The 231,945-nt window shown below is 45.0% G+C and overlaps 3 protein-coding genes across 4 annotated transcripts in view; 2 read left to right on the forward strand and 1 right to left on the reverse strand.

The window, feature by feature from the left end:
* The window catches only part of syt1a (synaptotagmin Ia), a gene marked incomplete at both ends in the record, with an annotated part of 123,613 nt that extends 77,655 nt beyond the window's left edge, over nt 1-45,958 (forward strand). The window contains 2 exons of the mRNA XM_084338447.1: nt 30,650-30,783; nt 45,752-45,958. Of these exons, the coding sequence (XP_084194573.1) occupies nt 30,650-30,783; nt 45,752-45,958 (341 nt within the window). The remainder of the gene's footprint in view (nt 1-30,649; nt 30,784-45,751) is intronic.
* A 12,172-nt stretch (nt 45,959-58,130) lies between these two features.
* Nucleotides 58,131-91,852, forward strand: cyb5r3 (cytochrome b5 reductase 3). Its single transcript, XM_084338452.1, has 9 exons — nt 58,131-58,282; nt 61,317-61,442; nt 61,583-61,655; nt 62,411-62,517; nt 68,369-68,498; nt 68,773-68,856; nt 84,535-84,620; nt 90,861-90,960; nt 91,168-91,852. The coding sequence occupies exons 1-9, from the start codon at nt 58,262-58,264 to the stop codon at nt 91,338-91,340; spliced, it is 900 nt and encodes a 299-aa protein (XP_084194578.1). The 5' UTR covers nt 58,131-58,261; the 3' UTR covers nt 91,341-91,852.
* Nucleotides 91,853-96,582: 4,730 nt separating this feature from the next.
* LOC311242255 (liprin-beta-1-like) lies at nt 96,583-213,933 on the reverse strand. Of its 2 annotated transcripts, XM_084338453.1 has the most exons (26): nt 213,804-213,933; nt 169,063-169,144; nt 166,186-166,391; nt 163,504-163,593; nt 163,208-163,321; nt 162,930-163,040; nt 160,825-160,917; nt 158,567-158,684; nt 154,848-154,909; nt 150,436-150,502; nt 149,403-149,524; nt 148,478-148,557; nt 143,308-143,368; nt 142,015-142,162; nt 141,663-141,695; nt 138,712-138,847; nt 131,272-131,400; nt 126,146-126,296; nt 118,885-118,996; nt 118,629-118,717; nt 118,200-118,322; nt 116,367-116,492; nt 107,326-107,514; nt 101,002-101,160; nt 98,856-98,921; nt 96,583-96,689 (listed from the first exon to the last, which is right to left on the reverse strand). In XM_084338453.1, exons 2-26 carry the CDS (start codon nt 169,124-169,126, stop codon nt 96,609-96,611), a joined length of 2,730 nt encoding a protein of 909 aa, XP_084194579.1. In that variant the 5' UTR covers nt 169,127-169,144; nt 213,804-213,933; the 3' UTR covers nt 96,583-96,608. The 2 variants fall into 2 exon arrangements, with proteins under 2 accessions (XP_084194579.1, XP_084194580.1); XM_084338454.1 differs by lacking the exon at nt 141,663-141,695.
* Nucleotides 213,934-231,945: the final 18,012 nt, after the last annotated feature.

The following is a 231,945-nucleotide window of genomic DNA, read 5'->3' on the forward strand; positions in this document are numbered from 1 at the left end:
ATAAATAATATTACCAGTACAGTACAGTATCTAGCACACTCTCAGGAGCAAAACAGAAATAATCTTTTCAAACTTGAACTATGTGACATGGCTTGAATCAACTGCTCTACTGTCTCATGTCTCTGTGTACTGTCTCATGTCTCTGTGTACTGTCTCATGTCTCTGTGTACTGTCTCATGTCTCTGTGTACTGTCTCATGTCTCTGTGTACTGTCTCATGTCTCTGTGTACTGTCTCATGTCTCTGTGTACTGTCTCATGTCTCTGTGTACTGTCTCATGTCTCTGTGTACTGTCTCATGTCTCTGTGTACTGTCTCATGTCTCTGTGTACTCTCTCATGTCTCTGTGTACTGTCTCATGTCTCTGTGTACTGTCTCATGTCTCTGTGTACTGTCTCATGTCTCTGTGTACTGTCTCATGTCTCTGTGTACTCTCTCATGTCTCTGTGTACTGTCTCATGTCTCTGTGTACTCTCTCATGTCTCTGTGTACTCTCTCATGTCTCTGTGTACTGTCTCATGTCCCTGTGTACTGTCTCATGTCTCTGTGTACTCTCTCATGTCTCTGTGTACTGTCTCATGTCTCTGTGTACTGTCTCATGTCTCTGTGTACTGTCTCATGTCTCTGTGTACTGTCTCATGTCTCTGTGTACTGTCTCATGTTTCTGTGTACTGTCTCATGTCTCTGTGTACTGTCTCATGTCCCTGTGTACTGTCTCATGTCTCTGTGTACTGTCTCATGTCCCTGTGTACTGTCTCATGTTCCTGTGTACTGTCTCATGTCTCTGTGTACTGTCTCATGTCCCTGTGTACTGTCTCATGTCCCTGTGTACTGTCTCATGTCTCTGTGTACTGTCTCATGTCTCTGTGTACTGTCTCATGTCTCTGTGTACTGTCTCATGTCTCTGTGTACTGTCTCATGTCTCTGTGTACTGTCTCATGTCTCTGTGTACTGTCTCATGTCTCTGTGTACTGTCTCATGTCTCTGTGTACTGTCTCATGTCTCTGTGTGTGTACTGTACTGTCTCATGTCTCTGTGTACTGTACTGTACTGTACTGTCTCATGTCTCTGTGTACTGTCTCATGTCTCTGTGTACTGTACTGTACTGTCTCATGTCCATGTGTACTGTCTCATGTCTCTGTGTACTGTACTGTACTGTCTCATGTCTCTGTGTACTGTACTGTACTGTCTCATGTCCCTGTGTACTGTACTGTACTGTCTCATGTCTCTGTGTACTGTACTGTACTGTACTGTCTCATGTCCATGTGTACTGTCTCATGTCTCTGTGTACTGTACTGTACTGTCTCATGTCTCTGTGTACTGTACTGTACTGTCTCATGTCCATGATAAGCAACACTCCTACACAGAGTGCTGGACGACGTTCCACGGTCAAACATCTCTGGCCAAACAGGAAGTAAACAACCATTATTTTCACTTAACATATCGAGTAAATAACATTATATTACTGTCCCCCCCGCCCCATACTTTGGAGTCTCTTTTATAAATAAGAACCGAAGATTAGTTGAAAAACTTTAAATAATAAAAATGTCATATTGTCTGTTTATTCACTGCGTCCATGGAAACGACGATGAACGCAGCAGCCATAAAGGTATGGTTTCCTTAACGCAGAAAAGACATACAAATATAGTCTGTTTACTCTTCGGATAACTATTTCACTGCGTGACTCATAAATGTTCAGAGACGCTTAATTCTTTGTTATTAGTGATACTCTGTATACACCCAATTCAACGCCACATTTTCTTTCAAACTAATTTGGTCATGGATATCCCTATTTGGTGCACATCTTTGCTCTCTTGGGTAGAGAGGTCGGACTGTGACGTACAGGCATAGAGACAGCTCTGTGTAGGAGTGTGAACACGTTCCTATATAGAAACACAAGTATTTGTATACACATGTGTGACGGATCATACTGGGTCTGCGTTGTGTTTGATGTTAAATGAGAATGTCCCGAGGGGGAGTCGAACAGGGGGCTCCCGCGTCCGCGGGCGACGACACAGGCCGCTGCACTAAGAAGTGAATTCACTCCTAACTACCGTACCTATGCGTCTGTTAACCCTGTTATGGGGAAGTGAGTTTAATCTACCAGCCCGCACTGCCACAGTCACTTGTCAACACACCTGTTTCCGTGACTGTGGACATACCCACGGGCTTCCCCGTTACACATGCATCGGTACGGTACATACTGCAGCTCCGCGGTGCGTCCGGGCGTACACAAAGAAGACGCGTTTCACTCAACAAGTGAAAAGCTCCCGACAAGAAACCCTGCTGTAGCTGCCCGCTCTGCTCTCGGTCTCTCCTCCGTGATTCATCCCACAAACTGAATCTCAGTCTCCATCACTGCGTTGAATATTTATTTATAGTATTTATACCCTCCTCTCACGAGAATCGAATCCGAAGCGTGGCAGATGGGTGAAATAATCGGTGGGTCTATAATAACAATAATTAGCCTCTGTCTCACATTGTGCCACAGCTAGAGCTGTGAAGAAGAGGACAAGTAATTGATGGCCTAGGCTTGTTTCTCTCTCCCCTCGGTCCTGTTTACCGTGCCGCCTAATCACTGCTCACAAAACACAATGTGGGTATTTTCCTTAACCAATGTATAATCAGAAATAATTATTTTGATTGGCTCCTGAAATAATGCCCCCCCCCCCCATCACACACACACACGCACGCACGCACGCACGCACGCACGCACGCACGCACGCACGCACGCACGCACGCACGCACGCACGCACGCACGCACGCACGCACGCACGCACGCACGCACGCACGCACGCACGCACCACGCACGCACGCACGCACACACACACACACACACACACACACACACACACACACACACACACACACACACACACACACCACACACACACACACACACACACACACACACACACACACACACCACACACACACCCATCCAATCACACTCCACCAGAGTCCTCTTGTCACGCTGCGAGGCAGAACTTAATCAAAGTTTATTTTTTTATTACTTAAAAAAGCAATAGGTGGTCGTTGATTTTGGGCAGAACTTAGAAATATTTATAAATCCTTAAACTGAATTCAACAACGCCCTTCCCCATAAGAAGTCATCAGTGTGCTCCCAGAGCCCGGCCCACTGGGTAGTGGGGTCTGAGCAGCGGGCCTTGGTGCATGGTGAATGGACTTTATCCAAAGCGCTTTACAATTTATCCCTCGCATTCACCCACTCACTCACTCACTCACTCACTCATTCAGTTGACAGCAGCCTCCACGTGAGTCCAGGACGGCAGCGAGCGGAGCGGCACGTCAGGCACCGTGTTATTCAGCTTTCATCTAAAAATAGTCCACGAATGTCACAGAACAGTAATTCCTCTCTGTGCACGAGCAGATACATGAAGGGGTTTAACTCCACAACACGGCGCAGGATATCCATCCTGTTAAGGGAAAGAAATGTTTGATTGTGCATATTTATACATACATTAAAAGATTACTCTGACATATTACTATTTTGTATTGTTTGTGTACTGACTCACAGGATGTTGATATATATAAGCCTCCTATTTGCTAACGACAACAACAAGACATTGAGCTAGAAAGCCACACTGTCATGGTTCCATCTTCCCCAACACTATTTTGAAAGGTGGATTTTGGACAACATACCAGCACCCCCCCCCCCCCCCCCCCCCGCTCCTGAGCCGTCGCAGCACACGAGTGTAGCGTGGTGAGAGGTCTGGCAGCAGCAGGACTACCATACGGTGTAGCGTGGTGAGCGGTCTGGCAGCAGGACTACCATACGGTGGAGCGTGGTGAGAGGTCTGGCAGCAGGACTACCATACGGTGGAGCGTGGTGAGAGGTCTGGCAGCAGCAGGACTACCATACGGTGGAGCATGGTGAGAGGTCTGGCAGCAGCAGGACTACCATACGGTGTAGCGTGGTGAGAGGTCTGGCAGCAGCAGGACTGCCATACGGTGGAGCGTGGTGAGAGGTCTGGCAGCAGGACTACCATACGGTGGAGCGTGGTGAGAGGTCTGGCAGCAGGACTACCATATGGTGGAGCGTGGTGAGCGGTCTGGCAGCAGGACTACCATACGGTGGAGCGTGGTGAGAGGTCTGGCAGCAGCAGGACTACCATACGGTGGAGCGTGGTGAGAGGTCTGGCAGCAGCAGGACTACCATACGGTGGAGCGTGGTGAGAGGTCTGGCAGCAGGACTACCATACGGTGGAGCGTGGTGAGAGGTCTGGCAGCAGCAGGACTACGATACGGTGGAGCGTGGTGAGAGGTCTGGCAGCAGCAGGACTACCATACGGTGTAGCGTGGTGAGAGGTCTGGCAGCAGCAGGACTACGATACGGTGGAGCGTGGTGAGAGGTCTGGCAGCAGCAGGACTACCATACGGTGGAGCGTGGTGAGAGGTCTGGCAGCAGCAGGACTACCATACGGTGGAGCGTGGTGAGAGGTCTGGCAGCAGCAGGACTACCATACGGTGGAGCGTGGTGAGAGGTCTGGCAGCAGGACTACCATACGGTGTAGCGTGGTGAGAGGTCTGGCAGTAGGACTACCATACGGTGGAGCGTGGTGAGAGGTCTGGCAGCAGGACTACCATACGGTGTAGCGTGGTGAGAGGTCTGGCAGCAGGACTACCATACGGTGGAGCGTGGTGAGAGGTCTGGCAGCAGCAGGACTACCATACGGTGGAGCGTGGTGAGAGGTCTGGCAGCAGCAGGACTACCATACGGTGGAGCGTGGTGAGAGGTCTGGCAGCAGGACTACCATACGGTGTAGCGTGGTGAGAGGTCTGGCAGCAGCAGGACTACCATACGGTGGAGCGTGGTGAGAGGTCTGGCAGCAGCAGGACTACCATACGGTGGAGCGTGGTGAGAGGTCTGGCAGCAGCAGGACTACCATACGGTGGAGCGTGGTGAGAGGTCTGGCAGCAGCAGGACTACCATACGGTGGAGCGTGGTGAGAGGTCTGGCAGCAGGACTACCATACGGTGGAGCGTGGTGAGAGGTCTGGCAGCAGCAGGACTACGATACGGTGGAGCGTGGTGAGAGGTCTGGCAGCAGGACTACCATACGGTGTAGCGTGGTGAGAGGTCTGGCAGCAGCAGGACTACCATACGGTGGAGCGTGGTGAGAGGTCTGGCAGCAGCAGGACTACCATACGGTGTAGCGTGGTGAGAGGTCTGGCAGCAGGACTACCATACGGTGGAGCGTGGTGAGAGGTCTGGCAGCAGGACTACCATACGGTGTAGCGTGGTGAGAGGTCTGGCAGTAGGACTACCATACGGTGGAGCGTGGTGAGAGGTCTGGCAGCAGCAGGACTACCATACGGTGGAGCGTGGTGAGAGGTCTGGCAGCAGCAGGACTACCATACGGTGGAGCGTGGTGAGAGGTCTGGCAGCAGCAGGACTACCATACGGTGGAGCGTGGTGAGAGGTCTGGCAGCAGCAGGACTACCATACGGTGTAGCGTGGTGAGAGGTCTGGCAGCAGCAGGACTACCATACGGTGGAGCGTGGTGAGAGGTCTGGCAGCAGCAGGACTACCATACGGTGGAGCGTGGTGAGAGGTCTGGCAGCAGGACTACCATACGGTGTAGCATGGTGAGAGGTCTGGCAGCAGCAGGACTACCATACGGTGGAGCGTGGTGAGAGGTCTGGCAGCAGCAGGACTACCATACGGTGGAGCGTGGTGAGAGGTCTGGCAGCAGCAGGACTACCATACGGTGGAGCGTGGTGAGAGGTCTGGCAGCAGCAGGACTACCATACGGTGTAGCGTGGTGAGAGGTCTGGCAGCAGGACTACCATACGGTGGAGCGTGGTGAGAGGTCTGGCAGCAGCAGGACTACCATACGGTGTAGCGTGGTGAGAGGTCTGGCAGCAGGACTACCATACGGTGGAGCGTGGTGAGAGGTCTGGCAGCAGGACTACCATACGGTGGAGCGTGGTGAGCGGTCTGGCAGCAGCAGGACTACCATACGGTGTAGCGTGGTGAGAGGTCTGGCAGCAGCAGGACTACCATACGGTGGAGCGTGGTGAGAGGTCTGGCAGCAGCAGGACTACCATACGGTGGAGCGTGGTGAGAGGTCTGGCAGCAGGACTACCATACGGTGGAGCGTGGTGAGAGGTCTGGCAGCAGGACTACCATACGGTGTAGCGTGGTGAGAGGTCTGGCAGCAGGACTACCATACGGTGGAGCGTGGTGAGAGGTCTGGCAGCAGCAGGACTACGATACGGTGGAGCGTGGTGAGAGGTCTGGCAGCAGGACTACCATACGGTGGAGCGTGGTGAGAGGTCTGGCAGCAGCAGGACTACCATACGGTGGAGCGTGGTGAGAGGTCTGGCAGCAGCAGGACTACCATACGGTGGAGCGTGGTGAGAGGTCTGGCAGCAGGACTACCATACGGTGGAGCGTGGTGAGAGGTCTGGCAGCAGCAGGACTACGATACGGTGGAGCGTGGTGAGAGGTCTGGCAGCAGGACTACCATACGGTGTAGCGTGGTGAGAGGTCTGGCAGCAGCAGGACTACCATACGGTGGAGCGTGGTGAGAGGTCTGGCAGCAGCAGGACTACCATACGGTGTAGCGTGGTGAGAGGTCTGGCAGCAGCAGGACTACCATACGGTGGAGCGTGGTGAGAGGTCTGGCAGCAGCAGGACTACCATACGGTGTAGCGTGGTGAGAGGTCTGGCAGCAGCAGGACTACCATACGGTGGAGCGTGGTGAGAGGTCTGGCAGCAGCAGGACTACCATACGGTGTAGCGTGGTGAGAGGTCTGGCAGCAGGACTACCATACGGTGTAGCGTGGTGAGAGGTCTGGCAGCAGCAGGACTACCATACGGTGTAGCGTGGTGAGAGGTCTGGCAGCAGCAGGACTACCATACGGTGGAGCGTGGTGAGAGGTCTGGCAGCAGCAGGACTACCATACGGTGTAGCGTGGTGAGAGGTCTGGCGGCAGCAGGACTACCATACGGTGTAGCGTGGTGAGAGGTCTGGCAGCAGGACTACCATACGGTGGAGCGTGGTGAGAGGTCTGGCAGCAGGACTACCATACGGTGGAGCGTGGTGAGAGGTCTGGCAGCAGGACTACCATACGGTGGAGCGTGGTGAGAGGTCTGGCAGCAGGACTACCATACGGTGGAGCCGTGTGACGTGAAAGAGATAATGGACGAGGGGCAGCGACACGTAGGACCTCAGGTAGAACAGGCAGCACGTAGCCACATGTATCGGGTCACTTTACGGTGATATCTCCTGTCGAAGCTCTTCAAAGAGTCTCTCCTCAAAACGTCAAGATCCATGTTAACCCTTTCACTGCCACACGACAGAAGGTTAGCCCTTTACTGTATTGTCAAAGTGAAAGGGTTAACCGGCTGTCGTGTGGCAGTGAAAGGGTTAATTGGGGTACTTTGCATTATGTACGTTCTGCACTCTATTCAAGACCTGGTAACCGTGACTATTCAGGCTCCCTGTGACTATTCAGGCTCCCTGTGACTATTCAGGCTCCCTGTGACTATTCAGGCTCCCTGTGACTATTCAGGCTCCCTGTGACTATTCAGGCTCCCCGTGACTATTCAGGCTCCCCGTGACTATTCAGGCTCCCTGTGACTATTCAGGCTCCCTGTGACTATTCAGGCTCCCCGTGACTATTCAGGCTCCCCGTGACTATTCAGGCTCCCCGTGACTATTCAGGCTCCCTGTGACTATTCAGGCTCCCTGTGACTATTCAGGCTCCCCGTGACTATTCAGGCTCCCCGTGACTATTCAGGCTCCCTGTGACTATTCAGGCTCCCTGTGACTATTCAGGCTCCCTGTGGCTCCCTGTGACTATTCAGGCTCCCTGTGACTATTCAGGCTCCCTGTGACTCGATAAGTGGATGGGATGACGCCCACACATCCAGTGATGTGACTCTCTCACGCCCCCTCTCACTCACGCCCCCTCTCACTCACGCCCCCTCTCACTCACGCCCCCTCTCACTCAAGCCCCCTATCACGCCCCCTCTCACTCAAGCCCCCTATCACGCCCCCTCTCACTCACACCCCCTCTCACTCACGCCCCCTCTCACTCACGCCCCCTCTCACTCACGCCCCCTCTCACTCACGCCCCCTATCACGCCCCCTCTCACTCACGCCCTCTCTCACTCACGCCCCCTCTCACTCACGCCCCCTCTCACTCAAGCCCCCTATCACGCCCCCTCTCACTCACGCCCCCTCTCACTCACGCCCCCTATCATGCCCCCTCTCACTCACGCCCCCTATCATGCCCCCTCTCACGCCCCCTATCATGCCCCCTCTCACGCCCCCTCTCACTCAAGCCCCCTCTCACTCACGCCCCCTCTCACTCACGCCCCCTCTCACGCCCCCTCTCACTCACGCCCCCTATCACGCCCCCTCTCACTCACGCCCCCTATCACGCCCCCTCTCACTCACGCCCCCTATCATGCCCCCTCTCACGCCCCCTCTCACTCACGCCCCCTCTCTCTCACGCCCCCTCTCACTCACGCCCCCTCTCACTCACGCCCCCTCTCACTCACGCCCCCTCTCACTCACGCCCCCTCTCACTCACGCCCCCTCTCACTCACGCCCCCTCTCACGCCCCCTCTCACTCACGCCCCCTCTCACGCCCCCTCTCACTCACGCCCCCTCTCACGCCCCCTATCACGCCCCCTCTCACTCACGCCCCCTCTCTCTCACGCCCCCTCTCACTCACGCCCCCTCTCTCTCACGCCCCCTCTCACTCACGCCCCCTCTCACGCCCCCTATCACGCCCCCTCTCACTCACGCCCCCTCTCACGCCCCCTATCACGCCCCCTCTCACTCACGCCCCCTCTCTCTCACGCCCCCTCTCACTCACGCCCCCTCTCACGCCCCCTCTCACTCACGCCCCCTCTCACGCCCCCTCTCTCTCACGCCCCCTCTCTCTCACGCCCCCTCTCACTCACGCCCCCTATCACGCCCCCTCTCACTCACGCCCCCTATCACGCCCCCTATCACTCACGCCCTAGTCCAGAGTCACCCCTGGCAGCCCCCCTGGTCTCCCGAATTTGCCGCATGTCTTCCCCCCCCATATCTTCTCCCGTCCTCCCTCTCTCTGCTCTCTGTCGGTCACGTCTGACCTGAAAAATCTGTAAAAATGATCAAAAAAAAATGATATTTAAAAACGGACCGCTAGCCGACTCAAAATAAGATGTTATTCCAGCAGATTCCACTTCCCCTACACGGTGTGCGCTCGGCAGGGTGCGAGTCGAGCAGCTGATGGGTTTTGCGAAAGGGTTCAGGTGAGCTAATCGACAGCGCCTCACGTACCGGCAGAGAGGGCCAGCGAGGCTGTTCGTCTCCCAGGTAATGGATCACAGCAGGGGGGAGGTTATCGTAGCTCACAGGCCCCTGTTCTGGTGGTAATGACGCCACGCTGTCGTGACCCGGCGCCGCCGCAGGCCGCCAGGCCTCTCAGCTGGTGGGTTTATCTGCTGGGTGTCGTGTGCGAGCACCACGGGCTGGTGAGGCGGACGTGTTGTCTGTTTATATATAGAGACGTGTCTGTGCAGCGAGGTGAGAGTCCCGGGGGGTCGTTATGGTGACGGAACAGGTCCAGTGGGAGAGAAAGCTATTTGCTAGTGATTAGCAAATCGCTGCTGTCGGGACAAAACCTCATAACTCCATTTTTGTAATATATATTTTTTTATATAAATCAACTCCGTAGATCATCCTCCATATGTGTGTGTGGGTTTTACAAAGTTTAAACAATGGGAAAGCATTAAACCGATCATCTGTCTAAACCTCCTAACTCTATTCACCCTCAAATCTGTGTTCGTTTTTTTCATCTGCTGAAAAGTTGGGTTTTTGGAGTTATGAGGTTTTGTCCCGACAGCAGCGAAATGTAGATGTCCCTTCTTTGTATGTGTTCGTATGTGTGTGTGTGTGTGTGTGTGTTTACCTTGCAATGCAGCTGGATTCATGTGTGTGTGTGTGTGTGTGTGTGTGTGTGTGTGTGTGTGTGTGTGTGTGTGTGTGTGTGTGTGTGTGTGTGTGTGTGTGTGTGTGTGTGTGTGTGTTTACCTTGCAATGCAGCTGGATTCATGGTGTGTGTGTGTGCGTGCGTGTGTGTGTGTTTACCTTGCAATGCAGCTGGATTCATGGTGTGTGTGTGTCTGTGTGTGTGCGTGCGTGCGTGCGTGTGTGCGTGCGTGCGTGCGTGCGTGCGTGCGTGCGTGCGTGTGTGTGTGTGTGTGTGTGTGTATGGGCACGCTTATGTGGAAAAGTCAGGACCAACTTTGAGAATACACACCAACAAATCAGGATATTTGGGGACCAGTTCATGTGACTCTGCAGCACGGTCAACCCCGCCTTCTTAAGGCCGTCACGATTCCTAAAAAAAGAAAATTCTCAATTTTGACCTATTTCTAAATTACGCGAAATTCAGAAATGTGTTGACATTTATATATTGGCCATTTCGAGTGCTTTGAAATCTTCTCCATCTGTCTCTGTCTATTATTGTTAGATAGTCGGGCAATATTATTTCCCACACTGTGTAGAAAAAAATACAATTTTGGGGGATAAGTACTTTCAGTCTCCAGATGGGCAGAGACGGGCAGAGACGGGCAGAGATGACAGCTGGCACCAGATCCATTCTGAAGAAGAGACAACGGACATGGATCCAGTACTTTGTCAGTGGTGTGCAAATGTGCAGAGAAACTAAATATCTTTGGAACCGCTTGTGTCCGATTGTATCTGAATCGGGAGGTTCTCTTATCTCCATCAACATTGAAACTGCATCTCTCCGTCGCACACAGGCTGGCTGGACGAGGACGAGGTTGACGATTGAGGTTAGGGTTAGTGTAGCTAAGGGGCTACACAACCCGGACTGTATTAAAGATTGTTTAGATTAAACCACTACTAAAGAATATTAATAGTCAGACAGTATAGTTAGACAAAATGGCGGACACTCAATTGACGGCACGGGGACAAGGATACCTGGTTTATAAGCATTTTAATCGTCATAGCAACATACATCTTGATTATCACGGTTCTCCTTTAATAATAGAATGTCAGAGTATCAAAGTTAGCGGTAATGAATAGTTCCTAGGTTATGGATACTCGACCGGAGCTCTGCAGGGAGTGAGAAGAAACAAGGCGATATGGGGAAAAGCAAGGGTAGCTGGAGACAATGAATTGTAGACTGGTCGGATAATCCTGTCGTCGCTGGAAGAAAAGGGGTCTCGTACGGAACCGGTCCTTGTAATCCTAGCGCCCGATGGCAGGGTTAATAGCTATTAATCCAAAAGCCCGTTGGCATAGATGGTAGCTAGCTAGCTTCGTTTGTACTGGAAGCTAACCCGCAAACAGTCTTCAATGAGTAGTTAGATCCAAACGCAGCTGGGTTTAACTATACGTTTCTCCACGTTACTTCGCTTACACAAGTCACTATACTGCGCCAATAATGGCTCTACAATATTATAGTCGTATCTAAGTAGCTACTAGCTATCTGTAACGATACACCGCTTGTAGGTCTGTGTACAACTGTACCGGACGTATCACGCTCTCGCTCTGCTGCTTCTCCTGTTCTGATACTGCCGACTCGCGGCTGCTTGCACCATCCACCATATATATACTCAGACTGATTTCTATAGGGCTCAGCCGATTTACCTGTCCGGAATCAATGCGCCTGTTATGGGCAAGTCTGAACTTGTCTGAACATGTCTAGAACCATGTCTGGGGGGCTCGTCACTGGCGCCTCCAATGTCAAGGGCGGGACCCAATGAGGCGAGCGAAGAATACTATTATGCAAACGGATGGCGTAAAGATATATATCTTATATATATAAACAATATACAAGTTATACAAAATAATAAACGCAGACTTTCAGTGTTAATCTGGACCTTCAGAACAGTTAGGGTTAGGGTTAGAGTTAGTTACAGAATTAATGTATATATGAACATAAATGTTGTGTGTGTGTGTTTGGGTGGGCGGTGGGAGGGCATGCGTATGATTCACATCTGAGTCAAGTGTGTAAAACTGAGCCGACAGTCACCCCCGGTCGCCCTTCCTCCATGGCAAATTCAAAATGATGCGAGGGAAACCAAGATGACAGCCGGGCTATATTTAACCTGCTTGTTGTTGATGTTCATTTAACATACTGTGCCAACCCGCACGACTCCTGCGCTCAGGACGAAAGCCCCCGGGCGGCAAGCAGACAGACTGTGTTGCCTGATACTCAGCACACCTGGCAGCCTGTGAGTGACGCTGATTACTACCCATTCCCAAATAATCCAAATAAGTAGCAATTACCGATTATAAGCAACCCGAAAATACATCGGTAACCACTTGAGACCAGTCAAATGTACTATTACGTAACCATTGACTACAGGAAGGCTCGTTATCTGGTCAATGTTACATAATAAAGAGACGGTAGCCAAAGTATCTAAATAAAGAATATTTAATGTATAATTACCATGGTTTTGTAATCAAAATGAACATCAAATAATAAACAGACAAACACAGAACTATACATACAGGATCAGCACCAGACGGAAGGGATGACAGACTACTTATACTTCATACTCCATCGCTTCATCTACATTATACATTATATCGATACAGTGAAGCCAAGTGTTAGGGATTTCCTATCCCTCGTGAATTCTTAATTGATATAGTTGTGGACCAGTCGGCCGAAAGACGGAAGCGGAACACGGAGTATTTCAAACAGAGCTTTTATTCATCAGAGAAGAAGAACAGTTACCCCGCGCGGGCACATCATCTCACAGCACCAGTAGAGGAAGAAAGAAGGCAGAATATCCATATTACATGTCATTTTATACAGAGAGGAGAAAGGGAGGGGTGTATGTGTGTATATGTTTGTGTGTGCAACATGGGTGTATGTGTGGTGTGTGCTTGTGCTAGGCTGTGTGTGTGCTTGGTTTCAGAAGGAGGGGGGGTAATTGGTTCCAGATGTAGAAACCCCTAGTCTCTGAACAACATCTCCATAAATCAAAGGGGCGTGACAGCTTGTGCGCGTGTGTACGTGAGTGTGTGCGTGTGCACGAGATTGTGTGTGCGTGTGCGCGTGCATGTGATGTACAGGGGGCCCTGTGTAAGGAGCCTCCAGCCAGAGGTCATCAGGTCACGCACATGCAGGGAGGGAGACACAGAGAGCAGGGTGCAGCCTGCACAGGCAGATATAAGATATTACCAGGCATCAATGAACTAATCTATCAATTCCCCCTTTTGACGTTAAATTAAAACGTCAACACAACAGTTCATTGATCTGTATCCGTCGATTGTCACCTCATTACATGCATCACATCCAATACCAGACGGGATAATCAACATCAAGAGAGGAGAGAGAGATTTAGAGGGAGGGGGGGGGAGCGGGAGAGAGAGAGAGAGAGAAAGAGAGAAACACAGATTCTGGCAACTTAACAGAAGATACACGTAACCCCGTTGGACCCCCCTTACTTAGGCACACCTAACCCATAGGAACCCCCCCTATATTACAGTGCACTCCCTGGTCCCGTCTTCTAGGGCGTGGGACTCCTTCCTGAGCTGGTTCCCATTCCAGGGTGCGGTCCCCTAGGCAAACGTGCCTCCTCCGGTCCGCTGCCTTCCCAGTGTCTCTGGACTGTCCTCTCCACCTCTCGCCGGCCGGCCCACCATCACTCCAACTCAGCTCAGTGTCACTCCTGCTGTCGTTTCCCCCGTTCTAGTCGTGGATGAACTGCGTGTCGTAGACGACGATCAGCGGTGATTGATCTGCGGTGCCTGCGGTGCCTGGCTGCGGTGTTCCTCTCCGGCCTCTCGCACAGCTGCCATCTCCTCCGGTCTGCCTCTCATCCTGGCCCGTCTGTCCTTCGTCTCCTCCTGCCTGTCACCGTCGAGGGTCGTCTGGTGGTCTGGTCACGGACGTCTGAGGGGCTACTGGTATCTCACCCCTGGTTCAGACGCGCTGCAGACAGCTGGTAGCGAATGTCTGGATCTTCTGCATCGTCTTCTCCTCCGTGTCTCCATTCCACCGTCCTTGGTTGCGGCTGGAACACATCAATTCTCACTGGAACCTCCATTTGTTAGGGATTTCCTATCCCTCGTGAATTCTTAATTGATATAGTTGTGGACCAGTCGGCCGAAAGACGGAAGCGGAACACGGAGTATTTCAAACTGAGCTTTTATTCATCAGAGAAGAAGAACAGTTACCCCGCGCGGGCACATCATCTCACAGCACCAGTAGAGGAAGAAAGAAGGCAGAATATCCATATTACATGTCATTTTATACAGAGAGGAGAAAGGGAGGGGTGTATGTGTGTATATGTTTGTGTCTGCAACATGGGTATATGTGTGGTGTGTGCTTGTGCTAGGCTGTGTGTGTGCTTGGTTTCAGAAGGAGGGGGGGTAATTGGTTCCAGATGTAGAAACCCCTAGTCTCTGAACAACATCTCCATAAATCAAAGGGGCGTGACAGCTTGTGCGCGTGTGTACGTGAGTGTGTGCGTGTGCACGTGCATGTGTGTGCGTGTGCACGTGAGTGTGTGTGCACGTGCATGTGATGTACAGGGGGCCCTGTGTAAGGAGCCTCCAGCCGGAGGTCATCAGGTCACGCACATGCAGGGAGGGAGACACAGAGAGCAGGGTGCAGCCTGCACAGGCAGATATTTTACATTTACATTTACATTTAGTCATTTAGCTGACGCTTTTATCCAAAGCGATATAAGATATAAGATATTACCAGGCATCAATGAACTAATCTATCACAAGTACAAGTACCGCCTGGACTACTGTAACTCCCTCATCACTGGCATCACCTCCCGCTCCCTCCATACACTGCAGATGGTCCAGAACTCAGCCGCCCGCCTCCTCACTAACACCCGGTCCCGCGAACACATCACTCCTGTCCTCCAGTGAACTTTCAAGTCTCAAGTGACGCCCTCTACATACTCCTGGGTCCTAGTGTCCCCCAGGTTACATGTATATGGCGTGTCAAAAGAGACTATTTTTCTTTTTATTACAAACAATGTTTATTGGTTGTTGCTTTGTTTGTGCTAATAAAATTGCATTAATCTATAACCCTAATTCTGTCACTGTTTTATGTCACAAAGAAGGGTGGATCCGAAAGTTGTCTACAACAGTGTGTTACGACCCTGGCTCATGGGTACGCAACCTATGTGTAATCAACACCAAAACCCTGTGCTCTAACTCAAAAATGCTACTAAACCAAGGAACTACTAATATAACTATAAACTAATGTACTGGTAACCCAACGGACAAGGACTGTAAGAACCTGACAGCTCTTTCACTAGGCACAGACCGTGCATGTGTGTTTCTGGGTCTGCCTTTGAAGCTCCCCAGCAGGTAACCAATCAGCACTAATTGGCTAATTGGCAGCCCTCACCTGCCTGCCCTGGTGAAACAGGAGTGACCAGGCCTCTAGTACATAACACCTCCCCCACCAAACTGGTTGCCCAAGAGGCAACCACTACACAACAACCCATAAACAAAACAAAAAACAACTGTGACCCCTCAGTTGTCAGGGCCTCTACCACCACAGCGACAACGGGTACCACAAACACCGGTACTACGATCGTGAGAGGGCGTCTGCTAGCACGTTGTCCCTCCCACGAATGTGGCGAATATCCAAGTTATACGCCTGGAGGAACAAACTCCATCGCATCAAACGATGATTCGAATTCACCATGCTGCGAAGAAAAACCAAAGGGTTATGGTCTGTATACACAACAAGGGGTAAACTGGAGGATCCCACGTAAACATCAAAATGGTTCAAGGCAAGAACCAAAGCGAGCACCTCCTTCTCTATAGTAGAGTAGTGCAGTTGATGCCTGTCAAACTTTTTAGAAAAGTAGCACACTGGGTGCTCCACCTCTAATGCATCCTCTTGCAGGAGGACGGCTCCAGCACCGAGGTCACTAGCATCCACTGCCAACTTGAATGGCAGTTGAAAATCGGGAGCTGACAGAACGGGAGCGCTAATCAGAATACCCTTGATGCTCTCAAAAGACTGTTGACAAGTCTCAGTCCACACGAAAGGTACCTTAGGACTGAGCAGATTGGTCAAAGGGGCAACAACAGAAGCAAAGTTCCTACAGAAACTCCTATAGTACCCTGCCATACCTAGGAAGCGCTTTAACTCCCGCCTGGTGATGGGAGCAGGGAAGCCCACTATAGCCTCCACCTTAGCTGTAACGGGGCACACATGCCCACGTCCAACCACCTTACCCAGGTAGGTAACCGTGGCCTGTCCAAATTCACATTTCGCAAGGTTAACTGTCAAGTTAGCATCACCCAACCGCTTGAACACTTCGGCCAGATGCTCCACATGTTGTGACCAAGAGGAACTGTGGATAACCAGGTCATCCAGATATGCCTCACAGAACGCTACCCCGCCCAGGACCTTGTTCACTAGCCGCTGAAACGTCGCTGGGGCATTTCGCATGCCAAAGGCCATCACTGTATACTGGCAGAAACTCTCTGGTGTGACAAAAGCGGATATCTCACGTGCTCGCGGAGTAAGCGGAACCTGCCAGTATCCCTTTAGCAAATCCAATTTACTTACAAAGGCTGCTGAACCCACCCGATCGATACAGTCGTCCATCCGAGGCAGAGGGTACGAGTCCGGCTTGGTTACTGTATTAACTTTACGGAAATCAGTACAGAACCGATGAGTGCAGTCTGGCTTATCAACAAGCAGGCAGGGGGAGCTCCACGCACTAGAACTGGGCTCCGCAATGCCATGTCTCAGCATATAGTCTACTTCCTTACTCAAGATCCTTCGTTTTTCCGGATTCACCCTATAGGCATGTTGCTTAATTGGTCCTGCACTACCAACATCAATGTCATGCTTGAGTACATTAGTACGACTAGGGACATCAGAAAACAAACGTGTATGCTGTCTAAGTAGGCGCACCACATCCGTACGCTCAGGAAGTGGTAAGTACGACAGGTGTGAGTCCAAGTCACCTAGTATCTGGGTGTTTGGCAACCGGCCCTGAGAAATCTCCTTCGACACAGAACAGTCGGCTACAATAGGAGATGCAGAAACTGTTAGAACAGCCACAGGCTTGACCCCTGACTGGTCAATCTGAGCCCTATCATTGTACGCCTTCAACATATTGACGTGACATAATCTACTCTTGCGCCTGCGGTCGGGAGTTTTAATCAAGTAGTCGACCTCACCAACTTTGCGCTCAATGGAGTATGGCCCACTGTATTTAGCCTGTAATGCAGACCCAAGAATAGGCGAGAGAACCAACACCTTGTCTCCCGGTGAGAACACCCTATGTCGGGCCCGCCTATCATACCACACCTTCATTTTTCCTTGGGCTACCTTTAGGTTCTCTTTCGCTAGTTCACATGCTCTACTAAGCTTAAGCCTGAAGTCACACACATAGTCCAACAAATTAGTAGAGGAAGGAGTCTGGTCAGCCAACCACTTTTCCTTCAGCAGTTTCAAAGGACCCCTCACTGTGTGGCCGAACACCAGCTCAGCCGGGCTGAATCCAAGAGACTCCTGGGTTACCTCCCTAGCAGCAAACAGAAGCAAAGGGATTCCATCATCCCAGTCTTTGTCGAACTCCGTACAATATGCCTGCAGCATTGTTTTGATAGTCTGGTGAAATCTCTCCAGCGCCCCCTGGGACTCTGGATGATAGGCAGAGGAAGGGCAATGTTGGATAGACAACTGCTGGAGGACCTGAGCAAAGAGACGGGACATGAAGTTAGACCCTTGATCTGATTGAATGACCTTTGGTAGGCCAAAAGTCGAAAAAAACCTAACCAGAGCTTTGGATATAGCTGGGGCTGTGATCTTGCGTAAAGGAATGGCTTCAGGAAAACGGGTTGCTGCACACATAATAGTCAAAAGGTACTGGTTCCCTGTCTTAGTTCGAGGGAGGGGACCAACACAGTCAATGAGGATCCGCTCAAAAGGTTCCCCAACGGCAGGGATAGGCTGCAGAGGAGCCTGAGGGATCTTCTGGTTTGGTTTACCAACCACCTGACACACATGGCACGAGCGACAATATTGTGCCACATCTGACTTCAAACCAGGCCAACAAAAATGTCTCAGCACACGGTCATAAGTCTTCCTGACCCCCATGTGACCAGCAAGATCATGATCATGTGCTAGATGCAGTATATCAGGACGATACACGGCTGGAACAACAATCTGAAACACACTGCCCCAGTCATCCAGACTGGACAGGTTAGGTGGTGTCCACTTTCTCATGAGCACGTCATTGCTAACAAAGTATCCTTGAGACGTATCTACCATTTCATCCTCTAAAACCGCCTCTTCAAAGAGGGACGACAAGGAGACATCCTTGTTTTGCTCTAGTACCAACTGCTCATGAGACGGTATCACCTTACCAAAACCCTCATCAGGGCCACTTTTCAACTCGACAAAGAACGTGTCACTAAGTGTCATATCACCATCTAAGTTAACAACCTCATGGGTGTCACATTTGACCTTTGACATTGCACGTGTTACCGCACACACAGGAAACACTCCTGGATGCTTCTGTGCGAGCTCATCAGGAACCTCAGAAACTACATGGACGGGAATTACAACTGGAGTAGCCAGCACTTTGCCACCGGCCAAATCGTTCCCTAGAATGAAGGACACCCCCTTTATGGGAATGTGAGAACACACTCCTACGACAACATTGCCTGATACTAAGGGAGAGTTTAGCGAGACCTCATGCAAAGGAGTATTCACAAAGCCTCCTCCAAAGCCCTGAACAATGGCACCGGAATGCAATGAAGAATCTTCCGAAAATGGCAAAATCCCATCCAGAATGAGAGACTGGAAAGCTCCTGTATCTCTCCATATTGTAATAGCCTGCCTTGACCCTAATTCACCAACCAGTGAAACAAATCCCTCCATCCTAAATGTTGAGGAGCCCTCTAGCTCCCTGTCTGCACCTTTGATACTTCGCACCCCACCCTCTAATGTCGGCATAGGTGTCCTGTCTATGATTTCTACCAGAGCCACAGTTTTTACATTTTTCTGCTTAAGCACAGGGCATCCAGCAACGATATGACCAGGCTCCTTACAGTAAAAACAGATAACCCCCTCTGGGAATGCACTAGCAGAGCCACCTTGCCTAGGAGTCGAAGTAAACCGACCAGCAGACACGGGTGCCGGGAACCGGCTCCCCTGAGAAGGACGCCTACTACCCCTGGACTCCACACGGCCCTCCTCTACAAAGACAGACTTGTGTGTTAACACAAACTCATCAGCCAAGACAGCAGCGTCGGCTATCTTCGATACCTTATGCTCATTTAGATGTGTGGAAACGTTATCAGGAACACACCTCTTAAATTCCTCTAGGAGAACCAACTGTCTGAGCTGCTCCCTTGACTCTGCTTTTTGCGAGGTGCACCACCGGTCAAACAGGTTCTCCTTCTCTTTTCCAAATTCAACATAAGACTGCCCCTCCTGCCTACGATAACCTCTAAAACGCTGACGATAGGCCTCGGGGACCAACTCATAAGCCCTCAATATGGAAGCTTTAACAAGTTCATAATCAGCGCTTTGTTCAAGGGACAGAGCAGTGTAGGCTTCTTGTGCCCTACCAACCAAAACACATTGTAGCAGCAGTGTCCAGGCGGTATCAGGCCACTTCAATGTGGTTGCCACCCTTTCGAAAAGGGGAAAATATCTTTCCACGTCTTTCTCAAAAAATGGTGGCACCATCCTAATATTCCTGCCTACATCAAACCCGGAACGTGACTCTGGATGCAGAGCACCCGCCTGCAAGGCAGCATACTTATATTCAAGCTCCTTCTGTGCACGCTCGTGCTCCAGCAACAGTTGTTTCTCCTTAAACTCACGCTCATGCTCACGCTCCTCTTTCCTCTCTCTCTCCTTAAGCTCACGCTCCTCTTTACTCTCTCTCTCCTTAAGCTCACGCTCCTCTCTCCTCTCCTCACGCTCTCGCTCTAGCTGCCTTTCCTTAAACTCCAACTCCCTAATCCTCCACTCACCCTCTACACCAGGTAATAGCGGAGACGCGCCAGACGATGGAGGCTCCTCCACCCTCTCCTCAAGCACCTGTTCCCTAATGAGCAAAACCCGCAAAGCACCCAAGGCAGATGGTTTCAAACGTTTCTCACTGGGAGTAAGCTCGACCTTGTAGTGCACAGCAAGCTCGAGCAGTTGTTCTTTGGAAAATTTGTCTAATAAGTCATGAGACGGGCGATCAACAAAGTCCCTGATGGAAGCCATTGTCACTGAACTAGACACCCCAAGCTACACACCCAACCTCACAGACACGAAGAACCACTAACGAACCACTGAAGAACAACGAAGAACCACTGAAGAACCATGAATAATGCTAATTGCCAACAATAACAACCAGAATGGAACACGGTGGAAATGTGAGCTCTACGGAGCGCACCTTTCCAGGTTGCACAAACAACCAAAAAAACAATTTAAAAAAAACACACCCACCCTAAATAGACGTGTCATACACGCAGGGTGTTAGGTGCTACCAGGTATGCTCACCAAACACTTAAACAAACAAAATAAATCCAAGAAAATTTTCCAAACAGGTGCGCCTTCTAACCTGATGTGACCACATATGCTTCTACGTCTAAACTGCAGAAAACCCCGGCCTACCACATGTCTACCCTAAGAAACACTAAATCAAGCCCTACCACACTACCTGTGTTTCCTGGCCGCCCTAACCTACCTACCCTTAAACGAATGCCCTGTAGACCTAACTTTCTTCAACCACACCTGCTACCAGTCAAAGATCATATACAATCATTTCATTGACCGCCCCAGGAGTACGTGGTGCACCGGACGCTAACCCACAACCAGAAAATAATGTCCCTATCTACATGTGGTGCCTACTAAACTATATATTTTAACAGCATAAGTAGTCACATCAAATTACAAACAAATACGGCATACTCACCTGTTTGATGAAAATGGCTCAGCCCCCACGTTACACCATGTGTAACGAACACCACCCAAACCATAATATGATGACACCCCGTGCAACACAAAAAAAAAAATCACCAAACAAAGTTCTAGGGGTAAAAGATCCCGGATGAGCGCCCAATTGTTACGACCCTGGCTCATGGGTACGCAACCTATGTGTAATCAACACCAAAACCCTGTGCTCTAACTCAAAAATGCTACTAAACCAAGGAACTACTAATATAACTATAAACTAATGTACTGGTAACCCAACGGACAAGGACTGTAAGAACCTGACAGCTCTTTCACTAGGCACAGACCGTGCATGTGTGTTTCTGGGTCTGCCTTTGAAGCTCCCCAGCAGGTAACCAATCAGCACTAATTGGTTAATTGGCAGCCCTCACCTGCCTGCCCTGGTGAAACAGGAGTGACCAGGCCTCTAGTACATAACACAGTGGTTCTCAACTTTTTACACCAAGTACCACCTGAGAACGTAGCTGGCTCTCCAAGTACCACCATATGGCCAACGTTAAAATACAGTCTATTCAGCTATGCACAGTTCACGCAGGAGGCAAATGTATTCCTAATACCATTATTTATTGTTAACTTTTGTCAGACACAGCCACAATGTACAAAGGGGTAGCACTAGAACTAGCTAACTCTTCCACACAACTCATACAATGCAAGGGCCATTGAGATCATAATAACTAACATTCTCACATAGCAAGTGAGAAAATTAAGAACAACTGTATTTCAGCAAATGTACTTAATTCTCTCTCTCTCTCTCTCACACTGAGAGAGAGACGGCCTTAAGAAGGCGGGGTTGACCGGCTGCAGAGTCACATGAACTGGTCCCCAAATATCCTGATTTGTTGGTGTGTATTCTCAAAGTTGGTCCTGACTTTTCCACATAAGCGTGCCCATACACACACACACACACACACACACACACACACACACACACACACACACACACACACACACACACACACACACACACACACACACACACAGCATGTTGTTGTCCATTGACAACTCACATAAGCAGGGCCGGACTGGGGAAATAATTCAGGCTGTGAAATATAGCAGGACACTTTCTAAGTGGGGGTCGCCCACCAGGAATTATTTTGTTACAAAAACTTAATTTCCTGCATTCTGGTGCAGGCTTGAATTTTATGGGCATTACAAAAAAGAAAAAAAAAAAAAAACACATATTCAATACATTTTCGAATTGTAACACTTTAAATGCCAGTTTGTGTGATGGCATCACAAATTATTGTTAAAAACCCCCCACAAAAAGTAAAATATTTTCAATATATCAAATGCACAGTACATTTTTCTGGGGGGGATTATTACAGGCTAGGTATGTGTCAATGATTAGCAACAACACAGATTTTGATGGATTTTTTGTAATGTCAGATTTAACAACAACTCTTTTCAGAAAAGTGGGAGTATTTCATTTTTTATCTGACATTACAAAAAAATCTAAAAATAAAAATGGTTATGATCAGGGCTGAAGTTGAATAAAAGATTTATGACTGTTTAGACTGCATTACTCTCTGTCACAGTGATCTCCTGGTTGTTCCCCACTTAGATTATCTAACTATCGCGCCACCACAACTAGAAACACTGGCCTGGCCTGCTTCTAAGTTCAGTGGCCTGACTGCACAAGATTTATTTCAAGTACCACCAGCAGTACCACCAAGTACCACTAGTGGTACGCGTACCACAGTTTGAGAACCACTGGTCTACAACATTTGTAACGTGATGAAAAAGTCAACAAATATTTAACAAACTATTAGACATTTGTTAATGATGAATGAATGATGAACAGTCTTCACTTCAGATTAGGGTACACAATAGCATCTGCAAATGAGTTATAGATGTTTTATGAATGTCTTAACAAATCATTTGTTAAACATGAAAAGACAAGTCTGGTAATTGCTTTGAGTGTATTCATAAAAGTCCACAAATAAACAAACTATTAGACATTTGTTAATACATTCCCGCCCAACAACGTATATATCCGTGTTTCGAATCCACCGATTGAGGACCACCCACGGATATGTCCGTGGCAAGGTTGTTTTGGCTTTTATTCCATTTTAATAACCTATTCAAGGTCGCAGAGCGGCACAGCAGATGTACCCTACTCTTTGAATTCGAAAAAGTGCATTACCGGCCAGATCCTTAGGGGCGCTGTATCGATAATGCAGTGTTCCCTGTGGCAGAAGTTGTATTTTTTTTTCTGGATTTCCAATGTAGTTTTCTACTCACCTGAAGCGATCCCTATAGCCTGTTGCACGGAATACCTTTTGGATCGTGAATTTCAGTGTGCAGTAAGGGAATATATAATCAGCCAATGGACATATCGTTCTACCAGATGGCGATCGATAACTGGGAAATGGTCTGGGGGATCCAACCGGCTCATGGTAAGATCTTTTTCACGTAAATTACATGCTGATCAGGGCTTGTTATGATACTCAACAAGTATGTGGCTACTGAGACGAACACGGTTATTGGTAATCAATAATCTGAAACGACGTCCCCCGCCCCCCCCCCCCTTTCATGCATTCATGCTTGAGGATCGTACCGATCATATTCAGTTTGAGTTTTAACTGTAGCTTCTGTATAACTGAAATGCCATTGGATATAACGTTAGTAGCTATTAGCCCTTTATCCAGCCTTCCAGGAAATATACTAGACCAAATCCTGTATAACGCTTATATTCAAGATGCTATAAAATGAGAACGTATTGATGAAAAAATTATTTCTTTAAGGGATGGTTTATGGTCTCAATTGACAATGAGAATAGACAGATAGCAATACTATAAAGTATAGATTTAGCTTTACAAACAGCCCCACGGACTGTGCAAGTCTGTTTACATATGCTGGCCGATTTTAGGCGGATCCAAATGGTGTTAATGATGAATAGGCTTTACTTTAGATTAGGGCACACAATAGCATCTCCAAATGATTTATAGATGTTTTATGAATGTCTTAACAAATCATTTGTTGATCATGAACAAATAAATAGAGGTAAAGTATAGTCGTTTTTTCATATCCATTTTTAAAAGCATCTACAAATGTGTTACTACATGTTAAACATTATTTAATGATGAACAAATCAAGTATAAACAATGTTGATAATGAGTTATAAATAATGTAGAACTAATATGTAAATGTTATACAAATATAGTTATAAATGATTTAATAATAATTTACGAATGTATATAAATGGTTTGTTCATGATTAGTTCATTATCTACAAATACCTTATAAAGGTCATAAAAAATGAGTGTTATTATAAAGTGTTACCAATAATTAATAATAATCCATTGTGGTCAGTGTGTGTTAAAGAGGCACTGTGCAATTGATTGTACATTGTTTCATGTACAATTAATTAACCAGTTTGTGATGCACACTAAAGAATGTCAATTATGTGAGTAAATACATAATTCCTGCTTTTCTGCCTTTTTATTGGTATATTTTCTTCTTCAGTTACACAGGTATCACAATGTATCATAGATGACGTTTCTTGATCGATTATTGCAGATGTCGAGGGCCAAACGTCAGTATTGTATCGTGAGTTACTCACATCGTCCTACCCCTATGGATCACTCGGGGTGGGGAAGACGTGTGTTGTACACGTGCGGTGAGGTGACCTCGCATTGGGGGCAACAGCCACTCGTCCATAAAATGGGAGTGAGATTACATCCGTCTGGGACTAGACGGCAACATGGAGCCGGATATGAGTTCCGTCGCGGTTCCCAGAGAACCCAATAACGCCAGACGCTCCCTCGTCTTCCGGCCATAAAGATAAGGGAACGCGGGATGGACGCGGGATGGTGCCACAGGTGTTTTTCTCTCAGCCTCTGGGAGAGTTATCATCTCAGATAACTCCTTCAGTTGGTGTTGTTGTTGGTGTTGTTGTTGTTGTTGTTGTTGTTGTTGTTGTTGTTGTTGTTGTCGTCTGTATTCACACTCAATTTCTGAAGAGGAGAGGTATTCTTCGGTCTAGCAGGAAGACAGGCTTAGACTTGCATGAAGGTCACAGGTACAGATTTTTAGAGGAAACCCAAATAGATTTTGACAGTTAACCTTTCCCTGTTCCTTTGGGAGAGGGGGCGTACCTTTCAAAAGCACATTAAATCCTTGGGCATGGATGTTTAATCAAATGTACGTATGATGGCTCGACCAGGTTATACTGTTGTAATATGATCGCTTGACTATCACATACATGTGCCCGTACTGTTTCAGGGGGAGTATTGCCATTGCTCTATAATATTGAGTATTGAGTGGCATAGCTCCTACTTCGAAGTAGATATTGTCTAGTTTTGGGCCGTGACTGAAAATGTACAGGCTGAAGCAAAAGAAAACCAAATAGATAATAACAAAATCAATATTATTCACATTTGTAACCCAAACATAGCTATACAAACCATTTTCTATCTTGGTTCTCATTCAAGATACACATCTCTCGAAGATGCTCCTTATTCAGAATGTTTTTTTCGTTACTAACAATAATCCAGAATTCTTTTAGAATTGGGCGTGATAAGAATTCAAGTTGATTGACATGAGGGCATAAAGTGGGATTGTTTGTTACGTCTATTGTAATAATGAACGCTGGATAATTAGTTGGCTCACGAGGAGAAGATTCTTGGCCCAGATGGAAGAGGAGACATTGTGAGGAAAAGTTTGAATGAAAGGAATGAAATCTTAAAAGGCTGCATCGATTGAAGCCGCTGATAGATGGAGCCGACGGTGTTGTTTGATTCAGACTAGACGACACTGGAGAACATTCTCATTTAGATACTGCTGCTGCGCACGTACACATGCACATAATATACACACATAACACACACACACATACACCACATCTACTGTCGCTTTTTATCAACCGAATCCAGCACTCTGTGTCTCTGCAGGAGAGTAATACAACTCAGGCTGAACACCCACTCCATTAGAGGCTGTCTCATATCTCTCTCTCTCCCTCCCTCTACCCTCTCTCTCTCTCCCTCCCTCTACCTCTCTCTCTCTCTCTCTCTCTCTCTCTCTCTCTCTCTCTCTCTCTCACTATCTTTATCCCTCTCTCCCTCTACCCTCTCTCTCCCTCCCTCCCTCTCTCTCTCTTTATCCCTCTCTCCCTCTACCCTCTCTCTCCCTCCCTCCCTCTCTCTCTCTTTATCCCTCTCTCCCTCTACCCTCTCTCTCTCTCCCTCTACCCTCTCTCTCTCTGCTCTTTACCTCTGGTCTCTTTCATCCATTAATTCCCGTGTTTCTTTTTTGGAACTGTCTCTATGTGGCTTCTCTGTCTGTGTCCATCTCAGCGCTCTAGGACTGGGTCTGTCTGTGTCCATCTCAGCGCTCTAGGACTGGGTCTGTCTGTGTCCATCTCAGCGCTCTAGGACTGGGTCTGTCTGTGTCCATCTCAGCGCTCTAGGACTGGGTCTGTCTGTGTCCATCTCAGCGCTCTAGGACTGGGTCTGTCTGCAGTCATCTCAGCGCTCTAGGACTGGGTCTGTCTGTCTCCATCTCAGCGCTCTAGGACTGGGTCTGTCTGTGTCCATCTCAGCGCTCTAGGACTGGGTCTGTCTGTGTCCATCTCAGCGCTCTAGGACTGGGTCTGTCTGTGTCCATCTCAGCGCTCTAGGACTGGGTCTGTCTGTGTCCATCTCAGCGCTCTAGGACTGGGTCTGTCTGTGTCCATCTCAGCGCTCTAGGACTGGGTCTGTCTGTGTCCATCTCAGCGCTCTAGGACTGGGTCTGTCTGTGTCCATCTCAGCGCTCTAGGACTGGGTCTGTCTGTGTCCATCTCAGCGGTCTAGGACTGGGTCTGTCTGCAGTCATCTCTGATCCCTCTAAATTGGATCCCTTAACAGATTAAGAGAGCTAAGCCTCGCCAATGTTTGCCATCGTGGAATCCCAGAGTTGTTGCTTGTGAAAACACAAACACTTGCTTATGTGCCCAGAAGCACATAACAAAAAGCCTAATGAAGACGTTCTCAGCATGAGTTCCAGATATAAATGCAGATTAGGAGCACAAGCGGCGTTTCATAGGCCAATTCTATTATTTTTCATAACCATCAGCTTGATGCCAGTGATAAATGGCACAAAACTATTCGCAATACGCTGTTTTATACTGTAGTTTGAGTTATTAATGTGATATCAAGAAGTTTTTTCCGTGTCTTGCATCTTGCCTCGATCCTCGAAAGGACAAACGATGAAGACGGTGTCGTCACAGGGAGGTCAAGCCACTGTGCCCCTTGGCACCTGCCAGTACTGGTCCCCTGGGGTCCTTGACGACACTGTCCCGGCCGCGTGAACACTTTGGGCAGCCAACATGCCCTTCCACGTTGCTCTGATTGGCCGAGCGCGCGCATGAGCCGCGACAAGCTCCTCAGCCTCCTCAGCCTCTTAACGGAATTTATACAAATGGAAGTATTGATTACGCCGTAATGAATCATTAAAAAAATATATCGTTAACTGGAATATGTTGTTTCTTTACACATATGTTGGATTATGTAATTGGTTTGTCATGACAAACCAATAAAAAATCGCGAATTAACCGGTGGCGCCAACAACAGCCCCACCGTTCATTGTAAACAATGATGCATGTAGTTACTGTGTGTTGTTGGCGCCACCGGTTAATTCGCAATTTTTTATTGGTTTGTCATGACAAACCAATTACATAATCCAACATATGTGTAAAGGCACAACATATTCCAGTTAACGGTATATTTTTTTAATGATTCGTTACGGCGTAATCAATACTTCCATTTGTATAAATTGCGTTAAGGGGCTGAGGAGGCCGAGGAGCGTGTCGCGGCCAATCAGAGCAACGCGGAAGGGCATGTTGGCTGCCGAAAGTATTCACGCGGCCCACGTTTCCTCCAGGCCTCCACCAGAGAAGCACAGGAGCTCACAGAGTGACGTGTATATATACCCACTAAGTGAAGCACAGTACCTCACAGAGTGACGTGTATATATACCCACTAAGTGAAGCACAGGAGCTCACAGAGTGACGTGTATATATACCCACTAAGTGAAGCACAGGAGCTCACAGAGTGACGTGTATATATACCCACTAAGTGAAGCACAGGAGCTCACAGAGTGACGTGTATATATACCCACTAAGTGAAGCACAGGAGCTCACAGAGTGACGTGTATATATACCCACTAAGTGAAGCACAGGAGCTCACAGAGTGACGTGTATATATACCCACTAAGTGAAGCACAGGAGCTCACAGAGTGACGTGTATATATACCCACTAAGTGAAGCACAGGAGCTCACAGAGTGACGTGTATATATACCCACTAAGTGAAGCACAGTAGCTCACAGAGTGACGTGTATATATACCCACTAAGTGAAGCACAGGAGCTCACAGAGTGACGTGTATATATACCCACTAAGTGAAGCACAGGAGCTCACAGAGTGACGTGTATATATACCCACTAAGTGAAGCACAGTAGCTCACAGAGTGACGTGTATATATACCCACTAAGTGAAGCACAGGAGCTCACAGAGTGACGTGTATATATACCCACTAAGTGAAGCACAGTAGCTCACAGAGTGACATGTATATATACCCACTAAGTGAAGCACAGGAGCTCACAGAGTGACGTGTATATATACCCACTAAGTGAAGCACAGGACCTCACAGAGTGACGTGTATATATACCCACTAAGTGAAGCACAGTAGCTCACAGAGTGACGTGTATATATACCCACTAAGTGAAGCACAGGACCTCACAGAGTGACGTGTATATATACCCACTAAGTGAAGCACAGTAGCTCACAGAGTGACGTGTATATATACCCACTAAGTGAAGCACAGGAGCTCACAGAGTGACGTGTATATATACCCACTAAGTGAAGCACAGGAGCTCACAGAGTGACATGTATATATACCCACTAAGTGAAGCACAGGAGCTCACAGAGTGACGTGTATATATACCCACTAAGTGAAGCACAGGACCTCACAGAGTGACGTGTATATATACCCACTAAGTGAAGCACAGGAGCTCACAGAGTGACATGTATATATACCCACTAAGTGAAGCACAGGAGCTCACAGAGTGACGTGTATATATACCCACTAAGTGAAGCACAGGAGCTCACAGAGTGACATGTATATATACCCACTAAGTGAAGCACAGGAGCTCACAGAGTGACGTGTATATATACCCACTAAGTGAAGCACAGGAGCTCACAGAGTGACGTGTATATATACCCACTAAGTGAAGCACAGGAGCTCACAGAGTGACGTGTATATATACCCACTAAGCCAACGGGGTCTGACTGGATCTGATAGGGTTGCGGGTCAGGTTGAATGTCCAATTCTAATTGCTCTGGTTTGGGTCGGGTAACGGTTAACCGGTCTGTATAGCATGGTAGTGTGGGTTCAGGTGGGCCTCTAGGGAAGCCGTCTCCTCTCTCTCTCTCTCTCTCTCTCTCTCTCTCTCTCTCTCTCTCTCTCTCTCTCTCTCTCTCTCTCTCTCTCTCTCTCTCTCTCTCTCTCTCTCTCTCTCTCTAAAAGGTGTGGGTTCAGGTGGGCCTCTAGGGAAGCCGTCTCCTCTCTCTCTCTCTCTCTCTCTCTCTCTCTCTCTCTCTCTCTCTCTCTCTCTCTCTCTCTCTCTCTCTCTCTCTCTCTCTCTCTCTCTCTCTCTCTCTCTCTCTCTCTCTCTCTCTCCCTCCCTCTACCTCTCTCTCTCTCTCTCTCTCTCTCTCTCTCTCTCTCTCTCTCTCTCTCTCTCTCTCTCTCTCTCTCTCTCTCTCTCTCTCTCTCTCCTCTCTCTCTCTAAAGGTGTGGGTTCAGGTGGGCCTCTAGGGGAGCCGTCTCCTCTCTCTCCTGCTCGCTCCACTCAGGGTCAGCATGCGCGGAGCGTCAACAAATCAAGGGACGGCAGCCCGACATCCTGATTGCTAATGAAGTGGTGGTGGGCGGGGGGGGGGGGGGGGGGGGCTGTAGCTCTCAGACAACACTTCCCCTGATTACCAATGAGTGGCTGTGGGTTGGTGGAGGAGGCGGTCTGTCCTCGGAGGGTCGCTCCGTCCGGACGCCAGTGAGGGGACATTTAAATGAGACCCTTGGGTGGGGAGAACGTGAATCTACTGACATCTACTGACATCTACTGACATCTACTGGCATCTACTGACATCTACTGACATCTACTGACATCTACTGACATCTACTGACATCTACTGACATCTACTGACATCTCTGACATCTACTGACATCTACTTGATATCTATTGACATCTACTGACATCTACTGACATCTACTGGCATCTACTGATATCTACTGGCATCTACTGACACCTACTGACATCTACTGGCATCTACTGGCATCTACTGACACCTACTGATATCTACTGACATCTACTGGCATCTACTGACATCTACTGACATCTACTGACATCTACTGACATCTACTGGCATCTACTGACACCTACTGATATCTACTGACATCTACTGACATCTACTGACACCTACTGATATCTACTGACATCTACTGACATCTACTGACATCTACTAACATCTACTGGCATCTACTGACACCTACTGACACCTACTGGCATCTACTGGCATCTACTGGCATCTACTGCCCTGTTCTAATTGGTCTCTCCCCCGCCCCCCCCCCCCCACGCCCTGTTCTAATTGGTCTCTCACCCCCGCCCCCCACGCCCTGTTCTAAATTGGTCTCTCACCCCTGTCTCCACAGATCCGTATGCGAAGATCCACCTGATGCAGAACGGCAAGCGGCTGAAGAAGAAGAAGACGACCATCAAGAAGAACACGCTGAACCCCTACTACAACGAGTCCTTCAGCTTCGAAGTACCTTTTGAACAGATCCAGGTACGCCTCCGGGGTGAAGGGGGGGGGGGGGGGGGCTCTCCCTACTACAACGAGTCCTTCAGCTTCGAAGTACCTTTTGAACAGATCCAGGTACGCCTCCGGGTGAAGGGGGGGGGGGGCTCTCCCTCGTGCTGTTCCTCCGTACATCTCTGGTTGTCACCAGTTCCAGCACGTCACATTACCTCCGTGCTCTCTTAGAGTGAGAAGCAGCCGTGCACGTGGCACGTGTGGCACAGGCCACGTGAGCGGATCGGCGCGGCCGAGAAATCCGCTCTTCGCTCTTTAAAGCTTGGTCCGCTCCGCTAATCGATCATGTTGACCCCGCCCCCAAGTCGCTCTCCGCTCGCTCCCCGCTCACCTTGAATCGAGCCCCGCGCCAGATAGCTCGGCAGATTTTTTTTTTTTTTTTTGAGCATGGTGTAAATTAGCTCAAACTACAACAGTCTACACCCCCTGGGCCCCTTAACAATTGTTTGTATTGAGCCGCATTGTAATTGTACCCATTCTGCAATGTTAAATAACGTTGTTTATCCATCCACTAGCTATATTAAGCGATGATAGGCTAGCCGAGCCACAATGCTATGGTCGCTGCCATTAACGTTAGCATGTAAGCTAACGTCAACAACAATGGCGTCGATACTTTTTCTAACAGGAGTGAGTGTGGGCGTCTCTACAGTGACAAAGCCTGAACCGGATATCACAGGTTCACCCTTCTCATTGGTTGAAAATGGCCTTCATGTTTGTACATCGCCATCTGTTGCTTTGGCATTGTACTGCATGTATATTACATCAACAGTGTTAAACCACTGTGAGCGACCTGGAGTGGATTGGAGCGGAGGAGAACTCTCGCTCCGGACGTCGCGCCGACCCATTTTAAAACCCACTCCTCGCTCACGTCAAAACCGCCCGCTCCGCGCCCCGCGCCGCTCACGCTCCGATCCGCTCACATGGCCTGGTGTGGCACGTGTGGCGCGGCCACCCTCATTCGCGTGAAATAGACTTGTCACGAAAGTCGGAACAAACGTTTGAATAAGGCCATGCGCATCTAAAATGAGCCTATTTCTTGCCTAAATGAATATCTTTTATTAGAAACAGATTTACGTGGACTGTTTAAAGTTTAGGAACAAGCCGCCGTGATTGAAAAGCGGGCACACACGCCAACGACTGGCCGTGTGTTCGAGGGAAGCAACCGTTGTGATCGAGGGGCTGGAGAAACCAGGGCGGGGCCGACTCAACACATTCTGTGTGGACCATGTGGGCTCAGTGATTACATACTTACATACTACTGTAGATTACATACTTGTTCCATGTAATTGTTTATTTTACAATGAAAACTGTACGCTTTTAATCCACTGCATTTCACAAGAAGTAACTTACTTAAGCACACTTTTACTTTACTTAAAAAAAAATGTATAGGGTACTTTGTACTGTTTTACATTTCAATGGAAATATTGTACGTTTTACTCCACTACATTTATCTGAACCCATCGGTTACTAGTTACTTCGAAGAAAAAGGTTTTGCATGGAAAACATGGCAGAAATTGATGGAAGATTATTTACTTTCAAATTTGAAGCCTGCCAACTTCAAGAGGGCGTAATCAGAGCAGCATAACTGGACCACGTATCACTTTAACATAACCTTTAATCAGAGCAGCATAACTGGACCACGTATCACTTTAACATGACCTTTAATCAGAGCAGCATAACTGGACCACGTATCACTTTAACATAACCTTTAATCAGAGCAGCATAACTGGACCACGTATCACTTTAACATAACCTTTTTTTTATTTTATTTTTTTTACTTTTTCTCCTCTTTTCTATTTTTCTCCCATCCCAATTTAGCCGTGCCAATTCTCCCCTCCCCTGTCTTGATCATTGCTCGCATATGCCCCCCACTGGCCGGTTGTAGGGAGGATAGAAGCCTTGCATCACATGTCCCCTCCGATACATGTGGAGGCAGCCTGTCACATCTTTTCACCTGCCAGCGCGGATTCTCATTTGGCGAGGTGTAACGTGTGGGAGGCTCACACTACCCCCCCCCGCCATTTTCCTGTCTCTGCTGTGCAGGCGTCCCCCAACCGACCTGTAGGAGTCGCTGTCCACACCCTCCAGATTACCACCCATCGACTTCCACCCGCTAACTCTGCCAATTGAGTTAGTATGATGGCCGGCCCAAGCCGGAGGCAACGCCGACAGCCGGAGTCGAGCCCGGTGTCTCTTGCGTTGGTGACGAGCGCAATGTCCGCTGTGCCACCCAGCCGCCTACTTTAACACTACCTTTAATCAGAGCAGCATAACTGGACCATGTACCACTTTAACATAACCTTTAATCAGAGCAGCATAACTGGACCATGTACCACTTTAACATAACCTTTAATCAGAGCACCATAACTGGACCACGTACCACTTTAACACAACCTTTAATCAGAGCAGTATAACTGGACCACATACCACTTTAACACAACCTTTAATCAGAGCAGCATAACTGGACCACATACCACTTTAACATAACCTTTAATCAGAGCAGCATAACTGGACCACGTACCACTTTAACATAACCTTTAATCAGAGCAGCATAACTGGACCAGATACCACTTTAACATAACCTTTAATCAGAGCAGCATAACTGGACCACATACCACTTTAACATAACCTTTAATCAGAGCAGCATAACTGGACCACGTACCACTTTAACATAACCTTTAATCAGAGCAGCATAACTGGACCGCGTAACACTTTAACATAACCTTTAATCAGAGCACCATAACTGGACCACGTACCACTTTAACACAACCTTTAATCAGAGCAGCATAACTGGACCACATACCACTTTAACACAACCTTTAATCAGAGCAGCATAACTGGACCACATACCACTTTAACATAACCTTTAATCAGAGCAGCATAACTGGACCACATACCACTTTAACATAACCGTTAATCAGAGCAGCATAACTGGACCACGTACCACTTTAACATAACCTTTAATCAGAGCAGCATAACTGGACCACATACCACTTTAACATAACCTTTAATCAGAGCAGCATAACTGGACCACGTACCACTTTAACATAACCTTTAATCAGAGCAGCATAACTGGACCATGTACCACTTTAACATCACCTTTAATCAGAGGAGCATAACTGGACCGTGTACCACTTTAACATGACCTTTAATCAGAGCAGCATAACTGGACCACGTACCACTTTAACATAACCTTTAATCAGAGCAGCATAACTGGACCGTGTACCACTTTAACATAACCTTTAATCAGAGCAGCATAACTGGACCACGTACCACTTTAACATAACCTTTAATCAGAGCAGCATAACTGGACCACATACCACTTTAACATAACCTTTAATCAGAGCAGCATAACTGGACCACATACCACTTTAACATAACCTTTAATCAGAGCAGCATAACTGGACCACGTACCACTTTAACATTAACCTTTAATCAGAGCAGCATAACTGGACCACATACCACTTTAACACAACCTTTAATCAGAGCAGCATAACTGGACCACATACCACTTTAACATCACCTTTAATCAGAGCAGCATAACTGGACCACATACCACTTTAACATAACCTTCAGAGGTCAATGGTTTGAGGGTTGAACGCTCCCAACCACTGGGCAAATGCATACTTTTACTTTTGATACTTAAGTGCATCCAATATCAACTACTTCTGAACTTTTAGTAGAATTTTAAATGGAAGTACTATTTCATCTGGGTATTTCTACTTTAGGAACCTAAAAAGGACAATAACACTGCCTTATGCATACTGCACCTTATGTGAATACTGTATATATTTCAGTGAGTTAGTTAGTTAATTATATTGACTTGTTATATTGTTTACACTGCTTGTTTTTACTACCTGTACCCCCCCCTCCCCTCCCCTCCCCTCCCCAGGCTGCTATGATGCCTGAATTTCCCCAAGGGGATCAATACAGGAATATCTTATCTTATCTTATCTACTTTTACTTACTGTAAGTAAAGGAACTGTGTACTTATTCCACCACTGGATGTAAAAACCTGACATTTCAAATGTTGACCAAACCAGCGAGGCCAGAGGTCATTTAAAGCCGTTCAGCAACAATTTCATGACGCTTAAAAATAAAAGATATATATATATATATACTAATAACAATTTAGTGTACTATTTAGTGTACCCAGAAGGCCGCCGTCGCATAGTATGGACTGGAGAACATTCACTGGCACGGAACGACGTTGCCAGAGTGAGAGCTTATTTGCTTCATAGTCAGTTTAAAGTATTGTCATCATTTTACATTATAATTATAGGCACTTCAATTTGACAGGGCAGGTGCTGAGGGGAGTGGGGAGACACACGTACGTACCCCTGGTGTTACCTCTCAGCTCTGGTGTTACCTCTCAGCTCTGGTGTTACCTCTCAGCTCTGGTGTTACCTCTCAGCTCTGGTGTTACCTCTCAGCTCTGGTGTTACCTCTCAGCTCTGGTGTTACCTCTCAGCTCTGGTGTTACCTCTCAGCTCTGGTGTTACCTCTCAGCTCTGGTGTTACCTCTCAGCCCTGGTGTTACCTCTCAGCTCTGGTGTTACCTCTCAGCTCTGGTGTTACCTCTCAGCTCTGGTGTTACCTCTCAGCTCTGGTGTTACCTCTCAGCTCTGGTGTTACCTCTCAGCTCTGGTGTTACCTCTCAGCTCTGGTGTTACCTCTCAGCTCTGGTGTTACCTGCTCTGGTGTTACCTCTCAGCTCTGGTGTTACCTCTCAGCTCTGGTGTTACCTCTCAGCTCTGGTGTTACCTCTCAGACAGCTCTGGTGTTACCTCTCAGCTCTGGTGTTACCTCTCAGCTCTGGTGTTACCTCTCAGCTCTGGTGTTACCTCTCAGCCCTGGTGTTACCTCTCAGCCCTGGTGTTACCTCTCAGCTCTGGTGTTACCTCTCAGCTCTGGTGTTACCTCTCAGCTCTGGTGTTACCTCTCAGCTCTGGTGTTACCTCTCAGCTCTGGTGTTACCTCTCAGCCCTGGTGTTACCTCTCAGACAGCTCTGGTGTTACCTCTCAGCTCTGGTGTTACCTCTCAGCTCTGGTGTTACCTCTCAGACAGCTCTGGTGTTACCTCTCAGCCCTGGTGTTACCTCTCAGACAGCTCTGGTGTTACCTCTCAGCTCTGGTGTTACCTCTCAGCTCTGGTGTTACCTCTCAGCTCTGGTGTTACCTCTCAGCTCTGGTGTTACCTCTCAGCTCTGGTGTTACCTCTCAGCTCTGGTGTTACCTCTCAGCTCTGGTGTTACCTCTCAGCTCTGGTGTTACCTCTCAGCTCTGGTGTTACCTCTCAGCTCTGGTGTTACCTCTCAGACAGCTCTGGTGTTACCTCTCAGCCCTGGTGTTACCTCTCAGCTCTGGTGTTACCTCTCAGCTCTGGTGTTACCTCTCAGCTCTGGTGTTACCTCTCAGCTCTGGTGTTACCTCTCAGCTCTGGTGTTACCTCTCAGCTCTGGTGTTACCTCTCAGCTCTGGTGTTACCTCTCAGCTCTGGTGTTACCTCTCAGCCCTGGTGTTACCTCTCAGCTCTGGTGTTACCTCTCAGCTCTGGTGTTACCTCTCAGACAGCTCTGGTGTTACCTCTCAGCTCTGGTGTTACCTCTCAGCCCTGGTGTTACCTCTCAGCTCTGGTGTTACCTCTCAGCTCTGGTGTTACCTCTCAGCTCTGGTGTTACCTCTCAGCTCTGGTGTTACCTCTCAGACAGCTCTGGTGTTACCTCTCAGCTCTGGTGTTACCTCTCAGCTCTGGTGTTACCTCTCAGCTCTGGTGTTACCTCTCAGACAGCTCTGGTGTTACCTCTCAGCTCTGGTGTTACCTCTCAGCTCTGGTGTTACCTCTCAGCTCTGGTGTTACCTCTCAGACAGCTCTGGTGTTACCTCTCAGCTCTGGTGTTACCTCTCAGCTCTGGTGTTACCTCTCAGCTCTGGTGTTACCTCTCAGCTCTGGTGTTACCTCTCAGCCCTGGTGTTACCTCTCAGACAGCTCTGGTGTTACCTCTCAGCTCTGGTGTTACCTCTCAGCTCTGGTGTTACCTCTCAGCTCTGGTGTTACCTCTCAGCTCTGGTGTTACCTCTCAGCTCTGGTGTTACCTCTCAGCTCTGGTGTTACCTCACAGCTCTGGTGTTACCTCTCAGCTCTGGTGTTACCTCTCAGCTCTGGTGTTACCTCTCAGACAGCTCTGGTGTTACCTCACAGCTCTGGTGTTACCTCTCAGCTCTGGTGTTACCTCTCAGCTCTGGTGTTACCTCTCAGACAGCTCTGGTGTTACCTCACAGCTCTGGTGTTACCTCTCAGCTCTGGTGTTACCTCTCAGCTCTGGTGTTACCTCTCAGACAGCTCTGGTGTTACCTCTCAGCTCTGGTGTTACCTCTCAGCTCTGGTGTTACCTCTCAGCTCTGGTGTTACCTCTCAGCTCTGGTGTTACCTCTCAGACAGCTCTGGTGTTACCTCTCAGCTCTGGTGTTACCTCTCAGCTCTAGTGTTACCTCTCAGACAGCTCTGGTGTTACCTCTCAGCTCTGGTGTTGCCTCTCAGCTCTGGTGTTACCTCTCAGCTCTGGTGTTACCTCTCAGCTCTGGTGTTACCTCTCAGCTCTGGTGTTACCTCTCAGCTCTGGTGTTACCTCTCAGCTCTGGTGTTACCTCTCAGCTCTGGTGTTACCTCTCAGCTCTGGTGTTACCTCTCAGCTCTGGTGTTACCTCTCAGACAGCTCTGGTGTTACCTCTCAGCTCTGGTGTTACCTCTCAGCTCTGGTGTTACCTCTCAGACAGCTCCACTACATCTGATCTGGTATTTAACAAAGTCATTCTATCCTTTAACCCTTTCACTACCACATTGTAGAAGGTTAACCATTTCACTACCACACTGTAGAAGGTTAACCATTTCACTACCACACTGTAGAAGGTTAACCCTTTCACTACCACACTACAGACGGTTAACCATTTCACTACCACACTGTAGAAGGTTAACCCTTTCACGGCCACACAGTAGAAGGTTAACCCTTTCACTACCACACTGTAGAATGTTAACCCTTCACTACAGAAGGTTAACCCTTTCACTACCATACTACAGAAGGTTAACCCTTTCACTACCACCCTGTAGAAGGTTAACCCTTTCACTACCACACTGTAGAAGGTTAACCCTTTCACTACCACACTACAGAAGATTAACCTGTTCACTACCACACTGCAGAAGGTTAACCCTTTCACTACCACACTGTAGAATGTGAACCCTTCACTACCACACTACAGACGGTTAACCCTTTCACTACCACACTGTAGAATGTTAACCCTTCACTACAGAAGGTTAACCCTTTCACTACCATACTACATAAGGTTAACCCTTTCACTACCACCCTGTAGAAGGTTAACCCTTTCACTACCACACTACAGACGGTTAACCATTTCACTACCACACTGCAGAAGGTTAACCCTTTCACTACCACACTGTAGAATGTTAACCCTTCACTACAGAAGGTTAACCCTTTCACTACCATACTACAGAAGGTTAACCCTTTCACTACCACTCTGTAGAAGGTTAACCCGTTCACTACCACTAGAAGGTTAACAGTTCACTACCACACTACAGAAGGTTAACCCTTTCACTACCACATTACAGAAGGTTAACCCTTTCACCACCACACTGTATAAGGTTAACCCTTTCACTACCACACTACAGAAGGTTAACCCTTTTCACTACCACACTACAGAAGATTATACAACGGCATGCAAATTTCTCGATTCTGATTGGCTGAAACAGTCAACTTACACGTGGGTATTTGTACTAACCCCACACTCTTGGTCCCAGGACCCGCCCACAACCGAATTACTATCACTCTGCCGTGCGAGTTTTTAGAAGTGAAAGCAAGATGGCGGACAAACCTGACAGTAAACATTACGAAAGGATATGGATCAATAGTGTCATAAAGACTAAATGAAAAATGCGAATGTGTTAGTTGCTTAAACAATGTTGGATGATGTAATTGATGGGTCATGATGGAACAAAATAAAAATCGCGCGCATTGATTGATTACGAAACATTTAAAAAAAATGTTTTACCTACTTTCTATAGAAGCAGCTGGGAGGTGCGCTGTTTTAAGTGAGCGTGGACTATTGAATTGATTGATTGATTGCTAATTTTATTAATGTCCGCCTTGTTTCCAACTGGTTAAGCTTTGCGACTCTCTCGAAGTTGGTTAAGGTTAGAGTTTGTCTTTAGAGCAGGGCGATAGACCACCAGCCCTGGTTCCAAACTCTAACCATAACCAACTTCGAAAGAGGGCATAAACTTAACCAGTTGGAAACAAGGAGGACAGTAATAAAATTAGCAATCAATCAATCAATTCAATAAGCCAGCGCACCTTCCAGCTGCTTCTATAGAAAGTCGGTTTAAAAAAAACCTCTTATAGGGCAAAGAAAACTTTTTTGTTGTTGTTTTACCTACTTTCTATAGAAGCATCTAAGAATGAAGTTCTATAGAAAGTAGGTAAGAAAAGAAAAGTTGGATGTGTTAGTTTGTTGAATTCTAGTTGAAAGACAGTTGGATGTGTTAGTTTGTTGGATGTCTTAGTTGAGAGACAGTTGGATGTCTTAGTTTGTTGGATGTCTTAGTTGAAAGACAGTTGGATGTCTTAGTTTGTTGGATGCCTAGTTGAAAGACAGTTGGATGTCTTAGTTGAGAGACAGTTGCATGTCTTAGTTTGTTGGATGTCTTACTGAGAACAGTTGGATGCACTTCCGAGCTGCTTCCACATGGAGGCAACTTATTTTTATTTTTTTTGGGAACTACTTTTTCTGCGGATGGTTTTTTCAATAAATCTTCAATTAATGTGTGTTTATTGTATAGATAAGGTTGTATGAATGCGGCAGTTGTATAAAAGCCATTACACCACGTGCAGTCGTGGGTTGTGAGAATTAGACCATGCCTAGGGGGTCTAACTACCCTCGGCTGCGCCTCGGGCCTAACGACCACCCCTAGGCATGGTCCAATTCTCACAACCCACTCCTGCGCGTGATGTAATGCTTTATTAACCGTCTGTAGGGGGCGACAGTGGCTCAGGTAGAGCGGTCGTCTGGTAATCGGAAGGTTCCCGCTCTGATCCTCCCTGCCGGGCAGCATGTCACAGTGTCCATGAGCAAGGCACTTAATGCCCTAACTGCTCCCGATGAGCAGGTTGCACGGTCGCCTCCACCGTCTGTGTGAGTGTGTGAGTGAACGGGTGAATGTGAGGAACAAATTGTAAAGCGCTTTGGATAAAGTGATATATAGATGCAGTCGATTTACCATTTAGTGAAAGGCTTAACCTTTTGTAGTGTGGTAGTTAAAGTGTTAACCCTTTGTAGTGTGGTAGTTAAAGTGTTAACCCTTTGTAGTGTGGTAGTGAAAGGGTTAACCAGCTGTAGTGTGGTAGTGAAAGGGTTAACCAGCTGTAGTGTGGTAGTGAAAGTGCTAACCCTTTGTAGTGTGGTAGTGAAAGGGTTAACCAGCTGTAGTGTGGTAGTGAAAGGGTTAACCAGCTGTAGTGTGGTAGTGAAAGGGTTAACCAGCTGTAGTGTGGTAGTGAAAGGGTTAACCTGCTGTAGTGTGGTAGTGAAAGGGTTAACCCTTTGTATTGTGGTAGTGAAAGGGTTAACCTTCTGTAGTGTGGTAGTTAAAGGGTTAATGGCAAGTTTCCTAGGAACAAGTATGCAATGCTCTTATGGTTTGACTATGAATTAAGACAAAGATCAAATGGGGGGGGGTTAGGGAATTATTATTTAAAAAAATAAAAATGACACAGAAATTGCGCCGAGGGTGAATAACGATCCATGGCATAAACAGTCAGGGGGGGCGGGGAGGGGGGGGGGGGGAGTAATTGCCTCAAATTGATTACGCACTTCACAGCTCGGGAAACACGAGTTTGGCGTCGCAGAGTCTCATCTTCAATTTAAATGTAGTCTGTTGTTGATGCCAATCAGAAACTTCCGGCAATTAAAAAAATGCCAGACGATAATGTATTTGCGGTGAATTTTTTAAATCTCATTATTGCTAGGAGGTGCCATAGTCCTGGAATACCGTTCGGGCACCTTTTGATTTGGTTGTTCACCGAGTTGAAATGAGGAACGTGTACCTCAAGTTCAAACGTGATTACGTAAAATACGATTAGACGTTTGTCCACTGATCGAGTGCCTTTGCAGTGACGTTATACTACATGCACGAGAAAACTGCGCTCCTTAACCCTTTCACTACCACACTACAGACGGTTCATAAGCAGAGGAAGTATCCCTCTAAAACAGACGTCTTGACCTCAACTGGTAGTCTGGTGACCATATTCAGTATTTCTTTACACAGCTGTTTTATAACAAGTGTGTGTGTGTGTGTGTGTGTGTGTGTGTGTGTGTGTGTGTGTGTGTGTGTGTGTGTGTGTGTGTGTGTGTGTGTGTGTGTGTGTGTGTGTGTGTGTGTGAAAGTGAAAGTGAAAGTGCGATAGGCCACACCCACTGTCTGGAGACTTAATCAGGGCTCATTCTCATTCTCCGCCACAGAGGTCACAGGTCACTTCTCTTGGGCGGCGACACTCTGAATATACACACGGCCCTCTGAGTAATCAGACGGTCCGCTTTGCATCACTCCACTCGGAACAGAGTGAAATCGGGCCGGCTGCCCCCGGAATGACAATCACTTGTGAATCAAACGTGTGCGTCAAAGAATCTCTTTCATTTCTGCCGTCGTCGAGCCACAAAGGGCCGTTAGAAGATTAACTTTGAACACCGTCTTTGACAGAAATCCAGATTCCTCTGTGCTGTTTTCGATTCTTGTAATTATAGTAGGCCTACATCAAATGCACTCACATTCTTTTAAGTTTCAACTTTGGTATAACTTTGTTTTTAGTTTAATGAAGTAACCATGCACTCCTCAGAGAGGTCAGAGTTTCAAAGGGTTTGAACATTCTGCCATTAACCCTTTCACTACCACATGACAGATGGTCCCACATGACAGATGGTCAACCCTTTCACTACCACAGCACAGACGGTTAACCCTTTCACTACCACACTACCGAAGGTTAACCTTTCACTACCACACGTACCACACTACAGTACGTGAACGGTTAATCTTCAGTAGTGTGGTAGTAAAAGGGTTAACAGCGTCTTGCCACTTCATTCGGTTTTAAATGTGTACTAGTTCTTACTACAGAAAACAAAACGGAAAATGCATAAACTTCCATTTAACTAATAATTTCTTGTCTTCTGCATAAATATATCATGCTATTGTCACTGTATCCAATGGATATATTCTAATGCTATTTCTGAACTGACACTTTGAGCTTTTGATTCTTGTAATTATAGTACATCAAATGCACTCAAATTTTTTTATGTTTCAAGTTTATTTCAACTTGAACTTTAAACTCATAACTTTGCTTTTAGTGAAGTAACCATGATTTTCAATCTACAAACACATGTTCTTCTTGTATCTCCCCCCCCTCTCTCTCTCTCTCTCTCTCTCTCTCTCGCTCTCCCCACCCTCTCTCTCTCCCCACCCTCTCTCTCTCCCCACCCTCTCTCTCTCTTCCCACCCTCTCTCTCTCTCCCCACCATCTCTCTCTCCCCACCCTCTCTCTCTCCCCACCCTCTCTCGCCCCCCCTCTCTCTCTCTCTCCCCACCCTCTCTCTCTCCCCACCCTCTCTCTCTCTCCCCACCCTCTCTCTCTCTCCCCACCCTCTCTCTCTCCCCACCCTCTCTCTCTCTTCCCACCCTCTCTCTCTCTTCCCACCCTCTCTCTCTCTTCCCACCCTCTCTCTCTTCCCACCCTCTCTCTCTCCCCACCCTCTCTCTCTCTCCCCACCCTCTCTCTCTCTCTCCCCACCCTCTCTCTCTCCCCACCCTCTCTCTCTCTTCCCACCCTCTCTCTCTCTTCCCACCCTCTCTCTCTCCCCACCCTCTCTCTCTCCCCACCCTCTCTCTCTCTTCCCACCCTCTCTCTCTCTTCCCACCCTCTCCCTCTCTCTCTCCCCACCCTCTCTCTCTCCCCACCCTCTCTCTCTCCCCACCCTCTCTCTCTCCCCACCCTCTCTCTCTCCCCACCCTCTCTCTCTCCCCCCCTCTCTCTCTCTCCCTCTCTCTCTCTTCCCACCCTCTCTCTCTCCCCCCTCTCTCTCTCCCCACCCTCTCCCTCTCTCTCCCCACCCTCTCTCTCTCCCCACCCTCTCTCTCTCTCCCCACCCTCTCTCTCTCCCCACCCTCTCTCTCTCCCCACCCTCTCTCTCTCTTCCCACCCTCTCTCTCTCTCCCCACCCTCTCTCTCTCTTCCCACCCTCTCTCTCTCCCCACCCCTTCTCTCTCTCACCCTCTCTCTCTCCACCCTCTCTCTCTCCCACCCTCTCTCTCTCCCCACCCTCTCTCTCTCTCTCCCTCTCTCTCTCCCCACCCTCTCACTCTCCCCACCCTCTCTCTCTCCCCACCCTCTCTCTCCCCACCCTCTCTCTCTCTCTCTCCCCACCCTCTCTCTCTCCCACCCTCTCTCTCTCCCCACCCTCTCTCTCTCCCCACCCTCTCTCCCCACCCTCTCTCTCTCTCTCCCCACCCTCTCTCTCTCTCCACCCTCTCTCTCTCTTCCCACCCTCTCTCTCTCTCTCCCTCTCTCTCTCTCCCCACCCTCTCTCTCCCCACCCTCTCTCTCTCTCTCCCCACCCTCTCTCTCTCTCCACCCTCTCTCTCTCTTCCCACCCTCTCTCTCCCACCCTCTCTCTCTCTCTCTCCCCACCCTCTCTCTCTCTCCACCCTCTCTCTCTTCCCACCCTCTCTCTCCCACCTCTCTCTCTCTCTCTCCCCACCCTCTCTCTCTCTCCACCCTCTCTCTCTCTCTCCACCCTCTCTCTCTCTTCCCACCCTCTCTCTCTCTCTCCCTCTCTCTCTCCCCACCCTCTCTCTCTCCACCCTCTCTCTCTCTCCCCACCCTCTCTCTCTCCCCACCCTCTCTCTCTCTCCACCCTCTCTCTCTCTTCCCACCCTCTCTCTCTCTCCACCCTCTCTCTCTCTTCCCACCCTCTCTCTCTCCCCACCCGCTCTCTCTCTCTCCCTCTCTCTCTCCCCACCCTCTCTCTCTCCACCCTCTCTCTCTCTCTCCACCCTCTCTCTCTCTTCCCACCCTCTCTCTCTCCCCACCCTCTCTCTCTCTCTCCCTCTCTCTCTCCCCACCCTCTCTCTCTCCCCACCCTCTCTCTCTCTCTCCCTCTCTCTCTCCCCACCCTCTCTCTCTCCCCACCCTCTCTCTCTCCCCACCCTCTCTCTCTCCCCCCTCTCTCTCTCCCCACCCTCTCTCTCTCCCCACCCTCTCTCTCTCTCCCCATCCTCTCTCTCTCTCCCCACCCTCTCTCACCCTCTCTCTCTCTCCCCATCCTCTCTCTCTCTCCACCCTCTCTCTCTCCCCACCCTCTCGCTCTCTCCCCACCCTCTCTCTCTCTCTTCCCACCCTCTCTCTCTCCCCACCCTCTCTCTCTCCCCACCCTCTCTCTCTCCCCACCCTCTCTCTCTCCCCACCCTCTCTCTCTCTCTCCCCACCCTCTCTCTCTCTCCCTCTCTCTCTCTCCCCACCCTCTCTCTCTCCCCACCTCTCTCTCTCCCCACCCTCTCTCTCTCCCCACCCTCTCTCTCTCTCTCCCCACCCTCTCTCTCTCTCCCTCTCTCTCTCTCCCCACCCTCTCTCTCTCCCCACCCTCTCTCTCTCCCCACCCTCTCTCTCTCCCCACCCTCTCTCTCTCTCTCCCCACCCTCTCTCTCTCTCCCTCTCTCTCTCTCCCCACCCTCTCTCTCTCCCCACCCTCTCTCTCTCTCTCCCCACCCTCTCTCTCTCTCCCTCTCTCTCTCTCCCCACCCTCTCTCTCTCCCCACCCTCTCTCCCCACCCTCTCTCTCTCCACCCTCTCTCTCTCCCCACCCTCTCCTCTCTCTCTCTCCCTCTCTCTCTCCCCACCCTCTCTCTCTCTCTCTCTCTCCCTCTCTCTCTCCCCACCCTCTCTCTCTCCCCACCCTCTCTCTCTCTTCCCACCCTCTCTCTCTCCCCACCCTCTCTCTCTCTCCCCATCCTCTCTCTCCCCACCCTCTCTCTCTCTCCCCACCCTCTCTCTCTCCCCACCCTCTCTCTCTCTCTCACCCTCTCTCTCTCCCCACCCTCTCCTCTCTCTCTCCCTCTCTCCCCACCCTCTCTCTCTCTCTCTCTCTCCCTCTCTCTCTCCCCACCCTCTCTCTCTCTCTCTCTCTCCCTCTCTCTCTCCCCACCCTCTCTCTCTCTCTCCCTCTCTCCCCACCCTCTCTCTCTCTCTCCCCACCCTCTCTCTCTCTCTCTCCCCACCCTCTCTCTCTCTCACCCTCTCTCTCTTCCCACCCTCTCTCTCTCCCCACCCTCTCTCTCTCTTCCCACCCTCTCTCTCTCCCCACCCTCTCTCTCTCCCCACCCTCTCTCTCTCCCCACCCTCTCTCTCTCTCTCTCTCTCTCTCTCACCCTCTCTCTCTCCCCACCCTCTCTCTCTCCCCACCCTCTCTCTCTCTCCCCACCCTCTCTCTCTCCCCACCCTCTCTCTCCCCACCCTCTCTCTCTCCCCACCCTCTCTCTCTCACCCTCTCTCTCTCTCTCTCCACCCTCTCTCTCTCTCTTATCACCACGCCATCAGGCTCATGGATGCTATTCAGTCATTCAGATTTTACCGATAGTATTTAGTGAAAAAAAGTATTTTACGTTGGTTTTATTCTACTGTAAGCACTGTCACTTTCTCTCACCTCACTATCACACTGGTTCTTACTGTGTTCTTGTGTATTGTACTGTTTCATTGTGTATGTTATTGCTATGCTGTAGGTCGCGGGGGCGAGAGCCAAGAATTTAGCTCTTTTCCTTTTGTATGAGAATATGAAGAAAATGCAACAATAAATCCGAATCTGAATCCTAATCTCTCCCTCCTTCCAGAAAGTGCAAGTCGTGGTAACAGTCCTGGACTATGACAAGATCGGCAAGAACGATGCCATCGGCAAGGTGTTTGTGGGCCTCAACAGCTCGGGCACAGAGCTGCGCCACTGGTCCGACATGCTGGCCAACCCCAGGAGACCCATCGCCCAGTGGCACGTGCTCAAGCCCGAGGAGGAGGTGGACGCTCAGCTCTCCACCAAGAAATAGGCAGAGCCCTTTCAGCACCTGCCACCCCCACCCTGTAGTGCTCTTTAGCCAGTGTGTGTAAATACCTCAGTGATATGGGTCCCTCCATCGTCGACCCCCCCCCCCCCCCCCAACTCCTCCCCTGCCCCGACTAATTTCACTCTGCGTGTTTTATTGTCTCATATTTTCTAATCGTTGGAAAGTTCTGGCCCTCTGCTGTCTCAACTTGTCTTTCTCTGTCAGGTTCTGACCTCTCTCTCTCTCTCTCTCTCTCTCTCTCTCTGTCTCTCTCTCTCTCTCTCTCTCTGAGTCGTTAATATGTTGTCATTCCCCAGGCCCTTAGCCCCGCCCTAACCAAATGCCCACTTCTTTTAAGCAATATGATCTGTATAGATAGCGCATGACTGAAAGAATTTATTGTACCACAGTTGTATATATCAGTATGCAGACAAAAATGATTTCTAGTTTATGTGTTTGTATGTCGTTAACCCGTTTCCTAATCTGTGTATATCTCGGTGTTTTTAATAAGATGTTCTATTTTAAATGATGTAAATGCAGATATAGAGGAAAGCCAATATTATATATCCCAGGGTTGAAAAATAATTCTACCTTATTGCATTCCAGGAAAAGAAAAGAAAAAATGATAATAGCTCCAACGTGTGAGATGCTGAGCGGAAGCAGACTCTGTGAAGGACGAGGCCTGGCTTCATGTTCAATACAGAATAATCACAGAGATCAATACATAACAACTCCAACATACTAGGACATTACCTACTATGGTTCTGTGGGTAATTATGCTGCTGGAAATTATACAAGCACATGATATCTTATAACTTTTTATACTTATTTCTCAGTCGGAGGATGCGTTTAGCTTGAAACACACTATCCAACTCTAGCCAATGCAAACCAATTAGCATTTTGTTTATCCATATTTGTCGAGGCCTGTTTCTCCTACGGGAAATAGGTCCTTGTTTAAAGGCCATCTTTTACTTATACTTATACTTGGCTTAATTTGCCCCCCCAAAGTATATTAAAAAAAGAAATCTCCTTAAACCCAAAAAGCTCTTAACCCATAACCCTTCGTAAACAGACACCCTATGAAAAAACAAAAGCGCCAAGCTGTAGCCATTGTGTCCTTAAAGGAAGAATCTGTAATAGCGTCAAACAGTGACCTCTAGGAAAAAACGGCCCTACATTGGTATCGCATTTTGTTTAAATGTGTTTTCTTTTGGTCTGATGGTTTGATTGGAGTCGAGATGGGTGTCTATTGCCGCTCACACCTCAGTGAGAGATTCACAGTATAACAAGTCACTAAACTACAACCCATACGTCAGAACAAAAACAAACAAAAAAAATTTAACAAATTTCAATGCCAAGCAGGGCTCTTTTGCCCAGAGGTCGCCGCTTGACGCCATTACAGATTCTACCTTTAAGCTTGTTTAACAATATTTTTGTTAATTGCTTACTTTCAATAGCCTTGTTGTTGTTGGAAATACATTAAGTTCAGGCTGGAGTCCGGTCTCCAAGAGGGGGAGAAAAAAAAAGAGTTGCGACTCGAGCTTTAAGATGAATATTTTTTAGATACATTCAACGTCTGACTATTTTTAGTAAAACTGCATGATTTTTTTTTACAATCTTTACTAAATCCTGGGACGGGAGGGGAGATCTATTGACACCGGGGGCTGTGTCTTACGATGCGATCCCCTTGCCTTCAATCAAAGGAGTTCTAAAAAAAAAAAAAAAGAGAAATGTTGTAACTTTTAAGTGCACAACCAGCTGGGGGTCAATATATTATGACTATATTGACAGAGGAGAAGTGAGTTTCTTAACACTGCCATTTCCAGGGAGGTATATATGAAGCTGCACACAAACCGTCCCCCCACGCACACTCCCACTAGCTAGTGGTTGTAGCTTTTGGTTGATTGGGAACAATGTTTTTGCCCGCAATGGTGCCCTTGAATAGCAGTGTTTGCTTTCCGTTGCCTTCTCACAGTGACAATAGAGTTAGCCATATTTTACTGCCAACCTTACCTTTTATGTGGCTACACTGTTTTGTACTGGATGTCGTTGAACCGACACTATAGCTTGTTGACTTCTTAACACCATTTTTGGACCACGTTGACTGGCTTTTTTTTTATTTCAGGATAGTTCACTGCAGGGAGAAACTGACCCAGGAGCTGTACAGGGCCTACGAGCCACATAGAGACACTGTGTCATCGTTAGAGCCAACAGCTGACCCAGGAGCTGTACAGGGCCTACGCGCCACATAGAGACACTGTGTCATCGTTAGAGCCAACAGCTGACCCAGGAGCTGTACAGGGCCTACGAGCCACATAGAGACACTGTGTCATCGTTAGAGCCAACAGCTGACCCAGGAGCTGTACAGGGCCTACGAGCCACATAGAGACACTGTGTCATCGTTAGAGCCAACAGCTGTTGGGACAGTTTTTTTTTTGCTTTAGCGTCGGCATGGGACGGTAATCGAGAGAATGCTAAACAACAACCGTAAAAGTTAATGGTCCACGTAGGCGATTATAATTAAGTCCATCGTGTCCTTTACTACGACTCCCGATTTAAAAAAGAGGAATAAGTTTGAATCCATGAAACCCGAGAAGTCTCTTTCCTTGGAGGAACCTAATCGCTTATACTCCCGGAGGGAGTTTTCTAAATGTTCTCAATGTTCTTGTGTAGTCGATAGCACTATTATGAAAAAGCTAACTTGTCATTCCATAGGAGTCTCTGAGGACTGCTTTGTGTATCACTGTGACTGCCGTGTGTGCTTAGAGATGTAGACTTTTAATCAGTAGGTATAGCCAACCAGTTTGTTCTGTAGTGATGTTGTAATGCCATTCCCCCCTTCTACGCACAGAGAGAGAGAGCGCCCATAGCGCCGCCGGGTTCTGTGTACGGTCCGGTGCGACCGGCGGGCCTGATCGACGGGGGCTATACACATGGGAAAACATTAAAAAAAAAAAAAGAAGATATGGGACGTTTTTTTTTGTTTTTTTTTCTCTGAGCAAGAGTGGGTCGCTTCACACAGCGTTTCGTTGAGCACTGTGCAATATGTGTACGTTCATCCCATTAGTGTTACTATGAGGCGGTGTTTGCCCCAGGAGAAGGAGAGAAAAAATATTTTAACCTAAAGATGATTTTTTTTTTTTTTTAAGCGGACATCCTTTCCATGAGATGGTTAGGAAGACCGCAGCGCAGGGAGGTTCTGTATCGGTCGGAGCTCGATGACCTCTCGGTGACCTCTGTTTAGAGTGCCCCCCCCTCCTTACTGCCCTGTTCATTGGTTCATTACATCTTCTTGCACACAGGTCCAGCATAAGAAGGTTCAGGGAGTATTAGGGGAAAATACCAAAATTAGATGCTTTTAAATACCCCCCCCAGCCTTCCCCTAAAAATTCAAATGTGTCATGTATATATTTACATAACTGTCAAAAGAAATGTGTATATCTAGAGTAAATATAATGACATGAATATGATTAGAGTCTGTCACTCCTCCTAACCACGGGCTACGTCTCATCACGCCTACTCTCCTAGTTGTCATCTGTTTACCACCCTATTGAATATCCTTTTATATTTGAAATCAAAACTCTGAATGTACAGTATGGACTGTGTGATGGTGCAGATTACTTTTGCTGTGTGACTAGTAGGTGTACTTTGCACTTTTTTGTTGTATAAATTAATGTCGATTTGTGTTGAGTGTTTTTATTTAATTTTTTCTATTATTATTATTATTATTATTATTATTATTATTATTATTATTATTATTATTATTATTATTATTATTATTATTATTATTATTATTATTATTATTATTATTATTATTATTATTATTATTATTATTATTAATAATTTATTTTACAACCCTACCGGGTAGACCTTCCCTTGTTGAATAACATTCCAAAATCATTGACTATACTTTAATCACAGCTGTATGCCCTGTCCACATTGAAGTTCCCCCTTGATCTAGGGGATTCTTTCATTTAACATGTTACAGTATACATATTAATTCATGAATTACAGTAGCCTACAGTTTATTGAGATGAGGATTTAGGAAGTACAGTGTAGAGGCTTGGGCTCTGTAAAGATGGGCCAAGCACAAGCAGGTACTGTACATAGGAGTAATAATGGAAGTAGAGGCTCCTCGTGGAATTATGCCATCAATGCTGAAAGGAAAAATCGAAAAGGATGATTATTCGCAAACAAAGTGTGTAAACGTGTCAGGGAATTCGGTAATAAGGCGGCATTGCAGGAACCCACCACAAGAAAAAGCCATTACCTGCACTGCAATGCAATGCTCAAATGACGGTTGCATGCATAATCAACCACAAATCACCCTTTTGTGAAACACTTTATCAATCTCGCCGTGTGACAAAAGGAATTTCTAAGATTCTCTCAAATGGCGATAACAAAAAAAGCCACACTAACCTTGCAAAACAAAGCTGTGTAGAGTATTAGAATCGGATGCTGTAGAAAGATCCTAGTTGCCTTTGTGTATATCAACTGCCTGCTTGAGTATTATGTGCGTGGCCATCTTCTCTGTGATCTTGTAGAACTGTGTTCGGGGTGTTTTCTCCTGCCACACTGCCCGCAGTGAGCGCCAGCTGCTGGCAGATATATTTGCTGTGTATACCTTCATTTTTGACGAGGTGGTTTACAGTTTTGTTTCACTTTGTGTAGTGATTCACTCTGTGGAGTTTTCTGACTGTTGTTATATAACTTCATATACACAAATGATCAATAAAAATGTTTTATTTCCTGTTGATACGGAACACTTTCACGTCATTTATTTGTTCCTGATTTATTGACCATATCACCAAGTATTCAAGCCAGCACAATGTTGTTACTACTACTCCCACTACTGCTACTACTACTACTACTACTACTACTACTACTACTACTACTACTACTACTACTACTACTACTACTACTACTGCTACTACTACTACTACTACTACTACTACTACTACTACTACTGCTACTGCTACTACTGCTACTACTACTACTACTACTACTACTACTACTACTACTACTACTACTACTACTACTACTACTGCTACTACTGCTACTACTACTACTACTACTACTACTACTACTGCTACTACTACTACTACTACTACTACTACTACTACTACTACTACTACTACTGCTGCTACTACTGCTACTACTACTACTACTCTATGGCAAGCCGTTTTAACATTTATTCCCATTTTCTAGCTAGCTGGCAAAATTTGGTGTAAAGCCTATGGGACCATTTTGCGAATGAGCTAGTTGGGTACCCAGCTAGCTAATGTGTTTTTGCAAATGAACTAGCTGGGTACCTAGCTAGCTCATTCGCAAGGACCATTTTGCGAATGAGCTAGTTGGGTACCCAGCTAGCTAATGTGTTTTTGCAAATGAACTAGCTGGGTACCCAGCTAGCTCATTCACAAAATAGTCCTTGTGAATGAGCTAGCTAGGTACCCAGCTAGTTCATTCGCAAAGACACATTAGCTAGCTGGGTACCTAGCTAGCTCATTCACAAAATACTCCTTGTGAATGAGCTAGCTAGGTACCCAGCTAGTTCATTCGCAAAGACACATTAGCTAGCTGGGTACCCAACTAGCTAGCTTGTCTTTGCGAATCAGCTAGCTGGGTAGCTAGCTAGCTCATTTGCAAGGACACCTAGCTGGGTACCTAGCTAGCTCATTCACAGGAACAATTTTGCGAATGAACTAGCTAGGTACCCAACTAGCTCATTCGCAAAGATGACCTAGCTAGCTGGGTACCCAACTAGCTCATTCCCAAAATGGTCCTTGCGAATGAGCTAGCTAGGTACCCAGCTAGTTCATTTGCAAAAACACATTAGCTAGCTGGGTACCCAGCTAGTTCATTCGCAAAATGGTCCTTGCGAATGAGCTAGCTGGGTACCCAGCTAGCTAATGTGTCAGCTAGCTGGGTACCCAGCTAGCTCATTCGCAAGGACCATTTTGCGAATGAGCTAGCTACTAGCTGAGGCAAAATTTGGTGTAAAGCCTATGGGACAAAGCCGGCTAGTTAACTAGCTAAGACACATGCTACCTAGCTAGCTGGGTACCCAGCTAGCTGACACATTTGCAACCTAGGTAGTGAGCTAGCTCATTCGCAAATGTGTCTTTGTGAATGAACTAGCTGGGTACCCAGCTAGCTAGGTCATCTTTGCGAATGAGCTAGTTGGGTACCCAGCTAGTTCATTCGCAAAATTGTCCTTGTGAATGAGCTAGCTAGGTCCCCAGCTAGCTAGAAAATGGGAATAAATGTTAAAACGGCTTGCCATACTGCCATACTACTACTACTACTACTACTACTGCTACTGCTACTACTACTACTACTACTACTACTACTGCTACTGCTACTACTACTACTACTACTACTACTACTACTACTACTACTACTACTACTACTACTACTACTACTCCCACTACTGCTACTACTACTACTACTACTACTACTACTACTACTACTACTACTACTACTACTACTACTATTATTATACTACTGCTACTACTACTATTACTATACTACTACTACTACTACTACTACTACTACTACTGCTACTACTACTACTATTATACTACTGCTACTACTACTATTACTATACTACTACTACTACTACTACTACTACTACTACTACTACTACTATATATCATATAGTATCATTATATAATTAATATCAATGTAATGAATGAAAACTTTATTTAACAGATTGCAGAATGGGTACAATACAGTACGGCTCAATACACACAATTGTTAACACATTGACCACCAATCACGTTGTACGACGGGTTTTATGGTCATGCGAATTCTGCCAAACCACGGCGTACAACGTTATTGAGATCATATTTAATTTTTTCGCCATGGTATTCATAATTCCGCCACCCAGCCTCGGCTGATACAGTGGGAGCCTGCACAACAGTGCAACGCTTCAATACCGTCGCCTGGTGAATGATCGGGCGAGTTACAACCAGAAATGGATCTGGTGATCTCGGTGCATCTGGGAAATCCGTCCGGCAGTCACATATCGTTGCGGGACTCTAGACACACATCCGTGTATATGGATCACTGCCATAACTCAATAATCGATATGATTTGGGCGTTTATTGCGCCATACAAACCGGAAATGGATCTAGTCGATCAACGTCAAATAATTGGGATCTTTTTCCTCCAGTCTCATCGGCGAACGGTAAGAGGACAGTAACGTTACTTTCAGCTTGATTGTTTATTCTTTTCAATGCAAACCGCTCTGATCAATATATCACCCATACTACATAAAGCATTTACTGACGATCACGGAATTATAAATGACCCCCCCCCCCCCCCCCCCCCCTTTCATCCGCGCATGATGAGTCATAACGTTTAGGATCGTATTCAGTTGGATTTTTTAATATAGCGTGTATCCAGGCACGTTGGAACTTTAAATCGGCAGGGGGTGCGGCCTATCTGAGATTTCTTTTTCAGAACGCCGTGAGAGGAACGTTCGTTGTTTAGAATGGCTTTGAAATAAGTTATTTCTAATGACCCTTTAACTGAAAATGACGTGAGACGTGAGGCAAACGAGAAGAACATAATAATTATTTTATTTTGACTTTTCAAGCCTGAAGAAATAAAAACAAACAAACCTCACTTGAACTTCTGAATACCTCACTTGGCTCCATCTCCAAGTCTGTATGACACATTTCTATTATGGGTTAGCTTCAATGTTAGAGTGAATGCATCTCCTACAACGACTCTGTCGCCCCAAAATTAAGACGTTACACAGCTGATACCAATTGTATTATCAATGCACGGCTAATTAAGTGTTTTATACTACACCGATGGTTGGGGACCTCTGCTCCGTTAGGCACAAGTTTATAGACTTTCGGAGTGCGTATAATATATATATATTATATATACACTATTATTCAATGAGACTGCCAGCCAGCTCTTGCTCGACGGAGAAATACAATTTCAATTGTGACGAGAGAAGATCATCTCCCGATTCAGATACAATTGGACACAAACGGTTCCAAAGATATTAATGTTTTGCGGCAAATTTTCACCCCGCGATGGATTTGGGTGCGTCTATGGAACAACACTATGAATTGAAAATGGGGGACCCTGATGTAAACAAGACAAACGTCTTTCTCTGGTCTGCATCTCCTTAATTGTGTGTATTGAGCTGTACTGTATTGTACCCATTCTGCAATCTGTTAAATAAAGTTTGCATCCATTCATTCTCATCTCCTCTCTCATCTGTGCGTCTCCTCTCCGACACCCGAGACAGCAGGGAGGCGTCTATATTAAAGCCAGCCCAAGAGTGCTTCCGCATTCGCCTGATTGGCCCCGGTAACGCAATGCAATGCGCATTTTCTTTTTTCCACTCACTCGCGGAAATGGAATACATTATCCAAACGAGGACCAGATTCACTCATAACGCCATAACGTTATTTCGCGAGCCCAGCTGTCAGAAACTGTACATTGTAAAGTTAACACAGCCCCAGCTGTCAACTGTACAGTAACGTTATGTTATTTCTGGCGTTTTATTCATAACAAACATTGACGCGATTCCGCCAAACACATATGTAATGGTTTTGCTATGCATAGAATAACAGAACAGATTGACAGGTGGTGACAAAGCACTGGGCATTTATTTAAAAAGCTGTCAACTACTTTGTAACGTTATGTTATTTCGGGCATTCATAACGTTATTTCACGCGACTGTACATTGTAACGTTAACACAGCCCAGAAATAACATAACGTTACAAAGTACAGTTGACAGCTGGGCTGTGTTAACGTTACAATGTACAGTCGCGCGAAATAACGTTATGAATGCCCGAAATAACATAACGTTACAAAGTACAGTTGACAGCTTTTTAAATAAATGCCCAGTGCTTTGTCACCACCTGTCAATCTGTTATGTTATTCTATGCATAGCAAAACCTATTAACACTTTAACTGCCGAAAACGCCGGAACTCGTCATTCCCCGCCATGCTCAAGTTGCCGAGGACGCCGTAACTCGTCTTTGATATCAATATTTCAAAAATCTGTGATCGAAATCATATTTCCGTTCCGGAGCCTTGACACACACTGCTGATCTCCTCTCAACCCTCTAGCGGTTCAAGAGCGCCATCTGGTGGCCGATCGGCAGATCGAAACCGGATGTCAACTTTGACCCGGCAGGACTCACTCCATATGGGGTCCGGGCACTCGCTAATGTTAGAGAGACTCAGTCTTCACACAGTGAACATCGATCGGTGCAAATAACTCGAAAAAACAACATGATTTGGACGTATATACTATTATACAACCTGGAAATAGATTGGGCATTTCAACATCCCATAATCGAAAACTGTCTACTCCACGCTGATCGCCCAACGGCCCGAGGAGACTGGGGTGAGTTTTAGCGTGTAGTATTACCGTGTTCGATACTAACTGCTATGATGAACATATGACCCACATTAGATTAATGGTATAACGTTGCCCACGGAATTATAAACGCCCCCTCGCCCATCCGGTCAACATCAGATGACGTGTAGTAAATTCTAGAAGTACGTCCAGTTGAAATTTTTGATCTCGCACAGATTCCTACCAAACTGTATTTGATCATCAATATAATGCATTTGGGGCTATAAATCACGTTCTGGAGAAAGCTGCAGAAAGAGATGAAAACATACTTATACTTTAGACCATATTTTAGTATGAATATGTGAATGAAAAAGTTTAACGTTGCTACACCATGAACAATACATATAGGACATTGAATGGGCCCTAATAATGGCAATCTAGCAATAGAATTTAAAAAGTTATAGCCCTGCAAAGAAGGGGAACTTCTCCATGTTAAATAGAGCTGGCAAGGGATGGTATATCATGAATTTAACCTTGGGCAATCAAAGTGTTAATATTACATATGTGTTGGCGGAATTGCGTCAATGTTTGTTATGAATAAAACTTATATATATGTTACAGTATATAAAAATACAGTTTTTACTTTTGTGCAGTAACTGAAGCTGCCACTAGGGGGTGCTGCCGCACCTGCCGCACCCCCTGTTCCAACGTGCCTGCGTGTATCGCGAATAAACTGCAATCGATAATCTATATTATGCGTTTAGGCCTATAACTTGCGTTCTAGGAATTACTGCAGAAAACGATAAAAACATACTTATATTCTAGACGGTATTTTCGTATGAATCTATGAATGAAAAAGTATAACGTTCCTACACCCTGAACGATAGATAATTGATGTTGAATGGGCCATAGTAATGTCAATTTAGCAATACAATTTAACAAGTTATAGCCCTGCAAAGAAGGTGAACATCTCCATAGGCTTAGACTGGTGGCAGTGATCATACATTGATGGATAGAAGCGTGGCAGGGAATGGGTTAAGGGGATGCAGACCAGAGAAAGACGTTTGTCTTGTTTACATCAGGGTCCCCCATTTTCATTTCATATTGACATTTATGACATACTCAACATACATGACATTTATGGCATAGGGACATATAGGTATTTAGTACTGATACATTTGTGAAATATTTGTAAAATAAATTAACAATTATAAACCCACATATACAATGTTAATATCAACATACAGTAATACTTAAACTACTACTACTATGTCATTAACTTGTCTTGAAATGGTTCAGGGTTATTTGAAATGCACCCTGTGAATGACAGATGTGCAGTGAAGGTTTAGGAAGATGACTACGTACTTACTGCTGCAAAATGATGGCATGCATTGCTGTTTTAATTTTTTATGTATATTATTAGCAGAGTTTACTCTGCTGGAATGACAATAACACTAACATTTTTCAATAATGATTGTATAGAAATAAATCCCGTTTGTTCTCTCTGAGTATCATGGTGTCACACAAGTCATTGCTGCCATCTAGAGGTTTTAAAAGGAAACAACAGAATGGCCGGCCCTGATGTTCAGACTCCAAACTGAATTAGTATTGTGGTGGAACCGGACTCATCAATGATATCGTAGACATATCTTCTGTTCAAAATAGGTTTAATAGTAAAAACATTAATACGAATTACGTGTGGGTTTAATTAGCTTTGGCTGAGAGGGGTGCTCTCCTCTGGCCAGCTGTAGCTCTCATCTAGGTGTGCACTGGCTAAGCTATTGTTTGTTTGGTGTGTGTGTGTGTGTGTGTGTGTGTGTGTGTGTGTGTGTGTGTGCGCACGTGTGTGTGTGTGCACGTGTGTGCACGTGTGTGTGTGTGTGTGTGTGTGTGTGTGTGTGCACGTGTGTGTGTGTGTGTGTGTGTGTGTGTGTGTGTGTGCGTGCATGCGTGTGTGTGTGTGTTTGGGGGCGAGGGGGGGGGGGGGTATTTATGTATAATATTCTACATTTTCCGTTTCAGATTCATTGGATGTTAATGAATTCACATTAAATAATGTGAATTATTAAAGAGGACGGTAACATCATTCCCTCAGAAATGGCGAGTTTCTGGGATAAATCACACCACAAAATGAATGTGTCTATAATAATAATAATAATAATAATAATAATAATAATAATAATAATAATAATACATTTTATTTATAAAGCGCTTTTCAAAAACCCAAATACGCTGACAATGAGCAAAACAAATGAACAGAGAAACAAAGAACCACAGGAATAAGCAACAGTATGAATAGTTACGCAGGACATAAAACCACGGTAACAGTAACAGATACAGAGTCCAGTAGGGGAGCAGTCAGGAGGCCAGTGAAGACATGTCCAGTCTCTGAATCACATCCACTGTTTGTAATGATAATCAAAATACTCATATATGATAACAACCCATTTGAAAACAGAAGTTGATTGTCTGATCGTGTTCAATGTAACAGTACTGCATATCTGTCATAAATGTCATCATTAGTTTAGATTAGATGATTAGATTCCATTTGTATATGTGTATCTGTATATTGTGTATGTCATAAATGTCACTATGAATTGAAAATGGGGGACCCTGATGTAAACAAGACGAAAGTCTTTCTCTGCCTCTGGTCTGCATTCCCTTAACACTATCTGTTAATAAAGATTTCAATCAATCAATCAATCAATCAATCAATCAATTCCAAGTAGAGCAGATCATGTCTCCAAATGCTTTTATTTTGAAGGTCGTGGTCAACTTTTAAGCTGAAACAAATCCAGGCTCGCAATGCGGAAGTAGACGCGTGTGGCTGCGCGCGCACAGCTAGTTTGTTTGACAGCTCACCGTTTGGCAACAACGTTACTTGGGGCGAGAAGACTCAGACCGCGGCTCGTTCTGCACACTACTATAATAATAATAACTTTATACTACTTCTACAGAGTCCGACACGAAGATGCTGTCCTACATCATTGGTGTGAGTATATAACTCGTCAAAATGAGAAGGCGTTCGTGTTGCCATTGCCGTGTCGTAGCTAAATTAACGTTTGCTAACAAATGTCACTTGTCCACAGTCACTTGCTCCTCGATAGGAGACCAACCCGTGTTGACCCTGAAGCACTGGTTCTGACCGAACCGTTCGTTCTACAAGAATCACAGAGACGTGTCAAAGGTGCTCCCAGCTGCACGAGGGTCTCGGACAGAGATACGGGATGGTTTGACAGCTCGGCGTTGCTGATAAACACTTTAAATATTGTTTTATAAACTGGTCAACGCTGCATTATTTCCGGCGTTGGGTGCACGATGCGCATGCGCTGTGATCACAACCAGGCAGCCAACGCCGGAAATAATGCAGCGTTGACCGGTTTATAAAACAATATTTAACATGTTTATCAGCAACGCAGAGCTGTCAAACCATCCCGTATCTCTGTCCGAGACCCTCCTGCAGCTGGGAGCACCTTTGAAACATCTCTGTGATTCTTGTAGAACGAACTGTTCGGTCAGAACCAGTCCTTCAGGGTCAACATGGGTTGGTTTCCTATCGAGGAGCGAGTGACTGTGGCTCCACTCGGTGCAGCACAGTCACGGAGGAGGTTGACTCACCGCCATATGACTCATGTTCTCCTAGTTATTCAGGCAGAATGACTCATGCTTTTGGAATTGGCATGGCAACGCTCCCAGCGACTTCCATCAAGCAGTGGTTGTTAGTTAGTTAGTTAGTAGACGCAGTGGTTGTTAGATGAGTAACAAGGTGTCTGTTAAGTGTTGACGACAAACGTCTTTCTCTGGTCTGCATCCCCTTAACAATTGTATGTATTGAGCCGTACTGTATTGTACCCATTCTGCAATCTGATAAAGTTTTCATTCATTCATTCACGACCTGCACCTCCACCAGTCGTGAGACCGAGCCGAACAACTGTTTAAGCATTTAATTAATAAAAGTATTTGAAACTAGAAACACATTTCACACTAATAACAACATCTCAAACACCCGAGCTAGCTAGCGTAACATAATGCATAACTTGCATCCCCTGCATCCCCCCCAATCGTGTTTGCGTGCTAGAGGCACCACACCGTCGGTGCTTTCCCCATAGACCAAAATGATCAGCAATGGCAGTAATATAATTTCCGGTTTGATAATTGCGCCTACAAAATAAAAGCGGCCAAGTCTGCATTCAATTCATTTCACTGAACAGTGACACTTGATTTCTCAAACTATTCACAATGTTATTCCTCCACACACTAATGGTCCTGCTGGGTCTGTGACAGTTTTACACAGTCTACTACTATTGGCCACTGCATTCCTTGTTTTTTGTCTACATGGTAATTTCCAGACATAATGGATAAATGCATGTTCAGGGCTTGACATTAAGGCTTGTCCTATTGTCCAGGACAAGTAAAGTAGGCTATGTCTGTTTTTGGTATAGCTTTCTACTGAACGCACAGAGAGGAATTGTTCTCAATGAATTGACAGTGATAATAGCCAATATGTCAATATTTATAGGAAAATAGGAATTGGCAAACGTTACCAATTAGGAACTATGCATATCAATGGTGGGAACCTTGGTGTTGTCCTCGACGACCAGTTGAACTTCTCTGCTCACATCGCAGCGACAACCAGAACCTGCCGATTCCTCCTGAGCAACGTCAGAAGGATCCGCCCCTTCCTGACAAGAGAAGCCACCCAACTGCTCGTCCAATCAACGGTCATCTCCCGCCTCGACTACTGCAACGCACTGCTCGCTGGCCTCCCGGCCGCGTGAATACTTTCCCTAAGGTGGTTGTCCTTCCGCGTTCGGTTTGCGCAATCTGATTGGCCACTGACGTTTCTGGTCATGTGACATGTGCGCCAATCGTGAGATGGCAAGTTCTCCGCCAATTTCCGGGTCTAACAGCCTGCAAACTACCTAACGCCTAGTTTATCACTGGTTATAAGCTTAGGCGACTCTTTCAAAGTTGGTTAAGGTTAGAGTTTGGAATCAGGGCTGGCGTTCTATCGCCCTGCTCTAAGACTAACTCTAACCTTAACCAACTTCGAGTGCCTAAGCTTAACCAGTGAAAGAACTTGCCGTCACACGATTGGCCGCACATGTCACATGACCAGAAACGTCAGTGGCCAATCGGATCCCGCAAACCGACAACCACCTTAGGGAAAGTATTCATGCCTCCCGGCCACTGCCACCAAGCCTCTTCAAAACGCAGCGGCCCGCCTGATCTCAAACCTACCGAAGTCGGCCCATGTCACCCCACTTCTTAGGGACCTGCACTGGCTCCCCATTGCTGCACGAATCCGCTTCTAGGCCCTCAACCTGGCAAAGGGAACTGCTCCCGCCTACCTCCGGTCATGGTCTCTAACTACACACCCTCAAGACCCCTCCGCTCTGCATCTTCTGGCCGCCTCAGACCTACTCCTATCCGAGCTCCGGGAGGGTCATCAAAGAGAAGCCGCCTATTCTCAGTCCTTGTCCCACAATGGTGGAACGAACTGCATTGGCTTAAAAATAACAACCAGTGTGGAGACAAATGGAAGACTGTTACTAAGTGGTGCTCACCATGCGAGAATGATGTAGACTGGTAGCACTGTATATAATATTTAAATGCTTTTGATTTAAGACCTTTACTTTGAAAATTCCTTGACCGGAAATTCAAACACGTCTGCTATGGGCTTGACAGCCATGCTGTACACAAACTGCATTGAGCTAGCGTTAGCGGTGCTACTGATACACTAGAGTTTCAAGTTTCAAGTTTCTTTAATAGTTGTCATACAGAAGTACAGAATACTTTTATACAAAATGCTTCTTACTGTCAGTCCTTGTGATAAAACAGTGTTTTCCCATAAGTGAATATTCAGTATCTTGGGTAAACCCAGAGCCTAATAACCAGCCTTCCCCAGGGAGCCTAATAACACACCTGTTTTTATTGATGCACTACCTCATCCACTCTTAGTTCAATCAAGGTGATATTATCCATTTGAATGTGCTCATTTGCAGTTTTCTTTAACTTAATCACAGCTTCTTCGTAGCGGGATCGACGGCATCATCAACCTGGTCTTCAGACTTTTGTTTGGGAAGAGGAAACCAGCCATCACTCTAGAGGACCCCAGCATCAAGTACGCCCTGCGGCTGCTGGACAAACAGGTACCAACACCGTTTTAATGTACAGTGGAACTGGGAATACATTATTTTTTACTTAATCTTATTGTTTTTATGGTTCATTGGATCTGCGTTGGACTGTGTGTGTGTGTGTGTGCTCATTGATTTGCTTGCTTCTTTTCCAGATTGTCAGCCATGACACAAGGAAGTTTCGCTTCGCTCTGCGCTCCCCAGAACAGGTGCTTGGCCTCCCTGTTGGTTAGTTTATTTTATTTAAATCTTTTTTTACATGTATTCATTAATTTACTCGTGTTGGGTCCCATTGAAATTCAAATATCTTTTTCAAGAGAGACTGGGCCAAGAAGGGCATCAGCAGCACATGCAGCTCCACACACAATACAACATACGTGCACCAATCAAATGTATGAATTTAAACATTTAGTGTGTAATGCGCAAGTAATTCTATGTACTTCTTTCGTGTAACGTCAGAGGTCCAACTCCGTATCTTGTAGCCATGCCCTTAACTCTGGTCCCACATCAAAGAGGCTGGCTTGTATGTATGTAGTATGGCCAGTTATAGCTAGCCACTGAATTACTTAATGTAACATTGTTCCCTCATAAATGGCGAATCTCTGGGATAAATGACACCATAACATGGATGTGTCTAGATTAGCTGACCAGTGAAGATATGTTAAGTCTCTGAATCACATCCACTGTTTGTAATGATAATCAAAATACTCTTATATGATAAATAACACACCCATTTGCAAACGTAACGGACTGAATTAAACCAAAAAGTGCAACACAACATACGTGCTTGGAGAAAAATACAAATGATCAATTAAAACATTTTGTATGTAGTGTTTGTAATACTATGTACTGATATCTATGTATGTAGTGTGGCCAGTTATAGCCACTGTGTTTTAATAAACATTTAGACATGACCAACTTAAGATAAACAGCTACTGTTAATGGGATCATTGCTCATTGTTTAATCTATCCTGTCGTTCCAGGGCAGCACATCTACCTCTCTGCGAGGATAGATGGGAAGTTGGTGGTGCGTCCGTACACCCCGGTGTCCAGCGATGACGACGTGGGCTATGTGGACCTGGTGGTGAAGGTACAGAGACCAGAGACGACATGTTGTTTTACATTAGAGTGGATTCAAATGTATTGCCGTTATACAGTACAACGAAAAGGAGTCTGGCATCCAACCAGAGTGCAAATGTAACAGTAAAGTGCAACAGCAATACCTAATGTACAGGTGATTTATATAAAACTACAGTATATAATTGGTAATAGTGCTAATCAGATGTATGTACAGTGTATGTATAGTATTATTATGTACAGTGATAAAGGTATAAAGACACTATGGTAGTAAGTCATACGGTATAGTAAGAGTAGGTAAGGGATATGTATAGATATAGTATCTACAGGTATGTAAAAATGATTATATGCAGGTATATTCAGACATATATGGAAATATATATACAGTAAATATATATATATATATATAATAGAGTTATATGGGTAGACTATAGTTTGAGGTCAATAGTTATCATTACAGTGTAAGGCATTGAAAGTAGGGATGTCCCGATCCGATCACGTGATTTTCCGAAGATCGGGATTGACATGTTTTAGTTCAACAAACATGACCATGTTCACGTCTTAAACTCATACTGAGGCCTTAGTTTTGGGTTTAAATTGCATATCATCATTCATTTATTTATTGTCACACAGAGCAGAAGAATTTTGCCAAAACAAACGCATTTCCTTTGATTTAATTATACATCAAATGATTTATGTCAAGGATGAGGGACATCCACTAGTTGCAGAACTTGCAGTCACCTGATTTTTACAGACGATGGCGCCATTGCTCTCATGAAGCACCAGGTTGTAGGCAGAGTTTTTAGATTACTCCGGTTGCAATGCCTCGCTTGAATGAAGTTAACTTTTCACCTGGATAACGTCAACATTCAGGGTGAATGTAATGTGAGAAATTGGGATAAACATTTTTTTTTTTTTTTTTTTATTAATTTTTTGATCGGATCAGGAAAGAGAGAGAGAGAGAGGTCAGAGTTTGTACAGTATGAGAGAGAGAGAGAGAGGTCAGAGTTTGTACAGTATGAGAGAGAGAGAGAGAGAGGTCAGAGTTTGTACAGTATGAGAGAGAGAGAGAGAGAGAGAGAGAGAGGGGTCAGAGTTTGTACAGTATGAGAGAGAGAGAGAGAGAGAGAGAGAGAGGTCAGAGTTTGTACAGTATGAGAGAGAGAGAGAGAGGTCAGAGTTTGTACAGTATGAGAGAGAGAGAGAGAGAGGTCAGAGTTTGTACAGTATGAGAGAGAGAGAGAGAGATAGGTCAGAGTTTGTACAGTATGAGAGAGAGAGATGGAGAGAGATAGGTCAGAGTTTGTACAGTATGAGAGAGAGAGATGGAGAGAGATGGGTCAGAGTTTGTACAGTATGAGAGAGAGAGAGAGAGGTCAGAGTTTGTACAGTATGAGAGAGAGAGAGAGGTCAGAGTTTGTACAGTATGAGAGAGAGAGAGAGGTCAGAGTTTGTACAGTATGAGAGAGAGAGAGAGGTCAGAGTTTGTACAGTATGAGAGAGAGAGAGAGAGAGAGGTCAGAGTTTGTACAGTATGAGAGAGAGAGAGAGGTCAGAGTTTGTACAGTATGAGAGAGAGAGAGAGAGGTCAGAGTTTGTACAGTATGAGAGAGAGAGAGAGAGAGAGAGAGAGAGAGACGGAGAGAGGTCAGAGTTTGTATAGTATGAGAGATAGAGATAGAGAGAGAGAGAGAGAGAGACGGAGAGAGGTCAGAGTTTGTACAGTATGAGAGAGAGAGAGAGAGGTCAGAGTTTGTACAGTATGAGAGAGAGAGAGGTCAGAGTTTGTACAGTATGAGAGAGAGAGAGAGGTCAGAGTTTGTACAGTATGAGAGAGAGAGAGAGAGAGAGGTCAGAGTTTGTACAGTATGAGAGAGAGAGAGAGGTCAGAGTTTGTACAGTATGAGAGAGAGAGAGAGAGAGAGAGAGAGGTCAGAGTTTGTACAGTAAGAGAGAGAGAGAGGTCAGAGTTTGTACAGTAAGAGAGAGAGAGAGAGAGAGAGGTCAGAGTTTGTACAGTAAGAGAGAGAGAGAGAGAGAGGTCAGAGTTTGTACAGTATGAGAGAGAGAGAGAGAGGTCAGAGTTTGTACAGTAAGAGAGCGAGAGAGAGAGGTCAGAGTTTGTACAGTATGAGAGAGAGAGAGAGAGAGAGAGAGAGAGAGAGGTCAGAGTTTGTACAGTATGAGAGAGAGGTCAGAGTTTGTACAGTATGAGAGAGAGGTCAGAGTTTGTACAGTATGAGAGAGAGAGAGAGAGAGAGGTCAGAGTTTGTACAGTATGAGAGAGAGGTCAGAGTTTGTACAGTATGAGAGAGAGAGAGAGAGAGAGAGAGATAGGTCAGAGTTTGTACAGTATGAGAGAGAGAGAGAGAGCGAGAGGTCAGAGTTTGTACAGTATGAGAGAGAGAGAGAGAGAGATAGGTCAGAGTTTGTACAGTATGAGAGAGAGAGAGAGAGAGAGAGATAGGTCAGAGTTTGTACAGTATGAGAGAGAGAGAGAGAGAGGTCAGAGTTTGTACAGTATGAGAGAGAGAGAGAGGTCAGAGTTTGTACAGTAAGAGAGAGAGAGAGAGAGAGGTCAGAGTTTTTAAAGGGGCACTTCACCAAAAATGTATTTATTTTCCACGTATAATCTCACACGCATCCGAAAACGTTGAATACCTTGTGCTGTGTTAACCCTTTCACTGCCACACGACAGCCGGTTAACCCTTTCACTGTGACAATACAGAAGGTTAGCCCTTTACTATCACACAACCGACGGCGATGCTCCATCATTAGCATCATTTGCGGAGCTAATGATGCTAATGATGGAGCATCGCCGTCGGTTGTGTGATAGTAAAGGGCTAACCTTCTGTCGTGTGGCAGTGAAAGGGTTAATTGCAACTCAATGAAATTATAAGGTAGCAGTCCCTATAATACACGGTGTTGCTATTTTTCATCTACATCATTTCACGGAGCTGGACATGTGGGTCCGATGTCCGCGATGACGTCACCGGTGGCCACGTTCAAACTAATTTACTCTCAACTCTAAAAACGTGAGTTTGAAAAATAAATAAAATAAAATACACGTACTTTACGGTGAAATGCTTGGTTCTGTATGAGCCCCTGAGAGTGTGCTTCATACAGTAAGAAAGTAAGTAAAAAGTGAGTAAAAAAAAAAAGTAAGTAAAGAGGAATATACAATATACATATATACAATAATTATACAGTACAATATACAATCTAAAGTAGTAAAACATTAGTAAACAGTGAGGTATAATGCCGAAAATGAGGTACAACACTTTGAGGTAAGGTGCAATTGCAAATGAGGTATGAATGTAGTGCAAATCTCTTTAATAATAGATAAATATAATGTAGTGTCAAAGTGAGTGTTTGTTTTAAAAGTTTGATATTGTGGTCTTGTAATTATGTATTTATGTATTTAACTGCATGTAGTATGTACGTATTGTAAGTAGGGATGTCCCGATCCGATCACGTGATTTTCCGAAGATCGGGATCGGCTAAAAAAAATCTGCCATTTTTTAAAATTTTTATTCAACAAACATGACCATGTTCACGTCTTAAACTCATACTGAGGCCTTAGTTTTGGTTTTAAATTGCATATCATCATTCATTTATTTATTGTCACACAGAGCAGAAGAATTTTGCCAAAACAAACTAATAGTATCCAGCTGCAGAACGGCAGAACAGCCAAACTCTCGGACCCAAATTTAAATTTAAATTTTAAATCTTTTGTATCCCAATTTCTCACATTACATTCACCCTGAATGTTGACGTTATCGAGGTGAAAAGTTTACTTCATTCAAACGAGGCATTGCAATCCTTGACATAAATCATTTGATGTTTAATTAAATCAAAGGAAATGCGTTTGGGTTTGAGAGTGTGGCTGGTCTGCCGTTCTGCAGCTGGATACTATTGGTTTGTTTTGGCTAAATTCTTCTGCTCTGTGACAATAAATAAATGAATGATGATATGCAATTTAAAACCAAAACTAAGGCCTCAGTATGAGTTTAAGACGTGAACATGTTTGTTGAATAAAAAAAAAAAAAGTAAACAATTTTTTTATCGGATCGGGAAAGATCGGTATCGGTAGATACTCAAAATCACATGATCGGGATCGGATCGGGAGCAAAAAAACGTGATCGGGACATCCCTAATTGTAAGTGATGTTCTATGTTGGAACAATGCTGTAACATGCTGCACTGAAATCAAATTCCACCAGCCTGGCTGGGTGGTCATCAAAGATAATTTAATTTAATTGAAGTGAGTGTTAAGGTGAGTGTAGATCATAGGTGTCAAACTCACGGCCCGCGGGCCAAATCCGGCCCGCCACGTCATTTGATGTGGCCCCCCAAGAGCTCAGGTATAAAAAAAAAAAAAAAAAAAAAAAAAAAAAACGTTTTTTTTTTTTTTTTTTTTTTTTACATTAATATTGGCACATGGCACTACCCGGCCCGCCACGTCATTTGATGTGGCCCCCCAAGAGCTCAGGTATAAAAAAAAAAAAAAAAACGTTTTTTTTTTTTTTTTTTTTTTTTACATTAATATTGGGTTAAAAAAATAACAGTGTTAAAATAATTGTGGATTAATGCGTTAATAAAGCTTTAACTTTGACAGCCTTAGTTATTACACATTCTTACACATACATGTATGTTGAACATCTGAGGTAACAAAGGAAAAAAGCCAAAAGCACTTACTCCTCAGACATTCTTTGACAATTTTACAGCCCAAAATACAAAAAAGATCCAGGCGGAATAGGTAACAAAGGGTTGAAGAAATATTGTCTGAACTGTCAGATGCAAACTGGCTGTTTGACATAACCGAGCATCTCGCTCAATTGAATAAGAAGCTGTAGGGACTCAAACAAGTCCCACCCAAAACTTGACCAATATAGTTGTGAACTGAGACAACCCTTATTTTGTTATTTTTGAGTACAGTTACAGTTGTGTGTTCATGCAGACACATAATAGCAATTTCATTACGAATTGAAAATGGGGGACCCTGATGTAAACAAGTCGAAAGTCTTTCTCTGGTCTGCATCCCCTTAACAATTGTGTGTATTGTGCTGTACTGTACTGTACCCATTCTGCAATCTGTTAATTAAAGTTAATTAAACTATCTTCCATTAGTTGGATGTATGGCCTCTGCAAGGTTGTGTGCAGCCATTTGTTTTTGTAACATCTGCTACATCTGTCCCACGTGTTCTTTGCAGCTCACAGTTGTTAGTTCTGCCCCTCTTGACTGTGACAAAAAGGTTTTGAACAAACTTAATGTCATAGCTTGTATTTGATGATATTCTTCTTTGTTATTTACTTGAATGGTTTGATCATTGATTGGTGGAGTAATATGGGGTTCTGATAAACTAAAATTATTTGTTAAAATAACATAAGCTAACATATATTTTTACATTTATGCAAATGAATATGCAATATGTATAACTTGAATAAGTAATAAATACAGAAACACCATGTTTAACAATATGTAAATGTGTAGCTACATTTATTTTACATTACATTAACATTTATACGGTCTTTGGCCCTTTGAGGGCAACCATAATGCTGATGTGGCCCTCTGTGAAAATGAGTTTGACACCCCTGGTGTAGATGGTGTGTTGTTACATGGAGTCGTTGAGCATCCTGATGGCCTGGGGATAGAAGCTCCTTCTGAGTCTCTCTGTGCCGGCCATGAGACTCCGGTTGACCGCAGCAGTTCAAAGAGGCAGTTGTTTGGGTGACTGACTAGAGTCTTTGGTTATTCTCTTAGCCTTGGCCCTGCAACGATAACTAAGGAAACGTAGTTAAAGTGCTAACTGTTGCTACGGTCCATATAGCAGGTCTTCCATATTGTCATTCTCCAATCCACAGATCTACTTCAAGGATGTCCACCCCAAGTTTCCAGAAGGTGGGAAGATGAGTCAGTACCTGGAGAGTCTGAAGATCAACGACACTGTTGACTTCCGAGGTCCCAGCGGCCTGCTGGTTTACAGCGACAAAGGTGACGGATGTTTATATTGTTCTTGTGTGATGTGATCATGTACAGGTTTCTATAGATCCAGAGGTCAGAGTTTGATTTGACAAGTTAATGAACAAAACTCTTGATTGACCTATATCAAGCCCTGCCTTCTTTTATTGATCCTCCAATCACAACGCTTGGTGAAGCAACCGTTGCGATTGGAGGATCAAGAAAAGAGGGCAGGGCTTGAGGTAGGTCAATTCGAGTGTACAGATCTATAGCTCCTTCATTTGATACTGTAACTGTCCGTCAACAGGGACATTTGCCATCCAAGCGGATAAAAAGGCAGCACCTGTGACCAAGAAGGCCAAAGAGGTGGGCATGATCGCAGGGGGAACAGGTGAGATGAAAGCATCCTTAGCCAAGTCGCAGGGGCTGCGCGGTCTTGCTAATATTGATGTTTTGATATTAAAAGAATATCTTTTCTTGCATTCACAAGTCAGTCGTCGACGTCATTCGACCAGCCAAGCTGCCGGTCGTCAAGTTGACTGAGCAAAACACTCTCTCTCTCAGTCTCCCTGTGACTTCATGATTACAAATCGCATCATTCGTTGGCCCATCGCAGGCGGGAGTGGAGCGCTTGTCCATGCAAGTTGGCTAGACACGACACAGCTGTGTCTACAGCAGGTATAACGATGGATACGAAAATGGATATTACTAACGTTAGCTAAAGAGAGTTCCCATGTTAGTAGTGGGCGGAGATGGAGCAATAAATACATGTAGTGAGCATATGCATACATGGTGACAGTAGAATCATAGTATATAAGAAAATTGAATAATAGATAGAACTACTGCAAGCGTATGGATACAGGGTGAGATACAAGACAATAGCTCAGGGCTGTATGTCCCGTGGGGGCAGGAGAAGCCACTCAGAAGGTTCAGCACTGCAGGCCAGACAGAAGGCAGTATGAAGCTGTTCCATGGGACCGGTTGAGACAGAGACGGAGGTTAAAAGGTTCTCCCATGTCTGCAGAAAAGCAGACATGGGAGCAAATAGACATCCTAACTAAACTAGACAGATTAATCTAAGGGTCAGTCAATAAACACACAGTAATTGAAGCATAATAAAGATTTATTCACACAACCATCCGCAGAAAAAGTAGGTAAAAAATAAAAAAGAAGAAGTTGCCTCCGTGTCTAGAAGCAGCTGGGAGGTGCGGTGCTTCAAAGCATGCCGTCTAACAAAACCACTTACATAATCCAACATTGTGTAAACAACTAACATATTCCAGTTAACGGTATCTTTTTTTAAATTATTTGTTATGAATATATCCATACTTCCATTGCGTCCGGGACATCCAGTGAAATCGCTTCGTGCGACAGTGTCCTTTGCAGAGGCAGGTTGCTACAAAGCATGCCATCTAACAGTGAAGTTACCGGTTGTTATTGGATTGATTGATTGAAAATGTTATTACCAGATTGCGGAATGGGTACAGTACAGCTCAATACACACAATTGTTAACACTTTGATTACCAGCCATGCGGTGTGCCTTACCCCCGTTGAATGCCACCACCCACTTCAATGATAGCGCTCTCATATTTGTGAACGCATACACTATGTCTTAACCCTTTCAGTGCCACGGACGACATATCTCGTTTCATCAGCCCCCCCGTTGAGTGCCCACGACGACAAATATTGTTTTATTAGCGATCTGAATTCATATTTCATCAACCGAGTCTCCCGTTGGTACACCAGCCCCTACAGGAGCTCAGAATGGAAAAAAGCGCCCCCTATCGTCTATCCCTGTGTAACTGCAGGTCAGTCGCTTAGACTGACCTGGGATCTGTAGATATGTAGAGGCGGAGCCAGCTGGCTCCTTGTGCTGGCAAGAAGTCTGATCAACATGGAAGTCATCGCGGGACGGGAATCAGCCTGGAATATATATTCACAGCAGCCAATAATCAATCAATAAGCGTGATCGATATTTGGAATGGCGATCAGGAATTGGAATAATCTTTTTGGAGAGCATCTGATCTGAGGTAAGGAATCTATTTTACCAGTCTTGGGATAATCAGAGTTGTATTCGCTGAGATCTCAGCGTTTGCCCTATGTGTGATGTGTTTGTGTGTGCGCGATCGCTGATGAGGAAATAAGAGAATCGATTTTTCAGATCGCCTCTATAGCGTGCATACGTACACATATACTATCGATAATCTAGCGTTTATTTGAAAACGATTCATAAATCGGCAGAAAAATGACAGTTTTTGTGTATTCTAGAATATTCCAGTAAATGTCTTTTATCATGGAATCTTTATATTTCCCTTGAAAACGAGGGCTTTTCATAACTCTATAAAACGAAAATGAACCGATAAAAAAAACAATCCGCTTCGACAATGTTGACTGCAAACGAGTCATTGATAAGCGACGGGCAGATTAGACACATAATAATTTAAAACATAGATTAGGCGTTTTTAACGCTAACATTGAAGTGGATGGTGGGCATTCAACGGGGTAAATCAAGGTTAAGCAAGGGCTCTGAAAGTGTTAAAGTATGGCTATGTGTCTAATCTGGCCGTCGCTTATCAATGACTTGTTTGCAGTCAACATTGTTGAAACGGATTGTTTTTTAATCGGTTAATTTCCGTTTTATACCATTTTGAAAAACCCTTGTTTTCTTGAAAGTTTCAGGAAAATATAAAGATTCTGTGATAAACGCCCTTTACTGGAATATTCTGGAATACACAAAAAACGTTGTCATTTTTCGGCCTATTTATTAATCGTTTTCAAATAAACGCTAGATTATCGATAGTATATGTGTACTTATGCACGCTATATAAGCGGGCTGAAAAATCGAATCTCTTATTTCCTGATTGCGCGCGCGCGCACACACACACACACACACACACACACACATATGGCACATGCTGATATCTCTGTGAAAAAAAGTAGATTCCTTACCTCAGATCAGATGTTGTCCAAAAAGATTATTCCAATTCCTGATCGCCATTCCAAATATCGATCGCATTTATTGATCCAGCGCTGGGTACTGGAAATATGTATTCCACGCTGTTTTGCGGCTCGGCAATGACTTGGATCCCCTCGGGTGGCTTGCCCGAGAAGTAAAACGAGGAAGCTGGATTCCCCCCCACCCAATGGGTTGCAGTACAACAGGGAGAGACGATAGGGGGCGGTATTTTCCCAATGGAGCTCAGAGAGAGTTTGCAGCACTAACGTGAGACTAGATTGATGAAATATGAATTAAAATTGCTAATAAAAAAAAAACAATATACGGCTTCCGGTTTAGCTTTAGAATGGAGTAGGTCGCATGTGACACAGCTGCTCACCCGTTATTTTTTTTTCGTTTTAAAATCATATTTATATACCATTAATGCGTTTAAAACTTGACGCATATATCAACTGAGACTATCAACTAACTATATTGACCAAAAGAATCGAGATGCCATCAAGGAAAGACCCAAAGAAAGACCAAAAACCAGTCGAAGAGGTCCCGCCGCGGGACCCAGGATACGTACAGCGGACAGCAGAAAGTATTGACTTGACAGAGGCCGCTTCAAGTTCAACCCCATCAAAGACCTCCGCAGATACCGAACATATCATCCGGAAAATGGAGGAAATGATCAAAGAAACACAGAAGATAATAACTCAAAAAGTAGATGCTATTAAAGAATCTATTGAAGGCAAAATTGATGCGCTGAGAGCGGACGCCGACGCACAGAATAAACGCACCGAGGCTCTGGAGAAAGTAGTGGAAGCCCACGAAATCAAATTCACTCACATCTACAAGGAAGTAGAGGCTAACACAGTTAACCTAACTGCTGAGATGAAGGGGAACTACAATGAAATCAAGACGGAGCTCAGCGAAATAACGGAGGAGCTCACGCGAATCAATAAAGAACAGAAAGCCAAAATATTCGAGATGGAATATCAAAAACGCAGGCTGAATATTCGCATTGTCGGTCTGGACGAATCAGTGAGATGTGAAAACCCTGAAGAGTTTGCCACAGAATTACAGAAAATCTTGGGAACAGGAATCCTTCCTAAAATACCGGAGGTGGATGAGTGCTTCAGATTGGGACCCCGCTCCAGTGACAACAACGCTAAGCCCAGAGTGATATTAGTTGTACTGCGCCAAGTCAGAATAAAAGAAATGATTATGCGTGAAATTCGCAGGATGAAAGGCAATCTGAAACACATGGAGGTACCAATACACTGCTTTGAAGATTATTGTCGTGAGGTAGTGGAACTGCGTGCCAAGTTCAAGACGGTGATGTCTCAACTATACCTGGGGAAATACAGACCCCTACTAATATACCCTGCAATACTTCGCGTCGTCGACAAACAAGGAGCAAAAGTTCTCCTCAAATCGCCTGAAGAGGCAGCCAAATTCCTGTCTGAACAGGAGCAGAATAGTGTATAAATGGCCTTTTAAATTTCAGTTATGCAAGGTCACCATATATTACAACCTTTAATAATCGAGGATTTGGGACAGAGAGACCTACGTGCTCAGAGTTTTTGAATGCTTTCCCCGACGTGTATATTATTGCGGACATATTGGATTTAAGATTGGAACACTCCAGAACATACTGGAACATTCAGACAATGTAAAAATGACATATTGGAATAATCTAGATCATCGAAGCATTCTTTGATATATGGAGCATTCTGGAATATCAGCAATACGTGGTCATTCATTCTACCAGAAGCCCCTCGGGGGAATAATCAACAGCTATCTAGATGCAAAACCACAGAGCCATCATAGCCGGCCGGCTGAAAGATCACTCTACACAACGATCATCGCCCACCCCGGTCGGGGGAAATGCTGCATATACGTATTTAAAAATTGTTTTTTTATTAATGGGAAATAATTTCACTACTTCTCCAATTAATACTTTAGATGTTTAAGCATAGCAATGCTCTTTTAAGATCTAAGTTAATGTTCTCTTTTTACTTTTTTTTTTTTTTTCTTTTTTTTTTCATCCGCTCTCTCTGATTTATTGAGGCTCTCTCTTCAGTTCAATACCTTCATATTATTCATGGGTTACTATAAATTACTATAAATTACAAGTTCATATAAAATGTAAGTGATTAAGGCATGACAATTGAAGCTTATTTTTGGTCTTTATTTTTAGTTTATCTCATTTAAATTTTTATTTATTTATTTTTTACGGGTAAGTGGCCAAGCCACAGTCGACATTCTACTTATGGTAGAATTTAGAGTGTTAGATCCTATGGTATACATAGGAATGTTAAGGATAATTGGATCATTCTGGGATATCCGGTGGTGCAAGGGAGAGAGTCATACGCAAAGGTTGTGTTCATGGAACACAATACTGTACGACTCTCGGTGGGAGGGAAGGGTAGGGGATTTTTATTTGTATATATGTATGTTTTTAAGCTCGGCTCTCAACGGGACCTCACTAGTGGGATGTATATCTAGTATTGCCTCGCACTCTAGAAGCATTACCAAAAATTACAATGCAACATGTATAGACTATGGCTAGTTTGAATATAATGATATGGAACACCGAGGGAATAAATAACCAACTTAAACGCAAAAGCGTGCTCACACTGATGAAAAAAGAACATGTGGACATTGCTCTGCTAAGCGAAACACACATTCTAGGGAAAGACATAGGTAAATTAGCGGACAACATATACCATAATATCAGTCACTCCTCTATTGGTACGAGAACTCGGGGTGTAGCAATAGTCGTTAAACGTAAGTTGAATATTGTACTAAAGGGAGTATGGTCTGATGTAGAAGGTCGGATAACTATAGCTAAGATTGAACATAAGAACAGGAAAATAGCGTTGATAGCGGTATACGCCCCAAATTTGTACGAAGAAGATTTCTTCACTACACTAACCAATGCAATGTTAGACATTCCCGATTACTCATTTATAATAGGAGCGGATTTTAATGCCATCTGGAACCCAAGGATAGACAAATCTTACCTCGCCTTTTCCAGCGAACAAAAGAATTCATCGAAGGCATTAAAGGATTGGTCAAAGATTACAGGTGTAAAGGACTTATGGCGGTTACTTAATCCCACGACCCGAAAGTACTCTTGTCGATCTGCGAGACATAAGACACTATCCAGAATAGATTATGTCTTTGCATCACAGAGACTATTTGATAATTATGAAGTGGAAATGATACCCAACGCACTATCAGATCACTGTTATTTACTCCTTAAAGGTACATTTGGTATACTATCCTCCCGAGCCCCAAGATGGCGATTTAACTCGTTGCTGCTTAACAACAAGGAATTCATTACACAACTCAAAGAAGCTCTTATAGTATTCCAACGGGAGAATGCAAACTCGGTGCAAGACCCCAGAATAATATGGATGTCGGTAAAGGGAATGATCAAAGACTTCACGGATAGCTTTTCCTCAAAAATGCGCAAGAATCAAAACACAAAACTGGATGAGCTGGAAACGCTTTACTCAACGTTATTTAATTCTCTGAAATACAACAACTCAACTCGACTAGAAAATCAAGTTAACGTACTAAAAATAGAGATCAATGACATATACAGACAACAATCGGAAATACAAATACGCAGCACAAGACAACAGCAGTACTCCCATGGTTCCAAACCCAGCCACCTATTAGCCATGCGATTAAGAATTAATGCAACATTTGCAGATATAACTACCATTAGAGCACAACAAGTACTTGTAACAGATCCGGTAAAAATAAACGATACATTCAAAGTATTCTACTCCGATTTATATAAATCAGAAATGACCTTCGATCAAAACAAAATGGACACATTTCTTAATCAAATTATTCTCCCTAAACTTTCAGAGGATGACGCTAAACAGTTAGAAATACCGATCACACTAGAGGAACTCAAGATGGCCATAACCGCAATGAAAAGTGGTAAGGCTCCAGGAAGAGACGGTTTCCCATCAGAAATGTACCTTTCTTGTTGGGACATAATTGGCCCCTTATTACTAAATATGATCTTATACTCAGTCAAGGAGGGGAACTTCCATAAAACCGACAATATTGCACTCATAACAGTCCTCCTTAAAAAAGACAAAGACCCCAACGAGTGCGGTAGTTATAGACCTGTAAGCCTCCTCGGAACAGATATCAAACTGTACTCTAAGGTATTAGCCATCAGATTACAAAAGCATATGACGTCTTTAGTTCACCCGGACCAAACTGGCTTCATAGGAGGCCGCCTGATCACTGAGAACATAAGACGTATACTGCACGTACTTGATGCCGACAAAGAGGACACCATACCTAAGGCGATGCTGTCCCTGGATGCTATGAAGGCCTTTGACAGGCTGGAATGGTCGTATCTGTGGGCAGTGCTAGAAAGGATGGGGTTAGGAAAAGGATTCATCGATATGATTAAAGTATTATACAAAGACCCATCGGCCATGATTATAACAGGCACAATCATCTCTGAAATATTTCCGGTATCACGCTCTGCCAGACAGGGTTGTCCTCTTAGTCCCGGTCTGTTCAATCTATCATTAGAGCCGTTAGCACAATATATAAGACAATCCCAATCCATAGAACCTATCGTAATCAAGGGCACACAACAAAAAATTTGTTTATATGCGGACGATGTAATATTGTTCATGAAAAACCCCAACACCACATTGCCTCATCTGCTCAAGTTGATTGAGGACTTTGGTGATTTATCGGGATTTAAGATAAATTGGCCGAAGTCGGCTTTCCTTCCACTTAACACCCCTGCAAAAAAAGATACAACCCTCCCAGGACAGATACCGATGGTAAAACATTTCAGATGCTTGGGAGTGGAAATATTCCCTACCATAAGACAAACGGTGAAGCACAACTACACAAAAATCCAAAACAAAATCAAAGACGACCTTGATAGATGGGCAAAACTTAAGAACACAGTACAAGCACGGATATCAATAGTTAAGATGGATGTACTACCTAAAATCAACTTCTTCTGTTCAATGCTACCGTTAACCCCTCCAGAGGGTTACTGGAAAAGATTACACTCCTCCACATACAAATTTATTTGGAATAACAAACCACCACGTATAAAAAGATCCACCGCACAGAGAAATAAAGCAGATGGTGGCATGGCATTTCCAGATTTTTTCCTATATTTTAAGGCGTACTCATTAAGTCCATTGACAACATGGTTTGACTCCCAAGCATTAGCATCTTGGAGAAAAATAGAAGAAAACATAGTAGCCCCACATAGACTGAAGGACATAGCATACACTAAACTACCAATCAAGCACTGTGAACGAAAATTTGGCCCCATAATTACTCATGCGATCCGGATATGGCGTGAATCACAAAAAAAAAATCCTAACCCACAAGAATGGCACAATCATACTCCCTTATTCAATAACAATGCTCTCTTAATTGGAAAACGACCTATAAGATTCCCTATATGGGAAGAGCAAGGCATACACTCATTAGGGGATATTTTTAACAAACAGGGTTTTTGTAGTGATAAAGAAATACGCAAAAAATTTAATCTCACCAAGTCCACATGGCTTTTTCACAAACAGTTAGAGCTATGTTTGAAGTCTCACGGTGTTCCATTAGACAGACCAATTGAACACCACAGATACCACAAATTCTTCTACTCAAGAGAGACATCGAGAGGTTTTGTTTCAGAATTTTATCATCAATTACTAACGTCCTCGTATGAAACCCTCCAACTTGACTCTGTCTGGAGGAGGGATATACCAGACCTGGAAAATGACTTTGATTGGCAAGGAGCCTGGGCAAATGTCCGACTTACATCAAGGAACCCGGATCATCAACAAATCAATCTTAACTATATTCACAGGACATACTTGACTCCTATAAGACTGTGCCGAATGGGGCTCAAACAAGATTCCAAATGCACCCAATGTACAAATGGGGACGAAGGGACATTTATGCACATGTATTGGGACTGCTCACCAGTTAAGGCATTCTGGAAAGATGTGACCCAACAAATATCAAAACTCGTATCTTGGAATATACCTGTACACCCCTCGGTATTGCTGTTGAATGATGTTTTTGAGTTTGCAGTGAATCCACAGCTAAAGAGATTGGTTTTATCGGGTATCACAGTAGCCAAAAAGCTGATCGCATCACGCTGGTTTCAACCGGAAAAAATGTGCCGTAAAGTTTGGTTTCTGACATATCTCGATGTAATTTACCATGAAATATCTACAGCAAGAATTCTGGGTCTCAATGAATCCAAAATGTCAATGTGGTTAGAAGTGGTGGAGAGAATAAAAGCTAGCTTATAATGGTAGTGTCTGGTTAGGTGCGAGGGATAGTGGAGGTACTTCTCAAGGTGGGGTCCGGGAGGGGGGGGTTCGAGCTGAGCATATGTATGTAGGTTTTTTTTTAGATAACAGGTATTATGGGTATATCTTATATAAAACAACTAACCAAAAGGTGATCCCATTGGATGTGCCCTGACAATTAATGCTTGTATATCTTATCGTGTGTTGTCATGTTTGTTTATATGTTTGTTTAAAAAAGAATAAAAAAAAAAAATACAAAAAACAATATTTATCGTCGCTGGCACTCAACGGTCGGCATGAACTAACGACATATCTCGTCGCTGGCACTCAAAGTGTTAAGGGGATGCAGACCAGAGAAAGACTTTCGTCTTGTTTACATCAGGGTCCCCCATTTTCAATGCATCATAACATAATGACATACAGATAGACAGTGCTACATCTATACATAGGTTGCTACAAAGCATGCCATCTAACAGTGAAGTTAGCGGTTGTTATTTGATTGATTGAAAACTTTATTAACAGTGAAATGACGGTGTCCTTTTGAAGGAGAGGGGGGTTCTACAACGAATGGCATCTAACACACTTCCCGCGATTTATATTTAGTTTCACAATGAGTCATGACCAACCAATTACATAATCCAACATTGTGTAAGCAACTAACACATTCCACGTGACTATCGTTTTTGAATGAGTCGTTATCACGATATCAATACATCCATTCATAAAGATTATTGTCCGCCATCTTGGTTTCATTCCTAAAAACACGAACGGCGGAGTAAAGTCATTCGGTTGTGGGCGGGTTCTGGGATCACGTGGAGTGTGTTATGAGAAATAACGTCTGAAAGAAGCGTTTCAGCCAATCAGAATCAAGAAATGTGCATGCCATTGTATAATGGGCGACACATAGGAACACACACCCTGTGGGGCCGCACCCGGGACCAGGACCACACCCGGGACCAGGACCACACCCGGGACCAGGACCACACCCGGGACCAGGACCACACCCGGCACCAGTCAAAGTCATGGGTTTATCTATTTTTCTGGAGGGGAAACCCTTGTGAGCACGGGGAGAACATGCAAACTCCACACAGGAAGGCCCGGGAGATACCCCACCTGGGTACCTGGCAACCTGGTCCCCAAGTGGGAATCGAACCCAGAACCTTCTTGCTGTGAGGCGCCAGTGTTAACCACTACACCACTGCGCCACTTCATTGGAGCATTAATAATTTAAACCCTTTTGTGGCGTCCCCTGCTATGAGAGAAACATCTTTTTCAATGCTCTAAAATGTTTTCAACCATCATCAATCACTGCAGTAGCCATTCATAGTCTAAAGACTTAAGTTCCGTGTTGAATGTGTCTGGTGGCCTCAGCGCCCGCGGTGGTGTTCACACTGTGTTGAGTTTACCCTGCTGGCCCCGCGGTGGTGTTCACACTGTGTTGAGTTTACCCTGCTGGCCCTCAGCACCGCGGTGGTGTTCACACTGTGTTGAGTTTACCCTGCTGGCCCTCAGCACCGCGGTGGTGTTCACACTGTGTTGAGTTTACCCTGCTGGCCCTCAGCACCGCGGTGGTGTTCACACTGTGTTGAGTTTACCCTGCTGGCCCTCAGCACCGCGGTGGTGTTCACACTGTGTTGAGTTTACCCTGCTGGCCCTCAGCACCGCGGTGGTGTTCACACTGTGTTGAGTTTACCCTGCTGGCCCTCAGCCCCGCGGTGGTGTTCACACTGTGTTGAGTTTACCCTGCTGGCCCTCAGCACCGCGGTGGTGTTCACACTGTGTTGAGTTTACCCTGCTGGCCCTCAGCACCGCGGTGGTGTTCACACTGTGTTGAGTTTACCCTGCTGGCCCTCAGCACCGCGGTGGTGTTCACACTGTGTTGAGTTTACCCTGCTGGCCCTCAGCACCGCGGTGGTGTTCACACTGTGTTGAGTTTACCCTGCTGGCCACTCTGGAGCTCACTATGTAATTATGTGAAGTCTGGTTTGATATTATTGGGCTGCGTGTACACTGTGCACTCTGTGGGCTGGTGGTTGGTTGTACCTCTCGCTGGTGTTTATTTGAGTTGTGCAGCAGACATCCACCATGATGTCTCCCTCCTGTAAGTGCACTGACATCAACTCCTGTGTAATGTAACGTTAGGCCCTCCAAACACATGAACTCTCAAATGTCAAGCTAAACAAATGGGTGCAAAGCTATGAACGTGTAAAACTAGAACTAGAGAATATGTGCAAAATGAATCGGCATTGTTTTTCTGTGTAGTGGTTAGGGCTGGGGATCACCAGAGGCCTCACGCTACGATACTTGAGTCACGATACGATAGTATTGCGATACTAAATATATTGCGATATGCTGAGTATAGCGATATTAATATTGCGATATATTGCGATTTATTACCTTTTTTCAACTGCAAAGTAAAACTTTGTCAACATGTTTTATCTAATAAAATAAAGTTCAGTCTGTTCATCTCACTTCAATCATTTTTATTGCAGAACATGGTATTTTCTCAAGCAGACGGATGTAAACACTGTAATCTGTGTTGCATGTACCTGACAAACTGAACTGTTTGTATTACAGTCATATTCCATGTGTGTGTGTGGACTACTGTACTATTACAGGTATTGAAATTAACAATGCAACTTCCTTATACAATTTCTTTAAATTTTTTATGAATAATTAAATATCGATACTTGGCGTCCCTGTATCGATACAGTATCGCCACGCAAAGTATCGCGATACTACTACGTATCGATTTCCCCCCCCCACCCCTAATAGTGGTGGCCCTTTAATGGATCTATTGTTGTTCTCCCTCAGGGATCACGCCCTTTAATGGATCTATTGTTGTTCTCCCTCAGGGATCACGCCCTTTAATGGATCTATTGTTGTTCCTCCCTCAGGGATCACGCCCTTTAATGGATCTATTGTTGTTCCTCCCTCAGGGATCACGCCCTTTAATGGATCTATTGTTGTTCCTCCCTCAGGGATCACGCCCTTTAATGGATCTATTGTTGTTCCTCCCTCAGGGATCACGCCCTTTAATGGATCTATTGTTGTTCCTCCCTCAGGGATCACGCCCTTTAATGGATCTATTGTTGTTCCTCCCTCAGGGATCACAACCTTTAATGGATCTATTGTTGTTCTCCCTCAGGGATCACGCCCTTTAATGGATCTATTGTTGTTCCTCCCTCAGGGATCACACCCTTTAATGGATCTATTGTTGTTCTCCCTCAGGGATCACGCCCTTTAATGGATCTATTGTTGTTCTCCCTCAGGGATCACGCCCTTTAATGGATCTATTGTTGTTCCTCCCTCAGGGATCACGCCCTTTAATGGATCTATTGTTGTTCTCCCTCAGGGATCACGCCCTTTAATGGATCTATTGTTGTTCTCCCTCAGGGATCACACCCTTTAATGGATCTATTGTTGTTCCTCCCTCAGGGATCACGCCCTTTAATGGATCTATTGTTGTTCCTCCCTCAGGGATCACACCCTTTAATGGATCTATTGTTGTTCCTCCCTCAGGGATCACGCCCTTTAATGGATCTATTGTTGTTCCTCCCTCAGGGATCACGCCCTTTAATGGATCTATTGTTGTTCCTCCCTCAGGGATCACACCCTTTAATGGATCTATTGTTGTTCCTCCCTCAGGGATCACGCCCTTTAATGGATCTATTGTTGTTCCTCCCTCAGGGATCACGCCCTTTAATGGATCTATTGTTGTTCCTCCCTCAGGGATCACACCCTTTAATGGATCTATTGTTGTTCCTCCCTCAGGGATCACACCCTTTAATGGATCTATTGTTGTTCTCCCTCAGGGATCACGCCCTTTAATGGATCTATTGTTGTTCCTCCCTCAGGGATCACGCCCTTTAATGGATCTATTGTTGTTCCTCCCTCAGGGATCACGCCCTTTAATGGATCTATTGTTGTTCTCCCTCAGGGATCACGCCCTTTAATGGATCTATTGTTGTTCTCCCTCAGGGATCACGCCCTTTAATGGATCTATTGTTGTTCTCCCTCAGGGATCACGCCCTTTAATGGATCTATTGTTGTTCCTCCCTCAGGGATCACGCCCTTTAATGGATCTATTGTTGTTCTCCCTCAGGGATCACGCCCTTTAATGGATCTATTGTTGTTCTCCCTCAGGGATCACGCCCTTTAATGGATCTATTGTTGTTCTCCCTCAGGGATCACGCCCTTTAATGGATCTATTGTTGTTCTCCCTCAGGGATCACGCCCTTTAATGGATCTATTGTTGTTCTCCCTCAGGGATCACGCCCTTTAATGGATCTATTGTTGTTCTCCCTCAGGGATCACGCCCTTTAATGGATCTATTGTTGTTCCTCCCTCAGGGATCACGCCCTTTAATGGATCTATTGTTGTTCTCCCTCAGGGATCACGCCCTTTAATGGATCTATTGTTGTTCCTCCCTCAGGGATCACGCCCTTTAATGGATCTATTGTTGTTCCTCCCTCAGGGATCACGCCCTTTAATGGATCTATTGTTGTTCTCCCTCAGGGATCACGCCCTTTAATGGATCTATTGTTGTTCCTCCCTCAGGGATCACGCCCTTTAATGGATCTATTGTTGTTCTCCCCTCAGGGATCACGCCCTTTAATGGATCTATTGTTGTTCCTCCCTCAGGGATCACGCCCTTTAATGGATCTATTGTTGTTCTCCCTCAGGGATCACACCCTTTAATGGATCTATTGTTGTTCTCCCTCAGGGATCACGCCCTTTAATGGATCTATTGTTGTTCTCCCTCAGGGATCACGCCCTTTAATGGATCTATTGTTGTTCTCCCTCAGGGATCACACCCTTTAATGGATCTATTGTTGTTCTCCCTCAGGGATCACGCCCTTTAATGGATCTATTGTTGTTCTCCCTCAGGGATCACGCCCTTTAATGGATCTATTGTTGTTCTCCCTCAGGGATCACGCCCTTTAATGGATCTATTGTTGTTCCTCCCTCAGGGATCACGCCCTTTAATGGATCTATTGTTGTTCCTCCCTCAGGGATCACGCCCTTTAATGGATCTATTGTTGTTCTCCCTCAGGGATCACGCCCTTTAATGGATCTATTGTTGTTCCTCCCTCAGGGATCACGCCCTTTAATGGATCTATTGTTGTTCCTCCCTCAGGGATCACGCCCTTTAATGGATCTATTGTTGTTCTCCCTCAGGGATCACGCCCTTTAATGGATCTATTGTTGTTCCTCCCTCAGGGATCACACCCTTTAATGGATCTATTGTTGTTCCTCCCTCAGGGATCACGCCCTTTAATGGATCTATTGTTGTTCTCCCTCAGGGATCACGCCCTTTAATGGATCTATTGTTGTTCTCCCTCAGGGATCACGCCCTTTAATGGATCTATTGTTGTTCTCCCTCAGGGATCACGCCCTTTAATGGATCTATTGTTGTTCTCCCTCAGGGATCACGCCCTTTAATGGATCTATTGTTGTTCTCCCTCAGGGATCACACCCTTTAATGGATCTATTGTTGTTCTCCCTCAGGGATCACGCCCTTTAATGGATCTATTGTTGTTCCTCCCTCAGGGATCACACCCTTTAATGGATCTATTGTTGTTCTCCCTCAGGGATCACGCCCTTTAATGGATCTATTGTTGTTCTCCCTCAGGGATCACGCCCTTTAATGGATCTATTGTTGTTCTCCCTCAGGGATCACGCCCTTTAATGGATCTATTGTTGTTCCTCCCTCAGGGATCACGCCCTTTAATGGATCTATTGTTGTTCCTCCCTCAGGGATCACGCCCTTTAATGGATCTATTGTTGTTCCTCCCTCAGGGATCACGCCCTTTAATGGATCTATTGTTGTTCCTCCCTCAGGGATCACGCCCTTTAATGGATCTATTGTTGTTCCTCCCTCAGGGATCACGCCCTTTAATGGATCTATTGTTGTTCCTCCCTCAGGGATCACACCCTTTAATGGATCTATTGTTGTTCTCCCTCAGGGATCACGCCCTTTAATGGATCTATTGTTGTTCTCCCTCAGGGATCACGCCCTTTAATGGATCTATTGTTGTTCCTCCCTCAGGGATCACGCCCTTTAATGGATCTATTGTTGTTCTCCCTCAGGGATCACGCCCTTTAATGGATCTATTGTTGTTCCTCCCTCAGGGATCACGCCCTTTAATGGATCTATTGTTGTTCCTCCCTCAGGGATCACGCCCTTTAATGGATCTATTGTTGTTCTCCCTCAGGGATCACGCCCTTTAATGGATCTATTGTTGTTCCTCCCTCAGGGATCACGCCCTTTAATGGATCTATTGTTGTTCTCCCCTCAGGGATCACGCCCTTTAATGGATCTATTGTTGTTCCTCCCTCAGGGATCACGCCCTTTAATGGATCTATTGTTGTTCTCCCTCAGGGATCACACCCTTTAATGGATCTATTGTTGTTCTCCCTCAGGGATCACGCCCTTTAATGGATCTATTGTTGTTCTCCCTCAGGGATCACGCCCTTTAATGGATCTATTGTTGTTCTCCCTCAGGGATCACACCCTTTAATGGATCTATTGTTGTTCTCCCTCAGGGATCACGCCCTTTAATGGATCTATTGTTGTTCTCCCTCAGGGATCACGCCCTTTAATGGATCTATTGTTGTTCTCCCTCAGGGATCACGCCCTTTAATGGATCTATTGTTGTTCCTCCCTCAGGGATCACGCCCTTTAATGGATCTATTGTTGTTCCTCCCTCAGGGATCACGCCCTTTAATGGATCTATTGTTGTTCTCCCTCAGGGATCACGCCCTTTAATGGATCTATTGTTGTTCCTCCCTCAGGGATCACGCCCATGCTGCAGATCATCACAGCGATCATGAAGGATCCCAAGGACCCCACCGTGTGTCACCTGCTGTTTGCCAACCAGGTGAGTCTGACCAGCAATCCTAGCAGGATCACAAGGTCAACTTAACCCTTTCACTACCACACTAGAAGGTTAACCCTTTCACTACCCCACTATAGAAGGTTAACCCTTTCACTACCACACTACAGACCATCGGTAGTGTGGTAGTGAAAGGTAAACCGTCTGTAGTGGGGTAGTGAAAGGGTTAACCTTCTGTAGTGTGGTAGTGAAAGGTAAACCTTCTGTAGTGTGGTAGTGAAAGGTAAACCTTCTGTAGTGTGGTAGTGAAAGGTTAACCTTATGTAGTGTGGTAGTGAAAGGTTAACCTTATGTAGTGTGGTAGTGAAAGGTCAACCTTATGTAGTGTGGTAGTGAAAGGTTAACCTTCTGTAGTGTGGTAGTGAAAGGTTAACCTTCTGTAGTGTGGTAGTGAAAGGTTAACCTTCTGTAGTGTGGTAGTGAAAGGTTAACCTTCTGTAGTGTGGTAGTGAAAGGTTAACCTTATGTAGTGTGGTAGTGAAAGGTTAACCTTCTGTAGTGTGGTAGTGAAAGGTTAACCTTATGTAGTGTGGTAGTGAAAGGTTAACCTTATGTAGTGTGGTAGTGAAAGGTAAACCTTCTGTAGTGTGGTAGTGAAAGGTAAACCTTCTGTAGTGTGGTAGTGAAAGGTTAACCTTATGTAGTGTGGTAGTGAAAGGTAAACCATCTGTAGTGTGGTAGTGAAAGGTTAACCTTCTGTAGTGTGGTAGTGAAAGGTAAACCTTCTGTAGTGTGGTAGTGAAAGGGTTAACCTTCTGTAGTGTGGTAGTGAAAGGGTTAACCTTCTGTAGTGTGGTAGTGAAAGGGTTAACCTTCTGTAGTGTGGTAGTGAAAGGTTAACCGTCTGTAGTGTGGTAGTGAAAGGTTAACCTTCTGTAGTGTGATAGTGAAAGGTTAACCGTCTGTAGTGTGGTAGTGAAAGTGTTAACCTTCTGTAGTGTGGTAGTGAAAGGTTAACCGTCTGTAGTGTGGTAGTGAAAGGTTAACCTTCTGTAGTGTGATAGTGAAAGTGTTAACCTTCTGTATTGTGGTAGTGAAAGGTTAACCATCTGTAGTGTGGTAGTGAAATTGTTAACCTTCTGTATTGTGGTAGTGAAAGGTTAACCATCTGTAGTGTGGTAGTGAAAGTGTTAACCGTCTGTTAGGCCTGCCACGATAACACATTTTGCTGGGCGATTAATTGCCCCCGAAAATATCGCGAGAAGCGATATTATTGCGACCGGTTAGAGAATTTTTTTTTGAGAAATGTATTTCCCAAAAGTTCTCAATTTTCTTTTAAAAATTCACTAATATAATGATAATAGCATAATAATGCAAGGACACCGTTTCAAAGTGCAATACACTTTTATTTAACATTGGAAGACATTTTAAATATCCTAAATAAAAAAAATGCTCAGTTTGATTGTTTATTATAAAACAAACTGAAACTGGAAACAAGCCCTCTGTCTGGCTTTTTGTGTCATCCTTTTAACATGTACTTGTATTATTAATGTACCTTGCGCCGCGGTACCATGTACAAAATGTTAATAAACTGTGAGGAAAAAACTGGAAACGTAATAAATAAAAAGGCAGTGAAACAATCAAATAAACACCAAAATATATACTATCTCTATTGGAATGGAGACTTCAGCACAAGATAAACTAGGGATGGGCAAAAATAATCCAGATCGATTGATCACATGATGTACTCGAGTACTCGTGGAGGAAAACGCTGTACAAAATAAACGTATTTTCCGGTGTTTTAGACTTTTATTTTGAAGCCCACCGCTCCGTCTTTTCCGGTGTTTTAGACTTTTATTTTGAAGCCCACCGACCGAAGCGGAAGTATTGTTGTTATTATCCTAGCAGCCAACTTGTCTCGTCCGGTTCTGTGTTTTTGAGCTAATGATAAAACAAATGTTGAGATAGATTGTTGGTGAACAACTAACTTTAGGTTAGTTTTAACGTTAGCTACTAACGTTAGATGCAGCTACTACAGGCAATCAACGATGAGGAGGAAGCGTCAAAGCCGTATATAATAGAATAGCCCTGTGGTGCGTAGGCACGAGAGCGCAACTGTGTTATAATAAATTAATTTATGTTTAACTTGTCCCCGTGTCCAGTCCTTTGACCACCCGTTCATTGTAAACAATGATGCATGTAATTGTATTAACGTTATTGTGTGTTGTAGCTATGTTATACATTGTATTTAGTTTGTTAGCTATTTAGCTAATGTTGTTAGCATTGAGTGAGCATCAACGAACGCTAGATCTTTAATCTTTATTTAGCAGTCCAGTTTCTCCGGGAAGTAGCGAGTAACTACTTGGGTCTAAAAATAGCTAACGTTAACACTACAAATAACGCTACTTGGTTAAAAGGAGCAACACTATTGAGAAATGTAGTTAAGCTATGTGGCGTTGCCCCACGGAGCTCCTGTGCTGTGCTCTGTAGTAAGGCCAGCGGCCGCCCACACGGAGAGTGACTGACGAGGGGTACTGGTTCCGCCTCATTAAAACAAACGCGCAAATAGCAATTAATCACGCCCGTCAAAATTATTGCATTCATTTTAATTATCGCGCCGATTAATCGATTTATTGCTTATCGCGGCAGGCCTACAGTCTGTAGTGTGGTAGTGAAAGGTTAACCTTCTGTAGTGTGGTAGTGAAATGTTAACCTTCTGTAGTGTGGTAGTGAAAGGTTAACCTTCTGTAGTGTGGTAGTGAAAGGTTAACCTTCTGTAGTGTGGTAGTGAAAGGTTAACCGTCTGTAGTGTGGTAGTGAAAGGGTTAACCTTATGTAGTGTGGTAGTGAAAGGTTAACCTTCTGTAGTGTGGTAGTGAAAGGTAAACCGTCTGTAGTGTGGTAGTGAAAGGGTTAACCTTCTGTAGTGTGGTAGTGAAAGGTTAACCTTCTGTAGTGTGGTAGTGAAAGGGCTAACCTGTAGTGTGGTAGTGAAAGGTTAACCTGTAGTGTGGTAGTGAAAGGTTAACCTTCTGTAGTGTGGTAGTGAAAGGTTAACACTTTGTCGTGTGGCAGTGAAAGGTTAACCTGTAGTGTGGTAGTGAAAGGTTAACCTTCTGTAGTGTGGTAGTGAAAGGTTAACCTTCTGTAGTGTGGTAGTGAAAGGTAAACATTCTGTAGTGTGGTAGTGAAAGGTTAACCTTATGTAGTGTGGTAGTGAAAGGTAAACCTTCTGTAGTGTGCTAGTGAAAGGGTTAACCTTCTGTAGTGTGGTAGTGAAAGGTTAACCGTCTGTAGTGTGGTAGTGAAAGGTTAACCTTCTGTAGTGTGATAGTGAAAGGTTAACCTTCTGTAGTGTGGTAGTGAAAGGTTAACCTTCTGTAGTGTGGTAGTGAAATGTTAACCTTCTGTAGTGTGGTAGTGAAAGGTTAACCTTCTGTAGTGTGGTAGTGAAAGGTTAACCTTCTGTAGTGTGGTAGTGAAAGGTTAACCTTCTGTAGTGTGGTAGTGAAAGGTTAACCGTCTGTAGTGTGGTAGTGAAAGGGTTAACCTTATGTAGTGTGGTAGTGAAAGGTTAACCTTCTGTAGTGTGGTAGTGAAAGGTAAACCGTCTGTAGTGTGGTAGTGAAAGGGTTAACCTTCTGTAGTGTGGTAGTGAAAGGTTAACCTTCTGTAGTGTGGTAGTGAAAGGGCTAACCTGTAGTGTGGTAGTGAAAGGTTAACCTTCTGTAGTGTGGTAGTGAAAGGTTAACCTGTAGTGTGGTAGTGAAAGGTTAACCTTCTGTAGTGTGGTAGTGAAAGGTTAACACTTTGTCGTGTGGCAGTGAAAGGTTAACCTGTAGTGTGGTAGTGAAAGGTTAACCTTCTGTAGTGTGGTAGTGAAAGGTTAACCGTCTGTAGTGTGGTAGTGAAAGGGTTAACCTTATGTAGTGTGGTAGTGAAAGGTTAACCTTCTGTAGTGTGGTAGTGAAAGGTTAACCTTCTGTAGTGTGGTAGTGAAAGGGCTAACCTGTAGTGTGGTAGTGAAAGGTTAACCTGTAGTGTGGTAGTGAAAGGTTAACCTTCTGTAGTGTGGTAGTGAAAGGTTAACCGTCTGTAGTGTGGTAGTGAAAGGGTTAACCTTATGTAGTGTGGTAGTGAAAGGTTAACCTTCTGTAGTGTGGTAGTGAAAGGTAAACCGTCTGTAGTGTGGTAGTGAAAGGGTTAACCTTCTGTAGTGTGGTAGTGAAAGGTTAACCTTCTGTAGTGTGGTAGTGAAAGGTTAACCTGTAGTGTGGTAGTGAAAGGTTAACCTTCTGTAGTGTGGTAGTGAAAGGGTTAACCTTATGTAGTGTGGTAGTGAAAGGGTTAACCTTATATCACATCTAGCTGCTCTGATTGCCCCCCCCCCCCCCTGATATGACTCAGCGGAGGAGGAGTACAGTATATAAGGCCACGCCCCCCTGATATGACTCAGCGGAAGAGGAGTACAGTATATAAGGCCACGCCCCCCTGATATGACTCAGCGGAAGAGGAGTACAGTATATAAGGCCACGCCCCCCTGATATGACTCAGTGGAGGAGGAGTACAGTATATAAGGCCACGCCCCCCTGATATGACTCAGTGGAGGAGGAGTACAGTATATAAGGCCACGCCCCCCTGATATGACTCAGTGGAGGAGGAGTACAGTATATAAGGCCACGCCCCCCTGATATGACTCAGTGGAGGAGGAGTACAGTATATAAGGCCACGCCCCCCTGATATGACTCAGTGGAGGAGGAGTACAGTATATAAGGCCACGCCCCCCCCTGATATGACTCAGTGGAGGAGGAGTACAGTATATAAGGCCACGCCCCCCCTGATATGACTCAGTGGAGGAGGAGCACAGTATATAAGGCCACGCCCCCCCTGATATGACTCAGTGGAGGAGGAGTACAGTATATAAGGCCACGCCCCCCTGATATGACTCAGTGGAGGAGGAGTACAGTATATAAGGCCACGCCCCCCTGATATGACTCAGTGGAGGAGGAGTACAGTATATAAGGCCACGCCCCCCTGATATGACTCAGTGGAGGAGGAGTACAGTATATAAGGCCACGCCCCCCTGATATGACTCAGTGGAGTACAGTATATAAGGCCACGCCCCCCCTGATATGACTCAGTGGAGGAGTACAGTATATAAGGCCACGCCCCCCCTGATATGACTCAGTGGAGGAGGAGTACAGTATATAAGGCCACGCCCCCCCTGATATGACTCGGAGGAGGAGTACAGTATATAAGGCCACGCCCCCTCAGTGCTCAGAGAGGCTGACTTAAAACATTTATAACAAAACAAATGATACTTCTGAAGCTGAAAAACAATTGTACTTTATTATGACATTAACATTCCACAATAAGCAATATTGTATGACCCAATGAAACCGTCATTGTACTGTATCTTTAACTACTGCTCAGTAAAATGATGTAGATGAAAAAATAGCTATGAACCAGAACCTTGAGAAAATGAAAATAATTATAAGCGCACCACTGTGAAGGAAGGGTTTAATAACAGTAATTTAACTGGTAATTTAAATTCGATTCATTGCCCAGCCCTACTTCAGACTAGATGACACCACTGACCAGCAGTCTTTTAAAACTCACATTTCACCTAAAAAAGTAATGCATTACGATGTTACTCAACATAATTTTTTTTTATTAAATCACATCACATTTAATTATTTTCTCTGAAATATGTTTTGTTTTGCACCAAGTAAGTTGGTGTTATGAATTCCCCCCACCACAGTGCTCTGTCTCCTCCTTTATATACTGTAGATGGAAGATACTGTACATGTCAGCTGACTAGTGAGAGCATGACATCACGCTTAAGATCCCCAGAGTACAGACTGAGCTTGGAAAGGCAGCCTCTCGTCTTAATGTCCCGGCTCCTTGGAATGCTCTTCAACTCAAAGTCAATACTCCACTCTCCTACGGACAATTTGAAAACATGATTACAAATCTCCCTGCTTCAGTCTGTAACTGTTTTTAATGTTGATCTTTCTTTATTTTTCCTTGTCTGTGTTTTTTATTCAACGTCTAATTATCTAAACAGATTTTCTTTTCCTTCATCTTTATTTGTGTTGTTGTTTTTGTATGTCTCTTCGACAATAAATCAAGGTTTGAAAATGAAATGTATCCGTGCTGTATTGCGTAGCCGGCTGTAACGACCCTGATCTGAAGTCCTGGGGGATGCACTGAACCAGAGAGAGGTCAGGTCAGGGTCGTTACTATAAATACCACATGCCCTTCTTCCCCTGTGTGTCATCACAGACCGAGAAGGACATCCTGCTACGGCCAGAGTTGGAAGAGATCGCGGCCAACCACCCCGATCGCTTTAAGCTGTGGTTCACCGTGGACAAGGCCCCGGAGGGTAGGCACTTCCTGTTGAGCTAATGGCTAGCAGATTCGGTCATGTGTAACTGACCCATCTCAAACCCGCCCTCTTCTCTTGATCCTCCAATCACAACTGTATTGAGATGGGATGGGAATTTGAGAGCTGGGTCAATTAGCTTGAATAAACACTGTGCTATTACTGTCTTCTACTTGGTTTGACCGTTGACCCCTCTCTGTGCTTCAGACTGGGAATACAGTGAAGGATTCATCAGTGAAGACATGGTGCGAGACCACCTGCCCGCACCCAGCGATGACGCCGTCGTTTTCATGTGCGGGCCGCCTCCCATGATCCAGTTTGCCTGCAACCCTAATCTGGACAAGGTTGGCCATTCCAGCAGCCAACGGTTCAACTTCTAAGAGGCCACGCCTCCATGCCTAGGCGTCAGGCCTGTGGGGCAATAGGCCACGCCTCCATGCCTAGGCGTCAGGCCTGTGGGGCAATAGGCCACTCCTCCATGCCTAGGCGTGGGGCAATTAAAGTGTGACCCAGGGCTCCGTTATCGGCTCGACCCCTAAAGCACCATAAGCACTCTTGCACTATATATTTATGTCATGGTTGACATCATACGATAGAACCGCAGTGTGGACCATTTTGTGTTGTTCTTTGAATGAGTATCAGTGAGTTGACATCGGCGTGGAAGTGTGTGGGAACACGGTCTGGTCTTTTGAGTTGTAACACTCAGCTCACTATTTGCAGGTGTTGACACCAACATCAGCATCTTGTAACTACAGGTGTTGACACCAACATCAGCATCTTGTAACTACAGGTGTTGACACCAACATCAGCATCTTGTAACTACAGGTGTTGACACCAACATCAGCATCTTGTAACTACAGGTGTTGACACCAACATCAGCATCTTGTAACTACAGGTGTTGACACCAACATCAGCATCTTGTAACTACAGGTGTTGACACCAACATCAGCATCTTGTAACTACAGGTGTTGACACCAACATCAGCATCTTGTAACTACAGGTGTTGACACCAACATCAGCACCTTGTAACTACAGGTGTTGACACCAACATCAGCATCTTGTAACTACAGGTGTTGACACCAACATCAGCATCTTGTAACTACAGGTGTTGACACCAACATCAGCATCTTGTAACTACAGGTGTTGACACCAACATCAGCATCTTGTAACTACAGGTGTTGACACCAACATCAGCATCTTGTAACTACAGGTGTTGACACCAACATCAGCATCTTGTAACTACAGGTGTTGACACCAACATCAGCATCTTGTAACTACAGGTGTTGACACCAACATCAGCATCTTGTAACTACAGGTGTTGACACCAACATCAGCATCTTGTAACTACAGGTGTTGACACCAACATCAGCATCTTGTAACTACAGGTGTTGACACCAACATCAGCACCTTGTAACTACAGGTGTTGACACCAACATCAGCATCTTGTAACTACAGGTGTTGACACCAACATCAGCATCTTGTAACTACAGGTGTTGACACCAACATCAGCATCTTGTAACTACAGGTGTTGACACCAACATCAGCATCTTGTAACTACAGGTGTTGACACCAACATCAGCATCTTGTAACTACAGGTGTTGACACCAACATCAGCATCTTGTAACTACAGGTGTTGACACCAACATCAGCATCTTGTAACTACAGGTGTTGACACCAACATCAGCATCTTGTCACTACTCGTCATCTGCGCCTGGAGCTGATTTCTGCAATGAGATGCGATGACGTGGTCTGGGTGAATCCTCTTTTCTGATCGGCCTGCAGGTGTGCGTTAGAACCGTTTAATAAACACACACATCTCAAAACATGGTGTAGTCTACTATGAAGTTTAGTCACCGTTCTAGATTAATCCGCTACCCTACCTTGTAACCATAGCAACATTAAGAGCACGGCTGTCAAAGCGTACTCGTTATCAAGCAGCAAGCACAGCTGACTTATCAACCAGGAAGGAACCGCAGGTGTAAAACCTTCACCAAAGATTAGCGAATGCTTTTATTTTATATTGTTGCCAATTTACCATGGTATAAGCGGAGTAATCAACTTGTAGGTGTGCGTTAAACGGTTTTAAAGCACTACGCGGAGCCTCACCCCTTACGTGTGGAGAAGAGGATGTGATTACAATTACAAACTGGTAAACATGATCTAGTGTTCTGCTGGGGAATATAATCAATGTATCTGAAGGCTCGAGGCGTATCTTGGGCTTTAATCTGAGTGCCTTAACACTTGCAAAGTTTTGGTTAAGAGACACGTTTTTATGCACTATTGAAACATTTGTGATCACATGCTTCTATTATATCTATGTATCATGCAAATATTATATTTTTGCTGTTCCAAAAATTGTTGAACTGCTCTGCCATGCTGTTTGGGTTGATATCTTGATGTGGTTACTTATTTCTTTGTTTTGAATTGTCTGTTCATTTCAAGTCTCGCATCGTTGGCTACTTTTATTTGGTTATGCAACATGTTTGTCAAATAAAATGTTATATTTAAAGTCTCATGCAACCTTTTTTTGTACAATGAAGGTAGTCGGGTGGTCGTCAAGTGTCGACGGCCTTCTCACATCTTACTTGTTGCATTTAACATGAACACCTGTGGAAATGAGATGTACTTTACTGTGATAAGTGTAGAAAGACAGAACTTTGCAGCGTATACAAGCTCCTAAAAAATACACAATGTCTAAACTAGTGTAGTTGCTTATTGACCAACAGTAAAATACTGTGGCTGCAGTGTACTGGGTCACTTGTGATCAAGGCTGTAAAAAGTACCCAGAAATTATACTTAGTGAAAGTATGGGTACCGGCTCAAAATCGTACTCAAGTAAAAGTCAGAGTATCTGGCTTAAAAACACACTTGAGTAAAAGTCAAAGTTTCTACTTTTAAATGTACTTAAGTACTATAAAGAAAACGTAAACTTTTTTGCTGACTGCATTCTTCTGATAGCAGGTGTTTAATCAAAGATCCCCACTTTCTAGTCTTGCACAAGGACCAATCAGCATGGGTATGGGCGGGTTCATTTTCCATTGATGGGAATTTGATTGGCTGTTTTTAAATAAAGTGCGGCCGCAGGATTAATAACGTTAACGTTAGTTCGGCCAGAGAAACAAATATACTACCGTAATTTTCTGACTATAAGCCGCGCCTTTTCTCCCCATTTTTCGACCCTGCGACTTATATAACGGTGCGGCTTATGTGACTCGACGTGACCAAACCCGAAAATGTAAAAATCGAAATATTGCTTTTTTGACTGCATTGAAATGTTATTTATCTGTTCCCTTATTTGCTAAACTTAATACAACTTGTAAATGAGTTAATTCTTGTTATTTGTCCGACAGTATTGTGTCCCAATGCTAATTACATATGGTAATTAAACATTAAAACACCTGCAGCTTATATATGTACACACCATTCAATTTAGCTGCTGCGGTTTATATTCAGGTGCGGCTTATAGTGCGAGAATTACGGTAATTCAAATGGTTAGACCTGTGAGATTTGTACTTTGTAGGTCGGCATTTTAAATATAAGGAGTAAAAAGTATGTATTTTTTTCTCTGAAATGTAATAGAGTAAAAGTACAAAGTATACAAACCTAATAATACTTAAGTACTGTGTTTAGGGATTTGTACTTTACTCAAGTATTGTAACGAAGTACAATTACTCAAGTACTTTACACCCCTGGTTGTGATTGTACTGGATATGTAACAAGGGCTCAGCGACCTTCACTAGGACTGTAACACAAGTCTTAGCTAATGTCGTTCGACAGCAATATTCTATAAACCTAAAGGCTTGTGGTGGGTTGCTACTGGTAATGACAACAGCACATTCAATAACATGGCCAAGATTTTAGAATCTATGTCACAACTTGAAGAGTAAGAGTTATGTTCATACCACCTCGGTACACGTTCAGGGTTGAGGCAGACAAGTATATAACCAACTGAATCAGAACAAACATGTAGATGGATTTGTGCTAATTAAATAATCACCAGTAATGTGCCTGAAACTGATCCTTAAAAAATATATATTTTTACAATTACTTGGACTAGATGTTATTTCCAATCCCCTTTAGATCTCAATCTTATGGAAGCCCTTGGATTTCTGTCAGCATGGATTCGTAATCCGAGAAGCACCTTTTATGAAGAGATTTCAAAATCGAGTACAGATTTGCACATGATCTTTTCTTTCCCCCCGTTCTCATCTGATCTCGGGGCACGGGAAATCACATCAATTGTAATGAATTTATTTTGAAATCCATAATGTTGACTATAAAAAAAGACCACACACACACATGTCCTCAGAAAATACACATTTTATAACGTTTATTAACAAACTTAAAAAAGAAATCCATCGGTACATAGTCTCGACTGATATGGCGAAGGCTTGCGTTAAAATACCACTGGGTTGTGGAGAATTCCTTTTTACGAGAAACAAACGTTTTGGTTTCCACGTGTTAACCGCAGTCACAATAATAGGGGAACATTTTTAAGTACCAGAAACCAAATTGACGTGACTAGAGGCCACAAGAAGACATGTAGTCAACCAGCAGCATTCAGGTGGTAGGGACACTCGGCAGCAGCTGTTGGGAGAAGCCCTGAAGACAGACACTGGAAAGGGAGAAATATGCTCTGCATGCTGTGGATATTCAAAAACACAACAAAAGCACATGTTCTCATAATGATATAAATGCACAAAGAGGTATAGAAACACACTAGATGCTGCATTTTCAGTTCATGCAGTACAGTTCCTTAAATTTCAATAAATATACACTGTAACGGAGGCCGGTTACACTTATGAAGTCACGACAACTTGACAAGATTGTGACGGACTCAGAGTAAAACGACGAAGGCCTCTGCCCCGTCAGACACAAAGTGGCCCTATTGGAAGCATTTAGTGATGTTGTGTTCTGCATATATTTTTAGTTAGGGCAAGATGGTAAGTGAAGATATATCGGGGCAAGATGCACGTCAAAAAGAGGTATCCTATTTGGGTGGGGTGGGGGGGGGGGGCACCCAACCCTTCCCGCGTAAAATGTTTACATTTTTTCAATTCATGCGTGGAGGTGTCCTTTATTTGCTGGAGACCCTGCCTTCTACCCCCCCCCCCCCTACACAGTCCTGGGCAGAGATCTTAAAGGTTCCAGAAAAAAAGGTCGGGGTGGAACAGGAATGATGTTTGGCACAGTTTAATCCTTTTCACAGTCCTGGGTTGGCATGGCGACAGAGAGGGCCCCTCACACGTTGGAGTCCTCCTCCATGGTGAGCCCCTCCCCCCTCACACATTAGAGTCCTCCTCCATGGTGAGCCCCTCCCCCCTCACACGTTAGAGTCCTCCTCCATGGTGAGCCCCTCCCCCCTCACACGTTAGAGTCCTCCTCCATGGTGAGCTCCTCCCCCCTCACACGTTAGAGTCCTCCTCCATGGTGAGCTCCTCCCCCCTCACACGTTAGAGTCCTCCTCCATGGTGAGCCCCTCCCCCCTCACACGTTAGAGTCCTCCTCCATGGTGAGCTCCTCCCCCCTCACACGTTAGAGTCCTCCTCCATGGTGAGCCCCTCCCCCCTCACACGTTAGAGTCCTCCATGGTGAGCCCCTCCCCCCTCACACGTTAGAGTCCTCCTCCATGGTGAGCTCCTCCCCCCTCACACGTTAGAGTCCTCCTCCATGGTGAGCTCTGGGGAGCCGGTGGAGCTTTCGAAGAACACGTCGTCCTTCAGCATGATCTGAACATAAACACGAGAGGATCAGACACATACTGTACTGTATACTTATACTGTCAACGCAGAAGATATGTACAACACTCGGCTCGGAACTCGGCAAAATCTGCATATGGCTCGCTGATAACAAACTATCATTACACATGGGCAAAACAGAGTCCATTCTCTTCGGTTCAAATAACAAACTCAGCAAGACCGACGGCTTCTCAGTTACAGTGGGTGACAATATTGTCACAAGGAAAGATGAAATTACCTACCTGGGTTCCATCCTAGAGGCAAATCTTTCCTGTGACAAAATGGCATCCAATGTAATAAAAAAAATCAACCAACGAACTCGATTCTTGTACCGGATCTCCTCTCTGGTAAACAAGAATACCCTGAAGAATCTGGCAGGAGCACTCATTCAACGGTACTACGACTATGCTTGCACCTCATGGTACCAAAGCACCTCAAAGGCGCTAAAAACGAAATTACAAACATCTCAAAACAAACTGGTCAGACTACTACTTGACCTGAACCCCAGAACCCACCTCACCCCTGCCCACTTTGACAACCTAGGATGGCTTAGAGTAGACGACAGAGTACAGCAACTTGCAATGGGCCTGGTCTACAAGATACACTACACGACCAAGGTACCCATGTACATGTCAAAATACTTCCCAAAGGTCAGTGAATTCCACAATCACAACACCAGAGGGAGCTCCACAAATCATGTTAAACCCAGATTCGGCTCAAACAAGGGACTAAACACGTTTTGCAATTATGCCACATCAATGTGGAACGCCCTACCCAAAGCTGTAATGGAATGTGAATCACTACCCACTTTCAAAACCACTCTCAAAGAACACCTACGGGAGACTGCAATTCGAAACTGGCCCCTGTAAATGTCCTAACACAACCCCCTCCAATGTACAGTAAATTACCTAGTATGGTTGTCAATATTCCAATGTACAGTTTTGCTTGTACAGCTGTACAGTGTTTCCCCCCCACCCAACCTCCTCCAATGTACAGTTTTTACGTCAAATGTATATACTCTCTTTTCTGGACTCTTTTTGTATCACAAACAGTACTGTATTTGCAAATCTGGTATGTCATAAATGTATAGATGTAGCAGTACTGTCTATCTGTATGTCATGTATGTCATATATGTCCTGATGAATTGAAAATGGGGGACCCTGATGTAAACAAGACGAAAGTCTTTCTCTGGTCTGCATCCCCTTAACAATTGTGTGTATTGAGCCGTACTGTATTGTACCCATTCTGCAATCTGTTAATAACATTTTCATTCAATCAATCAATCACACAGGCACCAGGAGCACATCTGCATTTCAATAAAACCTTTAGTAAAACGAAAAATAAAGTTATACTATTTATAAATTAATTATGAATAAATAAAAAGAAAACATCTCCAGGCACACCTAAGAGCTGTGTATATTGAAAGATAACTAAAACAAAAAGACGCACTTGGTCTTCCTCAGGGTGTTCCAGCTCCCAGAGGAAGGCACGGTGCCAACACACTTCAAATACCTCGAGGCCCTAAAGACTGTTATATACACAACTCGCAGCTGTGCCTGGACCTGGACTCTGTAGAACTACAACTGGATCGTGTAGAACTACATGGAGAAGGATAAATCAAGTACACTTTCCTTGTTTTGTTATATTACAATTCAGACAATTGAGTATTAATGACTTTAGATGTGTTGCTTTTGTTACATTTTCTGTCTTCTTACTAACACAGTGGAAATAACCCCTTATCAGGTACTGTGTGATGGTAAGTAAGTAAGTAAGTAAGTAAGTAAGTAAGTAAGTAAGTAAGTAAGTAAGTAAGTAAGTAAGTAAGTAAGTAAGTAAGTAAGTAAGTAAGTAAGTAAGTAAGTAAGTAAGTAAGTAAGTAAGTAACGTTTATTTAGTAGAGCACCTTTCACAGAGCAGAGTCACAAAGAGTAAAAACTGTTGAAAATATGACCACAAAAACAACAACCTTAAACAAAACACTCAAAATTACAGAATAAAGGCCAGTTTGGATAATTTTGTCAACTGCTTTTTAAAAAGGCGCCAACAGAGACGGCAGATCGTATGCCTATAGGAAGAGCGCTCCACAGTGTCAGAGCTGTAGCTACAAAGACACCATCACCTTTTGTTTTGAGTGGAGAGCGAGGGACAGGCTCTTACCGTCAGATTGTTGATGCCGTCTGAGAACGCCCCTATCTGTCTAACAGTCCCTTCTGAGTCCTCCATCTGTTGAAAAGAAAATACACAGAGGGTTGTGGATCAGAGACAATTCAAATGAAAATTAAAAGTTATTACAGAGAGTTATTACAAGTTTCTTGTTGCATGGAATCTTATACCATGTCATTCAGGGAGAGTTGCCCTTCCAACACGATCCTTATAGCCGGACAGATCCTGTGGTAAGTGAGACTCCTACCCTGACTTTCAGAGTCTTCGACAGGGTTCTGCCTCCTGGCTGACAGTCTGGTTAGAGGTTCTCTCCCTGGACAGTACAGTACCTCCTCCTCTGGAGTCCATGTCTAGCTACTGTAGCTCCCGTAAAGTGAGGACATCTTATGACACCAGTTGTGAGTGTTTAGGTAAACATGAGATGAGAGTTGTGAGTGTTTGTTGACTGTGAAGCGACCTTGGGTTTCCTGAAAGGCGCTATACAAATTAGATTTATTATTATTAGTGTGGGTGACCTGGCGAAGCCAGGTTGCCACCCACACTATAGTAATCTATACTACCCTTTATTTCTTTATTCCGCCGATTTTGCAAACACAACTCCCGCCAGAGCGTTCGCGCCCCATACACGTGAAAGGTATCAAAACGACGGCTTGCTCCAAGTCACAGCGCTATTGCTTTTTTCGGAAAGTTTCACCGCACCGTTTGGCCAAGAATCGACTTTAAACGGGAACATTTCGGTCCCATTGGAAATTAATGGCAAGTTAGAGTGGAGGAGTTGAAATAATAAAAAAAATATAAAAATAACATCAAAACGATGACACGGCTGTCGGCTCGCTCACAAAAGAAAAATAAATGGAATTGGACATTTCTATCTCAACTGATGACCATTTGTTTGAAGGTTCTCCTCCCCAATGTGTTCGCACTCTAGGAATAGGCTGGTTTTATCGCTTTTCCCCCCTTGTGTTCCGATCGTCACCGCGGCCACAATTGTCGACGGAATGCCACAATATCGCACACAACCCTTCACCTACTCCTTGAAGTGCTCATCTACGCTTCATCTCTTATCGTTTGCTTTTAATCATCGTGACAATGCAGTCATGCGTCTGCCCTCATTGAAATGCATTGTATCGAAAGTGCAAGTCATTCGTGCCTAATTAGGTAACAGGTGTGTGGCTCATGGCCCATGGCTACAGCTGACCTGCCAATGACCTCTCATGGACTTAACCCTTAATCGCCCCTCTGTGTAGCAGTACTGAATTGCTTGACAGCGCCCTCTGTCTTGCGGGTTATGTCATTGTACTCAGTAGGGATGTGCTCTTTCATTGGTCTATGTTGACCCATTGGACTCGGTAGGGATATCCTCTTTCATTGGTCGATGTTGACCACTCCCCCGATCCTTAGACCACGTCCCCATTAGGCCACACCTTAGTCCTGAAAAATTTAATAAACTCGGAAAAGTCAGAAAAATAAAAAAAAGTCAGAAAAGTCAAACATTTTAAAAAATTTACTCTGAAAAGTCAGAAAAAATTTTAAAACAGAAAAGTCAGAAAAAATGTTAAACTCGGAAAAGTCAGAAACATTTAAAAAACTCGGAAAAGTCTGAAAAATTCTGAAAAATTTGAAAAAACTCGGAAAAGTTCCAAAAAATGTTAAAACTTGGAAAAGTTTTTTAATACGTTTTTTTTGTTTGTCATAGAGACTCGCGAGAGACCCTCTCCCGTTGGCCGGCGGTGCACAGGCGTCACCCACACTTTCACAATTTCCCCCGCGCGGAATTGTCTAGTTATTATTATGTAAACATGGGATGGAGCTGTGAGTGTACAGTACAGTACACATGGGATGGAGCTGTGAGTGTACAGTACAGTACACATGGGATGGAGCTGTGAGTGTACAGTACAGTACACATGGGATGGCGTTGCCTGTGCAGTCCAGGGTCTTTAAACCCTGGCTCGTACTGTACCTGCTCCAGTGGGTCCAGGTGGTCCTGTACCTGCTCCAGTGGGTCCAGGTGGTACTGTACCTGCTCCAGTGGGTCCAGGTGGTACTGTACCTGCTCCAGTGGGTCCAGGTGGTCCTGTACCTGCTCCAGTGGGTCCAGGTGGTACTGTACCTGCTCCAGTGGGTCCAGGTGGTACTGTACCTGCTCCAGTGGGTCCAGGTGGTCCTCGTAGAGCCCCAGGCCTCTCTGGAAGCTGCTGTTCTTGGGCATCTCTACGTTCAGGGGGCAGACGTACTCGTCACCTTCATCCTGACGCTTCTTCCGCAGCGTTCCGAAGCTCCCGAACGACATCCTCCTGGGCTGAGAGGGGAACCAGGAGAACCACAACAGTGTCAGAGGAGGAGAACCAGGAGAACCACACCACAGTGTCAGAGGAGGAGAACCAGGAGAACCACAACACAGTGGGGGGGGTAAATGTATCTATGTTCTAGTTGTATGTACTGTAGAGCTGAATACACTCTGTACCACCAACCTGTGTGGCAATAAAGGAACCTTGTTGATCTTGAGTTGAGCCTCTCCTATAGGCCGGCTGAGCCTGCTCCCCTAGAGCCTCTCCTATAGGCCGGCTGAGGCTCTACTCTGTGATGACGCTGGTCTCCTATAGGCCGGCTGAGGCTCTACTCTGTGATGACGCTGGTCTCCTATAGGCCGGCTGAGGCTCTACTCTGTGATGACGCTGGTCTCCTATAGGCCGGCTGAGGCTCTACTCTACTCTGTGATGACGCTGGTCTCCTATAGGCCGGCTGAGGCTCTACTCTGTGATGACGCTGGTCTCCTATAGGCCGGCTGAGGCTCTACTCTACTCTGTGATGACGCTGGTCTCCTATAGGCCGGCTGAGGCTCTACTCTGTGATGACGCTGGTCTCCTATAGGCCGGCTGAGGCTCTACTCTGTGATGACGCTGGTCTCCTATAGGCCGGCTGAGGCTCTACTCTGTGATGACGCTGGTCTCCTATAGGCCGGCTGAGGCTCTACTCTGTGATGACGCTGGTCTCCTATAGGCCGGCTGAGGCTCTACTCTGTGATGACGCTGGTCTCCTATAGGCCGGCTGAGGCTCTACTCTGTGATGACGCTGGTCTCCTATAGGCCGGCTGAGGCTCTACTCTGTGATGACGCTGGTCTCCTATAGGCCGGCTGAGGCTCTACTCTGTGATGACGCTGGTCTCCTATAGGCCGGCTGAGGCTCTACTCTGTGATGACGCTGGTCTCCTATAGGCCGGCTGAGGCTCTACTCTGTGATGACGCTGGTCTCCTATAGGCCGGCTGAGGCTCTACTCTACTCTGTGATGACGCTGGTCTCCTATAGGCCGGCTGAGGCTCTACTCTGTGATGACGCTGGTCTCCTATAGGCCGGCTGAGGCTCTACTCTACTCTGTGATGACGCTGGTCTCCTATAGGCCGGCTGAGGCTCTACTCTGTGATGACGCTGGTCTCCTATAGGCCGGCTGAGGCTCTACTCTGTGATGACGCTGGTCTCCTATAGGCCGGCTGAGGCTCTACTCTGTGATGACGCTGGTCTCCTATAGGCCGGCTGAGGCTCTACTCTACTCTGTGATGACGCTGGTCTCCTATAGGCCGGCTGAGGCTCTACTCTGTGATGACGCTGGTCTCCTATAGGCCGGCTGAGGCTCTACTCTGTGATGACGCTGGTCTCCTATAGGCCGGCTGAGGCTCTACTCTGTGATGACGCTGGTCTCCTATAGGCCGGCTGAGGCTCTACTCTGTGATGACGCTGGTCTCCTATAGGCCGGCTGAGGCTCTACTCTACTCTGTGATGACGCTGGTCTCCTATAGGCCGGCTGAGGCTCTACTCTACTCTGTGATGACGCTGGTCTCCTATAGGCCGGCTGAGGCTCTACTCTACTCTGTGATGACGCTGGTCTCCTATAGGCCGGCTGAGGCTCTACTCTACTCTGTGATGACGCTGGTCTCCTATAGGCCGGCTGAGGCTCTACTCTGTGATGACGCTGGTCTCCTATAGGCCGGCTGAGGCTCTACTCTGTGATGACGCTGGTCTCCTATAGGCCGGCTGAGGCTCTACTCTACTCTGTGATGACGCTGGTCTCCTATAGGCCGGCGGAGGCTCTACTCTGTGATGACGCTGGTCTCCTATAGGCCGGCTGAGGCTCTACTCTGTGATGACGCTGGTCTCCTATAGGCCGGCTGAGGCTCTACTCTGTGATGACGCTGGTCTCCTATAGGCCGGCTGAGGCTCTACTCTGTGATGACGCTGGTCTCCTATAGGCCGGCTGAGGCTCTACTCTGTGATGACGCTGGTCTCCTATAGGCCGGCTGAGGCTCTACTCTACTCTGTGATGACGCTGGTCTCCTATAGGCCGGCGGAGGCTCTACTCTACTCTGTGATGACGCTGGTCTCCTATAGGCCGGCTGAGGCTCTACTCTGTGATGACGCTGGTCTCCTATAGGCCGGCTGAGGCTCTACTCTACTCTGTGATGACGCTGGTCTCCTATAGGCCGGCTGAGGCTCTACTCTGTGATGACGCTGGTCTCCTATAGGCCGGCTGAGGCTCTACTCTGTGATGACGCTGGTCTCCTATAGGCCGGCTGAGGCTCTACTCTACTCTGTGATGACGCTGGTCTCCTATAGGCCGGCTGAGGCTCTACTCTGTGATGACGCTGGTCTCCTATAGGCCGGCTGAGGCTCTACTCTGTGATGACGCTGGTCTCCTATAGGCCGGCTGAGGCTCTACTCTGTGATGACGCTGGTCTCCTATAGGCCGGCTGAGGCTCTACTCTGTGATGACGCTGGTCTCCTATAGGCCGGCTGAGGCTCTACTCTGTGATGACGCTGGTCTCCTATAGGCCGGCTGAGGCTCTACTCTGTGATGACGCTGGTCTCCTATAGGCCGGCTGAGGCTCTACTCTGTGATGACGCTGGTCTCCTATAGGCCGGCTGAGGCTCTACTCTGTGATGACGCTGGTCTCCTATAGGCCGGCTGAGGCTCTACTCTGTGATGACGCTGGTCTCCTATAGGCCGGCTGAGGCTCTACTCTGTGATGACGCTGGTCTCCTATAGGCCGGCTGAGGCTCTACTCTGTGATGACGCTGGTCTCCTATAGGCCGGCTGAGGCTCTACTCTACTCTGTGATGACGCTGGTCTCCTATAGGCCGGCTGAGGCTCTACTCTGTGATGACGCTGGTCTCCTATAGGCCGGCTGAGGCTCTACTCTACTCTGTGATGACGCTGGTCTCCTATAGGCCGGCTGAGGCTCTACTCTGTGATGACGCTGGTCTCCTATAGGCCGGCTGAGGCTCTACTCTGTGATGACGCTGGTCTCCTATAGGCCGGCTGAGGCTCTACTCTGTGATGACGCTGGTCTCCTATAGGCCGGCTGAGGCTCTACTCTACTCTGTGATGACGCTGGTCTCCTATAGGCCGGCTGAGGCTCTACTCTGTGATGACGCTGGTCTCCTATAGGCCGGCTGAGGCTCTACTCTGTGATGACGCTGGTCTCCTATAGGCCGGCTGAGGCTCTACTCTGTGATGACGCTGGTCTCCTATAGGCCGGCTGAGGCTCTACTCTGTGATGACGCTGGTCTCCTATAGGCCGGCTGAGGCTCTACTCTACTCTGTGATGACGCTGGTCTCCTATAGGCCGGCTGAGGCTCTACTCTACTCTGTGATGACGCTGGTCTCCTATAGGCCGGCTGAGGCTCTACTCTACTCTGTGATGACGCTGGTCTCCTATAGGCCGGCTGAGGCTCTACTCTACTCTGTGATGACGCTGGTCTCCTATAGGCCGGCTGAGGCTCTACTCTGTGATGACGCTGGTCTCCTATAGGCCGGCTGAGGCTCTACTCTGTGATGACGCTGGTCTCCTATAGGCCGGCTGAGGCTCTACTCTACTCTGTGATGACGCTGGTCTCCTATAGGCCGGCGGAGGCTCTACTCTGTGATGACGCTGGTCTCCTATAGGCCGGCTGAGGCTCTACTCTGTGATGACGCTGGTCTCCTATAGGCCGGCTGAGGCTCTACTCTGTGATGACGCTGGTCTCCTATAGGCCGGCTGAGGCTCTACTCTGTGATGACGCTGGTCTCCTATAGGCCGGCTGAGGCTCTACTCTGTGATGACGCTGGTCTCCTATAGGCCGGCTGAGGCTCTACTCTACTCTGTGATGACGCTGGTCTCCTATAGGCCGGCGGAGGCTCTACTCTACTCTGTGATGACGCTGGTCTCCTATAGGCCGGCTGAGGCTCTACTCTGTGATGACGCTGGTCTCCTATAGGCCGGCTGAGGCTCTACTCTACTCTGTGATGACGCTGGTCTCCTATAGGCCGGCTGAGGCTCTACTCTGTGATGACGCTGGTCTCCTATAGGCCGGCTGAGGCTCTACTCTGTGATGACGCTGGTCTCCTATAGGCCGGCTGAGGCTCTACTCTACTCTGTGATGACGCTGGTCTCCTATAGGCCGGCTGAGGCTCTACTCTGTGATGACGCTGGTCTCCTATAGGCCGGCTGAGGCTCTACTCTGATGACGCTGGTCTCCTATAGGCCGGCTGAGGCTCTACTCTGTGATGACGCTGGTCTCCTATAGGCCGGCTGAGGCTCTACTCTGTGATGACGCTGGTCTCCTATAGGCCGGCTGAGGCTCTACTCTGTGATGACGCTGGTCTCCTATAGGCCGGCTGAGGCTCTACTCTGTGATGACGCTGGTCTCCTATAGGCCGGCTGAGGCTCTACTCTGTGATGACGCTGGTCTCCTATAGGCCGGCTGAGGCTCTACTCTACTCTGTGATGACGCTGGTCTCCTATCGGCCGGCTGAGGCTCTACTCTGTGATGACGCTGGTCTCCTATAGGCCGGCTGAGGCTCTACTCTACTCTGTGATGACGCTGGTCTCCTATAGGCCGGCTGAGGCTCTACTCTACTCTGTGATGACGCTGGTCTCCTATAGGCCGGCTGAGGCTCTACTCTGTGATGACGCTGGTCTCCTATAGGCCGGCTGAGGCTCTACTCTACTCTGTGATGACGCTGGTCTCCTATAGGCCGGCTGAGGCTCTACTCTACTCTGTGATGACGCTGGTCTCCTATAGGCCGGCTGAGGCTCTACTCTGTGATGACGCTGGTCTCCTATAGGCCGGCTGAGGCTCTACTCTACTCTGTGATGACGCTGGTCTCCTATAGGCCGGCTGAGGCTCTACTCTGTGATGACGCTGGTCTCCTATAGGCCGGCTGAGGCTCTACTCTGTGATGACGCTGGTCTCCTATAGGCCGGCTGAGGCTCTACTCTGTGATGACGCTGGTCTCCTATAGGCCGGCTGAGGCTCTACTCTACTCTGTGATGACGCTGGTCTCCTATAGGCCGGCTGAGGCTCTACTCTGTGATGACGCTGGTCTCCTATAGGCCGGCTGAGGCTCTACTCTGTGATGACGCTGGTCTCCTATAGGCCGGCTGAGGCTCTACTCTACTCTGTGATGACGCTGGTCTCCTATAGGCCGGCTGAGGCTCTACTCTGTGATGACGCTGGTCTCCTATAGGCCGGCGGAGGCTCTACTCTACTCTGTGATGACGCTGGTCTCCTATAGGCCGGCTGAGGCTCTACTCTGTGATGACGCTGGTCTCCTATAGGCCGGCTGAGGCTCTACTCTGTGATGACGCTGGTCTCCTATAGGCCGGCTGAGGCTCTACTCTGTGATGACGCTGGTCTCCTATAGGCCGGCTGAGGCTCTACTCTGTGATGACGCTGGTCTCCTATAGGCCGGCTGAGGCTCTACTCTACTCTGTGATGACGCTGGTCTCCTATAGGCCGGCTGAGGCTCTACTCTGTGATGACGCTGGTCTCCTATAGGCCGGCTGAGGCTCTACTCTACTCTGTGATGACGCTGGTCTCCTATAGGCCGGCGGAGGCTCTACTCTACTCTGTGATGACGCTGGTCTCCTATAGGCCGGCTGAGGCTCTACTCTGTGATGACGCTGGTCTCCTATAGGCCGGCTGAGGCTCTACTCTACTCTGTGATGACACTGGTCTCCTATAGGCCGGCTGAGGCTCTACTCTGTGATGACGCTGGTCTCCTATAGGCCGGCTGAGGCTCTACTCTACTCTGTGATGACGCTGGTCTCCTATCGGCCGGCTGAGGCTCTACTCTACTCTGTGATGACGCTGGTCTCCTATAGGCCGGCTGAGGCTCTACTCTACTCTGTGATGACGCTGGTCTCCTATAGGCCGGCTGAGGCTCTACTCTACTCTGTGATGACGCTGGTCTCCTATAGGCCGGCTGAGGCTCTACTCTACTCTGTGATGACGCTGGTCTCCTATAGGCCGGCTGAGGCTCTACTCTGTGATGACGCTGGTCTCCTATAGGCCGGCTGAGGCTCTACTCTACTCTGTGATGACGCTGGTCTCCTATAGGCCGGCGGAGGCTCTACTCTACTCTGTGATGACGCTGGCAGAAGACAGCCAGTTGTTGGTTACCAGTTGCCAGTTGCCAGTTGCCAGTTACCTTGACCTTGGCGGTGGCGGTGAGCAGCGTGTAGTCGGGGTTCTCCAGACAGTCCTGCTTGAGCCGCTGGGCCTCGCAGCCGATGAGCAGCTGGAAGTGCGTGGCCAGGTGGCGCCGCAGCAGCGACTTGTTGGGCGGGATGTTCAGCAGCAGGGCCAGGGTCTCCACGTTGAAGCGCGGCTCCAGCACCTTGGGGGAGTCGAGAGAAACAAGCAGCGAGAAACCGTTGGGGAAACGTTACGACGGAAAGGCAAGCTTGAATCTTAATATGAACTAGAAGTGATTGCCGCTGTCAACACATTCGGCGCCAAACCCGAGATAAGTCGTGTTAACTCGCCGTGCGTTGGACGCCAGACCAGAGATATCTCGGGTTTTGGTCGTTTTTTCTTTTATTCGATATTTTTATTCATTATTCATCCACTGACCTTGGTGTTGCCATAGGAAAGGATTTTGAGATTGCCAAAGAGCAATACCGGCCGCATCCTGCCAGATGGCAGTGTCGCCCACCCTTTGAAACCTTATATCTAACTCTGTGTTACACTCAAATGTCTCCGGGCGCTATATTTAGACGGAGCCGAGTAAATCGCTTCATCCAACCACTTCGAAAGGCATCTGGCACACTCGATCCATAAATTATGCCAAATTATGTCCGGGACCAGATGGACACCAATACTGGAAATCGCGATCAGACAATTGGAATATTCTTTTTGGAATACCCCCGACCAAAGGTAAGGACTATCTGACATCAATTTCAGCTTGATCCAACAATGTTTTGATATCGATCCAGCTGATCAGCTTCTGTAGTGTTCAACACGAATGCCGTTACTGGCCATCAAAGCATAAAAAAACGACGAAATAGTAGCGTGTCCAGGCAAGAAACGCCAACGCTTATAGTAGAATACACGTAGCGCCCTTTAACTCAGCGTTTCAGGAATTATCCCGGATCACTCCTAAACTATACTTATATTCACCACGGGATAACACGTGAACGTATGCATGCAATTTCTCTCTCTTTTTTGCATGTTCGACGGAAGAAAGTCACTGTCAAATGACTATAGTATTGTCTCCATAGCTATAATATAGAATATAGATATAGCTCTACAAACATAGTGACGCACAGTGAAAATATGTTATGGAAACGTGGCACGTTAGCCACGAGGACCAGACTAATCCCTGGCGCTGAATGTGTTAACTCACTGGAGACCAAACCCGAGATAGTCCGGGTTAACTCGCCATGCTCTGGGCGCCAAACCCAAGAAAATCCGGGTTTTAATCCATATTTCTTTTATTAGCGATATCCATTCATTTTTCATCCATCCAGCCTGACGTTATCATTGGGAATGGGTCTGAGCTCGCAAAGGGCAAATACCGCCGCCTATCGTCTCCCGGATGGTATTGCACATCATTGGATTGCAATGCAAAAAAAGAAGTCCGGTCCAGGTTTTACTTCTCGGTGATGCAGCTGGATACTATTGCATTGACTGTGGGGACTGGGAGCAGCGTGGATCTATGTGTTTTTGGATATAACGTTGGATCAATAAACGCGATCAATATTTGGAATGGGGATCATGAATTGGATTAATCTTTTTGCATGAGATCAGATGTGAGGTAAGGCCTTTATGTTACGAGTCTTGGGGTAATCAGATGTTCCTATCACCTCCATCGGAGCATGTGTGTGTGTGTGTGTGTGTGAGTGTGAGTTTCGCGCCGACCAAAGTACGGAGAACCGATTTTTCAGACCCCGCTTCTGTTCGCGCATGATGACACATATAATAGCGATAATCTAGCGTTTATTTGAAAACGATTCATAAATCAAGCGACAAATGGCACGATTTCTAAGGAAATACATTTAAGCTCGATTTGCTGGGGTTTATTGAGATGAGACAGAACACTCTAGAAATATATTGATATTCATCACGGTATAAAATGGAAATGTATGTATGAAAACATTATCTGTTTCATGCATGTTGACTGGAAGCAACTCATTGACGACCACTGTGTTATTTAGATATATTGCTATTATATTTTATATGTTTTATGCACTCGCAAATAAGTCCTTTCCTCCATTGGATACAGCGTTGGCCCAGAAGGGCATCAGCAGAGGGCGCTGTTGCCCTGAAAGAGTTAACAGTGATTCCGGGTTTCTTGTAAACGGCTAGTTTTAGTTTATTATTCACATTTCCACACAAATAGGCAGTTTCATATTGTTGTTCTATAGTCTACAAGCTGAATACATTACTACCTTATATAACCTATTGTTGTTCTATAGTCTACATGCTGAATACATTACTACCTTATATAACCTATTGTTGTTCTATAGTCTACACGCTGAATACATCACTACCTTATATAACCTATTGTTGTTCTATAGTCTACAAGCTGAATACATTACTACCTTATATAACCTATTGTTGTTCTATAGTCTACACGCTGAATACATTACTACCTTATATAACCTATTGTTGTTCTATAGTCTACATGCTGAATACATTACTACCTTATATAACCTATTGTTGTTCTATAGTCTACAAGCTGAATACATTACTACCTTATATAACCTATTGTTGTTCTATAGTCTACAAGCTGAATACATTACTACCTTATATAACCTATTGTTGTTCTATAGTCTACAAGCTGAATACATTACTACCTTATATAACCTATTGTTGTTCTATAGTCTACAAGCTGAATACATCACTACCTTATATAACCTATTGTTGTTCTATAGTCTACAAGCTGAATACATTACTACCTTATATAACCTATTGTTGTTCTATAGTCTACATGCTGAATACATTACTACCTTATATAACCTATTGTTGTTCTATAGTCTACAAGCTGAATACATTACTACCTTATATAACCTATTGTTGTTCTATAGTCTACAAGCTGAATACATTACTACCTTATATAACCTATTGTTGTTCTATAGTCTACACGCTGAATACATTACTACCTTATATAACCTATTGTTGTTCTATAGTCTACAAGCTGAATACATTACTACCTTATATAACCTATTGTTGTTCTATAGTCTACATGCTGAATACATTACTACCTTATATAACCTATTGTTGTTCTATAGTCTACACGCTGAATACATTACTACCTTATATAACCTATTGTTGTTCTATAGTCTACACGCTGAATACATTACTACCTTATATAACCTATTGTTGTTCTATAGTCTACATGCTGAATACATTACTACCTTATATAACCTATTGTTGTTCTATAGTCTACATGCTGAATACATTACTACCTTATATAACCTATTGTTGTTCTATAGTCTACAAGCTGAATACATTACTACCTTATATAACCTATTGTTGTTCTATAGTCTACAAGCTGAATACATTACTACCTTATATAACCTATTGTTGTTCTATAGTCTACATGCTGAATACATTACTACCTTATATAACATATTGTTGTTCTATAGTCTACAAGCTGAACACATTACTACCTTATATAACCTATTGTTGTTCTATAGTCTACATGCTGAATACATTACTACCTTATATAACATATTGTTGTTCTATAGTCTACATGCTGAATACATTACTACCTTATATAACCTATTGTTGTTCTATAGTCTACAAGCTGAATACATCACTACCTTATATAACCTATTGTTGTTCTATAGTCTACAAGCTGAATACATTACTACCTTATATAACCTATTGTTGTTCTATAGTCTACAAGCTGAATACATTACTACCTTATATAACCTATTGTTGTTCTATAGTCTACACGCTGAACACATTACTACCTTATATAACCTATTGTTGTTCTATAGTCTACACGCTGAATACATTACTACCTTATATAACATATTGTTGTTCTATAGTCTACACGCTGAATACATCACTACCTTATATAACCTATTGTTGTTCTATAGTCTACATGCTGAATACATTACTACCTTATATAACCTATTGTTGTTCTATAGTCTACACGCTGAATACATTACTACCTTATATAACCTATTGTTGTTCTATAGTCTACACGCTGAATACATTACTACCTTATATAACCTATTGTTGTTCTATAGTCTACATGCTGAATACATTACTACCTTATATAACCTATTGTTGTTCTATAGTCTACATGCTGAATACATTACTACCTTATATAACCTATTGTTGTTCTATAGTCTACAAGCTGAATACATTACTACCTTATATAACCTATTGTTGTTCTATAGTCTACAAGCTGAATACATTACTACCTTATATAACCTATTGTTGTTCTATAGTCTACATGCTGAATACATTACTACCTTATATAACATATTGTTGTTCTATAGTCTACAAGCTGAACACATTACTACCTTATATAACCTATTGTTGTTCTATAGTCTACATGCTGAATACATTACTACCTTATATAACATATTGTTGTTCTATAGTCTACATGCTGAATACATTACTACCTTATATAACCTATTGTTGTTCTATAGTCTACAAGCTGAATACATCACTACCTTATATAACCTATTGTTGTTCTATAGTCTACAAGCTGAATACATTACTACCTTATATAACCTATTGTTGTTCTATAGTCTACAAGCTGAATACATTACTACCTTATATAACCTATTGTTGTTCTATAGTCTACACGCTGAACACATTACTACCTTATATAACCTATTGTTGTTCTATAGTCTACACGCTGAATACATTACTACCTTATATAACATATTGTTGTTCTATAGTCTACACGCTGAATACATCACTACCTTATATAACCTATTGTTGTTCTATAGTCTACATGCTGAATACATTACTACCTTATATAACCTGTTGTTGTTCTATAGTCTACAAGCTGAATACATTACTACCTTATATAACCTATTGTTGTTCTATAGTCTACAAGCTGAATACATTACTACCTTATATAACATATTGTTGTTCTATAGTCTACACGCTGAATACATCACTACCTTATATAACCTATTGTTGTTCTATAGTCTACATGCTGAATACATTACTACCTTATATAACCTGTTGTTGTTCTATAGTCTACATGCTGAATACATTACTACCTTATATAACCTATTGTTGTTCTATAGTCTACATGCTGAATACATTACTACCTTATATAACATATTGTTGTTCTATAGTCTACATGCTGAATACATTACTACCTTATATAACCTATTGTTGTTCTATAGTCTACATGCTGAATACATTACTACCTTATATAACCTATTGTTGTTCTATAGTCTACACGCTGAATACATTACTACCTTATATAACCTATTGTTGTTCTATAGTCTACAAGCTGAATACATTACTACCTTATATAACCTATTGTTGTTCTATAGTCTACAAGCTGAATACATTACTACCTTATATAACCTATTGTTGTTCTATAGTCTACACGCTGAATACATTACTACCTTATATAACCTATTGTTGTTCTATAGTCTACATGCTGAATACATTACTACCTTATATAACCTATTGTTGTTCTATAGTCTACATGCTGAATACATTACTACCTTATATAACCTATTGTTGTTCTATAGTCTACATGCTGAATACATTACTACCTTATATAACCTATTGTTGTTCTATAGTCTACAAGCTGAATACATTACTACCTTATATAACCTATTGTTGTTCTATAGTCTACATGCTGAATACATTACTACCTTATATAACCTATTGTTGTTCTATAGTCTACAAGCTGAATACATTACTACCTTATATAACCTATTGTTGTTCTATAGTCTACATGCTGAATACATTACTACCTTATATAACCTATTGTTGTTCTATAGTCTACATGCTGAATACATTACTACCTTATATAACCTATTGTTGTTCTATAGTCTACATGCTGAATACATTACTACCTTATATAACCTATTGTTGTTCTATAGTCTACATGCTGAATACATTACTACCTTATATAACCTATTGTTGTTCTATAGTCTACAAGCTGAATACATTACTACCTTATATAACCTATTGTTGTTCTATAGTCTACAAGCTGAATACATTACTACCTTATATAACCTATTGTTGTTCTATAGTCTACATGCTGAATACATTACTACCTTATATAACCTATTGTTGTTCTATAGTCTACATGCTGAATACATTACTACCTTATATAACCTATTGTTGTTCTATAGTCTACATGCTGAATACATCACTACCTTATATAACCTATTGTTGTTCTATAGTCTACATGCTGAATACATCACTACCTTATATAACCTATTGTTGTTCTATAGTCTACATGCTGAATACATTACTACCTTATATAACCTATTGTTGTTCTATAGTCTACATGCTGAATACATTACTACCTTATATAACCTATTGTTGTTCTATAGTCTACACGCTGAATACATTACTACCTTATATAACCTATTGTTGTTCTATAGTCTACATGCTGAATACATTACTACCTTATATAACCTATTGTTGTTCTATAGTCTACAAGCTGAATACATTACTACCTTATATAACCTATTGTTGTTCTATAGTCTACATGCTGAATACATTACTACCTTATATAACCTATTGTTGTTCTATAGTCTACATGCTGAATACATCACTACCTTATATAACCTATTGTTGTTCTATAGTCTACATGCTGAATACATCACTACCTTATATAACCTATTGTTGTTCTATAGTCTACATGCTGAATACATTACTACCTTATATAACCTATTGTTGTTCTATAGTCTACATGCTGAATACATTACTACCTTATATAACCTATTGTTGTTCTATAGTCTACACGCTGAATACATTACTACCTTATATAACCTATTGTTGTTCTATAGTCTACATGCTGAATACATTACTACCTTATATAACCTATTGTTGTTCTATAGTCTACAAGCTGAATACATTACTACCTTATATAACCTATTGTTGTTCTATAGTCTACACGCTGAATACATTACTACCTTATATAACCTATTGTTGTTCTATAGTCTACAAGCTGAATACATCACTACCTTATATAACCTATTGTTGTTCTATAGTCTACATGCTGAATACATTACTACCTTATATAACCTATTGTTGTTCTATAGTCTACATGCTGAATACATTACTACCTTATATAACCTATTGTTGTTCTATAGTCTACAAGCTGAATACATTACTACCTTATATAACCTATTGTTGTTCTATAGTCTACATGCTGAACACATTACTACCTTATATAACCTATTGTTGTTCTATAGTCTACATGCTGAATACATTACTACCTTATATAACCTATTGTTGTTCTATAGTCTACATGCTGAATACATTACTACCTTATATAACCTATTGTTGTTCTATAGTCTACATGCTGAATACATTACTACCTTATATAACCTATTGTTGTTCTATAGTCTACAAGCTGAATACATCACTACCTTATATAACCTTGGCAAACCTTCGCTGATTTCTTTGCTCTTGCAATGTTTACATCCCATCCGCGTTTAGTTTCACTTTCGTTTTTTGACGTTGTAACGAGTCTGACCCCTTTTGATTGACGGGCGGTTAGCTTGTTAGATTTTCAAGGAGGACCAATCAATCTGAAGCACAAGGGCATGTTTACACGTGTCCAGTGCACTCTCTCTGTGTTCTACGACAGCCCCGTGCGCGCGGTGTGCTTGGGCCGAAAGAACACAATTGTCCCGAACCGCTTTTTCTCCCACTGCATCATCAACTAATGGTCACAAACCCCATTGGATGCCTTTAAATAAACTAGTGATGAGAACAAGCGTTTCAATGACAATTGACCCGTCTCAAAGTAAATAGTTTGAGATGGGGGTGAGAAACAAACATTTTAGGAACTTAAACTATAGAATCAACTCCCGCCTCACCATGAGGCCCCCCCCCCCCGTGCACCCCGCTGCCCCTCAGGTTGGGGGCGTACTCACCATGAGACCCCCCCCCGTGCACCCCGCTGCCCCTCAGGTTGGGGGCGTACTCACCATGAGACCCCCGTGCACCCCGCTGCCCCTCAGGTTGGGGGCGTACTCACCATGAGACCCCCCCCCCGTGCACCCCGCTGCCCCTCAGGTTGGGGGCGTACTCACCATGAGGCCCCCCCCCCGTGCACCCCGCTGCCCCTCAGGTTGGGGGCGTACTCACCATGAGACCCCCCCCCGTGCACCCCGCTGCCCCTCAGGTTGGGGGAGTACTCACCATGAGACCCCCGTGCACCCCGCTGCCCCTCAGGTTGGGGGCGTACTCACCATGAGACCCCCCCCGTGCACCCCGCTGCCCCTCAGGTTGGGGGAGTACTCACCATGAGACCCCCCCCGTGCACCCCGCTGCCCCTCAGGTTGGGGGAGTACTCACCATGAGACCCCCCCCGTGCACCCCGCTGCCCCTCAGGTTGGGGGCGTACTCACCATGAGACCCCCGTGCACCCCGCTGCCCCTCAGGTTGGGGGCGTACTCACCATGAGACCCCCCCCGTGCACCCCGCTGCCCCTCAGGTTGGGGGAGTACTCACCATGAGGCCCCCCCCCCGTGCACCCCGCTGCCCCTCAGGTTGGGGGCGTACTCACCATGAGACCCCCGTGCACCCCGCTGCCCCTCAGGTTGGGGGCGTACTCACCATGAGACCCCCCCCGTGCACCCCGCTGCCCCTCAGGTTGGGGGAGTACTCACCATGAGACCCCCGTGCACCCCGCTGCCCCTCAGGTTGGGGGCGTACTCACCATGAGACCCCCGTGCACCCCGCTGCCCCTCAGGTTGGGGGCGTACTCACCATGAGACCCCCGTGCACCCCGCTGCCCCTCAGGTTGGGGGCGTACTCACCATGAGACCCCCGTGCACCCCGCTGCCCCTCAGGTTGGGGGCGTACTCACCATGAGACCCCCGTGCACCCCGCTGCCCCTCAGGTTGGGGGCGTACTCACCATGAGGCCCCCGTGCACCCCGCTGCCCCTCAGGTTGGGGGCGTACTCACCATGAGACCCCCGTGCACCCCGCTGCCCCTCAGGTTGGGGGCGTACTCACCATGAGACCCCCGTGCACCCCGCTGCCCCTCAGGTTGGGGGCGTACTCACCATGAGACCCCCGTGCACCCCGCTGCCCCTCAGGTTGGGGGCGTACTCCGCCAGGTCCACCGACCTCAGCCACTCCATCACCCTGTGGTTGGTCCACTGGGCGACCTCTGCCGGCGTGATGTTGTTCTGGATGGAGACAAAGAAGCGGGAGAGCATTTCAAGTTTTAGACATTACTGTGTGCAGGGGGTAGTTTCTACTGTGCAGGGGTAGTTTCTACTAGTTTCTACTGTGCAGGGGTAGTTTCTACTAGTTTCTACTGTGCAGGGGTAGTTTCTACTAGTTTCTACTGTGCAGGGGTAGTTTCTACTGTGCAGGGGTAGTTTCTACTGTGCAGGGGTAGTTTCTACTGTGCAGGGGTAGTTTCTACTGTGCAGGGGTAGTTTCTACTGTGCAGGGGTAGTTTCTACTGTGCAGGGGTAGTTTCTACTGTGCAGGGGTAGTTTCTACTGTGTAGGGGTAGTTTCTACTGTGTGCAGGGGTAGTTTCTACTGTGCAGGGGGTAGTTTCTACTGTGCAGGGGTAGTTTCTACTGTGTAGGGGGTAGTTTCTACTGTGTGCAGGGGTAGTTTCTACTGTGCAGGGGTAGTTTCTACTGTGTAGGGGGTAGTTTCTACTGTGTGCAGGGGGTAGTTTCTACTGTGCAGGGGTAGTTTCTACTGTGCAGGGGTAGTTTCTACTGTGCAGGGGTAGTTTCTACTGTGCAGGGGTAGTTTCTACTGTGCAGGGGTAGTTTCTACTGTGTGCAGGGGTAGTTTCTACTGTGCAGGGGTAGTTTCTACTGTGCAGGGGTAGTTTGTATTGTGCAGTAGGGATGGGTACCTTTCACATTTGAACCAATACGGTACCTGTGAATTGATACCGGGACCCAACGGTACCTTTTTTCGGTACTTTAGTCTCAAGAAATTTTATTTACCTACCTCAGTCGTGAAAAAAATATCCAAACTTCAAATAACTACAATTTCGACAGTTTTCGGCTCGTCATTGCTCCGACTGCTTTGTTGTTGAATCAAGTCAAATCCTAGGTAAGCATATATTGTGCGTGTGAACGTTGACATGAAAAAAAATTAAAAAAAATAAATCTGTATCTCACTTGAATCGATACTCGGTAGTATCGACGTGTTTCGGTTCGGTACCTCAAAAGTACCGAATTCGGTACCCATCCTTACTGTGCAGGGGTAGTTTCTACTGTGTGCAGGGGTAGTGTCCTCTCAACAGGAACAAACTAACAATCCGCAGTTAAAGTATGTAATTTTCTTAAAAGAAACAACCCAGTGCAATAAGCAAGTAGCAGTAGACAGGGTTATATAACTCCAGGGTTTGTAAGTGGCAATTTCATCCATACTCTCGCCCATCATACTGGCTGTTTTCAAGAACCAGCTAAGTCACGCATGGTGTATATTATTGCATTATCATTTTTGAAACGGTGAAACGGTCTATAGCTTTAAAAAGGAACACGCCAACATTATGGTAAATTCACTTGCCTTCTTCTCCAGAGTTAGACAAGAAGATAGAGACCAGTTTCCTAGAAAGCGATCAGTAGAAAGCTATCCGACTTATTAGCCTAGCTTAGCTTAGCACAATGAATGGAACCAGACAGTACCGGTAGCCTAACTTAAACTCTGGGAGAGGCGTTAGCTGGCCAATGCCTAGGCTAAAGGGTACAGTCCGGTTCCATTCATTGTGCTAAGCTAGGCTAACGTGCAGCCGGATAGCTTTGTACTGAACGCACAGAGAGGAAACTGGCATCTCATCTCTAATGTTATTGTGTTTCTTTAAGGAGATAGAAGAGGCTGGAGAGGCTGTTGTGTCTGTGAGTTAGACCAGCTGGATACCTCATCAGAAGGCCGTCTCCTGAGACAGTTGGACTCGTAGAGGTTGAGGCGGAGGACCTGGATGGCTCTCTTGATGCTGAGGTGGTGGAAGACGCTGCCCACCTTCAGAGACAACAGGTCGTCCTAAAAACAAACAGGAATCAACAACCATCTCAACCAAGTGCTCTCCCCCAATAAAAACACAATCTCACATCGCTCATGGAATAACTCACTCAGTGGTTCTAGGCTAGTCATTCAAAAGAGAATATAACAGCATTTATGATAAAGGAAAAAGATATTTGTTTAATAAACACAGCTGATATTGCAAAAGCAAAGACACAACTGATGTCCCTCTCGCACTGAAGTTAAGCAGCGGACGACTCCGAGACTGAGCTTCAGTGGAGCCCGACTGGAGCCCGAACAGATCTGAGAACAGATCTGAGAACTCACCACGGTCATGTGGTGCAGCATGCGGCCGTCGACGCGGCCCTCGTCAAACTGACTCTTGTACTGCGGCAGTCCGATGTCGTCCAACCACCCTGAGGAGGCAACGACGACAGTTCATCCATTAAATCAGGCCAATCTGTCTGATCAAGAACTGCTAGCAAAGCAAATTCAAAGCAATTTATTCCATTCAGTAGAATAAACATTCGTTTATTTCTCCTCATGGTGGTAAAAGATAGTATTACAAGTCCTGGTCACTCACTGGTCACCCAGTTATGGTCCAGTTGGCCCTTGAGGTCCGTCTCCTCCGAGCCCAGAGACTGCAGGGCCAACAGGAGCTTCTTCTTGTGGAGAGGCTGCTTGATGCCAAGCTCCTGGTGGGAGGGTTAGGGTTAACATGGGGTTAACATGGGGTTAATATAGGGTTAATATAGGGTTAATATAGGGTTAACACAGAGGAACACAGAGGAACACAGAGGAGGAACACAGAGGAACACAGAGGAACACAGAGGAGGAACACAGAGGAACACAGAGGAGGAACACAGAGGAACACAGAGGAACACAGAGGAGGAACACAGAGGAACACAGAGGAACACAGAGGAACACAGAGGAACACAGAGGAGGAACACAGAGGAACACAGAGGAACACAGAGGAACACAGAGGAGGAACACAGAGGAACACAGAGGAACACAGAGGAACACAGAGGAGGAACACAGAGGAACACAGAGGAACACAGAGGAACACAGAGGAGGAACACAGAGGAACACAGAGGAACACAGAGGAACACAGAGGAACAGAGAGAGGAACACAGAAGAACACAGAGGAACACAGAGGAACACAGAGGAGGAACACAGAGGAACACAGAGGAACACAGAGGAGGAACACAGAGGAACACAGAGGAACAGAGAGGAACACAGAGGAACACAGAGGAACACAGAGGAGGAACACAGAGGAACACAGAGGAACAGAGAGGAACACAGAGGAACACAGAGGAACACAGAGGAACACAGAGGAGGAACACAGAGGAACACAGAGGAACAGAGAGGAACACAGAGGAACACAGAGGAGGAACACAGAGGAGGAACACAGAGGAACACAGAGGAACACAGAGGAGGAACACAGAGGAACACAGAGGAACACAGAGAGGAACACAGAGGAACACAGAGGAACACAGAGGAGGAACACAGAGGAACACAGAGGAACACAGAGGAACACAGAGGAACACAGAGGAACACAGAGGAACACAGAGGAACACAGAGGAGGAACACAGAGGAACACAGAGGAGGAACACAGAGGAGGAACACAGAGGAACATAGAGGAGGAACACAGAGGAACACAGAGGAACATAGAGGAACACAGAGGAACACAGAGGAACACAGAGGAACACAGAGGAACACAGAGGAACACAGAGGAACACAGAGGAACACAGAGGAACACAGGAGGAACACAGAGGAACACAGAGGAGGAACACAGAGGAACACAGAGGAACACAGAGGAGGAACACAGAGGAACACAGAGGAACACAGAGGAGGAACACAGAGGAACACAGAGGAACACAGAGGAACACAGAGGAACACAGAGGAGGAACACAGAGGAACACAGAGGAGGAACACAGAGGAACACAGAGGAACACAGAGGAACACAGAGGAACACAGAGGAGGAACACAGAGGAACACAGAGGAACACAGAGGAGGAACACAGAGGAACACAGAGGAACACAGAGGAACACAGAGGAACACAGAGGAACACAGAGGAGGAACACAGAGGAACACAGAGGAACACAGAGGAACACAGAGGAACACAGAGGAACACAGAGGAGGAACACAGAGGAGGAACACAGAGGAGGAACACAGAGGAGGAACACAGAGGAGGAACACAGAGGAACACAGAGGAACACAGAGGAGGAACACAGAGGAACACAGAGGAACACAGAGGAACACAGAGGAACACAGAGGAACACAGAGGAACACAGAGGAACACAGAGGAACACAGAGGAACACAGAGGAACACAGAGGAGGAACACAGAGGAACACAGAGGAACACAGAGGAACACAGAGGAACACAGAGGAACACAGAGGAACACAGAGGAGGAACACAGAGGAGGAACACAGAGGAACACAGAGGAGGAACACAGAGGAACACAGAGGAACACAGAGGAACACAGAGGAACACAGAGGAACACAGAGGAACACAGAGGAACACAGAGGAACACAGAGGAACACAGAGGAACACAGAGGAGGAACACAGAGGAACACAGAGGAACACAGAGGAACACAGAGGAGGAACACAGAGGAGGAACACAGAGGAACACAGAGGAACACAGAGGAGGAACACAGAGGAGGAACACAGAGGAACACAGAGGAACACAGAGGAGGAACACAGAGGAACACAGAGGAACACAGAGGAACACAGAGGAACACAGAGGAACACAGAGGAGGAACACAGAGGAACACAGAGGAACACAGAGGAGGAACACAGAGGAGGAACACAGAGGAACACAGAGGAGGAACACAGAGGAGGAACACAGAGGAACACAGAGGAGGAACACAGAGGAGGAACACAGAGGAACACAGAGGAGGAACACAGAGGAACACAGAGGAACACAGAGGAACACAGAGGAACACAGAGGAACACAGAGGAACACAGAGGAACACAGAGGAACACAGAGGAACACAGAGGAGGAACACAGAGGAACACAGAGGAACACAGAGGAGGAACACAGAGGAACACAGAGGAACACAGAGGAACACAGAGGAACACAGAGGAACACAGAGGAGGAACACAGAGGAGGAACACAGAGGAGGAACACAGAGGAACACAGAGGAACACAGAGGAGGAACACAGAGGAACACAGAGGAACACAGAGGAACACAGAGGAGGAACACAGAGGAACACAGAGGAGGAACACAGAGGAACACAGAGAGGAACACAGAGGAACACAGAGGAACACAGAGGAGGAACACAGAGGAACACAGAGGAACACAGAGGAACACAGAGGAACAGAGAGAGGAACACAGAGGAACACAGAGGAACACAGAGGAGGAACACAGAGGAACACAGAGGAACACAGAGGAACACAGAGGAACACAGAGGAACACAGAGGAACACAGAGGAACACAGAGGAACACAGAGGAACACAGAGGAACACAAAGGAACACAGAGAGGAACACAGAGGAACACAGAGGAACACAGAGGAACACAGAGGAACACAGAGGAACACAGAGGAGGAACACAGAGGAACACAGAGGAACACAGAGGAGGAACACAGAGGAGGAACACAGAGGAACATAGAGGAGGAACACAGAGGAGGAACACAGAGGAACACAGAGGAACATAGAGGAACACAGAGGAACACAGAGGAACACAGAGGAACACAGAGGAACACAGAGGAACACAGAGGAACACAGAGGAACACAGAGGAACACAGGAGGAACACAGAGGAACACAGAGGAGGAACACAGAGGAACACAGAGGAACACAGAGGAGGAACACAGAGGAACACAGAGGAACACAGAGGAGGAACACAGAGGAACACAGAGGAACACAGAGGAACACAGAGGAACACAGAGGAGGAACACAGAGGAACACAGAGGAGGAACACAGAGGAACACAGAGGAACACAGAGGAACACAGAGGAACACAGAGGAGGAACACAGAGGAACACAGAGGAACACAGAGGAGGAACACAGAGGAACACAGAGGAACACAGAGGAACACAGAGGAACACAGAGGAACACAGAGGAACACAGAGGAACACAGAGGAACACAGAGGAACACAGAGGAGGAACACAGAGGAGGAACACAGAGGAACACAGAGGAGGAACACAGAGGAGGAACACAGAGGAGGAACACAGAGGAGGAACACAGAGGAACACAGAGGAACACAGAGGAACACAGAGGAACACAGAGGAACACAGAGGAGGAACACAGAGGAGGAACACAGAGGAGGAACACAGAGGAGGAACACAGAGGAGGAACACAGAGGAACACAGAGGAACACAGAGGAGGAACACAGAGGAACACAGAGGAACACAGAGGAACACAGAGGAACACAGAGGAACACAGAGGAACACAGAGGAACACAGAGGAACACAGAGGAACACAGAGGAGGAACACAGAGGAACACAGAGGAACACAGAGGAGGAACACAGAGGAACACAGAGGAACACAGAGGAACACAGAGGAACACAGAGGAACACAGAGGAACACAGAGGAGGAACACAGAGGAGGAACACAGAGGAACACAGAGGAGGAACACAGAGGAACACAGAGGAACACAGGAGGAACACAGAGGAACACAGAGGAACACAGAGGAACACAGAGGAACACAGAGGAACACAGAGGAACACAGAGGAACACAGAGGAACACAGAGGAGGAACACAGAGGAACACAGAGGAACACAGAGGAACACAGAGGAGGAACACAGAGGAGGAACACAGAGGAGGAACACAGAGGAACACAGAGGAACACAGAGGAGGAACACAGAGGAACACAGAGGAACACAGAGGAACACAGAGGAACACAGAGGAACACAGAGGAGGAACACAGAGGAACACAGAGGAACACAGAGGAGGAACACAGAGGAGGAACACAGAGGAACACAGAGGAGGAACACAGAGGAGGAACACAGAGGAACACAGAGGAGGAACACAGAGGAGGAACACAGAGGAACACAGAGGAGGAACACAGAGGAACACAGAGGAACACAGAGGAACACAGAGGAACACAGAGGAACACAGAGGAACACAGAGGAACACAGAGGAACACAGAGGAACACAGAGGAGGAACACAGAGGAACACAGAGGAACACAGAGGAGGAACACAGAGGAACACAGAGGAACACAGAGGAACACAGAGGAACACAGAGGAACACAGAGGAGGAACACAGAGGAGGAACACAGAGGAGGAACACAGAGGAACACAGAGGAACACAGAGGAGGAACACAGAGGAACACAGAGGAACACAGAGGAACACAGAGGAGGAACACAGAGGAACACAGAGGAGGAACACAGAGGAGGAACACAGAGGAACACAGAGGAACACAGAGGAACACAGAGGAGGAACACAGAGGAACACAGAGGAACACAGAGGAACACAGAGGAACAGAGAGAGGAACACAGAGGAACACAGAGGAACACAGAGGAGGAACACAGAGGAACACAGAGGAACACAGAGGAACACAGAGGAACACAGAGGAACACAGAGGAACACAGAGGAACACAGAGGAACACAGAGGAGGAACACAGAGGAACACAGAGGAACACAGAGGAACACAGAGGAGGAACACAGAGGAGGAACACAGAGGAACACAGAGGAACACAGAGGAACACAGAGGAACACAGAGGAACACAGAGGAACACAGAGGAACACAGAGGAACACAGAGAGGAACACAGAGGAACACAGAGGAGGAACACAGAGGAACACAGAGGAACACAGAGGAACACAGAGGAACACAGAGGAGGAACACAGAGGAACACAGAGGAACATAGAGGAACACAGAGGAGGAACACAGAGGAACACAGAGGAGGAACACAGAGGAACACAGAGGAACACAGAGGAACACAGAGGAGGAACACAGAGGAACACAGAGGAACAGAGAGGAACACAGAGGAACACAGAGGAACACAGAGGAACACAGAGGAACACAGAGGAACACAGAGGAGGAACACAGAGGAACACAGAGGAACACAGAGGAGGAACACAGAGGAACACAGAGGAACACAGAGGAGGAACACAGAGGAACACAGAGGAACACAGAGGAGGAACACAGAGGAACACAGAGGAACACAGAGGAACAGAGAGGAACAGAGAGGAACACAGAGGAACACAGAGGAACACAGAGGAACACAGAGGAACACAGAGGAACACAGAGGAGGAACACAGAGGAACACAGAGGAACACAGAGGAGGAACACAGAGGAACACAGAGGAACACAGAGGAACACAGAGGAACACAGAGGAGGAACACAGAGGAGGAACACAGAGGAACACAGAGGAACACAGAGGAACACAGAGGAACACAGAGGAGGAACACAGAGGAGGAACACAGAGGAACACAGAGGAACACAGAGGAGGAACACAGAGGAACACAGAGGAACACAGAGGAACACAGAGGAACACAGAGGAACACAGAGGAACACAGAGGAACACAGAGGAACACAGAGGAGGAACACAGAGGAACACAGAGGAGGAACACAGAGGAACACAGAGGAACACAGAGGAGGAACACAGAGGAACACAGAGGAACACAGAGGAACACAGAGGAACACAGAGGAACACAGAGGAACACAGAGGAACACAGAGGAACACAGAGGAACACAGAGGAGGAACACAGAGGAACACAGAGGAACACAGAGGAGGAACACAGAGGAGGAACACAGAGGAACACAGAGGAACACAGAGGAGGAACACAGAGGAGGAACACAGAGGAGGAACACAGAGGAGGAACACAGAGGAACACAGAGGAACACAGAGGAACACAGAGGAGGAACACAGAGGAACACAGAGGAACACAGAGGAACACAGAGGAGGAACACAGAGGAGGAACACAGAGGAACACAGAGGAACACAGAGGAGGAACACAGAGGAGGAACACAGAGGAACACAGAGGAACACAGAGGAACATATTATGTTGTCTCTTCAACAATCATCAATAGTCTCTTCCTACCTTTGTATTTAAGACTGTGTTTGGTGGGTGGAGCCACAGAGTGTGTTTGGTGGGTGGAGCCACAGAGTGTGTTTGGTGGGTGGAGCCACACAGTGTGTTTGGTGGGTGGAGCCACAGAGTGTGTTTGGTGGGCGGAGCCACACACTGTGTTTGGTGGGTGGAGCCACAGAGTGTGTTTGGTGGGTGGAGCCACACAGTGTGTTTGGTGGGTGGAGCCACACAGTGTGTTTGGTGGGTGGAGCCACACAGTGTGTTTGGTGGGTGGAGCCACAGAGTGTGTTTGGTGGGTGGAGCCACAGAGTGTGTTTGGTGGGTGGAGCCACAGAGTGTGTTTGGTGGGTGGAGCCACAGAGTGTGTTTGGTGGGTGGAGCCACAGAGTGTTTGGTGGGTGGAGCCACACAGAGTTTGTAATGAATCATTCCCTTCCCTGCCTCATGGAGTGTTTGCACGGTGGTCTCTCTCTCTCTCTCGATTCGGGAGCAGCTGTAGCGCGCGGCACAGTGTGTATGTGCGCTCTGTCTATCTGATTCTCTCTCTCTCTCTCTCTCTCTCTCTCTCGCTCGCTCTGTCAAACCCCGTTTGGTGCGCTACAACCACAGAGCCAATCGGATCACTATCCGCTCCATCCTCGCCTCATTACGTCACGATGCGAGTCAAATCAGAATGACCTAATTAAATCGAGCAGGAAATGGTCTGAGCTGAATGAGAGCAATCCGCCAATATGGTATTTAGACACAAGAACACATCGATACTAACTCCTATTACTATAATACAATGCTAGAGACTCAAAAAAGACATTTATAATGCATGTCACCTTTAAATGCCCAAAGAGTAAACATGCTGGAGTAATACCTTCTCCAGGTCGTGTTGTGAAGCCTGCAGCAGAGTGTGTCCCGAGCGGATCCAGCCCTGGCCGTGGGCCACGTAGCCCCCCAGGCCCTGCTGCGTCAGCCAGCCACACACCTCCTCCCGGCTCCACCGGGCGAAGGGCACCTCCGCAGTACTGTGGGAGACCAGAGGGGGAGACAGAGAGTCAGGTGCACCTCCGCAGTACTGTGGGAGACCAGAGGGGGAGACAGAGAGTCAGGTGCACCTCCGCAGTACTGTGGGAGACCAGAGGGGGAGACAGAGAGTCAGGTGCACCTCTGCAGTACTGTGGGAGACCAGAGGGGGAGAGAGAGTCAGGTGCACCTCCGCAGTACTGTGGGAGACCAGAGGGGGAGAGAGAGAGTCAGGTGCACCTCCGCAGTACTGTGGGAGACCAGAGGGGGAGCGAGAGAGTCAGGTGATACCTCCGCAGTACTGTGGGAGACCAGAGGGGGAGCGAGAGAGTCAGGTGCACCTCCGCAGTACTGTGGGAGACCAGAGGGGGAGAGAGAGAGTCAGGTGATACCTCCGCAGTACTGTGGGAGACCAGAGGGGGAGACAGAGAGTCAGGTGCACCTCCGCAGTACTGTGGGAGACCAGAGGGGGAGAGAGAGAGTCAGGTGATACCTCCGCAGTACTGTGGGAGACCAGAGGGGGAGAGAGAGAGTCAGGTGATACCTCCGCAGTACTGTGGGAGACCAGAGGGGGAGACAGAGAGTCAGGTGCACCTCCGCAGTACTGTGGGAGACCAGAGGGGGAGAGAGAGAGTCAGGTGATACCTCCGCAGTACTGTGGGAGACCAGAGGGGGAGAGAGAGAGTCAGGTGATACCTCCGCAGTACTGTGGGAGACCAGAGGGGGAGACAGAGAGTCAGGTGCACCTCCGCAGTACTGTGGGAGACCAGAGGGGGAGACAGAGAGTCAGGTGCACCTCCGCAGTACTGTGGGAGACCAGAGGGGGAGACAGAGAGTCAGGTGATACCTCCGCAGTACTGTGGGAGACCAGAGGGGGAGACAGAGAGTCAGGTGATACCTCCGCAGTACTGTGGGAGACCAGAGGGGGAGAGAGAGAGTCAGGTGATACCTCCGCAGTACTGTGGGAGACCAGAGGGGGAAAGAGAGAGTCAGGTGCACCTCCGCAGTACTGTGGGAGACCAGAGGGGGAGAGAGAGAGTCAGGTGCACCTCCGCAGTACTGTGGGAGACCAGAGGGGGAGACAGAGAGTCAGGTGCACCTCCGCAGTACTGTGGGAGACCAGAGGGGGAGCGAGAGAGTCAGGTGCACCTCCGCAGTACTGTGGGAGACCAGAGGGGGAGAGAGAGAGTCAGGTGATACCTCCGCAGTACTGTGGGAGACCAGAGGGGGAGAGAGAGAGTCAGGTGATACCTCTGCAGTACTGTGGGAGACCAGAGGGGGAGAGAGAGAGTCAGGTGATACCTCCGCAGTACTGTGGGAGACCAGAGGGGGAGAGAGAGTCAGGTGCACCTCTGCAGTACTGTGGGAGACCAGAGGGGGAGAGAGAGAGTCAGGTGCACCTCCGCAGTACTGTGGGAGACCAGAGGGGGAGCGAGAGAGTCAGGTGCACCTCCGCAGTACTGTGGGAGACCAGAGGGGGAGAGAGAGTCAGGTGATACCTCCGCAGTACTGTGGGAGACCAGAGGGGGAGAGAGAGAGTCAGGTGATACCTCCGCAGTACTGTGGGAGACCAGAGGGGGAGACAGAGAGTCAGGTGATACCTCAACATGCAACACATTATACAGACCCTCATCTGCACCTTTTTTTACACCGTTAATGTATCATATTTTTATATTCAGTTAATTATATTGCATACCGTTTATTTTTCTAAACGGTTCTCCTTTTTTTTCATACCTGTACCCCCCCCCCCCCCCCCCCACATGCTATGACACCCACATTTCCACAAAGGTATCGATAAAGGAATATCTCATCTTATCAAAAAGCAACAGTCCTTTTGAAAACCTTTTTCTAAAACAAATTTAAGTTTCTATTTAAATGTTGGATTAGTCAAACAAAAACTGAGCTGAATGAGAGCAATCCGCCAATATGGTATTTAGACACAAAAACACTTCAATATAAACAATACAGCCACTTGTCTGCACCAAATTCTCATCTATTTATCATAGAAATTCACCATTGTTGATTATTATTGAAAGAAGAAGAAGAAGAAAAAGAAGAGAAATCACAAAAATAATTACCTCTTTGTATTCCTCTAAAGAAATCCAATCCCAGAAGAATAAGAAGAACTCTTTGTGAGTTGCGTCACTCTGCACTCGACAACGACAACAAAAGTTCTCCCAATGCAATAACATGTTTAGTACCCCTCCCCCCACCATCTGTATGAACACTGCAAATACGCCAGCACTTTAGGATGTCAATCAAATCGACACAAAATTATCCCAGACCTGCAAAAAAATTCCCTTTATCATCAATTCAAAAGGAGCATTATCAATCATCAGCTTAACCCGGTCAGTATTCTAGTAGAGTCTGACTCGACACCATTACTCAGTAGCAATCATTTATATATTTTATATCCAGTTTAAAATCACCTGTACATTTCTATTGCACTTTACCATTACATTTACACTCTGGTTAGATGCCACACTTATTTTCATTGTACTGTACTTGTGCTGTATAATGTAAATACATTTTAATCTCTTCCAGTGGCGAAGAATAATGAACCTTTGGGAATCTTGCGGTAGTTGGTTTCTCCTGCAGCACACATCCTCTACAGTGGAACACCTAGAGGACTTAAAGAGAACTACATCCTCTACAGTGGAACACCAAGAGGACTTAAAGAGAACTACATCCTCTACAGTGGAACACCAAGAGGACTTAAAGAGAACTACATCCTCTACAGTGGACCACCTAGAGGACTTAAAGAGAACTACATCCTCTACAGTGGAACACCAAGAGGACTTAAAGAGAACTACATCCTCTACAGTGGACCACCTAGAGGACTTAAAGAGAACTGCATCCTCTACAGTGGACCACCTAGAGGACTTAAAGAGAACTACATCCTCTACAGTGGAACACCAAGAGGACTTAAAGAGAACTACATCCTCTACAGTGGACCACCTAGAGGACTTAAAGAGAACTACATCCTCTACAGTGGACCACCTAGAGGACTTAAAGAGAACTACATCCTCTACAGTGGACCACCTAGAGGACTTAAAGAGAACTGCATCCTCTACAGTGGACCACCTAGAGGACTTAAAGAGAACTACATCCTCTACAGTGGAACACATAGAGGACTTAAAGAGAACTGCATCCTCTACAGTGGAACACCTAGAGGACTTAAAGAGAACTACATCCTCTACAGTGGAACACCTAGAGGACTTAAAGAGAACTGCATCCTCTACAGTGGAACACCTAGAGGACTTAAAGAGAACTACATCCTCTACAGTGGAACACCTAGAGGACTTAAAGAGAACTACATCCTCTACAGTGGAACACCTAGAGGACTTAAAGAGAACTACATCCTCTACAGTGGAACACCTAGAGCAGTGATTCCCAACCTGGGGTCCGCGGACCCCCTGGGGGTCCGCCAGGGGGCCCGCCAGACCACAGATGATTTGAGGTCTTTTTTTCTATTTTTTTTTATTTATTTTTTCAGAGAAATATTTAATTAGCATATTTTTATCATCAGAAGCATGAATAGTCTCTCCACTACAATAAAAAAATAAAGATAAATAAATAAACATCTAGACATGATTTTTGAACGTTAACAGTAGGCTACCGGGTAGCCGCTAAAACGCGAATCAGTTGACTGTATCACTTTCCGTAGCTAGCCTAGCACGCTAGTTAACTTTCTCGGCTCGTCTGCAGTCAGCCGCCAGAGGTGAAAATGTGTGACAAACGAAAAGGAGATGACGGCAGCTCATCTGCAAAAAAATTTAGGACCTACAGCAATCGCGAAAATTACATCACCATGGGCTTCACTGAGGGACCAGACAAACGACCTGAGTGTGTGATTTGTGGAGAAAAGTTGGCAAACTCGAGCCTGAAGCCCAGCAAGCTGAAGAGACATGAGGCGTCTAAGCACCCAGAAACCGTTGGGAAGGATCCAGACTTTTTTTGGAGGAAAGAACAGTCTCTCAAGGCGAACAAGCCTGTTGATGTTAGAGTAGCGTGGAGCAGGGGTGGCAGTGATTTACAGAAGGCTACCGAAGCCTCCTTTGAGTGTTCGCTTTTAATTGCAAAAGCAAAGAAACCGCACAATATTGGCGAGCAGCTCATCAAACCAGCCTGCATCAAAATGGTTTAGAAACTGTGCGGCCCACAGGTGGCGGATAAACTAAAATCAGTACCACTCTCGAACAATGTAGTGAAAGACCGAATTGATAAGATGTCAAGTGATTGCGAGCAGCAGCTGTCAGAAAAGCTTAGAAAGGGTCCATTTGCCATTCAACTTGATGAAACTACAACTGTCGCAGACAAGGCTGTGCTCATCGTTTATGTGCAGTATATCGAAAATGAGGATCTGAAGCAGGACATTCTCATGTCAGTCAACCTTACTACCACCACTCGAGGTGAGGATATTTTTACTGCAGTGGATTCTTACTTCATTCAACATAAATGCAAACCGTTCACCATTAGGGCCTGATTTGAGAGGATGAATACAGGATTTGAATATTGGCCAACATTTTGAAATACATATGGTGCAAGATGAGATTTGTTGATTGAAGGCACAAGTCAAAGGGTCTAATTATGATGCATATGCCTGTGTATAAGCAGTTTGTTATTAAAATGACAAAAAAAAGTATTAAAATGAAAAAAAAAGTATTTTATGGTATTTTATTAGGAGGGGGGTCCAGGAATTTCATCAGAGATGTTTGGGGGTCCCTGGGTGAAAAAAGGTTGGGAACCCCTGACCTAGAGGACTTAAAGAGAACTGCATCCTCTACAGTGGAACACCTAGAGGACTTAAAGAGAACTACATCCTCTACAGTGGAACACATAGAGGACTTAAAGAGAACTACATCCTCTACAGTGGAACACCTAGAGGACTTAAAGAGAACTACATCCTCTACAGTGGAACACCTAGAGGACTTAAAGAGAACTGGGTGCGATGCATCTCTTGTGACCGATACCTACTTGGCGCCATGCTTTAGGTCACGTGACCATCCGAGGCGCGGCCCAGCCGTGGCTCTGACTCCGCCCCTCGTGAACTCCGTCTCCGACTCGTCATCAAGGTTGAAGGAGGTGGAGTGACTTCTCTTCATCCTGCAAAGAGGTGAACGTCATCAGCACAGCAGCTAAATCACTCATTACCTCGGAGATTAGACAACCTGTAAGGTCGCCCAATTAATCAATCAATACAGACCGTATTAATTCATGTTGTTTCTTTTTCAAATGTAGCCAAGAGTAAAGACCTTACCCCTATCAAAACAGCAGTCAAAGTGTATATTTTCAGCACTACGTTTGTTTACCGATGTTTTTAAGATTTACCGAAAATAAGAATTGATCGGAAAAAATGCTAATTCTATCTCTCTTTTATTGTAAAACCGTGAGGAAATAACTACATCCAGATTTAACACTGTCATTGGAAAGAGGAGCTTTCTCCCTATCCATAGATGTATGATTTGGCCATAATAAGGTCAAGGTCAATTTTGAATTTATAATTCAAATGGATTATAATGTATTACTGTATCTACAAATCCTTCTGTTTAATCTTGCCTTTATTAATTTGCTTAGATTCTTTGTACACTTGGTCTCAAGAACGTGGTGAATGAGGTCAGTGAGCGAGCTCGGTGGTTGCACAATTGTAACATGGTGTTATTCACCGGCAAAGATGCAAAAGAAATTCATAATTTATATTCTCCTTTGTTTCATCACAATTTACTCAAGCCTAGTAACAGACACAATATTTTTGACACTAGGAATACATACCCCCAGGTCCCTTGATCAGTGGTTCTCAACCTTTTACACCAAGTACCACCTGAGAACGTAGCTGGCTCTCCAAGTACCACCATATGATCGACAATAAAATACAGTCTATTCAGCTATGCACAGTTCACGCAGGAGGCAAATGTATTCCTAATAAGGCTGAGCCCGAACGTTCGAACGTTCGTTCGTTACGCTGACATTCGGACTTTAATTAATAGGTTCGAACGTTCGGTGAAAAAAAAATAAAGGATGCGCACGGGGTTGAGGTGATGTGAATGCGAGGCGCTCGGCTCAACCAGTATGGTCTGCCGGGCTGCAGCGGGATACTATTTCTCAACCAGAGCTCTATTTTGATTGACAGGCGATTCTGCCAATTACGTCACACCGCTTGCACCCGCCTCTGCTGTTACCACCAATCGGCAAGCCTCAACAGACTTACCGTAGCTACCGGGGAGCCGTAGTTAGCTCCCCGCCGAGGAAGTAATCGGTAACAAGGTTTCCGTAGGTGAACCTGCAGACGGATCATTAATGAATACCATCCTTTTTCGGCCACGGAGCGCGAGCTTCATGGCGGGAGGTGGTTGCGTTGGAAACAACAGCAGGCGCACGGTGGACAGACCCGTCCACCGTCTACCTCGGAACGGTGGTAGGGTGGACGGGCGGCAGGCGTGTTGGGAGCCCGGCCGTTCCGAGGTAGACGGTGGACGGGTCTGTTGAGCCGAGGCGTGCGCCTCTCCTCCCGGCTCCCCTCCCCGTCGACCAAGAGTGAATACCTGTTATTGAACGTGTAACACTAACTATATAACGTTAATGCCACAACACTAATGCATTTGTTTATCTAGCCCCTTACGTGACTGCAAGGGCTATTGTTTATCACTTTGATTCAGTAGCTTGTTTATTTTCTTCTGAGTGCTTTGTTTAATTACATGTTTACATGAACAGCCACCACTGTAAACAACATGTTTTTCACCAATAGACTATGCAATGCCGCCCTCCGTAGGATCTATAATAATACAATAAAAAAAAAAATTATTATTAAAAAAATGAAAAAAAAATGTTATTAAAAAAAATGTTTATTAAAAATTTTTAAAAAACGAACGTTCGAACGTTCGTTCGATAAACCCTGGCGAACGTTCGAACCCTAAAAACAGGGTTCGGGCTCAGCCTTAATTCCTAATAGCATTATTTATTGTTAACTTTTGTCAGACACAATGTACATGTACAAAGGGGTAGCACTAGAACTAGCAAACGCTTCCACACAACTCATACAATGCAAGGGGCATTGAGAACATAATAACTAACATTCTCACATAGCAAGTGAGAAAATTAAGTCTCTCTCTCTCTCTATAGCCTAGTCCACTTTCTAAGTGGGGGTCCCCCACCAGGAATTATTTTGTTACATAGACTTAATTTCCTGCATTCTGGTGCAGGAATTTTTAAATGTTCACCCTTTAAATGCCAGTGTTTGTGATGGGCATCACAAATTATTGTAAAAAGAAAAAAGAAAAAAAAACATATTCAATACATTTTCGAATTGTAACCCTTTAAATGCCAGTTTGTGTGATGGCATCACAAATTATTGTTAAAAAAACACAAAGTAAAATATTTTCAATACATCAAATGCAAAGTAAATTTTTCTGGGGGGGATTATTACAGGCTAGGCATGTGTCAATGATTAGCAACAACACAGATTTGGATGGATTTTTAGTTTTTTTGTAATGTCAGATTTAACAACAACTCTTTTCAGAATATTATTTAATTTTTTATCTGACATTACAAAAAATCTAAAAATTAAAAATGTTATGATCAGGGCTGAAGTTGAATAAAAGATGTATGACTGTTTAGACTGCATTACTCTCTGTCACAGTGATCTCCTGGTTGGTCCCCACCTAGGTTATACTTTCTAGAATGGAAAAAAGGTGAAACAAATGATAGGCTATGTTAACAAGTTGTCAGAGTGTCCCATGTATAATTTATATGCAAATTAAGGACGCAATTATCAAAAAAATTGCACACAAAAAAACAGTTTCATGATTCTCAGCCAATATTGCAGATAACTGAACAAATGAGGTGTCTAGACCCATGTTTTGAGGGTCAAAGATCACAATAACACTATCCCTAGAGTGATCACATGTTTCTATGTAATTTTGCCCATGCAAATCTGTGCCGTCAATACAAAATAATCACATTTTTACTAATTAGTTGAGTAGGAAAGCGGATACTATCATGCACCCCCTGGAAATATATTGTTAACCAGTGTTTCTAGATATATAGAAATAAAAATATAGGCTATGTTAGAAATATGTCCCATGTATCATTTATATGCAAATTAACCCATTCTCTGCCACGCTTATATCCATCGCTGTTTGATCTCTGCCAGTACTGTAAGGGTGTGTTCACACCTGAAAGTCCGGGGATAGTCCGGACTATCCGTGGATAGTCCGGACTTTCTGGTGGACCAAATGTGAAAATTATACATTGTTTGATTTTGGTCTGCGTTCACACTACCCTGTTTGGTGCGAATCTAATTTGTAAACAAAGGACATGCTGTCGCCAAGTCGTTCATCTATTGGACTAGCACTCACAAACGTAAACAGTTGCAGACAGCGTATTGACACACCTTGCCCACACGCCGACTGTTTAGATTTGTCTAGCTGTCACTCTCATGCCTGGTTGCTATGCTTGTTGCTATGCCTGTCACAAGTGACGTATTAACATTCGCGGGTTTAGCGCAAGGGAAAGAGCGCCAAATCATTTCTTTCTTCTTTCACATTCACCATATTGACAGCAACAATATGGAGCCACATCGCCGTTTGCGATTGCCTTCATGGCATTTATTATTCTGTTATGGTGTGCCTGCCAAATACAAGCAGTAGAGGCAGAGTATGAGGAAGCAAGACGTGGGATTGATGTTGCGTTGCTGCACATCATTCAGAGGAGACGTCGCAGAGATGACCACCAAAGGTAACCGCCCAAATGTCTAGAAGAGCCTTCACCTCGTCGTTACCCCACGTTGATCCTCGACTCATTGCAGTCTTTCTTTATTTCTTTTTTTTGCCGCTGTGAGATACAGACAGGTCTGTGTAAGGCTGCTAATGTGAGGATGAAGTTATTAGGTGGAGTTGCGCCTGCGCGCTCTTTGGGGAAGAGAGAGAGGAAGAGAGAGACTGTCCGCGCGCCTGTCATTCATTTGAGTTGGGTTGCGCGCAAGCTGTCACTTGGCGCTGTCAAGTTGGGTCGCGCGACCGCCGCCACTAGGCACCTGTCACTCATTTGCTCTAGATTAGATACTATATAAAGTTCGTTTTGCGTTCACACCAACAGCAAACGAACCATGGTCCACTTTGAAACTAACCGAGTCCCAACTTTTCAAGAGGACCATGGTTCGGTTGTTTGGTCCTCATTATAGTTCGGTTTGCGTTCATACCTGTACAAACCAAACGGACTATTGATCTAAAGGGACCATGGTCCACTTAAAGGGACCATGGTCCACTTAAAGTGGACCAAACAGGGTAGGTGTGAACGCGCCCCGAGTCTATGGAGATGTTCACCTTCTTTGCAGGGCTATAACTTTTTAAATTGTATTGCTAAATTGACCATCGATTACCTATCGTTCAGGATGTAGGAACGTTTTACTTTTTCATTCACACATTCATACGAAAATACCGTCTAGAGTATAAATATGTTTTTATCGTTTTCTGCAGTATTTCCCAGAACGTGAGATAGAGGCACAAATGCATATATTAGATCATCAAATGCAGTTCGATACCGATCGACGCTATATTAGAATATTAAAAATTTCAACTGTACATGGTCCTAAGGGTTATGACTGATCATGCGCGGGTGAACGGAGGGGGGGGGGGGGGGGGGGGGTCGTTTATAATTCCATGATAGTCGTTAGATGCTTCATGTAGTATGGGTGATATATTGATCAGAGCAGTTTGTATCGAAAATGATAAACAAAAACGCTGAAACTCACGTCAGTCTCCTCGTACCGTTGGGCGATGAGAGTGGAGCAAACAGATCCCAGTTATGTGGTGGGGATCTAGGCGATACATTTCCGGTTTGTATAATACTAATATACGCCCAAATCATGTAGATTATTGAGTTATGGCAAAGATCCATATCCACGGTGTGTGTATTGAGTCCCGCGACGATAAACGAGTGGCCGGACGGAATTAGGGGACGGACCGAGCTGCAACGGGCATTTCCGGTTTGACAACTCGCCGATCAGCCACTAGGTGGCAGTATTGAAGCGTTGCAGAGTTGTGCTGAGTCCCGCAGCATCTGACAAGGCTCCGTGAGTGAAATATGAATACCATGGCGAAAATATGAAATTATGATCAGAATCACGTCGTACGCCGTTATTGGCAGAATTCGCATGAACTTGAAACCCGTCGTACAACGTTATTGGCGGGAAAAGGGTTAATGACGCCATCATCAAAAAATGAATGTCGCTATTTCAGCCAATATTGCAAGTAGGTTGTCTAGACCCATATTTTGAGGGTCAAAATCATAATAAAACTATTCCCAGAATGATCACCTGTTTGTGGCGAGCTAGTATGCAAATTAGTGGCACCTTTACAAAGAATAAAGCATTTTTACATAAAAAGACACATCATATTGTAGATGACTGATGACACCAAGCTGCTTGCCTATTGTCCTGTAGCCCATCCCAGCCTTGTGCAGGTCTACAATCTTGTCCCTGATGTCCGTAGACAGCTCTTTGGCCTCGCCCATTGTGGAGAGGTTGGAGTCCGATTGATTGAGTGTGTGAGTGTGTGGAGAGGTGTCTTTTATACAGGGAACAAGTTCAAACAGGTGCAGTTAATACAGGTAATGAGTGGAGAATAGGAAGGCTTCTTAAAGAAAAACTAACGGGTCTGTGAGAGCCGGAATTCTTACTGGTTGGTAGGTGATCAAATACTTATTTCATGCAATAAAATGCTAATTAATTACTTAAGAATCATACAATGTGATTTTCTGGATTTTTGTTTTAGATTCCATCTCTCACAGATGAAGTGTACCTATGATAAAAATTACAGAGCTCCCCCATTTCCTGCATGCATAAAATAATACACCTAACATAATATACCGACCATATGCATTTGAATTTTTTATTGTAGCGTATATAGGGACGAAATGCCAAAGGATTAAGTATAATATGCGTTGCGGCCTATTACTAGCATTCCAGGAATGATCCTAGACCACTCTAAGGCTACGTTTAGACGGAGAGAGTCTGAACAGAAACCGCAAAAGTCGTCTTGCAGTCTCACTTTTAATTTTGCGTTTAGACTAGTGTTTTGGGATGGAATTCTGCGTGCAGACGAGGCTGAAAGACTCGAGACGACGGAGCCCCGCTGTCACACGATTGGCGCAGATGTCACATGACCAGAAACGTCAGTGGCCAATCAGATCGCCTCAGGTCGTTGAGACAACCAGACGTGCTGTGAAGACCCGCCCTACTCTGCCTCTGATTCGCAGACTGTGGGTGGGGGAATGTGATTGGACCAAAGCAGAGTCACTCACAGACAGTGGGTCCAGTCACTAATAGTTGTGATAGCCGCGGGACAGATTCTTGTGTATTTAAAAGTACTGCCAATGTAGCCTTCAGGTGATCGCCATGGATAGAATCAGACATGCTTTGTTTACGCTTCTAGGCTACTGGCGCATGCCTGTGATGTAAGCAGTACGCGCGACGAGAGCCTTGACAACCCTTTCGTCATCGTTTTATGCGGTTTGACAGTTTAGATGAGAGCGCAAAGGTTTATCGTTTCTAGGAATTCCACCCTGGAAGGTGGTCTCACTTTTTTGCGGTTTCACCCCGTAAAAACACTGTTGCCGTATAAACAAAAGGCACATCCGAAAAAAAAATTTTGCGGATTCACCTGCTAGCGTTTCCGTCTAAACAGGGCCTAAAACTTTTTTTTTTATCCACTTTTTCTCCCATTTTCTATATTTTTCTCCCATCCCAATTTCGTATCATCCAATTCAACCCTCCCCTGTCACGGACGCTGTTTCTTGCCTCCCACAAGCCGGCTGCAATGTGGACTAAGTCATACATAGCACAAGTCCCCTCCGGTACTTGAGGTAACAGCAGTCGCATCTTTTCACCTGCGCAGCTCGATCTCTCAGTGGCGAGGAGTAACGCGTGGGAGGCTCACGCTGCCCCCGACACTTCCTGATTCTACTGCGCAGGCGCACCAACCGACCTGTAGGAGTCGCTGTCCACAACGCCCGATCCCCACCCATGAGTTTCCCACCCCCTAATACGGCCAATGTGTATTAGTACGGACGACCAGCTAAACTGAAAGCAATGTGGAGCGCTGGGCTCGAACAGGCGATCCCAGCGTCTCCACATTCGTGGCGAGCACCTTGCCCACTACGCCACGTAGCCGCCTAACAGGGCCTAAAACTATACTTATTCACCACGGTATAAAACGACAATGTATGGATGGCATCTTGAACGATAGATACCCGATGTCAAATGGGCCATACTAGTATTGCATATATAGCTATAATATTTAAATAGTTATAGCCCTGCAAACAAGGTGAGCGACTCCCACCGTTTACAGTGCTGGCGGCAGGTGCTAAGGATGAGGCTATATTGCGTGGCAGTCAATGTGTTAATATGGTCATTTGACCTACCTGCCGAAGAACTTTCTTAAGCCTTTGGACTTCTTCTTGGTCTCTGGGGAGCAGGGCTGGGGGGCTTCGTCCTGGGACTTATGGGGGGGGACCCCGGCCAGGTCCAGGTGCTCGGTCCCCTTTCCTTCAGTCTCGGCTGCAAATAGGCATGGATTAAAAATCCACGGCACAAATATTGGGCAAAACACGGCACAAGCCCCCCCCCCACCACCACCACCACCGCAGGCCGCTCCCGGCACCAGAGTCTCCCGACGGCCTCCAGCGGTCTAACTGGTAGAACGCACGAGCGCTGACACCTGAAGAACACACAGCGGGCAAGCCGACTCGGTCTAGTCATGCAGAGGCCTGGGCTACGCAGCGCTGCTGACCAACTACCGTCTCCTGGGAAACAGTCCATGATAGACGCTCTACAACTGACGTAATAGGAGCATTAAAGTGGCTTCATTGCAGATGGTGTCCTGTCATGGATACGGAACAGCTGGATGTGATTTAGCAAGGTTGGCTGATAAAGAAACTATTTAAAAAAGGGTAATGACACACATTTCTTAAGAATTTACATTATGTTCTTCCTGCCCCCCCCCCCCCCCCCTTGTGAACACACACACACACACACACACACACACACACACACACACACACACACACACACACACACACACACACACACACACACACACACACACACACACACACACACACACACACACACACACACACACACCTCCCCAATCTGTGCAGATTTCACATCCCAGTTTGGAGGGCAGAGCGAGGGTTCTCTCTGCTTCACAGTAGGAGAGAGTGGAGCGTCTTCGTGAACGATGACTCAACTGTCCTGGGGCACAGCAAGAACATAATGGTAAATCTTCTAAATGCGTGACATTCCTCTTTTAAGACGACGGGACAGATACAGTACATCACACCTTAAAAAGGAAAGTTTCAGTTTTAAAATGTCAACCTCCACGCTATGTTTCCATCATACAGACAGATGAGCAGGACCACGAGGAAAGAAGGTGGCATGTTTTATGGGCACTAGGGATGTCCCGATCACATTGTTTTGCTCCCGATCCGATCATGTGATTTTGAGTATCTACCGATACCGATCTTTCCCAATCCCATCAAAAAAAGAAACATTATAAAAAAATAATAAAAAAAAAAATAAAAAAAAATCTCGCATCCCAATTTCTCACATTACATTCACCCTGAATGTTGACGTTATCCAGGTGAAAAGTTAACTTCATTCAAGCGAGGCATTGCAACCGGAGTAATCTAAAAACTCCGCCTCCAACCTGCTGCTTCATGAGAGCAATGGCGCCATCGTCTGTAAAAATCAGGTGACTGCAAGTTCTGCAACTAGTGGATGTCCCTCATCGTTGACATAAATCATTTGATGTATAATTAAATCAAAGGAAATGCGTTTGTTTTGGCAAAATTCTTCTGCTCTGTGTGACAATAAATAAATGAATGATATGCAATTTAAAACCAAAACTAAGGCCTCAGTATGAGTTTAAGACGTGAACATGGTCATGTTTGTTGAATAAAAAAAAAATTTAAAAACGAAAAAAAATGTTTACAAAATAATAATCCCGATTTTTTTTCCTATCCCGATCTTCTGAAAATCACGTGATGGGATCGGGACATCCCTAATGGGCACTCAAATTGGCTGCAATATAATCCAATTGACCATATTCACACAGCATCCTTTTCACTCTTATGTCATGCTCAGGTTGGGTTCCCTCAAGGTAGAAAGGAACCCTTAACATAAGACATAAGAGCAACATGGTGTGAATAACGGTCAATGGGGCAACAACCCTGGAACAGTCAACAATGTCGTCACAAGCAACCAAATGCCTTTTTACTTAAACGACTGAAAAGAAACCGTGTGTGTTTGGTAACCTCCTTCACCTGAACCGTGTGTGTTTGGTAACATCCTTCATCTGAACCGTGTGTGTTTGGTAACCTCCTTCACCTGAACCGTGTGTGTTTGCAGCCGGGATAGAGGTGCAACCAACTTGAGCGCCCAGAAAAAAGAAAAGAAAGAAAGAGCTAGAGTAGCTAGAGTAGTTGTGAATAAAACTGATCAGTATTATACTCTGTGATAGAAAAGAAAAGAGTGCAGGTTGAAAATAGCTGTAATTCTCCTTTAAAGAAACACTTTACACAAAAACAAGTCGTTTGAGGCATGAAGACAGAAAGGTAGCTGTATAAAAGTGGGGATAGTAAACAAAACAATGTGATCGTTTTACCGCCAGAGACAAATAAGGACTCTTCTCACACGGCCACATTCTCAGCATTCTCCTACGCAGAGAGAGTTGGACGACGGTTCCACTGTCAAACAGCTCGGCCCAAAGAGGAAGTAAACCAACGGCCTCTTTTATAAATAAGAACTGAAAAAAAAATAATTAAATGTCACGTCTGTGCGGTCCGTGTTTATTCACTGCGTCCACGGAACGATGAACGCAGCCATAAATCTATGGTTTCCATACACAGAAAATACATTAGAAATAATCACTGTAGTTCCGATGTTCAGACATGCTTACATTTTTGGTTATTAGTGACGCTCTGTGTGCAACCAATTCAACATTATAGCCACATTTTCTTTCAAACTAATTTTGGTCGTGGATGTCCTGATTTGGTACAAATATCGAGAGAGGCGTGTTTAGCAGGCTGTGACACACAGGCGTAGAGAGACAGCTCTGCGTAGGAGCTTATAGGGCTACGTTTTAACCCCATGTCGACATTTTAGCTCGGCTTAACTCAACTTAACTCGACAGTTAACCCCCGGGTCAAGTCAAAGAACGTTAATCCCGGACGAGCTCATGGAAGGTAGACGATCACAATGCAGTGTCCCACAGCATCCCCGCCCCCCCCGCCCACATCCAGCTGTGCCATCCAGTGCAGCCATACTGCAGGCCCGGTCCCGTCCACCAGGGGGCCGCTCTACTCTACTGTACCTAATGTAGGGGCACTGGCACTCCGGCTGCGGTCTTCACGTCACACAGGACCGTGGGAGAGATGTGAGAGGCAACCACAGAATAAGAGTGAGACATCAGTGAGACAGGGAGAGACGACAGACACAAACAAACATGACAGAAGGTGATCAAACGGGAACACGCATGAGGAATCCTTCTGGACACGATGGGAACACGCATGAGGAATCCTTCTGGACACGATGGGAACACGCATGAGGAATCCTTCTGGACACGATGGGAACACGCATGAGGAATCCTTCTGGACACGACGGTCGCCACCTCGCTCACCTCAAAGGAGCGCGGTCCGAAAAAGCCGCGCCGGGCCGAGACTCACCCAGGTTTGGAGTGCTGGCCGTCCGCTTGCGCAACTTGAAGAAGCCGCGTCCGAAGGAGGATCGACCCTTCTTGGTCCCGAAGCTCTCGTCTCCCGCGGCGCTCGGCTTAGAGGGGAAAGGAGAACTGGGTGCTTCCTTATTGTTGGTCTGTAAAAAAAAAAGAAAATAAAAAAAAAAGGATTCAAACATGCATCTACAAACAAACCCTCACTACATTAGAAAGAAAAATACTTGTAGTTGACTCTTCCAACCACCAGGTGGCATAACGTCACAGTCTGCGCACCGTGCTCAGGACCGCTGTGATTCCAGGGGGGCGTGCGTGCGGACAGGAAGCTGATGTACTCTGACAGTCGTTCATTCACAACCGGGAGTATCTGGTCAGTCGAGTGAGAGGAGTTCAGCTACTCAGTGTTCCGCAAGAGAGATAAGAGATGGCATGCCTTCCGCATGACTGGCGTGTGGGTGTGTGTGTGTCTGTGTGAGTGTGTGTGTACATGTTACACATGCTCGGTCCCGTCTCTCATAACTCTCCCACACAGAGAGAGGTCAAAAAGGGCAAAGACTGGGGCCCCTGGTTTTGAACATTTGAAACAACTGGAAATAATGTGATTATTCGGAGAGCCTCGTGTCAGATTTTCAATAAGCCACATTCAGCCGTCCGACAACACTATTCTGGGACCTTCAAGAGGGTTCCAGAGAATTATTAGATTCTCTTTGGTCTATTTCGATGCAATCTAACTACTTGGAGAGAGAGGGGGTTTCTGAACTCACTTGGCTGTTGGGCGTAAACAGTAAACACACTGACCCAGTTGAGTGTTCGCTCTGTAACCCATGTTCCACTCCAGCCCGGGGCCCTCCATGATAATAATAATAATCATCATCATCATACATTTTATTTATAAAGCGCTTTTCAGGAACCCAAAGACGCTGACGATGAGCTAAACAAATGAACAGAGAAACAAAGAACCACAGGGAATAAGCAACAGTATGAATAGTTACGCAGGACATAAAACCAACGGGTAACAAGTAACAGATACAGAGTCCAGTAGGGGAGCAGTCAGGGGAGTGAGGACACCAAGGGGGGGGGAGGGGGGGGGGGGGGGGGGCAGACGAGGGAGAGAAAGTAGGGGAGGGGAGGTGGTGGGTTGGAGGAGGGTGGTTATGGGTAGGGAAGGTAGTATGCTTGGAAGAACAGGTAGGTCCATGTCGAAATGATGTGGTGCCCCTGGCTTAGGATCTCTCCAGTTGGCTTAGATATCCTGCCTACAGAAGGGGGGGGGGGGTGGTCTCACCTGGTCAGTACTGCTGATGGTGACGAGTCCAGAGCCCCCCAACTGTGGGACGTCCAGGGAACTGTAAGGACAAGGAGAAGAACCATTAACTCCATATTGACATTTTCTTTGACAGCCCGTGTATGATGTCATGTCGATCCAAATCCCGTGGGGGGGATTAAAACCACTGTATTTCCTATAGCGTCCCGTCTAATGGAAATAGAAAAGAATAATAAATGAATCCCTTCATTCAGAAGCACTACGATTGTTCAGATATGCCCTAAAGACACCGTTTTAAAGTGCATGCTTTAAAGTGTTAAAGTGCAAGGTTTAAAGTGTTAAAGTGCAAGGTTTAAAGTGTTGAAGGGCAAGGTTTAAAGTGTTGAAGTGCAAGGTTTAAAGTGTTAAAGTGCAAGGTTTAAAGTGTTAAAGTGCAAGGTTTAAAGTGTTGAAGTGCAAGGTTTAAAGTGTTAAAGTGCAAGGTTTAAAGTGTTGAAGTGCAAGGTTTAAAGTGTTAAAGTGCAAGGTTTAAAGTGTTAAAGTGCAAGGTTTAAAGTGTTAAAGTGCAAGGTTTAAAGTGTTGAAGTGCAAGGTTTAAAGTGTTAAAGTGCAAGGTTTAAAGTGTTAAAGTGCAAGGTTTAAAGTGTTGAAGTGCAAGGTTTAAAGTGTTAAAGTGCAAGGTTTAAAGTGTTGAAGTGCAAGGTTTAAAGTGTTGAAGTGCAAGGTTTAAAGTGTTAAAGTGCAAGGTTTAAAGTGTTAAAGTGCAAGGTTTAAAGTGTTGAAGTGCAAGGTTTAAAGTGCTGAAGTGCAAGGTTTAAAGTGTTGAAGTGCAAGGTTTAAAGTGTTAAAGTGCAAGGTTTAAAGTGTTAAAGTGCAAGGTTTAAAGTGTTAAAGTGCAAGGTTTAAAGTGTTGAAGTGCAAGGTTTAAAGTGTTAAAGTGCAAGGTTTAAAGTGTTAAAGTGCAAGGTTTAAAGTGTTAAAGTGCAAGGTCTAAAGTGTTAAAGTGCAAGGTTTAAAGTGTTAAAAGTGGAAGGTTTAAAGTGTTAAAGTGCAAGGTTTAAAGTGTTGAAGTGCAAGGTTTAAAGTGTTGAAGTGCAAGGTTTAAAGTGTTAAAGTGCAAGGTTTAAAGTGTTAAAGTGCAAGGTTTAAAGTGTTAAAAGTGCAAGGTTTAAAGTGTTGAAGTGCAAGGTTTAAAGTGTTAAAGTGCAAGGTTTAAAGTGTTAAAGTGCAAGGTTTAAAGTGTTGAAGTGCAAGGTTTAAAGTGTTAAAGTGCAAGGTTTAAAGTGTTGAAGTGCAAGGTTTAAAGTGTTAAAGTGCAAGGTTTAAAGTGTTGAAGGGCAAGGTTTAAAGTGTTGAAGGGCAAGGTTTAAAGTGTTGAAGGGCAAGGTTTAAAGTGTTGAAGTGCAAGGTTTAAAGTGTTAAAGGGCAAGGTTTAAAGTGTTGAAGTGCAAGGTTTAAAGTGTTGAAGTGCAAGGTTTAAAGTGTTGAAGTGCAAGGTTTAAAGTGTTAAAGTGCAAGGTTTAAAGTGTTAAAGTGCAAGGTTTAAAGTGCAAGGTTTAAAGTGTTGAAGTGCAAGGTTTAAAGTGTTAAAGTGCAAGGTTTAAAGTGTTAAAGTGCAAGGTTTAAAGTGTTGAAGTGCAAGGTTTAAAGTGTTGAAGTGCAAGGTTTAAAGTGTTAAAGTGCAAGGTTTAAAGTGTTGAAGTGCAAGGTTTAAAGTGTTGAAGTGCAAGGTTTAAAGTGTTAAAGTGCAAGGTTTAAAGTGTTAAAGTGCAAGGTTTAAAGTGTTGAAGTGCAAGGTTTAAAGTGCTGAAGTGCAAGGTTTAAAGTGTTGAAGTGCAAGGTTTAAAGTGTTAAAGTGCAAGGTTTAAAGTGTTAAAGTGCAAGGTTTAAAGTGTTAAAGTGCAAGGTTTAAAGTGTTGAAGTGCAAGGTTTAAAGTGTTAAAGTGCAAGGTTTAAAGTGTTAAAGTGCAAGGTTTAAAGTGTTAAAGTGCAAGGTCTAAAGTGTTAAAGTGCAAGGTTTAAAGTGTTAAAAGTGGAAGGTTTAAAGTGTTAAAGTGCAAGGTTTAAAGTGTTGAAGTGCAAGGTTTAAAGTGTTGAAGTGCAAGGTTTAAAGTGTTAAAGTGCAAGGTTTAAAGTGTTAAAGTGCAAGGTTTAAAGTGTTAAAAGTGCAAGGTTTAAAGTGTTGAAGTGCAAGGTTTAAAGTGTTAAAGTGCAAGGTTTAAAGTGTTAAAGTGCAAGGTTTAAAGTGTTGAAGTGCAAGGTTTAAAGTGTTAAAGTGCAAGGTTTAAAGTGTTGAAGTGCAAGGTTTAAAGTGTTAAAGTGCAAGGTTTAAAGTGTTGAAGGGCAAGGTTTAAAGTGTTGAAGGGCAAGGTTTAAAGTGTTGAAGTGCAAGGTTTAAAGTGTTAAAGTGCAAGGTTTAAAGTGTTAAAGTGCAAGGTTTAAAGTGTTAAAAGTGCAAGGTTTAAAGTGTTGAAGTGCAAGGTTTAAAGTGTTAAAGTGCAAGGTTTAAAGTGTTAAAGTGCAAGGTTTAAAGTGTTAAAAGTGCAAGGTTTAAAGTGTTGAAGTGCAAGGTTTAAAGTGTTGAAGTGCAAGGTTTAAAGTGTTGAAGTGCAAGGTTTAAAGTGTTGAAGTGCAAGGTTTAAAGTGTTGAAGTGCAAGGTTTAAAGTGTTAAAGTGCAAGGTTTAAAGTGTTGAAGTGCAAGGTTTAAAGTGTTGAAGTGCAAGGTTTAAAGTGTTGAAGTGCAAGGTTTAAAGTGTTGAAGTGCAAGGTTTAAAGTGTTGAAGTGCAAGGTTTAAAGTGTTAAAGTGCAAGGTTTAAAGTGTTGAAGTGCAAGGTTTAAAGTGTTGAAGTGCAAGGTTTAAAGTGTTGAAGTGCAAGGTTTAAAGTGTTGAAGTGCAAGGTTTAAAGTGTTAAAGTGCAAGGTTTAAAGTGTTAAAGTGCAAGGTTTAAAGTGTTAAAAGTGCAAGGTTTAAAGTGTTGAAGTGCAAGGTTTAAAGTGTTGAAGTGCAAGGTTTAAAGTGTTGAAGTGCAAGGTTTAAAGTGTTGAAGTGCAAGGTTTAAAGTGTTAAAGTGCAAGGTTTAAAGTGTTGAAGTGCAAGGTTTAAAGTGTTGAAGTGCAAGGTTTAAAGTGTTAAAGTGCAAGGTTTAAAGTGTTGAAGTGCAAGGTTTAAAGTGTTGAAGTACAAGGTTTAAAGTGTTGAAGTGCAAGGTTTAAAGTGTTGAAGTGCAAGGTTTAAAGTGTTGAAGTGCAAGGTTTAAAGTGTTGAAGTGCAAGGTTTAAAGTGTTAAAGTGCAAGGTTTAAAGTGTTGAAGTGCAAGGTTTAAAGTGTTGAAGTGCAAGGTTTAAAGTGTTGAAGTGCAAGGTTTAAAGTGTTAAAGTGCAAGGTTTAAAGTGTTGAAGTGCAAGGTTTAAAGTGTTAAAGTGCAAGGTTTAAAGTGTTGAAGTGCAAGGTTTAAAGTGTTAAAGTGCAAGGTTTAAAGTGTTAAAGTGCAAGGTTTAAAGTGTTGAAGTGCAAGGTTTAAAGTGTTGAAGTGCAAGGTTTAAAGTGTTGAAGTGCAAGGTTTAAAGTGTTGAAGTGCAAGGTTTAAAGTGTTAAAGTGCAAGGTTTAAAGTGTTGAAGTGCAAGGTTTAAAGTGTTAAAGTGCAAGGTTTAAAGTGTTGAAGTGCAAGGTTTAAAGTGTTAAAGTGCAAGGTTTAAAGTGTTAAAGTGCAAGGTTTAAAGTGTTTAAGGTTTTCTTTGAATGGAAATGTATAATTTAGATGCACCGATGAATTTATAATATTATTGTTTGATAAATCAATTACCTAAATCATTGTTAGTAGCAGCTCTATACTCAACCTCTATTGTCTTTAATTATCAATGAACTCAACACTCTTAACTTAACATCTTTAAAGTTTGAAAACTTAAAACAGTTACATGGTTCTCAAGTTATAATATATTATGAGCCTTAGCCAAGGACCAATGAGAACTCATCAGGACAAGCTTGGAAAAATAAAATAAAAAGGTTCCATATACTTTCAGAGTAGATTTGAGATATTGAGGTTTAAAGTGTTGACATCCTATGGATCAAAACTAAAAAAGGATATATTTTAATTTATTTCGTACGCAACTCATTTCTGACCTAAATGTCAGCTAGGATCTTATAAGTGTAGCAAAATAATAAAAACAGAAGCATGTGAACACATGGAGCATCAAATCACGAATAGATGGGAACACTTATTGGACAATAAAGGAATGTTTGTGTCTTGCCCTTTCTTCCAACATGATAACCGCTCTGTGCGGTGGTAGAGTAGGTAAAACATTGATATTACTGTTCCACTGTGACTCGTTTACAATATCCAGTAATAAGACACCAATGTATAAAAACTAGAGCTGGGCCGTTAACGGCGTTAACGTGCTGCGTTAACGCTATACTAGTATCGCGCGATAATATAATTAACGCATTAATCTAAAAAATTTTTTTTTTTTTTTTTTTTTTTTACATTCTTTTTTCTACCTTTATTTGCAGAGTTCGCTGAGCACAGATGTTCTTTTCCATTCACACCTGGGAGCTGCCCAGTACAACCACAGTTGACACCATTGGCCACTGAGCAACTCCACTGGAGCAGTTGATTCAAGCCATGTCACATAGTTCAAGTTTGAAATGATTCTTTCTGTTTTGCTCCTGAGTGTGCGCTAGATACTGTACTGGTAATATTATGTATTTGTGTTAACTTCTGAATAAAACAACTTATTAAACACAAGTACATCTTATTGAACATTATTTTGATATTTCATTACCAATTATCATAGCAAAACAGCTTTTTCAAACGGTCTGTAATGCATTTTGGAAACGGGAGATGGGCTCATGGTGTAATGGGCCACCTGGCCTGAGAAACATAAGGAGGAAAGAAAAAGTAAGGACTTACTTCTGGTCATTATTTGGGTAGAACACACATATTTTGAATGCCTTTTTTTTTTAGCCATTTTAATCTAGATTAATCTAGATTAAATCCAGGATTGCAGATAGATTAATCTAGATTAAAAAAATTAATCTATGCCCACCTCTAATAAAAACCTTTGTTGATATATTTCTCATATATCGAAACATAGCGACGATTGTTTTGCACATAGCAACCATTGTTTCTTCCAACATGGAGGTCACATGGGGATTGTAAACATTGTGTGAAAGGCCTCTTATTAGTGGTACCTTTCTGCTGTCTGGGCCTGTAGCTGTCGCTCCCGGTCCAGGTCATTCATCTCAGAGAGCACTGCTATACAGGGAATAGACTGGGGGGGGGGAGAGGGAGAGGGGGGGGGGAGAGAGAGAGAGGGAGAGGGAGAGAGAGAGGGAGAGAGAGAGAGAGATAGAGAGAGAGAGATAGAGAGAGAGAGAGGGAGAGGGAGAGAGTGAGTGAGAGAGTGTGTGAGAGAGACAGAGTGAGTGAGAGAGAGTGGGAGAGTGTGTGAGAGAGACCGAGTGAGTGAGTGAGTGAGTGAGTGAGTGAGTGAGTGAGTGAGTGAGTGAGTGAGTGAGTGAGTGAGTGAGTGAGTGAGTGAGTGAGTGAGTGAGTGAGTGAGTGAGTGATTGAGTGAGTGAGTGAGTGAGTGAGAGAGAGAGAGAGAGAATGGGGGAGGCATAGAGAGAGAGACAAAGAGAATGAGTGAGAGAGAGAGAGATGGTGAGTGAGTGTGTGAGAGAGATGGTGAGTGAGAGAGAGAGTGGGAGAGTGAGTGAGTGAGAGAGAAAGAGAGAGAGAGAGAGAGAGAGAGAGAGAGAGAGAGAGAGAGAGAGAGAGAGATAGAAAGAATGGGGGAGGCATAGAGAGAGAGACAGAGAGAATGAGTGCGAGAGAAAGAGTGAGTAAGTGTGTGAGAGAGGGAGACAGAGAGAGAAAGGGTGGGAGAGAGAAAGAGGCAGATAAATATTCTATGCCGCAAAACACAGCAGAGTATTTTATAGGGTATCGCTTTTCTGCTGAACTAATAACCAAAAGCAGGGCTGGTGACCCTTGAATTCCTGGGAGCAGCGTGTTCCCGGTGCATGTGGGAGGTTGGAGTAGGTTTTTCTAAGGAAGTCCAGCGTCTGGGCTCCATCCTGTGTGTGTGTGTGTGTGTGTGAACTGTTCACTTACCTCCCCGGAGCTCCTTCCTGTCTCCGCCTCCAGCGCCCGGGTGACCTGCTGCGTCTCCACGGCCACAGGGACAGAGTGGTCATCTGGGATGTCGTCGTAGTCGTCGTCGTCCTCCAGCTTCTCTGAGAGCGGACAGTTTGGCCAGAGAGCGTGGCACAGCGTTACCAACCCCAACAAGAGCGTGGCACAGCGTTACCAACCCCAACAAGAGCGTGGCACAGCGTTACCAACCCCAACAAGAGCGTGGCACAGCGTTACCAACCCCAACAAGAGCGTGGCACAGCGTTACCAACCCCAACAAGAGCGTGGCACAGCGTTACCAACCCCAACAAGAGCGTGGCACAGCGTTACCAACCCCAACAAGAGCGTGGCACAGCGTTACCAACCCCAACAAGAGCGTGGCACAGCGTTACCAACCCCAACAAGAGCGTGGCACAGAGTTACCAACCCCAACAAGAGCATGGCACAGTGTTACCAACCCCAACAAGAGCATGGCACAGTGTTACCAACCCCAACAAGAGCATGGCACAGTGTTACCAACCCCAACAAGAGCGTGGCACAGCGTTACCAACCCCAACAAGAGCGTGGCACAGAGTTACCAACCCCAACAAGAGCGTGGCACAGCGTTACCAACCCCAACAAGAGCGTGGCACAGCGTTACCAACCCCAACATGTCCCTACCCAGTGGCTAAAGGCCTGAATGGTCTAGATCAGTTGTTCTAAAGGAGCCCTGAATTGTTCCACGTTATGCCCGTTACTTGATGAGTTTGTCTCAGTGATCCCTCTCTGATCTCCAGGATCCTATAGCTGAGATAGAGCAAGTGGAAGCCATGATCAAAGTTATCACTTTCATGCATTTTCTCATTGGACTAACTTTTCTATAAAAATGAAATAGTGAAAAGAAACTATTCCCAAAGCCCCTGAAGGAGCCCCGAGCCCCCCCTAGATTACATACCGATCCTGAAGATAAGCCGGTGTGTGGGTGTCATTAGTTAGGTGAGTTATGAGTTGTGTCTCCACAGTAAGGTCCCACCTCTCAGCAGCTGCTGGACGTGCCTGTACCGCGTGAGAGACCCCTGCAGCTCCTGGATCCTCCGCTCCTGTGGGTGATGGACGGTGCTGAGGTCAGAGTCGGTGCCCACCGCTAAGCTCCCACGGAGAATCGCTAAAAGTGGAATTCTGGCCATGTTTAAACCTGCATCCTGTCGTTCTGTTGCGAGGAGTGATATTCGGAAATAAAAAAAAACGTACCATGTCTCGATAATTCAGTCGCATCATTTGCAAAACGCTCCTTGGTCTGACCCCTCTGTATGCGATACCCCCGTTGTAAGCTGTAGCCCTATTTTCAGAAAAAGGTACATGCCCTTTATTTATTATAATCCATTTTAATCATAAATTCATATTTGACCTTGACCTTATTATGGCCAGATCATACATCTATGGATAGGGCTCCTGAAAAAGCTCCTCTTTCCAATGGCAGTGTTAAATCTGGATTTAGTCATATAGAGATATAATTAGCATTTCTCCGATAAATTCTTATTTTCGGTAAATCTTAAAAACATCGGTAAAAATGAAAATATACACTTTGACTGCTGTTTTGATAGGGTTAAGGTCTTTATTATTGGCTACAGAAGAAACACAACAACCCAGTGGCGGCTCTGCCACTAGGGGCGCACGGGCGCCGCCCCACCTGCTGTTAAATCAGAGAAGAAGAAAATAAAACTTTTTTGTTTTTTGTTTTATAGCCCTATAAATAATATAAACATGTTTAAAATGAATAATATTTACTCATTTTAAGTATGTTTGTATTTCCAATGCACAATATAACGTTATTATCTAAAATAAAAAAAACACTCGTTTTCCTGAGCAGGAAGTGACGTTTTTTTTATTTTTTTGTATTTCTCTGCCCGGGCTAGACGCGACAGCGCTCTGAGTGCGCGTCACAGTTTGATCGCTGTATCCGTCACAGCCAATCAGTGCATAACGTGTTGTGCGTTGAAATATGACTATTATGTTGGAATCCGGGCGCGATTTGAAGCGGTCTAGCCAGTAGCGTCAAGAATTTCTGTAGCCGCATTTCGCGGAGACGCTCTCTGATTGGCCGACGCCAGTATTTTTTTCCGTAGCAGAATTTCACAGAGACGATCTCTGATTGGCCGAATCCAATTTCTAATGTTCCAATTCTAGCTTATTCCTAGGTTGGTGACGCAGGCAGCTGTTTGTCTTAGAGCGTGCCGTGACTGCAAGTTCTTTAGACTGTTAAGCTTAGGCACTCTTTCAAAGTTGGTTAAGGTTAGAGTTTGTCTTAGAGCATGGCGATAGAACGCCAGGTAGTTTGCAGTCTGTTCGAGCGGAAATGGACAAAGGAATGAAGTACTTGTGTTGTGTGGTGATAACTGTTAACAAGCTAACACTTGGCTAACAAGCTATATGGCGGATGCAGTCTGGACACAGTGGACAGTGGTCTGGAATACATCAACAGTGGATTATACACTACTTTATCAAGGCAAGCCCTCCTGCCCTGGACGTGTCAACTAAACAGTGAGTCTCTCTCTCTCTCTCTCTCTCTCTCTCTCCTTTTGGATTGAAAATAAGTGGATTATGGCTTGTTCAATATCGTCTATGTTTGAATGAATGAATGAATGAGAACTTTATTAACAGATTGCAGAATGGGTACAATACAGTACGGCTCAATACACACAATTGTTAAGGGGATGCAGACCAGAGAAAGACGTTTGTCTTGTTTACATCAGGGTCCCAGATTTTCGATTCATATCGATAGTTTAATAGCTAGCCTTGGCTCGTTTAACAATATGCAAAATATGTGTACAGCCCTGTACTCATACTGAAGTTATTCTTGGTATATAATAGGTCTGATTGTGTAACGAATCGATTCCACGTCGCGCTGTGTGTGAGAGAGAGAAGGAGAGAGGGAGAGATCTGCGTGTGTTTGGAGACGGAGCGAGTTTTGTTTCTAACTTTTCTATTTATATATTGTGTTTCAAGTTGTGAATTAGACTATACTTTATTTGACTGGTTGTGTGTTGTTGTAGTAACAGCTGAGCGACTCGTTCATAAGAGCCGATTCATTGCCGTGAGCGTGAGTCGAATCGCTCACGTCTTGCCATGAGTCGGTTGCGTGGTACTGTACATGTTTGCAAAATGTTTGGTATAGCGCCCCTAGTGGCGAAGCATCCACGAGCCGCCACTGCAACAACCTCTTAACATCCAAGGGCCCACATGTGGGCTCTCTTGAGGATGATTCGCGACGCGCCACTTTGCCGACCTCCAGCGGCTCGGGTATGAATTTCTTTTAATACAATATATATATATATATATATATATATATATATACATAGAATTAAAGCCCTATTTGTTGCCTGTCGATTGAAATTTTTGGACAGGGTTGTAGCCAATAATAATAATGAGTGTGGCTTTCCAATGATACCCCACACTCATTGGCTACAACCCTGTCCAAATTTTTTCGAGATCGCCAAATGATTGACGGAGCTAGAGCCCCGTATTTCTAATCAAGTCCTCAAAAACAGCATTTTTCTACCTCAAGATCTTAAGCCGTTTTGAGCCTGGGCTCCAACCACTGTGTGCAGCTCATCATGTACCTGATGCCACACAGCCACATTATCATGCAGCTGTGTCTCTCTGACATCACAAATCATCACATTTTCAAATGACTCAGTTCAGTGAGGGTGAATATTGTGAGAGGAGAATTGGAAGAATGCGCCAATATGAGAATTAGAGACATAGATCATATTAATATAAGTTCACATAGCTAGGAAGCAATGCTAAACACTGAAAAAGGCCATTTATAAGATAGTTCCCCTTTAAAAAATATATATATATATATTTTATATAAAAAAAAAATTTAAATAAAATATATATTATATAATCATACTTGTAGTTGTATTATCTGCGAGACATCGCCACCACGCAATAAGTCAAAATGCTCGCTATCTGCAAACAGCTCCACTGTCTGTGTGTATACTTGAGTAGCCTCCAGCTCCAGCAAGGATTCTCCGGCCCTGCAGCTAGACCCTATATTCAGCTAGACCCTACATTCAGCATGCAAGGATTCTCCGGCGATGCAGCTGGACCCTATTGGTATAACGTTACGGTTCTTTTGTCAAATCACATTCAACATGCCCTCAGCTAGAATACGCATTCAATCAATGTTATAAGACATTGATATCAGGAGCTATCTGTAGCTACTGCTAGTCCGGTAGATATCGTTAAGACAATTTAGTTTACTGGGACAGATAGATCTAACGTGAGCTAGCTAACGTGAGCTAGCTAACGAGGGAACGGAGGTATTATGCACTCGAGTCGACTATTGCTGGAGTATTTGTTGATATCAGCAGCTATCAGTAGCTAGCCAGCTAGATACCGTTAGACAATGCCTCGTCATGTATTAAACTAAAAGTGACTAGTTGACTGGGTCATTGTTTAAACAGTAACGGTAGATCATGGAGGTCCGCTCTTCTAGACTAGAGCAGACTGCCTCTGTGTTGACACGAGCACTGCGAGCAGAAGCCCTTAGCCAATAGTATCCCGCTGCAGGGCTGGGCGGATATGACTCGTTGCCACGTTTTTTTTCAAAATAAGAGTATCATACGAACCTAATGTTGCTAACTGCCGGAGCCATCGATATTATGACTGGAGATGCGCTAGGGGCGGAAATGAGACCTGCACAGATTTTCAAAATAAGAGTATCGTTATGAACTTGATTGATTACACGCCACACGGCGGGCAGCCCTCTAAGTGTCAAGCGCCAAAGGTAAAAACTGAGCGCCCCTGGCGGGCGGCGGGCTTTAGTTTCGGCCCCTGACTGCAAATGTCACCCAGCCTTTTAATGAACTGTAATTTGTCTTTTCCGCTTTATGTATTTACATACCTTGTCATTTTATTTGGTTGTTTGTATGGTGTGTGTGTTAATGAATCCCCTTACCCCTGATGTATGTATCGTCTGTCTCCTTTCTATTTTATTTATTTATTTTAGTCCCCTTCCCCTGTTAACCTTCGAGGGGCCTCTCTTGCCCTCTCGCCGGGCCGTCATTGTAAATAAGAATTTGTTCTTACTTGACCCGCCTGGTTAAATACAAGTTAAATAAATAAAAATAAACATCGGCACCGCAAAAAAACTCCGCCAGATGACATCACCCAATGGATAATGGACCTCTAAGTGAACTGCAGATGCCATTTCCTACTCCCATCGCTTCAGGCGGGAGGCTCTACTGTACCTGGGGGGGGGGGGGGGGGGCGATGTGGCCGAGCTTTTGAAGACAGGTTGGCAAAACGTTCTCGTCCGATTATCGCATGTGCTCCTCACAACAGTACGATAGGATTAGCAGGTTGAAAACAGGACCTTTGCTGGACCTTTAGAACTTTAACATGGTGGCTACTGAACCACCTCTGGTGACGTCACACTACCTTCTCGTCGTTGGCTGCCAGCAGGGACTCCAGAGCCACCTCCATCCTCAACATCTCTGCATCTGGATAAACAGACGGAGCAGTGGGTGAACAAGCACAGGACTGCAAGGTGAAAAGCAGTAGCATTGAGTTACGTAGTAATTCATGAATCCCTTGTGTACCAACGTGGAGTGTTATTTAGAGGGTTTCGGGGGCACCGGCTAAATTAGAAAGTGTTTCAAATGTCCCAGCTGTGTAAAGAGATGGGGTTCCTAGGTGTCTTTCTACTTCACAGTAGGGCTGTCCCCGACTAAGGATTTGGATAGTCGACTATGATTGGCCAAAATTTGCCGTTAGTCGACTATTAGTAAAAAAAAAAGAAAAAAATATATAATATTTATATTTATTTTTATTTTTATTTATTTTTTGTATCATTCCATTTGGGCTGTGGGGGGGGCTTAATGTCTGAAGGAGTCGACTGAAGGCTTCTTGTCCTCTGCAAAAGCATGCAATGGGTCCACTGATGGATACATCTTGATATTTGTCTAGTCTAGTGTGTTCATTAGATGGGTGAAATCCTCTTTCAGTGCCTCTGTGCCTGTTTTCGTAGGCAGTTAGCCTCTGGTATGCGTGCCATTAGCGTTAGCCACGCTTCTAGGCCTCTTTTCTTTTGGAAAGGATGATAAAAAAATAAAAATAAAAAAAAATTGTATTAGGTCGCTTTCACATATAGTTTTGGTGGACTCGGTGCGGTTCTGGTGGTGAAGTTGCAACATTGTTGCATTCTTCATTTGGTTCGCCTGCGTTCACATCAGGCCACGTGAGCGGATCGGCGCGGCCGAGAAATCCGCTCTTCGCTCTTTAAAGCTTGGTCCGCTCCGCTAATCGCTCATGTTGACCCCGCCCCCAAGTCGCTCCCCGCTCACCTTGAATCGAGCGCTCCCCGCTCCCCGCGCCAGATCGCTCGGCATTTTTTTTTTTTTTTTTGGCGCATGGTGTAAATTAGCTCAAACTACAACAGTCTACACCCCCTGGGCCCCTTAACAATTGTTTGTATTGAGCCGCATTGTAATTGTACCCATTCTGCAATGTTAAATAACGTTGTTTATCCATTCACTAGCTCTATTAAGCGATGATAGGCTAGCCGAGCCACAATGCTATGGTCGCTGCCATTAACGTTAGCATGTAAGCTAACGTCAACAACAATGGCGTCGATACTTTTTCTAACAGGAGTGAGTGAAGGAGGAGGAGTGAAGCCTGAACAGGATATCACAGGTTCACCCTTCTCATTGGTTGAAAATGGCCTTCATGTTTGTACATCGCCATCTGTTGCTTTGGCATTGTACTGCATGTATATTACATCAACAGTGTTAAACCACTGTGAGCGGCCTGGAGTGGATTGGAGCGGAGGAGAACTCTCGCTCCGGACGTCGCGCCGACTCATTTTAAAACCCACTCCTCGCTCACGTCAAAACCGGCCGCTCCGCGCCCCGCGCCGCTCACATGCACTGGTTCACATAGCAATTTGTCAAGCGCACCAAACTTTCTGAACAATGTCACGCGGTCGAAAAGGGCGCTCGTCTATTGGACACAATGGAGAGTGGAAATCCCTCCCCTTCAGAAAGTGAAATGCGGAAATACACAAACTGCGTAGCAGTGATAGTAGCAGAGGCGTGGCATTAGAGTGGAAATGTGTGTGTGGCTGCGAGCCCGTGTGTGTGTCTGTGTGTGTGGACTGCGAGCCATGTCTGACTCCAGATCAGCGGATCACCCAAGTCTGTCCACGAGACATGTTTACACAGTGTGCTTGTAATGCCGCACGCCACATAATAAGCCGTGTTTTTTTCTTATTCCTTCTACCCAAGATGCACAGTTAGATAGATAGATAGATAGATAGATAGATGCAGTGTGCTGCGCACTGCGGTATTAATAATAATAATAATACGCTGCGGTGTTCCTTCCAAGATGCAGTTTATCAGGTGACTGACTACGTTTGGTCCGATGAAGGCGAACCGAGACCCATGTGTTTTGGAGGACCGAGTTTGCGTGTTTGGTCCGCGGACCGAGTTCGACGCGCATTCACACAAACCCGAAAAACCGGACTATCGACTTCTGGTCCGATAGTCCGGACCAAACAGCCCCTGTGTGAAAGCGACCTTAGACTAAGAGGTTGGCAGTCGACTACGGCTCCTTTCGACCGATTAGTCGACGGTTCCCAAAGTCGGGGTCAGGCCAGGCCAGTGTTTCTAGTTGCAGCAGCGCAATAGTTAGATAACCTAGGTGGGGAACAACCAGGAGATCACTGCAACTCACACAAGTTGGAGAACTATCTCTCTCTCTCTCTCTCTCTCTTGCTCTCACACACACACAAAGGGAGCTGCATGTGATTGGTGGAGGCGGGATCCTTACGAAAAACTGCTAATCATTGACACATGCTAGCCTGTAATAATCCCCGCCAGAAAAATCTACTTTGCATTTGATATATTGCAAATATATGCCATCACACACACTGGCATTTAAAGGGTTAGAATTATAAAATGAATATGTGGTGTTATGATCAGGGCTGAAGTTGAATAAAAGATTGTATTTTTTTCAATTACAAAAAAATATGAAAATCCATACAAATCTGTGTTGTTGCTAATCATACATTATGCTAGCCTGTTTTTTAACAATAATTTGTGATGCCATCACAAACACTGGCATTTAAAGGGTACAAATAAAAAAATTACTGCACCAGAATGCAGGAAATGAAGTCTTTGTAACAAAAAAAATCCTGGTGGGGGACCCCCAGACCCCCTGCTTAAAAAGTGGCCTGACTGGGGCTATATTTCCTGGCCTGAATGATTTCCCCAGTCCGGCCCTGGTTAAAAGCCTCCAATGCTTATTAGTGTGTGTGCGTTTGAACGTTTGCATGTTTCAACCATACATTTCCATTTATAAAAAAATAAAATATAATAAATAAAATAGATTATAAATTTGTTTTTGCTCCTATAATAGTGGGGGTCGCGGCTCTCTGACACCGTTATTTGAGGGTCGCGGCCTGAAAAGTTTGGGAACCCCTGGACTAATCGACTAATATGGGGTCAGCCCTACTTCATTTCTACTAAATCATATTCTACAATAAAAATACATCTCCTCAGTTAGGGGTACCGTACCTGGGACAAAATGTCCCAAATGTAAAGTCTGTGGTCTGATCATCGAATTTGAGGGTCCCCAGAGGTAACTAGTATAGCGTATGGCACATGTTTACGAGAACTACTGATTGCATGACTCTCTACATATGTTGAATTCCTCGCCTAAAGGCAGGTGATAAGAGAAAGCCAGCCGTGGTGAGATCCTGCCCGGGCACGCGTGGTATGGAGCCTACAGTATGATAAGGGGCTGAGGGGAGGGAAGTACAGAACGACCCTCTTATTTACAGAAAAAAAGTCCCTTTCCGTTACCGCATTATCATTTTGACTAGGACAGTGCAAGATTATGTGAAATGCAGGTCATGGTGGAAAAACAATACATACTGTATGTATGGGGAAATACCCGTTTCTTCTCAGGACTTGATGAGGGCACCCATAATTACTTGAGAAAGGATGCTTGGGGGGGGGGGGGGGGTCTACTACTTGTCGGAATGTCGGAAAACCATTCGGTCTGATCCTCATAAACCCAGTTGAGATATTAGAGAACGACTCCCTCCCGATAGTGTGTGGGAAGAATTCCAGACGACTGTTAAAAAACAAGACCCCCACCTCTCTCTCCGCGGTCGGCCACATCTTGGCTCCCGACACCCGGTCTGGTCTGGTCCCTCAGCGTCCTCAGCTCCTCTCCCCGCTCCTCCAGCTGCCTCTGCAGGGTCTGCAGCTCCTCCTGCGAGGGAGACGAGATGTTCAGTCACCACTCTCTCAACCTCCAGGAGAGTAAATCAGACCAAGGTGGCCGGGTGGGGGGTCATAACGTTTTGTTTCTTTATAGTAGAGGATTTATAGTGAGGCACTTATGGGGCACACTGTAAAAGGCATCACTGTCTGGAGTAATCCACTAAGAAAACGGCCCAGTATCGATGTCAATGTTTTCACAAAGTGCATTGAGACAAGAGTTAATGGGAGGATTGGTTTACGTTGACGTTAAGGCTGGGTGGCATGGAAAAAATGTATGATATTGAGAAGGATCTTTTTTCCTATAACGATATTTAATATCTGCTTATGTTAGACCAGGTTAGACGATACAGTTGATGTTCATCCTATTGGACTGCATGGTAATGGCAAGTGTGATGACATACAGTATCAAAATGATGAACAAACATTCTCAAATATTTTAATCAATAGAGAAATCAATTTGCGACTTGACGTTCACTTTTTATCATTCATTTAGATAGCAGAATTATGTTCATGATTATTCATGATATTTAATAAGACACAGAGTCCAAAAAACGACATGGCTTCCCTGTGCAATCTTTTGTTATGGATAGCAAGTTACTAGATGTGCAGTTTGTCAAAGAAGCATTAGCTTCACACGTGGGCACACACTAACATGTTAGCCCTGTCGACATATAGAATAAACTTCAATCACAACGTTACTAACGCTGATATCGTTAGCTTGGATAATGTTGTTAACGTCGCTAACTAGCTAACGTGTTACCTTGTGGTTCACTGTCTGCACGTAGCAGCGTGAGAAGTGATTGGTCTACTATTGCCCAGCCATTGACATGTACATCTAAGGGCAGGGTTTCCCATTAATTACCTAGACTGTGGCGGTCCGCACAGTTGTATAATGAACCAAAAACAAAATGTTTATAAAAAAAAAAAAAAAAAAATTTACAATTTGTTTTAAATATAAAGTTTGCCAATAGGCATGTATCAGTAGTATTGGCAGTGGTAGTAGTCGTAATAGTAATCCACTATATTTTTTTATTTTCTAAAAAATAAACCAGTTCAACACAGGTAACCACTTTTGCTTCATTTCTTTGATGGCTCAAATGTCCGCTCTAGTCCAGTGGTTCCCAAACCTCTCCTCGAGACGCCCCAGCCGGTCCATGTATTTGTTAAATTCCACCACCAGCACACCTTGATTCAACTAATAACGGGCTAGTTAAGTTGAATCAGGTGTGCTGGTGGTGGAATTTAACAAACACATTGGACGGCTGGGGTGCTTCGAGGAGAGGATTGGGAAGCACTAGTCTAGTCGATTTTGTGTTTTGAGCACAAAGTTCATCATAGATCTAGCCTCTTTATTTTGCTCTCAAAGTGCACCAGATTGATGCATTTAACTTTAAAATGTACAACAACAAAAAAAGGTTCCGGGGGGGGGGGGCATGAGGTTATGTCGAGATCACGGCAGAAAAGAGTTATTTTTCTGATGCACAGCGATAATAATAATAATGATAACAATTACAACGTACACTCCAAATCAACACACATTTAAAAGCCAGTACAGAGAGACCCGGTGGTACCGTGGCACTTACAGGAGCGGTGGGGCGAGAAGCTGTGGAGAGGGGCAGCAGACAAGAGAGGAGGTTTAGAGGACCCCAGGGGGAAACAAGAGGGGAGGAACACCGTCTGGAGACTTAAACCTCGCCTTCCAACCTCCTCTCAGTGTTCCACTTTCAGGGCTCGACAGGTTAGCAGCACGTTGTGGAAAAGACGTTAACAAGAGAGAGAGGGAGGGAGGGAGGGAGGGAGGAAAGAGGGAAGAGGGAGAAGGCAGAACAGAACAGGAGGAATTTAAAAGTAGTGGCAGGAATAAGGAGAAACTAAACCCTGGGCTCGGGAGGAAGGCGTGCCAGAGGTGAACCACGGAGGACAGTGGGAACTCGACGTGAGCCGGGCCCCTTGTGTTACACAATGACGTGCTTTTGAAAGAGGAGTTAAATCGCAGCGGCCACGCGAAATGTGAACAGAAAAAAAATTAAACAGGGCAGAACTTGGGTGACCTCCAGCAGTGGGCCATGCGGCGCAGACACACACACACACACACACACACACACACACACACACACACACACACTCACTTTGGCAGCTTTGACTTGCTTCTCACACTGTAGCCGTTCGCTCTCCATATGGGTCACCCTGAAGCGCAGGTCCGTTACCTCCTGGTGCAGGCCCTGGGGACGGAGAAACACAACTCCTGTTAACCACATGTGCCTCAGGTCGCTTTCACACAGGGGCTGTTTGGTCCGGACTATCGGACCAGAATTCGATAGTGCACTTTTTGGGGTTTGTGTGAATGCGCGTTGAACTCGGTCCGCGGACCAAACACGCAAACTCTGGTCCGACCAAAAACATAGGTCTCGGTTCGCCTTCATCGGACCAAACGCGGACCAAATATAGGAAGTGCTTATTATTATTATTATTATTACCGCGCGCGCGGCATTCACTGCAAAACAACACTATCTATCTATATAACTGTGCATCTTGGGTCGAAGGAACACCCGGCTTATTATTATTATTATTATTATTATTATTATTATTATTATTATTATTATTATTATTACCGCACGTGCGGCATTCACTGCAAAACAACACTATACATCAGTCCACACACACAGACACACACACAGGCTCGCAGCCACACACACACATTTCCACTCTCTATTGTCCAATAGACGAGCGCCCTTTTCGACCGCGTGACATTGTTCAGATACCGTAATTCCTCTAATAGTAACCCCGGCTTGTATTTGTTTCAACTGTAGCGGATACCAGGCTTGTATTAGGAGGAGGCATGTATAAGAGGGAGGCCTATATTTCTGATCATAATGAATAAATCAACATTTTGTGTCAGTTTGAACCCAGTAAAATGTACTGGGTTCATTTATTGAAACCAAGTACTGTATGAAATACGGTAGTAAACAGTGCAATTACAGGTGGTCAAAAAAAGTAAAATAAAGTAAAATAGTGCAATCACAATACTGGTATAATAATAATAATAATAATAATAACTTTGTTTTATACAATTCTGAGGTAGGCTTACTCTCTTGGTAAACATTAACACCATACCATTATATGGTATTTACTGCACAGCCAGGCCAGCATATAACAACAATAACAAAATATACCCGGCTTGTATTAGGAGGCCGGCTTATAATTGCTTAGCTCAACAGCGCATCCGGTCATTAATAGAGACCCGGTTTTTAATTGAATACCGGTTACTATTAGAGGAATTACGGTAATTTGATGCGCCTGACAAATTGCTGTGTGAATGCAGACGAACCAAATGATGAATGCAACAATGTTGCAACTTCACCACCAGAACCGCACCGAGTCCACCAGAACTATATGTGAAAGCACCCTCAGACACAGAGACACGTTCACTCGGGGGGGGGGGGGGGGGGGGGGACAGACAGAGCCGGGGCTAGACGGAAGAGTCGCGGCAAGTACAACTACTTTTTATCCCAATCAGCGATAAGTGCGGGCGTACGGGCACCTTGGAGCAATTATCATTAAGACGTCGGAACCCAAGAAGCGTGCATTTGTCACTTACGGAGGAATGTCGTACAATTCCCAACGTGTAAATCTTTCAACAAATACAGGAAACGGCCCGGTTGGTGCCGATATGGGAATATTTATGTAATGTACTCGGCAGAGAGCAGGATTTACAGCCGCCCAGAGCTTCAAAATGGAAACAGAGACGAGCCGTAAATCTATTTCATTCCATTCAGTCGACTCCCTACAGGTGTCCTGAAACCTACACACACACACACCGGAGACAATATCCTCCAGAAAATGGCCTAGGCTGGTGGAAACGGGGGAATGGAAACCCTAACCTCCGCGGCCTCCGAGCCCCTGAGACGGGGAGAGGGTGGAGAAAGTCTTTATGGGAGGAAACAGCTGTGGGGGCCGAGGGAGTGTTTCTCAGCCCCCTCTCTCTCAACCGCCAAGAGATGTTCACCCAACACCACGGACCGCTGGGCACTCCGGTCCGCTGAGGACGCACCTCTGGCTTGATCCCGTGTATTTAAACAACGGCGGGTTGCCTGCCAAGAGCCCAGAGTCACACATCATCAAGTAAGTAATGTTAGCTGCCGATGAAAGCGCCGACTAAAAAGAACCGGTTCCGATATTTCCATATGGGAGAAGGTGCGCGTCTTCTGATGCGCGCGCGTGTCTCTGGTCTAACCTGGCTCTCCCGGTTCTCCCTCTCCACGGCGGTCAGCGTCAGCTTCAGACCGGACACCTCCGTCATCAGCTCCAGCTTCTCCATCTCCAGCGTCGTCCTGCTCAATAGCTCCTATATATATATATATATATGGCACAAGATGAGACACTTCCGTCAAGCTGAACCATATAATCTCTATATCTTGGAGATTATATGGAACGGTAGTGTGTATCATTTATATATAAAAAATATATTTCTACAATTGCAGATTGTGTGACATCCTTGGAAAGGGGCCTCACTTGTTGCAGCAGTTCCTCCGTGGCGTTCAGCTTCTCGCGGTGATCGTCGAGGCACCTGTCCAGGTCCCGTATCTTGTCTCCCTGCACCTCCACCTGGTCTGAGAGAACACTCACCTGGAGGACCAGGAGACCGCCATCATTCAAAAACAATTTAAAAACATCACAAATGCAAGACCTTCAAAAACAAACCACACTGTGTGATATATGCAAACACAACAGTGTCATCTTTCCCATTTGTATGAGATCATAAAACCTTTGGTTTGCGATGGCTGCGACAGGGCTCTTCACTCACACACCTGAAGGACAAGACACTCTTTATCGCTTTCCAGTCGGGAGAGACGTTCCCGATAGACTGCATCCGCACCCAGGGAGCCATGTCCGTTGGTCTGAAATGATAATAAAGACAGACTTTGTTAGAAAGTCTGCAGAAAGAGCCTCATTTCATAGCATTCTACTGAACACAGAGGAAATTGGTATCCATTGTCTTGTCTGAAGATAGCTTTAATACCTTCTTCAAATCTGCCCTACGATGGCAAACGGCAGTTACCTGGAGAAAAGAGATGCTGCGGCTAAGTGGCGCAGTGGGCAAGGCGCTCGCCACTAATGCAGGAGATGCTGGGTTCGAGCCCAGCTCTCCGCATTGCTACCAGCTTGGCTGGTCGTTCATACTAATACAATTGGCAGTGTTAGGGGGTGGGAAGCTGGTGGGTGGGGATCGGACGCTGTGGACAGCGACTCCTACAGGTCGGTTGGTGCGCCTGCGCAGCAGAATCAGGAAGCGACGAGGGCGGCGTGTCCCTCCCACGCAGACCCTCGCCGCTGAGAGATCGCGCTGTGCAGGTGAAAAGATGCGACGGCTGCCTCCTCGAGTACCGGAGGGGACACGTGATGTAAGGCTTCGTCCACATTGCAGCCGGCCTGTGGGAGGCATGGTCTAACAGCGTTCGAGACAGGGGAGGGTAGAATTGGACGATACGAAATTGGGATGGGAGAAAAATAGAAAAATGGGAGAAAAAGTAGATAAAAAAAAAAGAGAAAAGAGATGCTGTTGGTTCCAAAGTTTGCCATTGCCACTTGCCCAGTTAAAGGGGAACCACTTAAATTACACATTTTAATATGTTGTTTTCATGGCCTAAGACAATTCAATCAAATGTGAACATGAACTACTTTCTCTCCCAAAGCCAAACATGAGAGAAGTAACACTCAAACTTGAGATGTCATCAAGTATAAAGTCTGGAGCTGCTCCATTGACAATGAAAGGGAGACAGATTTTGTGGACCCACAGAACATTCGTTTTATTTTTTATATCCAAATTAGCTTTATTCTATAGTAGTGTTCTCAGTTCTGAAACAGAAAATGTACCTATGAACCAGTGCATGGGAGCGGAGCGGGCGGTTTTGACGTGAGCGAGGAGTGGGTTTTAAAATGGGTCTGCGCGACGTCCGGAGCGAGAGTTCTCCTCCGCTCCAATCCACTCCGGGCCGCTCACAGTGGTTTAACACTGATGTAATATACATGTAGTACAATGCCAAAGCAACAGGTGGCGATGTACAAACATGAAGGCCATTTTCAACCAATGAGAAGGGTGAACCTTCACTCACATCCTGTTAGACAAAAGTATATGCCGCCATTGTTGTTGTCGTTAGCTTACATGCTAACGTAAATGGCCGCGACCATAGCATTGTGGCTAGGCTAGCTATCATCGCTTAGTAGAGCTAGTGAATGGATAAACAACGTTATTTAACATTGCAGAACGGGTACAATTACAATACGGCTCAATACAAACAATTGTTAAGGGGCCCAGGGGGTGTAGACTGTTGTAGTTTGAGCTCATTTACACCATGCTCCAAAAGAAATAAAAAATATCTGCAATATCATAGATACAGTGACGCCACGTATCGATATAAAAAATAAATACATTAGCTTGACAATCCAATTTAATGCGATAAGAATGATTGGAATGAGGTAAACTGACTGAAAATGTCATAAAACAGATGATTTTTATTGCAGATGTTAACAAGGTTTTCCGTTGGAGACATCATTTGGACGTTGAAAAAAAGGTAATAAATCTCAATATATCGCAATATTGTGACATTACAATATCATGACTAGTATGGTGATACCATGGTACCGCAGGGGCCTCTGGTGACCCCCACCCAGACCGGTGACGCTTAGAGAAACACGAGCGGGTCAACAACGCTCTCTCACAGGCAAGCGATTGGAAAATTGAATCAAAGGCAAAAATCCTCTCAAATTTCACACATGGAAAGAGAGAGAGAGAGGGAGAAAGAGAGATAGAGAGAGAGAGAAGGAGAGAGAGAGGGAGAGAGAGAGAAGGAGAGAGAGAGGGGGGCTGAAGGGGGTCTGAGTCATCCCCAGCTTGCAGGACGGAAACTATTTCCAGAAGGCCTGCAGCAGACCCTCCATCACTCACAGAGCACGTCATAACAACACGTCCAGTCAAGGTGGGCTGTGAGCGAGGGGTTAACAGCATCAAAGAGAGAGAGAGAGAGAGAGAGAGAGGTAAAGCACATCACAGTAGAACGATGCGTGCTGAAGAGATTGGGTCTTAAGAACGCCGAGGATAATGATGACTAAATGATCCAATGTTCCCTGTGAGAGACTCTTCAGTGACTCCCGCGGATAATTAGGTTTACATCTTATTGGTATTATAATAAAACTTGACATTGACAGAGCTATTTCTACAACTAATATCTATCAAAGTATTTAGAGACAGTTAAAGATCCTATGAAATGAAAAAAAGAATGTCTTCCATTTCACCCCTTGTGCCACTATGTGCCAAAAGAAAAACTATTTCCTTTTTCTTTTCGTGGAAAAAGTTACTCAACGTAAAAGACGGTCTTTTGCATTAAGAAATACGTCAAATCCCAGGAGCTTGGCGGTGCCCTAAACACCGTTCCCATGGATCCTAATTAAAGAGTATATTTCCACCGTGTCGTGTGAACGTGTGCCCCTACCATCGGTCCCTGCAGCCACTCGGACAGCCCCTCCGCGGTGGCGTCGGGTATCTGGCAGCGCAGGTTGTCCCGCTCCTCGTTGTCCATCATCTCCAGCGCCGCCCTCAGGTCCTCCAGCAGGTGCAGCGCCCGCAGGCCGCCCAGGAAGGGCGAGGTGGGCGACTGGCAGTCAAACAGGCCGTTGGAATAATCCATGGCCTTGGAGCCTGGAGGGTGAGGAGGGAGAGGGAGAAACTAAACGGTTAGTATAGATGGAGGGTGAGGAGGGAGAGGGAGAAACTCAACGGTTAGTATAGATGGAGGGTGAGGAAGGAGAGGGAGAAACTAAACGGTTAGTATAGATGGAGGGTGAGGAAGGAGAGGGAGAAACTCAACGGTTAGTATAGATGGAGGGTGAGGAGGGAGAGGGAGAAACTAAACGGTTAGTATAGATGGAGGGTGAGGAAGGAGAGGGAGAAACTAAACGGTTAGTATAGATGGAGGGTGAGGAAGGAGAGGGAGAAACTAAACGGTTAGTATAGATGGAGGGTGAGGAGGGAGAGGGAGAAACTAAACGGTTAGTATAGATGGAGGGTGAGGAAGGAGAGGGAGAAACTAAACGGTTAGTATAGATGGAGGGTGAGGAAGGAGAGGGAGAAACTAAACGGTTAGTATAGATGGAGGGTGAGGAAGGAGAGGGAGAAACTAAACGGTTAGTATAGATGGAGGGTGAGGAGGGAGAGGGAGAAACTCAACGGTTAGTATAGATGGAGGGTGAGGAGGGAGAGGGAGAAACTAAACGGTTAGTATAGATGGAGGGTGAGGAAGGAGAGGGAGAAACTAAACGGTTAGTATAGATGGAGGGTGAGGAAGGAGAGGGATAAACTAAACGGTTAGTATAGATGGAGGGTGAGGAAGGAGAGGGAGAAACTAAACGGTTAGTATAGATGGAGGGTGAGGAGGGAGAGGGAGAAACTAAACGGTTAGTATAGATGGAGGGTGAGGAAGGAGAGGGAGAAACTAAACGGTTAGTATAGATGGAGGGTGAAGAAGGAGAGGGAGAAACTAAACGGTTAGTATAGATGGAGGGTGAGGAAGGAGAGGGAGAAACTAAACGGTTAGTATAGAGAAGAACCGTCACGGCTTAGGGGGTAGAGCAGTCGCCTGGTACTTGGAAGGTTCACGGTTCGATTCCCGCTCCTCCCGGGCAGCGCGTCGAAGTGTCCTTGAGCAAGACACTTAACCCTTGAATTGCTCCCCCGATGTGCAGGTTGGCATCTTGCGTGGTCGCCTCCACAGTCGGTGTGTGAATGGGTATTTTTTTTAATGATAATGATGATAATCAAATGTAGTTATCTCTTCCAGCAGGCGTGTCGACTGAACTGGGTGCAGCCGCTGTATCTGCAAGAGGACGCCGACGGCCAGCGTGAAGCTGTTTGACCGTAATAACTACAGAGAGCTTCATAAATAAATATATTAACAAATATGTCTTTCCCTACAGCAGCTGAGGGAAGGGTGCTGAGCGAAGACGGTGGTTTCTGTGGTGACAGGAGGGAGGGGGGGGGGAGGACGTCATGTGATCCCAGCCATCTTTCTCCCGTTGGAAAGGTCAGCTCTATAATTACTCGTCAGCGGAAATAAAATAAATAAAAAAAGCGAGGTATATAGCCTGCTTTACTCATCTGTAAGGGCTGAAGTACATCGTGTGTGAGCACGAGTGTGCACGTGCATTCTAAACCATATTACCAGAGCTTGAATAATCATTACGTTTCCCTATATGCTGCTGGCCTGAGACAATGGAAGCGTCACGTGGCTTCATGGTGGAGGGATGCAGAGATGGAAGAGTGGGTCCACGTACTGCAGCAGCAGCGGGTCCAGTGTTATTCCTATATGTATATTCACGAGCGACTACCACACACACGTGAACAAACGGGAGACATGTCTTCCTTCTATAGTTGATTTGTCCGTTTTTCTTTTCATTGTATTCAGTTGTATTTTGTGGCTGTACATGTTTATGTTGTTGGTAATGTTTATAAAGAGTCAAACCCAGCTGTATTCTGATTTACAATAAGAAGATACGTTCCATGTGTGGGTGTCTATTTTCCCTCCACAGATGGAGGAACCATGGAGGAACCATTAAAGCATGCATGTGAATACACCCTATAGTAGTAATATGATTTAAGCTACTAGGTACAAGTGAAAGGTATAAGAGAAGCAGGCTGGATGTTCACCATCTGCTGAACACACTACTACTACCGCTGCTGCTGCCTTGTTCCATGTTCAATGCATCCCAGATGTGATCCGAGCCCCATAATGTAGCCTGTAGCTGTGATGCCCCAAAGTGAGCGCCATGGTTACCTGCTATGATCCATAATGTAGCCTGTAGCTTTGATGCCCCAAAGTGAGCGCCATGGTTACCTGCTATGATCCATAATGTAGCCTGTAGCTTCGATGCCCCAAAGTGAGCGCCATGGTTACCTGCTATGATCCATAATGTAGCCTGTAGCTGTGATGCCCCAAAGTGAGCGTCATGGTTACCTGCTATGATCCATAATGTAGCCTGTAGCTGTGATGCCCCAAAGTGAGCGTCATGGTTACCTGCTATGATCCATAATGTAGCCTGTAGCTGTGATGCCCCAAAGTGAGCGCCATAGTTACCTGCTATGATCCATAATGTAGCCTGTAGCTGTGATGCCCCAAAGTGAGCGTCATGGTTACCTGCTATGATCCATAATGTAGCCTGTAGCTGTGATGCCCCAAAGTGAGCGCCATGGTTACCTGCTATGATCCATAATGTAGCCTGTAGCTGTGATGCCCCAAAGTGAGCGTCATGGTTACCTGCTATGATCCATAATGTAGCCTGTAGCTGTGATGCCCCAAAGTGAGCGCCATGGTTACCTGCTATGATCCCGTCCATTTGCTCCAAGGCGGCCGCCAACATGTCGCTGGCGTCAGACATCATGCCTCGGCCTCTGTGGATCTGAAAGAGGAGAAGTGTTAACAGAGGAGAGGAGAGACACGCTTTCTAAAAATCTAATCATGGTAGAGAGAAACCAAGCAAAAAGGGTATCGGTGGGCATCGCTTCCCTTCCACTGCCACACGACAGCCGGTTAACTTTCACTGTGACAATACAGAAGGTTAGCCCTTTTACTATCACACAACCGACGGTGATGCTCCATCATTAGCATCATTAGCTCCGCACTTGCGGAGCTAATGATGCTAATGATGGAGCATCGCCGTCGGTCGTGTGATAGTAAAGGGCTAACCTTCTGTCGTGTGGCCAGCAGTAGTGACTCCTCCCCCAGAGGTGTGGCCAGCAGTAGTGACTCCTCCCCCTGAGGTGTGGCCATCAGTAGTGACTCCTCCCCCAGAGCCTGAGGTGTGGCCAGCAGTAGTGACTCCTCCCCCAGAGCCTGAGGTGTGGCCAGCAGTAGTGACTCCTCCCCCAGAGCCTGAGGTGTGGCCAGCAGTAGTGACTCCTCCCCCAGAGCCTGAGGTGTGGCCAGCAGTAGTGACTCCTCCCCCAGAGCCGGAGGTGTGGCCAGCAGTAGTGACTCCTCCTCCAGAGCCTGAGGTGTGGCCAGCAGTAGTGACTCCTCCCCCTCGCCCATCCCCACTCAACTCCAACCCACACATCAGACCAAAACAAGACATGTAAACGGTACAATACCAAACAAGGCTCTTTTGCGTAGAGGTCTCCGTTTGACGACATTACGGAGTCTACCTTTAACAAGTCAAAACAATCTGCGTATGTGTAAATTGAGACTGGGTAGGAGGCAATTAATGAAATTCTGAAAATAAAATAAAAGATAAAACAGTCAAGTCAAGTCAAGAGTTTTATTTGTCACTGCATACAGTGAAATGCGGGGGTGAGTAGAGATGAGTGAATCTAACAAAATATAGCCTCCATCCATTTCATTAATATCAGGCTTTAAACAAGTCAAACAGGAAATTTAAGCCTAGCCGTTGGTATTTTCGTTTGGACGTCAGCCAGCTTAATGGTCACTGTCCCAAAACAACTAAACAAAACACTCTCATTGTGAAGGTTTTTAGAGGAAGGGTAAAATACTACTGGTCCAATTCAACGACTGCTATAAAAAAATGGTGTAATCTCGTAAATCAAATGAACAAAACTGTCCGGTACCGTCTGCCTGCCTGCCTGCCTTCTGCCCAATATGAGGGAATTCAAAACATCTGTTACAGTACAAACCGCAGCAGCAGTAAACTTCTTTACGGGGCCATCATGACTGACAGCCGTGGAAGGGCTCTCCCAGGTGCCAGTCTGCCACGCTTAGGTACGTCACTTAGTCACCGACGACGCCCTAGATGTCATCTCTCCACCCCTCTTGTATATTATTCCAACCCTGTGCTCTACCGGCATATGCCCCCCCCCCCCCCCCGCGCATTATTTATTACAAATCGGCATGGACGATAACTGTGTTATCACTAATCGTGTTATTATTTGTATCAGCTTTCATTTCATTATGTTTCCCCCCCCCCCCCCCCTCCTTCGAGACCCCTCTCTCCGCTGAAACCAATTGGGTCTGTGAGAAACTGGTGGGTCTGTGAGAAACTGGTGGGTCTGTGAGAAACTGGTGGGTCTGTGAGAAACTGGTGGGTCTGTGAGAAACTGGTGGGTCAGTGAGAAACTGGTGGGTCAGTGAGAAACTGGTGGGTCTGTGAGAAACTGGTGGGTCTGTGAGAAACTGGTGGGTCAGTGAGAAACTGGTGGGTCTGTGAGAAACTGGTGGGTCAGTGAGAAACTGGTGGGTCTGTGAGAAACTGGTGGGTCTGTGAGAAACTGGTGGGTCTGTGAGAAACTGGTGGGTCTGTGAGAAACTGGTGGGTCAGTGAGAAACTGGTGGGTCAGTGAGAAACTGGTGGGTCTGTGAGAAACTGGTGGGTCTGTGAGAAACTGGTGGGTCTGTGAGAAACTGGTGGGTCTGTGAGAAACTGGTGGGTCTGTGAGAAACTGGTGGGTCTGTGAGAAACTGGTGGGTCAGTGAGAAACTGGTGGGTCTGTGAGAAACTGGTGGGTCTGTGAGAAACTGGTGGGTCTGTGAGAAACTGGTGGGTCTGGTGGGTCTGTGAGAAACTGGTGGGTCAGTGAGAAACTGGTGGGTCAGTGAGAAACTGGTGGGTCTGGTGGGTCTGTGAGAAACTGGTGGGTCAGTGAGAAACTGGTGGGTCAGTGAGAAACTGGTGGGTCTGTGAGAAACTGGTGGGTCTGTGAGAAACTGGTGGGTCTGTGAGAAACTGGTGGGTCTGTGAGAAACTGGTGGGTCTGTGAGAAACTGGTGGGTCTGTGAGAAACTGGTGGGTCAGTGAGAAACTGGTGGGTCTGTGAGAAACTGGTGGGTCTGTGAGAAACTGGTGGGTCTGTGAGAAACTGGTGGGTCTGGTGGGTCTGTGAGAAACTGGTGGGTCAGTGAGAAACTGGTGGGTCAGTGAGAAACTGGTGGGTCTGGTGGGTCTGTGAGAAACTGGTGGGTCAGTGAGAAACTGGTGGGTCAGTGAGAAACTGGTGGGTCTGTGAGAAACTGGTGGGTCTGTGAGAAACTGGTGGGTCCGTGAGAAACTGGTGGGTCTGTGAGAAACTGGTGGGTCTGTGAGAAACTGGTGGGTCTGTGAGAAACTGGTGGGTCTGTGAGAAACTGGTGGGTCTGTGAGAAACTGGTGGGTCTGTGAGAAACTGGTGGGTCTGTGAGACGCAAAACAACACAGTGGGTTGGTTCTCAGAAGCGCCGCTCCGGGCCTTTCAGCCTTAGGGCCTTTATTTCCGGTAGCCGGCCGGCCGGTCACGGGGGCCGAGGGGTGGGGGGGCTCCTATATCTGGAATAATGCCACCATTCTCCCGAGGGGTCTCTCGGGGGCCTCGTAGTGCCGGCATGCCTGTGGAATCCTAAACTGCAGAAAACAAAAGCCTCCGGGTGAAGCGGTCGTGAACCTTTTGCCTCGAGACCCCGCCGGAGTCAATGGGATATCGCATGCCTTCACATTTACCTAAATTCACATTTAACCCTTTCACTGCCACACGACAGAAGGTTAGCCCTTTACTATCACACGACCGACGGCGATGCTCCATCATTAGCATCATTAGCTAACGGCTGTCGTGTGGCAGTGAAAGGGTTAATCACCAAAAGAAAAGAAAAGAAAAAAAAGGTATCTAGCTCTACCGTAGGGCCATTATTACGTTAATGAGATCTGGTTTGAGCGAGCGAGACGGGCTCAAGTTAATGGCACACATTGCCTGGTATAAAAAGAAAAAAACTCTGACACACTTAACAACATCCAGTACCAACAGAGACTGTAGTTGTTCAGGAGAGTAAGTTGAAATACTGCAGGGTTTGCTTCATTTCCTCCCCCTCACAGGGTCAGCCGCCTGTCACGCCCAGCGGGGGCAAAAATGGGCAATAAGACCATAATTAAACCACGAGCCTCCATGTGAGCGAGGAGGGGGGGGGGGGGGGGGGAGGGGGGGGCCTCCTCCATCAACAACACGAGGCTTGAGTGCCTCCATAGTCCTATGTTAATTACAGGCCCATAGGGCATCATAGTTTTCACCACAACACAGTGTTGCTCGACTCCTACGCGCCGTAGTCGCACTGCCCCCATAAACGTGTCAATAACCGAGCCAGCCGCGTCTTAAGTTATGTATGTTTATACGCACGCACACGTGAACAATCGGAACATTATCGAAGCTGCCCACTGGTCTGCATTGACCGGAACCCCTGCCCTTTTTTAAAAGCAACGAGAGACAGAATCATTGTTCCGTTGAGGGAACTCGACGGGCATTCCAGAAAACGTACTACGCGAGACGACTCGCTCGCCGATTAAATTCTACACGTCCCCGTGGGTTATGTGGTGATGTGTGGAACGGAACGTGGCGTCCAAAGGCATCTGAAGCGATGCAGACAATTTTGGGAGACCAACATCTCTCTCCCAGAAACAAATGACCAGTGTGAACAAAGTAAGGCAGTGTGCGTCTGTTCCGTTGTAATTCTCAATAATTGAGAGGGGGGATGGTATCTAGCTTGTAGTTCTTTTACACAACCTGCACCTTGAGAGGGGGGGATGGTATCTAGCTTGTAGTTCTTTTACACAACCTGCACCTTGAGAAGGGGGATGGTATCTAGCTTGTAGTTCTTTTACACAACCTGCACCTTGAGAGGGGGGATGGTATCTAGCTTGTAGTTCTTTTACACAACCTGCACCTTGAGAGGGAGGATGGTATCTAGCTTGTAGTTCTTTTACACAACCTGCACCTTGAGAGGGGGGATGGTATCTAGCTTGTAGTTCTTTTACACAACCTGCACCTTGAGAGGGGGGATGGTATCTAGCTTGTAGTTCTTTTACACAACCTGCACCTTGAGAGGGGGGATGGTATCTAGCTTGTAGTTCTTTTACACAACCTGCACCTTGAGAGGGGGGATGGTATCTAGCTTGTAGTTCTTTTACACAACCTGCACCTTGAGAGGGGGGATGGTATCTAGCTTGTAGTTCTTTTACACAACCTGCACCTTGAGAGGGGGGATGGTATCTAGCTTTTAGTTCTTTTACACAACCTGCACCTTGAGAGGGGGGATGGTATCTAGCTTGTAGTTCTTTTACACAACCTGCACCTTGAGAGGGGGGATGGTATCTAGCTTGTAGTTCTTTTACACAACCTGCACCCTGAGAGGGGGGATGGTATCTAGCTTGTAGTTCTTTTACACAGCCTGCACCTTGAGAGGGGGGATGGTATCTAGCGTGTAGTTCTTTTACACAACCTGCACCTTGAGAGGGGGGATGGTATCTAGCTTGTAGTTCTTTTACACAACCTGCACCTTGAGAGGGGGGATGGTATCTAGCTTGTAGTTCTTTTACACAACCTGCACCTTGAGAGGGGGGATGGTATCTAGCTTGTAGTTATTTTACACAACCTGCACCTTGAGAGGGGGGATGGTATCTAGCTTGTAGTTCTTTTACACAACCTGCACCTTGAGAGGGGGGATGGTATCTAGCTTGTAGTTCTTTTACACAACCTGCACCCTGAGAGGGGGGATGGTATCTAGCTTGTTATTTTACACAACCTGCACCTTGAGAGGGGGATGGTATCTAGCTTGTTATTTTACACAACCTGCACCTTGAGAGGGAGGATGGTATCTAGCTTGTAGTTATTTTACACAACCTGCACCTTGAGGGGGGGGGGGGGGGGGTGGTATCTAGCTTGTAGTTCTTTTACACAACCTGCACCTTGAGAGGGGGGATGGTATCTAGCTTGTAGTTCTTTTACACAACCTGCACCTTGAGAGGGGGGATGGTATCTAGCTTGTAGTTCTTTTACACAACATGCACCTTGAGAGGGGGGATGGTATCTAGCTTGTAGTTATTTTACACAACCTGCACCTTGAGAGGGGGATGGTATCTAGCTTGTAGTTCTTTTACACAACCTGCACCTTGAGGGGGGGGGGGATGGTATCTAGCTTGTAGTTATTTTACACAACCTGCACCCTGAGAGGGGGGATGGTATCTAACTTGTAGTTCTTTTACACAACCTGCACCTTGAGAGGGGGGATGGTATCTAGCTTGTAGTTCTTTTACACAACCTGCACCTTGAGAGGGAGGATGGTATCTAGCTTGTAGTTCTTTTACACAACCTGCACCTTGAGAGGGGGGATGGTATCTAGCTTGTAGTTCTTTTACACAACCTGCACCCTGAGAGGGGGGATGGTATCTAGCTTGTTATTTTACACAACCTGCACCTTGAGAGGGGGGATGGTATCTAGCTTGTTATTTTACACAACCTGCACCTTGAGAGGGAGGATGGTATCTAGCTTGTAGTTATTTTACACAACCTGCACCTTGAGGGGGGGGGGGGGGGGGGGGTGGTATCTAGCTTGTAGTTCTTTTACACAACCTGCACCTTGAGAGGGGGGATGGTATCTAGCTTGTAGTTCTTTTACACAACCTGCACCTTGAGAGGGGGGATGGTATCTAGCTTGTAGTTCTTTTACACAACATGCACCTTGAGAGGGGGGATGGTATCTAGCTTGTAGTTATTTTACACAACCTGCACCTTGAGAGGGGGGATGGTATCTAGCTTGTAGTTCTTTTACACAACCTGCACCTTGAGGGGGGGGGGGGATGGTATCTAGCTTGTAGTTATTTTACACAACCTGCACCCTGAGAGGGGGGATGGTATCTAGCTTGTAGTTCTTTTACACAACCTGCACCTTGAGAGGGGGGATGGTATCTAGCTTGTAGTTCTTTTACACAACCTGCACCTTGAGAGGGAGGATGGTATCTAGCTTGTAGTTCTTTTACACAACCTGCACCTTGAGAGGGGGGATGGTATCTAGCTTGTAGTTCTTTTACACAACCTGCACCTTGAGAGGGGGATGGTATCTAGCTTGTAGTTCTTTTACACAACCTGCACCCTGAGAGGGGGGATGGTATCTAGCTTGTAGTTCTTTTACACAACCTGCACCTTGAGAGGGGGGATGGTATCTAGCTTGTAGTTCTTTTACACAGCCTGCACCTTGAGAGGGGGGATGGTATCTAGCTTGTAGTTCTTTTACACAACCTGCACCTTGAGGGGGGGGATGGTATCTAGCTTGTAGTTATTTTACACAACCTGCACCTTGAGAGGGGGATGGTATCTAGCTTGTAGTTCTTTTACACAACCTGCACCCTGAGAGGGGGGATGGTATCTAGCTTGTAGTTCTTTTACACAGCCTGCACCTTGAGAGGGGGGATGGTATCTAGCGTGTAGTTCTTTTACACAACCTGCACCTTGAGAGGGGGGATGGTATCTAGCTTGTAGTTCTTTTACACAACCTGCACCTTGAGAGGGGGGATGGTATCTAGCTTGTAGTTCTTTTACACAACCTGCACCTTGAGAGGGGGATGGTATCTAGCTTGTAGTTATTTTACACAACCTGCACCTTGAGAGGGGGGATGGTATCTAGCTTGTAGTTCTTTTACACAACCTGCACCTTGTGTATACCGTTTACTTTTACTCATAGTATATTAAGGCTGTCAAAGTTAACACGTTATTAACGCACAATTCTTTTAACGCCACTATTTTTTTTAACGCAAGATTAACATTTACGTTTTCTTTTTACTTCACGCAGGTGTATTATGGATACTATGTTTGTTTCTGACTCAAAGTGTGAGAGAGAGAGAGAGAGAGAGAGAGAGAGAGAGAGAGAGAGAGAGAGAGAGAGAGAGAGAGAGAGAGAGAGAGAGAGAGAAAGAGAGAGAGAGAGAGAAAAAGAGAGAGAGAGAGAGAGAGAGAGAGAGAGAGAGAGAGAGAGAGAGAGAGAGAGAGAGAGAGAGAGAGAGAGAGGGGTGAGAGATGAGGAAGGGGCAAGAGAGCTGGGAGAGTGTGTGTGTGAGAGAGAGAGAGAGGGAGTGTGAGTCCTCAGCCCTTGTGTGGGTGAATGTAACAAGTTCCTAACATTTTCTTTTCCCATTATTTCATGCACACTTTGATTGTTTTAAATAATTATTTTATGCATCACTCCGTTTTGAATTTTATGCAAATTTGCAATGCATGGTCATCCTTTTGTGTTAAATGGCTGCATAAAGCAAGCATTTGTTGACTCTCATGTTGAGTATTAAAACTTGAAAAATATCAGTTTAAGGTTGATTTAGAACAGATACAAAATATGCGATTAATTTGCGATTAATCATGATTAACTATGGACAATCATGCAATTAATCAGATTAAATATTTTAATAGATTAACAGCCTTAACTCATTGAACACCAAAACTGAGTATTCTCGTTTTTCAAAGCCAACCCTTTTTTTATTATTATTCTAAACAGTCCGCCAGACCTTCTTGTGTGAGCTGGAATTTAAATGACGATCGAATCCCGATAGGTGGCAGTATCGCCTACCTTTTGAACTGGGCTAGTTTACAGTGGGAAGGGGGTTGCTCACTCACTGCTGGCTCACTCACGGCTGGCTACCACTAGCCTACGGACTGTCTATGCAATGGCGAGCGAACTATTGGAGATTATTATGAAAAGGATAAAACGATCACACTTATGGACTCAGCACTTCTGGTAAATCATAAAAATACTATAGTCAAACCGGCCGAGCATGCAATATCCGTTCACCGCTCCGCGGTAGTCGCCAGCACTAGAGTTGAGAGCACTCCAGACTAGCGCCAACTAACGTTCGCCAATGGCGATCGCCTAGACCAGGGGTTCCCAAACTTTTCAGGCCAGGACCCAGAAAATAAGGCGTCAGAGAGCCGCGGCCCAATGCACATCGTCAGGCTTTTTTTCTTTTTCTTTTTTTTGCCAGGCGACCGATTTTTTAAGCCAAATATCACTTCAATCCTATTAAGTTAGTTCAAGTTAGTTATTCATTTATATGTGCTATTTATGAGAGGGCTAACTTGTTGCAAAATAATAATGATAATAATAATAATAATAATGATAATAATAATAATAATAATAATAATAATAATAATAATAGCCTCATTAAAATACTATTGTTGCTTCGGTTGTTTTCAGCGTTTTATGTGCATAATCTGTTATTTAGTTTGAAATGTTTGTTGAAATAAGTAGATTTTTTAGTTTTTGTTTATTTATTAAGTTAATATAAAACCATAGTCACATTTTAGAATACAATAGAATATAATACAACTAGAAACACTGTCCTGGCCTGCTTCTAAGTTCAGTGGCCTGACAAAAAATAAAAAAAAATAAAAGAAATAAAAATATGTTTTTTATTTTTTTTAATCATCTCGCGGCCCACCCGTGGCTGCTCGCGGCCCACCTTTGGGTCGCGACCCCGACTTTGGGAACCACTGGCCTAGACGAGCGAACTATTGGAGATTATTATGAAGAGGACAAACGGTGACGATCCATCCATAGCATAAGGTGTGTTTTCACCAGACTATGTTGGATTCTAGTATTTTCAAACAGGCTGTTTGGATGTAACGATAACGTTATCTGTTGGGCCAACTAACGTTATTTATTGTTCTGACTCAAGACACTTCGGAGCAAGAGTGGACAGGGTTTTGGTGGACCTGCTGACAAAGGTAACGTCTATTTTACCGAACCCCATCATAAAACATGCCTTTGTAATGATCCCAGGAAACGAATCCGCGAAGGGACCCCCCCCTCCCTTTTTTATTGCCTATATATATTATTTTATTGTAACTTATATTATAAGTGATGGGGCATACAGACGCTCATCTTCATAGTCTGTTTACACGGTTTATTTTTCCTCATATTTTTATATTCAGATAAAATTGCATTGCCTATATTTAGGTCTTTCTTACCTTTCCTGCCCACACTTGTACCTCCCCTCCCCTGTGCTGTTAAAACACCTGAATTTCCCCAGAGGTATCAAGAAGAGAATACCGTATCTTAGACGTCTCTGGTCTATTGCGATTGCCTGGTTTAACTAGGTCAACTGAGAGTGGCACAATATGTTTTAAAAAGATACCGTAGGTAACAATTTGCAACAATACCACTTTTTCACTAGCAATATGACTCCCGAGTCCTAAACGTTACATATCAGCTGATGCCAAGTACCAGATCTGATCCATTACTTTTACTGAACTCCATTAAAAGAGATCCAAAGACTAAGATGCTTCATAAATGCAGAAAACAGAGTCACTTTGCTATTATTTATGGAGTTTAGCATCAGGTAAATTCTCCCGACACCGACACCTGGTTTTAGCCTGGTATGGGCCTGATTTCTGATGCCAGTATCTGTATCAGTCCATTCAATTCCCTTCTAGTTTCTCCACCTTTGTTTTTGTGTTTGCTGTTGTAGTTTCTTGGCTTCCATCGCATCAAAAGGCAGGGAATAATTGGTCTCATATGACTATCCATCTCCTTCAATAACAGTGAATATCAGCTAAAGTCATCAACATGTGACGTGGAATTTGAGATAAATTCACTGACGTTTAATCATATCAACAACTGACCCATCTCGAACCCTGCACTCTGTCCTTGACCGGCCAATCGCAACTGTTGCTTCCCTCGGACAAAACGTGAGGGAAGCAACAGTTGCAATTGGAGGATCAAGGAAAGAGGGCGGGGGTTGAGATTTATGTAAGGAATAATGTATAGCTACGAGGTCATTGTCGCAAAATAATTGACCGACACGGAGTTTAAAATACCGAGGCGCCTCGCAGAGGTGTTCTTTAAACGCAGTGAAGGTCAATTATTTTGCGACAATGACCGAGTATAGGCTATACATTATCCCGCTTATTACATGACTAAATTACTAACAATATACCCAATTCATTTTACACCATCGACAAGACGAGATCAAATGCAGACGCAGTTCTGTTCTGTCGCTCCCGCTGTCATCGCCGGCAGCTTCGCCAGCAGCCAGCAGATCTGTGGTCTGATTGCACTGATGTCAGTGGGCTTGATTGGTCCAGCTGCGCACACAGGGGTCATTATTGCTCGGCAGAGGTCCGTTATCGAGTAATAACGGACCTCTGACGAGCACTATTGACCAATCACAATCAAGCATTTCGGCGAATGTTAAAACGCCATGTAATAAACATATATTGTCCTCTTGTGAATTCAACAATAAAACTAAATCTGCTCGGGGCATCGGGGCACAACGGGGTGATAATAAAGGCTGTTGGAAATCTGCGCAACACACAACAAGCCCCATTCACTTTCAGACTCGACAGAGTCAGACACAGCAAAATAGAACTGGCTTGCAAAAATATGCCTGAGCAAATAATTTCCATTCCGTTTGCATCAAAGAGCAGCCGGTCCTCTCTATAGAGAATGTTCAAAACCACAGTCTCCAGAGAGAAAAGCCCTTATTATGGTGACATGGTCCATCTCTTCAGCCTTGTGAAGTAGCGCCAGCCCGGAGTGACAGTTGATTGTGTCCCTAATATAATCCCTAGAGCTGCTCCTAACGATTATCTAAGTATATCGATTCAGCCAACGATTCTCTTATTGATAAATTGGTGCATCTAAACCAGGGGTGGCCAACCCGCGGCTCGCGAGCCGCATGCGGCTCTTTGCCCGTCAATGTGCGGCTCTTCCATCCATAAAAAAAAAAAAAAAAAAAAAAAAATTTATGTCACTCATTCCATATAAACATTTAAAAAAAAAATGTTAATGGTCCATTTGCATGTTCTTGGTATCTGAATCTAGGGACATATATGGATCAGTGTCAGAAATAGTGTCTGTTACTAGGCTTGAGTAAATTGTAATGAACCAAAGGAGAATATCAATTCTATTTAAAAATGTTTTATCTTTGACTGTGAATAACACCATGCTAAAATTGACCAGACCTGAAAAATCTAAGCAAATGAATAAAGGGAAGATGATTAAACAGAAGGTTTTGTAGATACAGTACTGAATTCTGCCATCTTTTTTATAATATAAATTTCTCCAAAATGTTTCATCATATTGCAACACCGTTTTTTGCAAGACGTTCACAGAAAGGTAGAGAAACTAACTGCGTTCTGTTTTATGGCAATAACGTTCAGGTTTGTGGGAGATAATCCCAAAAAATAAGAGAAATAAAAAAGGAAATCCAGAAATCAGATGATTGACAGGGGCTGGTGTGAGCTGGGTAGGGTAGTTTTTCTAAATTTGAAAGCCCTGAGTCTCTTCCTTCAAAAGACTACACTCACTTTTGGATGTGCCACTTCCTCCTGTCAATATGCGCCGGTTTCCGACTCAATGCCCTGAGATTTCTATAATCTTATATTTCACTAATAACAGTAAAATAATTGGTAAACAAACGTAATGCTGAAAATATACACTTTTACTGTATATCTCGGGCTTAAGAGGTTAACCCTGTGAGGCCCAAATTAAAAAGACAATAGCAACTTCAGAGGCCAGAGGGTGGGACATATAAACACATTTACTATCAAATAGCATTGTGAGGCTGAACAACAGGACCAATTGACTATACATGTGCTTAAAGGGGAACTATCTTATAAATGGCCTTTTTCAGTGTTTACCATTGTTTCTTAGCTATGTGGACTTATATTAATAGGATCTATGTCTCTAATTCTCATATTGGCGCATTCTTCCAATTCTCCTCTCACAATATTCACCCTCACTGAACTGAGTCATCTGAAAATGTGCTGATCTGTGATGTCAGAAATTTCTCCGCTGCATAATAATGTGGCAGTTGATGTGGCAGTTGGCACCAGGCCACACAGTGGTTGGAGCCCAGCCTCAAAACGGCTTAAGATCTTGAGGTAGAAAAATGCGGTTTTTGAGTACTTGATTAGAAATACAGAACAATGCATTTTAGTTTTTTGAAAAAAACCTAGGTATTCCATAGACTCACAGGAATTGTGTAAAAGTGCCCAAATAGTGAAAGAAATAGTAAAATAGTTCCCCTTTAACATTTTTTAAATAAACATTCTTTTTTTAAATGGCTAAAAGTGATTTTGTAATTTTGCAACCGTGGGTCTCACAGGGTACTTTTAACCCTGTGAGGCCCAAATAAAAAAGACATTAGCAACTTCAGAGGCCAGAGGGTGAGACCTATAAACACATGAAGGGTGCCGTGACTGAAAAAAAAGGTTGAGAAACGCTGGTATATGGTGTGGCTCTTTGTGGTACCACAGTAATTTTTGTGGCTCTTAGTCTCTGACTGGTTGGCCACCCCTGATGATCTAAACGATTAATTTTCATCCTCAGACAGACAATTGAATATTTACAGTTAAAGGAGCACTTTGCAGAATTTCAACCGTAATCCTATCATTTGGTTGCGAGGAGGACATGTGATAAGCGGACCAGTAAGTCTGGGACGTCTGGGTGTAGTGTAGAGGTCCGGGTTCAATTCCCGCTAACGGTACCCCCGGCTTGGTCAGTCACCCCCATGAACAGAATTGGCAGCAGGGTTCATTGCCATAGAGACTCCTACTAGTCGGTCTGGGCGCCTGATCAGCAGGGAGAGGATCTGGGGGTGGATAGCGTGAACGTCTGCGCGTGTTACGTTCTCCCAGTGAAACTCCTCGCTGTCGGGTGATAAGAAGCGGAGGAGTCCACATGTATCGGAGGAGGCATGTGGTTAGTCTCTCTACACCCTCCCCAGACAGACAGTAGGGCCTAACAAAATTAATAGTTGGTTTCAGGTTGCCGACCGACCCTGCCGATTTAGGTGCGACCCAATATATTTTATGAGTTTTTAAAAAAAATTATAAAAAAAAAAAAAAAAAAACGTTTTTTTTTTTTTTTTTTTTTTTTTTTAAGAATAAAGTTTCATAGAAATCTTAGTCAAACATTTAGTATTATGGATATTAAACATGCTGGCAGAGTACATGCATCCATGTTGTTGTGAACATTTTAATTAAATAAAGAAATTCCCTATCCATAGTCGCCGTGGGAAAGAATAAAATAAAAAAATAAAATAAAATAAATTCCCTACCTACCCATGGCCAAACTGACAGTGACAACCAACCTGAAACCAACTATTAATTTTGTTAGGCCTAGGGCAGCATGTGGTAGTCTACACCCTCCCCAGACTGAAGTAGGGCAGCATGTGGTTAGTCTACACCCTCCCCAGACTGACAGTAGGGCAGCATGTGGTAGTCTACACCCTCCCCAGACTGACAGTAGGGCAGCATGTGGTCCTTCTACACCCTCCCCAGACTGACAGTAGGGCAGCATGTGGTCCTTCTACACCCTCCCCAGACTGACAGTAGGGCAGCATGTGGTAGTCTACACCCTCCCCAGACTGACAGTAGGGCAGCATGTGGTAGTCTACACCCTCCCCAGACTGACAGTAGGGCAGCATGTGGTAGTCTACACCCTCCCCAGACTGACAGTAGGGCAGCATGTGGTAGTCTACACCCTCCCCAGACTGACAGTAGGGCAGCATGTGGTAGTCTACACCCTCCGCAGACAGACAGTAGGGCAGCATGTGGTAGTCTACACCCTCCCCAGACCAACAGTAGAGCAGCATGTGGTAGTCTACACCCTCCGCAGACAGACAGTAGGGCAGCATGTGGTAGTCTACACCCTCCCCAGACTGACAGTAGGGCAGCATGTGGTAGTCTACACCCTCCCCAGACAGACAGTAGGGCAGCATGTGGTTAGTCTCTACACCCTCCCCAGACCGACAGTAGGGCAGCATGTGGTCCTTCTACACCCTCCCCAGACTGACAGTAGGGCAGCATGTGGTTAGTCTACACCCTCCCCAGACCGACAGTAGGGCAGCATGTGGTTAGTCTCTACACCCTCCCCAGACCGACAGTAGGGCAGCATGTGGTAGTCTACACCCTCCCCAGACTGACAGTAGGGCAGCATGTGGTAGTCTACACCCTCCCCAGACCGACAGTAGGGCAGCATGTGGTAGTCTACACCCTCTCCAGACAGACAGTAGGGCAGCATGTGGTAGTCTACACTAGGGGTGGACGGTATGGTCTAAAATTTATATCACGGTATAATTTGAAGCATAGACGGTAACGGTATTATATCACGGTATCAGTGTTTCTGTTAGAATAATTTTTTTTGCCTGATAGGCAGGCTATATAAAGAATGACATCCTCAAGGCATGTAGATTTATAATATTTTAACTTAAAACTAGGCTACTTTTGCGTATAAAGTCATTATATTCCAAATAAAATAAGTCCAGAGTCGAGACTCCTGCTCCCATTGCAAACAGCGGGGCTGGATTTCGCTAGAAGCATATGTAGCTGCAGAGCCGCAGAGCGAATTGAATTGAATAAGAATTGAGACAAAGGTGCCACTCATCCTCAGCTTTAAGAATTGACAATTGTGTCAACAAATTGACACATGTGTCAACAAATTGACACACAAAATGCTTAGAGACGATGGGGGTCAGAACGGCGTAAGGGTGGGGGGGCGCTGTTTGACGGGCCTGTGACCAGACCTGAAAGAGCCACTGGCTCTGCGGCTCTGCAGCTGCATGCTATTCGCAAATCCACTGCTGCACGCCTTCCTCCCGGCTCCCGCTGCTGCCGTCGTTATCATAACACTACACACATATCGTAATGTTTACAGCAAACTGTAGTTGATCACCAGGTATGTTTTATTAACGTAGAATAATTCATATAAGAAAAACGATAGGGAAATATCTTACCTTTCTCCACTGGTTAAAAATGCCAGGAACTGAAATTGAAACTTGCTGTGCGCCGCGGTGATATGTGTTTATTATGAAATGACAATTGCGTGTTAACACGCCCACTGCGCGAAGCCTCCTAAATAACTTTTTCCAGTTTGCACATATCTATTATCTATGACTAATTCTATCTATTTTTAGGGGAAAATGCGATTGAAATAGTCGCGCTGTGGTTACATGACGTCATTGCTATTTTAGAGCTGCTCTACCGGTTAAACGGTATAGTCAAAATCCATACCGTAGAGCAAATTAATACCGTTTACACCGTATACCGTTTATACCGTCCACCCCTAGTCTACACCCTCCCCAGACTGACAGTAGGGCAGCATGTGGTAGTCTACACCCTCCCCAGACTGACAGTAGGGCAGCATGTGGTAGTCTACACCCTCCCCAGACCAACAGTAGGGCAGCATGTGGTAGTCTACACCCTCCACAGACGGACAGTAGGGCAGCATGTGGTTAGTCTCTACACCCTCCACAGACTGACAGTAGGGCAGCATGTGGTAGTCTACACCCTCCCCAGACTGACAGTAGGGCAGCATGTGGTTAGTCTCTACACCCTCCCCAGACCAACAGCAGGGCAGCATGTGGTTAGTCTCTACACCCTCCCCAGACCAACAGTAGGGCAGCATGTGGTTAGTCTCTACACCCTCCCCAGACTGACAGTAGGGCAGCATGTGGTAGTCTACACCCTCCCCAGACCAACAGTAGGGCAGCATGTGGTGGTCTACACCCTCCCCAGACCAACAGTAGGGCAGCATGTGGTAGTTCTACACCCTCCCCAGACTGACAGTAGGGCAGCATGTGGTAGTCTACACCCTCCCCAGACCAACAGTAGGGCAGCATGTGGTAGTCTACACCCTCCCCAGACTGACAGTAGGGCAGCATGTGGTTAGTCTCTACACCCTCCCCAGACTGACAGTAGGGCAGCATGTGGTAGTCTACACCCTCCCAGACTGACAGTAGGGCAGCATGTGGTTAGTCTACACCCTCCCCAGACCGACAGTAGGGCAGCATGTGGTTAGTCTACACCCTCCCCAGACTGACAGTAGGGCAGCATGTGGTTAGTCTACACCCTCCCCAGACCGACAGTAGTGCAGCATGTGGTAGTATACACCCTCCCCAGACTGACAGTAGGGCAGCATGTGGTAGTCTACACCCTCCCCAGACTGACAGTAGGGCAGCATGTGGTAGTCTACACCCTCCCCAGACTGACAGTAGGGCAGCATGTGGTCGTCTACACCCTCCCCAGACTGACAGTAGGGCAGCATGTGGTTAGTCTCTACACCCTCCCCAGACCGACAGTAGGGCAGCATGTGGTAGTCTTAGGGCTGGGCGATATGACGATATTATATAAATATCGGGTACAGTTCATTAACAATACACTTTTTTAACGTATCGTGGATATCGTGATGTTTTGCCCAAGAGGATTGTGTCGCGTCAATCTGGTCCACCCCGTTCAAACTTTTGAACAACGCCGCTCCCACACACACACTACTGCATCAAAGTTAGTACTTGTTATGATTAACAAAGGCATTCGTTTTGTGGCATCAACATTATATAGTTACACGTTATATAGTTACACATCAGCGTATTTACCCAAACATAGCAACGTCCGATGACGACATAGATAGCAAGCGTTACTGTTCATATCTCAGTCCGTGCCGAGTTGTGCGTGCCCATTCTGCGGTCTGTTAATAAAGTTTTCAATCAGACGGATGTATTGAAAGGCTTTTATTATAACATGTGTTGCAGTAAAATCATTATGCCTCGTTGTCATGCTGCGGTGCGCTAGTAATCACTCGTCGGCTGCGGTGAGCTGTTGTTGTTGTCGTTGAGCTGAGCTCTCGTTAAAATCAAGGAGGGCATTCAGGAAGTAAAAAAAGAATAGCGCTGCTTGCCGATTGGTGCTAAGAACAGCAGGGCGGGTACAAGCGGTGTGACGTAATTGGCAGACTCGACTGTCAATCAAAATTATTGTGTTGCCGGCTGAATGATTGAATGAATGAACGTTATTAACGATTGCAGAATGGGTACAATACAGTACAGCTCAATACAACAACAGTGGACTGACTGGAGGATGAAGACCAGAAAAAGACTTTCGGCTTTTTTACATAAGGGTCCTCCATTTTCAATTCATCAAAACATTTAGAGACATACAAATATACAGTAGTTTCATAAAAATGCTAAAATCCTATTGATTGATTGATTGATTTAAAACTTTATTAACATATTGCAGAATGGGTACAGTACAGCTCAATACATACAATTGTTAAGGGGATGCAGACCAGCGAAAGACTTTCGTCTTGTTTACATCAGGGTCCCCCATTTTCAATTCATCATATTTCATATCTAAATCATATAATATCTCATTGCTAAATATATGCAATATATAATCTAATAATCCAATAATCTAAATCTAATATATAATATAAAAATGCTAAATGCATGGGTATTTTATTTTGTCTTTAATGTTAGCTTGCAAACTCAAATACTGTCTTGGTAAGCCTCATAATGAATTGTTTGGGGAAAAAAAGAAAAACATCGTGATGCGTATCGTGTATCGCCGAAAGGTCAGAAAATATCGTGATATCATATTTAGGCCATATCGCCCAGCCCTAGGTAGTCTACACCCTCTCCAGACTGACAGTAGGGCAGCATGTGGTTAGTCTCTACACCCTCACCAGACCGACAGTAGGGCAGCATGTGGTTAGTCTCTACACCCTCACCAGACCGACAGTAGGGCAGCATGTGGTTAGTCTCTACACCCTCACCAGACCGACAGTAGGGCAGCATGTGGTAGTCTACACCCTCTCCAGACTGACAGTAGGGCAGCATGTGGTTAGTCTCTACACCCTCACCAGACTGACAGTAGGGCAGCATGTGGTTAGTCTCTACACCCTCCACAGACTGACAGTAGGGCAGCATGTGGTTAGTCTCTACACCCTCACCAGACCGACAGTAGGGCAGCATGTGGTTAGTCTCTACACCCTCACCAGACTGACAGTAGGGCAGCATGTGGTTAGTCTCTACACCCTCACCAGACCGACAGTAGGGCAGCATGTGGTTAGTCTCTACACCCTCACCAGACCGACAGTAGGGCAGCATGTGGTTAGTCTCTACACCCTCACCAGACTGACAGTAGGGCAGCATGTGGTTAGTCTCTACACCCTCACCAGACTGACAGTAGGGCAGCATGTGGTTAGTCTCTACACCCTCACCAGACCGACAGTAGGGCAGCATGTGGTTAGTCTCTACACCCTCTCCAGACTGACAGTAGGGCAGCATGTGGTTAGTCTCTACACCCTCTCCAGACTGACAGTAGGGCAGCATGTGGTTAGTCTCTACACCCTCACCAGACCGACAGTAGGGCAGCATGTGGTTAGTATCTACACCCTCCCCAGACCGACAGTAGGGCAGCATGTGGTTAGTCTCTACACCCTCCCCAGACTGACAGTAGGGCAGCATGTGGTTAGTATCTACACCCTCACCAGACAGACAGTAGGGCAGCATGTGGTTAGTCTCTACACCCTCACCAGACCGACAGTAGGGCAGCATGTGGTTAGTATCTACACCCTCCACAGACTGACAGTAGGGCAGCATGTGGTTAGTCTCTACACCCTCTCCAGACTGACAGTAGGGCAGCATGTGATTAGTCTACACCCTCCACAGACTGACAGTAGGGCAGCATGTGGTTAGTCTCTACACCCTCCCCAGACTGACAGTAGGGCAGCATGTGGTTAGTATCTACACCCTCACCAGATAACAACTAAATTGGGGGGATGGGGGAAAGAAAAAAAGGAAGGGAAAAAAAGTCATGTAACTCAACGTGTCTAGAGCTCAGCCCCATCGGCAGCCTGAGACATTCCTCCAGGTCACAGACACTGAGGAGAGAGAGAGAGAGAGAGAGAGAGAGAGAGAGAGAGAGAGAGAGAGAGAGAGAGCAGACCTCTAGTAAAGACAACATACACTGAGGAGAGAGAGAGAGAGAGAGAGAGAGAGAGAGAGAGCAGACCTCTAGTAAAGACAACAGACACTGAGAGAGAGAGAGAGAGAGAGAGAGAGAGAGAGAGAGAGAAGACCTCTAGTGAAGACAACAGACACTGAGAGGAGAGAGAGAGAGAGAGCAGACCTCTAGTAAAGACAACAGACACTGAGGAGAGAGAGAGAGAGAGAGAGCAGACCTCTAGTAAAGACAACAGACACTGAGAGAGAGAGAGAGAGAGAGAGAGAGAGAGAGAGCAGACCTCTAGTAAAGACAACAGACACTGAGGAGAGAGAGAGAGAGAGAGAGCAGACCTCTAGTAAAGACAACAGACACTGAGAGGAGAGAGAGAGAGCAGACCTCTAGTAAAGACAACAGACACTGAGGAGAGAGAGAGAGCAGACCTCTAGTAAAGACAACAGACACTGAGAGGAGAGAGAGGGCAGACCTCTAGTAAAGACAACAGACACTGAGAGGAGAGAGAGAGAGCAGACCTCTAATAAAGACAACAGACACTGAGAGGAGAGAGAGAGAGAGCAGACCTCTAGTAAAGACAACAGACACAGAGGAGAGAGAGCAGACCTCTAGTAAAGACAACAGACACTGAGAGGAGAGAGAGAGCAGACCTCTAGTAAAGACAACAGACACTGAGAGGAGAGAGAGCAGACCTCTAGTAAAGACAACAGACACTGAGAGGAGAGAGAGAGCAGACCTCTAGTAAAGACAACAGACACTGAGAGGAGAGAGAGCAGACCTCTAGTAAAGACAACAGACACTGAGGACAGAGAGAGCAGACCTCTAGTAAAGACAACAGACACTGAGGAGAGAGAGAGCAGACCTCTAGTAAAGACAACAGACACTGAGGAGAGAGAGAGAGAGAGAGAGAGAGAGAGAGCAGACCTCTAGTAAAGACAACAGACACTGAGAGAGAGAGAGAGAGAGAGAGAGAGAGAGAGAGAGAGAGAGAGAGAGAGAAGACCTCTAGTGAAGACAACAGACACTGAGAGGAGAGAGAGAGAGAGAGAGCAGACCTCTAGTAAAGACAACAGACACTGAGGAGAGAGAGAGAGAGAGAGCAGACCTCTAGTAAAGACAACAGACACTGAGAGAGAGAGAGAGAGAGAGAGAGAGAGAGAGAGAGCAGACCTCTAGTAAAGACAACAGACACTGAGGAGAGAGAGAGAGAGAGAGAGAGCAGACCTCTAGTAAAGACAACAGACACTGAGAGGAGAGAGAGAGAGCAGACCTCTAGTAAAGACAACAGACACTGAGGAGAGAGAGAGAGCAGACCTCTAGTAAAGACAACAGACACTGAGAGGAGAGAGAGGGCAGACCTCTAGTAAAGACAACAGACACTGAGAGGAGAGAGAGAGAGCAGACCTCTAATAAAGACAACAGACACTGAGAGGAGAGAGAGAGAGAGCAGACCTCTAGTAAAGACAACAGACACTGAGGAGAGAGAGAGCAGACCTCTAGTAAAGACAACAGACACTGAGAGGAGAGAGAGCAGACCTCTAGTAAAGACAACAGACACTGAGAGGAGAGAGAGAGCAGACCTCTAGTAAAGACAACAGACACTGAGAGGAGAGAGAGCAGACCTCTAGTAAAGACAACAGACACTGAGAGGAGAGAGAGAGCAGACCTCTAGTAAAGACAACAGACACTGAGAGGAGAGAGAGCAGACCTCTAGTAAAGACAACAGACACTGAGGACAGAGAGAGCAGACCTCTAGTAAAGACAACAGACACTGAGGAGAGAGAGAGCAGACCTCTAGTAAAGACAACAGACACTGAGAGGAGAGAGAGAGCAGACCTCTAGTAAAGACAACAGACACTGAGAGGAGAGAGAGCAGACCTCTAGTAAAGACAACAGACACTGAGAGTAGTGATGCACGATATATCGGCCGCCGATATAATATCGGCCGATATGGCCGTTTTTTTACACATTGGTATCGGTCCGATATCAAGATAGGGCCGATATTAAAAAAAAAACACACACATTTTTTTTAATTTTTTTTTTTTTTTTTTATCTTTTTTTTCTTCTTTTTACATGTTTTGGCCTTAAATAGTTTCAAAATATCAGTCATTTCTGAAAATAAGTTACAAAAGTAAAAAAAATTATGCGTTTTGGAAAATAGCTCTTTATTTGATTATCATAAAAACGTGTTTTCTATACAGAGATATCGACATCGGTAAATATCGGTATCGGCCAGAACAGCAATATTAATATCGGTTATCGGTATCGGCCACAATTTTCACATCGGTGCATCACTAACTGAGAGGAGAGAGAGAGCAGACCTCTAGTAAAGACAACAGACACTGAGAGGAGAGAGAGAGCAGACCTCTAGTAAAGACAACAGACACTGAGGAGAGAGAGTAGACCTCTAGTAAAGACAACAGACACTGAGAGGAGAGAGAGAGCAGACCTCTATTAAAGACAACAGACACTGAGAGGAGAGAGAGAGCAGACCTCTAGTAAAGACAACAGACACTGAGGACAGAGAGAGCAGACCTCTAGTAAAGACAACAGACACTGAGGAGAGAGAGCAGACCTCTAGTAAAGACAACAGACACTGAGGAGAGAGAGAGCAGACCTCTAGTAAAGACAACAGACACTGAGAGGAGAGAGAGAGAGCAGACCTCTAGTAAAGACAACAGACACTGAGGAGAGAGAGAGCAGACCTCTAGTAAAGACAACAGACACTGAGAGGAGAGAGAGAGAGCAGACCTCTAGTAAAGACAACAGACACTGAGAGAGAGAGAGAGAGAGAGAGAGAGAGAGAGAGAGAGAGAGAGAGAGAGAGAGAGAGCAGACCTCTAGTAAAGACAACAGACACTGAGAGGAGAGAGAGAGAGCAGACCTCTAGTAAAGACAACAGACACTGAGAGGAGAGAGAGGGCAGACCTCTAGTAAAGACAACAGACACTGAGAGGAGAGAGAGCAGACCTCTAGTAAAGACAACAGACACTGAGAGGAGAGAGAGAGAGCAGACCTCTAATAAAGACAACAGACACTGAGAGGAGAGAGAGAGAGAGCAGACCTCTAATAAAGACAACAGACACTGAGAGGAGAGAGAGCAGACCTCTAGTAAAGACAACAGACACTGAGAGGAGAGAGAGAGCAGACCTCTAGTAAAGACAACAGACACTATGATCGGTTATTCAACTGCAGTAGAACCAACTCGAGGAAAGTTGAAGAAATGGGTGAAGAAATAGTGTCTGCATTTCACTCGAGGTCTGCTCTCCTTGATATCATATACTGTATTGTGGACCATATGACCCAGCCCTACCTACAGCGCTCTAGTAGTGACCGACTCCTGTGGACATTCCTGAGAAGGTAGATCTCTCCGACTTCCAACCAACTGGTGCCTGACACTGGTGTCTCCTCTCCTCTCCCACAACCTCCCTCCCTCCCTCCCCTCCCCTCACTCACTCCAAACCCTACCGCAGAGGGCGATCACTCATCCTAACCACACATCGTTGATTATTAGACAAATACAGATCAATATTTTAGTACTCATTGATTGGCCAATCAAAGTTATTGCCCCGTACACATAAAGTGAATCTATTTCGTGGAAACCCACCACAATATGTGACAGGCACAACGATAAATAGATTTCCTGAACTGACCGATAATGCAGGGGTCCTCAGCTGCGTGGTTTGTGATGATGATAGATAGACAGACATTTAGATCAGCAGTGCGTTCTGTTTAACAATCGGGACCCCTGGACCTCACTTTGGAAGCACTGGTGTCTGTGTTGCCTGCACACAGTCCTCACTGTTTATCGTATTCTACAGGACGCCACCACCACAGTAAATCTCCAGGGCCAGAGAGACACTGAACAGGCGTAACAAATGAAATACTGTAGGGCGGCCCACAAGGTTTAAACGCAGTCAGTCTATTACTGTAATCGTGTGCAGTGCTTAGAATAGAGGCCGTGCATGGAGTGTTTGTGTGAATGAATGAATGAAAACTTTATTTAACAGATTGCAGAATGGGACGTACAATACAGTACGGCTCAATACACACAATTGTTAAGGGGATGCAGACCAGAGAAAGACTTCATAAAAGGTCGCCTGATCAATGATAACATAAGGCGAATACTGCACGTACTAGATGCAGACAAAGAGGACACCACACCTAAGGCGATACTATCCCTGGATGCTATGAAAGCATTTGACAGGTTGGAATGGTCGTTTCTATGGGCAGTATTAGAAAGGATGGGGTTAGGAAAAGGATTCATTGATATGATTAAAGTACTATACAAAGACCCATCGGCCAGGATTACAACAGGCACATTCATCTCCGATATCTTTCCGGTATCACGCTCAGCCAGACAGGGTTGCCCTCTTAGTCCCGGACTATTCGATCTATCATTAGAACCTTTAGCACAATTTATAAGACAATCCCAACACATAGAACCAATAGTAATCAAGGGCACACATCATAAAATTAGTTTATATGCGGACGACGTAATATTGTTCATGCAAAACCCCAACAACACATTGCCGCATATACTCAAGTTGATAGAGAACTTTGGTGATTTATCGGGATTTAAAATAAATTGGCCTAAGTCGGCTTTTCTTCCTCTTAACACCAGTGCAAAAAAAGACACAACCCTCCCAGGTGCGATACCCATGGTCAAACATTTCAGATGCTTGGGGGTGGAAATATTTCCCACCATAAGACAAACGGTGAAGCACAATTACACAAAAATACAGAACAAAATCAAAGACGACCTGGACAGGTGGGCAAAACTTAAAAACTCAGTACAGGCAAGGGTATCAATAGTTAAGATGGATGTATTACCAAGAATCAATTTCTTCAGCTCAATGCTTCCGTTACCTCCTCCAGAGGGCTACTGGAAAAGATTACAAACCTCCACATACAAATTTATTTGGAATAACAAACCACCTCGCATAAAAAGATCCACCGCACAGAGAAATAAAGCAGACGGTGGCATGGCAGTCCCAGATTTTTTACAATATTTTAAGGCCTTCACATTAAGACCATTGAAGATATGGTTTGACCCCCAGGCTTTGGTATCTTGGAGAGAATTAGAAGAAAACATAGTAGCCCCACAGAGACTGAAAGACATAGCACACACTAAACTTTCAATCAAGCATTGTGAGCGAGAATTTGGCCCAATAATTACCCATGCAATCAGAACATGGCGGGAAACACAAAAGAAATATCCTAACCCTCAAGAATGGCATAATCACACTCCCATATTCAATAACAATGCACTCTTAATGGGAAAACGACCTATAAGATTCCCTATATGGGAAGAGAAAGGCATACACTCATTAGGGGATATTTTTAATAACAAGGGCCTCTGTAGTTATGTAGAAATATGCATATGTATATATATGCAAGTTTAACCTCACCGAGTCCACATGGCTTTTTTACATACAGTTACGACTTTGTATGAGATCTCACGGTGTTCCATTACTCATACCAATTGAACACCACAGATACCACAAATTTTTCTATGAAAGAGATACATTGGGAGGTTTTGTATCAGGTTTTTATTATCAATTACTAACGTCCTCGTATGAAACCCTTCAACTAGACACTGTCTGGAGGAGGGATATACCAGACCTGGAATATGACTTTGATTGGCAAGGAGCCTGGGCAAATGTCCGACTTACATCAAGGAACCCGGATCATCAACAAATCAATCTGAACTATATTCACAGGACATACTTGACTCCTATAAGGCTGTGCAAAATGGGGCTTATACAAGACTCCAAATGCTCCCAATGTACAAATGGGGACGAAGGAACATTTATGCACATGTATTGGGACTGCCCACCAGTTAAGGCATTCTGGAAAGATGTGTCCCAACAATTATCAATACTCGTATTTTGGAATATACCTGTACACCCTGCGGTATTACTATTGAATGATGTTTTTGAGTTTGCAGTGAATCCACAACTAAAAAGATTGGTTTTATCGGGTATCACAGTAGCTAAAAAACTGATCGCATCACGTTGGTTTCAACCGGAAAAAATGTGCCGAAAAGTGTGGTTTCTTACATATCTCGATGTGATATATCAAGAAATATCTACAGCAAGAATTCTGGGGCTCAATGAATCCAAAATGTCAATGTGGTTAGAAGTGGTGGAGAGAATAAAAGCTAGCTTATAATGGTAGTGTCTGGTTAGGAGTGAGGGATAATGGAGGTACTATCCAAGAGGGGTTCCGGGAGGGGGGGGTTTGAGCTGGAGCATATGTGTGTAGGGTTTTAGAAAATAGGTATTAGGGGTATATTATATACTAACATTTATATAATTGTAATTTCGCCCTTCCGGTTTAGCTTTAGAATGGAGTAGGTCGCATGTGACACAGCTGCTCACCCGTTATTTTTTTTTCTCGTTTTAAAAACATATTTATATACCATTAATGCGTTTAAAACTTGACGCATATATCAACTGAGACTATCAACTAACTATATTGACCAAAAGAATCGAGATGTCACCAAAGAAAGACCCAAAGAAAGACCCAAAACCAGTCGAAGAGGTCCCGCCGCGGGACCCAGGATTCGTACAGCGGACAGCAGAAAATATTGACTTGACAGAGGCCGCTTCAAGTTCATCCCCATCAAACACCTCCGCAGATACCGAACATATCATCCGGAAAATGGAGGAAATGGGGAAGACAATAATGAAGGAAATGATCCACCAATCACAACTGTCGGAGAAGATAATAACTCAAAAAGTAGATGCTATTAAAGAATCTATTGAAGGCAAAATTGATGCGCTGAGAGCGGACGCCGACGCACAGAATAAACGCACCGAGGCTCTGGAGAAAGTAGTGGAAGCCCACGAAATCAATTTCACTCGCATCTACAAGGAAGTAGAGGCTAACACAGTTAACCTAACTGCTGAGATGAAGGGGAACTACAATGAAATCAAGACGGAGCTCAGCGAAATAACGTTGGAGCTCACGCGAATCAATAAAGAACAGAAAGCCAAAATATTCGAGATGGAATATCAAAAACGCAGGCTGAATATTCGTATTGTCGGTCTGGACGAATCAGTGAGATGTGAAAACCCTGAAGAGTTTGCCACAGAATTACAGAAAATCTTGGGAACAGGAATCCTTCCTAAAATACCGGAGGTGGATGAGTGCTTCAGATTGGGTCCCCGCTCCATTGGCAATAACGCTAAGCCCAGAGTGATATTAGTTATACTGCGCCAAGTCAGAATAAAAGAAATGATTATGCGTGAAACTCGCAGGATGAAAGGCAATCTGAAACACATGGAGGTACCAATACACTGCTTTGAAGATTATTGTCATGAGGTAGTGGAACTGCGTGCCAAGTTCAAGACGGTGATGTCTCAACTATACCTGGGGAAATACAGACCCCTACTAATATACCCTGCAATACTTCGCGTCGTCGACAAACAAGGAGCAAAGGTTCTCCTCAACTCGCCTGAAGATGCAGCCAAATTCCTGTCTGAACAGGAGCAGAATAGTGTATAAATGGCCTTTTAAATCTCAGTTATGCAAGGTCACCATATAGTACAACCTTTAATAACCGAGGATTTGGGACAGAGAGACCTACGTGCTCAGAGTTTTTGAATGCTTTCCCCGACGTGTATATTATTGCGGACATATTGGATTTAAGATTGGAACACTCCAGAACATACTGGAACATTCAGACAATGTAAAAATGACATATTGGAATAATCTAGAACATCGAAGCATTCTTTGATATATGGAGCATTCTGGAATATCAGCAATACGTGGTCATTCATTCTACCAGAAGCCCCTCGGGGGAATAATCAACAGCTATCTAGATGCAGAACCACAGAGCCATCATAGCCGGCCGGCTGAAAGATCACTCTACACAACGATCATCGCCCACCCCGGTCGGGGGAAATGCTGCGTATACGTATTTAAAAATTGTTTTTTATTAATGGGAAATAATTTCACTACTTCTCCAATTAATACTTTAGATGTTTAAGCATAGCAATGCTCTTTTAAGATCTAAGTTAATGTTCTCTTCCTTTTACTTGTGTTTTTTTTTTTTTTTTTTTTTTTTCATCCGCTCTCTCTGATTTATTGAGGCTCTCTCTTCAGTTCAATACCTTCATATTATTCATGGGTTACTATAAATTACAAGTTCATATAAAATGTAAGTGATTAAGGCATGACAATTGAAGCTTATTTTTGGTCTTTATTTTTAGTTTATCTCATTTAAATTTTTATTTATTTATTTTTTACGGGTAAGTGGCCAAGCCACAGTCGACATTCTACTTATGGTAGAATTTAGAGTGTTAGATCCTATGGTATACATGGGAATGTTAAGGATAATTGGATCATTCTGGGATATCCGGTGGTGCAAGGGAGAGAGTCATACGCAAAGGTTGTGTTCATGGAACACAATCCTGTACGACTCTCGGTGGGAGGGAAGGGTAGGGGATTTTTATTTGTATATATGTATGTTTTTAAGCTCGGCTCTCAACGGGACCTCACTAGTGGGATGTATATCTATTATTGCCTCGCACTCTAGAAGCATTACCAAAAATTACAATGCAACATGTATAGACTATGGCTAGTTTGAATATAATGATATGGAACACCGGGGGAATAAATAACCAACTCAAACGCAAAAGCGTGCTCACACTGATGAAAAAAGAACATGTGGACATTGCTCTGCTAAGCGAAACACACATTCTAGGGAAAGACATAGGTAAATTAGCGGACAACATATACCATAATATCAGTCACTCCTCTATTGGTACGAGAACTCGGGGTGTAGCAATAGTCGTTAAACGTAAGTTGAATATTGTACTAAAGGGAGTATGGTCTGATGTAGAAGGTCGGATAACTATAGCTAAGATTGAACATAAGAACAGGAAAATAGCGTTGATAGCGGTATACGCCCCAAATTTGTACGAAGAAGATTTCTTCACTACACTAACCAATGCAATGTTAGACATTCCCGATTACTCATTTATAATAGGAGCGGATTTTAATGCCATCTGGAACCCAAGGATAGACAAATCTTACCTCGCCTTTTCCAGCGAACAAAAGAATTCATCGAAGGCATTAAAGGATTGGTCAAAGATTACAGGTGTAAAGGACTTATGGCGGTTACTTAATCCCACGACCCGAAAGTACTCTTGTCGATCTGCGAGACATAAGACACTATCCAGAATAGATTATGTCTTTGCATCACAGAGACTATTTGATAATTATGAAGTGGAAATGATACCCAACGCACTATCAGATCACTGTTATTTACTCCTTAAAGGTACATTTGGTATACTATCTTCCCGAGCCCCAAGATGGCGATTTAACTCGTTGCTGCTTAACAACAAGGAATTCATTACACAACTCAAAGAAGCTCTTATAGTATTCCAACGGGAGAATGCAAACTCGGTGCAAGACCCCAGAATAATATGGATGTCGGTAAAGGGAATGATCAAAGACTTCACGGATAGCTTTTCCTCCAAAATGCGCAAGAATCAAAACACAAAACTGGATGAGCTGGAAACGCTTTACTCAACGTTATTTAATTCTCTGAAATACAACAACTCAACTCGACTAGAAAATCAAGTTAACGTACTAAAAATAGAGATCAATGACATATACAGACAACAATCGGAAATACAAATACGCAGCACAAGACAACAGCAGTACTCCCATGGTTCCAAACCCAGTCACCTATTAGCCATGCGATTAAGAATTAATGCAACATTTGCAGATATAACTACCATTAGAGCACAACAAGTACTTGTAACAGATCCTGTAAAAATAAACGATACATTCAAAGTATTCTACTCCGATTTATATAAATCAGAAATGACCTTCGATCAAAACAAAATGGACACATTTCTTAATCAAATTATTCTCCCTAAACTTTCAGAGGATGACGCTAAACAGTTAGAAATACCGATCACACTAGAGGAACTCAAGAAGGCCATAACCGCAATGAAAAGTGGTAAGGCTCCAGGAAGAGACGGTTTCCCATCAGAAATGTACCTTTCTTGTTGGGACATAATTGGCCCCTTATTACTAAATATGATCTTATACTCAGTCAAGGAGGGGAACTTCCATAAAATTGACAATATTGCACTCATAACAGTCCTCCTTAAAAAAGACAAAGACCCCAACGAGTGCGGTAGTTATAGACCTGTAAGCCTCCTCGGAACAGATATCAAACTGTACTCTAAGGTATTAGCCATCAGATTACAAAAGCATATGACGTCTTTAGTTCACCCGGACCAAACTGGCTTCATAGGAGGCCGCCTGATCACTGAGAACATAAGACGTATACTGCACGTACTTGATGCCGACAAGGAGGACACCATACCTAAGGCGATGCTGTCCCTGGATGCTATGAAGGCCTTTGACAGGCTGGAATGGTCGTATCTGTGGGCAGTGCTAGAAAGGATGGGGTTAGGAAAAGGATTCATCGATATGATTAAAGTATTATACAAAAACCCATCGGCCATGATTACAACAGGCACAATCATCTCTGAAATATTTCAGGTATCACGCTCTGCCAGACAGGGTTGTCCTCTTAGTCCCGGACTGTTCAATCTATCATTAGAGCCTTTAGCACAATATATAAGACAATCCCAATCCATAGAACCTATCGTAATCAAGGGCACACAACAAAAAATTTGTTTATATGCGGACGATGTAATATTGTTCATGAAAAACCCCAACACCACATTGCCTCATCTGCTCAAGTTGATTGAGGACTTTGGTGATTTATCGGGATTTAAGATAAATTGGCCGAAGTCGGCTTTCCTTCCACTTAACACCCCTGCAAAAAAAGATACAACCCTCCCAGGACAGATACCGATGGTAAAACATTTCAGATGCTTGGGAGTGGAAATATTCCCTACCATAAGACAAACGGTGAAGCACAACTACACAAAAATCCAAAACAAAATCAAAGACGACCTTGATAGATGGGCAAAACTTAAGAACACAGTACAAGCACGGATATCAATAGTTAAGATGGATGTACTACCTAAAATCAACTTCTTCTGTTCAATGCTACCGTTACCCCCTCCAGAGGGTTACTGGAAAAGATTACACTCCTCCACATACAAATTTATTTGGAATAACAAACCACCACGTATAAAAAGATCCACCGCACAGAGAAATAAAGCAGATGGTGGCATGGCATTTCCAGATTTTTTCCTATATTTTAAGGCGTACTCATTAAGTCCATTGACAACATGGTTTGACTCCCAAGCATTAGCATCTTGGAGAAAAATAGAAGAAAACATAGTAGCCCCACATAGACTGAAGGACATAGCATACACTAAACTACCAATCAAGCACTGTGAACGAAAATTTGGCCCCATAATTACTCATGCGATCCGGATATGGCGTGAATCACAAAAAAAAAATCCTAACCCACAAGAATGGCACAATCATACTCCCTTATTCAATAACAATGCTCTCTTAATTGGAAAACGACCTATAAGATTCCCTATATGGGAAGAGCAAGGCATACACTCATTAGGGGATGTTTTTAACAAACAGGGTTTTTGTAGTGATAAAGAAATACGCAAAAAATTTAATCTCACCAAGTCCACATGGCTTTTTCACAAACAGTTAGAGCTATGTTTGAAGTCTCACGGTGTTCCATTAGACAGACCAATTGAACACCACAGATACCACAAATTCTTCTACTCAAGAGAGACATCGAGAGGTTTTGTTTCAGAATTTTATCATCAATTACTAACGTCCTCGTATGAAACCCTCCAACTTGACTCTGTCTGGAGGAGGGATATACCAGACCTGGAAAATGACTTTGATTGGCAAGGAGCCTGGGCAAATGTCCGACTTACATCAAGGAACCCGGATCATCAACAAATCAATCTTAACTATATTCACAGGACATACTTGACTCCTATAAGACTGTGCCGAATGGGGCTCAAACAAGATTCCAAATGCACCCAATGTACTAGTGTTGTCAAAAATATCGAAGTATCGATACATATCGATACTGAATATTTAAAAAGGCTTCGATACTCATTTCCCGAAGTACCGATACTTTCTGCAGTATCGGTACCACCAGCTGGCGAGTGTTCTACCGCAAGTTGTTGACGCGCTGTTCAGAGCGCTCAGCGTGCTTGCTCCCCGGCTCCTCCGAGTCCAGCCCTCCCCCTCACAAAGTCACAGAGAGCCGTCTTCTTCAGTTAGTAAACAAACATTTTAGCTGAAGATGGTAAATGCAGAGCCTCCGCAACTTGTGCTTGTGGATAAAGAAAGCAGCAGAAGTGCTGTTTGGAGGTACTTCGGGTTTCAAGTAAACAACGAAGGACAAGCTACAAATGCCCCAATGCTATTTGCAAGCGGTTATAGCAGTGCCAGCGCCGATCTCCATAAAGAAATGAAAGAGGTTCGTGACAGCTGCTCTTTCAACGTCACTGTGACTGAAGCATTAAACCATTAACTCTAGTTTAATACATGATACGTTGTCTACTGATGGCGCATAATATCAACAGCTGCTTCGTTGTAACGTTACAGCTACCAGCTAAAGTTAGCTCCCTTAGCTTAGCTGGCCACAGTTATAAATACTGCATTGGAAACGGAGTAACGTTAAGTCGAGGTCATACAATACTACAGTCGACATAAGGTTAACGTTACCCCGTTTCCACCAAGTGTTTAAATAGCAGCAATCTTGTTGAAAATGTAACATTACTAAAATGCTCCGAGCATAGCCTCTCTGTCTCTCTCTGTCTCTCTCCATCTACTGCTACCTCTCTCTCGCTCTCTCTCTCTCTACCGCTACCTCTCTCTCGCTCTCTCTCTCTCTCTCTCTCTCTCTCTCTCTCTCTCTCTCTCTCTCTATCTACCGCTACCTCTCTCTCTCTCTCTCTCTCGCTCTCTCTCTCTCTATCTACCGCTACCTCTCTCTCTCTCTCTCTCTCTCTATCTACCGATACCTCTCTCTCTCTCTCGCTTGCTCTCGTTATCTTTAAATAAAAACTGTTACTAACTGTTCAGTTTGTGAGGTACATGCAACACAGATTACAGTGTTTACATCTGTCTGCTTGAGAAAATACCATGTTCTGCATTTGCAATAAAAATGATTGAAGTGAGATGAACAGTTATTTTTAAATGTGTGATCTAACGATAAACAAAGGGTTTTAAAAGTGTTATATTTATCTTCTCTTATAGTACCAGACTCGAAGCTGAGGAGAATCAACCAGCAACAAAAGCTAAATTTGTTTAAAAAAAAAAAAAAAAAAAAAATATATATATATATATATTTTTTTTTTGGTATCGAAATGGTATCGAAGTATCGATACTTTTCAAGGTATCGTATCGAAGTCGAAATTCCAGTATCGTGACAACACTACAATGTACAGATGGGGACGAGGGGACATTTGTGCACATGTATTGGGACTGCTCACCAGTTAAGGCATTCTGGAAAGATGTGACCCAACAAATATCAAAACTCGTATCTTGGAATATACCTGTACACCCCTCGGTATTGCTGTTGAATGATGTTTTTGAGTTTGCAGTGAATCCACAGCTAAAGAGATTGGTTTTATCGGGTATCACAGTAGCCAAAAAGCTGATCGCATCACGCTGGTTTCAACCGGAAAAAATTTGCCGTAAAGTTTGGTTTCTTACATATCTCGATGTAATTTACCATGAAATATCTACAGCAAGAATTCTGGGTCTCAATGAATCCAAAATGTCAATGTGGTTAGAAGTGGTGGAGAGAATAAAAGCTAGCTTATAATGGTAGTGTCTGGTTAGGTGCGAGGGATAGTGGAGGTACTTCTCAAGGTGGGGTCCGGGAGGGGGGGGTTCGAGCTGAGCATATGTGTGTAGGGTTTTTTTTTTAGATAACAGGTATTATGGGTATATCTTATATAAAACAACTAACCAAAAGGTGATCTCATTGGATGTGCCCTGACAATTAATGCTTGTATATCTTATCGTGTGTTGTCATGTTTGTTTATATGTTTGTTTAAAAAAGAATAAAAAAATAAAATACATAATTGTAATTTCGCTGGATATACACTGTATACGGTTAAAATGTTATTATAGACTATTTTTGTTTTATCCTGTTTCTGTACTTGCATATATTTTAACCACCTTTACTGAAAGTTTCATTATGCATTGTGTGTTGAGTACTGACTTTTAATAATTTTTTGTTTTGCAATAATAAAAAAAATATATAAAAAAAAAAAAAAAGACTTTCGTCTTGTTTACATCAGGGTCCCCCATTTTCAATTCATAGTGACATTTATGACATACACAACATACATGACATTTATGGCATAGGGACATACATGACATACAGGTATTTAGTACCGATACATTTGTGACATATACGATATGCAAATATACAGTACTGTTACCCATAGATCCTGACAGAGTATATACATATGATGGGGAGGGGACTGTACCAGCGTTTCCGTTAGCCGGTAATTACCGGTATTTGACCGGCAAAATCTGTTGAAGTCCGACATATTTAATCTCTCCGGTCTTAATGTCCGGTGAAAATAATTCCCTGAGTCTAAGCACAATTTGATTATTTGAATTGTATTAAAATAGGCTAAAATTAAATAGCCTATGCGATGAACGAAACGATCATTACATTTGTTTCCTCGTTGCTTCTAATAATGACAACGACGTTGTCAGCGAGAGCTTAGTGCTGGGTGTGCGAACTTTTGTGAAGCTGCAGAGCCAGAGCAACAACAGCACAATGCAGTATTCCAGCAGTACTCCAATTCAGCCATTTTCAGCCAATGTTGGGTGGGGGGCGCTGCTGTGCGGTTCCCAGAAAAGAGCCAATAACAGCTGAATCAGCTGCTCTGCAGCGCCATACTCTTTGCAAATAAGTCGTTGCGAGGTGGAGAGAGTCGTCACGCAAACCACGATAATGTTGCCGTCTCTCTGCTTTCTCAGTTCTTCGCTTGATATAATTAATACAAATGTCCAATATAACGGAATTCGTTAGCTCATAAAAATGTGATTATAACAGACTGCTGTTTAGTGTCGGACCGACTGCCCACATACGCGGTCTATTTTATTTCAAGTCAGCAGCAGCACGGAGTATCGAGGGTAGAGCTGCCGCGATAACCGCATTACCGCGGTATCGCTGTTGCATCACGCTCACCGCAGAGTTAGGCTGAATACCGCGTCACCGTTGTTTTTTATCATAATAATAAAGTTGGCTTGCGGCTCTGCAGATATACCCTACTCGGTTCCAAGCGACCCTATTGGTCCAGCCTGGCTCTGCGGCTCTGCAGATACCCCCTACTCGACGCGTCACACTTTGTAGCCTCTGAACGAAAACAGAACGCCGCGCCGCCATCTTTACTGCCTCGCTAAGGATGCATTTCATTCAGGATTTGTTTGCGACAGAACCAAGTGCAATAAACAAAAAAGAATGGATTCACTGTGTATTCTGCCTTATTTATTGATGAAACAAAACCGACATCAACCCAATTTACCACCGAGCGGAGAGTTTAGTGTCACAACAAGATAGCTGATGTGTTAAGTTTGTTGTTGTGACTAGCCTAATACTACAGTCAGCCGATATACACGAGAGGTAACAACGTTAAACCCGGGTTTGCTTGGTAGAATACACAATGAGAGGTAACGTTAGCTTTGGCAGAATAGACGCAACAAGAGTCTGGTTAATGTTGTTATTGATTGATTGATTGAAACTGTGTTAAACTCTGGCTTGCTGCAAGCCCTCGGACATCTATGCCCACGGAGCTTTCAGTGTACACAAGCGAGCGGCGGCGGCCCCGCCTGCATCCCCATTCCCCAAACGGAGTAGTACCTGGCTGCAGTGGAAAAGGAACGAAGTACCAGGTGCCTAAAGCGGGTCGAGTCGAGTAGGTAATATGCAGTGGAAAAGCGCCATTAGACTAGAGGCAGGCTATAAGAGTAGACTACTAAAAAAAAAAAAAAATGCATTCAAACCTTTTTTTTTTTTTGTGCGCACTGTGCGGTAATTACCGCGGCGGTAGGAAATATTGCGCAAATTCGTGCGGTAAGGAAAATATCAATACCGCGGCAGCTCTAATCGAGGGACTTATTTTATTTAGAATATATTAATGACTGTATATGCAAAAGTAGCCTAGTTTTAAGTAATAATATTATAAATCTACATGCCTTGAGGATGACATTCTTTATATAGCCTGCCTATCAATTGTTTTAAAGCTCAATAAACTATGACCGGAATTAATCTCATTTGTCCGGTAGATTGAAATCTTGCAGGTCACGGAGACCGGCAACAATTGTTTCTAACGGAAACCCTGGACTGTACATTAGGAGGGGGTGGGTGAGTGGGAGAGAAATATACATACGGCGGGGAGAGAATATATACATGTGGTGTGGTGGGGAGGAGACTGTCTATTAGGAAGGGGTGGGGGTGGGGGGGTTTGGACATTTACAGGGGCCAGTTTCGAATTGCAGCCTCCCGTAGGTGCTCTTTTAGAGCGGTTTTGAATATGGGTAGGGATTCACATTCCTTTACAGCTTTGGGTAGGGCGTTCCACATTGATGTGGCATAATTGCGAAACGTGTTTAGTCCCTTGTTTGAGCCGAATCTGGGTTTAACATGATTTGTTGAGCTTCCTCTGGTGTTGTGGTCGTGGTATTCACTGACCTTTGGGAAGTATTTTGACATGTACATGGGTACCTTAGTCGTATCGTATCTTGTAGACCAGGCCCATTGCAAGTTGCTGTACTCTGTCATCTACTCTAAGGCTACGTTTAGACGGAGAGAGTCTGAACAGAAACCGCAAAAGTCGTCTTGCGGTCTCATTTTTAATTTTGCGTTTAGACTAGTGTTTTGGGATGGAATTCTCCGTGCAGACGAGGCTGTAACGACTCGAGACGACTGAGCCCCGCTGTCACGCGATTGGCGCATATGTCACATGACGTGCTGTGAAGACCCGCCCTACTCTGCCTCTGATTCGCAGACTGTGGGTGGGGAATGTGATTGGACCAAAGCAGAGTCACTCACAGACAGTGGGTCCAGTCACGCCGCGGGACAGATTCTTGTGTATTTAAAAGTACTGCCAATGTAGCATTCAGGTGATCGCCATGGATAGAGTCAAACATGCTTTGTTTACGCTTCTAGGCTACTGGCGCATGCCTGTGATGTAAGCAGTACGCGCGACGAGAGCCTTGACAACCCTTTCGTCATCGTTTTATGCGGTTTGACAGTTTAGATGATAGCGCAAATGTTTATCGTTTCTAGGAATTCCACCCTGGAAGGTAGTCTCACTTTTTTGCGGTTTCACCCCGTAAAAACGCCGTTTCCGTATAAACGAAAGGCACATCCGGAAAAAAATTGCGGATTCACCTGCTAGTGTTTCCGTCTAAACAGGGCCTAAGCCATCCTAGGTTGTCAAAGTGGGCAGGGGTGAGGTGGGTTCTAGGAGTAAGGTCAAGTAGTAGTCTGACCAGTTTGTTTTGAGATGTTTGTAATCTTGTTTTTAGCGCCTTTGAGGTGCTTTGGTACCATGAGGTGCAAGCATAGTCGTAGTACCCTTGAATGAGTGCTCCTGCCAGAGTCTTCAGGGTATTCTTGTTCACCAGAGAGGAGATCCGGTACAAGAATCTAGTTTGTTGGTTGACTTTTTTTTATTACCTTGGATGCCATTTTGTCAGAGGAAAGATTTGCCTCTAGGATGGAACCCAGGTAGGTAATTTTATCTGTCCTTGTGACAATATTGTCACCCACTGTAACTGAGAAGCCGTCGGTCTTGCTGAGTTTGTTATTTGAACCGAAGAGAATGGACTCTGTTTTACCCAGGTGTAATGATAGTTTGTTATCAGCGAGCCAGGTGTAGTTCTCCTTCTCCCAGCATGGCTGCCTGTAACATAGCAACCAGTATTTTGTACATGGCAGTGGAATGGTTGCTGTGTTGATATGAGAAATGTATCAACAAAAACATACCACTGTGGGGTCTTATATTACTGGTATTGTAAACAATTCACAGTAGAACAGTAATAGTGCGTTTCCATTGTTTTACCCACTCTACGACTGCACAGAAATTTGGCATTTTCTTTTGAAAAGTGGTTACCACTGGTTACAGGCAGCCATATTGGAAGAAAGAACTACACAAGCATTCTGTGCAAGGCCTCCATTATCTTCATGATACATGAAGTCTTTCAACTGCCAATAACACTCTACTGTGCATTTAGGTACATGAGCAGTGTGTGTGGCTGAAAAGAAGACGCTAGAGCCATATGAAATCCGCGATCACGGAATAGCGGACAGAATCGCGGAATTGAGCAATAAAAATGGAATCAACTGTAAAAAAGAAGAAAAAAAATGTATGTTGTGGGACTTGTACAGCACTTTGTTCAACTTTGTCAGTGCTGTAAAGTTTAAACCTTTTTAAATCTTAGACAAACAAAACACTTTGCTTTCATGAAATATTGTAAGCAGTCATTTGAGGCTTTATAAAAGCAGCACAATGAACACAAATCTGTCAGTGCCGAGTCCGACCTCATCTTGAATAACAAACAGCATTGCTTGTTGTAGTTAACAAAGAGAGGCAGAGTTGATTTTGCAAAAAAAAATATATATATCATTTATATTTTTATATTTTTTTATTTTTTTAATAATCAAATTTTATTTTCATATTCGAATCCCATGCCCATCGAACGAAGCTTCGAAGCTTCGAAGTATTTAAGACAGCCCTATTAAATGGACTGTTATATCTTATTAAATTGTGGACATTTATTCATTCCCACTTATTAGACACTATTTCTGATGGTAAAATGAACGTACAAAGCAAAATACAGAATTCTGAAATATTAAAACTGAAAAAACGGAATTTGGAAAAGAATAAAATGGAATTTGGAAAAAAATAAAACGGATTTCATATGGCTCTAGAAGACGCACACAACACCAAACTGCACCTGCACTCCAATAGCCTCTTTGAACCCATCCAGTCTAGTGTTCACCCACTCCACAGCACAGAAACTGCACTCTTCAAAGTACTCAGTGACCCCCTCACCTCTGCTGACAGAGGAGACCCTGACGAACGTCCTCATCCTCCTTGACCCGAGTGGTCCGTGGACACCGTGAGCCACAGCATCACGGTACTGAAGCCACCTCACTCAGCTGGCTCCGGTCCTACCGCTCTTCTTCACTTCACTACCACTCCTCCGTCTCATCCTCCGTAAGGGGTTCCCCAAAGTTCTCGTTAGTCGGTCCACTTCTTTTCATCATCTACAACATCCTGCCTCTCGGGTCAGATTCTTTGCCATTTCAACCTGGACTTCCACTGCTATGCCGATGACACTCAAAGATATACCTCAGCACCAAGTCCCCCCACAACCCACCCCCTCTCTCTCTCTCACTCCCGTCTGCTATAAAAGCCTGAACGCAACAACATTTCCTCAAAATCAAACGGTGACAAACCTGAACCCCTCTTCATTGGCTCAGAGCCCACCTTCAGCAGCATCATCAACAACCCCACACTCACCGCTGATGGCACTCACCTTCCTGCCAGGCACGCAACCTTGGTGTAATCCTTGATGCCACCCTCTCCCTCAAGCCAATGAAACACTGATCCACGCTTCCATCCCCTCCCGTCTTGATGACTACTGCAGCTCCCTCACTCCTCTACGGCATCAGTGCTATAGGAGATCAATGGACTCCAATTGGTCCAGGACACATCCGCCCAACATCTAACTGGCACCAGTCCTGGTCAGACCACATCATCTCGGTCCTAAAAGACCTCCACTGGCTTCCTGTCTCCCACCGGATCAACTACAACACCCTGGTCTTCACCTACAAAGCCCTTCACCAACTGTTCCCCCCCCATATCTCACTGACCTCCTCTCCCCCTGCCAACCCTCTCTGCCCCTCAGATCCGTCTCCGCCTGCCTTCTCTCCACCCCCAAGTCAAGATCTCTTCTCCAGGGCAGCTCCCGGGCTCTGGAACCCTCTCCCCCAAAACATTAGACTTCCAATCCCACCTCGAGTCCCGTCTCTTCTCCACCGCTCGTCTGTTGAATGAGATTCTACAGTATCTTACGACAGACAAGAGGGAATCATTCCTATTAGAAAGACGGTTCCTTCTTATCAAAACATGGCGCCTCAGTAAATCACTATAGAATATTAGCCTATATAAATACTTCCAGCATGCAGGAAATAAAAATACCCACATCAATATTTCTTTCCACCAGCGCCTCATTGTATAGAAAAGAGAACATTTTGGTTTGCCTCTCCAGTGGACGGGTTAGAGTTATTTCTGTTTGATACTGACCAGATGTAGCGATACGGAGGGGGAGGGGGAACGTCTCATTCGAAAAGAAAATAGCCTTGGCGTAGACTGACCCCAGGAGTAGTCACACACACACACACACACACACACACACACACACACACACACACACACACACACACACACACACACACACACACACACACACACACACACACACACACACACACACACACACACACACACACACACACACACACACACACACACACACACACACACACACACACACACACACACACACACACACACACACACTGGTGGGTGCCTCATGTGCAATGTGTTCCTCAAATAGCCCGTTTCCAGCTGTGGTACAGATGTTGAACGGCCTCACACACACGCTCGTCTTTCATTCAATTATCGGACTTCATTCCCACTGGTGTTCAGAAAATACAGTAGAGACAGAGCAATATATATATATATATATATATATATATATATATTTAGGACAGCAACGCTCCCATGATGTTTACCAGAAGGGTGCTGTGACTGACTGTCCGTGTTTAAAACAGCTCGACACCAGCCAGACGACCTGCAGTTACAATGATGGTAAAAGGATGAAGAAATAGAGAAACAATCTATAGAGAGGAATGCAGATCAAATCATCTGAATGCACATGTTTTGAGGGGTGGGGTGGGGGGGGGGGGTTAATGTGACACTTTGGCAATCGGTTCTAGCTGGCATCCAACTTGGACGTGCACACACACACACACACACACACACACACACACACTATTGTTTACACTCCTCTTTTTGAAAAGATGGCGTCAGGCCAGTGGACCTGTTGTCTTGGCCAGGCCAGGTTGCCGTGTGCTCACTGCTCAGCAGAGACGTGGAGCCGTAGTAGCGCTGCTGGCCCCCCTCACACACACACACACACACACACACACACACACACACAGGCCCCCCTCACACACACACACACACACACACACACACACACAGGCCCCCCTCACACACACACACACACACACACACACACACACAAACAACTCTTTGTCCCATACTGAGAGAGTCACATGGTGGTGGAGGGATACAGATCCCAAGGTACTAACCGTTTCTCCACGTGGCCCGAGTTAAAACCACAGCCAGAATCACACTGGAGGGGGGGGGGGGGGGGGGGGGGGACGTCATGGTGAAAGAGAGCCTGGAAGGACTGAGTAACGTCACTGCCAGCCAACACGGCCTGGCAGACCATGTGAAGGCCTTTAGCTGGTTAGTGTTATTACGGGCGAGAGACTCTCTTCTGAAGCGCTGACGTCTCTCGACCCACTCAGGCGGCTGTTCTTGACTCGAGCTGCTGCTATAAAACTGCAGTTACTCTTACATCAGTAAATGAGTATAATAACATTCCGAAGTATCCTTTAGAACGGCGTCTTGAGCGGCCTTCACTATTACTGAAGTGATTTGAGCTGCAAACAGATGCGATCCACCCCACACACCCCCACACACCCCCCCACACACACTGGAGACGACCTTCGCTTTGTTTTGACAGGAAGCGTTTCCTGACATGCTTGAGAAACGTCTTCCTTTCAGTCACACACGTCGCTTCTTTCCCAAACACTCTGGCATGAGAAAAGAAAAAGGCAACTCTCATTTATTTTGTAAACATCCAACCAAAACGGAAGGCATCTCGGCCCGTCTCTGTACTTCTGTGTGTCCCTTCGACTTTCTTGAGAACAGTTCATCCAAACGACGTCACACTTGGCTCGGGTATTATTGCCGAGGAAGTCGATTGGACGAGCCGGCCGCAACACCAGGGCGCCGAGCAATCTGCCCGTCCCAAACAGGCCCTGCTGCACTAATGATGATGATGAAACAAACACGTGGAGTGAGGAATTCTTCGTCTGGAAGTTATTTAGCTAAATATAAAAAATTTAAAACTGTAACGCGAGTGAATCGAGTCGAGGTCAAACAAAGTCAAAGTGATCATGTCTAGACAGGGGACGTCTCTGTGAGCAGCAGCCTCATCCAACACCCAGGAGCTCAGCTCACCGCCTCCTCGACAGAACCATGACCACAGGAGTGGATCCAGTCTCCCTGAGAGTACGAGAGTGGATCCAGTCTCCCTGAGAGTACGAGAGTGGATCCAGTCTCCCTGAGAGTACGACAGTGGATCCAGTCTCCCTGAGAGTACGACAGTGGATCCAGTCTCCCTGAGAGTACGAGAGTGGATCCAGTCTCCCTGAGAGTACGAGAGTGGATCCAGTCTCTGTGAGAGTACGACAGTGGATCCAGTCTCCCTGAGAGTACGACAGTGGATCCAGTATCCCTGAGAGTACGAGAGTGGATCCAGTATCCCTGAGAGTACGACAGTGGATCCAGTCTCCCTGAGAGTACAAGAGTGGATCCAGTATCCCCGAGAGTACGAGAGTGGATCCAGTATCCCTGAGAGTACGAGAGTGGATCCAGTATCCATGAGAGTACGAGAGTGGATCCAGTCTCCCTGAGAGTACGAGAGTGGATCCAGTATCCCTGAGAGTACGAGAGTGGATCCAGTCTCCCTGAGAGTACGACAGTGGATCCAGTCTCCCTGAGAGTACGAGAGTGGATCCAGTCTCCCTGAGAGTACGAGAGTGGATCCAGTCTCCATGAGAGTACGACAGTGGATCCAGTCTCCCTGAGAGTATGAGAGTGGATCCAGTATCCCTGAGAGTACGACAGTGGATCCAGTCTCCATGAGAGTACGACAGTGGATCCAGTCTCCCTGAGAGTATGAGAGTGGATCCAGTATCCATGAGAGTACGACAGTGGATCCAGTCTCCCCGAGAGTACGAGAGTGGATCCAGTATCCCTGAGAGTACGAGAGTGGATCCAGTCTCCCTGAGAGTACGAGAGTGGATCCAGTCTCCCTGAGAGTACGAGAGTGGATCCAGTCTCCCTGAGAGTACGAGAGTGGATCCAGTATCCCTGAGAGTACGAGAGTGGATCCAGTCTCCCTGAGAGTAGGACAGTGGATCCAGTAAATGTTCCAGGTCTGTCTGATAATATAGCTCAGTGGAATATGTTCCGTTCGTGAAGTCGGCCGCTGCTGCCAACTCAAACTGAAACAAGCAGCCTATCAGTGGACTTTGCCTCCTCGGTTGTCTGAACGATGACTAACTGAGAAATCAAGTTTGCTGGCTGAGGAAATAAAATATTATGTCTTTTGTGGATTTTATAGATATTAAATCAGAGGCAGAGGCCCCCGTGAGATCAGCAGTATTGCCCGGCAGTGTTGTCCTAGAGACCCGTGTTTGTTCACCATAGTTGGTCCGAGAGCGCGGCACAGATCATTTAGACGTGGCTTACCCTCGTCTTGTTTGTTTTCTTTTTTGTGATCAATAATTTTATCTTTTTCCGTGTCCATGGTTCACAGCTGATGATAAGACAACCAGAGCAAAACAGAGAAAACCACATAACTACAAAACAAAACGAATACAGAGATTTAAAGAACATATAACATAAGAGAACATCACACCCACATACTATTAGCAGCATGGGGTTATTTACTCACATCAGTGCTTTTCTTTATTTAACCATATCAATCCACATATTCCTGCCAATAGAAAACATGCCACCTGTTCACCTCCAGTAAACAAACAAACAAACAAAAACGTTCACCACCATAAAAGATATAGTATAGAAGTCACTGGAGGGGGGGGGGGGTATGTGATAGTGGGGGGGGGGGGGTCTATTGTAGTGACAGACAGGGGGGTGAGAGAGATGTAGAGGGAATAAACAACAGGGCTGTTGTCTTTAAGGTCCAATCAGTGCTTTAGGTGTAAACTGTTAAACTGATGGACAGCTCACCGCTGAAAATGGAAATCGAGGGCTAGATTAGTAAATTGTGATTTTGTTCCCAGTATGTTTCCAGTGGGCCTGACCATGCCTGCAGAGGGGGGGGGGGGGTCTTTCCTGCTGGACGACTTAACCCAAACAAAGCCAGAAGCAGAGACAATGAAAAGTTTAAAAGCCCTAAAAAACTTAACCATTTCACAGTTGGAACAAAGTCTATGATGTGCTGACTTGGTTTTTCCGAATGTCCGCCTGATCCAATAAATGAAATGATGATGTAAAATTGTATTCAAAACATGCATTAGAGGCACATGAGTCCAGGATGAGAGGAGGTGTGCGTCACAAACAGTGTTGACAGCCGAGTGGAACAACAAAGTCTCAAGTGCTGCTACCGTGTGTCCAGGTGTGTCAGACATTAATAAAGTCAGGGTTGACCAGGTGTCCAGTGGTGTCAGACATTAATAAAGTCAGGGTTGACCAGATGTGTCCAGTGGTGTCAGACATTAATAAAGTCAGGGTTGACCAGATGTGTCCAGTGGTGTCAGACATTAATAAAGTCAGGGTTGACCAGATGTGTCCAGTGGTGTCAGACATTAATAAAGTCAGGGTTGACCAGGTGTCCAGTGGTGTCAGACATTAATAAAGTCAGGGTTGACCAGATGTGTCCAGTGGTGTCAGACATTAATAAAGTCAGGGTTGACCGTGTGTCCAGTGGTGTCAGACATTAATAAAGTTAGGGTTGACCGTGTGTCCAGTGGTGTCAGACATTAATAAAGTTAGGGTTGACCATGTGACCAGTGGTGTCAGACATTAATAAAGTTAGGGTTGACCGTGTGTCCAGTGGTGTCAGACATTAATAAAGTCAGGGTTGACCAGGTGATTCCAGTGGTGTCAGACATTAATAAAGTCAGGGTTGACCGTGTGTCCAGTGGTGTCAGACATTAATAAAGTTAGGGTTGACCAGGTGATTCCAGTGGTGTCAGACATTAATAAAGTCAGGGTTGACCAGATGACCAGTGGTGTCAGACATTAATAAAGTCAGGGTTGACCAGATGACCAGTGGTGTCAGACATTAATAAAGTCAGGGTTGACCAGATGACCAGTGGTGTCAGACATTAATAAAGTTAGGGTTGACCAGGTGATTCCAGTGGTGTCAGACATTAATAAAGTCAGGGTTGACCGTGTGTCCAGTGGTGTCAGACATTAATAAAGTCAGGGTTGACCAGGTGTCCAGTGGTATCAGACATTAATAAAGTTAGGGTTGACCAGGTGATTCCAGTGGTGTCAGACATTAATAAAGTCAGGGTTGACCAGATGTGTCCAGTGTTGTCAGACATTAATAAAGTCAGGGTTGACCAGATGACCGGCGGCTGGCCACAGGATCTGATTTAAAACGGAACTCAAACTAGTGTATTTAGGCTCCACCGCCTCCACTAGTTCCAGGTCCGTTAGTTTCACTGATATTAAACGGCTCCTCACGGAACACATCCCATAATAATGTCAGAGTCCCGGGAACACTCACCCTGTTGTAGCGAAGAGCTGCACAAAGTGGAGTCGCGGTGTTTTTTAAGCAGCTTATTCCCAAAAACGTCACTCTTCCCCGCTCGGTGTTTGTTTCCTCGCCGTGAGCAGCAGCAGCGCTCCCGTTGACTCCCGCTGACTCCCGAAGCAGCGCCCGTTGCTCCCGACGTGACGCGACACAGAGGGGCGTGTGTTCTGTTGTGAGGGACGGTTTACTGCGCGTGCGCTGCCCCACAGCCAATCACAGACCACGGAGCTCGCCGGCTGAATTTCACAGAACTTTGCAAAATTGAAGTTTCATGTTTTGTTTTATTTGTCTCATTATTATAACTAAGGTACATTACAGTGAAACGCTTGGTTCTGTATGAGCCCCCTGAGAATGTGCTTCATACAGTACTAAAAAGGGTAAAAAGAACAAGTCCAAAACATATACAAGAAAATATACAATATAACTAAAGTACACAATTAAGTACTTACTTACTTTGAGGTACAAAATGCTAACTTTTTTTTAATTCAGAATGCAAAAAAGAGGTATGGATGTAGTGCAGATCCGTTTGTAATAGATAGATACACATATGGTGTGGTGTTAAACGTGTTTAAAGTGAATGTGTGGACAGTGTGTGCAATGAGTGTAGATGGATGGGCTAGTGTTGCATAGTCATTGAGGTTTTTTTGTTGTTGTAGCAATATGATATTAAACGGTCTTTGTAACTGGTCTCTAGCATAGTCTCTTTGCTATGAATTCTATTTTATTTCCCCCATCGACATTGTTGGTAAAGGTAATTATACATTCCAAAATACAGCCTACTGTATAGGGGTACTTCCTAATATGAAGTTAAAACAACAGAATAGATCACCTACCATACAGAATATGTTATATTCAGCAACAAAGGGGTTTCAGCAGCCTAGTGGCAGACAACAAGAGAAAGTTGGGAACAAAGTAGGAATATTAAAGCTGCCTTTTGCTCCCTCCTGTGGTCGTGAAATCAACTGCTTTAACCCTTTCACTGAGACCTATCTCAAACCCTGCCCTCTTTTCTTGATCCTCCAATCACAACTGTCGCTTACAAAGTTTGTCCGAGGTAAGCGACAGTTGTGATTGGAGGATCAAGAAAAGAGGGCAGGGTTTGAGATAGGTCCAACGGTCGCCGGGTTAACCTTCTGTGTGTTGACGCAGTGAAAGGGTTAACCGTTTTGGTAGTGCGGCAGTGAAAGGGTTAATACTACACCGGCATGGACATAATCCACACAAACACTAGGGAACAACCATCCCTAAAAAATGGTTTAGATGCATGAACTATCTTTAATATAATGCACACACCCCTTAATAGAAACCAAGGGGTACTTACAACACCGACATTTATTCCTGAATTAATCAGTAATAAGAAATGTCAGGGTAAATTAAGGGTTTTTAAGGGGATACTTAAGGGGGGTTGCCCCATCATTTATACTGTATGTATTCCATTCACAATTCTACATAATTTCTTTCTTAATTTACTTAAATTATTATTTAAATAATACAGTTATTTTCAAGGGTCATTAAGTTGTCAAATTAAGTGAAACATGTCACTGTTCCCTAGTGAACTATAGGTGTAGCCGGTGTGATCTTACTCTGCATTGTGTTTTTCTATTCGACCCCTGTTAAGGGATCGCCCTGAGTGGGAGTTGAACCCTGGTCTCCCGCTTCGCGGGCGCGCGTAGCCTTTTTACAACGCATCCGCGCTTGCATCCGCGTTTCCGGCGCTCTGATTGGCCAGGTCATGTGACATGTGCGCCCAATAGCGCGTTTGCCCATTTCCGCGTCGAACAGCCTGCAAACTACCTGGCGTTCTATCGCCATGCTCTAAGACAAACTCTAACCTTAACCAACTTCGAAGAGTGCCTAAGCTTAACCAGTGTAGAAACTTGCCGTCCCACGATTGGCGCTCATGTCACATGACCTGGCCAATCAGAGCGCCGGAAACGCGGAATGCAAACGCGGATGCGTTGTAAAAAGGCTTCAAGCGTCGCGGGCGGCATCACAGACCAGACCACTAGACCAAGAGGTGAATTCACTTCTTGCTATTGGGTCTGGATGCCTCTGGGGAGTGAGTTTACTTGCAGTACCGCTTAACGTCCACAGCCACTTCACTTACTGTCCCTCGTGAGTCGTGACTGTGGATAAATCAAATCAAATCAAATCAAATTTATTTTTTAAGGCCCGACAACACACGTTAATGTCCCCATGGGCCGGACACGTCTTCTTTAAACAAGTCAAGAAGAAACATAACAATAAGTCAAGAACAAAACAAGAACACCATAAGGTCCAACAAATTTAAAATAAATGCAAATAAATAAATGAATGCAAGCACTCCCAGACATACCCCACGCGAAGGTAAGGAAAAACTCACTAAAACCTAACAATAGGGAAAAATGCACCACAGGCAGTGTGGAGGAGAGAAGCCTTAGAAGGGCCATTCAAGGGGGGATCTCCCTTCTTAGATGTCGGTGATAGTAGTGTTGCAGACGGACAGTTGGTAAGCATGCACTCATGTGTGTAGTGGAACACAGATGAGTGCATGCAATAGCAACTGTACATTTTGAAAGATTAAAGATAGAGCTGATAGCAACTGAACATTTTGAAAGATTAAAGATAGAGCTGATAGCGAATCTATTTGAGGCACAGGGGCGGCGCAGAGAGGGTCGCGTCCTCCCCGTCTTAGTCACGGGACATTCAACACTCCGGTCATTGCTCAGGGACAGCCGGAGACAGGGAGATAGGAGGGCACGCAGAGAGGGTCGCATCCTCCCGGCCTTCATCACGGGACGTCCGACACTCCGGTCAACACTCCGGGACAGCAACTCACAGGGAGACAGGGAGACGGGACAGGCGTTAGACAGCTCGCGTGATTGTAGTGGGCGGACATAGCAATAGATACAAGTGGTAAGCATATGTGTGAATAGAGTAGAGTAGAGTGGATAGACTGCGGTACCTCCGTTACACTGGCTCACAGCATAATAATCCATTCCACATGTTAATTTGGTTTAAAAGAATATGGACAAGACCTGTTCATGGCCGAAGGTCAGATTAATTTCCAACCAAACTTCAATAAATCATCTGGCGGTCATAAAACGTTGGTATAGTACATTCAGATAAGTCTCTGGAGGTATTCAAAATAATACATGTCATCATCCTTACCTTACTTTATAGCTCGGCTGTTTCAATTCAGAGGCCCATGTTTTTTTTTTCTTGTCATGGGACCCAGATTTATTGAAACATGTCATATTGCCACTGTGACTGAGCTCAGTACCCTGTGGAGGAGATGATCGGAGCAGAACCGGCACCGCCCTGAAAGGGGTTTACAACGTTATTCTGGCTGTTGAATATATAAGAAATAAATGTCTTTATTTTCTGTGAAGTTTAAACAAATGATTAATGATAATTAGACTGCCGCTCTCTGTCCATGGTGCTGGAATATATACAATGAAAGGTGTTTTCAGTGCTCTCCCGAAGTCGGGCATTACATGCAAACATTAGGCGTTGTGAATATGAGAGATGTAGATGGGTTTGTATTGTTGGGTTAAGAGGGAGATCTGTGCAAAGGAATTCAAGTAGAAGTTGCAAAGGAGAGTAAGGGAGAGAGAAAGATAAGCCAGACAGCACAGCAAAACACACCCCATTACAATGTCTGTATGTGCCTTTGGTCCTCCCCCCCCCCCCCCCCCCTAATTATGCCATACCTTGGTTTTTGCTGAAACAACACCACTGGTCACATCTCATAAAGATCCACTTATCACATGGTGACTGATGTTATTTGGATCAGAGGTGCCATGACTACATACACTACACATACCACTGTACATAGTTTAATATCTGATACGTCCCCTACCCGGGGACCATAAATAGATTTTTGGAACAGGGAGATGGAATAGGGGCTTGCTCCGTCCACTCCACGCATCGACCTGGTCTTGCAGTATCTCAAGGAACGGTCCACTCACTCCTCCTAACTTTGTCAAAGTAAATATTGTGGTACGGTAATGCGCGATGGGTTAAAGGCAACGCTAAAAACAACTAGCCATGTTTTATCCACTATTATCAAAAGTAAATAGTATGGTATCTGTTGTAGTACGGTATCTCAGCGACAAAGGAAGGAATCTCTGTCTGTCTGTGAAATTGGGCAATTAACTAGTGTAGAGCTATATATCATTAGATGGGCAACGCTCTGTTTAATCAGCGTTATGTTTTCCCTACATGCCTACATGATGGCCATATACAGAGATAACAAAGGGCTCAAAGGTCACGGCCAATTAGCTTGGTATCTTGATGACATGAAAGATGGCCTTATGCAAGTCCCAAGTGAGGAGAGCAGGGTTTCATTCGTGTTCCCTGCCCCTGGTTTCATTCTAGTGGCAAACAGACAGTGCAGGTCAATACAGAGAAGAAGTGATACCGCCCCCATGTGGTGCAGATACACCGCTGCAGATAAAGGTGTATAGGCTGGCAGCAGCAATATCCAAAATGACACTTAATTAATTTCATTGACACACAGCGTAAAGGGATCATTTGTGTTTACACTGCACGTCTTGTGCATAAATATGATCTCAGTGCTTTTGGGAAACAAATTTTTCCTTCAAATTATGCGCCCATGACATGACAGATTAGAAGTGTCTCAACAACATTTAGACCATTATGCAAGTATAACAGGGTAATGGAATACAAATAAATGGTATCAAACAGTGCAACATAAATGCATAGAGCCAGTGATTATTCATATAAAGAAAACAACAAAGTAAAAAGAAAAGTGAATAGTGAATGAATGGCCAGTAATTATATTACAATACCAAATGCTACAGATAACACTGCGCTCTGATAAAAAAAAAAGTAATAAAAAAAGAAGAAACATATGATGGATTCTTTGGGAACCTTGGTTTTAAATGAATGAATCCTTGAGATGATGAAGTACCATACATCTTTTAGGTTCTCAGATTAACAATAATGTCTTAGACCTAGTTATCTTAAGATGGTAAGTTGGGAGTGTTGTGTACATCCATTGATAAATAAATGGGGGGGGGGGAGTACTATTTGTGTCTCCTGCAAAGTTGTAAATCAACAATAATATAGTGGTAGCAACCCTAGCTCATGTGGGAATGTGGGTACTGAGTGGGGGTGTTTAGCTGTCAATCACTCATGTTGGCCCACTAAGCTTGGGGCTCCTTGTGGACTTGACCAAGGTGCCCTGGGGTTGGTGGGCCCATGGCCATGGGTGAGGGGCGGGGTCTAAGGGGATGAGAGAGTGGTGCGGTCTCTCTCTTCTTCTTGGTGTCTTTCTGACAGAGAACGGAGCAACATGTATCTTAGCGTAGCTAACCGGTATTGTGTTGATTGACTTTATTAACAGATTGCAGAATGGGTACAATACAGTACGTCTCAATACAAACAATTGTTAAGGGGATGCAGCCCAGAAAAATACTTGTTTTCCGACAAAATGGCAACCAATGTAATAAAAAAAGTCAAGCAATGAACAAGATTCTTGTACCGGATCTCCTCTCTGGTAAACAAGAATACCCTGAAGACTCTGGCAGGAGCACTAATTCAAGGGTACTACGACTATGCTTGCACCTCATGGTACCAAAGCACCTCAAAGGCCCTAAAAACAAGATTACAAACATCACAAAACAAACTGGTCAGACTACTGCTTGACCTGACTCCTAGAACCCACCTCACCCCTGCCCACTTTGACAACCTAGGATGGCTTAGAGTAGACGACAGAGTACAGCAACTTGCAATGGGCCTGGTCTACAAGATACACTACACCGCCACTAAGATACCCATGTACATGTCGAAATACTTCCCAAAGGTCAGTGAATACCACGACCACAACACCAGAGTGTCATAATCACAGCACGGGCCTACTTCACTCCCCCTCCTTTTCCCCTCACGTCCTCCACACGCTCCTCTTCATCCCCCTCTCTATCCACTGCGCACTCCTCATCATCCTCTCTTTCTTCAGTCACCCCTTCCTTCACCCTCATTCACCCAGCTGTATTCCATCCCCCTAATTCACACATGGGCAAGCACCCCACTCTCCCCAGCTGCACCCTATCCTCCCCTGATGAGGGGACTATATCTGCACCTCGACGCTGACCAGAAGCTGTCGTGGTATTAATTACCACTGCCCAGGTACGACGTCTCTGCCACAAGCTCTACTGCTAGATACCCTCCGTGTATTGGCTTACTCTAACCCATTTCTCTCCTGTGCCCCAAAGGACGTCACCTGTTCCCGAAGAGGAACATCTATTCTCCCGCTGCCACCCAGCAGCTCCAGCGTCCCTGTCTGGACGTTACCTGTTCCCGAAGAGGAACATCTATTCTCCCGCTGCCACCCAGCAGCTCCCCCGACAAGCACTGCCGCCGTGGCAGCCACAGGACAGAACATTAACCCCGTTCTATTTCCCCCCAATTCCTGTGTTGCTCAATTTCCATTAAACACCCTTGAAACCGCTCCTTTCTCTTCTCGTGTATTCAGCAATTGGGCTGTGCTCCAGACTCCAGTTCTCACACAGAGGGAGTTCCACAAATCATGTTCAACCCAGATTCGGCTCAAACAAAGGACTAAACACGTTTAGCAATTATGCCGCCCACAACAATGTGGAACGCCCTACCCACAATGTGGCTGCAATTCGAAACTTGCCACGGTAAATGTCCACGCCGTACCGTATTGTACCCATTATGCAATCTGTTAATAAAGTTTTCAATCAATCAATCAAACCTACTCCCTACTAGCGAGGTCGCTACAGTATTGTAATAAAAATGTGGGTTATACCATGAGCAGGAGAAACTGCTTATTAGCAGGGAAAGCTGCTCTTTTGTCACAGCCCTTCAATGATCACAGGCACAACCAGGGTACAAAGGATAACAAGGTGTATTGATTAAAACACATAATTCATGAGGCCGACACTAATATCCCCTCCAGGGATGACGGGGTTAACAGACCCGGAGAATAACGGGTACAGTAAGGCGTCCCTTAGGTAAACCCTTCACCTCTATTCAGAGCACACTATATACAGTATCACAGCACACCTATATAGGTAAACCCTTCACCTCTATTCAGAGCACACTATATACAGTATCACAGCACACCTATATAGGTAAACCCTTCACCTCTATTCAGGGCACACTATATACAGTATCACAGCACACCTATATAGGTAAACCCTTCACCTCTATTCAGAGCACACTATATACAGTATCACAGCACACCTATATAGGTAAATCCCTTCACCTCTATTCAGGGCACACTATATACAGTATCACAGCACACCTATATAGGTAAACCCTTCACCTCTATTCAGAGCACACTATATACAGTATCACAGCACACCTATATAGGTAAACCCTTCACCTCTATTCAGAGCACACTATATACAGTATCACAGCACACCTATATAGGTAAACCCTTCACCTCTATTCAGAGCACACTATATACAGTATCACAGCACACCTATATAGGTAAATCCCTTCACCTCTATTCAGGGCACACTATATACAGTATCACAGCACACCTATATAGGTAAATCCCTTCACCTCTATTCAGAGCACACTATATACAGTATCACAGCACACCTATATAGGTAAACCCTTCACCTCTATTCAGGGCACACTATATACAGTATCACAGCACACCTATATAGGTAAACCCTTCACCTCTATTCAGAGCACACTATATACAGTATCACAGCACACCTATATAGGTAAACCCTTCACCTCTATTCAGAGCACACTATATACAGTATCACAGCACACCTATATAGGTAAATCCCTTCACCTCTATTCAGAGCACACTATATACAGTATCACAGCACACCTATATAGGTAAACCCTTCACCTCTATTCAGAGCACACTATATACAGTATCACAGCACACCTATATAGGTAAATCCCTTCACCTCTATTCAGGGCACACTATATACAGTATCACAGCACACCTATATAGGTAAATCCCTTCACCTCTATTCAGAGCACACTATATACAGTATCACAGCACACCTATATAGGTAAACCCTTCACCTCTATTCAGAGCACACTATATACAGTATCACAGCACACCTATATAGGTAAACCCTTCACCTCTATTCAGGGCACACTATATACAGTATCACAGCACACCTATATAGGTAAACCCTTCACCTCTATTCAGAGCACACTATATACAGTATCACAGCACACCTATATAGGTAAATCCCTTCACCTCTATTCAGGGCACACTATATACAGTACAGTATCACAGCACACCTATATAGGTAAATCCCTTCACCTCTATTCAGGGCACACTATATACAGTATCACAGCACACCTATATAGGTAAATCCCTTCACCTCTATTCAGGGCACACTATATACAGTATCACAGCACACCTATATAGGTAAATCCCTTCACCTTTATTCAGGGCACACTATCACCCTCTAAACGAGGCACGGTACATCAACGATGCACTTATAGTCACCCACACACTACAACAGACCAAACTGGTCCACGTGAACACGAGAGGATCACCTCCCGGTACCAATGACCCCTCCCTCTCGGCTCTTCCTCCACCACCCTCCAATTAGGTACATTAACTCAGGCCTGAGATACACAATATAGGATACACTACACGACATACAATAGGCATACCAATTATACAGTATACACAAACGGGAAGCGCCCCATAAAGAAGAAGACGATTCTTTTTTAATTACCTTTTTTTCAGTTCAACTTTAAACTATTTATTTTTTTATTTTATTTTTTAACTTTTTTTTTATCGTTTATCGCTTTTCTGGTCAAGCATGACCGACAGATACAGGGTGAAACGGGATATAGAGCAGGGGAAGACATTCGGCAAATGACGGCGGGTCCGGGAATCGAACTCGGAGTCAACCAGATCCGTGACGCAGCGCGGTATTCCCCGACGCAGAAATAGCGTCGAGATATGCGGTGAGCTACTGGAGCCCCCCTTTAAACTATTTATTAAGTGTATATTTATATATTTATTTGAATAAAAATAATAATATTATATAATATTGTGTGTCTGATTAACATACTTAAGGGGTTCGTTTTCATAATTTAAGGGGCATATTCAGTCGTTTTACCCCTTAAAACCACTTTAAACCATGCCTAAAATCCCTGAATAACAAGAAATATAATTAAGGGGTGAAGTAAGGATAAATTAACGGCTAACTGGACACCTTTCTACAACTGCCTTACACTGTAAACATAACTACCTACCTCAGTCTACCCATGTACTAGCTCTGTATGATAGCATGTACAATAATGCTGCACATACCGTATAATATATTTATCCACATCTGTTTGAATGATTATATCCCGATAATAGACCCGTTTGCTGTATACAAACATACCGTGTTCGAGCTAATCAGTGTAACTTTCCCCCCGGTTCTGCTGGACCAGGCATGGGATTCGCACTACCTCCTTTCATAAACAATACACCCCTGCCATCTGGTGGCCTGATTCAGATGTTGTAGCTCTGTCATATTATTTGCACCAATCTGTGTTTTGTATATTTGTTGTCTGTATTGTTTCCACTGTGTTAGTCTTGTGTTCCTACTGTCTGTGTTTTGTAAATGTGTTCTAGTCTTGTGTGGTCTCAGTATTGTACATTTGTTTCTAGTTTATTCCCCTGTGTTTTAGTCTTGTGTTAGTTCTGTTTACCAGCTGTGTCCATTTAACAATCACCCTCTTGTCTCTAATTAGTGTGTGTATTTAAGTGTTGTCGGCCCAGCATCCATTGCTGGGTCATTATTCCTGTTACCCTTGTTTCCGTGTGCGGTCTACCTTGTGTACCCCCTCCGTGAAGCTTCCTGTATTCCCCGTGAGTCTGTTCGTGTTTTGTTCTGTCACCCTGTCATTCCCCTGTATCCTGTGTTTCCTGTTCATTCAAGTAAAGCCTTTGATTATCACCCCGCCGTATCCTACCTGCTCTCTCCAAGTTCCTTGTTTAAATCTGCATTTGGGTTCCATTCATCATGCCATCAAAACGTTCCACTCATCGTACCAAATCAGCAATACCAACTAAGTCCAACCAACTAACTTAGTGAAGTTGCCTCCTACCTGGGCGAGCTGCTGCGCTAAAAAAATACAACGGGGCAACTCTCCCAGCATCACACTGGTCTAAGAGTTGTGTGCATTGAAAAGACATGGATACATGGAATGTTTGAGTCTTTTATTTACAAATGGGAAAATGTACCTGTAACATTTAAAACATATCCACAGTGTAATGATCGGCTTGTGCTCAGGGTGCCTCGAGTTCGGTCTGAGCTTGGAAAGTCTGCCTTCTCCTACGATGCTCCGTACACATGGAATACCCTGCAAAAGACTCTAAAGCTCGGAACATTCCCGTCATTCATGGAGTTTAAAGGCATTGCACTTGACCTATGTACTGAATCATGTAATTGTTTTTAATCCATCATTGTAGTAATTGTAATTCATTGTAATTATTAACTGTTATGATATTTGTGTCCTTTGTTAACTCGTCATCACTGTAAATGAGGGAAACCTCAGTGCTTTCACGAGTATAAATAAAGGTTTGAAATGAAATTGAAATGAAATATCCACAGTTAAATTTTCAGGAGATTATGTACACTTTATTACCTCAGGCAGTCAGCAATTACTGTATAATATAGATTTACAAAGCAAATACTGTCATAGTATTCTGTCAAGGCAAGTTCCTGCATCAAAATCACTTTTAAAATACACAAGAATGATTTTGTTCCACATAAAAATATGAACTCATTCATCACTTTCATAATAATTTCATAATATCCAAGAATCTATAATTTTTTTTATTATTCTCTTGTAGGCCACAAGAAGACATACAATCAACAGTTCTCATGAATACATGAAGAGTGGGCGTAGCAGCTGAAGAAGGGAGAACTCAAAAAGCAAACGTAAAAATATACATACCTCCGTTTGGACCATTCCTTGTCTTTGAAGCCTCATGTTCCTTACGACAAACTACAGACAAAGATCTTAACCCTTTCACTGCCACACGACAGAAGGTTAGCCCTTTACTATCACACAACCGACGGCGATGCTCCATCATTAGCATCATTAGCTCATGATGCTAATGATGGAGCATCGCTGTCGGTTGTGTGATAGTAAAGGGCTAACCTTCTGTATTGTCACAGTGAAAGGGTTAACCGGCTGTCGTGTGGCAGTGAAAGGGTTAATAGTACACGTCATTCAGAAACAGAAACACAAAAGTCAAGAAAGCGATCGATGCACAGTCAAAGCGAATCACGACAGTGGAGATTTCGGTGACAGAAAACACAAAAGCAGTCAAGGCGAACGAAGGTAGCATGACAGAGATGGGAGAAGAGATGGAAAAAGTGAAAGATGAATACCGGAGGGAAATAAAATTGCTTAAAAACGAAGTGATGGAGAGGCAACTAGAAACCCATCGTTACCACAGGCGGAATAACATCCGCATTGTGGGGCTTGATGAATCAGTGAACTGCGATGACATCAACTTTCCAAAAGAGTTATCAACGATTTTGGAAAACTCCGATCCAAACAAAGTGCCAGAAGTGGAACAAGTTTACAGAATTGGTTCCCAGGGGCAAAATATCAACGGGCCGAGAGTCATCATTGTCACTCTGCGGAAAACTACAACAAGGGATGAAATCATCAAATATGCTCGCAACCAACGTGGGAAGCTGAAGTATGGTGATAAACCAATATTTATCTACGAAGATTTGAGCAGAGAGGCCATCATCCGACGTCAACCATACAAAGATGTGATGCAAAAGCTGTACATAGCCGGCTACAAGCCAAGGCTAGCATATCCGGCGCTGTTATCATTCTTGGGCAATAACGGCCGCAGGTCAGGTCCATTTACACCCTTTGAAGCTGAGGATTTCCTGAATCAAAATGCAGCAAATAACCCAAAGCATGACGAAAATGCCGGAATCAGTTAAGCCTCTCTCTAAATATATACCAGTGTTGGAATGACTTTATTGTGTTCATCAATGAGGTCATTCCACCAGTGTTGGAATGACATTGTTGTGTTCATCAAAGTAGCAAACGATATGCAAGTCGTCTATAACAAAGTGTACTGTGTATAATACGATTCATAATACATTATAATTTCAGTCTCTGGTCTCTGAGGGGACAAATAAATATCAATGCAAAAAGATCTATCTGGAATATTCTGGGTTTATCGCTCAAATGCCCTGGGTCTCTTAGATCATTCTGGAATGTAAAATAGTCTAGGCACTAGTATATTCTACAACCTTCTAGAATATAAGGCACCATGACAACGAAGCATACAACTCTAACAATAACATTCGGTGTGCATACACATAGCAGATAATAAATTAAATGAAGTGCAATCAGCCCTTAATAATACTTTAAAATTATCCACACATAAACGTATGAGCACAGCAAGGTTATTCTAACAATTTAAGTAATCACTCCATTAAAGGCACATTGAAGCGCTAAAAGGCGCTGCTTTTCTATCTTATCTAATCAGTTAAATCGGTTCTAGTGGCTTCTCCACGTTGATAATTATTTATCTCTTATTCCTTATCTATATCTTTCCATTGATTTTTATTTTATTTAATTTTTTCTTCTCATTACTCTATATTTTTTAAATATAATTTAACTTACATTGTTCTTTTCCAATGTTCTTCACATTAAGGTGTCAATATTACTATATATTTTTTAAATATATTTTAACTTACATTATTCTTTTCCAATGTTCTTCACATTAAGGTGTCAATATTGATCTACAATCTTTTCCTTTTTTTTTCCCCCCACACGTTGGTGGAGGGTTCAAAGGAATATGTCGATAAAGGTTTATTCTCTTTTTATTTTATTTTTTATTTTAATCTTTAGGTTATTTATCACAATACTTCATTACAGTAAGGGAAGGTGCAAGACCAAAAGCGACATTCTATTGCAATAGAATGGAAATGTTAGATCCTATGGCAATGAGCATAGGAAAATTAGGATTACAATGCTCAGGTTGGGCAATCCGGTGGACCATGGGAGAAAGTCAATCGCGGAGGATGTGTTCTTGGAACACAGGCATGTTCGACTTTCTGGGAGAGGGGAAAATAGGGGATTTTTATTTGTATATATATATGTTTTTAAGCTCAGCTCTCAACGGGACCTCATTAATTGGATGTGCATCTATTGTAGCTTCATACTCCAGAAACATTACCAAAAACTACACGAAAACATGCATAGACTATGGCTAGTTTGAATATAATGGTATGGAACACCGGTGGGATAAACAAACAACACAAGCGCAAAAGCGTGCTTACACTGATGAAAAAAGAACATGTGGACGTGGCTCTATTAAGCGAAACGCACATTTTAGAGGGAGACATAAATACGTTAGCGGATAACATATACCATAATATTGGTCACTCTTCTTTTGCTACGAGAACTAGAGGGGTAGCCATAGTCGTCAGACGCAAATTAAATATCGAATTGAAAGGGGTATGGTCGGATGCTGAGGGGCGCATAACTATAGCTAGGATTATACACAATAACAGGAAAATTGCATTGGCAGCGGTATATGCCCCGAATTTGTACGAAGTGGGTTTCTTCACTTCACTAACAGGAGAAATGTTAAACCATCCCGAGTACTCATATATAATAGGTGCGGATTTTAATGCCATTTGGAACCCAAGGATGGACAAAACTTACCTTTCCTTCTCCAGCGAACAAAAGAATTCATCTAAAGCATTAAAAGATTGGTCGAAATCAACAGGAGTAACGGATTTATGGCGTTCACTTAACCCCATGACCCGCAAGTACTCCTGTCGTTCGGCGAGACACAACACACTATCCAGAATTGATTACGTCTTTGCATCCCCGAGAATATTTGATAAATACGAAGTGGAAATGACACCCAATGCGCTATCAGATCACTGCTACTTAATCCTGAAAGCAACATTTGGTACACTATCTACCCGGGCCCCAAGATGGCGTTTTAATTCGATGCTGCTTAACAACAAGGAATTCATTACACAAATTAAAGAAGCTCTCACAGTATTCCTACAAGATAATGCTAACTCGGTGCAAGATCCCAGAATATTATGGATGTCGGTAAAGAATATGATCAAGGATTTCTCGGATAGATTTACCTCCATATTGCGCAAAAATCAAAACACAAAACTGTCTGAAATGGAAACGCTTTACTCAACGCTTTTTAATTCTTTAAAATACAACAACTCTACTAGACTAGATAACCAAGTTAACATTCTAAAGACAGAGATCAAAGCAATGTACAGACAAAAATCGGAATTGCAAATACGCAGCACTAGACAACAGCAGTACTTCCAAGGTTCTAAACCTAGTCACCTATTAGCCATGCGACTAAGAATTAATGCAAAATTTGCAGATATAACTGCCATTAGGAAACAACAAGCTCTAGTAACAGAACCCAAAATAATAAACGATACATTCAAAGAATTCTACTCCGATTTATATAACTCAGAAACGACCTTTGATCAAGACAAATTAGACACATATCTTAATCAAATTACTCTCCCTAAACTTACGGATGAAGACGCTAAACAGTTAGAAGTACCGATCACATTAGAAGAACTCAAGAAGGCCATATCCGGAATGAAAAACGGCAAAGCTCCGGGAATTGACGGTATCCCATCAGAAATGTACATTTCTTGCTGGGACATATTTGGACCCTTATTACTAAATATGATCTTATACTCAGTCAAAGAGGGAAGCTTCATTGAACACCAAAATACCGCACTCATTTCAGTTCTTCACAAAAAAGACAAAGACCCCACTGAATGCGGTAGTTACCGTCCTTTAAGCCTCCTCGGAACCGATGTCAAACTGTACTCTAAGATATTAGCCATCAGATTGCAAAAGCATATGACGTCTTTAGTTCATACGGACCAAACAGGCTTCATAAAAGGTCGCCTGATCAATGATAACATAAGGCGAATACTGCACGTACTAGATACAGACAAAGAGGACATCACACCTAAGGCGATACTATCCCTGGATGCTATGAAAGCATTTGACAGGTTGGAATGGTCGTTTCTATGGGCAGTATTGGAAAGGATGGGGTTAGGAAAAGGTTTCATTGATATGATTAAAGTACTATACAAGGACCCATCGGCCAGGATTACAACAGGCACATTCATCTCCGATATCTTTCCGGTATTGCGCTCAGCCAGACAAGGTTGCCCTCTTAGTCCCGGACTATTCGATCTATCATTAGAACCTTTAGCACAATTTATAAGACAATCCCAACACATAGAACCAATAGTAATCAAGGGCACACATCATAAAATTAGTTTATATGCGGACGACGTAATATTGTTCATGCAAAACCCCAACAACACATTGCCGCTTATACTCAAGTTGATCGAGAACTTTGGTGATTTATCGGGATTTAAAATAAATTGGCCTAAGTCGGCTTTTCTTCCTCTTAACACCAGTGCAAAAAAAGAGACAACCCTCCCAGGTGCGATACCCATGGTCAAACATTTCAGATGCTTGGGTGTGGAAATATTTCCCACCATAAGACAAACGGTGAAGCACAATTACACAAAAATACAGAACAAAATCAAGGACGACCTGGACAGGTGGGCAAAACTTAAAAACTCAGTACAGGCAAGGGTATCAATAGTTAAGATGGATGTATTACCAAGAATCAATTTCTTCAGCTCAATGCTTCCGTTACCTCCTCCAGAGGGCTACTGGAAAAGATTACAAACCTCCACATACAAATTTATTTGGAATAACAAACCACCTCGCATAAAAAGATCCACCGCACAGAGAAGTAAAGCAGACGGTGGCATGGCAGTCCCAGATTTTTTACAATATTTTAATGCCTTCACATTAAGACCATTGAAGAAGATATGGTTTGACCCCGAGGCTTTGGTATCTTGGAGAAAATTAGAAGAAAACATAGTAGCCCCACAGAGATTGAAAGACATAGCATACACTAAACTTTCAATCAAGCATTGTGAGCGAGAATTTGGCCCAATAATAACCCATGCAATCAGGACATGGCGGGAAACACAAAGGAAATTTCCTAACCATCAAGTATGGCATAAACACACTCCCATATTCAATAACAATGCTCTCTTAATGGGAAAACGACCTATAAGATTCCCTGTATGGGAAGAAAGAGGCATACACTCATTAGGGGATATTTTTAATAACAAGGGCCTCTGTAGTTATGTCGAAATATGCATAAAGTTTAACCTCACCGAGTCCACATGGCTTTTTTACATACAGTTACGACTTTGTATGAGATCTCACGGTGTTCCATTACACATACCAATTGAACACCACAGATACCACAAATTTTTCTATGAAAGAGATACATTGGGAGGTTTTGTATCAGGTTTTTATTATCAATTACTAACGTCCTCGTACGAAACCCTTCAACTAGACAATGTCTGGAGGAGGGATATACCAGACCTGGAAAATGACTTTGATTGGCAAGGAGCCTGGGCAAATGTCCGACTTACATCAAGGAACCCGGATCATCAACAAATCAATCTGAACTATATTCACAGGACATACTTGACTCCTATAAGGCTGTGCAAAATGGGGCTTATACAAGACTCCAAATGCTCCCAATGTACAAATGGGGACGAAGGAACATTTATGCACATGTATTGGGACTGCCCACCAGTTAAGGCATTCTGGAAAGATGTGTCCCCAACAATTATCAATACTCGTATTTTGGAATATACCTGTACACCCCGCGGTATTGCTATTGAATGATGTTTTTGAGTTTGCAGTGAACCCACAACTAAAAAGATTGGTTTTATCGGGTATCACAGTAGCTAAAAAACTGATTGTATCACGTTGGTTTCAACCGGAAAAAATGTGCCGGAAAGTGTGGTTTCTTACATATCTCGATGTGATATATCAAGAAATATCAACAGCAAGAATTCTGGGGCTCAATGAATCCAAAATGTTAATGTGGTTAGAAGTGGTGGAGAGAATAAAAGCTAGCCTATAATGGTGATGTCTGGTTAGGAGTGAGGGATAATGGAGGTACTATCCAAGAGGGGGTCCGGGAGGGGGGGGTTTGAGCTGGAGCATATGTGTGTAGGGTTTTAGAAAATAGGTATTAGGGGTATATTATATACTAACATTTATATAATTGTAACTTCGCTGGATATACACGGTATACGGTTAAAATGTTATTATTGACTATTTTTGTTTTATCCTGTTTCTGTACTTGCATATATTTTAACCACCTTTACTGAAAGTTTCATTATACATTGTGTGTTGAGTACTGACTTTTAATAAGTTTTGTTTTGCAATAATAAAAAAAAAAAAAAAAAAAAAAAAAGAAACACAAATGGATTTAGTCGACTAATAAGAGGCCTGCTCAAAGAGGCCATATGATGGTGGCCATGACATCCACGTCTTTACTGACGAGACCCAAAACCACATCTATGCAAATGAGGGTTCCTGAACGGCCAATGCCTGCGCTGCAGTGTGTGTGATGACGGGTCCTGATTGGTGGATGTGCCTCACGTAAGAGATGAACGTCAGCAGCTGCTCCGGCTGAGGAGGTGTCACATGGTCTGTGACACGCTGAATCTCATTGGTCTAAAAATAATTAAGAGACAATTAATAATGTAAATGTGCATACACCCTGCTCCCACACACATCATGCATCAAAACTGGTTTTCTGCAGGTTTCAACAAGTTACATTTAAGACCTTTTTAATACCTCTTTGAGCAAGATTTTACAACAATTTCACAACCATACTAGCAAAACAACAACAACACATAGTGACACTGAACTGGTTGCCACACTTTCACGCCAATTTTTATTCGTACACGTTTCATACAAGCTCTTGCCAGACACACCAAGCTCTCTTAAAATTGAGAATTATGAATTTAATACTTTAATACCATAAAGATACCCTGATAAAATGACACACAAACAGCAAGTCAGATAGACAACATATTAACCCTTTCACTACCCTACAGAAGGTTAACCTTTCACTACCAACCCATATTCTAAGAAACCAGAGTCTACATGATGTCATTATCAGTATCACTTTCTCTCTCTCTCTCTCTCTCTCTCTCTCTCTCTCTCTCTCTCTCTCTCTCTCTCTCTCTCTCTCTCTCGCTCTCTCTCTCTCTCTCTC

Source organism: Notolepis coatsorum (assembly GCF_963971535.1).
Source record: "Notolepis coatsorum genome assembly, contig: SUPER_15_unloc_1, whole genome shotgun sequence".
Lineage (NCBI taxonomy): Eukaryota > Metazoa > Chordata > Actinopteri > Aulopiformes > Paralepididae > Notolepis > Notolepis coatsorum.

Coding starts and splice junctions, on each gene's coding strand:
- cyb5r3 (XM_084338452.1), top strand. CDS start 58,262: ATGCTGTCCTACATCATTGGT. Junction 68,499..68,772: donor GCTGGTTTACAGCGACAAAG/GTGACGGATGTT, acceptor GTCCGTCAACAG/GGACATTTGCCATCCAAGCG. Junction 90,961..91,167: donor CGTGGACAAGGCCCCGGAGG/GTAGGCACTTCC, acceptor TCTGTGCTTCAG/ACTGGGAATACAGTGAAGGA.
- LOC311242255 (XM_084338453.1), bottom strand. CDS start 169,126: ATGATGTCTGACGCCAGCGACATGTTGGCGGCCGCCTTGGAGCAAATG. Junction 148,558..149,402: donor CAGGAAGGAGCTCCGGGGAG/GTAAGTGAACAG, acceptor CCCCCCCCCCAG/TCTATTCCCTGTATAGCAGT. Junction 118,997..126,145: donor CACAACACGACCTGGAGAAG/GTATTACTCCAG, acceptor CCCTCCCACCAG/GAGCTTGGCATCAAGCAGCC.